This window comes from Pelmatolapia mariae, linkage group LG17 (assembly GCF_036321145.2).
Source record: "Pelmatolapia mariae isolate MD_Pm_ZW linkage group LG17, Pm_UMD_F_2, whole genome shotgun sequence".
In the NCBI taxonomy this organism is placed as follows: domain Eukaryota; kingdom Metazoa; phylum Chordata; class Actinopteri; order Cichliformes; family Cichlidae; genus Pelmatolapia; species Pelmatolapia mariae.
In genome coordinates, this window is record NC_086242.1 from 3,565,720 (window position 1) to 3,852,439 (window position 286,720).

General features: G+C 40.7%; 11 protein-coding genes and 3 pseudogenes across 17 annotated transcripts; 8 read left to right on the forward strand and 6 right to left on the reverse strand.

Annotated features, from left to right (window-relative positions):
* The first annotated feature begins 11,689 nt into the window (after positions 1 to 11,689).
* lrig3 (leucine-rich repeats and immunoglobulin-like domains 3) lies at positions 11,690 to 34,211 on the forward strand. Of its 2 annotated transcripts, none has more exons than XM_063500981.1 (19): positions 11,690 to 12,133; positions 16,403 to 16,474; positions 16,584 to 16,658; positions 24,294 to 24,428; positions 24,814 to 24,957; positions 25,659 to 25,802; positions 25,897 to 26,040; positions 26,945 to 27,088; positions 29,296 to 29,376; positions 29,486 to 29,557; positions 30,062 to 30,133; positions 30,729 to 30,892; positions 31,412 to 31,747; positions 31,835 to 32,116; positions 32,206 to 32,682; positions 32,780 to 32,938; positions 33,031 to 33,171; positions 33,296 to 33,550; positions 33,640 to 34,211. In XM_063500981.1, the coding sequence occupies exons 1-19, from the start codon at positions 11,934 to 11,936 to the stop codon at positions 33,873 to 33,875; spliced, it is 3,333 nt and encodes a 1,110-aa protein (XP_063357051.1). In that variant the 5' UTR covers positions 11,690 to 11,933; the 3' UTR covers positions 33,876 to 34,211. The 2 variants fall into 2 exon arrangements, with proteins under 2 accessions (XP_063357051.1, XP_063357052.1); XM_063500982.1 differs by having other exon boundaries at positions 33,052 to 33,171.
* Positions 34,212 to 70,287: 36,076 nt separating this feature from the next.
* Positions 70,288 to 74,086, reverse strand: atp23 (ATP23 metallopeptidase and ATP synthase assembly factor homolog). The gene is made up of 6 exons (XM_063460187.1): positions 73,848 to 74,086; positions 73,607 to 73,652; positions 72,095 to 72,176; positions 71,870 to 72,007; positions 71,486 to 71,569; positions 70,288 to 71,401 (listed from the first exon to the last, which is right to left on the reverse strand). Exons 1-6 carry the CDS (start codon positions 73,993 to 73,995, stop codon positions 71,198 to 71,200), a joined length of 702 nt encoding a protein of 233 aa, XP_063316257.1. The 5' UTR covers positions 73,996 to 74,086; the 3' UTR covers positions 70,288 to 71,197.
* rpap3 (RNA polymerase II associated protein 3) lies at positions 73,664 to 80,189 on the forward strand. Of its 2 annotated transcripts, none has more exons than XM_063460185.1 (17): positions 73,664 to 73,783; positions 75,103 to 75,263; positions 75,350 to 75,511; positions 75,611 to 75,724; positions 76,469 to 76,596; positions 76,697 to 76,818; positions 76,893 to 76,963; positions 77,049 to 77,183; positions 77,285 to 77,412; positions 77,495 to 77,616; positions 77,723 to 77,793; positions 77,955 to 78,047; positions 78,385 to 78,584; positions 78,689 to 78,860; positions 79,295 to 79,392; positions 79,563 to 79,663; positions 79,778 to 80,189. In XM_063460185.1, the coding sequence occupies exons 1-17, from the start codon at positions 73,762 to 73,764 to the stop codon at positions 79,861 to 79,863; spliced, it is 1,986 nt and encodes a 661-aa protein (XP_063316255.1). In that variant the 5' UTR covers positions 73,664 to 73,761; the 3' UTR covers positions 79,864 to 80,189. The 2 variants fall into 2 exon arrangements, with proteins under 2 accessions (XP_063316255.1, XP_063316256.1); XM_063460186.1 differs by lacking the exon at positions 73,664 to 73,783 and adding an exon at positions 74,767 to 74,903.
* A 34,152-nt stretch (positions 80,190 to 114,341) lies between these two features.
* Positions 114,342 to 121,691, reverse strand: mapk12b (mitogen-activated protein kinase 12b). Of its 2 annotated transcripts, XM_063500737.1 has the most exons (12): positions 121,392 to 121,691; positions 119,348 to 119,477; positions 119,149 to 119,207; positions 118,956 to 119,067; positions 118,836 to 118,865; positions 117,743 to 117,790; positions 117,537 to 117,651; positions 117,364 to 117,435; positions 117,029 to 117,108; positions 115,721 to 115,799; positions 115,472 to 115,645; positions 114,342 to 114,477 (listed from the first exon to the last, which is right to left on the reverse strand). In XM_063500737.1, exons 1-12 carry the CDS (start codon positions 121,508 to 121,510, stop codon positions 114,413 to 114,415), a joined length of 1,083 nt encoding a protein of 360 aa, XP_063356807.1. In that variant the 5' UTR covers positions 121,511 to 121,691; the 3' UTR covers positions 114,342 to 114,412. The 2 variants fall into 2 exon arrangements, with proteins under 2 accessions (XP_063356807.1, XP_063356808.1); XM_063500738.1 differs by lacking the exon at positions 119,348 to 119,477 and having other exon boundaries at positions 121,392 to 121,469.
* Positions 121,692 to 122,946: 1,255 nt separating this feature from the next.
* mapk11 (mitogen-activated protein kinase 11) lies at positions 122,947 to 138,801 on the reverse strand. Its single transcript, XM_063500713.1, has 12 exons — positions 138,591 to 138,801; positions 131,405 to 131,534; positions 131,243 to 131,301; positions 130,904 to 131,015; positions 129,077 to 129,106; positions 128,699 to 128,746; positions 128,492 to 128,606; positions 128,307 to 128,378; positions 127,822 to 127,901; positions 127,531 to 127,609; positions 127,168 to 127,341; positions 122,947 to 125,852 (listed from the first exon to the last, which is right to left on the reverse strand). Exons 1-12 carry the CDS (start codon positions 138,701 to 138,703, stop codon positions 125,779 to 125,781), a joined length of 1,086 nt encoding a protein of 361 aa, XP_063356783.1. The 5' UTR covers positions 138,704 to 138,801; the 3' UTR covers positions 122,947 to 125,778.
* A 6,532-nt stretch (positions 138,802 to 145,333) lies between these two features.
* Positions 145,334 to 155,221, forward strand: LOC134646982 (FYVE, RhoGEF and PH domain-containing protein 4-like). Of its 2 annotated transcripts, none has more exons than XM_063501061.1 (16): positions 145,334 to 145,529; positions 148,158 to 148,295; positions 148,423 to 148,987; positions 149,082 to 149,577; positions 149,778 to 149,923; positions 150,180 to 150,336; positions 150,417 to 150,555; positions 150,742 to 150,800; positions 150,899 to 151,042; positions 152,152 to 152,324; positions 152,452 to 152,482; positions 152,594 to 152,677; positions 152,820 to 152,945; positions 153,038 to 153,181; positions 153,286 to 153,426; positions 154,902 to 155,221. In XM_063501061.1, exons 1-16 carry the CDS (start codon positions 145,409 to 145,411, stop codon positions 155,199 to 155,201), a joined length of 2,964 nt encoding a protein of 987 aa, XP_063357131.1. In that variant the 5' UTR covers positions 145,334 to 145,408; the 3' UTR covers positions 155,202 to 155,221. The 2 variants fall into 2 exon arrangements, with proteins under 2 accessions (XP_063357131.1, XP_063357132.1); XM_063501062.1 differs by having other exon boundaries at positions 149,100 to 149,577.
* Positions 155,222 to 155,300: 79 nt separating this feature from the next.
* LOC134646983 (DENN domain-containing protein 11-like) lies at positions 155,301 to 170,725 on the reverse strand. Its single transcript, XM_063501063.1, has 9 exons — positions 169,834 to 170,725; positions 165,803 to 165,902; positions 165,429 to 165,587; positions 159,890 to 160,046; positions 159,660 to 159,798; positions 159,214 to 159,345; positions 158,923 to 159,073; positions 158,222 to 158,290; positions 155,301 to 157,943 (listed from the first exon to the last, which is right to left on the reverse strand). Exons 1-9 carry the CDS (start codon positions 170,219 to 170,221, stop codon positions 157,748 to 157,750), a joined length of 1,491 nt encoding a protein of 496 aa, XP_063357133.1. The 5' UTR covers positions 170,222 to 170,725; the 3' UTR covers positions 155,301 to 157,747.
* Positions 170,726 to 170,825: 100 nt separating this feature from the next.
* On the forward strand, positions 170,826 to 177,759 carry arl1 (ADP-ribosylation factor-like 1). Its single transcript, XM_063501064.1, has 6 exons — positions 170,826 to 170,945; positions 172,562 to 172,699; positions 175,709 to 175,790; positions 176,185 to 176,296; positions 176,470 to 176,648; positions 176,741 to 177,759. The coding sequence occupies exons 1-6, from the start codon at positions 170,942 to 170,944 to the stop codon at positions 176,769 to 176,771; spliced, it is 546 nt and encodes a 181-aa protein (XP_063357134.1). The 5' UTR covers positions 170,826 to 170,941; the 3' UTR covers positions 176,772 to 177,759.
* A 73-nt stretch (positions 177,760 to 177,832) lies between these two features.
* utp20 (UTP20 small subunit processome component) lies at positions 177,833 to 201,471 on the reverse strand. 3 transcript variants are annotated; one of them, XM_063501060.1, is made up of 61 exons: positions 201,279 to 201,471; positions 201,034 to 201,114; positions 200,872 to 200,938; positions 200,636 to 200,768; positions 200,359 to 200,547; positions 200,014 to 200,095; positions 199,465 to 199,602; positions 199,208 to 199,363; positions 198,969 to 199,121; positions 198,724 to 198,858; positions 198,514 to 198,591; positions 198,258 to 198,436; positions 198,012 to 198,176; positions 197,103 to 197,191; positions 196,593 to 196,698; positions 196,310 to 196,460; positions 196,091 to 196,153; positions 195,844 to 196,011; positions 194,983 to 195,059; positions 194,653 to 194,732; positions 194,280 to 194,532; positions 194,008 to 194,190; positions 192,950 to 193,040; positions 192,717 to 192,802; positions 192,048 to 192,173; positions 191,308 to 191,474; positions 190,613 to 190,821; positions 190,353 to 190,496; positions 190,179 to 190,258; positions 189,841 to 190,076; positions 189,167 to 189,311; positions 188,942 to 189,029; positions 188,636 to 188,779; positions 187,317 to 187,370; positions 186,995 to 187,147; positions 186,734 to 186,889; positions 186,479 to 186,619; positions 186,260 to 186,397; positions 186,020 to 186,159; positions 185,850 to 185,932; positions 185,468 to 185,760; positions 185,236 to 185,375; positions 184,974 to 185,130; positions 184,515 to 184,613; positions 184,232 to 184,399; positions 182,934 to 183,100; positions 182,661 to 182,808; positions 182,437 to 182,553; positions 182,176 to 182,346; positions 181,967 to 182,098; positions 181,762 to 181,872; positions 181,525 to 181,674; positions 181,196 to 181,378; positions 179,953 to 180,084; positions 179,734 to 179,866; positions 179,466 to 179,647; positions 179,285 to 179,356; positions 178,892 to 179,176; positions 178,663 to 178,789; positions 178,411 to 178,556; positions 177,833 to 178,321 (listed from the first exon to the last, which is right to left on the reverse strand). In XM_063501060.1, the coding sequence occupies exons 1-61, from the start codon at positions 201,327 to 201,329 to the stop codon at positions 178,166 to 178,168; spliced, it is 8,427 nt and encodes a 2,808-aa protein (XP_063357130.1). In that variant the 5' UTR covers positions 201,330 to 201,471; the 3' UTR covers positions 177,833 to 178,165. The 3 variants fall into 3 exon arrangements, 2 of the variants coding, with proteins under 2 accessions (XP_063357130.1, XP_063357129.1); XM_063501059.1 differs by having other exon boundaries at positions 198,012 to 198,179; XR_010096798.1 differs by lacking the exons at positions 177,833 to 178,321; positions 178,411 to 178,556; positions 178,663 to 178,789; ... (3 more) ...; positions 179,734 to 179,866; positions 179,953 to 180,084 and having other exon boundaries at positions 181,271 to 181,378; positions 181,978 to 182,098; positions 198,012 to 198,179.
* A 2,297-nt stretch (positions 201,472 to 203,768) lies between these two features.
* slc5a8 (solute carrier family 5 member 8) lies at positions 203,769 to 210,823 on the forward strand. Its single transcript, XM_063460565.1, has 17 exons — positions 203,769 to 203,987; positions 204,106 to 204,225; positions 204,829 to 204,894; positions 204,993 to 205,044; positions 205,158 to 205,225; positions 205,643 to 205,681; positions 205,976 to 206,091; positions 206,486 to 206,626; positions 207,434 to 207,563; positions 208,792 to 208,880; positions 209,059 to 209,168; positions 209,276 to 209,343; positions 209,477 to 209,563; positions 209,954 to 210,168; positions 210,339 to 210,442; positions 210,535 to 210,623; positions 210,704 to 210,823. The coding sequence occupies exons 1-17, from the start codon at positions 203,769 to 203,771 to the stop codon at positions 210,821 to 210,823; spliced, it is 1,833 nt and encodes a 610-aa protein (XP_063316635.1).
* Positions 210,824 to 213,225: 2,402 nt separating this feature from the next.
* Positions 213,226 to 219,356, forward strand: LOC134615878 (sodium-coupled monocarboxylate transporter 1-like). Its single transcript, XM_063460566.1, has 18 exons — positions 213,226 to 213,459; positions 214,015 to 214,134; positions 214,392 to 214,457; positions 214,546 to 214,597; positions 214,701 to 214,768; positions 214,879 to 214,917; positions 215,097 to 215,209; positions 216,313 to 216,453; positions 216,796 to 216,925; positions 217,023 to 217,111; positions 217,282 to 217,391; positions 217,524 to 217,591; positions 217,717 to 217,803; positions 218,177 to 218,388; positions 218,487 to 218,590; positions 218,675 to 218,763; positions 219,150 to 219,191; positions 219,285 to 219,356. Exons 1-18 carry the CDS (start codon positions 213,226 to 213,228, stop codon positions 219,354 to 219,356), a joined length of 1,836 nt encoding a protein of 611 aa, XP_063316636.1.
* A 5,433-nt stretch (positions 219,357 to 224,789) lies between these two features.
* LOC134615879 (sodium-coupled monocarboxylate transporter 1-like) lies at positions 224,790 to 239,008 on the forward strand (annotated as a pseudogene).
* An 18,922-nt stretch (positions 239,009 to 257,930) lies between these two features.
* LOC134615880 (sodium-coupled monocarboxylate transporter 1-like) lies at positions 257,931 to 274,068 on the forward strand (annotated as a pseudogene).
* A 6,885-nt stretch (positions 274,069 to 280,953) lies between these two features.
* Positions 280,954 to 281,191, reverse strand: LOC134646991 (LYR motif-containing protein 5A-like; annotated as a pseudogene).
* Between the last annotated feature and the right edge of the window lie 5,529 nt (positions 281,192 to 286,720).

The window sequence follows — 286,720 nt, forward strand, 5'->3', positions numbered from 1 at the left end:
CGTTCATGGAAAGTTCTGGGTCTTCATTGCCTGGTAAATTTACAGTTAATATTACCCACCCATCAAATGGAAGAGATTCCCCATTAACTGCATAAATCTTTGGCACTTTCCCATAGTCAGTTAACTCTATGAGCTTTGCTATCGGACGAACATTGACATCTGGAATGTATTTATTTTTCCAAGCTCGGTCTATCAAGCTAACCTGAGCCCCTGTATCTACAAGAGCGGTCACAGTTAACCCATTAAGAAGGCATTTTGTTGTTGCTTTTTTTCCTATTAGTCTTACTATTGGCTCTCTGTTGCTTACAGCGGTTTTTAGTGGCTCATTTTTGCTCTTCTTGGATTTCTGTCTCTTGAGTTTAGCTTGGTGCACTTTTGTGTTGTCACATGATTCAGTCTCTGTGTCAAGGTGGGACTCGGTCACAGGTGGTCCCTCCGCAGCAACCGGCCCTCGTTTCCCGGCTGCTTTGGACGTTTGAGGCAGCCAATTGCTCTATGGCCTTCTTCGCCACATGAGAAGCAGTGGTTACAGTTTTTAGAGCCCACCTGTGAACATGTAGAACATGCATAAAGTCTCTCAGTCTTTGTTGCAGCTGGTCTAGCTGTACTGCTAGAAGACTCTTTCTTCATTTTTTCTGCGAGTGAATCTACTACTCTAGTGAGTGCATCAATCTTCTCCTCCAGTTGCTTTACTGTGTCGGCTGTTGACTTTTGGTCTGCAACCTCTCTCTTTGTTAGTTTGGCTTTCCCTTCATCCACATGGGCAACATGAGCACTGAACTGTTTTGCTCGGGGTGTGGAACCTAATCTCCGGTGACGCTCAGATTCTTCACTGGTCACTTTCATTGCATGCTTCAGAATCATCTCATCTGTCACTGACTGATTCGCCAGCAAGGGCTTCAGCTCTCTTCTAATATCATTGTCCTTATTCCCGATCCCCTGATAAACTGTGTGCAAGAAGACACCTTGAACTGTTTCTGGGGTATATTTAATCTCAGAATCAGTCTTTTTGGACTCAAAAAGAACTCTTTGTTTTAGGCCAATTATGCGGTAGAGAAATTGTTGTGTTGTTTCATTTTCTCTCTGTTTGGCACAAATCAGCTCCTGGAACAGCTCTGTACTACTCCTTTCTCCAAGATGGGACTGCAGGAATCCTTTTAACCCGGGAACTGTCATGTCATTTTTATTAACTAACATGTCCTTGAAACTGCCTGGTTTAATTATTTTAACACCCCTCTAACAATCTCAGATTCTGTAAAATTCTCTTTTAGACCCTCCTCTATCTCCCTACACACACTGTTGTAGCTGATGTCTGACATGTGATCTCCTACTTGGCCTCCCTGAACCTTAAACTCATGTCTCGGACGATAAGGTATGTCTTTGAGGGAAACTACAGGGCTGGGGGGAGGTCTAACATTACTTTGTGAGGTGAGTTGTTCTTGGGCTTGTTGTAGTGCAGGAGTTTTTACTAAACCTTGCAATGTCCTACCAACCTTCTCATAGTCCGAAATCATTTTAAGGAGTTCTTCTTGAGGGATGTTAAGGCTAGAGTTAGACTGATCCATGTTTACTTGAGCTGCATTGAACTGGCTGGGCTCTGAGGTAGGGTGGGGTGCACGGTCTGGCGTCTGTGTTTCCACATCTGTCTCCACGGCACTGGTCTGGTTGTCGGTAGGATTCAGAAGTTCACCTGCCATGTCCTTTAACGCCAACAATTCCCCCATCCCACTGTCCTCAGCTTCTAACATTGCCTTGCTGTAGATGAAGGAGTTGATGTACTCGAAGCTTCCTTCGGCGTCATCACTTGACAGTTCTGACAGATCCTTGCCTGGTACTGGATCTGCAGCAATCTCAAAAAGTTGATCCGGCATCAGCGCGAAAAGGCCCTTCCTGATGTCCCACACCAGGCTCTTCCTTACGCCGTCAGCCATGATGTCCTCCTCGTTGCTCTGCAATGGGTAATTCTAAGCTGGATCTTCCCTCTGTAGTGGACAGCAGCTCCTCCGCTTTATGGTAATTGTCATGTTGTGCAGAAGGTTTGAAGTTAGCAGAATAACTGAGATTATTCAATTTGATCTTGTTCTCTGCACTTTCAACAAGAAACTTAGAAGACAAAAACACGAGAAGCTGACCAGTCACTGGTCCATAGTACTTGCAGTAATAACTTAGATTAGCTCACCAGCTGCTTTGTTATGTACCTGTTCAGCTGGTTGTTAAAGTAAATATCCATGCAACCAATCACATGGCAGCAACTTAGGCATGTAGACATGGTCAAGAAGAACGGTGATGTTAGTGAATTTGAATATGGTTTGGTTGTTGGTGCCAGATAGGATGGTGAGTTTTTCAGAAACAGCTGATCTAGTGTGATTTTCTAATTCAAACATCTCTGGGGCAGGCTTTTAATAGTTTTGCAATTTTCATTAGTTTTTATTTTGCAATTTTCATTAGTTTTTATTTTTATTTAGTTTTGACTTCAGATTTTCAATTTTATATCAGTTTTAATTAGTTTTTACCATTTGTTTGCTAGTTTAGTTTTAATTTTTTTGAAAATCCTTAGTTTCAGTTTAGTTTTGATTAGTTTCAGTTATAGTTTTAGTCGTGTTTGCAATAATTAAGTGTAACAAAATCCCAGTTTCATCATATCAGTCATACTCTTCTGCTTATCCTTGGGTATGTTGCTATTCCAGCTACCATACCCTGCACTCTGGACAGGTCGCCAGTCTGTCGCAGGGCTAACACGCAGAGACAGACAACTCACATTCCCACCTATGGGGAACCAATGGGTTCTTTAAAAAAAATAAATAAATAAAAAATTAGGGCAGATGAACAACCATTGATACCAGGCAACTATAAAAAGATATAAAGTTTTGTGAACACTCATTACAGTTTTAGTTAGTTTTTCTTTTTTTGCAAAGTCTTGTTTTTATTTTTATTTCCGTTAACGAAAATGTTTTTTCACTTCTAGTTTTCGTTATTTCGTTAGTTTTCGTTAACGATAATAACCTTGCTCTGGGGTTACAGAGAATGGTGTGGAAAAGAGTAAAGATCCAGTGAGCAGCAGTTCTTTGGGCAAAAATGTTGATGTCTTCGATGTCTACCATAGACTGTATATAAAAGATGGAGGCACAGCAGCACTAACCCATTTTTGAACATTTTGAAGCCTCAGTGTTGTTACTACCCATTATATTGTTCTTGGAAGCCAGATGTTACTATATTTAGACAATAGTATTGATGCAATGCAAAGACACAGCTAATTATGCTTTATATTATGTGTTAAATATCCTGTTATTTTTTTCTAATATTGTAGCGTTCTCTTGCTTTGTATTATATGGCAAACACAGTTACAGCTAGACTGAAAGCTTGTGTGGACTTGCTTGCATCTTACTTTTTAAAATAATGGCGCACACATACTCATTAGAGTGAGCCGTCTCGAGGCGCTCACTGTTCACATCTCCAAAGATGCAATATTATATTGCTTATTGTTGATATATCTTTTGCAAGGAAATATTTTTATAACTACTCTTTTTTTGACAAATGCCCATTCACTGCTCCTTCTTCGATATGTTTATCCATGTGAATTAACATTTTAGAAATGCATACTCACTCATTAAACGGAGAACCAGAGTATGATGTGAAGTAAATGTCAGTGAAGGAAAGTGCAAAAGGTTGATTGGGAAGTTAAATTGGATATTGAGCTGACTGAGCTGTGTGCATCTCGGTCAGTGTGTCAGGATTATTGGATGATAGGCGTGCCTGTCTAATAAGAGCTAGCAAATACAGGACAATTGGGTTACAAATGAGCAACAATTCTACCTCAGGGTGAAAGATAATTACAATCAATACTAACCTTACGCTAAAGTCCTGTATCGTCTGACCTTGAGCCTGACGTATATGCTATAGGGGGGTTTTCACAGTTGAATTAATGGTATTGATGTAGTTAATTATTTCCATATTAAAAGTGAAATTTCCCTTCACACTGGTGTCAAGGGCAAGATAGTGAAAATAGGTACGATTTGTATGATAAGAAAGCTGCTCAAAGGCGAAACTGTTGCTTGGTTTTCAGGCAGTGTTTGTATGTGTGTGTTTTTGCCGGGGGTTGGGGTGGAATTATGAGGTGAAAGGACACATGTTGACAAATCATATGGCCATCAGTCTGGGCCGGCATACTCCATGCCAAAGTCAATCGTCCCATTAATTATAAGAGGCAGGCATCCTGACCGAGTGCCGCACACTGCCTCGTTTATTCCTGCTGACCTGTTCGCACAGCAGACATTTTGTTTCGGGCTCGGAGATTTGTAATTGGCGGAGGCCACACAGCGCAGACCTTAACACGGGCCACTTTGGAGCCTCTCAGCCACCCGTCAACATCAACCTCACACAGGCTCGGCCCTGACAACACACGCACTGTTTTAATGCTTGAAAGATCCTGTGTTAGGTACAGAGAACACAAATATGGCTTGACACCTGGAATGAGACTTGATGCAGCACGATCCACGGAACATCTCCTGCACCAGTGTAGCATTAAAAATACACAAATCATCGCCATGGAGGAGCATTGATACCCTCATCATCACCCCACCACCAAAAAAAAAGGTCTCGATTGTCCAAAAGAGGGTTTCTTCTGCATTAACAGTCAGACCACCACATGATTAAACCTGCAGAACTTCAGGTTCATTAAAAAAAAAGACAGACTTTTGTAATATTAATAAAAATCACGCAATAACGCAACAGAAAGTTTACAACCGAGCAACAAATCAAACCAGATTTCTGACTTGCCGACAAAGAAATGAGCACATGAGAATTCCCAAAAGTCTTATTAACCAAATTCCTTGACACAAATTTCTTTGGGCTTCATTTGTGAAAGTGATGTGGTAGCAGATGATGCTGGTTGGATTAAACCAAAACAAGTCTTAACATAATACTGACGTTGTCTTCAATAAATGATGATGATGAAAAGTTAGTTACACATTTGGCAGAGACAAAGAAACATTATCAGTCATGTAGTTATGTGTTTCTTGTAATTTCAGTCCAGTTAGTCCCCTTTTAGCTTCTGTTTGGGTGAAAACGTTCTTTTTAGCCTTTAAATCCCACCCCACTAGCTGTTAATTTTGCATGTTTGCCATTTAATTTTGTTTGAACTTTACATAGCTGTAAATGTCAATGAGAGCTGTGACTCTCAGCAAAATCAGTAAAGGTTCTGTCCCATTCTTTGTACTAAAACGGCCCAGGTGAGTATTCCTGAAATGACATAAAAGGGATCCCACTTTACATGAGCAAACTGTTTCATTTCAGGAAATGTCAAGTAGCATGAGGCATAAACCCACCATACATTGTGAGGCAGTACAATGTATTGCTTTAGAAATTTGATGCTCCCTATTAATCATCCCCCAAATTATCTATTCAGTCATTTTTTAGCCAGAAATGAAGAAGATTCAACTTCAAGGTAAATTCAGTGAATGCTCACGTCAGGCTGTCAGTTCAGTCAGACGCTGCTTGTACTAAGTGGTCTTTGGCATTTGTGCCTTGACTCAAAGGCCACATCAATTGTTATCAGCTGTTATTGTTATAATATTGTTGACCGAGAGCAAACAGTCCTTTAGTAAAGAGCAAATAACCTCTGCAGTGTAAGAGGGCCAAACGGTGGAGGCGTCTTGTTTGGGAGGCACTGTGTTGAAGACTTTTTTACCCAGTTTTCAGACTGGTTTTGTGTTTTACTTTAGCAATACACTATACCGCATATAACCTAAACTATAGTTTGGGTTCAAGTGCACCTTTTCACACCTTTAACCCTGTGAATGAAAAATGACTCTAACCAGGATGTTTAAACAACATGCCAAGGACTACTTTACAAGAGCCATATGTTATGTTAGTGATAGACCCGTTTTACGTTGTCTAAACCCTACCTCAAAACAGAAACCTCCATTAAAGCTTCATAATATTATATTTAGTATTTTACAGCATTTAGTGGTAAATGCATGTGCAAGTACATCACATTGGCCAAAATTTCAACCTTCAGACTGCATTAAATATTTGGCTTATTACAATATTCGGCTAAATGATGTCATAGAGAAGACATGTTCTTAACCCATTTAATCCCACCATTTTAACCCCCTATTACATGAACCAAATGAAACATATTGTGTGTAGGGGAAGTCTAAGGGGTAAAATGCATGCACTTATTTTGCAGGGAAAAATTGGGGATTAAATGGGTTAATAAAGCAGTCCCACTCCACACCATGAAAACCTTCTGTTTGTAAAGGACAAATAGTCAGAAATTCTTAAAAGCATTATAACATGTCTGCGTTCCTCAGTCTTGGCTCCTCTACCAGGAAACACTGTGAGAGACTGTGGTCCATACTGACATGCTTTATTGGATGGAGATCTTCTGACTGTGGTAAATGGTAAAAGGGTGATTGGACTTCCATAGCCCTTTTTCTCTCTAACTGAGCACTCATTTTTACTATAAACTTAATTCACCTGGTCACACACAATTTTACACAAGCACCTTGTCTAACATTGCAGACACACTCACAGGCCATTGGATGCATCAGGGAAACTTATTCTGTAGTATCTTGCCCAAGGATACTTCCACATGCAGCCCGGACTAGCTGGGTGTCGAACCTCCTCTACCTCCAGAGCCGGAGGAACCCAGAGTCATTTGAGTACAGTGAGCTCATTGTCATGTTCCAGAAGCCGGTTTGAGATTATTTGAGCTTTGCGACATGGTGCGTTATCCTGCTGAAAGCAGTCGTCAGTACATGGGTACACTGTGGTCATAAAGGAATGGACATGGTCAAAAACAGCACTCAGGTCGGCTGTGGGATTTAAATATTTTTCACTTTGTACTAAGAGGGCCAAAGTGTGCCAAGAAAACATCCCACACATCATTACACCACAGACAGGATGGTGTTGTTTACGCCAAATTCTGACCCTATCATCTGAATGTCACAACAGGAATCAGACTCATCAGACCAGGGGACGCTTTTTTTCCAATCTTCTAACAGGAGTGCGGTCTTCTGCTGCTGTAGCCCATCTGCTTCAAGGTTAAACATGCATGTGTTATATATTCAGTGATGCTGTTCTGTAACAAGTGGTCTGGCCATTCTCTTCTGACTTTAACAAACCATTTTTGCCCGGAAAACTGACGTTCATTTCTTTTTGGACCATTTTCTGTAAACCCTAGAGATGATTGTGTGGGAAACTCCCAACAGATTAGCAGTTTCTGAAATACTTTATCACTTAACTCACCTTTCTTCGCCATTCTGATGCTCATTTTGAACTTCAGCAGGGCGTCTATACCATGTCTGCATGACTGAAAGCAGTGAGTTACTGGCATATGATTGGCTGATTAGATATTTGTGTTAACAAGCAGGTGAAGAGGTGTACCTAATGAAATGACTGGTTAGTGTATTACGTAATAAAGATGCCACAGTTTACCCAAAATATTCCCAGATGATTTTCTTCTTCTTCTTTTGGGAAAAAAGAAAAAGAAAAAAAACTGATGAGTTCACAATGTGCATCTGCAGAATTCTACTCATTTATTTAGGAAATAATCTTAAAGTTTGGCTGCGTGTTCAGCCAAACCTTTCCTAGTGCTCCACTGCTCTGCTGTATATTGTTCCTGGCAGAGAGTGATACCTGGAGCTGAGCATGCTGGGAAAGCATTTTTCAGTGCCATTGCTATTCTGAGTATAATGTCTGGCGGCCAGCCACGCACAGCATTAGCAGCTCCACGAGCTCGCTGCCAACATCTGTAGGTGCTTCACACAGACTCTGCAGAGACTGTCAAACTGTTTTTTTCTTTTCAGGTCCACATACCTCCAAACTTTCTGGGGCCGGGGGTTGGGTGGAGGAGGGGATGCAGAGAGGGGTACAGGAGGTGTTTCACAGCCAGAAAAACATCTATCATGCAGGCGCCGCTGTGACCAAACAAATCAGCGGCGGCTAGAAAATATGATTTCACCAGGGGAGGAATGCAGGAGCTGAGACGCTTCAAGGCTGGCGCACACTGTATGGCTGTGTGAGAACGACGGCAGGATGGGATGAGTAGGTAGGTTCTGCGGGCCTGCAGCTGGTGAGGGCTCACGTTAAAGGACCTCTAAGTGCTCAGGGGGTCTGGGCTGAACATTTGCAGTTGTGCTTTTTGATTTTAGGCTGTTCAAAACTTTCAAGAAAAGAAAAAAAAGTGGGAGAAATTACCCCAAGTTACTGTTACATACTCAGCGAAGATTTTCTCCTGAGGTTGGAGATTAAGCGAGTTGTTAAGCTTGGAGGGAGGTGCTGCTGTTGTTGTTGCTGTCCGGTGTTGGTTTCCTGCTTGAGACCTCAAGCAGATGAAGCCATGAGGAAGCAATCAGCCCATCGATGAGTGGGCCTGTTGGGATGTCTGAACCCCTCCTCCGCTCTCCAAAATCCTCCAGGAGTCTGCTGAAATCCAATCAATCACTACAAGCAGGATAAATACCCAGACATGCCATTCCTGCCCTGCATTCCTGCTAAGTTTGCAGTTGTTTTCCCCCGAATGGCAAATCAGTATACTGAGCTAGTGAAGAACAGCATGTTCCCTGAAAAAAAAGTGAGTTATTATTTGTAGTTTTGATCTGTTGAGTCTATTGGCACATTTATCGTTATTCAGCTCCAGTAAAGATTCAATTTTATTACGTTTCTGCCAGTTAGTCACGCCACATGGCTTTTACATCAAATTTGACATCAAACAGAAAAACTTTTCATCTATTCAAACGAAAAACAAACTTATCTTTACACAAATAGTTTAGATTGATGCCGCCGCAAACAACAACTGCAGAAATTTAGTTTTCATTATTTTAACCACCAGAGAGAGATTTTATTTGTGTATTTCCTAAGAAGTTGTGCCATCCACTGGGAATTGGTTGCCTTTTAATTGGTTTCTGCTAATGTTAGGAGATGTTTTTTTGTTTTAATTTAAAAAAAAAACGAACACGGATTTGGGTTCATTCGATTAATGTCTTTGCGTTCTCTCCAGCTATAACCATTTAGTATTGATAATCCATCCTGCTTCATAGGAGTGGAATCGATACACTGCTCAACAACCTTGTTTTCAGGGTTTTTTGGCACAATCCAATTTATTGAAAATTTGTAATTAAAAATGACTGAAGTTGGCAGCAAATGGAGCAACAGGAAGCAGCTGACAGGCATTGAAAGAGGCATAAACACATTAAACAACGGAGTTAAACATCTGATTAAACTGTGATATTAAATTAATTAAATTTATTAAATGTGGGGATATTTATTAACATTTATCTGGTACAAATGTACTTGTACAATGTTGTCTATTTTAATAAATGATCCTCACAGTTCTTAGCAGTGTGCAGGGATGTTTCTCCGTTAGCTGTTGCTCTCGCTTTGCTTTTTCGTTAACATAAATGAGTTGCTGCTTGATTAGAGGATGACTCTCGCACCAATAGGTAGCTGTTACTGAGACAATAAAACCCACTCAGAACGCAACAAACAAAACAAAGCAAAAACAATGGAGCTGCTTACCATCAGTTGCCTGCATTGTAAAATCACAACAGCCATCACACGAGAACCTCTGAATTTACTGAAGCGTTTTAGCTCAGAGTAATGTTAGGTACTGACGGGCGGGTATTCTATAAACGGGATGTTTATTGGTGAGGCACAGACACTGGTGCGTATTGGCATATTGCAGAAAGGTGTTTTAGCTGAGCTGACCACAGAGATGGAACTAACACTTCATTTAAAAAGCACTTTAGAAGTTAAAAGATCAAATGAAATATAAGCTATAAATATAGCACAGTTACATAGTCTGCAATTTTGCAGAGGCTATATGGTGGGTGAGCAAGTTGAAAATCCTACAGTGCCCTAATCTGACTCTTAATATGAGCATAGTTATAGTTGTTAGATGTAACAACCTAAAATTTATACTACTAACTAGCTTAGCTAGATAAGTCTTCAGAAATAGTCGGCTTTAAAGGTTCACACTATTTGATAGGACCAATAGAAAAGCTTCAAATATTAGAAGCTTGATTGCAGCAAGGAAAGTTTAAGTTTTTGAACGGTGTGGTTTAAACAAATAGCATCAGCTTGTCTGAAAACAAACAGCAGTCTGCAGTATCTTTTAGACCCATCCATCCAGCCCAGTCTCCTCCCTATGACAATTTTGTGATCCTATTCTAACATCATCATGCAATTCTGACTTCCTTTTTGATTTTCATAAAAATGACCTGTCAATAAATGTTTGGAGATTACATCGTGTTAAGCAGTAAAACCTTTATTTTTTGGTTTTAGCACACAAACTGCAAAAGGGGCTCCATTAAAACACAGTCTAATATTAATATTAATCATACCTCGAGTGGGCACTTTTAAAAAATATATAAACACATGATCTTTGTCTGAAGCATATTATGCCTCTTTGAGCCACAGATAGCATACAGAGTGACTCGATGGCATTTACCTTTTATTCAACATCAAGATAAGTAATAATGAGTCTGTGTCCTCACTGAGAAGTTGAAAGGTCAGTCAGCAGAGAAAGCATGCCTTTGGTCACACAGGAAACTGCTCCACACTTTGCCTAAGGTGAAACTAACACATCTGCCTGGGCATGAATTTCCTATGAGGGGTCTTTTCATGTGGAAATTTAAAAAAGAACTCACACCTTTTAAATTGCAAATTAGAAAATATCAATGGGCTTTCAAGTGTTGAATGCCAATTAATTCCTCAGTTAATAACTCTATCTTTAAGATGAAGGACACTGTTGTCCTACAACAAGGAGAAATATTGCCTTCTGTGTAATTAGCACTGCTCATGAATTAAGCCCTGCACTATTACACAGTTAAATGTAAACAAAACATCAATTCCAGCCACCGTCTAAATGACAAAGCATTTCTCGTAGTTTTGTCTGTTTTCAACAGTTTTGCAGGTTTATTATTGTCCATAACCCAAATGTTACTGATAGGTTACAGGTGGGTGTCATTAACCATTGCACCAGGCAGTGGCTTCTGTTGTCTGCGACAACGACCAGCACAAACAAGACCTGCAAAGGAAGATTTCAGAGCCTCCCTTAATTAAAAGTAATGAGGCCACGATGGAAAATACCCAATTGCAAGTAGAGCTGAAACGATTAGTCACTTAATCAAGTCAGGCAACAGAAAATTAATCTCTTTGTTGCTTTCCTTTAAGCATAAACGCTTAATGTGCACCGGTTCCAGCTCCTAAATGTGAATATTACAGGTTCTCTCTTGCCCGTCTTTGAATAAAGTGAATTTCATTTGGACTTGTCACAGTTACCAAATTATCCTATTTGACAGCTGGGATTTTTCCGCAATTATCAGGCGTTTGATAAACTAAAAACATAATCAATTAAGCAAGACCGCAATCCAGTATGATTATGAGCCCTAAATACAAGTTCCAGGAGGATTACCAACAGTATGTGCAAAGTGTGTGTAATTAAAAATGATGAAACTCTACATTTTACAAATATTTAATTACTGATACATAAAATATAAGCAGAATTCTATTATTCCTGCACTAAAGGACACAGTACACAGCACTTTACGCCCGCAGCAGTCCGATGGACTACATTTCCCGTGCACCCCTGTCGTCCCGCCCACATACCTCTGGCGTGCGCTCACGCTGCGCTGTGGGGATCCTGCTCAGCGCGAGTTGCCCCAACAGAAGCAGCGAGGCTCACGGTACAAAAGTTCCTCCATAGGAATGGGCAAGTTTGAGAAGAACGCTTTTCTTTTACACCTCACCCCCGCGATCCCCACAACAACAACGGATTGGATATAAGGATCGACTGCGCCCCGACAGACAGCTCCAGATCTGGACTTTATTTCGTCTTCTTTTTTCTTTTTCTGGGGGTGATAACTTGGATAACTTGGATTCATCTGAAGATAAAAGCAAAACAAGTTGGGAGGTGTTCACTTGGGGGGAAAATGCGTTCCTCTACGCTGCCTCGCACTTTTGCAAAGTTCGCTGTGATTTTCCTGCTGTTGTTGAGAGTGGAGAGCGGATCTGGTACTAACGCCAGGACGTGTCCGTCTCCCTGCGCTTGTCTCAGGGAGCTCGTGGACTGCGGTCGGCTGAAAAGGGGACAAACACTACCAGCCGTGATCCCGGAGTGGACAGTTGAACTGTGAGTCTACTGGATCAGCTTTTGATTTGAATCGCTGTGAATAAGGGTTTAAAGCTCTGCGCACCTCTTGGGGAACAAGTTTAGTTTTCTTGAGATGAGATGGGGTGATCCGCATTCCTGTCGCACTGAAAAGGGAACGGGTTGTAAAGCAGAAAAAGTAGAAGAAGACTGACTTAATTTGCTTTGATTTTGTTGTTATTTGCTATAGATCCAGTCAGGAGTCCAGAAAAAGTTGCGCGTAATGGTGACCTTAGTCATGAATCCGCTTGTGTGCGTTATATTCACTGATCCTTTTTAGCAACGTGCCATTTATGTGAGGGAAGCGTTAAACACATCATACATACACCAAACCCCCCTTTCTACATAACCTGCAGTTAATTGTGAACAAATCCACCGAGCGACTGCAGGTACTGGGCGTTCAGTCAGGCTCTCCCATGGGCGATCGCATCATAGAAGCAGCTGCAGAAGCTGCCAGTAAGCAGTTATTAATGAGCATAAGTGCTGTTAATAAAGAAGAATATTGCGTTTCGATTTGAAAGCATCTACATGTTTATCCGCACTGTTTGGGTGTTTCGGTGTTTTCCCTGTCCAGATTTTTAGTGTCACAAACTCCCGCGGGCCTCCCCACAGCCATAAAAGCGTAAACCAGATGCAGTCTGGTTGCAGCACTGAAGTCTTTCCTCGAGTCAGACCTCCATTACTCTTTCCACAGGCTGCTTTTGGTTGAGCTTGGCCTGCGGCCTTTTTTTGAAGCTGGGACACCATACCCAGCTGTAACAGCGTGATCCTAGATGTGTTCTACTTAGATAATTATTCTTAGTGACTTATTTTTTTGCATCCTGGCTTTAAGGTGGAGTGCTTGGTTTTTATTGCCCCGTGTTACAGCAGTTGATTTCGGTGCTTGGTTGTAGTTCTTGCCCTGCTGCTGCTGCTGAGTGAGTTTTCTCTCTCCCTAAAATGTGCTGCTCTGGAAACTTGAAGTTGCCAGAGAAAACAGACCCAGCCTGAGCCTCGTAACCGAGGCCCAGTCTTCCCAAAAAAAACAAAAAAGTTCCATATGGGGGGAAAAATTCTTTTCACTCTGGCTTGCTAATTTACGAGTGGCTCTCCAGCACATTTTAAACCCCTTAGACCGCCCGACCCTTTGTTTTCCAGCACCCCATTATTTCTGCTGAATTAGCAACACAAGAGCCAGCGATGGTACTGATTAAGGAGGAGCGTGTAGGATTAGTCTCAGAAAGAGGAGGGGGGCATGGAGAAAGTATGGAGAAGTAGGATTAAGCCGCACATATATGAGGGGTCGTTGAGGGAAAAGGCAAAAGATTAGTCCAATTTTTAAACTGAGAACATATTTATTAAATGGAAAGTGCACCATTTGATTTTTAGTTCCTCAGTTGCATAATGTTAAACATATGTAGTCAAGTCAAAGTAAACTTTATTGTACGTTGACAAATACATGATTTTGGGGGCCAATATTCTTATTTTTTTAGGGAGACCCAATATCACAGATGGATAAATATACTGATAGTGACAGGGTTTCTAAATTAAAACGTCTACTTTGCATTTTATGTTTTAAAAATAGTTTTTATGTGAGTGAATCTCAGACACCACATTTAAGATATAGATATATCTGTCATGTGGCAGTATCAGTCGACTGGTACTGGTCTCTGAAGTGTTGTAATGACTTGATAGTATGTCATAAATGTGAATTTTCTAGCACATTAGCCAAATTTTAAAATTAGCCTAATTTTAACTAGATACTTGTTTAGTACTTGAATAAAGTATTGAAGTACTAAACAATGCAATGTTGTGGTAACTTACTTTTAGTATAAGAGTCATAATGAATCAAGTGCATTTTAGGGGCAACCACTATTGACATTCGACATCAGCCAGGCTTTGCTTATTTTAACACAAGGACAGATAACACTAACAATTACTTTGGGCTGCTTCCTTATACACAAACTTTGTTAGAACATGCAAGACTGAAAAAGAGGTGAAAAACAAAAAAAAATACTAGTACAGTACCTGATGTCTCTGAGTTTAACTAGCTAGAACTAGTGAACCCCAGCTGCTAGCCAGTTAAACTATTAGTTTTTCTATGACATTTGAAATATGACAAATAGTGTATATTTGATTAAACATTTATTGGATAACTTTACTGAGACATTCATTTGACCAGGTAAAAACCATAAGAACATTTTCTTAAAAGTCACGTGCCATTATAGCTGATGCTAATTATGTTTGCTACTTAGCTAACTCCTTAGTGTGGTGTCTAAAATCTGAAAGCTAGTAATTGCTACATGCCTTCCAAAATCCTATTTTTTGTGGTTGTTATTTTTTTATAAGCTGAGAATAATTTAAGTTTAACTGTAGTTTGTGATGTGACGGTCAGATTTCAGAATCAGAAACTTGTGGCTAACTTGTGGTGTTTATGCATCGTTATTTTCTAATGCAGAGAAACAGTTGTCATATTTAATTTGAAATCTTCCCCGTTTATTGTAAAATGTTAATGACAGCTCTTGTAGTGTGTAGAGTAGCTCATTCATTTTCTTTTAGTGAGTGATAAGTACATTTTCACCAGCCATGCAGATATAGTTCTGCAGCCTGTACGCAGCACTGCCTGTTATCTTGCTCCTCTCAGAGCCTGCTTTGTGAGGGATATGAAAGTGTCATGGCTACTCACTGTTTATCTCAGGAGTATGATAGGGCACCTTTCCCTTATGGCCCCCAGCGCTGGAGCTGTAACAACAACAACAACAACACACAGCTGCATGCTTGGAGGAAAAAAATGGGGGGAAGGGGTGAAGGAGGTTAGTTAGAGTAAAACTGTAGTTGAGTGGCTTGAGAAACTTTCCACCAAAGAACAAAAACAGGCCCCAGAAAATTCAACAGGGGTGTTTCAGGCGTATGAAAGGCGTCCCTCTCACTTTTCCCGGCATTGAGAATACATTAGCAGTTGTTAGGTTCTCCCCCTCCTTCCAGAGCTGCTTGATGGATTCCAGATGAGGGAGGTAAGGGGGGCGAAGAGGAGGAGGGGAGGTGTAAAAAAAAAAGAAAAGAAAAGAAAAAAGTGTCTGGCACCACAGCGTCGATCGTGCGCAGCAGCATCAATAACTCCAGTGCTTTATGGCGCACGAGGCTCTGCTTGCCAGATTTCTTGAGCTGGTTTTCAGGCTCCTTTTCAAAAAAACAGGCAGCAAAAACAAGAGTCTCACCCCGAGTGAGCTGCAGCCAAAGCTGCTTCAGACGAGTCCAAGACCAGGCTCAGTTTGAGCCAGGCCTCCATCCAAATGGGGCTCAGACAAAACCAAGACATAGACCAGATCAAATTGAGCAATATTCAAGACTAAAACAAACAACGTGCAGACTATGTACTCATACTTCTAAATAGAGTATTATATTCAGGAGTTTCCAAAATTGTCAAAACTTTAGAGGAGTTGTGATTGCTAGGGGTTTTTGAGGTCAACTACACAACTAAATAACACTGAAAGTACATGTTTAATACATGTTAGATTTGATTTTCAGGATTTGTAAATATCGAAGTCAGAAAAAAAGGATTTACGAGTCCAGACACCAACAAAGACGTCTGGACAGAGATTCAGTCACTAACAAACCTCTGCCGACTCCACTCGTCCTTTTTACTCGTCCTCGTCCCCCCCCCCCACACACACAATAAGTTATCAGGTTGTAGGTTTTGGCTTTCTCTGCTGACGTCTGGTTTTGAAGGAAGCTGTTTTGGCATCAGCTTTTTCTGCTGTGTTTCAAAGGAGAGACCAAATGTCAGAAGCAGCCTTTTAACTTGTGAAGCATTCAGAGGGGAAAAAATTGTATTGGAACTTTTTTTCTCTTGCTTTGAGATGTTGTCCAATATTGGGCACTTCTCTAAAACACCTTAAACAATCTTAATGTTGCTGCTATTTGACTGTATTTCAAAGGGATATACCTGTGGTTTGAAACCAAAGTCACGCCCACCCTTAAAAACAGCTGGAACTAAAATTCAAACCAGTCGAGGGACTTTGTTTAAAATTTGCGACTTTATGCGACTCTAAGCATTCTGTTACGTCTTGGAGCTTTAACCTCGTAGTTACATTACAGTGAGTTTTTCTTTGATCCGCTTTCACTGTTCACAGTTTTAAGGCACAATAACACACCAAATTTGTATGTAATTATGTTTGCTGCGCAGACCCAAATGTAAGACTGTAGCAGCTGAAAACTACAGTGCGTGGGGTATACTTTTCCCTTAATTTTTCCTTCTTTTTTTTTTCGCAGGGACCTGAGCCACAACAAATTGCAGGTGCTCGACAGCACTTTGTTTTCCAAACTACAACATTTAAAAGAAATGTGAGTATGCCTCGTGTTTCGCAGCACATTTCAGAGTAAACTCGGGCTTTCCCAAAACAGTCTGTGACTAACTCTTCTTTCACCGTGTCTTTTTTGATGATATATGCAGAAAGCTGAACCACAATGGACTGGAGGAGATACCAGAGCTGGGCCCTTACGCCTCAAACATCACAGTTCTCATTCTGTAAGTAAACCTTTCCTTTAAATTCGAAAGCTTCTCTGGATTCTCACCTCAGCGTGGTGTGGAGGGTAATTCTCCGCCGGGGCTGTCATTGCTGGTTAAACTAGCGAGCGGGGAAGTGGTTCCTCCCCCTCCTCCTCTCTAGAGAGCAACCCATTTGACTGAGCTGGTTCCCAGACGGGGCAGTCAGAGAGATGGCAGTCAGCCCCAGACGGGTCACGTGTTTCGAGACAAATGCCATCAACAGAAATGGAAATTTTTTTTTTTTTTTTGGTGGCTTTCGCTGCTTGTTGGTGTATTTTTAAACTGGAGGCAGTGACGTGAGACTGGGAAGAAAGAAAATCTGTCATGTGAAAATTTTTTTTTTTTTGGTGTGATCCCAAGTGGATGGGTCACGTCCACTCCTTTAAAGAGAGTTGGAAGAAAATGCTTCAAGTTTTAATATTGCCTTGTTGTATCAGTTTTTCTAACTTTTGTTGAGAACGATCACTTCGTGTGCTTCAGTGATGCTGACTATGCAGAAGGCGATTTGACTTGTCGTAGTCGGTCCCTGTCAGACTTTAACTAGAAGAGTATTGTTGTGCAATACGTGCTCTCGGGGCAACGCCAGATATTAGTGTGTGAAACCGCAACAATTTTATTTGCTTTCTGTGGCACGTCTCTCAAAACCAGCCAAAGTGAAGTTACTGTGGAGGAATGTGCCTCCACTCTGAGCTAGATGAGGCCTTTTCCTCATCAAGCCCCAACACGAAACCCCGCGGTCGCCACAGGGCGTGCAGTCTTCAGTCAGTCAATTGACAATTTGTTTACAGATTTCACTCAGGAGCGTCACCTCCAGCTATAAGTTTCTTAGCACAGAAACATGAGTAGGGTAGACTTTTTTTTAAAATCCAAAAAAACCTTCATACTTTAGAGCAGGGATGTCAAACTCATTTTACATTTTGGGCACTTACAGCCCAGTTTGAGCCTTAGTGGTCCGGATCACTGAAACTCTGTTTTCTGTCAGTGTAAAGAAGTTTAACTACACATGTAATCGCTAACATATTTTAGATAAACAAGTGCGATTGCAACAGTACATCTTAGTTTTTATTTATGATTTAAAAATGCTGCTATGGTAAATGAAAAAGTTCTGTAACCTACTGCAGAGACTGTCCTGTAACTATAAAACAGAAAGTTTTTGTTCATTCAGAGAAAATGTCTGATATATTTATTTATACTGTGAATCCATTGTTTGTTTGTTTGTTTGTTTTTAAAAAAAAAGCCCTTTCTAAGCACTTAGTGAATGTGAATTGTTTGTCTATTACGTAATTACTTTGGTCTAGTATGAATGGCCAAGGGGGAGGTGTTTATCAGTAGGAAACTGATGTTAAATCTTGTTAACATAAGTTAAAATTCATTCCCTCCTTCGTATTGTTCAAAGCCACACAGTGGGCCAGATTGGAGCCTCTGCTGGGATGATTCTGCAAATGGTTCTGCAAATGTTCGATCCATTTTTGAAATAAAACATACCATTTAATGCTGACAATTAGTGAAAAACAGGATGTACGAGAAGCTGTAGCTAATATTAGCTAATACACATTTCTGCTAGTCTTAACCATGGACTGTATAACAGATGCAACTAGCTTCCAGGTTTGAGAGGTGGAGCCAGTGTTTAAGTACCTTTAAACCGTATTCTATTTAATTTCCACTAGGGGGCGACTTCTGGGGTTACAAAAGGACATAAGGTTTAAAGGAAAACAGCTCTTGTTTTCCTTCCTGCAAACATTCTCCTGATGAGTTTATGGGTTCAGTCACTAGTTTTAGGCCATGCTAAATAAAAATTTAAGTTTATTTTTGTACATTTTGGTAATTCTAAGAGTCAGAAAGGAGAAATATCAAGGTTATGCTCATTGGCTAACAACTTATCAATCACAACACGTTAGCAAGTAAATGTGAGGTGAGCTCTCATTTGTCTCGGTCGTATTCAACTCAATGAGATGGCAACGCCCACGCAGGGCTATGTCCATCTTTGAGCAGTCTTTCATTTTAACAAACTATTCTAGTTAATAGCTACAGTTTGTCATGCTAATTTTCTGGCAGCGGATAGTGCCGTGGAGCTTCATGAATCCTATTTTGCTGACATACAAATTCTTTTTAACCAAAAAGCTCACAATATGCAGTTCAAGGTCTGTTTTAATTTGAGAAACATAAAAGAATGTTCTGTGAAACATTGCCTGTGCTATATAATTAAGTAAATACTGGCTATTTTGCCTTAAAAAAGATCACATTGCAAAACTGTGGTTATCAGCGGGTTTGCCAGCATTCAGAAACTCCCGTATTTGTGAAACCCAAAACACACCGCATTGTAACTCTGTTATTGTTGTCAAGCACAATTCATCTGAAATATGCAAAAACCAGAGTGAAGAAAACGAGCTCACGCAGAAGAAAAAGAAGTGAAATTTCACACTTGCTCTCTCACACTAGCCATCCTCCTCCTTCAGATGAAATGGCACAGTGTGATTTTTTTCCTCCAGTGAAATATTTTTCCAGAATTTCTCTCCCTCCTTTAGTTTCTCCAAGCTGGGAGGGTTGTAAAGAGGGGGGGGGAAAAGACCTCGGGGTATCGAATACCACTTATTCAAACAGCCAGTCAGACATAGCGGCAGCTCTCGTCGACTTCTTTGACCCCGTTGCTCTGAGTAAAAACAAACGGCAATAATCCTGCAGCTGGTAGTAATTGAGTCGTGATCAGTTTAATTAATTGAACAATTTCCCAGGAATTTATGGAGGGGGTAAACCCCACCACCACTAAATCCCTTTGCTTGTGTTCAAGGAGGGTTCAACAAATGACCATAGAGATTCCAGGTTGGATTAGGTGTATAAGGAGGTGAACCTCTATGTTCCTCAGGAAATGGGAACCTTGTTGAAATTAAGAGATCCAAAGCAAAATTGGCACAGATAAAGTAATTGTTTGTTGAATTTTTCATGTGATAGAGATTCAACTGCTAATGAAAATGTTTGTTGGTTTGCTTTTGATAAATCAGGGTTGTGTTGAATCTGTTCTTTAAAAATCCCGGCGGTATTCCTTTACAAGATGTTTAGTTGTTTTTTCCTGGGTATGGGTTAAGCTAAACATGATTTGATGCTAATTGAGTTGTTGGTTATACTCCAGATAAAAGACTATGGCAGCTTTGTTATGTGAGGAAGATGGCTGTGAGGTTAGTGTGAGTTGTGTTAGCTGGTCAGATATGTTTAGATTTAGAAAAGTGTGTCACCGTAGCATTTCTTTAAACTCAAAGTTAAAAATGTCTGCCTCAGTGCTTCAACCAGATGGTTTGATGGACAGTTAAACTTGAGAAACTGCAATTAAAGGAGGGATTAAAAGTTTGTGTGTTTCTTGTTGTCGTTGTCTTTTTCGCTCTTACCTGTGCTCACTTCCAGCTCCATACTTTGGTTGTTGGGGTCTGCTTAAGTAGAATTGTATGATTAATAGTTCAGAGGAATCCGTATACCAGCCCTTGTTCGTCTTTCTGATACAAGCAGTTTTTGCTCCTCTACCCTAGGCCCTGTCCATGCATACTCGGGCATTTTATTAAATGTTACTTTTTCTGTGTTTTGGCCTTTCAGCCACATGTAAAAATTGAAAATTGAGCTCCTTCTAGGGTTAAGATGTTCACAACTCTGTTTCTACGTTTGTATGTAGACAAAGAAATCAGAGTTTCTCTTAAATGAGTGTGCCTGTATCTCTTTTACTAATGTAATACTGTGTGGCGTGTTAGTCTTTGTAAGCTTTTAATTGGCAAACATGTGTATATGTTTAAGGATATATGGCGACCAGTTGCTTTGGCATGTTCTTGATAGTCTCATCTTTTTCGTGTGGACAAAGATGTTTTTCAAAATGAGCTTGTTTGAAGCAAATACCTGTGAATGTGTAGCCGGAGAAAGGCCACTCTGTTTTTTAAGCCAACTTTCTTCTGATTGGCTGCCCCTCATCACCAGAATATATATATTTACAGATTGTGGGCAGAACTTCTGTGTGTAAGTCAGAGGTTGACCATGTTAGGGTTATACACTCTTACTGATGTCACACAGAGCCAAGAGCAGAAAAAAGTGTCAGAAACAGAGTTCTTAGAGCATTCTGAAACCTGAGGTTTTAGCTCAAATTGTTACTATTTGACTATGTTCACTATTGGTATTCAGCATTCTAACATTATGTATTTGATAGAATTTAAGAAATACAACAATGTGTTTTAGTACTTTGTGCAGTGCAGAAACGTACAGTCTTAAAGACATCCTTGCTCTACACAAGCGTCCTTCAGTTCACGTTAACACAGTGTGTTCTTCTCACTAACTGACGTGTTAAGATGATCTGCCATTTGAGTGAGATATGCAGATATGTGCAGAGTTTAATATGGCGTCTCAACAGTGAAGCACAGCGCTGGTTTTCATTACAGGCGCCACTGCAGAGAGGGAGAGAGTCATCAGATGGCTTCTGCAAACTCTGTTCTTTTTCCAATAGGAAATACCACACACAGGCACACACACACACACACACACACACACACACCACAGGCAAGATACATTTAGAAAAAAAAGCGACTTTCCATTTAAAGAACTTCCCCCTCCAAAAGTATTATTTGCCAGTCACTGTAGCGAGCTTTGCTGAACACGGGGCAGCAACAATAAAAAGCCTCGACGAGGATCTCATGTTTTTGCAGTGAGTAAATGTGGTCAGCTCGATGGTGGCTGAGGCCAGAAATACTATCGAGCTATGCAACAAGTGCTGACAGGTATAAGCTTGTGTGAAACCTTTGTCTTATTGGTGTAATAGGCCTGTGAGTATAGACAGGCTTCAACTGATTATATTGCACATTGTAAGCATTTGAGAAGGTTTGAAAAAAAGACCATTACATGCGATTAAATCGTTTTCTAGCCACGAAAGCTGCACAACAAAAACGTTACAATAGTTTAATAATTAGTGCAGATTTCATCAGTATTCAGCATCCATTGGGCTGTTATTGACACATGCTTGGCCTTCCACGGACTTCCAGAAGCTGCAGCAAAGCCCTGCAATCACACTAGTAATGACTCCATAATCACATTAGATTGAATGAACAAGTTTGGAGTGAGTGGATTTAAAGTGTACAGAGCTCTGTTTGTTTGTGTGTGGCAAGGACTCTTTGAGTGGCAGTGCAGATGTTGAGACTGAAAGCAGGGTCTCGACGTACAGTCCCGCAATTGTCTGGGCATGCAGTCGCACAGAGAGTCACACAGAGAGTTCACGGTTGGGTTAATGTTTAAAGATGAACAGCGGAAGATATTTTCTACTGCGAAATAATGGATAGGATTGTGCAATAATTACATGGGAGACAGCGATGATACCATCTAGCAGTCAAATCGAAGGCTGAGCTCTTCCCCGGGAGCGAGGAGCAGGCACCGAGCCCCTCCACCTGTCCCCTGTTTGAGCTCTCTCTCTGAGCAAAACTGGAAAGACTGGTTCTGTCTCACCAGGCGGCCCTCCTTCTCTCAGCGACCAGTCAGGGGAACATGAAAACTGAGATACAGGTGGTGTGCGGCACTTTTGTTTGGGACCCGAGGGCTGTGATGCACGGAAGGCTCGCTGCAAATCTCCAAACAAAAGTTGCTGACAGTGAGCCAATGTGTTTTACTTCAGTAATGATGTAGTTCGTGCACACTGCAACATATGTTTAGGTTTGACAATTCAGTTCAATTGAATTTTAATTATATAGCACCAAGTCATGACAACAGTCACATCTATGCACTTTATTTTGTAAGGTAAAGACCCCACAATAATACAGAGGAAACCCTAACAATCAGACAACTGCTTTTGAGAAAGCACTTGGCGACAGTGGGAAGGGAAAACCCCCTTTTAACAGGAAGAAACCTTCAGCAAACCCAGGCTCAGGGAGGGGCGGCCATCTGCCATGACCGGTTTAGGATGAGAGAAAGAAGACCGGGCAAATTAGAAACGTGGAACAAGAAAAGAAAGTGAAGGCCAGATTCTGTGTGACAGTTTAATGGAGCAATGTTTTCATGTGTTTCATGAACATATGAGTCTCCGGCTACGTCTACACTAATCCGGATAAATTTGAAAATGGTGTTTTCATTTAAAAACGCTCCGCATCCACACTATCGTTTTCAATCGTTTCCGAACAGTTCTTCATCCACACTGAAACGACCGGAAATGCTTACGTTCCTGTACGTTCCTTCACTGTACTCGAACTGCATCATTTCCGTCTGCTGCTTATTTACTTTCCGGCTCTTTGAAACGTCGCGGTAAAATGTTGAGGAAAAGAACCGAGTTTTTTAAATGGACTAACAATAAGGTGGCGTTGTTGCTACGAGTAACACAAAAGTGCAAAGTTGCAAAAGCGTGTGAGAATTAAAGAATTTGAAGAAAAGCTATCTGGAGCAGGTACAAACTGATATTAATCGTTTTTATGGCTGTCAAAATTGAGAGCAAACAAAACAACTGCTCTACCATGCCGTCTGCCATCTTGGTTGAATTGGTCACATGACTGCATCACATGACTAAAATGTGTCAAGGTTTTCGAAAAGCCTCCATTTATGCAGTCTACACTGTATCCACTTTGGAGTGGATACATTTGAAAGTGGATACATTTCAAAAAGCTCAGTTTTCCTTGGCCAAAAATGCCATCTCAGTGTGGACGGAAGGCCAAAGCGGAGAGAAAAAGATGCGTTTTCAAACGAAAATGTATTAGTGTGGACGTAGCCTCCATGCCCGCCAAACTCCTCCATCTCTCCCAACTCTTTGCTTCCCATCATATCACCCCGTGAATGAGAAGTTTACAAAAAGGTGTTGCAGTTCCCACCCAGTTCTATGAATCTGCAGCACACGACAGTTTCATAGCAGCGTGGTGCAGGTTCAGCTCGTTTGCATTGGTTAAACATTAATGGCACCGCATCTCATATTAAACCTAAATTATAAAACTGTCCTTGCTTCTTTTCTCTTTTTTTGGCTGCTGGAAAGAAGCTTCAGGAAAACCTCTCTCCTGGTCAGCAAGGTGTAGCTGGAGGAGGACTGTAAGTAATGAAAACTAGGCCTGTAGTCTGCTGCTTTGGAGGGAAACCCCCCCTCCACTCCACTTGCTCTCTCCCTCTCTGGTGCCGAGTCTCATGCACAAAGAGGGCACTGTAGAGGCTCTGTTTATAACTAAGCAGTCCCTGCACTGCAATTTAGGAGGCGTGCAGCTCAGGAAATTGCTGGCCTCTGCTGAGGCATGCTTTCACTGAGGGAATGGTATTCATCAGCCAAGTAATTGGCAGGTTACTTTTTTAAATACCTTGTTGGTAATTACCTTATAAACAAAATAACACATCAGTAAAGTGAAAGCTTGTTTGGTGTGAAGAGCAGCAACATTAATCATATTGAATAATTTGTTGGCTTTTTTTATGAAATGCACGTGCAACCTCAGCAGAAAAAAAAGATGACATAGCTTCATGTTGGGTGGTAAGTTTAAGCTTTAAGAGCGCGAGAATTTGTCATTTTTTAATTCCGCAGCCTAATTTTGGGAAAGTGAGTGCTTGTGCATCTGGAAATGTGAAACCGATGCGCACCGCTAGCCAAATACATGATGTTTTTGTCATTTATTGGAGCAATGGTGTCTGTATTTTCAGAGCAAACAACAAGATCACTGCGATCTCCGAGGCTCAGCTCCGGCCCTTTCTTGCCCTGGAAACCCTCGACCTCAGTAACAACAATGTTGTGGAAATAAAGTCCGGCTCCTTCCCTGCGCTGCCTCTCAAGAACTTGTGAGTGTTTTGATTTTCTTTATCTTAAGAAAAACATTCAGATCAGAGCACAAGCATGGCGCTGTCATGAAACTCGTTCATTCAGAGCCAAAGAAAGGTGGTATTTCCAGCTGTAGTCATTTATATTTGGCAGCATATTTCTGTTCTGGGACCCCACAGCAGTCAGTCGGCACATAACACAATACATTTGATCACAACAGAGATGACAGTTATTAGTCAGAGATGGCATGAAAATGGGCGGAGGTGGATTGCAAAGCAGCTTGCAGATGCACACTAAATTTAGGCAGGTTTAATCACTCCATCTAGTTCAACAGCAGATATTGCAGTTTTTCTGCAGTACATTTGTATTTAAAGCAGATTTTACAAGCATATCTTTCTTTTTCAGGTTCCTCAACAACAATCGGTTATCCTCTCTGGAGCCTGGCTGCTTTACCAATCTGTCCAGCACGCTGCAGGTTCTCCGGCTCAACCGCAACCGCCTCTCCAACATAGGACCCAAGATCTTCACGCTGCCTCACCTACAGCATCTGTAAGCAAAAAAATTACAAAGGCTTGCTAGACAGTTTGACCATCCATCCATGTCTAGGACTTACGGCTCTGCGTCATCGGGGTAATAGTCTAAACAGAAAAGCCCAGATGTCCCCCATCCCAGCCACCATCGAGGTGTTCCCAAATTTTTTTGCCCCATAATTCCACATTTTCCTCTGGCTTCTAAGGGCTGTTTATCCATCTAGATTATTTTGGTATTGGTTTCCCAATTTTGGACATCGCCTGTCACTTGCCACGTTGGGCTCATGTGGAAAATCCACAGGCAGTCTCGTGTAGGAACTGTGTCCTTTATACTAAAATCCACCTGAAGGAAGCTCACACACTCTTTTGCCATATTTCACGACCTGACTTGTTGCACAGGTTGCTATCGTGGTACCACGTTGGAATTCACTGAGCTCCTGGGAGCGACCCATTCTTTCACAAATGTTTGTAGAAGCAGTCTGCATGCCTGAGAGCTTGATTTCATCCACCTGTGGCCATGGACGTGATTACTTTTAGCAGTATAGTGTATCCACCTGTGATGAGAGATGCATGCTGGTGACACCTCGACAATAGAGCTGTCCTCCTCGACTGAGTTGTAGTGTGAGCGCGGGGCATGCTTGTACTGCTTTTCACTGTGAAAATAGTTTGAGTCCGTGTAAATGACCTGTTTCCACTTTAAACTTTCTGCGTGCGTTTCAGAGAGCTGAGCAGAAACCGGGTTCGCAGGGTGGATGGGCTGACGTTCCAACACCTCCCAAGTCTTCGCTCCTTGAAGATGCAGAGAAACAGCCTCAACCGCCTGATGGACGGATGTTTCTGGGGTCTCAGTAATATGGAAGTCCTGTAAGCATTTTTTGTGATATGTTTTATTCCCGGAATCTAATGTTGTTTGCAGAATAAAGACTCACTGTGTGTGTGCACGTGTGTGTGTGTGCAGGCAGCTGGACTACAACAACCTGACAGAGGTGAGCAAAGGCTGGCTGTACGGCCTGCTGTCTCTGCAGCAGCTCCACCTCAGCCACAACACCATTAGCAAGATCAAATCTGACGCCTGGGAGCCCTGCCCGAAACTCAGTGAGCTGTGAGTCCACCTTTTTTTTTTCTCTTTCCCTGCTGTCCCTCTGGATATTTCCCCCCACTTTCTATTCACACTCTGAACTCCCAACACTTCTCCGTGTTGCCCTCTCCTCCTCTCTGGCACTCCCGCCTGCCCTTCCTCACACTCCAGTTCCTCCTGTCGCCAATACACCCCAAACCCGTCACACACACACACACACACGTAGACAAAGCAGCGCCTCTTGTGCTCTGCCAGTCAGTGCCAACATTAAAGCACTGCCAAAATATTACACACCCCTTTGCCTCCTTTCTGCTCTGCTGTCACTTGAGCCAAAACATTGGCCTCTGGAAGTCCCGTTAGTTTTTTGGTTTTTTTGGTTTTTTTTGGAAATTCCATTATTAGTTGCTTTTTCTTTTCTTTGAAATACCCACAAAATTGATTTCTCAAGTCATCAACGCACGTTCCTGCGAGTAGATTGAATTTCCTTTGTTGTGGTTGTTGTTTACAGCGGTGGCCGGTTTTAGTGTTCGCCATGTCTGGAGCATTTTTCACGGATAGGTTGCTTTTTCTTTTCTTCCTTCTTTCCCCGCTTTTTTTCGCTCTTATCACACAAGCCTGAGAGTAAACAAGTCGCCTGTGGGTTGTGAACGTGTTCAGCTATCTTGATTTGTTCTCATCAGAGTTTACTTTGAGAAAAAAAAAAGTCTGTTCGGAGTGATTCACAAATTCTTTTTTGATGCAAAATTTGATCTCTGCAGACTGATTGGAGATAAGGTTTGTCTGGAAATATAAAGAGTAAAAAAAAATGGCAGTTCTGTTTTGTTTGTTTTTTAAACATGAAAACATGAAGCATCACAACAGCCGAGCCAGTTTGTAAGCAGCGCTTTGCAGAAATGTATTTATTATTACCTTCTTTTTTTTCCCATAGCAACCTGTCATCCAATCACCTGTCCAGGCTGGACGAATCGGGATTCGCAAATCTCGGCGTGCTTGACAGGCTTGACGTTGGAAACAACCGCGTGAGCTTTATCGCTGATGGAGCTTTCCGTGGTCTCTCCAACCTGCAGATGCTGTAAGTTGTATTCACTGTTGAGTAAGTAGTGCCTGACTCTCTTAAGAAGAGTAATTTCTTACACAACTTGTTGAGTTATATTTTGCTTTTACACCATGGTGATAGCCGGGGTTACAATAAGACTGTCAGTCTTCTGATTTGACCTTTGTAAAATCTTTCCTGATGAGCTAGTATTAAGTCATTTCGGGCCATACTGAATAAACAACTAGGTCTTTTTGGTTTTGGAAGCCAAGGTGCAGATGGTAAAAACGCTAATCTGGATGCTTTAAAACAGGACTGCACGAACCAATGGATGGCATCTACGTCCATCTCTTATACTGTCTATGCCTGAGATGAATTGTTACATGTTTGCAAGTTAAAATTATAAACCTGGGGCTCCATGCCCACACATAAATCCTTATAAAATAAGAACATGCACATGATCTTTTATTTAAGTTTAAAAGACATAAAAAAAGACATTAAAAAAATCAAGCTTTGGCTGGGATCAGCACTCAGCTTTAACTTTGTTCTCACTCCAAAGATCTCCAGCTTTGTGTTACCATATTATGCATTTTATGCAAGCCAGCAAAGCGTCAGTGTTGTGTTAGCAGCAGTGGATAGTCTATCGTGGCCTAATCACGGTTTGCACTTTATTGTCTCGCCCTCTTACACTACAAACAAAAATTAATGTAATGTAAGTAAATGTAATGTGATTACTGCTTTACATCAAGCACTGATTACTGTAAGTAGTTTCTAGATCATCGTGTAGAACGTTATTCACTCTGTTGTTCTGAGTGTTTCATTTTTCTACCTTTCTAAAAACAGCAGTACCACTAATCATGTTTCATTTAAATTGCTAGAACACTTAGAAAATCCTTACCTACCCCAGTCTTAACGCAAAGTTCATTGGCAAACATATCGAGGCAAAATAGATTTCAAACTTTTCTTTTCAGGTTCTCCATGCTAGGGAAAAAGAACACAGCTTGTATAAAAGAAAGGGAAAAAAAAAACCCTTCAGAGAGCCACAAACCCAACCTCAACACCCCCCCCCCCCCCCCCTCCTCCCCACACACATACACACCATACACCCATCGTCCCCTGTTCCCACAGAGAGGCTCCCTAACATTTTTCCCAGTTAGGTCTTTTTAACTAGAACCAAATGTCTTCCTTAGGTCATCGTAGGGCAGGTGTGCACCTAGTTAGACGTAGATTGCTTCAGGCCTTCAAACCAAATGCCCCCTACACATACACACACACACACAGACGCACACATAAATACTTCCTCAGTTTGTATCAGCCATAGCAGGCGTGTCGAGGAGAAAACGAACTGTTTGAAAGCAGGAAAGCCGCTCGGGGATCAAAGCAGGCAATTTCTCAGGGAAATGCTTGGCTTTTACTGATGTTCATACCCTAAAACTGTGTATTTAGTTGTTTTGCGTGTATTTTTCTTTCTGTGGATAGCAGGATAAATGTAACCATATTTTTTCCAGGTTTTTTTAGTTTTGGTAGCAGAAAATGTTTCAGCGAACATCAACAGTTGGTTACAGTCTCTCGATTTCAAAGAGACATTTTTTTTCTGTGTAATGTTTCTTTTTTTCAACCTCGTGTTTTATTTCTATTCCCACGGGGGTAATTCTGAAGTTCAAAGTTATCCTAACTCAAATGTTCAGTGGAAACTAGACGTGCTAGCTAGTTGAGTCGTTTCCACAAAGCCAACGTAATATAACGCTGAAAATGGCTGAAATATGTAAACTCACAAGGACATAGCAAAATGGGCAATTAATGTCAGGCGAGCTTAACCAATAAATATAGAAGGATATGTTGGTTTTGGTCCATTTTAGAATAAACAAAGTGTCTTTGTTTATGTTAAGATTTTGGTAAACTTTGGGGATGATCACATACAGATTTAAATTGCACGTGGAATATATCATCCCCTCGAATGCAGCACAGCTTATATTGCCAAACTTCCTTGTAAAACTTTTTTCCACTATACAACACAGAAATGCCAAAGCAGACTTTTAAAAAGTGCCACAACGGCCAAGACGCGACTTCCTGTTTGGGCACGGGGCCACTTTGTAATTTTAACATCTCGAGCATTTTCCCTCCATCACGCGAAATGTAAAGCCGCATAAAGTTTTATTAACATCACAAGCGCAGTTGTTTTCTGGGTGTGGGGTTTTTTTTCTTCCTTTTTTTAAAGTGCTTTTTATGTTTGCTTCTCCTGAAAGGGATCTCCAAAATAATGAAATCTCCTGGACTATTGAAGACATGAATGGACCTTTCTCTGCTTTGGACAAGCTGAAAAAACTGTGAGTGTGGGATCATTTTGCCATAATCCTAGTGGAACACACAAACAATGTAAGGTCACCGAGTCAAAAGTGAGGTTGGAAATTGATAAGACTTTTGTTGTTTTCCCAGATTTCTGCAGAGGAACCAGATCCGCTCGGTGACCAAGAAGTCTTTCTCAGGCCTGGATGCGCTGCAGCACCTGTGAGTCGGCCTCGTGTTTCACTGATTGTTTCCAAAAGTCCGAGCTGTAAACTAACCAGGGTGAATCACACTAAGACAGAGAGGCTGTTTGTTTCTTCTCCCATTCCTCCGCTTTGATGTGGAATCAAGAAGAAAACTCTGCCATTAGTATCTTTACATGTGTGCCAGACTATATCGATCACCGAGGCAAGTGGAGAGAAGTCTGTGTGTGTAAATGTGTGTGTGTGTGTTGGGGATGGTGGTGCAACAGCTGCATTTGATTCTAATTAGAGTTTTTTCCCAGCCGTTGCCAAAGCTCAAAAGCAGCCCAGCGTTGGGCCTCTCTTGATTAACGCAGCAAACTGCTGCACAGAGTTTTATTGTTCTGGAGCCCAGACCTTTTTCTTCACTCGATTGAAGTTTTTGTAGCCTTCGCTCCACACGGCTGATGTCGGCAGAAAAAGCTGCCATCTTTGTGTGGGGATCTTAGCGGCCCTAATTTTCTTCTCTCTTTCCGCTCCGCAGAGATTTGAGTAATAACGCCATCATGTCCATCCAAGCGAACGCCTTCTCCCAGATGAAGAACCTGCAGGAGCTGTAAGTGTCTAAGGGCAGCTTCAGTTAGTGTTTCCAATGTTGATGTGGGACAGAACACCAGGTGAAACTCATTATGGTCTGCTGGGAAAAGTCTGCAGCAAACAGTGCTTACTCCAGTGTTAATAACGGGTTCACGGTTTTCTTTGTGTCCTTCATTATAGGATAGCTTTCGCTGAAAAACCCAAGCAAAGCAACCTTTACATTTATTCAAATTCAGTGCAAGTCTTGACAAATTACATACACAGTACAGCGAAATATTTCCTAAAGAAAACAGGTGCATTGTAGTTGGATTTTAGGGGATATTTTAGTATGTCTGTGCGTCTATATCTACATTAAATATCCAGTATAAATACCAAACAATATATGAATCTAAACGTAACTTCTCCTAAGACAAACACTTCACATTTACCTGATTCATATACACAAACCGATGGTCTTGTACTGATAAAAATCTCCCTCTGTAGATTCCACTGTGGTCTTTATTTGACACGCGGCTTTACCTTCATCGGCTGTGTGAGGAAACGCAGACTACCAGCCATTCTAAATATTACTGCAAAGTGAATTAAACGCTTCTGGTATCTTCTCCCCCTGGCAGGCGTCTAAACACCTCCAGCCTCCTGTGCGACTGCCAGCTGAAGTGGCTACCCATCTGGGTGGCAGAACAAACCTTCCTGTACTGCGTCAATGCCAGCTGCGCCCACCCGCAAATGCTGCAGGGCAGGAGCGTGTTCGCCGTCCGCCAGGAGGAGTTTGTGTGTGGTGAGTGATGCATCCACTTGGTGCGAGACCTTGACACAAATGTCCCATAATGTCTGAGAAACAGCCATTTATCCACGACAGGTTTTCCATTCACAGACTGGCCCAGATTGTTGGGTATTTTCCTCCTTGACTTCTGGGTTTCGAGAAGGAATATGATAGAAGTTTACTACATTTTTCCCCCAGGGCCCCATCTGCACTTAGTTACAGATAAAATCCTAAGATTTACACTCGTGTCTTGGCTCTTTAAAAAATGATAAGGACTAACAAAACATAACATCATATCAGAGCTGATCTGCAAGGCGTCGTTTAACCTGACAATTAAAAAGTTATCTGAAAGACTTTTCTTGATTAAGAGATATAGGAGGTCCTCAAACCTTGTGCAACTGAGGATATAATGCCAGTTATTAAAATCCAAAATCTTAAAAAATGGGAAATTGGAATGAGCTAAGAAAATGTAAACATGTTATATATTTATATATGTACATGCAGCTCAAAAGTTCCTTTTTCTTATTCACACAGAGGATTTTCCAAAGCCTCAGATCACTGTGCAGCCGGAAACCCAATCGGCCCTCAAAGGCGCCAATGTGACGTTTGTGTGCTCTGCGGCCAGCTCAAGCGACTCGCCGATGACCTTCGCCTGGAAAAAAGACAATGAGGTCCTTAATGATGCGGAGATCCACAACCAGGCCCACCTACGGGTGCAAGGGGGAGCAGGAGGTGAGACGGAGGTGACGGAGTATACGACCACATTGCAGCTCCGAAACGTCGAGTTCTCCAGCGAGGGGAGGTATCAGTGTGTGATCTCCAACCATTTTGGATCTTCGTATTCTACCAAGGCCAGACTCACCGTCCACAGTGAGTTTGGAGTGGGATGCATTTATGGGCACGCACCTTTAAAGATCCTAAACAGTCTAATCAGAATGTATTTTGGTCTTTTTCCAGTGCTCCCTTCCTTCACGAAGACCCCTATGGACTTGAGTATCCGCGCCGGGGCAACGGCTAGGCTGGAGTGTGCTGCTGTTGGCCACCCTTCCCCCCAGATCGCCTGGCAGAAAGATGGAGGCACCGACTTTCCTGCCGCCCGTGAACGCCGGATGCATGTCATGCCTGAGGATGATGTCTTTTTCATAGTGGATGTCAAGACTGAAGACATTGGCGTTTATAGCTGCACAGCTCAAAACACAGCTGGAGCCATTTCTGCAAATGCTACACTCACAGTTCTAGGTGAGAGAAAGGCACCAATTTCAGGTCCAAAGTCTTATATGTAGAAGTTATTGGCCCATTTAAACTCCATTCTTCTGCTTGTCTTACAGAAACACCGTCATTTCTCCGTCCACTCATGGATCGCACCGTAGCTAAAGGTGAGACCGCCGTCCTTCAGTGCATTGCTGGCGGTAGTCCTCCCCCAAAGCTGAACTGGACCAAAGATGACAGTCCATTAGTGGTTACAGAGCGCCACTTCTTCGCAGCTGCCAACCAACTCCTTATCATTGTTGACGCCGCAGAGGCAGATGCAGGAAAGTATACTTGTGAGATGTCCAACACTCTGGGCACAGAGAGGGGCAACGTTCGACTGACGGTTGTGCCGAATCCCAACTGCGACTCTGGAGCACAGGGCGTCGTTGGGGTGGGTATTGGAACTGGGGCAGGATCTGACGATGATGGGTGGACCACAGTAGGCATCGTCATCATAGCGGTGGTGTGTTGTGTGGTTGGTACTTCCCTGGTTTGGGTAGTCATCATCTACCACACCCGTCGAAGGAACGAAGACTGTAGTGTCACCAACACAGGTCAGTTCATGGGCCTTATTTAATTATCATTCAGTACCTGATTTCTTTTTCCTTGCACATTTAATATATAATAATGAAAGCAAAACTTATGCTTTAGATGAGACCAACCTGCCTGCCGACATCCCCAGCTACCTGTCCTCTCAGGGCACATTAGCAGACCGACAGGATGGTTATATACCGTCTGAGAGCGGTAGCAGCCATCAGTACATGACGTCTTCTATTAGTGGTTTCTATCTGCAGCCTAAAGAAATGATCGGTAAAAAGCTGCCTTTTCTTCTTTGTTTCCAAAGTGAAAGCTGTAGAAACAGTAGTTTTTTTTTACTCGAGCCCATTCATTTGTCCTGACAGGTCTTTGTCATTTGGATACAGGAAGTGAAGTGGATATGGAAGTGGCCATTGATCCTCTGCTTTGCCATTACCAAGGTCCAATTGGCTCACTGCTTCAGAGAGATAACATGTACTTGACTGACCCAACTGAAGTCTTCACAGGTCTGCAAAATAGTCTGGCAGCATCACTGTTGTTCAGCTATAAAAATCTATTCAAGTGTATGTGACGTACTTTAAAAATCTCAGACTCTTTATAAAGATTCTGACTGTTTTTCAAACCCTTCAGGTTGTTCCACTGACCAAAGGCCAGCTTGTATGGACTCCTACAACGGCAGCCTGACAAACTCTAAAAGGAGGGACTACTTCCTGACCGAGCATTTTGACCTCTGCTCGTCCACTGTCCTGACCCAGCTTCCCAATGCTAGTTTGCATCATGCTTCCTCCTACCATCAGAGCGACCATCGTTCATCAGTGGAGGAGGGGGATACGGTTGATTATGGGAGACCTAATGAATGTCTCTCCCCCTGCAACACCTTCATGGGTAGGTCTTAAATTCATGCTTCCCAAACCGTTCTTACTTCAGAATTTCCTGTGCTCCGGCCTGACTTCTTGTTGCACGTTTTCACTCAGGAACATTTGGGAAAGCTCCCAATTGGAGGCCTCAGGACCTTCATCCAGGATTCACCCCACTGTCAGTAACACAGAATGGCATAACTCTGCACGAGAATCCTTATACTGCTCCGGATGCAGAGTCAGACCACAAGGAGTTCAACGACTCTTCATCAGAGCAGAGCAACAGTGTGTATGAACAGCCATTTGACAACACTCGGACTGATTCCACCTCACAGTGTCTATCAAGCACTTAGCTGAGTGACTGAGCTCCAGTGAGCTAGTGTTTTTCATGAAGAGAACAACCCAAAAAAAGAACATTTCTACCTCACTGAATGTACACTTTTGCAATAAAAGGACTCCTCATGTGGACAACGAGTGAATGTAAAGGACAATTTAATGTTCCTGCAGAAAGAAAAAGGAACATATTACCAGCTGTTGTTGAGGATACAGATTCTGTTAAATATTAAAGATCAATATATACTTTTTTTTTTTATCAAAGTTTATTATATTTTGTAAATTGTATATAAAAAAAGATTTCATTATTTTTGCTTACATTTTGAGTACTTTGCAGCCCTGCCTATTCACTTATTCCAGCTTTGAATGAAGCATTGTTTTGCACATACATTATGTAAACAATAAAAACACCTAAATGTGTGCTGCTAAATTCATTGAAGTAAGGCTTCACGATGTTACTCGCTTCATCTTGCAAGAGATGGAGGTGTGGCCATGTGGCATATGTCGGGGGGTGGGAGGTTAATGCTGGCCTTTTATACCCAGTCATTTTTTTTTTTTTTTTTTAGAACCACAAACCACCAAGGACGGTCTAGGTCTGTCATCAGTGAGCCCCCCCACACAGAGAGGATATTTAACTGTTAAGTATCACGGTCTGACTCCAGAAACAGCTTGGGAATAACTGGGTATTACTGTTTATTGACTTTCATAGTAATCATACAAATTCATGTTTCAGTGCCATATTGGGATAATCACCAGCCACTTTATTAGGTACACCTGTTCAGCTGCTCATTAATACAAATATCTGGTCAAAAAATCACACAGCAGCAACTCAATCCATTAAGGCATGTAGTCAAGATGGCCTGCTGAAGCTTAATTTGAGCATCAGAATGGGGAGCAAAGGTGATTGAAATGCAACTCAAAATCACTTGAGTATTTCAGAAAATGCTGGCCCGCAGGGGATTTTCCCCACACGTCTCTTGGGTTTACAGAGAATGGTCAGAAAAGGAGAAAACATCCTGTAAGCAATGTTTATCCGGAAGAAAATACCTTTTTGATGTAAGAGGAGAATGGCCAGGCTGCTTCGAGTTGGGAAGAAGGCAACAGTACCTCAAATAACCTCGTTACGACCAAGATATGCAGAGAATTATCTCTGAATGTACAATAGCTCAGATTTGAAATAGATGGACTACAGCAACAGAAGACCACAACGCCAGTCCTGTCAGCTCAGAACAGGGAACAGGTTACAGTTCACACGGGCTCACAAAGATGAAGAGAAGAATGGAAAAATTCTTGATATCTGCTGCCACATTCAGATGGTAGGGTCAGAATTTGTTGTAAACAACATGAAAGCATGAATCCATCCTGCCTCATATCAGCGGTTCAGGCTGGTGGTGATGTAATAGTGAGGGGGATATTTTCTTGGCACGCTTTGAGCCCCTTTGTACCAACTCAGCACCATTTAACCCTTTAAATCAGAGGTGGGTAACTCTAGGCCTCAAGGGCTGGTGTCCTGCAGGTTTTAGATCTATGATTGATCCAACACAGCTGATTTAAATGGCTAAATTACCTCCTCAACATGTCTTGAAACTCTCCAGAGGCCTGGAGAACTAATCATTTGATTCAGGTGTGTTGACCCAGGGTGAGATCTAAAACCTGCAGGACACCAGCCCTTGAGGCCTGGAGTTGCCACTCCTGCTTCAAACCCTAACCCATCGCTAACGACGGGTTGGGGTTTGAAGAGTTAAACCCATTTAGACACAAAAGCCTGAGTATTGCTGACCATGTCTATCCCTTTATGACCACAGTGCATCCATCTTCTGATGGTGCTTCCAGCAAGATGCACAAAGCTCAAACTGGCCTCTTGAAAAAAATAAGCTCACTGTTAATAAAATGGTTTCCATGGTTACCAGATCTCAATCCAAAAGAGAAACTTCGGGATATGATGCAACAGGAGATTTGCATTATCAAATCTGCATTAACTGTATGATGCTGTCATGTCAATATGAACCAGATTCTCAGAGGAATGTTTTCAGCATAGTTGAACCCATCGTGATTGTAAGCTGGTAATCTACAGATGCTAACAAAGCTTTGCAGACCAGTATCTATGTGTTGTAGCTGTGTATCAAAGTGAGCCATGAACCCACGAGGTGGGCTGCTCTTCGGTTGTCGCTGATACTTTGGATTTGTGGCATACCACAGAAAGGGCAGAAGTCATATTTTGCCAAAAAACCCTTCTTTGTGTCAGAGTGAAACTGAGTGTTAGAAACAACAACCAAAACTGTCGACAGCAGCCATTCTCCATGCTTCTCGTGTGTGCCTGTTTGATCTTTGATGGCGTTTTGTTTTGTTTTTTTAATCCTTCTTTGTAGTCAACTCCACTGTGGTTTGCTTTCATGTTCAAGCCAACTTTTAAACCAATCGCCATTCAATTTACTCACAGTGTCATCACCATGGGGCTACATGCTGTTGGTTTTTTGGAGGACTGCTCAAAAAACCCGAAATGTATGAGAATTCTCAAAATCCCTCTGTTGCTCTACGTAGCCAAAAAACTGCAAACAAAGAAGATCAATGCGGGGCCATAAATCCTGCATGAGCGGACTGTTTTAGAGTCAGAGCTAATAAATATTGAAACGAGAAGACGGCATGTGTCACTGGCAGAATACTGGCCTTTTGGTAACTTTTTATTGGCTTATACGTTTTCATGTCTGAATACTGAAGAGACCCATCCTGCACCACACGAATAAATCTTGTAAGTCCGAAATGTTGTTAATACCCCTCCACCCTCAGCTTAGCAGGCAAAGTATCAAGGAAAACAAAGTGTTAATGTCATACAAAAAGATAAACCAGCAAAAACTATGACAGGGGCCAGTAGCCTATCATTAATAATAGCTCTTTAAATAATGGTGCTTATAACTAAGTAACAACATGTAATTTGCATTAAACCCACAAACTGCCGTTAGAACAGTATGGCACAATATACCTTACTCCATACTAGACTCTCTGTTTGCTGGATGACTCATCCCCCTCCCCTAATCCCCCCAGCCCTTCTTGCCTGGCGGTTTGTTGTTTCAGGCCTCTCCTCTTCAACATGAGGAAAAAAGGTGTGCTTGTGCGCCGGGCTAGCTGTTGAAACTTGCACTTGGAACTTGTCTTGCGGCTCCCTGGCTGCCACAGTGGAGCTGTGTGTTTATGAAATGGCAGATTCACGATGGTGGTGCCGGCAGTTTGGAAGAGGATTTAATCAGATCCCCTATTCAGGAGCAGTAACTTTAGTCTTGCACTCAGTCTACTGTGTGAAAAGCATTGTAGAGGAAAGCAGTGAAACTGACTGCTTTTCTTGTAGTCATGTTCACCGTAAAGTTCTTTGGATTCATGCACTCAGTTTGTGTATGGAAACACTGATGTAGACTCTTGCTTTCATAGGATGTGTTATTTCTCTCTCATCCTTCTGGTTGACTAATGTTTAAGTACACCTGGCTGTTGGCTACGCTGGTCTGGTTTGTATGCTTTTACCCCAGTCTAAAGGAATGAGGGGGTTTGTTGGAAGTCTTGCCAGTTCTTCGAGGAGGCTGCGATTAAGACAAGATGGTGGAGCCACACACATCCAAACACCTGGGAAGCAGCTGGCGTGCTTTTGCTGCTGAAGCAACATTCAAGGACTGGTCCACTTTTGTCTAATAATCTAAAGTCAGCGCAGAGTCGAGCTAGTTCACATCACAAAAGGACTTCTCACAAACACGGCCCTGAAGCATGGATAAAATGGGGCTGGGGAGTGATAAATGATAAACTCAGTGGATTCTGATTACACTTCTTGTTCGACAAAATGTGGTGATATTTATAGGAGTGTCACATTGTATTGTTTTGCAAGTAAATAGTCAAACCTTTGCATGAGCTCGATGATATATGGTGATCTGGTGCTGTATGTAAGGCATTCATAAACAGATGTTGGAACACAGGAGAAAATGTACTTTCAGGAGATGTAGTGGTGAAGAAAAAGGAGAAGAAGTAGAAAGGGGAAAAAAGTCTAGTTTGAATGGTAGATTTATGACTATGAATGTGCATGAGATACCCAAACACTGCACAATACTTAGAAGTACTTTAGAAGAGAAGTTTGGAAATCTGGAGAGTTATCTTGGCAACTTTTGCTTTGTCTTTTGTTGCAAAATCTGTGCATAAACAGTAGAAATCTTTTGCATTGCAAAGTAACATATTTCAGTTAGTAGCTTCCACGCTGGCCCTGGTACACCCATGTTGACCGTGGTACACAACGGGCTTTGTGTTTTGCAGAACATTACAGATATTCCTGTCTAGAGATCTTTTAGATCTCTGTAGAAAATGAAAACACAAATAATGACTGATACAGTATACAGTCATCATCCATCTATTTGTTGTCTTCCAGTTACCGAAAGTCAGGTCACGGGGGAGGTGCACGAGCCAAGGTATTGCAGAAGTCCCTCTCCCCCTCTCAGCAATACTTTCCAGTTGATCCTGGGGTATCCCAAAGCATTCCCAAGCCATGCATGACAGACATATAAAACCTTTCCAGCAGATTCAGAGTTTACCATGCTGGCTTTAAAAGTGTGCCCATCTGTTGACTCCATGTTAAATCACAGAGCAGAAATAAAAATATAGAAAATGAATAAAGTTAGACTTAGCTACTGTGACATCACCTTTAGTTTTTGGACTTCACGTTTCAACTGGGAAATTAGCCTCTTGCCAGTCTTTTTTTTTTTTGAGGGTGTAGCACTAAGTAATCAGTTAATTGAAACAAGCTCGGTTAACAAAGTGCAATAAAGTGTACACATCCAAAGCACAGGCACTTATTACTGCTAATTGTTGCTATGAAATAGATACATATAATCAAATTTCACTTATCAAAAATGGAACACAGACCGGAGAGGTCTGTTAGTACAATTAACCACATAGCAAGCCATACTGATTCAGGTAACAGTTGAGTGCTGGCAGCTGCTAGGTTTCCATTAGACACTGCCTTGATTAACCAAATCATATTTGTGGTGTTGGTAGTATTTTTAATGTTATTATTCAGCAAATTGCAACTTTCTGTGTAGTCAATAGAGTACAAAGAGAAAATCTTCTCAGTATTTTATGAATAGGAAATTGGCTGGTATGTTTGAAACGCACCCATAAAGTCTATGCGCTCACATTCCAAAACCAAGCTAACGGACGTTACCCGATAGCCTACTACTTGACCTTTTCCTAATTTCTGGGCCCTAAACACCAAAATGTTCATATCCAAAATGCTTGGGGCAATTTTGTGGTCCACAAGCCAGTGGGTTCTATCGCTGTGGCTTCATCCATCTTTGATAAATAGTTTTTGATTATTATTAAAAGCCACCGTTTTCTACCTGCTAAATACAGCTGATGGAATATCCGCATCTATCTCACTGGAGTTTTCAGTATATATCTTTGGCTGGTGAAGAGATAGGCCAGCTAGGCTGATGGAAAACAACCTTTTTCACATCCTATAAAATGACTGCAAGAATTATGTTAAAAAGCTCAGATTAAAGTCTGCTGACAGCAAGAAATTCTCAAGGTTTTTTTTCACCCCAACTGCTGTGCTCGAGGTCCTTTCCTGTAACAGAGGGAATAACTTTAACTCCACTTTAGTATTTTACAGCTGGTCTGGTGGATTCAAGTCTTCTTATCAACAATATGTGATCTGCCTCTTGAAAGCAAGGTTTTACACTATGCATGTTACAATTAAGTGGGTGGATGTAATTCCCCTCAGAATGGTTTATTTACTCCTAAAGTCTCTGAAATTGCTGCAACCAAAAAACAATTTGTGGCCTAACAAGCGACTGAGGCATGGAAGGTTCCCACTCTAACAAAAAAAACAAAAAACAAAACAAGACTGTGTATCCAGAAGTCTCCAGCAGTCAGTGACAACCTTCCCATTTCCAGCCAGGGGAAACACCCGCCAGATTGCAGAATAATTTCCCCTCTTTGATTCTGTGTCCAGAGAAACGAGACAGGAAGCTGACTGTTCCTCCAGACCACCAATGACTGGCAGACAAACATTGGAGCCCACTAATCCTGGTCTCAGATCAGACTCTGATCTCCATTTTCAGACTCTACTGTATACACAATAGCAGTCGCACGCCGATCTATGTTCAGCTCCTTAGGTCATCGTTGCTCTCGACCCCCCAGGGTCTGAGCCAAGAAAATGAATTTAGCATGCCATGTTCTTATCAAACTGCCAGACACCCTGAATTTTGTAGCTAATTTGCTTTCATTATTACCAGATGTGGTGACATGCAGACAGATGTTTATTATATTAAATAGCTACGGGCGGCTCATAGAAATGATTATTCCTCTGTTATGAAGCTCGGGAAAGCTGCTCAGGGATTGGTGTCTGAAATTTACGACTGCTGAGCTGTTTTTCCAAGATTATATATGCTTTGTCGATACTAGAATACAGATTTTAAAAATGAGGTGACCCTGGATTGTTGGTACGTAAGGTCACACTCACTCTGACTTCTCAGCTGCTGACAGATAAATCCAGAGAGATTTGTGTAGTGCTGTTTTCTTGGAAGGTTTTCACCTTTCCTGGCTGTCCATTTGGGTTATCCTTTTATGTAGCAAAACATTTCAATCATTGCAGATTATCTTCAAGCCTGCAGAGAATCTACTGACCATATCAGACAAGAGAAACAGCACTTGCTTGGCAAAAACACACCAGTGCCAAATTCAGCCTGGAAACACTGAGCTGGAGAAATCCCCTGGCCGTGTGAGACGTTCACACGAGTTGCCATCAGTGTGAATCCCAGCATGGACTCCATAAACCTCCATCAGCCCATCTCTTTTCAATCTCTAGCTCTTTGTATGATTAAAAGCATATACAAGAGCTTTGCATCTTGCAGATGTTACTATAAATCACCAGTTGGCCCTGCCTCTGCAACTGGCTGCCTGACAAATGCTCCACAATAACTACAGCCCCCACCCCACCCTTCCAGTAAAAGACAGAGAAAAAAAGAAAAGGGGGTAAAAAAAAGAAAGAAGTCTGGAATTTCTACCCGGCTGCTTGTAACTCTTTCAGGACTATTGTAAAACCTCAGCCATGTCAGCACAGGTGGAAACCTGAGGGGTCGTAAAACTAGAAAGAAAAGAAGCCCGCCCACTCCAGGCTTTCTCTTTCCCCCACAATGTCTTAAACTCCCCACTGGCCTGGCTAGCCCTCCACTGTGACTAATTCCACACAAATCTAAAGAGCTAAATCAGTCAGTCTGCCTGTGTGTCTGTAACCGACACCCCCATGCCCGTAAAAAAGACGTGACCATAATGGCTGAGATGGAGACCAGGCTGTGAATCACAGTCTCTGGGGCTTTGGAGCAAAATGCTGTCTGTAGGCATCTTTCAAAGCTTAAATCCTCACCACCATCCGTGCAACTTCTAAAAGTTTTACACTGATATTGACAAGGAGGGGAAGCCAATTAAGGGCCGCTGGAATTGGACAGCTGAAGTCCAATTTTTCCTGTTCTGCAGGTTATTTTACGCTGTAAATTGATTTGAGGAGTGGCTGACAAAGTTGGATGGAAAGTTTGAAATCATGGGATTCAAAAGTTACAGAAAAGTGTCTGGCAGTTTGGATCAGTCATCATACTATACATTAAAAAATATCCAAATTTTCACAAAGCTTAAGTGCTGAGTGATTATCTTATCATATAGAGTGGGAGCAGAGTTAGTGCACAGATTTAACAAGAGAGATAGTGGCGGGCTCCAGGGATGGAAGTATTTTGGTTCAGAGTTAAGTGTCTCAAAAACTGTGGGATGACTTGCCATGAAATTTCTGTACAGATATCCAAGGTACCCAGAGGATGAATCCTAATTACTTTGGTGATCCCCTGACTTTTCCTCTAAAACCCCTAAGACATAAAGGATTTCAAAAGAAATGTCTCAACATTTTTTATGCATGTATTGCCATGAAATAGAGGACAAAAATCCCTGTTCAACGTTGACTAATTTGTAGTAACTTTAGTGATGCCTTAATGCTTCATCTAGAGTCATCTGCTTCAATATAACTTTAGTTCATAAACAAATATTTACCAACTTTGCACTCCTATTAGCTTTACCTTTTGGAAGCGATCAAATATTAGCATGCTAAAAGCGTTTGGCACCACCTATAGCAAAACTTAAAAAATGAAATAAAAAACTGGACAACTGTACTCACTGACAACTGCTATATTTATATATTATAAGTAGGGATGGGTACCGGTGTCGGTTCTGACATAAACGGTAGTAACCAGACCGAAAAGCAGCGCACATTTCGGTGCTTTATTTCGGTGCTTTTTTTTCCTGAGCCAATTCTAGCCAATCATTTTACGTTTCCGAGGATAGTAGGCGGGTCCAGGTACGTACGTTCTTTTAGAGCAGAGCTACAGATTAAAAATGCCCAAGGCGAAGCGGTCAAAAGTCTGGCTGTACTTCACAGCAAAAGATGCAAACTCAGCAGCCTGCAACAAGTACTTTAAGCTGATACTGTGATACTGTCAAAGGAGGTAACTCCTCGAATCCGATGAAACACCTGGCGACGCATAGCATTTTTTTTAAAGCCGAGAAATGCGCCGTGTTTGATAGCTTGCTGCGAGACCTCACACCATGCACATCTACTGCGGGTGTGGTGCCTGTTATCGGACCCGGAGTTAGCACCATCCCCCAAGAACCCGAAGAGTAGAGTCCTGGCCCCTAGCCCTGCCAGCGTAGCAGAAATGATGACGGATGATGATGGCAGCAGCAGCCGTTCTTCTCTGCGTGAGTAGCTTAATGTTGTTCGTGTGTAATTTACGTTGAGTAGGCTAACCACGTTATTACATTAATGCATGTAAGGTGAACTAGCAAACACCGTCGTAGTTACATGCGGCTGTCTTCTTGTTTGATGGCAGATACTCCCTTCACCCTGGCCAAAAAGGCTAAAATGACCAAAGAAAAAGTGGAAAACAGCTAAACATGAGAGGTTTTTGGACAAAGTTTGTGTTTTTTCCATTGTTTAAACACTGCTTCCAGCCAAGAGTGATACCAAATATGCCCTATAGCTTCAGAAAAGGCTAACATTGTTATCTTTTTACAAAAGAAACAGCTGAACATGAGAGGTTTTTGGACAAAGTTTGTGTTTTTTCCATTGTTTAAGCACTGCTTCCAGCCAAGAGTGATACCATATATGCCCTATAGCTTCAGAAAAGGCTAACATTGTTATCTTTTTACAAAAGAAACAGCTGAACATGAGAGGTTTTTGGACCAATTTTGTGTTCTCCATTCTTTGAGCACCGTTTAAGCACCGGCACCGTTTCAAAAGTACCGGTTTGGCACCGGTATCGGATAAAACCTAAACGATACCCATCCCTAATTATAAGTTATAAAGTTACATAATTATCTAAAGGTGCACTGAAGGTGGTAAACATTGTACCTGATTAATTAGCGCATTAGGTTAAATCTTGTTTATTTTTTCTTTTATTTATCTACTAAACTTTCTATAATTGGCATCTTAATTTTATGGCATCTTAAGGGCAAAGGTTCTGCCTGGAGAACTCTATGATGAGGATGCTAGTTAGCTTAGCATAAATCATTTCAGTTATGCTATTAGATTACCTTTAGCTCTCTAACAAAGTTCAACTGTACTCTTCCAGCCTTGTTTTAGATACTGTTTTTTATAGTAAGGTTTTGGTGGGTGGGAGTGAGGTGTGAGGTCTGGTAGTGATGAGAGTGGAGGTTTATAAGCAAGACACTGACAACAAACTGCCCGAGGGTTAGCTATTTCCCTGCACCTGGGATATAGTTGCTTTGTTTGTTTTGTTTCTTAACAGCTCTTACTTATTATCTCTCAAATACCTACACATTGCAAATGCCAAACTAACAAATTGTATGTTGCGTATTTTGATACCATATAATTAAGTCTCTATTAAATCTGAAATTATCTTTAAAGTGAAAGGAACATTACTGAGAACAACTGATATTGTTTCCATTGTTCCACACCCAGAAACTCTCAAACACTTTACCAATTAGGAAGTAATTGCTGTTGATGTTTAGCTTAGGCTAACCATTCGGTCTGGATAAATCAGGTCTGGAGAAGTACTAACCCACATTTTTTTCTTTTTTACAGGCCACAGTAGGAAATGAAAGAAAGGTGACCTTGTGGGTTAAGTTTAAGATCCAGGTGGTTTCCGCTTATCCTGTCATTGCCCATCTGATGCTTCAGACAGGCTGCATTCCTTCATTGTATGTAAAGAAAGCTGTGCTATGGTGGCTAGTAGTTGTTGCAAACGGTCTGCAATTATCTTTTCAGTTTGTCTGATCCCCTTGACAGAGTATATGGAGAGCCATTTCAAAGCAGATGATGAAAAACACCCACAGATACAGTATAGAAGGTGAATTATGGATAGCCACATACTATATATTTCAGACAGACAGAAATGCAGATTGCAGTAATACCTTTAAGAGGCAGAAATAAAGATCCACACAACAGCAAACTAATCAGTTTGGCATGTTGTGTTGCAACACGCCCAACGCTGACTCAATTCTAAATCTTACTAAATCTTTACATGTGGGCTCTTGCTTCAGTTGCACATCTACCCATATTTTTTTCAGTGCAAAGTGCTTACTGTGCCGTTACTGTCTTATTTCCTACTGAATACTTAAGTAATCTCTCAGAGAGCCTTTTGTGATATAGTATCGTTTCAGTATTACACTGCACACACAGCTGGTAGAAGAGGGATTTAAACAATTATACAACAATGTATTGATCCTCTCGGGGTAATGCACAGCAGCAAGCAGTGACTTTAAATAAAGCGAATAATAAATATCAGTGGAAAAAATGCTAAAATTTGTCAAATAAAAACTAAGACAAATGGATTTATGTAGACGCTCCCTGCTTTTAGACTGTTTTTAAAGGGGCCTTTGGTAGAATAGCTCAGTCGTCACTCTTCGCCTGACTTTTGACCTTATAGAGCATCAACACTTCAGACACTCCTGGGTCAAACACACTGACACTGAGTGTGTGCTTGACCCCAGATTATGTGCTAAAAATCTCACACCTACAAACTGATGCAAACGTGCCACAGAAACTATGCTAAAACTGATTTTTTTTTTGTTAGTTAGCAAATGCTGTGTTCCTGTTGCATTCCTTTTTTAAAAATGACCAATTCATGCATTCTTTCATATTTGGACGCTCCTTGCCTTTTTGGATGCTATCCCCTCCACCAAGCTGTTCTCAAAAGACGTGAGTGATGCTGTCTCTGGGAAATGATGGGAAAAGCCTAGCGCTGACAACGAGCAAACAAACACTAAAGGTTCTTAATTTCAGGCCAAGCCTGCTGTCAACAGCTCAAACAAATGAAAGCAAAGGAAGGAATGGGGATTGGTTGGGGGGGGGGGGCAGCAAAGACCAACAGGACACAGTGTTCATCGAGCCTCTTTCTTTGAAAAAAATCTCTCCCTTTTGTTGATGCTGAGAGCTCTTTGTAGAGTCCTAATCTGATAACAGGGTGTGAGTGTTTTCATAAGTTAACCTCTTTACTATTTACTGAGACCCAGGGACGCCAAATGGTGCATGTGAAACCTGCTGTGCTATACTGGGGAGCGACACTTCCAAACAAAGGTTTAATGATGTTCTGATGGTTGGCCTACAACTCACTTGGATTTTCAGCGGCTTCTTTGGGAAGGAATGTTTAGACCGCTGAGTTTATACGTTAGCTGAAATGTCACAGCAATTCTTTGATACTTTCTTCATGTGTGCCAGTCATTAATGAGTACAATGTGGCCAGTCTGTCCGCTGGATTCCATCTTGGCTGGGTAGAAAGTGAATCCAGATCCAAAGAAGTTAAACTCGAGTAGAGTGTAAGGACAGAAATCACAAGTTGCTGTACAGAAGAAACGCAGCTTTGCATTTCTAACCTGGTCTCTGACAATACCATCATACCCAGTGAGCTTTGTGAGCATGTTCTGGCAGGCACTGTTGTGCAAACAGCTCAGGCTTTTTAAAGCAACTGAGCTGTCAAATATTTATTGTTTGGTTAAGGGTTCAGAGAGAAATTATGACATCAGTTACAGGAGCAACAGCTAGGAGCTGAGGAGATGGGAGAGAAAGGGGGGATTTCCCACTTTTTCCTCAGACAAACCCTGTCTGAGTCAAAATCCACAGATCTGTCCAGAAGGACTGCACTGAGGCCTGATGGGTCTGTCTTTGACTAATTCTCTTTTAACCTAAAACAGGCTTTTCAAAGCGACCTTGTGCTAATATTCTGGGTTTGAAACTAGCAGTTTAATGACCAGGGTGATAAAGCATCATTCTCTCCTGAAACCTGACTGATTAAAAAGCAGTTCTCACCTTAGAGGTCAGATAAATTCAGTACACTGTCTTAATAGTTTGTAAACCAACAGCAGGAGAGTTCAAAAGAAAAGTTGGATACAGAGAGAAAAAAAGAGCCTTTGATGGAGTTAATTGGCCATACTTTTTCACTGCACTCAACAAATTGGTTTTTGGAGACTCATTCATATTCTCGAAACTCCCAAACAGTCGCACTAGTGCAACCGTTAACTGAATCAACCTTTCCAAAGTGGATAAAAGTACCAGATTTTGCAGTGTTTGGCCCTCTGGAGCCATTCATTTCAAAAATATCATTAGCCTTTTGAAGTTTTAAAATTTCAAAATGTTCCTATTTGGCCATAATTTCCATTTTAGGAAGCAACATTTCAACCACTAGATACATTTCAGAGGTTTTACTCTAGAATTGTCATTTTTACTGCAAGTCAAATTTATAACTTTGCCAGAGAGTCTTTAAAATCATTGCAGTGGTGCATATGCTGCATGTTGCTCCAATGGTCCGATGACAGGTCAGTATGAGAGTATTGCCCTTTGTAGCGGTAGACATTACTACAGCAGTCTTGCGTGTAAACCTTCTCCAAAGTGGCTAGCTTGCACTCTTTAGTGGCTTAATATTCACGGAGAGAAAATAACGATAGCCATCTTCCTTTTTGGCCTGGGAACCACACTGGCCGTTTTATTGCGCATGCTCACAAGAGAAAACAATAACAATCTCGTGCACGCAGGCACGCACCTCTCTGACGTCATCTCGTCACTTGGACATGACTTTGCTTATAGTGAAATACTTAACACTCCCACTCAAAGACATGTTCGTTGTTCTCTGTAATAGAAAATAGAACAAACAAAAAAAATATACAGATATATTTTTCAATACTGGCCATACCAAAAAAAAACTTTTGCATCGCTCCTTTGTTCATTTTTTAGGATTCTCTGTGCTGATCCATTTTATTTTCCAAATAGATACTCCTTGAAACTCTCGAACTTGACCTTTGTCACTGACTTAGTAAGAACATCAGCTATCATATTTTCAGTAGGGCAGTACTCAATAGATATCTTTCCCTCAGTGTGCGCAGATCGAACAAAGTGAAACTTTATATCTATGTGTTTGCTCCTCTGTGTGCATACCGGGTTCTTTGATAAAGCTATCGCCCCCTGGTTGTCTTCATATATCTTAACAGGTACATGCTCTCTACTATCTACTCCTCTAAGTAGTTGTACAAGATACATACTTTCTTGAGTAGCAGCAGCCAGCGCCATATACTCTGCCTCACACGTAGATAGAGCTACTGTTGACTGTTTTCTGCTTTTCCAGGATATAACTGGACCATTTTCAGTTAGACTAAAACAGTATCCAGTTGTGCTCCTCCTGTCATCTTTATCTGACGCCCAGTCAGCATCACTGTACCCTTCAAGCTTTAGACCTTTCTCACTTTTGTGATAGTGAAGCTCTTGGTCTCTAGTACCCTTCAAATATCTCAATAGATGTTTTGCTACAGACCAGTGCTGTTGTTTTGGTTCCGCAAGATGTTGTGATAATTTACTAACGATCCAGCTTAGATCGGGTCTGGTGCATGTCATAATGTAAATCAAGCTTCCCACCATCTCTCTGTACCCTGTAGGATCAATGATCTCTCCTTCACTGTCAAAACTTAACTTTTGCTCGCCTGGCGTGAATCTCGGTTTACAATCGGACATCCCCAATTTTGTCAGCACCTTTTCAATATGTCTTTTTTGAGTCATTTTAATCTCTCCCTCATCCTGTGAAAAATCGATGCCTAGAAAATGTTTAAGTGGACCCATGTCTTTCATCTTGAACCTTTTCTTTAACATCTCTTTCACATCCCTGAGTAAGGTGTTGTCACTTGCTGCTATGATCAAGTCATCTACCCACACTAATAGAATGACCTTCCCACTCTCAGAACCTCTGTTGTAGACACAATGATCAGCATCATTTTGGACAAAACCATTCTCTTCAAGGTAATCGTGCAGTAACAAGTTCCAGTTACGTCCCGACTGTTTTAAACCATACAGTGACTTGTTCAGTTTACACACTAAGTGTTCTCCTGTCTTGGATTTTACCTCAAAACCTTCTGGTTGCTCCACATAAACTTCACAGTCCATCGGAGCGTGGAGATAAGCAGTCTTTACGTCCATTTGGTGCAGTGTGAGGTCTTCCTGCACCGCCACCTGCATCAAAGCTCGAACAGACGTCATACTCGCTGTTGGTGAAAAAGTCTCTTTATAGTCAATCCCTTCTTTTTGTCCATATCCTTTTGCAACATACCTTGCTTTGTAAGTCTCAGATCCATCTGGGCTTTCCTTTACTGCATACACCCAACGGCCTCCCACTGCTTGTTTACCTTCTGGCAGTGGCATCAAAATAAAAGTCTCATTTTCCTTTAAAGAGTTCATTTCCTCTCTCATGGCATTTTTCCACATTTTTGATTTTTTAGAGTCCATGGCTTCTTTGAATGTTATTGGCACCCCATAAGCCACTTTATAGAAATAGTCTACACCTTCATCATCATCATTGTCACACTCAGTTTTGCATTGATAATCCTTTAAATACTCTGGAGCTTTTCTCTGTCTTGTAGGATACCTCACTTCTTCTCCTTCCTGAGTACTTTCTGTTGAATCTGTCCCTGTAAACTCATCTAGGTTTGGTTCTACACTCGCCTTTGGTTCTACGTCATTTTGGTCAACCATGTTTGGTGGTGTATTTTTGTGGATCTCAAAAACATTTCTGACGTCAAAATCTGTTTGTGTCTGACTGTCTGCACTACTTTTAGTAAGACATTTTATCAGCCTGTGTTTTTGGATCTTTCCTACTTCAGGATAGTAGACATTGTAGGCTGGGCTATATTTGTCATAGCCTAGGAAAATTCCCTTTTCACATCTAGAGTCCAGTTTCTTTTTATCCTGTTTGTACACGTAGCACTCAGAACCGAATACCTTCATGTTTGATAGGTCAGGTGTTTTTCCAGTGAATACACAGTAAGGAGTCTGTTCCAGTCGCCTACTGTAACATCTGTTGCGGATTTGGGCAGCTGTTTGCACAGCATACGTCCATAAATGCTTTGGGAGTTTGCTCTCCAACAGCATGCATCGTGACATCTCAAATAAGGTTCTCCAACCTCTTTCTGCAGTTCCGTTCTGGTGTGGTGAGTAGGGTGCACTAGTCTCGTGCCTTATCCCATTACTCCTGAGTAAAGTTTGGAACGGTTGCCCGGTAAACTCTGTACCATTGTCGGATCTTATACATTTTATCTTTCCATATGGAGCTACATCTGCAATGAACTTTTCTGTAGCTTTTGTTGTGCCACTCTTTGCTTTTATAAAGTACGGAAAAATCATTCCACTGTAATCATCAGTAAATGTTATCGCATACTTGTACCCATCTTTGCCTACTGGCTCTATAGGGCCACATAAATCTGTGTGTACTAGCTCCAGTATAGTTTTAGCTTTAGCATCTGCCTGTCTGTTTCTGTTTTGTGTGAATTTTCCCTGTATGCAAACTTCACAGTTTTGGTTGGACCCTTCCTGTTTTCCTTTTATGGTCATGCCTTTAACCACCTTTTCAAGTTTTGCAACATCATCTAGGTTACAATGACCAAGTATTCTGTGCCAGGTCTGAATATCATGACAACCATATATCTCATCAACATTTTCATTTTCTACAGTGTTCAGGTAATACAGCCTACCGTACACCTTCACCTCAAATTTGGTTCCATTTTTGTGGAATAACCAGTTATCCCCATTCTTGAAATGGAGTTCGGCTCCGTTGGCTGTTGCTGCTTTAACTGAGAAAATGTTCTGAGGAAACGATGGGACGAAGAGTGCTTGCTTCAGCCTTGTTTTCACCTGCCGTCCCTCGCTGTCCAGGATGTAGATCTCTGCGTCGCCCCTCATCTTCGCCATTCCTTTCACCTTGGTTCCATCTGCAAGTTCGATCACGTGGTTCTCTGGTTTGAAGTTCTTGTCCACTGTCTTGAACTTTGTGGCGTCGTTAATCATGTGTGTGGTGGCACCGCAGTCTACTAAAAGACTTTTCTTTTCTTGTTGCATAGGACAGTCACTCATTTTAAAGAAACAAAAGGATGTAGCCTCTCTGTCTTCCCCGCGACCTTGTCCCGCCGATGGTCTTCATCACGTTGTCCTCCTCTACACTCACGTCACTCCTCCCGTATCTTTCGGTACTCTCGTAACTCCGCAGTTTTGTTTTAAACTCGCTGAACGTTACCGTGTCATTTGTCTGAGTGATGTGCACGACAAAGGGTTTATATGAATCAGGTAGCCCTTTTACTACCATGGCTATCTGGAGTCCATCACTTATATTTTCATCAGCTCTTCTTAATGACGTGAATATAGTCTCTGCTCTGATAATATAGTCAGTTACTGTTTCTTTACTAGTCATCTGGAGGGAGGACAGTTCACAGTATAAACTTACGACACGTGGTTTGTCTTTTCCTGCATAGTGCTCGCGGAGAATCTCCAGCGCTTTTCTTCCGTTATTTCTTGCATCTCTCATGACCAGTGACAGACTCTTGTCATCCAAGCACTGTACCAGCTCTGCGTATGCTTCCCCGTTCTTCGCTTCGTCTTCGGCGCGGGCATCCTCGTCGTCCTCTGCTTCCTGCTGCAGGACAGCACCGAGGCCGCGCAACTCCATGTGCGCGAGGAACCGCGTTTCCCAGAGCTCATAGTTTTTCTCATCGCCGTCGAATAAAAGCTTAAACCACCTTTGGCTGGTATGACTGGGCCCATAACCTGTAGCGGTAGACATTACTACAGCAGTCTTGCGTGTAAACCTTCTCCAAAGTGGCTAGCTTGCACTCTTTAGTGGCTTAATATTCACGGAGAGAAAATAACGATAGCCATCTTCCTTTTTGGCCTGGGAACCACACTGGCCGTTTTATTGCGCATGCTCACAAGAGAAAACAATAACAATCTCGTGCACGCAGGCACGCACCTCTCTGACGTCATCTCGTCACTTGGACATGACTTTGCTTATAGTGAAATACTTAACACCCTTTAAGCTTTCTGATAGCACCATGACGTTCAGACATTTAACATTCATCTAGTGCTAATTTATTCCCGAATGTCATGTATTTGATGCATGAAGGCTTTCCTTTACCCTTGGCTCAGCTCTCATTGCTGGCACAATGCTTATTTATGTAACAGGCTAACACAGAGAGACAGATAACCATTTAGTGTCACAACAGCAGCTACTTTAACATCACCAATTAACATGACAAGCAGGTCTGTGGATGGGTTCACTCCAAGAAACTTCCTATCTCAAAGCAACCAGTGCACAAGTTATTTGTTATATCGGCTGCATCACATAACTAATCTAATCACGTCTTTGTCCTCTGCAACTTTTACTCTTCTTTTTTACTCTCTCTTAGCACACAAAGCTGCATCCACAGACCCATATTTAATGCTCATCATACACTGTGCACACCCACATGGTATTTGCCTAAAACACCTCCTTTTGCAGGAGCTGGGAATCAAGCCACTAACCTTGTGAATGGTAGGTAATCTGCTCACCATAAACAATAAAAGATTTGGAGGCCAGACTTGATGTCCACCCAGGGGATGTGACTGAAATATGTAGTATCTGTGCAAAATATTTAAGAAGAAATCAACTCTGGAGTGATTTCAAACTTCTAAAGTTGACTTTTGTGTGGCAGAATGTGAATGTTTTGATACTGTGATCTTTCAAGAAGACACGTGTAGTAGCATTTGGGTAGCGGCACTATACTCACCAGGCTTTCAAACATCAGTGTTGCATAAGAGAAGGATGCACACTCTCCAAGCTAGGCATAGAGATTGTGGAAAGTGGATGTGGTAGTGAGTTGCTGTATGTTCTGCTTGTGCTAACAATGATGTATTTTGAGTATAGCACCAGTTGTTCATTACAATTAGTATAACAATATAGCGTACCATTAACTATCACCAAAAATATCTGCCTATGCAGATGATATCATTGTATATCTCACAATCCCAAAAGACTAAAAGACCCAAAAGATCTCTTAGGACTACTCAATAAATCAATGTAAATCCACAATTTTCCTCTTTGTGCTGACAGCTGATGTGTATAAAAATTCAACATTCGCAGGGACAAAAGGCAACATCCGATGCCTCTGTGTTAATATTTCCACTTATTTCTAACATCTTTAGGATTGCCAAGAAGTCATAAAGTACAATAAAGCTTAAAACTAATATGCACATACCACTTTTCCTTTCTTGAAAATCTGGGATTCATTTGCCATGTTTAGAGACATATGAATGAAAACTGTTTAAATAACTGCTAAAAAACAATCTAACAAAGAACGACCTCATATTGAAGCAGAACATCCATGATTGATATTTAATGGCCCATACATCAGTCCAAATGTATTAAAAAACTGCTGAGAAATACAAAAATAATCCCTCACAGGCTTAATATGTCATGCGCTTGTGGGCCCACCCAGAAGAGTGACTTGCAGCCATTTGTATTTTTTTCATAAACTATTTTATCATCCACTGTGTTGTACAGAAAGCATACACACATCCTCCCACGCTGACTAAGCGAACTCCAGATGGAAAATGGAGCCATCTTTCCCCCAGCATGCAGGACAGGCATCTCTGCACTCTTTTCATAACAAAGATTTTTAAATGTTTTCCAGACTGGATGGCAGCAGCCTCTGTGTGGCGACTCCATCAGCGTCTTGGATGATGTCTTGGCACTCTCGGATAGATTTCTGAAACATAAATACAAGTACTGGCTGCCTGCTGGAAAGGGGCTCCAACAAGCCTCCTACTTAGTTGTTCAGTGCCCCCTCCCTTTGGGGGAAGGGGCGTTCACATGCCCTTGTTTGCTGAAAATAGGTAGATGTTCTTATGTTTTAAGTAGCGTAACTTTTTAAGGCATACAGCAATCTATTATTTCTGTCCAAACTCAGAGTGAATTTTTACAATATATGTGGATTTATGGTGCTATTAAGTAAAATAACAGCAATGAAAGCAATGAATGAAAAAGTACCATTTGACGTGCTATGATTGCAGAGTAAAGCAGAGTAACTTAAAATGAAATTAATAATGGTTTCAAACAAGGTAAAGGGCACATCTCATATAAGGAAAAAGATTGAAAGTCAAGGTAAAGGTGGGGAAGGGTTGGAGTGAAAGAAAAGGGAGGAAAGAAGGCCCTGCACAGGCTAACATGTCTTCTGGCCTGAATTACTATCATTATTGTAATGACTCTGTAATGTTTTCTTTCCTGAACCAGTAATTGTTACCAAGCCCACTGTTCAGAAGTGCAGGTGGACAAATTGCTGCCAAGCATTACTTTCCATGATAGCGGGGGAACATAATCATTTCCATCTCAGCTTCAAACAGGACAGTGCCCTTCCTCAACCAAACTGGTGGCATTTGTGATAGTTAGTATACATGCTTGAACAGTATAAAGCAAAAGAAATAAATAACTTTTGTTTATGGGATATCAACCACTCAACCACACTTGCTTTACATATTCTGTGTATGTTAACAGCCTTGTGCACTCCTTTTAGACTAAAGAATTATAACATTACTTTACTATTAGCTGACAATAATGAGTGCAAGAGAATTGTTTTAGAACAGTTCCTTTATTAAGTGTAGCACACCACATTATTAAAATATCTCACAGCACATAAAACTGTATTTACAAATTTAACTAAAAGGATCAAATGATAAAAGTCATATTATTTATGCTGCAGAAAAATGTTCCTACTAGTGTTACGTAGATCAGTATTACCACTGCAGAAACTTCAGGTTAAGTTAAAAGTTCAAAGACTTTATATCTCCACTAACACATGTTATTCAAAGAGAAATCATAAGATTGAAAAGTGGCTAGGATGTGAGAATGCATCTTTAAAAATAGCAAAACAGCTCAAATTGTACCTCATCTCAGAACAGTGAGAGCAGAGCCAGAAGCAGCTTGTCTAGCACACCAGAGACCACAGGGCAAGCACTGCCTGTCTTGCTTGCCCTGACAGAAAGCTGCTGCCTCAGTGTATAATCATGTCTTCCTCTGGGTTTTTGTCTGAGCCTTTACTGTGTAACCTGTTTCCTCTATGTAAATTTTTGTGCCTTCATGTTTTATAGTTTGGACCTTTTGCTGTTTCTGGATTTTGGTTGTTATATTTTGAAGTTTGCATTTTCTGTTGCTGCACGGTTTTTGTCTGCAATTGCTGTTGAATGAAACCTTAACAAAAGGAACTACAAAACAGATGATTGATGAAAGCAAGTTAGTAAAGTTTAATATTTCTTGTTTGATTGATTTTAAAAATTACTCCAGTTTCTGTTGTTTAGGAAGCAAAATGCATTTTTTTTTTACCTATTTGCAATGCAGTGCATTAGCCTCTAACAACCAGGGCACAGATGGCTGAACAATATTCAATTAGGGCTGAAACAATAACAGATTTCTTTAGCTGTCTATGTCATGTCTTATGGATTGTTTTTGTACTTTTGACTGTTATAAAACTAATGTTAGGTGTGTATATATATATATATGGTATAATATTTGTTTTGTTTAATTTGTTCCATTTCCAGTTAAATATATGTTTGAAATGTCTTGCAAATAATTGCGTTCTGTTTTACTTTGGGTCCCAACATTTCAGGAAACAGTGTTATACCTCTAGTTACTGTTGTAATGACTGACTAAAATATATTACTTTATCTTTAAAGGTCATTTCATGAAAACAAATGGGAAAGAATGCACATTTTTCCTGCTGTTTTCTTATTTCCCCCTTTTTCCAGTTAACATGAGCATAAGCTATGTTGTACTTGCAGGTATTGACCCTTTTAAACTTCCACGGTCCATATAACCCACATGAACCTCCACCCACCACCACCACCACCTGCGGCAAACTGTCCATGACTCTTAAAACCAGCCAGATGTTGCCTTAAGTCGAGGATTTCTGTGCAGTTTCATGATGAGGATTGATGCTAATTGCTTTGGTGAGGTGGGAGATTTTTATTGTCGTGTAAGATGTAGAATTGCATGTCTTTATTTAAACTATGAGGAAAGGATATCTCATTAAAGTAATCTAATTACTGAAATCATTTATTGTTCTCAACATACTTTCCTACATTTCCCAGAATTGCCTCCAACTACCCCAAAGGGAACATGACTGGACTTGTTGCTCTCAGCAGTTTTAAAAGTAAAAGGAGGGTTGAAGGAAAAGAAGAGCAACATTTTTGTTTTAAACAAAGGAAATTCTGGCTTGTTTTCCGCTACTACTAAATGTATTTCAGGAAGTGAGTTGCTGAACATCAGTGCAGGTTTGTGAGTTAAGAATTTAATACGAGATCTTTACCCAGAACATTAAATAGAATATTTTAGATTTGCAGGAGATGTATTAGTATTTGCTTTGTCTTCCTGGCCAATCTTCAAAGAAGAGATTGAAACATGTTGCTGCAACAGACTGCTCTTAGGTTTCTTTCGTACTCTTTGCTTTCTCTCCAAAAGGATTCGTCTTTTATTTTATGAGAACATTTGTTAGAAGTTACGCTAAACCTTAGTTTTCCCAGTGTTGACCATTTCAGTTACAGGAGGAAAGGCACCAACTCTTACTTGGCTTTGTGATTATTTTATAGCAATTTAACTGAACAATCAACATTTAACATCTAATTAATAATAAATTGGTGAGCAAAAAGGCTATAACCTTACATTAAGATGACCTTTAGTTATATAGAAGTTGTGTTTAAGAACATCATACAAATTGCTTGCATATATATTAAAAAAAAAACCTAACAAGGTCTGTATTTTCTGCTTTTTCACTACATCCAACAGGCACATAATGCAGCCTTGGATGCTACATTCCCTTTGCAAGACATTAATGTGACAGAAGCACTTATTCCTTCTCTCTCCCCCCACTTTCTTTTCAGTCCCAGATGTAGGCGACATCAAAAGCAAAATCTACATCTTTTGAAAGTGTTGTAATTGCCAACATGAATGCAGCGCACATGTGACACACACTGCATCAATCACACGGCAACACCTGACTTTAATCACCTCCCCATGGCCGCAGTAATCGTTTTGACACCCACAAAATAGCTGAGAGCTAAATGCTTGAAAGAGGAAAAGTAGGATATTAAAAACTATAATTTTTAGAGCGGGGAATGAAGAAAAAAAACACATGACAGCCACCAGCTCATTTTATTCTTTTTTTATAGAATGCACAGCAGTCTTAAATGACTGTGTTGTTTAGTTCTCTTCCCTGCAGTAAATTTGAAAAGAATGAACGCAGGCAAATAAAAAACAAAACATTAATTCAGCTCCACAATCCACAAATAATAACACAAAAATGCAAGTTTTTTTCCATTTTGATGACACGGGGAGGGGGGATCTTTCAGGAAGAAGTTGTGTAATCTTAGACTTGACCACAATGACATGAGTTTCAACCACGGGGAATTTGTAAAATGTGTTGCTTATGTACTTGACCTCCCAGAAATCATTAGATAGTTAAACAGAAGAGGGCAGCACCATGACATCTGTTAATGAGGTTCTGCATGTTCTGCTAACAACTACTGATGTATTCTACTATGGCATTTGAAAATTCCTCACTGACTGCATAAGGTTTATGTGCTAGTCCTACAAAGTCAACTCAACATATTCTGCTGTTTGTTTCTAACATAAAAGCCCGACATTAGACCTCATAGTGATACATTCAAACATCAGCGGTTATTCAGTCTTTTCAGAAGTAATTCACTTTACTGACTGAATAGGTGTTCTCGAAGATGAATAAGCCTACCAGTGTAAATGATCCGTATTCTTGTAGCTGCAATTCCAGAGAGAATTCCAAGAGAGACGTGGCAGCAGATGATGACCAAACATAAAAAGCTGTATACATGCAAATTCCAGTGATAATGTGATGTTTACAGTTTGTGCTCCTGTAACTTTACAGCTGGGGTTCTTCCAGTGCGTTCAACACACTGCATATACAAAAGGTATTCCTTCAGCACAGATCTATAATGCATTTGTGGGGTTTCCAAACGATTGTAAACTGAAACTGATAAACTGAATTGCAGTAAATTAATAATAATAATAATAATTATATATATATATATATGTATATATATATGAGGCGCACCGGATTACAAGGTGGATTAAGCGAAAGAAAACAGTCAGATAAGTCAAACTTTACTCAGCTCATTCTTCTTGCTTCCTCCACTTCCATAGCATTGATTCATTAATGCTGAATTCTCTGGCAGCTGCTCTATTCCCATGTTGTTGCAGTATATTAATGACTAACCTCGTATTGTGGATGGATTATCTCAGTTGTTCTCCTGACTGAAGTTTGGTCCGTTTACAGCATCCTGCCATGTGATTGCATTTGTCCCTAACCATCGGCAACCCTCACGTTAACGTTTATCGAGTGGAAAAAAGTTAGCGTTCATCCTCCAGCTTCACTGTGTTTATGTTATGCTAACACAGCTGTGTCGCTAGCGATCACGTAGCACATCATTATATACCAGCTAGCCCAACTTCAGTAACCCTACAAACGTCACTGCTGGTTAGTTTTCCATCTTCATTTATGTTGGAAGTGATAGCAGAGCTGTACGTTTGAATTTTTCAGAAATCTCTCAGTCAGAACATGCTATATCATGTTTAGGTGGAAGCTAGCGAGCTAACTTCCTGCTAACTTCTAACTCCGTTAAATTTAATAAATTTTGTTTTCATGGATGCCTGGATGTTAAACTTAATTGTTACACCTGGTAAAGCAGCAACGCTGATCATTTTATTAAAGATGAAAGAATTTAGACAGTTTTTAACTCTCAGTGATGCCGCAGTGTTCGTTTGTTTTTCGGACCTGAAGCGGACAGAGTTTTGGACCCCGATTAGTCCGTAAGGCTCCTGACTATGGCAGCCGTAGTGCTCCGACAATCCATCAAGCGGTGAGACTTCGTAGCTGACACGTCATACATTTTTTGACAGATTTTTGAGCACCATGTACCACATGAAATCGGTTCGAGGTCAGTAAACACAACCAGAATTCATACATAAGGCGTACTGTCTATTTTTGAGAAAATTAAAGAATTTTAAGTGTGCCTTATAGTGTGGAAAATACTGTACCCCAAACATGCTCTATGAAAAATATCTGAACCTTTTTGATTTTATTTATAGCCTATAGCACATTGAGACAACAGAAGTTGAGAAGTTGAGAGAAGTGCTCTATGAGACAGGCACATTTACATTGCAGGTCTTCAAAAAACCCAGTTTCAAAATACATGAAAAGCTTAAACTTAAGTTTTGTTGTGTTGTGTTAATTAATTATTGTGGAAAGGAAAACTTGCATTGATTTAGTGGTCATTAAAGTGTGTTCAGCATTTGGAAATTGATGATGACTCATGTAATAAGTCATGACACACTGTTCTCCCCTATATAAGCTGCCTTAGTATCGGTATTGATATCAGCAATATTGGCCCTGTATTTAATTGGTATCAGATCCATAACAAAATGTGCAGTATTGCACAGCACTATATACTATATACTTTCTGAATTAATTGTATCTACTGTTTCCTTAGCAGCTTGAAAGAGTTAGTAAACATGCCTACTGTCACAGTAGTCATAATTCAGCTACGTGTTCTGACACCTAAACTTTGTCCTTGGAATAGCCGGAACAGCCGTGACTTTTAGCATTAACCTAGCTGAGAATGTAGATTCATACTGGGCTCTACAATTAGAGGGTTTTAGAGCCTTGTCAGTGAAAACAGCTGTGTGTAAAAATGATTCTGAGACTAGGGAGTGTGAAACGGTAAAATTGCGGGCTATAAAACCAAAACAACTAAGAAACATGAAAACTCTCTAAAGAGCTGAAGGGAAGTGCATTTGTGTGTTTGCTGCTACAAGTCACTCATTTTAGTCATTGTTAGAAGAAGAATATTGACAACAGAAGCTTTGTTTCTTGATTTTTTTAAAGGTTTAACAGTCTGACCTAATTGACTACAAATGTTTAAACACCTAATGGAAAATAAAATTTATTGTGCTGTCAGGTCAACTCCCACTGTGTGGCTTGTCATGCTTTGCGGTGTTTTTAAAGGTCACCTCTCGGCATTAGCAAGCATTTGACATGTATTTTTCGTTGTGTATGTATGTGTCGTTCACACATGTTATTATTCAACCCCTGGATTATTGTCTGAGTTAGCGAGCCTCACCGTGTTGGGGGGGCATGTTTCTGGTCTGTGACTCATGCAGCATGTTGAACCATGTGAAACCACAGCTCTGTGCCCTTGTGTTAGTTTGCCAGGAGGCCTGCAGGACTGTTGGAGCGTGCCTTGCAAGCCGTTTCCATGCTCTGTCAGCGAGCAAACTTGCAAACAGCTGCGTTTTCCATCAGAAGTGGTTTCAGGAGATGGATTTCTTTCCTGTCTTCCTCGGGAAGGGGAGGAAGGAGAGGGGGGTTGGGAGGTAAGAACTGCAGATAAAAGTGAGACGTGCCTCGTACACGCTGGTACAACAAAGTCTTGAATTTGCGCAGACCAAAATTTACTGATGGGAACGGGCAACTTAAAGAAGGTCAACCTGGCCTGTGGGGGAAAACCAATCAAGAGTGTTTTCCTAACTAATGAACTGTGAGATGAGTCACTTCAAGTTACATTAAAGGAGGGGCTTTTTAGCAAGAAGTCTGGTGTCTTGTCCTGACTTCAGGTTCAGTCTTGTGTGCAGTTTTATAACTTAATGCAGGGATTTAAAATGCAAACAAATCATTCAGGAGGCCTGGTTGATGCTCAGGTCCTCCTCTGTACTCCTACACCTCCTCACATGCTGGGCGTATAGACACTGTATGCAAATACAGGATTTGGTGTGCACTGTGTGACTGTTCCTCATGTTAATGCAAGGGTTAATAAGGTGGATTAAGGCAAAACAGAGAACTATATGATACAGAAAGCAGCGTCAGAGCGACCTCTAGTGGATCCAAGTGTAATTTTAGTAGGTAATCAGAGAAAAGAGGAAGAAAAATTAGGGGGAGTTTTTTGTACAGATTCTGCAAACGATGTCATTCTCCTGAGAAATGTGACAACATATTTTAATTTGATGATGTTTTCAAATGGAATACAGAAAGGCATGTACAGATGTTATTAATGAAAGTGTGGAAGGTTAAGAAGCAGGCTCGAGTGTCTCCAGGGAAATCAAAATATTCTTCCTTTCCTCATCAGCTTTAGCAGAGCTGCCCTCAAGCAAGGCTCTTAATCAATGTCTGTATTCAACCACAAGGATAGCCAGTGGCAAAATGACCAAAGATTAGCCTTCTAATATAATCATTTATAGAAAGAGAATCAGTTTTAACCACATTTCCTTTTGGTATTGTTGCAGTCAAGGCAGCCTTTGTACGTGCGCTGCCTTTGTCACTTCACTTTGAGCCTTTATCCGAGCCACCCAAGTTCACTCCAAGATCGATGTGTTTCTCTCACTCCAGCACGTGTGATAAGTAGAGCGTTTTAAGGTCATATTCTATGTGTGTTTTCTTTTTGTTTACTCTGTAATTGCCTGGCGACTGAGAGAGACAGAAAAGTGCCCGAGCCAGTGGCTGATCAATAGCGGTGGGTGCAGCGTTAAAAGCGGCGTAGCGGGCCGATCCTGCCTCATCCGTCGCTGACTAATGAGTGTGATGTGTGGTGAAGATACAGGGTCAGAGTCATCCTCACCCTCCTGAGTAATGAACCCCATGCTGAGTTAGAGTGCATGTTAACTCTGGGAAATGATAATGAGACAGAATGCTGCAGGAGTTCGAGATGTGCTCTCATTTAAAGTCGTGTTTTGATGATAAATGGCAACATCGTAACCTTGGTTTGTTGTGATGCTGTTCCCCTGGTCAGGACTCCAGTGATTTGTCCTGAGAATCAAAAACAGTACAAGTGCCTCTGAGGTGTGTGACCTTTATAAGCCCAGGTAACTGGGCAGTTTGGACCGAAAAGCCATGAAAAGACACAAACTACCAGTAAATACCAACAAAGAAAAGCAAAAGTGTATTTGTTGCCAAGTCTTTGCATGTATGAAGCTCAAGAACACAGTGTAGCAGTTAAAGTGATCAAAAATTTGACCTTTCAGTTATCGAATAGTAGGCCTATGTCTTGCCAAACGCTCAGTCTGTTGTCCCAATTCCTATCTACGATGTCAGAGACAGGAAAATGTCAGCAAAAAAGAAAGAAAAGAAAAAAGGAATTAATCCCTCCCTCGCACGGGCCCTCGGAGAAGACACGGTAATCCCTCCAGTTGTGGATGTTCAGGTTCAGCTGTTCCGCCCGCTGCCAGAGCTCAGTCACACAACTGTGACAAAGCCTTCAGATTGGAGGACACTTATCTGGACTTGGGACGCAAGAGACAAGAGGTCAGACTAAATTGGCTCACCAGAGAGTGGAGTCCACCCTTCAGGCAATCTCCTACTCCTCCCTTCAATGAATTGGAAGTCCCACCGGTGGCCCGCTTTGGCTCCGAGAAGGCCGGCCACGTTTCACAAATGGGGCGAGGAGGAGAATGAGGTGATCCTCCGACGTCCTTGGAGTTTCGCATGACAAAGTATCGAAAGGCAGGAGAGCTTTCAGTCTTAGCTGTCTTCACAAGGCTGCCAGTCTCCAGACCGCTGATCTGGTCCCTTGGACAACAAAGAAAAAAGACAAAAGATGTCAGAGTTTGATAACAAAATCAATAATTCTTCCTGAAGAAACGGAGTTGAACATATTAGTTATTCAGTCAAATTTTTATGTATATAGAGGAGTACAGCGTTGCACAGAAAGGGCTCTTAACATCTCCACTGATCCTCAAGAGTCTTTCATCTTGAATGCTACCTAATTAAGTTCTCACTCCACAGCTTCCTCTCAGCATGATGCCAAGCTGATTGGTACAACAAAGGCTGTGACTTTAGAGCTGATATGTGTTCTTTTAAAGCTGCACTAATTGATATTTTTGTACCAGCAGTGGAGAAATTGCCTGCGTTTATATTATATTTGTCACTTTTGGTGACAAACCCACAGAGAATAATCTGCAAAATTCTCTGTGCAATTTTAACACTACTCTCCAGAGAGATTTAAGTACCTTTGTTTAAGTTTGACAGCCCACAACTTCACAGTTTGAGTTCGATCTCACCTTTCAAATCAACCTAGTATGTAGCAGGTGAAATGAGAGTTGAGGCTCAGGTGTGAAATGTATGGTTTTCAGGGTTTTATTGTTGTTTTTTTTATCGTTTTTATCGTTAACTCGGTTTCCCTGGGTCTTTCCCGTGTGTTATGAATAAATCTTCTCTTTTTTTTGGTACCACTACTGGTTTTATTTTGTTCTATTTATCCGCAACACCTTAAAGACCGGTCCGTGAAAATATTGTCGGATGTAAACCAGTCCGTGGCTCAAAAAAGGTTGGGGACCGCTGTTCTGGTTAAGCAAGTCCTAAATGTAAATAGTGCTGTCCAAAAGTTGAGCCACCCCTCATTTCTTTAGGTTTCAGGAAATGGATTCATGTATTTATTGAAACAAGTGGAAAGGGGAAAAAAAGTTTCAAGCTTGTACAATAGCTTGAAAATCAGTATTTGGTATGACCACCTTTATTCTTCAACATGGCTTGAACTCTCATAGGCAAGCTTTCTTTAAGTGGTCTTCAGGAATAGTTCTTTTAAGAAGAGGTTGGCTTCAAAGCTCTTCTTGCTGAATACCTTTTGTTCTGTTGTCTGTAAAGATGAGCCCGCACCGCTTCAATAACGTTGAGGTTCGAACTCTGGGAAGACTAATCCATGACTATTGGAGGTCCATCTAGGTATGCTTTTGCTGCATTTGCAGTGTGTTTGGGATCATTGTCATGCTGAAAAATGAAGCCACTGGCAATCACATGTTTTCTAGATGGTGCTGCATAGTTAGTCAAAGTCTAACAGCACTTTTGTGTGTTCATAATGCCATCAGTTTTGACAAAATCCTTAACAGCACTGGCTGAAATCGAGCCCCAAACCATGACAGAGCCACCACTGTGTTTTACAGATAGTTGTAGACACTCACTGCAGATGTCGGCAAAAGCACAATTTTATTTTAACTGTCTTATGATTGACATTTTTCATAGATTCAATTAAAGACGTGAGAACAAAATCTGCATTTTTGCAACAGAAGATACAATTTAAAGTTGGTTTGTTGCTAAGTTGTCTGTAGTTTATCCCTTGTATTCATTATGCTTAAATGAGTCATAGGTCAGTGTTTTGTGGCTTAAAAAACCAAAAATATTCTTCTTATAATGGTCAGAAGACCAGGTCATGGTCTTCCTTGGAAGAAAAATATAAAGAAATGACTTTTGGACATCAGTTAGCTACTTAGAAAAGCTAGTGTTCGTTTTTGTGTGAGATTGGCATGCAGCCCAAATATCATCATTGTGTACAACATTTAATTTTCTGTCCCTAAAACCCAACGTCAAGCCAGCTTAATTTTTCTAATATTTCGATTTTTCTTCTTGTTAAATTTTCTTAGGATACCAGGAAGGGAATGCTAACGTTTCATATCTCTGATTTACAGTCTCCTTGAATGAGCGAAGCCAAAGTGTGGCGAGGTTCAAGTCACAAATTTACCTTCTAAATGTGGAGCTAGCGCTAATTTAATAACACAAAATTTTGCTTTTCTCTCCTCAGCTTTTCAGTTCAACCTTATCTTCTTTTGTATTCAAGATTTTTTCCTCCAGTTCCTTCTTTTCTATTTTGTTATCTCGCCTTACTTTATTAATTTATCTGTTTATCTGGTTTAATCGTGCATCTGCTTCCTTTCTTTTGTTGGTTATAATTCTCTTAGCTTTTGGGGGTTTTGTCCTTCTTCAACGACTTCAACTGCATCTTCCTGGGCTTTTAGTTCAGCCTGCAGAGTTTATCAAATTACTTTCAAACAAATACATGACTCACTTGTCAAGGTTAGCAGAGGTGGCTGCTAGGATTTATTAATGAGCCTGTGGCTTTAGGGAGAGTTAATAAAAAGAAAAAACAGCCTTGCTCTTACCCTGGGACATTGTCCAGCGGTTGTTATGTTAATCACTTAGGCCTAATTAATACCATGCATATTATTAGCAAAATGAACATTCAAATGCCAGCATGCGTTAATTACTGCTGCAGAAGTCCTCTAGCCTACATTTCTCCTGTGAATTTTTGACAGTCTGCCAGTGCTAATTTACCTGAAGCCCTCTCATCAGCACCAGAAATTATTGTATAAGTTTACAGAGTCAACAGAGAGAGGGAGGATAAAATGTGCATTTAAAAAACCCACAAAAAACAGCAACTTTGAGGTGTTACTGAACTGCATCTCTTTAATACAGAATTCATATTACCTGTGTGCTTTTCAGTGTCTCTACTGTTTGACTGTCCATCCTAAAACGGTGCCTAACTCGTACACAGGATGTTTAATGGTTGTTTGAGATGATCCACGATCTGGTGGGCATATCTGTGTGCGTTTTAGAGGGATTTCCTGATCTAAGCTCCAGTCCTTTCATTCTAAACAAACACCATTCAATGAGCCACAAATCCCTTGACTTATTGTTATTATTGAGGCAACGTGGGAAAAGGAAAAGGGCACTTACCTGGCTCACCTCCTCCTACTTTGACTTCAAACGACTATACGTGATAAGTCTGCATGCAGATATTTTCAACTTATTCACGTTTTTAACTCTTGCATCCAAATGAGCAGTAAAGACTTACTCAGTAGGAATATATAGTTGTAGTATGGAAGGAAAATACAGCTTGGTGGTTTTTAGGTTGTGCCTACAGGTCAGCACAGTTCAAGATAAAGACGTTTGTCTTCAGTCCAAGTCAGTCAGTGTCCCTGTTACACAAAACAACTAACAGAACAAGCTCATAGCAATTTATGTCAGCACCATTTCTGTGGTAAAAGAATGAAAACAGTGAGGGAGGGGGGGCATTGTAATTTGGGTCAGCCAGTGTTGTTATATTTAAATTATGCGTGCCCCGACAGTAATGGAGTCAAGCCAAAGAGGGCTGTGTTAAAATTCTATAAACCTATAGTAATATGAAGATGATCTCAGCCAACTTTAAACAGCTCCTTAATTAATCCTCCTCTTGCACACATAATTAATTGATTTACATGCTCACCTCCCCACAGCAGTCTCAAACAGTGCTTTCCTGCTGGGGAAGTTAATTGTCAGGTTAGACAGTCCCCCCTACCCCCTGAGAATTTGCAGTCTGAATTATAATGATTTCAACTTTTTTTCCAGCATTTTGGCAGTCAACAGCCTAATGAATTATCCTGTGACACTTACATAAAGAAGTTTATGAAGCACAACAAATGCTATTTGTTGGCTGTACTGGGTACAGTACAACAAGAAATGTTTCTGCTTTTATTGCTAAGGGGGAGGCTGTTTTATGTTTTAAGAAGATCTGGTACTTGTCATTGTCTTCAGCGTCTTCAGTTGCATCCACACTGGAAGGAATCTGTAGTGTTGTGGCAACCACACACCACAGAAAGTCAATGACATTCCGTGAGTTCAAGCGACTACATCCGAAAGAAATGCTAGCAGTGCTAAGGAGACAGGTCTGGAGATAAACAGGTCTTGAGCCGATAGTTAAACCTAGACAATCACAACCTGGAACATCCACAAGCGATTAGCTGTCAGCTTGACGTGACAAGCAAATCGCTTCAAGTATGTATACAGTTTTAGCTGTTCCTGGTATTGCCTCTGATGTTATGTCAGTCTTCCGGCTTGGGAGTTAGCGCTCCTAACCCTCCTGTTACTAATGGGACTACTTTGCACTTCCACTTCTGCTGTCCTGGTGTTCCGTCAGGCCCTGGTGCTTCCCAGTTCTCTCATGTTCCTTCCCGATGTTGCTGTCCACTGGGAGCAGCTGCTTATCGGTCTGGAGCTTGAAGTCCCACAGGATCTTAGCCATGTTGTTCTCAACCACCTTCGGCAGTGTCGCTCATTGGGGACAAATCCATATGTGGCACCAATGGGGTGGCTGTGGCTCTCCCGATGCTTTCATCGGCGTGTGAATTTGTGTGTACATGTTAGACAGAAAGCACTTAGATGTAGGAAAAAAGTGCTTGTATGTATGTGTGTGGGTGAGTGAATGATATCTGCTGTATAACATGGTTTGAGTGCTCAAGTAGAGTTAAAAAAATGCTATTTAAGAACCAGTCCATTTACAATATTCCTTTACACCATCCTAGCCACCTGGGTGTTCCTTTCTGTGTTCAGGCTCTGACACTCATTAATTCTTAAATCTAAATGAAACAATTCTGCATACCTACGGAGCAATTTTGTAGCTGTGAAGCCGACACAGCCTGTTAGCTTAGTTTGCGCAAAGATAGAAACACAGTATGCTATTTTTGCTTTCTGCATTTTGTTGATATTAAACTAATGAGTTACTTAGAATTGTCACTTAGTAACACTTGTAATTTAGTAGCTCTGTCGTTGATAGTAGGAGGTTTAAATTAATTGTTTCCAGTTTTTGTGGTGAACAACTTTAGCTAGCTTTAGCCTTTCATTTAGCTCTTGTTAAGGAAGCAACTTGCCTTTTTTGCCTCCACATATCTCTAAATTACTTTTAGTATTGCAACTACAATTATAGCTGTCACAGTGTAATTGTGTAATAATTACAGTGGTAATACTCTTACATTGTATTGTTTTTACAAGGTTAAACTTTGCAAGTCATATTGTACTGCCCCATTATATAGCTGTCTGTTTTGTAGCTTGTTCTTTTCATGTCACATTTGTGCTTTACACCATAGCATCAGCAGATAAAACACGGTGGCCATCTTTAGATATGCACTCTTGTCCTCAATCATCTGACTGTGATTGTTCTCCTCAGGCTAAAGGACAGGAGACTGGGCTCAATGTATTTGCTATTGTTCACGGGTTTTCCCCAGAGTACTGGAGTCAGGACAGAAAAATGACCATCTTGGCCACAGCCTGCCAAGTCAACCAGTCTTTTCCCTAGGTCTCTCCTGTGTTGCTTTCTTTCATTCACAGTCATTTCAAAGTCACCCGAGACCTTGAAAGGGAAAAAATATTTCTTTCTGAAATGTTTTAGAAATGACATGTTTTTTTCTGAAAAAAGAACAAGGGAAAAAAGAGTTGTGCAAACAGTCTCAGAGTACTTTCAAGGCTAAATAATTCAACGGTTTCTCATTATCAGCTCCACTCCCGTGAAGAGCAGACACCTTAAAACTTCACAAAGGCAAGTGGGCGTCCTCGCTTTTCATTGTCTCTCTATGCTACAACTAAATCTGACATTATTCTAATTAATGAGATGAGTTCATTACTGCTCTTGGGGTTAATGTGTTGTCCTCCACAGATTAGTGAAGGGATTTCACTTTTGCTGGAGTACCTAATTAGATCACAGTGGGTGCTGCCTGCTTAAATAGATGGAATAATGAAAGTCGTCACTCTTCTCAGCAGCAACTTGATTACTGCGCCCTATCTCTGCTCATAAAAGGCTCACATTCACCTGGAACAGGACTCAGTGAATGGAATTCAATTATATGTATCAATAAAACAGCAACAGCACTTTCTTTTTAAGTTTGAGTTGGACTGACTTGGCTGTGATGATCAGAATTCTTGGGCCAAAACTGCCATCTAAAGGACTGAGACAGTACTGCAGTCATACATTGTTACGCATCGAGGTTAAGGTATTACTGTTTCTGGACACAAAATTAACAAACCATATTTGAGAGATTAGTAATTAGCATGCGGCAGAGGAATACACAAATGCTGCATCTAAAGTTACAGAGATCATGATCATCTCTTTCGTACAGTCTGTTTTATTCTTGAACAACCGTAATACATTAGTGTTAAGAATAATTTGTTTCTATAGAAAAAACATGATAATGTGATTTTCCAAATGAACGTTCCTTTAATTTGTAAGAAAATTGTAACGTACGTGTATTGACATCAGTATCATGTCCTGTATGATCCTGTTATTATAAATAAAAATCATTTCTGATATAATAAAAATGGAAACACTTTATCACAAAGGTTTTAAGCTCTTATTCAAAGTGTTTGTGTGTTCTCCTTCCATTTTTGCTTAAAAATACTCACTGGCAACTTATTATCACTACTTACACCTTGGTAGTACCATGTTGTCTATGGCAAATTCTGATCATACCATGTGAACGTGGCAACAGAGATCATCAGAGCAGGCAATGATTTTACAATGTGTAGCTGAGTTTTGATGAGTGTGTAGTATGTTTTCTGTCTTTATCTTACAGAAGTGCCACCTGGTGAATTACGGTTGGCTTACTATCAGCTTGAAGCAATCCGACAATTCTCCTCTGACATGTGACAAGGCATTTTCACCCAGCAAACTGCTGCTCACTGAATAATTTTTTCTGTCTCTCTTTTTTTTTTTTGGACCATTCTCTAGAAACTCTAGAGATGACTGTGTGGGAAAATCCCAGTGAGATCAGCAGTTTCTGAAATACTCTGACCAGCCTGTCTGATACCAAGAACCATGCTAAGTCACTTCGAGCGCCTTCCTTCTACATCCTGATGCTCAGTTTGAACTTCAGGAGGCCATCGTGACCATGTCTGCATGCCTAAATGCATCAAGTTGCTGCCATGTGATTGGCTGATTATATATATGCGTTAATGAGCTGTTGAACAAGTGTACCTACAAAAAATCTTTAACCTCAATGATATTCAATACCTTTATGTTCTTTTATAGCTACACTATTTAAGATATTAGTATTAAGAGAATAAACAGAAAAACTGAAAGCTATTTGTAGTGTAAAATAAGTAATTGCAACACACAAAATGTCCTCCAACAATAAAGATCACTGCAGGTCCTAAAATGCTCCACAAAGTGTTTTAGTGTCGTTTAGCTCATTGGTTTGATGTTACAGTCTGCATTAACTGATCTCTCTCTCTCTCTTTAGTATTTACTCTCACTGTTCTTGTTGCTTCCACTTGCCACTTCCTTCCAGCTGAAAATATAATTTAGCGCATTTTCTGTTCTCCTAAGCACCATCACACAAGTTAGCAGTTAGCCTCTAGACAAAACATGCCTTTTAGCATATACAATTTCCCTCGGGAGATGTTGGAGACCAAAGCAAGGTTAAAATCACACTTATTATTTGGTTTACAGTCATTAAATGGCCTGAAACAAAACTCCAAATTAATGTTAATCATGTTAAGCAGTAACTGCTAGCTTAAAATGCTCAACTTTAAACCTTGATTCTTTGCACGTAATCCTAAATGTCTCCCTTATATGCATCTTTATACTGTTAAGAATACAACGGCAGGGCTGTTGTATCACTGAGGTCACATCCTCTGCAGTTTTTAAATCTTGCCACTTTAGAAACCTGAGTAAAATTCAGCATTCTTTAATTAAAATGCTAATATGGTGATTTTTTTTTTATCAGCCAATTTCTGTAATTTATAAATGAACGTATTCCTAAGAGACTTAAATGTGTGAGAGAGTTTGAATGACCTTAAATCCTGACTACATTACGGAAAACTAAAATAAGTCATCTTAATAATTAAAAGTCGTTTTGCATTGCTAATTGTATCAAATGTATTTGGCAGCTAGCATTTGATATGTACACAATTCCACTAGTAATTCTATTGTTTTGTACTTATTTATTACTTGTGTGTATGACATTGCACAAATCCAAATATCATTTTTGTCCTTTGTTTTCTTGTTTTTGTTTTTCACATTAATCCCACTGCCTTGAAGCTTCATTTTCTCTGTTGGGCTTCTTAAAATTCACCTAATCTCTATTGCCCGTCCCACCCACTTATCGTGTGGTTTTGTAGTATCTTCTAAGAGGAGAATATTGAGTAGCATACTGCGCTCAGACACTAGTCATTAGGCACAGGAACTGTTGTCTTTGAGATAGGCTGAAGTGGTGGAGGAGAAACAGGAGGAGGGATTATGAGACTAATTCCCTCATAACTTTTTCCCCTCATTAATCTTTTTGGAGGGCATGAGATTCTTTAAATGCTAATGTCCAATAAAGATGTCAGCAATGACATTTTACAGTGACTGCACAGATGTGAACAAGGTTGACTGTGTTGTTGTGGAAGAACTTTTCCGACTCGCCTCATCTTACTTGTCTCACATGTTAATTTGAAGGATCCTTTATTGGGATTAAACATAACATGTTCTGACACGTACACTTACTTATCCTTCTTATATTCAAACAAGGTCAGATGCAACGGGTATGTCCTGTCCTCAAAATAACTTTGTGGTACTGCTTGAGTCTAGCAAGAAAAAAATATTGGCAACCACCAGCGGTACCCCTCAGCCTTCTAGTAGACACACAAAATCCTACGTCACCTCATTGTCAAGTTATTGCACTCACAAGATTTTTAGAAAACTTAACTCTGAGCTTGAGGTCGAGGTCATTGAGATTCAAACTCGTCCGAGATTTTTAGTAGACACACCTATGACATCAATATGAAGCTCCTACATGGCCTCTTTCTCGAGTTATCTCATTCACAAAGTTAAGTGTCCCAACCACGATGACAATACCCCCATGAGCTTCTTACGGCTGAGGGGTAACAATCTAGACACAAAAACCCAAAATCAAACATTTCCAGAGGAAATAAACTTTAATTCACATACAATTTGATTCTATTTAATATACATACAATCAAGTATATTTAGAGGAAATTGATCGAGGTCAACGTGGCAACAAGTTGATGAGCCACCAAGAGAAATACATCCTTATTTGTCATCATAGCACACGCACCGATGTACAAAAAGGCAATCTTGTATTTCCTTAACAGCACCCATTGATCACCTAAAAACAAAGGACCAAAATCACTAACACTTCCAGAGTAAAATCAGTCCTTACAATCCCACTACACTGAATTAGTGTCCAAAAGGTAGCAGGTGAAATGTATCTGTACGCAGCTCCTTCCTTTGTTTTCTCCTCCAAGGACAAATCATCGTCCAAAAATCCCTTTTGAAGGGATACGATTGTTTCAACACAGTCATTCTGCTGAGGCTGACCACATTGCCAAGCTCCAGTCGGCCCTGCGCAGCACCCTTTGGGAGTTTCATGAAAATGCGGCGACACTAAAGGTTTGCATAATATCGGTCCCTGTTCATGTAATCTCTGTACGCAAACTTGGCGTCTCTCTTGCTGTGCGGGATCCGTCCGAACGGCGCATGGTCGTTGAAACACGAGTCAAAGACCTCGTCGACTATTTTCTCCGCCTCGGCTCGGCTAATTTTCCTCACGGCCAGGATGGAGCGAAGGGCGCGGCCTCGGACGCACTCCTGTCCAAGGAAAGCACACGAGTTTAGTTTGAAATGGAAGCTGCGAGCTAAAATCTGCAAATAATTTTTGACCGGTGAAAGTACCTGATGATGCTGCTTTAAGCCGAAGTTGAATCTAGCAACTTCGTTGGTGAAGGAGCAGTCTCCGCTCAGGTTAGCTGCCCGGATCTGAAACAGAGGCACCAAAAACTAGAATCTTTGAGGACAGCAGAACACTGACACTTCACTCTGTGAGGCTTAACCAAATCCTCCCAGAATCCAGTCTCACTACTCATCAGTAAGCTTCACGATGCTTCCAGACACTTTGTCAGGGGGGAGCAACATTAGGGAATCTAAACAGCTGATGCCTCCCTACTGTTGGAAATTCCAGGTCATTCTCAGTGGAGCTTTTGGACAGTAGTAGCATTATGGAACCACTCTTGTTATTCGGTCCCAGTTTTCTTGTGAAAAGAAGACTTCACCACTCACCTCTGAACAGGCCAGATGTCTGAAGTTATTGAACCAGTCCACATGGGCCCGGCAGTGGTCAAAGGCATGTATGAGCTCATGCGTGACTACTCGGTTCATGTGGGACTGCTGGTGAATGTTGTTCTGACACAAAACAATCTGGGAAAAAAAAAAAACCCAACACAAATACGGTCAGTTCTCATAGGCCTGCACGTTCTGCAACACCTCTGTTCTTGTGTTTCCTACCTGAGACGAGGCCGCGTCAAATCCGCCGCTGACAGTCCCGTCACAGTCCTCACAGGAAAAGTGCCGATCTTTAAACACTTTACTGCATCCAGAGAGGAAAAGTGAAAACACTGTGACGCTCTTTATTTTGTAATACTGTGCTTTGGCATATTTGTCACACTAACATGTTTCAGATCAAACAAATTGTATTATTAGACAAAGATAACACGAGTTAATACAAAGTGCAGCTTTTAAAAGATTATTTCATTTATTAAGGGAAAAAAACTGTCCAAACCTACCTCACCCTGTGTGAAAAAGTAACTGCAATAACAAGAACTGCAATCAAGCGTTTTAAACAAACTGGTAATGAGTCTTTCACATCACTGGGGAAGAATTTTGTCCCACTCTTCTTTACAGCATTGTAATTTATTTTGGGGGGTTTTAGCCATTCAGAGGTGGACTTGCTGGATCCTGCTGCAGAACTCAAGTGTGCTTGAGGTTCAGAGCATGAAATGATGACCGAGCTTACAAGCCGTCCAGACCATCACACCACCATGTTTGATTGTTGGTATGATATTCTCCTTAGTTTAATACCAAATGTAACAGGACACAAAACCTTTCAGAAAGTTCAACTTTTGTCTCATCAGTCCAGAAAATATTTTCCCAAAAGTTTTGGGAATCATCAAGATTTTTTTTTTTTGGCAAATGTGAGACGAGCCTTTATGTTCTCTTTGGCCAGCAGTGGTTTTCTCCTTGGGACTCTCCCATGGATGCCCAGTCTCTTTCCTATTGTTGAATCATGAACTCTGACCTTAGATGAGACAAGTGAGGCCCGCAGTTCTTTAGATGTTGTTCTGAGTTCTTTTGTGACCTCCTGGGTGAGACGTCAGTGCACTCTTAGAGGCACTCCTGGGAAAGTTCACCACATCACTTTTTAAGAGCTTTTAGTCTACTTCACTTTGTTGGACAGGTTCAATTTAAGATATTTCTTAAAGGTCTGGTGGTAAACAGGCCTGGATGTGGTTAAAGAAATTGAACTCTAAACAAAAAAACGTAGAAATATTAACGACAGTTAATTCATGTAGCGTGGGCGATTACTTTTTCACACAGGGCCAAGAAGGTTTGGATAGCTTTTTCCCTTAACAAAGTAAGGACTTAAAAACTAAATTTTCCTTGCATAATTTAGCCAATTTTAAAATTTGATTATCTGAAACATGTGGCAAAAATGTATTTATGTTTTGGGGAAGTGAAAATGTCAGTGAATTTGTTACTCTGGAAAAATTTAAAATGGCTTTTTGAGCATTTGTACTTAAGATTTTTATATGTATATAGCAGCTATAAAACGAATAATCTGCAGCAAAGTTAAACTTGTAAAACTGTTCATTTCGACTGTTTGTTAATAACAAAAGCAACAGCAAGAGTATCCCCCCTTTCCCATTTGTTGGGACTGCTCTGTATATAGGTATCACTACAGTAATATGAGACTAACAGTGGGAGGACAAGCGTGGTACTTTATTTTGAAATGGCACGTACCATCCTGAACTCTTCATGGCACTGAGGAGGAGTTTGGCGTAAGGACCTGAGAGAGAAGCACACAAGCTAGTTAGCATTATCATTCACTGCTAACTGAATCAGCTAACGCTAAAAGTGCTGCCAATATAGACTGTGACTTTGTACACTGCAAAGGCATGCAATCCCCCGAACCGGCAGGTATTTGCTTCTTACTGCTGAGGTGACGTTCTCTTTTAAAAAAGTAGCTAACACTGATACTCACTGCTTTCCACTGCGAACTGTAACATGACCTGACACTTGTGGTTGAAAGTGAACAGGCTCTCTGCGATTGAGGTCTTTTTGTGCTCTCCCGGTTTTCTCTCCGGGAATAAGTCATATCCATATTCCTCCTCTTGTTTAGTCTGGTCCATTGTGCGAAATGCCCAGAATATGAAAATGTCAGCATGAAGGTCCTCCTGGTTAGCTGCAGACAGCTAGCAGGAGGGGTCGTCACTGTTTTGTAGGTCACGTGGGACATTTAGGTCAAAGGTAATGAATATGGAAATTGAGTTTGTTATCGCTGACGTCACTCTTATGAAAAATAAAAATAAAATATAGAAATATAATTCAAAGAAATGCGGAGAGCAATAAAATATTTGCCTTTTATATAGTTAATTGACAAGACTACAGTGAAGATCGTCTATTCGGAATGGGCAGAAAAGTCATTAACTCGAAGTGGGTCTGAGGACCAAAAATAAAACCAGTGTATCAAACGTTTTCATTTATAAGCTGAGTATATTTTGTGTTTCGTAGTTAATGTACTGTCAGTGTACAGGCGTGTCAGCTTATAACAAATTATATGGAGTGACATTTGTGCCTTTATTATCCAGTCAATAGATTTGCAATCCAAAATATAGATTTGGAGGCAGAGTCCGTGCAGGTTTGGAGATGTGAGTTCAAAATGCATATCTAAAAGTTTTCGATTTTATCTTTTGATGCTAGCCATCCACTGGCGAGTCTTCACTGGAGTGACAGCTTGAAATCATCCACAGTCAGGGAACTTAGATATTTTTTACTTGCAATAAAAATACACTGCCTTTAATTTTAAACTTCTCATGTTTGGGCGCACATTAAAGTCACCAAAGTGACCCCACACGAACATAGACGATCTCTGGGTACGTGCAGCGCGGCTCACGCAGAGCAAAGGCTGCTGGGACTTTGCTGTCATGGCTGCGAACGTAAACAGAAAGCTGTGAATAAACGGCACTTTTTTCTTGTAGTTTTTAGCCAAACTAACGGAAGCTAAACTCTAACTGTGAAGCGGGAAAAGAAGTAACAGGTATTTCACACGTTATGAGCAGCAGCAGTCCTTTTTCTTTATTTTATTTAAGTAAAGCGATGTTTTTGCTAGCCAGCTAGCTTCTAGCCAAAGAAGCGTGACGGCGTGATTCTCGTGTTTTCCTCCCGACTGCCGCACGAACCCAAAGGCGACAAGTTCCGCTAAGAGTTTGTCCCCCAAACAAATGTGTGTTTCACAGGGAGGGACATGTCCGTGGGAAACAAAGCCGCCGAGTTACAGCTTCAGATGCGGCAAAATGTGGAGGAGCTGCACAGCTTCGTGAGGGAGCTGGAGAACTGGGAGGCGGACATCAAGAGGAAGGATGAGGAGCTGAGGACAGGGGTGGTTCAGGAGGTTCAGGTATGCCCCCCGCTGCAGACAGCTCGCGAGGTTCTTGGTGAACTGAAGTCCGTCCAGGTGTCAGCAGCTTCTTGTCTCTGTTGTAGAAAAAACTCCCTCCAGTGAGGAACAGGGACTACAGAGCCAAGAAAAGGGAGAAAAAGAAGAAGGAGGAGGATACTGGAGATGATGACACAAAAACAGAGGAGGCCAAACAGGCTTCGAGAATAAAATCATACGACTATCAATCCTGGGACAAGTTTGATGTGGTATTTTTAAAAGCCTATAAAACACACTTGGCTTTAGAAGTAAAACTTTTTTGCAATCTGCTACAACTTTTATTTAATTTGTTTGATTTGTTGTGGCAGGAAAAGGTTCTGGAAGAAATGGATAAGGAGGAAGATTGTCCTGCAGAGTCCAACGAGTCAGACTCGGAGGAAGCTGCAGTCGATCCAGAGAAAGCGCTGGCCGAGAAGGAAAAGGTGGATATTATATGTGAGGCATTAAAAAAAGGAAAAATAGATGTAGTACTGTACAGGCCAATCACAATCAACCCAATGTGTTGTTACAGGTGCGCATCTGGTTACACTGTAGAGTACGACATAGGGTTTTACAGGGGCTTGCAGTCACAATGTAGCTATGGTGTAGATGTCCTGCTGAAGGATAAATCTCCAATCAGGTGATCATGCAGGGTACATCAAAAGAAGTTATATAATCTGAAAGGGTCTGATACTCCTTCAAGGCCAATATAATTTTTTTTAATACAGTCATATTATAACCAAAAACTGCCTTTTTAAAGTGTTTTCCAGGTAAAAACACATCAAACATGCAGAACTATTTGATTACTCTATGTCACAGACATTTGATTATTGCAGTTTTTACCTGAAACAATGATTTTATCCCATTATATTCCAAGTTTCTTATAGAGTGTGCACATGTATCCATTTATGAGTCCTTACTAACAACATTTTTTATTGTCACATGTCATTGATTATTCGTTTGTGGCGTTCCATATCCAATGTTCCCCTCATAACATGGATGAGCAGTGATTCTCTCGTCTCATCTTTACTTTTTAAAATTTCATGTATTGGCCTTTATAAGTCTAGATACCGATATATCTGCAGATGGTTAATGGGCACTTACGTATGTTATGTCGTAGGATTTACAAAGATCAGAAGTGCCCCCCCCCACCCACTTTAAAGCTATAGTTTCTGTTTGATTTTCAGGGTAACACATTTTTTAAAGATGGGAAGTACGATGACGCGATTGAATGTTACACGAGAGGAATGGCTGCCGATCCTTACAACCCCGTGCTTCCCACAAACAGAGCTACATCATTCTTCAGGCTCAAAAAGTGAGTCAGAGCACCAAGAATGAAATCACACAATTAGGATGTTTGTGTAGTTTTTTTAATTTCATTTTTTTCATTATTTTTTCATTTTGTGTTTGTGCAGGTACGCTGTGGCTGAGTCCGACTGCAACCTGGCAATTGCTCTTGACAGCAAGTACTTCAAAGCATACGCGCGGAGAGGAGCAGCTCGGTTTGCGCTGAAGAAGTATGAACCTGCATTAGAAGGTAACAAGCGTACCAACAAGACAGTATATTTTAATTTGAGCGCCCTTAGATGACACTAAAAATATCCTCTGTAGACTACGAGATGGTTCTCAAGCTCGAGCCTGACAACATGGAAGCACAGAATGAAATAAAGAAAATCAGAGAGGTGGGTTAGTGCACAATGTGTGTTTGTGTGCACAAAGTCAACTTGGCGGTTCATTCTCTTTGATCTTCTCCTGTGTCTGCTTCAGGCCCTTGGACATCAGGCGGCTGCCGTCTCAAGCAAAGCTGCAGAGCCCCTGGAGGCTCCTGCAGTCGATCCTGATCAACAGAGACGGATAGAGGAGCAGCAGAGGAGACAGGAAGCGGTTTTCCAGAAGGACAGAGTAGGATTTTTGATGATGATTCATGAAGGTTTTCATGATTTTAGCAGTGTTTCTGCTTTCTTCCAAAAGATCTTAAGTGATGAGGGTTATTGTGTCTTTAGGGGAATGCCTACTTCAAAGAAGGGAAATATGAAGCAGCTGTAGAGTGCTACACCCGAGGCATGGAGGCAGACCACATGAACGTGCTGCTGCCCGCCAACAGAGCCATGGCTTATCTCAAGCTGGAGAAGTAAGGACACTTTTTCTTGACACACATTAAAAAGGCCTTCTTGTTTCTGACTGGCTTTGTTTTTCCTTTTCTTGTGCTGCAGGTTTAAGGAGGCGGAGGAGGACTGCACTAAAGCCATTTTCCTGGACAGTACTTACTCCAAGGCTTTCGCCCGGAGAGGCACAGCCAGAGTGGCACTAGGAAAGCTGGAAGAGGCCAGACAAGGTGCAGTGTGTTTGTGTTTTTATGAGCCCAAAAAACGACATTGTGTCTTCTGTCTGTTTGCTGTTGGGTTGGTTTTAATCTTCACCTCTGTTTGTGTGTGTCACAGATTTTCAGCAGCTGTTGAAACTGGAACCTGGAAACAAGCAAGCCCTTAACGAACTCCAGAAACTGCAGATGGTATGTGTCAAAATCCAGTCATTACCCCAACTAAGAAGTAGTCATAGAAGAAGGAAAAACAATTAAATAATGAGTCAAAAGCATTAGCTCCATTAGCTTCTGATGTCTTTATTGGGCTTGAGATTTTTCTCCTCTCACTTTAGTCTTTCTCCTGGTGTTAGGACACAGGCTCCAGTGGCCGTCTGCAGACAGTGAACGGCTCACAGATGAGAACAGTCCAACCAATAGACAAACCAGCACACCTTCGCTCAACCGTGAGTAACAAATGTCTGTTTAAGAAGCATTTCCTGGATTGCAAGCATCACTCTTGGCACCCCTTAGACTAGTGTATTTGTATTCTAATATGAACTATGTGAAAGTGGATTTGTGATCCAGCAGAGCTCTGTTTGTTCACGCTGCTGAGAGAAGACAAACACTTATTTTCCCATTGCTTGCATGCTATTGTTTTGTTTTGTTTTGCAGGCCCATAAAAATCTTCAGTGCACATGTGACTTTTATTATGTTAATTTTAATCTTTCCTGGAATGACCAGAATCAGCAGTGGGGTCCTTTTAATTTTATAAAGCTTGACAAATTTTTTTTTCCTCTGCAGAAACCTCTGAGGAGGATAGACATCGAGGAAATCAGCGGAAAGGTTGTGGTGCCTGAGGGGGAATCAGGTGCATACAAGCCCTTGGTGCAGGAAGTGGTGAAGGAAGTAGAGGAGGGGTCGTCTCCCCTGTCTACATCCCCCAGCGCCAAGATGATCAAAATCGAGGAGCTGTCAGAGGTCCCCTCACAGGCATCAGAAAAGTAGGTGTCAGCATTTTTGAGTATTGCTCTTAACTTTTCTGCACTAGATGTTATTTTATTGTATCAGTTTTTGTCCTATTAAAAGTTATTCTTCATTTCACCAGACAGCCCAAACAACCAGAGCAGGCAGAAACCGTTCATCCTCCTCCTGAACCATCAAGCGAACCTTCCTCAACAGGAACAGACCTGCTTCCTCCACCAACAAACAGCTTCCAACTGGAGGCGGACCTCCGCAGGATTGGAAACCAGCCCGAAACTGTTTACAGATATCTGAAGGTGAGCCTCCATGCGCTTTTCTTTGTCCCGTCTTCCTCCCCTCACCCCACCCAGTCGCAGCAGATGAGCCTGGTTCTGCTGGAGGTTTCTTCCTGTTAAAAGGAAGTTCTTCCTTCCCACTGTTGCCAAAGCGCTTGCTCATAGTGTCATATGATTGTGGGGGCTTTCTCTGTTTTCATTATATTTTTGTAGAGTGTTTACCTTACAATAGAAAAGCGCCTTGAGGCAACTGTTATTGTGATTGGGCGAGTATAAATAAAATAAAATTAACTTGATAGAAATTCAATTGATCAAAGATTTTTGGCTAACAGGAAATAGCTGTTCTGAACCAAATGTTTAAAAAAATGAAAATAGGCTGTTGGAGTTTGTTTTAGCTGAAAGTGTCGTCTTTATTCTTGCTTTTATTTTTGTTTGTCTTGTGTTTTTATGTACAGCAAATAAAATCTGAGGCTTACGCCAAGATTTTCCACAACTCCCTCGAACCTGATATCCTCAATCTTATCCTGAAGACTCTACGTGACTTCTACATCAAGTAAGTTTTTTTTTTAAAAATGGTGTTTACATCAAAGTTATGGCATATTATTATGCATTAAGCATCCTGCTATTTTCAGTCATACTCAGACAAATAGGTGAAGCCAAACTCTTTAAAGTAGTGAACACATGTAGCTCTATGGTGGATTTAAAAAACAGCTGTGTTTGCAGGAATGAAGAGCCGGCCGTCATACTGGAGACTCTCAGGAGTCTTGCAAGCGTGAGGCGCTTCGATATGGCTGTTATGTTCATGTCATCACCAGAGAAGAAAGGTGGAGTTTTTACATGATGTGCCGCTGCAAACGGCTCATAGTTTCACTTTGTCTTTTTCATCCACATTTTTCCAGCATATTGATCATTTCTGGGGGGTTTTCTTTTCCTCACAGTGCTCAAAGAACTGTTTGACTTTCTTCACCAAGCCGACCTGGACAGATCGTCTATCACGGCTTTGCAGAAGAAGTATGGCGTGTAATTGCATTTAATGGAAATTTGGCGCCTCAACAGACTTTGGATTTCAGAGAAAACCAAAAAATTTAGCTGTTGTTTGTTTGCTGAATAAACCTTTGTTTAATAAGACTGCAGAGCTGTGAATCTTTCCTCTGGAAAGGCGCTGTCGTTTTCTGTCACAACTGAGTTTATTTAAAGTTGGAGGCTGGAAATTCACAGTTTCAGCTGCATTTTAATAAAAAATAAAGAAAAACTTTTCACAGAAGTTCACTTGACTGTTGATTAAGATACACACTGCAACTTGGAAATGCAATGAAAGCAGATGTTTACCTTCAATAACAAGAAATTGATCAGAAATGTAAATGGCACCAAGTTATTAATCACAGATCATTTATGGGTCTGTTTGAGGTAAGCCAAGAAAACTAAATACGAAATTGAAAACACAAAATAAAGAATCATTTTTTTAATGTGTTTGGACTTAGATAATTTGATGAGTCTCCCCACGTGTGAGAAATGTTAGAAAATGAGTTTTAGTAAATACCCAAGCTGTTGAGTCTTAATAAACGTCAGGTAAATGTGGAACCGAAAGGTTGATTCTGTTGATTCTCCCACTGAAAACATAGTGTTTCCTCTCCCACTGAAAACATAGTGTTTTCAGTGGATTGAAAACGTTTTGTCCAATCCAAGTGACGTCTTCAGTCTCAGCTGACTGCAGGTTTCCCCAATCTTGTAAACCGTACATTTGCACAATGACTGAAACCAGCCCACTGAAGGAACAATGGGCTGTGATCATTAATATGCAAATTGTCATGACCATTGATCAACAACCACTGATCAAAGAACACTGATCAATGGCCGTGAGTACCATTCACAGAGAGTTGGGGAATGGCTGCAATCACAGCATTGTAAGATGGTGACAGATGGACCCTTAGACCCCCTCTCCAGTTCAGAGATGCTCTTTCCCTTTTCACGTAAATGACCTCTTCGCTTGTCGATCAAACCAGCGTTCCTCCCTGTCCAGGATGTGTACATCCCCATCATTGAAAGAGTGTCCACTGACGAGGTAGCTCTTCTGTGTTGTGCCATCCGCTTAGCCAGATGTTTGGGTTCCTCAATGTATAAATCATGGCAATCCTCCTGGCACAGCGTACACTATATTACTTTGTTTGTGTTGGAGGACCGATTCCTTGGGGTGGACCAATTTTAGGCGCAGCGTGTTTTGGGCTTTAAGCACCACAGAGACGCAGTGTTTAGAAAAAATGTGTCTCAACTGTTCTGATACTCCTGACACATAAGGGATCACTAAGGGTTTTAGCTTAGGGAGCAGTTGTTCTTCTCTCCTGGATCGGCTGGAGCTTTCTTTTGGCGCCTTCCCAGCTCTGACAAATTTCCACCTGGGATAACCACGTTTACTCAGGGCCTTCTTGATGTGATGTTCTTCTGCTTCCCTGGCCGCTGTGTCTGTGGGGATGGTGTTGGCTCTATGTTATAGTGTCCAGATGACACCCAGTCTGTGCTCCAGTGGGTGATGAGAGTATGTGGTAGTTGTAAATAGTAAATGTAGTTGCGCAGCTACAGAATGGGTAAACATAGCGTTGCACATACAGTATATATGTTACTGATGCTTGTGCAGAGTGGACCAGTGGGTGCAGTTCTTCTAGCGTCTCCATGTCAGTGAGGCTCTGCAGTGAAAAGCACATAAATCAATGCAGATGAACAACAGCTACAAAGGCCGAGCCATTTTCTGATGGGCACAGAAGAGATGCCAGTCTAAATTTTGTTGTACTTGTATAACGACAACAAAGATGATCCTATCCTGTTATTGTAATTGCAATAAATGGAGTTATTTCGGTTGCAGGCTGTAACACAAAGTAGCATCTTGATGAATCTAACTCACCCAACCACCTTCAGTGTGAATGCCTACCAAACTGTTGCATATGTCTGCATATTTTTAAATGCAGATGTTAGCTTTGTACAGCAGGTGGAGCCAAAGCTAAAACAAGACTAGCTAAATGAGAAACGGGGCATGCTTTACAGTTCCAGAGCAGTTTTAAGACTATACACGCACTCTTCCAGGTGATTTCACTGCATGGTCAGATTTTATTTGTTCAGATTTTCAGGATACAGAAGAAAATATCTTGCCACGTGTAAGTCGTTCTTGTTCACATGCTGAAGAATGTCACAAATATCTTAATAGCTACGCCTCGTATGCGCCCTCCCTTCTGTACACTCTGATATGAAAGTCCTTTCAGCTTCACTGATTAGAAAGTACAAATAGAGACCGGCCCATTGTCAACAAGTGAGACAAGGATAAAGTGCTGCATTGTCAGGTTGCAGGTGAGTCATTCACTCTCAAAGCCGTTTTATCTTGAGCTGATTCACCAAGGCCGGAAAATCTAAAAGAGAAAAACACACATATATATATAAAAAAGAAACATTTAACAGTGAGATAAAAACTCCACATTTTTATTGTACTTAACACTATAGTAGCAAATAATAATAATTTAAAAAAATGCTTAGGAAATTAAAAACAGATTGTCACGGTGCTGGGTATTTTGACAAAGCTTATTTATTTATTTATTTATTTTCTGAAAAGTTGCAGTGAAGTTGCAGTGTGTTTGACACCTCTGGGCCACTGTACTTTTGGGATTTTCAAGGTTGTTTTATTTACGTCCATTCTCTCATAGTTTCTTAGTGTTTGGCTTCAGTCTGCTTTTAGTTAGTGCCTTCCATTTTGTTAAGGCTCCACCACCAAGGTAGATGTTCCCACTTTTAGTTACTTCCTGTTTTAATATGGTACCTATTTGTTTTCAGCATTTTGTATTTAGTTTTACTTCCCCATGCCTCTGAGTGTTTGTACCTGTGTGCTGTTCCCCAGCTGTGAGCTCTTGATTAGCTTGTGTGTATAAGCAGCTTTAGTTTTCCCTCATTCTTTGTCTGTGTGTTTGTTTGTTTAGTTTTTTGTCTATTTTCTTGCTCTCATGTTTTCCCTGGATTTTGTTACTTTTTTGACTTTGTTTTAATTTGGACTGTTGCTTCATATATTCGTTAAATATACATTGTAAGTTTTCATTTCAAGATCCACTAACAAGACAGATAATTGCAAAAATAACAACAATACAACAGCTGATTACATCATATCTCAGGCAAAATCTAAAGCTTCACCTGTCGCTACTCGATCACAGTGTGAAGGAAGCAGGAATGATGAAGGCCAGAAGCAGCAGCAGCACAGCTGAAGATTCTTCAGGACGAGTGGCCAGGCTGTGGTTTGCCGCTGAACACAAGGAAAAAGCAAAAATATGTGTCAAGTCAACACAAGCTTGAACCACACGACTGGAATAACTGTGGAAAAAAATGACTTCCTGCAGCCTCTGCTGGACTCTACACACAGTGCTGTCTTGACGCATGCTCAATCATCCAGGTAAGGAAATCCCAAAAAGTTGATTCTGTTCATCTGGACTCAGCGTTTTCAGTGGGAGTTTTGTCACTTGGATGAGGAAAATGTAACATCCAGATGAACACAATCAACTTTCTGGGATTCACTGTGATCACATGATTCAAAGTCTCACAGCAAACAGATGAACAAATGACAAAAGACCCCACAAGATCAGATGATATTTGGTTTTAACTTAACTTTACTTTAGCAAGTAGCAACACAAATGATGCACTGCCTAATAAGAAGTTCTCAGTGTCTTTATTGTTAACTCATAGACTTAAAAACCTTTACGTACATGCCACCTGCAGAGGCAGAGTCGTGGAGATGTAAAGATGTGAGAGGGAGTTCTGAGCTTTGCAGGTCAGAGACCCAGAGAGAGTACTGGGAGGTGGAACGATGTAAACCGGGTTTTCTTCTACAGTACTGAATGTCATGCCATCGAAGTCAACTCTCCATATATAGTTGCAGGAGGGGTAGCACTCAGCCGAGCAGGTGAAGTTGGACGCAACTCCTGTAGTGAGAAATCCTGGGCCACGTATCTGTATGTTTGAAGGTCCGGCTGAAAAGTTTGAAAATAAAAAACATTTGCTTGAAGTTATTGCTGCTAAGACAACTTATGAGATCAAATTGAATCTTGCTGTCACTACCTGCTGCTTGCAGCATCTTTTGGGCAGTGGCTGCTGTTTTGGTAACAGGATTGACAGCTGTGCACGTCAGGTTTTGGGCTGCCTGTAGTTCTGTAAGCTGCAGGCTCAGCTCTGGGCCCTGGGAAGTCACATTCCCCCAGGTCCAGGTGAACTGACATGCAGGGTAACAACTGGCCGAGCACTGAAAACTATACAGTATGCCCAGAGTCACTACATCAACCCCACTGAGCACCACTGAGGATGGTCCATCTGTTGAGAATGGTTGAACAGATAAAGCTGTTGCATTTAAGTAAGTTATTGGATTCTAATTTTTGACAAAAGTTGGAGATAAAACATAATTTTTAAAAGATTTTAGAAACATAGTGATCAAAGAATCTTACATGTAGAGTCTGCTGTGGTTCTCAGTAGCTCAGTTGTGTTGCCATAAAATCCTTTATCATGAAAAATGTACAAATTGCACGTCAAATTAACACCATATATTCCATATGTTCCATGTCACACTACAATAAATAAATTCAAAATTCAACTTTCAATTCAATAAGTCCATAAAAAAGTTTCACCATACCATTTTCATAAAAATCTGATAACCTGCGCTTATATAATTCCAGCTCATGCAAGCGGAGGTGTGTGTGTGTGTGTGTGTGTGTGTGTGTGTGTGTGTACTTGTTTTCGTGACATCTGAGGACAATTTTATGATAACACACTCACAAAATGAGGACGCTCGGAAAAATGAGGACATTTTTGAGGTCCTCATTTTTCCGAGCCTTCTAAAGTGTTCTAGAGGCCCCCAACATGCTCCCAAACCAAAAATCTCGAATGTCCTGAATTATCACAATTTTATGAAAAAGTGTGTTTAAGTGTGTTTAGCGTTTTTGCTCACTTTCAGTTTCGCCGCCTACTGGCCAGTTTTGGAACAAAACACTTTAAACACACTTTCAGTGACGTCACTCTGCGAGTCCTCATTTTGTAGGTGTGTCAGACACAATAACACATTTGACCCAGGTTATAGTGACGTCACTCTGCGAGTCCTCATTTTGTAGGTGTGTCAGACACAATAACACATTTGACCCAGGTTATAGTGACGTCACTCTGCGAGTCCTCATTTTGTAGGTGTGTCAGACACAATAACACATTTGACCCAGGTTATACCCTTCTTGGGGCTTAAGCAAGGGTAACAACAGTTAAATCAGGCAAATCTTGACAAAAATGAAGGTCTTTAGATTCAGTTATCAGTGCCTGCACATCTTGGGGTTTTTTGTTGTTGACAAAATGTCTCAAAATATAAATTTTCAACATTTGTGTAATTATATTACTATTATTTAATCTTACTTCTCAAGATCAATGCACAAATTGTCTGACCTTCACTAAGCAGAATGATGTGTGTGCAGATTTTGACCCTTGAAGAGTTTATATTAATCTGCATTAATATAATTGCATCTGCAATCTGCAGTTGAACTTAGAGATTCCTGCCGCTGTCATGCGATTCAGTATGATCATCAGGCTCAGTCTTGACTCTGTGAATTCCAAGATGGCAGCAGCATGTCTCCTTGTTGAATGTCTGCTTTGAATTTTAGGTTGTTGTTTTTTTTTCTTCTACTATCTTAAATAGATTTTAGTTTTTTCTAACAAGCTTTTTAAGAGTATTTTAAACTATTCTGTAAATTCTTGGAAAATGTTTTTTTGGGGACCTCTGCTGCTACCAGAAGTTGTCTGCACCACACCAGGGCCTGTGCTGCTAGCATAAACCAACTGAGCCTCAACCAGGGCCTGTGCTGTTTTCTGAGGCCATCTCACTGCACCGGGGCCTGTTCTGCTGGCTGGGGCCACCTGCACCACACCAGGGCCTTTACTGCTGTGTAATCAATTACTGTAAATGTACATGTTATCAGGAAATGATCAGACAGCAGAGATCAATTATTAAGTCATGTACTAACAGAGACTTGGAAGAGAGCGACCTAATATTTAATAATCCACAATGTTTTACTATTTGGTTCAGATGTGGATACTGTATTGTTCTTTCTTTTTGATTTTTTTATGTTTAAATTGTTTTTTGCTGGTTTTTAGTTTGTTTTTTGTCTGTTTGGGAGCTGACACGGTCTCAATGGAGATGGGTTTTTGGGGGGGTAGCAGGAGGAGAGAAGCTGCAGAGAGGCATGTAAGACTGCAACTCTGCTTCCTGGTCCCAACTCTGGATAGTCATATTTTGGGGGGTTTAATAAATTTGTATATATATTTCTAGAAATGAGAGCTGCTCCATCCAAAGTGGGATGGATGCCGTCTCTCCTAACAAGACCAGCTTTCCTCCAGAAGCTTTGCCAATTATCTATGAAGCCCACATCATTTCTGGGACAACACTTAGACAGCAATTTAAGGAGAAATGCAGCTAAACAGGTCACTCCTGGTCTGATTGGAGAGGGAACCAGAGAAAACTACAGAGTCAACATTGTTTTGGCAAAGTTACAGTGATTCGATATTGATTTCAGTGACCTCCGATTGGCGTAACCGGGTGTCATTACTGCCGATGTGAATTATGATTTTACTGAATTTACTTTTACCCTTATGTGGTGGCGCGAATGAGGAATAACCGGGGACGGTAACTAAGATGTTGACAACGCCACCTGGGGGAGGGAGTTACACCCCAGGAAAGATATCTCTAGCCAATGTAAGTGTTACACTGGCAACCAAAGCCCACAGACTCGTTATTAACGGCAAAGGTGAGGCAGGTGAATTTTACAAATCAAGGTTTATTAAGAACTACTAAAAACATAGAATTATAAAATCAAAAAGGCACCTAAGGTAGCAGGGTTGAGACGGCAAAATAGTTAATTAAAACGACCAGACTCCCTACCATGATGCTACCCTAAAAACAATCACAACATGATAAAAGAGCAACTAAACAAAATGGTGGAGACCGGCCACTTGAGGAGGCAACCTACAGGGAGGAGTGCCCAAGGGTGCCACCAATTACTCACCCATGTGATTTCACTGCAGACCTCACTCACACTAAACGGTGCAATCTACCTATGCCCGGTGTGTACACTTGCATGCATCGGGGAGGGGATTCCACCTCATGTGCCTAGCCCCTCAACAAGCGGCCACACCTCCACTAAAGCAATAAAAGAAAGCATAAAACGTTAAACAGATTAGTAAAAGATCTACATAAAACAAATACACCCCAAATTACTGTTTTTTATAAAAGCATTGCGTAACAAACAGAACAGCATATGACAAGACAGCAGTAGTATAGTGCAAGCCTGCAACAAAAGAGGGAAACAGTTGTCAAAGTCCACCCTACTATGCCACGTTATGATGAACACAAGAGTCCCACTTACCACTCTCTAAAGGGCAATACTAAACTGAGTAACTTTCCTGTAGAGAGCTGCAGCGCTTAACTGCCTAATGCCACCTTGGATGGACAAGACTGCCAAATGACTCCTTCTGGTAGTGAAGCGCAGCTGTTTCTTATAAGCCTGCTAATTGTCAACTGGGAAGGTGTGGATGTTAGTGGTGCGTTTGTGGACATCATGTAAAATCCTACCCCAGAATCTACTTCACTACACTTAGCCAGCAGTTTTAAATTTCCTTCAATGTCGCCTGCTCTGGCCCCTGGAAGACAATTGACTATGGTTGCCGGTGTCTCTAGCTTCACATGTCTGAGAACAGAATCACCAATTACCAGAGTTTGACCCCCGACGGGTTTGTCGCCGAGTGGGGAAAAACGGTTAGACACATGTATGAATATGAGGAATGGACCCAAAATGCAGACACAAAGGAACGTGAAAGAAAATTTTAATATTAACAGAAAGCAAGCTGTTTATTAAGGCTGGTAAAATAGGCAAAACCAGCTTCCAGTTTGGATTCGGGAGACAGACACCATCTCTACTTTTAAGATTAGGCTTCAAACTTTCCTTTTTGCTAAAGCATATAGTTAGGGCAGGATCAGGTGACCCTGAATCCTCCCTTAGTTGTGCTGCAGTGGACGTAGGCTGCCGGGGGATTCCCATGATGCACTGAGTTTTTTCCTTTCCAGTCACCTTAATCACTCACTATGTGTTAATAGACCTCTCTGCACTGAATCATACTTGTTATTAATCTCTGTCTCTCTTACACAGCATGTCTTTATCCTGTCTTCCTTCTTTCACCCCAACCAATCAAAGCAGATGGCCCCGCCCCTCCCTGAGCCTGGTTCTGCTGGAGGTTTCTTCCTGTTAAAAGGGAGTTTTTCCTTCCCACTGTCGCCAAAGTGCTTGCTCATAGGGGGTCATATGATTGTTGGGTTTTTCCTCTGTATCTATTATTGTGCGATCTACTGTACAATATAAAGCGCCTTGAGGCGATTGTTGTTGTGATTTGGTGCTATATAAATAAAATTGAATTTAATTGAATTAAAAGATTACAAAACAAAAGGCAGAAGTGAAGCTAAACAATAACCTAACCTGGGGACAAACCATGAAACCTGACATGGATACAAACATACCTGGAACATGGAAACGTGGCACCAAAGACAACAGATGACCTGACACTGAACAAATGAGGACAGGACTTACAGTGGCTTGTAAAAGTATTCGGCCCCCTTGAACTTTTCAACATTTTGTCACATTACTGCCACAAACATGAATCAATTTTATTGGAATTACACGTGAAAGACCAATACAAAGTGGTGTACACGTGAGAAGTGGAACGAAAATCATACATGATTCCAAACATTTTTTACAAATAAATAACTGAAAAGGGGGGTGTGCCTAATTATTCAGCCCCCTGAGTCAATACTTTGTAGAACCACCTTTTGCTGAAATTGGATTCCATTAAAATTGATTCATGTTTGTGGCAGTAATGTGACAAAATGTGGAAAAGGGAGACGAATACTTTTGCAACCCATTGTAAGTACACAGAGAGACAATGAGGGGATGAGGAACAGCTGGGACAAATCAGACCTAACAAGACAAGGGGAAACAAAACTAGACTCACTGCATATAGGACAAAGACTTTCACAATAAAACAGACATCACAAGGGTAATCTAATAAACAAATGAACTTAGCTAACCTAAAGAACTTATAAATAAACATCGTCATCCAAACAAACTAAAACTTAAAATGCTGGGTCAACAGACCCAGGAAAGTGACAGTAAAATCATTTATTATACACATTATACTTATTTTCTTAAATTGATTATCTATTATCTGTATTTTCACCTGAGGGTCTAAGGGTGCTGCTCTTCTTTTCATGACAAATTAGGACATGTTTATGATAACACACTGACAATATCAGGCCAATTTTGGCATTACTCCATCAGTGAACAGCATGCCCATGCTAACTTAAACTAGACCAGCAAGCTAACCACATGTGTATTAAGTGTTACTTAAGAATAGGAACCAAACAAATTAACGGAACGAAATTAACTGTAACAGCAGATTGCAAAACACTGTGACACTTCTCAAGTGTTCCTACCTCAAATACAGCGAGTGTTGCTGTGTTTTTGTTGTTAAATGGACGAGGAGAGCCCGTGGCTGGTGAGAGGATGCGGCATTTCGTCAGTGGAGCATAGAACGATGTCTGTGATTGGTCAACACGTGAGTAACGCTGCATCTGATTGTTCGAAAGCCTCAACCAAAGATCTGCTGGTCACGGCAAGATACAAACTCGCCGGAGCTCCGAGTGAACGGCACATCCGGGACCTTCAGCACTCAGCAGAGATTTGTCTTGACGTATGTATTTACCTTTGATATCCATGACTCGACGCACATTTAGCAAGGTAAAGTTGTATGTTTAACAAGCTAATTAACACTAGTTAAACGGAATTAAAACAATACACAATCGATTTGAACAAACTGTGTGATGAATGATGATAAATGCTAAAAAAATTACTTAAGATTTATCTTCAACAATAGATATTAGAAGTTAAATTTAACTGTTTTTAAATTACCACCGGAGTTAAAGGGACCTGCGACCTTGCACGTGCTCTGCATCTAAAACTGCACAGACAGTCAGTCTAAGCTCTTTTTAAGTGTAGCTAACTGCAACACACACATTTTTTTTTCAACACAAGATATGTTTGGGGGGATTTAAATGTTAATAATAATGTTTTCGTATTTAGCACAAACCAATTGGTCTGGGTCTCTGTCCCAGCGTTTCTGACGTTATTCTAAGGTTTTTGAGTTTCTTATGTTTAGTGGCGGGTTAGTTGAGTTTGGCTTAACGTTATTAACATTGTTTTAAGGAGTCAACGGAGTTTGCAAAGAAAAGCGTCTGGACTTCTTTAAGTTGCTTGAAGACGTTTCACCTCTCATCCGAGAAGCTTCTTCAGTTCTAGGGTCAAATGGCCGAGAGTCCCAGATTTAAACCAAGTGGGAGTATCCCTCCAAAGAGGGACAAAGGACCCCCTGGTGATCCTCTAATCACATGAGCCAAGGTGTGAAAGCGGGTGTGGGACCTAATCAGCCAGGGTTTCGGGTGTGCTCATTGTGAAACCTGGCCCCACCTTGTCATGTGAATTCCTGAGGTCAGATGGGCCAGGATGTGAGTGGGCATTAAGGCGTCTGGGGAGGGAACTCAAAACTGGATTATAGATGGCAGACAGTTGGTGTCGTAAACCACCGCCTCTGTTCAAAGATGGTCGCTCACAGTGGACATAGATGGCCTCTTTCACTCCTCTTTCAAACCATCTGTCCTCTCTGTCCAAAATGTGAACATTGGCATCCTCGAAAGAGTGACCTTTATCCTTAAGATGCAGATGGACTGCTGAGTCTTGTCCTGTGGAGGTGGCTCTTCTATGTTGTGCCATGCGCTTGTGAAGTGGCTGTTTGGTCTCTCCAATGTAGAGGTCCCTCTTTGGAGGGATACTCCCACTTGGTTTAAATCTGGGACTCTCGGCCATTTGACCCTAGAACTGAAGAAGCTTCTCGGATGAGAGGTGAAACGTCTTCAAGCAACTTAAAGAAGTCCAGACGCTTTTCTTTGCAAACTCCGTTGACTACGATGACCTGGATGACTGAGAACCTTCACAGACATTGTTTTAAGGAGTTTATGTTAGGGTTGTATATTACAACGTTTGTATTTTCATGCCATTTTTCCTGTTTTATTTTGAAAGAGTCTGCTGTGTTCAGTTCATTAATCTCACTACCCTGTTGTGTCAATAGAATCATTTGTGCCAGCTACTTCCCTGCTCTCCTTCCATCCTGTCTCAACCTCCAACAGGAAAGTAGAAGTCCTCATGTGGTAGGACCAGTGATTGTAGTGTGTGTGTTACAATGTCCTCATATTGTTTTAAGCTGTGAAGGACATGAGTGTGTTTCAGTTGCCTTCCTCATGTGGTTGGACCAACAACTCTAGTGTGTGTTACACTGTCCTTATATTGTTGGTAGCAGAACTGTACAGTGTTAAGTTTTTTTAGAATCTGGTATAAGGAAGTCAGATCCTTCTGTAATAATGTTCACCGATACAAATATGATCTATAGTTGATCATCTAGTCGGGATTTATACTAGAGAATGTTTCTGACGTTATATTGTTGTCTTTTGTTGCAGACACCAAGTGCTGAGGTCCTGTCTCAGCCTCATACATACCAATTGGTGAGTGACATACCCACTTCATTATGTCTGTGAAGGTTCTCAGTCATCCAGGTCATCGTAGTCAAAGGAGTTTGCAAAGAAAAGCGTCTGGACTTCTTTAAGTTGCTTGAAGACGTTTCACCTCTCATCCGAGAAGCTTCTTCAGTTCTAAGGTCAAATGGCCGAGAGTCCCAGATTTAAACCAAGTGGGAGTTTCCCCCCAAAGAGGGACAAAGGACCCCCTGGTGATCCTCTAATCACATGAGCCAAGGTGTGAAAGCGGGTGTGGGACCTAATCAGCCAGGGTTTCGGGTGTGCTCATTGTGAAACCTGGCCCCACCTTGTCATGTGAATTCCTGAGGTCAGATGGCCCAGGATGTGAGTGGGCATTAAGGCGTCTGGGGAGGGAACTCAAAACTGGATTACAGATGGCAGACAGTTGGTGTCGTAAAGTTGGTGTCGCTTCTCGGATGAGAGGTGAAACGTCTTCAAGCAACTTAAAGAAGTCCAGACGCTTTTCTTTGCAAACTCCTTTGACTACCCACTTCATTCTTCCAACAGGTTACACATCATATTTTTGTATTTGGTATCAAGTATATGTGCCAGTTGGGCCTAGTGCATGAATGAATTGCACTTCAATTGTATTAAAACAATCAGTTTGAGTGAAAGTTAACCAAAATCAACATTAGCATTAGGAGAAAGTAATTGTCTGTAACATTTGTTAGTCCAAACTTTCCCTTAAAGCATCAGCTTGATCTTTATTCTGACTACATTTGATATTTTTGTCCTTTTACACATGTTTTTGTCCATTTAACCTCCTGCTGATCAGTTTACATGATTTAATTTCTGGGGAAATAGATGGCTTTACATCAGTGTTGGGTTTAGAGCTTTTATTGACAACAGCAGGAGAAGTTAGAAGTCAGGAACATGAACTCTACATGTGTTCAGTCGTCATGTCCTCATATTGTTTTAAGCTGTGAAGGACATGAGTGTGTTTAAGAAGAAGTCCTCATATGGTAGGACCAGTGATTGTAGTGTGTGTGTTACACTGTCCTCATATTGTTTTAAGCTGTGAAGGACATGAGTGTGTTTCAGTTGCCTTCCTCATGTGGTTGGACCAACAACTCTAGTGTGTGTTACACTGTCCTCATATTGTTGGTAGCAGAACTGTACAGTGTTAAGTTTTTTTAGAATCTGGTATAAGGAAGTCAGATCCTTCTGTAATAATGTTCACTGATACAAATATGATCTCTAGTTAATCATCTAGTCGGGATTTATACTAGAGAATGTTTCTGACGTTATATTGTTGTCTTTTGTTGCAGACACCAAGTGCTGAGGTCCTGTGTCAGCCTCATACAGACCAATTGTTGAGTGACATACCCACTTCATTCTTCCAACAGGTTACACATCATATTTTTGTGTTTGGTATCAAGTATATGTGTCAGATGGGCCTAGTGCATGAATGAATTGCACTTTAATTGTATTAAAACAATCAGTTTGAGTCAAAGTTAACCAAAATCAACATTAGCATTAGGAGAAAGTAATTGTCTGTAACATTTGTTAGTCCAAACTTTCCCATAAAGCATCAGCTTGATCTTTATTCTGACTACATTTGATATTTTTGTCCTTTTACACATGTTTTTGTCCATTTAACCTCCCGCTGATCAGTTTACATGATTTAATTTCTGGGGAAATAGATGGCTTTACATCAGTGTTGGGTTTAGAGCTTTTATTGACAACAGCAGGAGAAGTTAGAAGTCAGGAACATGAACTCTACATGTGTTCAGTCGTCATGTCCTCATATTGTTTTAAGCTGTGAAGGACATGAGTGTGTTTAAGTAGAAGTCCTCATATGGTAGGACCAGTGATTGTAGTGTGTGTGTTACACTGTCCTCATATTGTTGGTAGCAGAACTGTACAGTGTTAAGTTTCTATAGAATCTGGTATAAGGAAGTCAGATCCTTCTGTAATAATGTTCACTGATACAAATATGATCTGTAGTTGATCATCTAGTCGGGATTTATACTAGAGAATGTTTCTGACGTTATATTGTTGTCTTTTGTTGCAGACACCAAGTGCTGAGGTCCTGTCTCAGCCTCATACAGACCAATTGGTGAGTGACATACCCACTTCATTCTTCCAACAGGTTACACATCATGTTTTTGTATTTGGTATCAAGTATATGTGCCAGTTGGGCCTAGTGCATAAATGAAATGCACTTTGATTGTATTAAAACAATCAGTTTGAGGAAAGGTTTCCCAACATCAACATTAGCATTAGGAGAAAGTAATTGTCTGTAACATTTGTTAGTCCAAACTTTCCCTTAAAGCATCAGCTTGATATTTATTCTGACTACATTTGATATTTTTGTCCTTTTACACATGTTTTTGTCCATTTAACCTCCTGCTGATCAGTTTACATGATTTAATTTCTGGCGAAATAGATGGCTTTACGTCAGTGTTGGGTTTAGAGCTTTTATTGACAACAGCAGGAGAAGTTAGAAGTCAGGAACATGAACTCTACATGTGTTCAGTCGTCATGTCCTCATATTGTTTTAAGCTGTGAAGGACATGAGTGTGTTTAAGTAGAAGTCCTCATATGGTAGGACCAGTGATTGTAGTGTGTGTTACACTGTCCTCATATTGTTTTAAGCTGTGAAGGACATGAGTGTGTTTAAGAGGAAGTCCTCATATGGTAGGACCAGTGATTGTAGTGTGTGTTACACTGTCTTCATATTGTTTTAAGCTGTGAAGGACATGAGTGTGTTTAAGAAGAAGTCCTCATATGGTAGGACCAGTGATTGTAGTGTGTGTGTTACACTGTCCTCATATTGTTTTAAGCTGTGAAGGACATGAGTGTGTTTCAGTTGCCTTCCTCATGTGGTTGGACCAACAACTCTAGTGTGTGTTACACTGTCCTCATATTGTTGGTAGCAGAACTGTACAGTGTTAAGTTTTTTTAGAATCTGGTATAAGGAAGTCAGATCCTTCTGTAATAATGTTCACTGATACAAATATGATCTCTAGTTAATCATCTAGTCGGGATTTATACTAGAGAATGTTTCTGACGTTATATTGTTGTCTTTTGTTGCAGACACCAAGTGCTGAGGTCCTGTGTCAGCCTCATACAGACCAATTGGTGAGTGACATACCCACTTCATTCTTCCAACAGGTTACACATCATATTTTTGTGTTTGGTATCAAGTATATGTGTCAGATGGGCCTAGTGCATGAATGAATTGCACTTTAATTGTATTAAAACAATCAGTTTGAGTCAAAGTTAACCAAAATCAACATTAGCATTAGGAGAAAGTAATTGTCTGTAACATTTGTTAGTCCAAACTTTCCCATAAAGCATCAGCTTGATCTTTATTCTGACTACATTTGATATTTTTGTCCTTTTACACTTGTTTTTGTCCATTTAACCTCCCGCTGATCAGTTTACATGATTTAATTTCTGGGGAAATAGATGGCTTTACATCAGTGTTGGGTTTAGAGCTTTTATTGACAACAGCAGGAGAAGTTAGAAGTCAGGAACATGAACTCTACATGTGTTCAGTCGTCATGTCCTCATATTGTTTTAAGCTGTGAAGGACATGAGTGTGTTTAAGTAGAAGTCCTCATATGGTAGGACCAGTGATTGTAGTGTGTGTGTTACACTGTCCTCATATTGTTGGTAGCAGAACTGTACAGTGTTAAGTTTCTATAGAATCTGGTATAAGGAAGTCAGATCCTTCTGTAATAATGTTCACTGATACAAATATGATCTGTAGTTGATCATCTAGTCGGGATTTATACTAGAGAATGTTTCTGACGTTATATTGTTGTCTTTTGTTGCAGACACCAAGTGCTGAGGTCCTGTCTCAGCCTCATACAGACCAATTGGTGAGTGACATACCCACTTCATTCTTCCAACAGGTTACACATCATGTTTTTGTATTTGGTATCAAGTATATGTGCCAGTTGGGCCTAGTGCATAAATGAAATGCACTTTGATTGTATTAAAACAATCAGTTTGAGGAAAGGTTTCCCAACATCAACATTAGCATTAGGAGAAAGTAATTGTCTGTAACATTTGTTAGTCCAAACTTTCCCTTAAAGCATCAGCTTGATATTTATTCTGACTACATTTGATATTTTTGTCCTTTTACACATGTTTTTGTCCATTTAACCTCCTGCTGATCAGTTTACATGATTTAATTTCTGGCGAAATAGATGGCTTTACGTCAGTGTTGGGTTTAGAGCTTTTATTGACAACAGCAGGAGAAGTTAGAAGTCAGGAACATGAACTCTACATGTGTTCAGTCGTCATGTCCTCATATTGTTTTAAGCTGTGAAGGACATGAGTGTGTTTAAGTAGAAGTCCTCATATGGTAGGACCAGTGATTGTAGTGTATGTTACACTGTCCTCATATTGTTTTAAGCTGTGAAGGACATGAGTGTGTTTAAGAGGAAGTCCTCATATGGTAGGACCAGTGATTGTAGTGTGTGTTACACTGTCTTCATATTGTTTTAAGCTGTGAAGGACATGAGTGTGTTTAAGAGGAAGTCCTCATATGGTAGGACCAGTGATTGTAGTGTGTGTTACACTGTCCTCATATCGTTTTAAGCTGTGAAGGACATGAGTGTGTTTAAGTAGAAGTCCTCATATGGTAGGACCAGTGATTGTAGTGTGTGTGTTACACTGTCCTCATATTGTTTTAAGCTGTGAAGGACATGAGTGTGTTTCAGTTGCCTTTCTCATGTGGTTGGACCAACAACTCTAGTGTGTGTTACACTGTCCTCATATTGTTGGTAGCAGAACTGTACAGTGTTAAGTTTCTATAGAATCTGGTATAAGGAAGTCAGATCCTTCTGTAATAATGTTCACTGATACAAATATGATTTGTAGTTGATCATCTAGTCGGGATTTATACTAGAGAATGTTTCTGACGTTATATTGTTGTCTTTTGTTGCAGACACCAAGTGCTGAGGTCCTGTCACAGCCTCATACAGACCAATTGTTGAGTGACATACCCACTTCATTCTTCCAACAGGTTACACATCATGTTTTTGTATTTGGTAACAAGTATATGTGTCAGTTGGGCCTAGTGCATAAATGAAATGCACTTTGATTATACTAAAACAATCAGTTTGAGTGAAAGTTTCCCAAAAACAACATTAGCATTAGGAGAAAGTAATTGTCTGTAACATTTGTTAGTCCAAACTTTCCCATAAAGCATCAGCTTGATCTTTATTCTGACTACATTTGATATTTTTGTCCTTTTACACATGTTTTTGTCCATTTAACCTCCCGCTGATCAGTTTACATGATTTAATTTCTGGGGAAATAGATGGCTTTACATCAGTGTTGGGTTTAGAGCTTTTATTGACAACAGCAGGAGAAGTTAGAAGTCAGGAACATGAACTCTACATGTGTTCAGTCGTCATGTCCTCATATTGTTTTAAGCTGTGAAGGACATGAGTGTGTTTAAGAAGAAGTCCTCATATGGTAGGACCAGTGATTGTAGTGTGTGTTACACTGTCCTCATATTGTTTTAAGCTGTGAAGGACATGAGTGTGTTTCAGTTGCCTTCCTCATGTGGTTGGACCAACAACTCTAGTGTGTGTTACACTGTCCTCATATTGTTGGTAGCAGAACTGTACAGTGTTAAGTTTTTTTAGAATCTGGTATAAGGAAGTCAGATCCTTCTGTAATAATGTTCACTGATACAAATATGATCTGTAGTTAATCATCTAGTCGGGATTTATACTAGAGAATGTTTCTGACGTTATATTGTTGTCCTTTGTTGCAGACACCAAGTGCTGAGGTCCTGTCTCAGCCTCATACAGACCAATTGGTGAGTGACATACCCACTTCATTCTTCCAACAGGTTACACATCATGTTTTTGTATTTGGTATCAAGTATATGTGCCAGTTGGGCCTAGTGCATAAATGAAATGCACTTTGATTGTATTAAAACAATCAGTTTGAGGAAAGGTTTCCCAACATCAACATTAGCATTAGGAGAAAGTAATTGTCTGTAACATTTGTTAGTCCAAACTTTCCCATAAAGCATCAGCTTGATCTTTATTCTGACTACATTTGATATTTTTGTCCTTTTACACTTGTTTTTGTCCATTTAACCTCCCGCTGATCAGTTTACATGATTTAATTTCTGGGGAAATAGATGGCTTTACATCAGTGTTGGGTTTAGAGCTTTTATTGACAACAGCAGGAGAAGTTAGAAGTCAGGAACATGAACTCTACATGTGTTCAGTCGTCATGTCCTCATATTGTTTTAAGCTGTGAAGGACATGAGTGTGTTTAAGTAGAAGTCCTCATATGGTAGGACCAGTGATTGTAGTGTGTGTTACACTGTCCTCATATTGTTGGTAGCAGAACTGTACAGTGTTAAGTTTCTATAGAATCTGGTATAAGGAAGTCAGATCCTTCTGTAATAATGTTCACTGATACAAATATGATCTGTAGTTGATCATCTAGTCGGGATTTATACTAGAGAATGTTTCTGACGTTATATTGTTGTCTTTTGTTGCAGACACCAAGTGCTGAGGTCCTGTCTCAGCCTCATACAGACCAATTGGTGAGTGACATACCCACTTCATTCTTCCAACAGGTTACACATCATATTTTTGTGTTTGGGATCAAGTATATGTGTCAGATGGGCCTAGTGCATGAATGAATTGCACTTTAATTGTATTAAAACAATCAGTTTGAGTCAAAGTTAACCAAAATCAACATTAGCATTAGGAGAAAGTAATTGTCTGTAACATTTGTTAGTCCAAACTTTCCCATAAAGCATCAGCTTGATCTTTATTCTGACTACATTTGATATTTTTGTCCTTTTACACTTGTTTTTGTCCATTTAACCTCCCGCTGATCAGTTTACATGATTTAATTTCTGGGGAAATAGATGGCTTTACATCAGTGTTGGGTTTAGAGCTTTTATTGACAACAGCAGGAGAAGTTAGAAGTCAGGAACATGAACTCTACATGTGTTCAGTCGTCATGTCCTCATATTGTTTTAAGCTGTGAAGGACATGAGTGTGTTTAAGTAGAAGTCCTCATATGGTAGGACCAGTGATTGTAGTGTGTGTGTTACACTGTCCTCATATTGTTGGTAGCAGAACTGTACAGTGTTAAGTTTCTATAGAATCTGGTATAAGGAAGTCAGATCCTTCTGTAATAATGTTCACTGATACAAATATGATCTGTAGTTGATCATCTAGTCGGGATTTATACTAGAGAATGTTTCTGACGTTATATTGTTGTCTTTTGTTGCAAACACCAAGTGCTGAGGTCCTGTCTCAGCCTCATACAGACCAATTGGTGAGTGACATACCCACTTCATTCTTCCAACAGGTTACACATCATGTTTTTGTATTTAGTAATCAAGTTTATGTGTCAGTTGGGCCTAGTGCATAAATTAAATGCACTTTGATTTTATTAAAACAATCAGTTTGAGTCAAAGTTTCCCAAATTCAACATTAGCTTTACTTCTTTGTGAAGATCTTAGGAGAAAGAAATTGGCGTACCATTTGTTAGTCCTAACTTTCCCTTTAAAGCATCAGCTTGATCTTTATTCTTACTAAATTTGATATTTTTGTATTTTTGTGTTACATTGTCCTCACATTGTTTTAAGCTGTGAAGGACATGAATGTGTTTTTGTAGCCTTTCTCAATTGGTAGAACCAACAACTCTAGTTTGTGTTACATTGCTCCTTTAAAGTGCTGCAGTAGAAAGCAAGGTTTAAGAACATTTTGTATTCACATTATAAACTATAAACTAGAATATTTTCTATCTTTTCTTGCATTCACATTAAGATATTTTCTTTTGTTTCCATTTATGACAGCTGGGAAGGTGAGAAGCAAGTGGACAAATGATGAAGTAAAGGTTGCTGCAAAGTACCAGGTAAAAAGGAATGTGACTGCTGCTTCCAAGCAGAGCCGGCAGCTCGTAAAGGCAGAGACTGGGTTGCCATAAAGTACTACATCCACAACAGGATCATAGCATTAAAAGAAAGATGCAAGGAAAAAAACAAACAACCAAGAGAGATACTTTGTTGCTTCCACAGTTATGTCAGTATTGTAGTTTTCTGTATTGCATTGTTCTTAGTCATAAATCTGTGGTTTATGTTGGGTGCTTTTTGCAATTAAATGATAAGAAAGGCAGATAATGTTCCACGTTTTTATTCACATGAACATTCACTACAAAATGAATTAATGCATTACAATATTAAGACTTAAAAAGTAGACTGACCACATTTGACCTATGTCTTTTTTTAAGTCTCTACACAGCTCATATTTACTGTTTTATTAACACATAAATGTCTGATATTTCTGTCAGAAGTTACCCGACTGGTGAGCATTACTATTGTGCATCCATGCCTATTATATTGTAATCTCAAAAGGAGCCAAGCTAAAAATACAGAACCTACCCTTACCTGGTCCTTATAAGTCATGTATACTTGAAAATTATGTGTTTCCATGGGCTTCACAATTCACCTAAACATGAAATATCAGTGTGTGACCTTATGGTACTCATAAGTCACATAAACCTGACAGTGTCCTCACAAGTAGCATTAAATTCAGGTTTGACCAAAATTTCACCCTAGCCAAAATCTCAACAGATGGGCGTGTTCCTGGAAGCATGGGTCAAACTTTGTGTGATTCCCATGCCTCTAGGACCTTCAGAAAGGCACGTTCCCATTTGTCACATTTTTGTCATAGGTCCTGATATTTCACGAAAACACGTGTGTGTGTGTGTGTGTGTGTGTGTGTGTGTGTGTGTGTGTGTGTGTGTGTGTGTGTGTGTGTGTGTGTGTTTGTTTTCCTACCAGGCAGACACATGAGCAGCAGCAGACAGGCTGACTGATGAACCATGGTGTCCACAGATGCTGCAGTATCCGCTCTCTTATGATCATACAGACTGTACAGTCCTTATAATACATGGGAGAAATGGTATGCCCACTGTTATCAACCACTCAACACAAAAAGCAAACAACCTCGAGGGGTTAAAGAAGTACATGTTGGTTATCAGCTGGTTCTTTTGTCTGGGTTTCTTTTTTTCTCTGAACAGTGCTGCAAAAAAAAAAAAAAAAAATCCTGTGCTTACAGATCTATCTTTTGATTGCTGTTTATAACATCCAAATTCTTATTTTTATAATTTGAAATACGATTGGAATTATTGGCAATATGATGAGGACATTAACACTATAAAACAGAAAACGTTGAGAAAACTCAAAATACCAAAGCAGCATTTAATACTCTTGACTTTACAAGAGTTTTTGGCAACTTTCACTTTATTCCTCACATAATTAATTAATCATTATTTGAGGTTAACCCTATAATGCCCTTTGTATCATATTTGACACATGAGTTTCTGAGACTATCTTATCAACATGATCAATACTTGCCATAATTTCAAAATGTTATGGACAAAATTTTTTTTTGTCTAAAATTAACATTGTTGTTAACAAAAAGTTGCCAAAAACACCCAATGTATCAAATGCGATACAAAAAATATATAATAAATATATAATAAAACTTAGTGCTGTCGGCGTTAATCTCGTTAACGCATTAACGGTGCTAACGTATTAATTAGCTAACCGCGCTAACGCGTTGACGCCTTGTAGTCCCATGCACGGGGCGATCCGCGGTAACTCGCTAATGGAGATTTGCTGCATTAATGCGGTTATGGCGTTAACTCATTTTAACGAGATTAACACTGACAGCACAAATAAAAATATATCATACACAACATGATAAAGCAAAAAAAAAAATGTGGATTTTGTTATAAGGGTTAATAAACATCTCAGTTCCAAAAAAATCTGAATTTTCTCGCTATTTTTTGATGGGTTGGGTCTTACAGGGTTAAAATATTGGTCTGTATACCAAACACCCTTCCTGAGACAATCCTCATATTTGTCCATTCTTGGAACTGACAGTGAATCCCCTGCATGAGGTTGGAGTTGTGTTTCCTCCCAGCAAACTGGGACCTTTTATGTGTTAGACAAACATGCTAACCCTAACACTATCAAAATTCATTAAAGCATTAATTGTGTTGCTACAATTCGGGAATGCTGCATTCATAATAGACAGTCAAAGGCCAATGGTAGTTTTAGTTATGGCCACTAGCCGCTGCGCTGTCTTCGGACAGCTGGTTTCCGAACTGTATTACATCATGACTACTGCTAAGGTGCTGCTCTTCCAGGCTCTTCTCGCTGGGTTTGTTCTGCAGTCCATACTCCAGCCCATCTCCTGCACTCTGAGGTACTCGGCATCAGAGCTACTCTATCTGCGCTTCCAGCACCTCTCAACCCTTCCGCCGGCTTTACTGCTGCACCCGAACATTGCCTGGCGCCCGCGTCGAAAGTCTGTCCACCGCGGATCCGGACAGAATTACAGGATCGACAGCAGGGATCCGATCCCTGTGGTCATCTCACCGCCGCTCCGCTAGGAAGCCTGGTGGACGGACTGCTGACCGTAGTGTGCTTGCTAACCTTGCCCGGTCGGCTTGCAAAGCTAGCAGCGACTATCCTGTCTCCGTCGGATTGCTTAAAGTCCGATCCCTCTCCAGCAAGGGACCTCTTGTCTATGATCTTCTTATTGATCATAAACTGGACTTTCTATGTCTGACGGAGACCTGGCAGCGTCCAAATGATTTCGCCGATCTCAATCTGACCACTCCGCCTGGATTTGTTTATACCTTTTAACTGATTTTTCTAACTTTCTCGCTGAAATCCTACTCTTACCTCCTAACATGCTACTGCTGGGCGATTTTAACATCCACATGGACAACACATCAAATTCAACCACAAGAGATTTTATATCCTGTCTGGAGAATTTTGGCTTGCACCAATACGTGGACGTTCCCACACACTCCAAAGGACACATTTTGGATTTGTTTGCCGTACTGGTGACACCCCAAAGAACTGTGCTGTATTGGACATGCCTTTTTCAGACCATAAATTAATTTTATTCAGCGTTAGTCTCCCACTAAACAAAAATAAACAAAAACGCTCAATTACTTTTAGAAATATTAGGGGCATTGATCTATCAGCTCTTTCCCATGACATTAATAATTTACCTACCATTGATGCCTCAGCTTCCATAGACGACCTGGTATCTCACTATAACAACGGACTTATCAACCTCTTAGATACCTTGGCTCCCCAAAAAACTCGAACTGTTTCTTTCTCTCGCTCTGCGCCATGGTATTTATCTGAACTTTGCCAACTTAAAGCTACTGGACGGCGCCTGGAACGTCTCTCCAGGAAAACAGGACTTACGATTCATAAGGCTATTCATCATGCTAAATCTACCTACTACACCTCTGTTATTGAATCCGCTGAAGGAAACACTCGCACTTTACATTACATAATATTGTTAAACCCCCAGGTACCTTTGCCATACATACACACTCTGCTGCAGTTTGCAACAAATTTATGGACTTTTTTATACCAAGATTGAGAATCTTTATCAACAATTGCCCTCGTCCTGTGGTATGGTCAATTGTTCTATCTGCATTTTTTGTCCTTCTCAACTGTCGTCCTCTCTATCCAATTTTGAACTTCCTACAATAATTCAGCTATCTTCCATAATTACTAAGTTAAAGTCATCATTGTGGAAACTCGATCCACTGCCGACTAATCTTGTTAAACTCTCATTCCTGTCTCTTGCCCCACTGATTGCTAATATCGTACACTCCTCTTTTATATCTGGTTCTGTTCATTCTTCTCTTAACCTCCTAAGACCCGAACTCTTCCACGACATGCATTTTTAATTTCTCTTTGATACTTGGGCATATTGGGGCCCGATGAATGTAAAAACAAAGAATTTCCAGATTTTTTTTTTTTTTAACCTTATTTTTGTTTTTAAGAAAAATGAGAGCCACAAATGAGGATATTCATTTAAAATTTTGATAGAACAGTAGCAGTATAATGTCCTCGTAAGTGGATATCAGGCCCTTGTAGAGCAAAATTGAGTAGTTTGGTCAAAATAACCAAAAATGTGATGTCCACATATGTGGACGGCAGGTCCTAGGAGGTTAAAACTGCAATAATAACCCCAATACTGAAAAAGAATGGGGGCTGTTGTAAAGGCTCACCTTTCAGCACATTCACTTCACCAGATGCACCTTGTTTCTTTTCCTCACCTTTGATTGGGTGTGGTGCTTGGCCTTAATTGCACTCACCTGTCACTTGTTATAAAAGGACTGCACTCACCTACCCCTCACTCTTTCTTCACTCCCACATGGGGCGGCAGCTGAGGTGAGTTTGTGTTTGAGTCTCCTGAGTTCATGTATTATTTTGAGTTACTTAAATCATACTTTATGTCCTTTTTAGAGATAGCAGTCCATGTGTGTCTTTCCTTTACCCATTATTCAATAAAACGACAAAACCTGCAAATGATTGATGACTGCTTATTCTCATTCTAATCGGATGAGCCCATGATGATGACTACTTAAACCCTGAGCCTTCCTTCCTCCAAAACAGTCATCTTACTGGAAATAACTTGTACGAACAGTTTCAGTGCAGCTTCCATTCATGTCACAGTACAGAAACAGCTCTAGTAAAAATCACTAATTTTAATATAAAATGAGTAACAGTAGGTGGACATTAGGTAAGGCTGCACTTTTTGCAGTCATCTTGTATAGAAAACTATTCCGCGCGTATATAAAACAGGTCCGCGGCTCCGAACTGTAGTAAAGGGACGTCTGGCTAATACGTCGGGTTCGTGTCGGGCTCGTAGCTGAAAACTAGCTTTACTTTGTTTTCTGTGTCAACTTTGCTAGCGAGAGACAGAGAGAGGCGTTGAAAGGCTGCTCCAACGGAGCTTATTGTTTCGGAGGAAAACGCGAACACAGCGTACAGTCAAGTCTTAATAGCTTACTTACAACTGGGCTCGTCAGGCACTCTTCTTGGCTGCAGTGGTTATTATTATATTTACATGCTTCCAGCTCCCGTTTCTGCTCGGTGACAACTCGTACTTTTCCTTTTTCTCCCTCCCTCGCTCACAGACATATCACGGCTATGGCAGGTTTGGCAGTCCATTCTCCCTGCAGCACGGACTACACTGCCCATGAGGCTATATCCTTTAGGGCTATGCCTGTAACACTCTGCCTATTGCCTTCATATTAAATCATTTAAAAAAAATATTTCTTCAAGTCTTTATGAGACGCGAGATTGAGACACAGGCATTAGAGCCTCTTAATGCGTGTTTTGTTTGGGTTTCCACCGGCGTGGAATTACCAAAAATAGAGAGGGGACAGCCTAACATATGAAACAGGAAAAGACCGCTGTGTAATCCCTTTATTTTAGCAAAGTAACTGTATTCTGAATACCACCTTTATAAACGGTAATACAGTTACTCATATTTTGTATTTTAAATACGTAACGGCGGTACATGTATTCCTTTACTCCCCAACACTGTTTATTGCTGCTATTGTTTTTGTGTTATTGTAAGATGACCTTGAGGGTCTTAAAGGTGCCTATAAATAAATGTATTATGTGGCCAAGGTAGAAACACTTGCCATTGAAGCTAAAATTTTATAGTTAACCTAGTTAATCACAGATATGTTGTAATTCAAGTTGCCAGGATTTTTATAAACTTCAAAATTATTATCCCAAACACACAATGGTTAGTCCAGCTTTCTTTCCTAAGATTGTTTATTTATTTTTCTGTATTTCACACTTTATTTTAGATTTTCCTTTTTGTTTCTTTGCGGCCCTAGTTCCTCTTGAAAATGATCTTCAATTAGATTCAAATGAGACAGCACACTTACAGTATCCGTTTGTCTCATAGTCACATTTTTTTTTCCATCCGTCCATTCTCTTCCACATATTATTTTCAGGGTTGCTGGGGGCGCTGGAGCCTATCCCAGCTGTGTTAGGGCGAGAGGCAGGGTACACCCTAGACAGGTCACCAGTCTGTCACCAGGCAAACACATAGAGACAGACAACTATTCTCACTCATATTCACATTTATGAGCAAATTAGAGTTACCAATTAACCTATCCCCAGTAACTGCACGTCTTTGGACTGTGGGAGGAAGCCAGAGTACCCGGAGAGAAACCACTCAAACACAGGGAGAACATGCAAACTCTACACAGAAAGACCCCGGCCTGATGGTAGAATTGAACTCAGGACCTTCTTGCTGTGAGGCAACACTGCTAACCACCGGCACGGTGGCATTTCCGACACTCTTGGATGCCTATACCCACAGGCCATACATCTGAAACAGAAAGTTCTGTTTGTATAACCATGTATATATAGTTGGGCTACAGTTTTAATGTTTGTTTCAAATTTAAGTCAGATTTGGTGTTTCTGTTTTTATCTAGTTCTTTTTTTTTACTGCTGATGAGGAAATTGCTGCACATCTTAAAAGTAATGAGACCTAATACAGAGCTGAATCATTTGAAGTTTATATTACACTTTTTTATAATGTGTATTAGGATACTTAAAATTCATCACATCTTCAGCAAAATAATTCAGAACAGTTTTACTGAGAAGAGGTTTGACTTTATGCAGGAAAAAGAAATAGAATTAATAAATACTTAATCTGCTCATTATTGCAGTTAGAGCAAATTCGTGCAGGTCATCATCCTGCGATGATTTACAGTGTCAGTGTGAAGGTGTCCTTTGGTGTTTTCAAAATTTCTTTTTATAAAACCAAAATGAAAAGTTTGTTGCGCCTTTAGCAGCTCAGTGTTAACTGCCAGTGCTCTTTGTGACATGAGATTACAGCCTTTAAATGCACAAGTGTGGGAAACATTTAACAGATTAGTCCATAAGTAACCGCAAATAAAGTTCTAAATGTGATAAGATTTATGAAACATATGACATTTTCCCTGAGACTGCAAACATTGTGAAATTAATTAACATTAAGTTAATTCTCATTAAGTGCAGATTCTTATCAACAGGAAACTGTGGCTGTGCTGGTTACTCATTCTTTCTTCTGATAAAGCAGGGGCGTGAAAGTCATTTCAGTTCACGGGTCACAAACAGCCTCATTTAATCTCAATTGTGACAAACCAGTAAACACGCTGCATAATATTAAAAATAAATAATAGAAATTTGAACTTTTTCACATTTTCTCCTGGCTTTAAATGTTGCTAAGGCCAAGTGAAACACACCTGCCACCCATCGCCTTTAAAAATATAACACTAAAAAAAGGATTTTTCTCATTAAATTAACTTTTCTTATTTACTGATTTAGTAGGAAACTGAGATGACTGAAGTACGTGTGACTTCTCCAGCTTTTTTTCTTTTGTTGATGGTTTGATTGGGTGACAAAGCAAAAATTTCCCAGGTACAACTTTTGTAACTGAACAATATTCAATTTTTCAATTCAATTCAATTTTATTTATATAGCACCAAATCACAACAAGAGTCACCTCAAGGCGCTTTATATAAATATATTTTACATCTTTATGATTTAAACAGCTTGTCCAGATCCAGAAATACTTCTACCTTTTCAGAAGCTTCAGCTCCTGTAGTAAAGCTGATAACACCACACATGGATTAATAGTGATTATTAATGATTTATTTTAGCACTGATTTTCCATTTATAAAGATATAAGTGTTTGCCTCTAGGTTGACCCAAACCATTAAAAAAAGACTAGTAAAGCCGGCATTAGGATATTTGTCATGGAGTTCCAGAGTAGATCCATTTTTATTAATAGAGATGATAATTTTGTACATGTCAGAAGAAGAATGTGTTCTTTGTACATATTTAAATTGTATCAGTGCAGAAGAATGTCAGCTTTGTCCGCACACTCCCTTCGCATACGTTGATATTGACAACCTTTCAAGTTCATTTGTCAAGTACAAACAGGGATCCGCCTATTATCAACATGTGAGGCAAATGCATAAAATTAATGTGCACTAGACTACAGGTGAGTCAGCAATTCAGCGCCATTTCTTCGCAAAACTGATCCTCAGCGCCTGAAAAAGATCTGACAGAAAAAAACACGGAGACAAGAAGATAAATTATTTATCTGATGAAAATTTAAAAAAAAAATTATTGACACTAAACTGATGCTACCAAATAATAAATGCTATATAATAATAATACTCAAACATAATAATACACATGCTACTACTACTACAGTCAAAAACTATATATTTAATAATGATAATAAACTGATCGTCTCCCATGCAACATGAAGAGCCTCACCTGTTCTGTACTCAATCACAGTGTGAAGGCAGCAGAAATGCCGAAGGCCAGGAGCAGCAGGGCTGAAGTTTCTTCAGGGTGAGTGGACAGACTGCGGTCTATCACTGAACACAAGCAGAAAGCAAAGATCTGAGTCAAGTATCAGTAAAAACAGTTAATATCCTGTAAGCTTTACATCAAACCATGGTTTTCAGCCTGTCTACCTTTCATCTGTACAGTTTTTAGGGCTGTAACTGTCTTCCTTGAGGCAGTATTTTGCGCTTCACACTTGAGAGTCACCGATTTAAGCGGATGATCCACTGTCATCTCGATCACATTGCCCCTCACGGTCTGACTGTCCACAGACGACAGGAAGCGACAAGAAGGGTGACATTCGGCAGTACACACGTATTTATACGTTTCCGCAATTTCTACAACGTCTGGGCCTTCAATCTGAACCTTTGATGGTCCAACTGAAAGAAAGATAGTGAGGATAAATCACTACTAGGAAAAAGATTGTGAACTGCACAAAATGCAAAGGTAATATTTTTTTGTCCCTAAGTGCAAATAAAGTAAATGCCAAGACTACCCAAGAGGTATATTGAAATCAGCAGCTGGTGGATGACAATAATCTGTATTTTGTGTGTTGGTGTTCATTTGCTAACGCCCTTTGTTAGTCATCGAGTTTGTTCATTAGTGTTTTGTTGAGAAGTACATCATAAAGACGGAGACTACTTGTGACACCAGAACACACTCTGACTTCATTATCTACACTGTTTACGCCACATGTACCAGAGTAAAGATGATAGCAGACAAATGATGGTGCTGAGTCTAGTTGTTACTTCATGGTTTGTGAAACACATTGTCGTACAAAGTTAATATACAATTACCTCGTCAATATCTCTTTTAAACACACTACCAACAACCCTTTGTAGTGACAGCTAACATTCACTTATCACTTCTGTTTCTTAGGTTAGGAAAGTAGCTAGTGTTGAGATTTGAATATATAATCTTAAATGCTTATATGCTGATTATATTGTTTTACATATAAGAGAGGCCCAACTCTTAGTACAGTCTGTGCCGAAAGGACTGACAGGAAATTACATGCTTTTGCAGGCAGAAAGTGAAACTAAGCAGAGTGTTTGATTGAAACTTAAAGTGTGTGTGACGTCTATATATATACCAGACGTCTAAATAACCAGGCTTCCTGTTTCTGCTTGAGATCTTGGCTGGCGTGTCTGTGGGTGCTTGCTCGATCTCCATATTCCGGGATATGTAAAATTAAAGATCATTTTTTGAGTAAAAGACCACTTTGAGCCTTGAGTCTTTCTTGGCCGTAAAGAATACAAAAGAACTGAATTTAATACTAGTAGCTAGCACTAAGCTATACTGTAGCTGTGTCCCAAAACGAAGGCCGCATCCTTCGGAGGACCCGGCCTTCGCGGTCTACGTGGGCTGGGTCCTTCAAAGACCGACAAGGCCGCTGTGAAATGGGACGGTGTAGCCTTCAGATTTGCGTCACCGCCGTCTCAGTGGAGTTAAATAAACTCAGCCGTCTGCTCCTTGCTATCTAAATATAACCGGACACTGGCGTAAATTCTCGACCATCTCAAACTTCTGTTTAATCAGTATTCTGTTTGACGTTTATTCAGCTGTGTGAAAATCCCAGAGGAACCCACCCGAGGGATTAATAAAGTTTTATTCAATCTAATCTAATGTAATAACTTTGATCTCAGCCAAACCAATTTACTCCGGAACAAATAAAACACCGAAAAAAGCCAAACAATTACATTTTTAAGTTATCCGAGTGACTTATATATCATGTTTAACCTGAGTAGCGAAAGACCGCGGGGGTCTGAAAACGATGAAGCCGGGAGTCCACTGTTCTCGCCGGCTCGAGTGACCATTGAACCCCCCAGCTAGCTATCGAGCGGGTGGGTAACAGATGTCTCCGAAAACGTCGGCGCACTTTTGCAAATATGCAATGTCTTGATAAACTGAGCAGATATTTGAAGTTTACACAGCTACATTCTCGCCTGAAAATATGTTAAAAGTTTATTTTGTGACCCAGAAAGATTAATAAGAGTAATATTAAAACTTAGTAGTTGCCACTATTGTTAGAAACTGGAATTGGCTGGGTCACGCTATGAATTCTGGGATATGGTGGGCCACGAAGGACACACCCTACCCATCCTTCAAATTCGGGGAAATGAAGGACGCATTTGTCGGGCGCATTTGAAGGAGTCGACATGCCCCAAAATGTATTTTGTAACATATTCTGTTACGTTACTCAATGAGAGTAACGTATTCTGAATACTTTGGATTACTTAATATATTATCATGCTTTTTTACAACTACATGAATGTACTATTGCTGTTTGATTTATTACTGAAGGTTACTCGCCGTACCAATACCAACTAGATTTTTAAATCGTAATATAAAATGAGTAACAGTAGGTGGACATTAGGTAAGGCTGCACTTTTTGCAGCGATCTCGTATAGAAAACTATTCCGCGCGTATATAAAACAGGTCCGCGGCTCCGAACCGTAGTAAAGGGACCTCTGGCTAATACGTCGGTTTCCGTGTCGGACTGGTACAGTGTACAGTCGAGTCTTAATAGCTTACTTACAACTGGGCTCGTCAGGCACTCTTCTTGGCTGCAGTGGTTATTATTATATTTACATGCTTCCAGCTCCCGTTTTTGCTCGGTGGCAACTCGTACTTTTCAACTCTCCTTTTTCTCCCTCCCTCGCTCACAGACACATAACGGGTACGGCAGTCCATTCTCTGCAGCACGGACTACACTGCCCATGAGGCTACATTCTTTAGGGCGATGCCTGTAACACTCTGCCTATTGTCTTCATATTAAAAAATATTTCTTCACGTCATTATGAGACGCGAGATTGAGACACACGCATTAGAGCCTCTTAATGCGTGTTTAGTTTGGGTTTCCACCGGCGTGGAATTACCAAAAACAGAGAGGGGACAGCCTAACATATGAAACAGGAAAAGACCGCTGTGTAATCCCTTTATTTTAGCAAAGTAACTGTATTCTGAATACCACCTTTTTAAACGGTAACTGTAACGGAATACAGTTACTCATATTTTGTATTTTAAATACGTAACGGCGGTACAGGTATTCCGTTACTCCCCAACACTGACTATAGATAGAATAAAGATAGAAAAATGTTTTCTTTTACTTCTCTACATCAAGCTTTACCCTTTTAAGCTGTTATGTGTTTAAAAAAAGTTACATTAAGGTTAACTCAAGGTGCATCTCATGCTAGCTAATAAGCTAACCATCTAGCGCTACAGCCATACTAACAATTAAATTATATCTCTGTAGAAGATTTGACCCCAAACTGGTCAGCTTCACATATGACCAATTACAAAGCAGTCCGCAACTCAGCAACGCACTACATTAGCATGAAAGAGAGTGAAAACGCAAAGTTCACTAAAGTAAACTGTGGAGGAAACAAACCTGATAACTCACTTAAACAATTTAAAGATGCTAACAAAGGAAAAGTGGCTAAAATTAAAGCTACCCATGGGTCAGAGCCAGCCAGCAGGGTTGGTAAAAGAAAAGGATTCAGTTGTGAGATGAATGAAGAGGATCAGTGCAACTTTTGGTACACAAATCTCTTGCTTTTGTTAGGTATGGTTGAATATGTAAGGTAAAATGGGATGTACAACAACTATTTTAATATCTGAAAAACATTTTTTCATCATTTGTAGCTCTTTCCAGTAGTAAGTGATTTTGTTTGAAGTTGTTTAAGTGTGCTAACATATTAGAACTTACTGCAGTTTGGGGTAAATCTTTATTATGAACCTAAAAGTTTTGCATTGAAGAAAAAATAAATTTTGTCTATACTGGCAGTTATGGTTCTTAGAAAAAAAATGAATTGGTGCATCACTATATAAAAAAGTCCCTTTGACACTTCTGTTTTTGTAGAAGATTAAATGTGATACAAAACACCTAAACCTATGAACTTTAGAGTTAGCGAATGAAAGGCTTGCAGTTCTGCTTGGCCAGGCTAACCGTCTGTAACAATCTTCTTTAAATATTCAACTTCCAGATTTCTTCTATTTAAAAAAATTTCTGGAACTTAAGAAGTAGCTATGACCATATCACTCTTTTATTAGTAAAATAATCTTTGTGTAAAGGTATTTTCTCCCAGTTTTGCATCTTTGTCTCCAAATCTTGACTTACATGTCACAGCTATGTTTTGAGTAGCAGTGGCAAACAGCCCAGACACGCTATTGGTGGCTTTGCAGGTGACAGTTTTGGAGGTGTCCATCTCCCGAGGAGTGATAGAAACAACATTTCCTTGACTACGGATCCATGGGCCTTTATCTGTCCTCCAGCTGTAGTAGCAGGATGGCTGACAGTACGCGTAGCAATTATAGGTATGGCTCACTGTGGGATTCATCAAACTGGGGCCTGAAATGGAAACATTGGTAGGTCCAGCTATGATAGAAAAAAAAAAATTGTCATTAGTGGAACCAGTATGGGCTAGTGTACGTAATTTTTCACATGACAATAACTCAGTGAACTGCTCCTAGTTTTGTAAAAGATCTAACAAGCTCATACCTAAAACCTGGATGTTCTTTGTTGCCGTAGCACTCAGCCCGTTGTCGCCTGAGACTGTACATGTCACTGTTAAAGAAGGTACCCAACTATTAATAGTAAAGGCTAGCATGTTGCTTTGACCCACGGCGCTCTGTCCATCCAGAGACATGGAGTAGGTACATGTCCCACAACTGGAACCACACTCAATGCTGCTTGGCACACCCACCGTCACATAGTTTGGGCCAATAATGACTGGTTCCAAGCCTTCAGAAAATGTCACAAAAATTTGTACTTTATTGCACATAATGTTCAAATTTCTTTACAGTTACAGTTCATTTATTATATATTGTTTATGATGATACCTAGAACAGCATTAGCATAAGACTTGTATTGAATTAAATGTAAAATCACTTACCACTCTCAGCCAGTTCAGAGGGCTTTCCATCTGAAGACAGTACTGGGTGAACGCCTAACAACCAGTAAAGCATACTACATAAAACGTGTAAGCTTTTAAGTTTACAAGAAAATGTAGGCCTAAACAAAGGTTCAGCTATTTTTTTGGAGTTTTCGGTCATACAAGGTCTGTAAGGAACAGATTGTTAGCAAGTTTTTTATTTGGGATTGTTTTTATTAATCATCTCTACTTGCTGCTTATTTTAAGCTAACAGGTATGTAAAGAATCATCTAACGTTAGCAAAGTGTAGCATTACTGCAGACTCTGTGCTGACTTTACACTTCTTTTGTACTTGTGTTTATAATGACACCATGTTAGTATTATCTTGTTAATCATGGCCATAGACCTATGCATATATCTGTGTAGGTTCTCAGTCATCCAGGTCATGCTAATCTGAGGAGCTTGGAAATAAAAACAACTGGACTTCATTTCACCTCACCTCACCATAAAGAAGTCCAGCCGCTTTTCTTGCCAAGCTCCTTGGATTACTGATGCATATGCTTACACAGGCTGATAACTAGATATTAGCAGTAACTATTTTACTTGGGAGGCTCACATAAATTGCATAGCCTTCAAATTGTTTTTATAAATAATCTTCACATGGATCCATAAGTTACCCACTACTAACTTGGCTGCTGTTGAGCTTAAAGTTATACAAAAAAATATAAGATAGCAAAATATATTTTAAGAATCAAAAATAATAGTGCTCATAATGTCTAACTTGATTCAATTTACTTTTTTATCTATCATGCTTTTGTAGATAAATGTAGAATGTTAAAATTTAAGAATTTGGAAAAACAGCAACAAAACTGAAAAAGCGAAAAAAGGTTAACTGTCAATAGAAACGCGTTAGCCCTATGTAAAGTGTGCCACTTTTCTATCACAGCTACATTTGAGTTCACTGAAAGATTGTGTTACCTGCCAGAAACAGAAACACCGAAATTCTGATGACATTTGTGTTTTCTCCTTTTGGTTTGGATGTGTAGGTATTATCCATTTTACTGTATGAAGCCGAAGTGTATCTCCGGGAAACAGTCCACTGACACGGAGCAGTCAGGCAGCCAGTCAACATGACTAAGCACACAGCTCATATCAGTAAGAGCTGAAAAGAAATCACCCTTCTTCGTCACCGAGCAATCCATTGCTTTTGTTTCGTAGCACAGTGCGACCCATAGTGGTTACACAAAGGTTTCAGAATTTCATCAGCTATGTATAACCGATTTAGATGGATGAGTTTGTGCACCTTGGGTCAGTTTTCCAGAAGCTGAGTTTAAAGAGTGAAGAATTACACTGCAGCAGTACTCCCATCTTTGGGCTACAGGCTCAGAGCCAGATAAAAGGAGTGCTTTGAATCTAGGGTGGTGATAGTTGTAGAGAGTAGCCCAAAAAGGAAATGTCACAGGTCTGACCACTCGAACAGCAAACATTTAAATAGAAAGGCATTTATATAGCAGTTTTCTAGTCTTATTGACAATTCAAAGCACTTTATATGTCTCAAACTAATCAAACACATGCATATAACAAACTACAACACAACTTAACACAACTTAAAACAACTGAATAGACCACATTTATTGAAAGCAAACATTTTGACAAACTAATAACATTCAGTATTTCTACACAAATACTACATGTCAAAGGAAAAGAATATTTCTGGGCGTAGGTGCAAGTAGGTGCAATTTTATTTGTAAGAGTGTGTGTGTGTGTGTGTGTGTGTGTGTGTGTGTGTGTGTGTGTGTGTGTGTGTGTGTGTGTGTGTGTGCTCTTAAAGTGACGTCTCCTTCGAGTCCTTGGGTGGCCTGAAGGTCAGTATCTCTGTGAAAGTGTGACCTGCACAACACAAAAGAGGAAACTGTTATTAACAGCAATGCTAAACTCAAGTTCAACGACTAAAACACTGCCCCTCTTGCTGATTATGTTACGAATCAAGGCAGCTTCTGTGTATTATTAGATTTGAAATCTGCATCAAGTAAGATTAGCGTACATTGACCTCTTTTGGCCTAGGGAAGGTACTGCAACTTTATGGAACAAGTTCATTTTCTAGTCTGTTTTTATTTATGTGTGTGTGTGTGTGTGTGTATATATGTGTGTGTGTGTGTGTGTGTGTGTGTGTGTATAATTTATTTATTTTTAATTTTACTGTCATTCACATTGTCAATTTTTACCTATTATCTATACATCTTTACTGTATGTTTGGGGTTATCTAAAGGAAAAATCTGGTGCTTCAGCAGTTAAATGCCCCACTTTGTTTGGTTGTTTGGTGTTAACCAGGAAGCAAAAAACAACTGCTGGCTGCAGATTAGAACAAAAAAGGAGAATTGGGGGAAAAGGACCGAAACAGTAAAGGTCTGTGCCAAAACATTAACAGCTGAGTAATAGGTTTTTTGCAACTCGATTAATTTCAATTGAATTTTATTTTATATAATGTAAAATCACAACAACAGTCATCTCAAGGCGCTTTATGTTGTAAAGACCCTACAAATATACAGAGAAAACCCCAACAATCAGATGAGCCCTGTGAGCAGGCACTTGGTGACAGTGGGAAAGAAAAACTCCCTTTTAACAGGAAGAAACCTCTGGCAGAACCAGTCTCAGGGAGGGGCGGGGCCATCTGTCGTGACAGCTCTACCTCCCATTCTACTTTTAAATACCCTCGGAACCACAAGTAAGCCAGCAATCTGATAGTGTGATGTAGAGGAGATACGGTTTTATGAGGTCTTTTAAGCTAAGATAACATGATTTTACATTCGATTCTGGATTCAACAGACTTCTTTCATATTTCTTTCAGAATATTTGTGAACAACTTCAGTATTTCTTTTATTACGTTTCCACAGGTCCAGCGGCAGATCTGTGTTGTCTAGGGTCTGATCGTATGGCAGCGCCTCGGTCTCCTCCTCCGTATCTCTGAACTCACTGAAGAAAGGGAGGTCGAGCGCCTCAGAGGCGCTCAGCCTCTGGTCAGGGTCCAGAAGCAGCATCTTTTCCAAGACGCATACAGCTGTAATACAGAGACATGTCATATTCTGGATGATAGTAGCTTAGTGTAATTTATGGATGGTGTATAATCACGTACCATTTGAGCTAGCTTTGGAGAAAATTGAGTGCAAATCCTTTTTTGGCGCTTTTGGTAAGCTTCTGATGTAGTTTCTGGCCTGTTCGCAGAGGGAGAGGAAGAAGGTTGATACTTTGAAATATTAAATCAGTGACAGCACATATGTCTACTATTGTCATTTCAACAAGCCCCACCCAAAATTCCGCCCGCTTCAGGTCCCAAAGTCAAACGAACACTGCAGTATCACTGAGAGTTAAAAACTGTCTAAATTCTTTCATCTTTAATAAAATGATCAGCGTGGCTGCTTTACCAGGTGTAACAATTAAGTTTAACATCCAGGCATCCATGAAAACAGAATTTATTAAATTTAGCGGCGTTAGAAGTTAGCAGGAAATTAGCTCGCTAGCCTCCACCTAAACATGATATAGCATGTTCTGACTGAGACATTTCTGAAAAAATTAAAACATACAGCTCTGCTATCACTTCCAACATGAATGAAGACAAATCTAAACAGCAGTGACGTTTGTAGGGTTACTGAAGTTGGGCTAGCTGGTATATAATGATGTGCTACGTGATCACTAGTGACACAGCTATGTTAGCATAACATAAACACAGTCAAACTGGAGGATGAACGCTAACTTTTTTCCACTCAATAAGTTTATGCGAGGGTTCCTGATGGTTAGGGACAAATGCAATCGCATGGCAGGATGCTGTAAACGGACCAAACTTCAGTCAGGAGAACAACTGAGATAATCCATCCACAATACCAGGTTAGTCATTAATGTACTGCAACAACATGGGAATAGAGCAGCTGTGAGAGAATTCAACATTAATGAATCAATGGTACAGAATTGGAGGGAGCAAGAAGAATGAGCTGAGTAAAGTTTGACTTATCTGACTGTTTTGTTTCACTTAATGCACCTTATAATCCGGTGCGCCTTATGGTACGAAAAATACAGCAGTAACGAAACTAAGAAAATAGGTAAGGAAGATGCACTGCACTCGACTCCCAGTGCTGAGAAAGTCCAAAACACAGCTACTCCTGTGCTTTTAATCTGAAAAATATGTGTTTCAAACATACTGTGAGGAAAAAAGGAATGGTTTTGATAAACTTCTGTGGATCTTTTTGTGATGAGAACTGTGAAAACGCTGTGACCAACTTTGTATTGGAATGCATTATAGCAACTATGAAACCAGACTGACCACAGCTGCTTTTCCCTTTGAGGTCTGAGAGAGCAAATTGCATATCCTTTACAGCCCTCCCCTTTTTCAACTTTACAGCCAGTGTTTCATACTCAAAGGGAACTGTAACCCCGGGTTATTACTTACATCTTGACTTTGTAGTTTCACAATAAAGTCAGGAGATGGGGTTCCTGTAATCTTCATGATTTCCCTCAGCTGGTCCAAGTCTGACAGTGAAATATGGTTAAGAAGGGTGTGTTCAACTTTTTTTGATATTGAATCATTTTTGATATTCAATTGTGAGCTTTCTTTTCAGCTTGCAAGTACAATGGGATCAACATGAAGAGACAGTAAAAATAGGAAAATGGGGAATAAGTCTTAATTTTGCTGTGAAGTGAAGGATTCAGGTGGTTAGTCTTAAACATAGACTGCATATAAAAGATGGCAAGGGTTACACGCTAGACTAACACGGTGAAGGATACGGTCGTTGCCTTTGAACAGCGGCTTTCCCAGCAGCATCTCCGCCATTATGCAACCTGCCGACCAGATATCCACTGCAACCCAAAGCAAAGCATCTTTATCTGCAATTTTGGATTAAGAAAGAAATATATCCCCCTGATTTTTACCCCAAACCCTATAAGAAAGATAGCTGTACCAGTTTGCGTATAGTGCATCCAGTTGAGGATAACCTCTGGTGCTCTGTACCACCGTGTCACCACATAGCCGGTCATTTCAGAATCAGCCTGCCTCGCCAGGCCAAAATCCAGAATCTGAAGTGGAGGAAATAATTGAACTTTAACACAGAACGTGACTACGTCTAGAGACTTCACATCAATACATCTTCATGTTATTCGGCATTACCTTTAACTCACAGTCTGGGTTAATGGCTAAATTTCCAGGTTTAAGATCCTGTGGTAAAAAGGAAATGTTAAGACCAATGAGACCAAGAGATACAAACGGTATCTGATTCAGTTTAAACATTTGTCGTTAAAAGTAGGAATTTAACTCACTTTTATTTACATTCCACAAACGTATAATGCAACAACCCTTATTATTGTGATACAGCACCGCTAGGGGGTGTTGTCCTGCTATTGTAGTAGTTGGGGAGACTCCTAGTGTGTGTGTGTGTGTGTGAGTGCAGCGGCAGCCATCACAGCCGAGCAGGCTGTTCAGAGAGAGACCTCATCATTGTAATGCGATGGCACCGGCGACTACCCATCCCCGCACATGTATGTATGGACAGAGGAGAGCCGTGGAGACCTGGCATGTATGGTCTTATGTTGCTAACATCAAATAAGGTCTGTTGTTCGATTTAACTGACTGACCTCGAGTTATCCAGCTAACCTCCACACCACATGCCCGCTGGACCCACTAGCCGCTCTTTCTTCGCCAGACTGCCGTTACAATAACAGACATTGCCTCAAAGTGCTTTATATTGTATGCATAAATACCCTAAAATTTATTAGATTAAATTACATAATCCCTTGTGAGAAAACACTTGGTGACAGTAGGAAGAAAAAACTCCCTTTTAACAGGATGAAACATCTGGCAGAGCCAGGGTCGGGGAGGGGCGGCCATCTGCCGTGAGCGGTTGGTGGTGAGGGGAGAAGGAGAGAACGGAGGGAGGTAGGACAAAGGATTTGGAATTGGAAGGCTTGTTTCTTTAGCAGGGCTAGCAAGGGTGAAAAAAAGACACATTTTTTTAGCAGTAATTGATACGTTTTCTGCTCTAATAAGCAGTTCTCTGAGAGGCAGGAAAAATCAAGGAAAGGCTTTTGAAAATGGACATTTCAATAACACGATCTAACAGTCAGCGTATCAGACACAAACGCACACACTCACATAACAAAGCTCCCTGTGTGGGAATCGAGATGAATGGGACCGAGTATAAAAAAAGAGAAAATAGCCCTGCTACCCCCAAAGCTCACAGTCTAAAAGGTCAAAGGTCACCTACCCTGTGAATGATCCCTGCTGAGTGGATATACTGTGGAGAAAGCAGAGAGAGGGGGCGTCAGATCAGCTCACTGAAACACTTTCCTGTTGTTTCAAGAACTTTCATGAAGGTTTCATTCACCTTGAGTCCTTTCAGCATCTGATAGACGAGGAACTGCACTCTGTCCTCCGATAACCTCTCCAGCTTCATCAGCTTGCCGAGGTCGGTGCCCATGAACGGCATCACCAGATAACTGCGGAGAGGCATGGGATCAATTCAAATGAGCTCTGTCTGATTCTTTAAGAGTGGTTAAGGAGCGCAGAGAGAAACTTACAAGTCACGAAACCGGTCGAGTGAGATTTCAGGAGTGAAAACATCCAACAGCCCAATGACCTGATAAGAGCCAGCCAGGAGAAAAAAAACGCTCAATTAAAATCCGACTGGAATGATATTTAATCACATCTCTTCTCCTTCAAGCATGAACTTCAACATCTGCTATAATGTGAGTCCTATTTGCTGTTCCCCCGTCTTACATTTTCGTGCTTCATGTGTTTGAGAAGTCGCAGCTCTCTGTAGGCCCTTTTGGCAAAAAGTTTGGTCTGGAAAGGCCGGTGGAGTTTCTTGATGGCCACCTGTGTCCCTATCCGGCGGTCCCATGCTGAACTGATGAGCATAAAAGTTTTACGCAAGAACAGGTTTTATTGTCAGACTGGAATTTAAACTGGAATTACAAACCCCGATTGCACAATGAAATGTTTTTTTAATGATCTGAATTAAAACCAGAAACAACTGCATCTTTCCATGTTTTTTTTCCCATAGAAATGTGTTTCTTTTGTTGTGTTCTTAGTTTCAGTCAGGCACCTGCCCCGTTTTTAGTGTGTGTGGATGTATTTCCCAGTTAAGCAAACCTGTGCTTTTCCTAGCAGGACAAGGCACCATGTCTGCAGTGGGAAAAAATGTAGACTGCAATGTGACTGGAGACAAAGTGCATTCTGAGGAATTAACTCAGGGTCTTTAGCTTGACCCTAACAATAAGAGTTGGGGGTGGGTTTTCTTTGTTGACCCTCAGTCACAGTACACAATGCAAAGAGGGGCCCTAGACAGCCATCTGTGGAGAGACCACTGACCAAAAGAGCACATACAACCAGGACCTGATGCTTAGATAGGCTTTTATTGCAACATAAGATGCAGTACTGTGCAGAAATCTTGAGTCACTTTTCATTTATTTACAATTTCCTAGAAAAATGGGAAATGGAAACAGAGATTTATTAAGACAAGTGTTAAAAAATACGTGGAAATAAAGCATATAAGCCAAAAACAGAATTTATAATTCTAATAAGCTTGAAAGTGGATAATTGGTAGGTCCAACATCATTCTTTAACACAGCCTGATCTCTCTTTGGCAAGTTTCCTTGTAGTTTCTTTAAGAAGTCTTCAGGACGGACATTCAAAGCTCTTCTTTGGATGTTGACTGACTGATACTACACTGCTTTGACAGTGCTGAGGTCCGGACTCTTGGGGAGGCCAATGCAAACACATACAATTGGCAATGTGTTTGTGATCAATATCCATTTTGACGAGATCTCCAACACCGCTGGCTAAAATGGAGCCTCAAACCATGACAGAACCTCCAACATGTTCTATGGATGGCTGTAGACACTTGCTGTTGTACCTCTGTGCTGTCCTCTGAATCAAATTTTTTTAATTTGTATTCATCAGCCCACAACACCCGTTTCCACTGATTTTCAGTCCAGTTCTGGTGTAATTTCTCTTTGTCCTCCTTCCTTGACAGCCGCCCTCAATAAACAGTAAATGGATCAACTGAAGAGTCAGGTGCATCTCTCAGGTCCTGTGTCAGCTTGTTTTTTTGTTTTTTTTCCAGTTTCTTAAGGACAGGACTCTTTTTTTTAACAACACACTGCACACGCTGCTAAGACATGCCAAGTTTTTGGCTAATAGCACTTTGGGAATTACTTTGTTGGTGCAAGGCAACATTTCATGCCTGTCCAACTGTGTTACTTTGGTATTTCTCATAGATTCAACTGAAGAAACAGGAACAAATGTTGTGTTTTTGCAACAAGCTGCTAGGAACAAAGTGCAAAGCTGATTATTTGCTAAGCTGACTGTTATCTATAGGCAACACTTGAGTTAGGTGTCTTCTTCATGATTTGCTGACCAATCAGCGAACAAGTAAGCAAGGAAAATAATCCCTCTGAAAATGGTCAGGTACAAGGACTGGACTGAAAATGGGTCAAAAAGGAGCCAAAGAAAAACTTTGAAAGATTTTGAGAAATCCCAGGGAAACAATTTAAAAATTACAAGCAAGTCTGGCTCCCTGGAAGCAAAATATAAAGAAATGAAAGGAGGCTCAAGACTTTTCAGACCGTACTGTACTTTATAGTTATTTTAGCCTTTCACAGTATGTACACAGACGTTGCTTAAAGTCTAACAGACTTGTCCAACGACATAACACGCACAGGATAGGTTGAGTTTGTTGACAATCAGTCCAACACAACAGATTTTTTTCTTTTTTAATCAAATTCTGTCAAAACTTTCAACTACAACTTGCATAACTCACCACACAGTCCCATATGCTCCCGTTCCGACCTGCTTCAAGTCTCGATACCGCTCCGGTACCTCCCACACGGTTCTGTTGATCTCCTGCCTGTAGAACCCCGTCCTGGAGCGCACAGCCATACCCTACCTACCGACGAACAAGGCTGCGGCTCCGCTCCAAACTCTCATGTGAAGAAATAAAAGTTCCACAGTAAAGAGCAGCTGTAGAAACTGCTGGGGCGCAAAATTCCTCCAGATGCGATCTCTTGTGCGCTTTGGAGGGTCGATACTCACGGCCCCCTAGGACGCACACGCAGACTCACGCGCATTGAATTGTTAGTGGTTGCTTCTGGTCGCCCATGGCACTCCGTGGGTGTGTCTACAATGTGGGGGAAAGACTGCAAAACATCTGTCCACCCTATAAGGTTAGGTTCCCCCTGCTATGCATCCCTTCAGAGCTAACCTTGGCTTCTAATATAAAGTCAGTAAGCTTTCTTTTTATTTGTTTTGGGAATTTTTTAGGATCTTGATATTATTTTGAGTTATGAGTTATATTTTCTTTTACACCTGGTTGTGTGCACCTCATGTCAGTGCCTTTAGCAGGGGCATGTCCAGAGTGGGCGCATGGGGTGCCCTGACCCCAAATCCAAAATATAGGATGTCTGAGCAAAATCCATGTTCATCCATGTTAATTAATTATTTGCTACACAATTTATTTATTTTTTATTTTTTTGAATTCCTTCTACAGTGGCTCTGAGAGTTCAAATGCACTGCAACTTTAGAAAACTTCTGGAAAGCACAAAAAACACAGTGGATGTTGAATAAATACAACAAAAGCAGAAAAAGTGAAACAATGGAAGTAGAACAAAATGCTAGTGTTTTGGGGGAAGATAAAGATGTGACGGAACAGCTGCAGACGCGACAGAAATCCAAATATGCGATGGATTTTACTGAAACATGCTTAAAAGAAGGGGAGGATTCACTGGTGATGAAGGGGGGGGGGGGGGGGGGGAGATGCTAGGTAATGTGTCTTTTAATCACATTATTCATAAAATACTGTTTATGTTTGCTATTTGCTGTTTAGCCTGTCATCTCTGAATTACTGGCCCCCAATAACAAATTCTGCGTTTTGTGAGGGTTTTTTGTTTGTGGGCTCTTGCTGTTTTTTTTCCCTCTTTTATTCAACTTTGATTGTCTTTGTGTATTTTTCCAGCATTTTTCTATTTGCTGGTGTTTTCTTACATTGCAGTGCATTTGACCTCACAGGGCCACTGTATATTTTTGAAATACAAAATATACTGCAAATTCCCTGTGAGAAAATCCATTCAGTCAGTTGGAACACCCCATTAAAAAGCAAACATACAAAAATGGAAAAACCTGTTTTCTTCAGAGCAAAACAAATACTAAATGATGAGGTTTGTAGTGTCTGAGTTTTACATGTAAAACAACCATCATCATCATCTAGATTGCTTTATGTCTTTACAGTATATATTTATGTCAACAATGTATTTTATTCACAATGAATGGTTCTAGTCCAAACTATAAAAATCACACGTTTAATGATATGAAGTGTGCAAGAATGATGTGTACTCTATGTGAGACATTTTGGCAAACAGAGATGATCGAGTTTATTCTGTTGAAGCCAAAGCTTAAAAGTCATGGTACTGTCTGATGACGAGGAAATCCTTTGAATCATTTGGAAACTAAGAGCTGACATTCATTTTAGCGATTTGAAACTCAGGACTACAGTTGACTCACATGCCACCATGTATTCAAAAGTCACCTATAACTTGTAACATACATACATACGTACATATACATTCAGTTTGCAGTTGCTAATTAAATCCACCACATATACAACATAAGCACATAACACTGTAACATTCAGAGCTCACACCTTGACTGAGACACAGTTTTGATTAATTTAGACTTCAAATTCAACATTTTTCATCCAGTATTAGTGGACAACTTGCACAAAAGGCTACATGTAGCACTCCAGTGTGAACCAATCTGGGGGGGGGGAAGGAAAAATATAAGAATAAACTTTCTTTCTTGTGTCCTTAAAGAATTATTCTTCACGCAGAAGTAATCTTGCTGGTTGAGTTTAACGTGAACAGATTGAATCAAGAAATTCAGAAGACTTTGCATTACTGCGATGGAGCACATATGGATATGTCCACGGGTACATGGTTATTTTTAAAAACAGCGATTTTCTGCTTTTGTTGTTAAAAAAAAAATGTATTCAGATGAAAATAAAATCACAGTGTCACACTCATTTACCTTAATTATGAGTGGACAAAAGGCCAAATGCAGAGAAAGAAGTTATGTTTACCAAAATGCCCGCATACATGTGAGCAAGCCCGGGATACAATTCACTTCATGTAGCTAGGAGTGGTTTATCTGTCAAGACACATGCTAAAATTCAATTCATATGCTGTAGCATTAAACCTTAAATAAGTGCCAATGATGTGTATAGACCATTCTTTACTGACAGAACTGTACCAGTACATTTATTCTAGCTAGTTTAAAAAAGCTAACTAGGCTACAATAACAGCTACAGTATCACCTTAGCTAGTCTTGTGAATGCCTGAGCTACTACCTGACATTTGAACATCGGAAGGCAAACCAATTCACTTATTTGTTTTATACCTGACATTCTAGCCAAAATTTGTCAACATAGTTTACATATTGAATTAAACATCAGCAGCAGTCAGATATAAATGTGAATAGAGTGTTTAACTGGCTTACTTTGCTTCTTATCCTGTTGTTCAACATGGACAATTAAAATGATTCAATTACAATTTAAACCTATTATTTAGTTTGTTGCATTCAACTTCAAATACCTTTCACTTGATATTTTCACTGACCTTCAGGGCAAAATCTGTGGTTTGTTGGCTGTGCTTACAGTGGTTTAATACCATACTATTATTCCAACAGCAGCAAAAAAAAAAAAAAGTTACTAGAACTGAAACTCCAGTTTGTGGCAAGATGAGTGACACATCAGTGGGGAAGTCAGCCATTTGTTAGAAAAATGCATATATGCGTTCAGTTTGTGTGCTTACGCAAATATTTCCAGTCAGAGTTGCTAAGCATGAATATTTATGTTATAATGTTGCACCAAGCTTTTAACTGCAGCAAACTAAAATACATGCAATGGAGGTTAAAAAAAAGATGATCTAAGAATTATGGAAAGAAGAGAAAAAGATGCTTAGGTAACATGAAAGATGACTAATGAGCTCCCTGGTTACCACAAGCAGCCAAATATGGCTGCTTTCTGTGAATCATCAGTCTGTGGTGTTTGACCAGTCAATGCTTGGATGAAGCTACAAGTTGCATAACAGATTATTATCCAGCATTGTTAGACACCTTCTGGGAACTGATTCTGACAGTTTGCACAATGTCTGTAATGTTAACAGTTGTAAACACAAATGGGGATCTGTATAAGACAGCAGAGCAGTAGAGAGACCTTACGGAGCAGGGCCAAAGCCAACAGGTGATCGGTTGACAGCGGAAACTGTATATGAGGAAAGAGACTCACCTTGTAAACACAGATCTGCAGGGCAGTCACTCTGTTTCAGCTTTGGCATATATTAATTATCTTGCTAATTAATAGCACAATTGGTGTTTACTATTCTGTAAGGATGGGATGACTTTTCATCCATGGAAGAACATTTTCAGATTTTTTTTCTACATGAATTATAAAGACAGAAGAGGTGAAACACTGGTTACATTTCCTGGTAATGCCTCTTTCTCAACCCCAAACTGGTTTAATAGCAGTGTGGCAGACACAGTAAGCAGTGGTTATAATACACCACCAGTAATATGCTTTAACAATAAAATGCACAGAAATCATGCATCAGTAGTATGCAGGCTAAATGCTAAGCTGTTCTGTGATGTGAAATGGTATCACTGCAAGCCTTTAAGCATGATTTTTATATATGAAAGCTTTAACTGTTCATGGCATTCGTCTTGATGATGACACAGCATTCCTGTTGTTGCTTTGGAAATCCTAGTGTGCATTTTTTTTCCTCCTCCCACACCTTCTGTTGGTCTTTAAACAAAGTTCAGTTGCTTAAAGTTGCTTCCTCACATGAATCCTCACATGAATCCTCACGTCCTCCGTGGCCCCTGATATTGAGCAGTTCCTTATTTTACCCTCAGTGAGCGGAACCATAACAGGAAGCAACTTTCTGCACTGGTGAAATCCTTTTTTTAAACTCGAAAATGTTCCCTGTAATAGTAATGTGCACATGTGATCCCATGGAGACCATCCTGCCCTGCTGCTCAGACAAACTCATGACAGGAAATCAAACACAGTCATTTCCTTTGCTTGTTTTTCCAGCCCTCCTTGCATTTATTGACTACATGGTCCTTCTTCAAGCAGAGGAGGAGGCAGAGCAGTAAAAGTCTCACTGCTCCACCTGAAGGCTGTCAGTCTTGCTGCCAGATGCTTTGAAGCTGTTCACCTCTTCAAATACCAACTCTGTGGACATAAATGAAGAAGAAGGGAGAAGAAACACTGTCAGGAGTGCTGCTCAATATTCGGAATGTAACAATAGAAACAATAGAAATTTTGACATTGCAAAAGCACCTTCTTGATGTTTCATGGCAACAACACAGGACAATATAATGTGCATACTTTAAGGTTTCTTCAGGTTGCTATATTGGTCCAATATAGCAACATATTACAGTCAATAAAACCCAAACATAAAGCATAAACTAAAGCTGGCTGCCCCTCCCTGGTTCTGCTGGAAGTTTCTTCCTGTTAAAAGGATGTTTTTCCTTTCCACTTTTGCGAAGTGCTTGCCCTGAGGTCCTTGGAGGGTCATCTCTGTGTTCAATATAAATTGCCTTTAGCAACTATTGTGACTGAATTGAATAGAATTTTGTAAAGTGAGTAATTTTTAAGGAAAAGGATGTCTTGGAACCTGCATTCAGCTGGATGTTACCACCCACCTAAGGTGCTTGGAAAGAAAAGTGTCTAAACTTCTTTAGTTTTCAACAAACTTAAAGAAGTCCAGATGCTTTTCCTTTCCTAGCTCCTTAGACTACGATGGCCTGGATGACTGAGAACCTTCACAGACATACCACCCACCATAACATTGGTACAGATGGTGTTTTAAGATCAAGACCATGTGGGGCTATAGGCATGACAGTGCTGCCCCCCTGCAGAATAATCCATCTCATTACACCCCCTAAAACTGCTAGAGAATGATTTGGCAATGATGAAAAAAGAGCCCAAGGCACAGACCCAGGCTCAAAACTCTCCAAACTGCCTCTATTGGTTTTGCCAAAACAAACTCCATCCACAGAGGCCCCGTCCTGCAACCCACAGGACCCTATGAATTAGCTGCCAGTGTGCTCTTGCCAGACACCACGAGGTTTTCCCAGATGTCACGTGTCTATGCCCTGGCTGGTCAGAGTTGTTTTGGCAGCACAGTATTAGGCAGGTGGTGTTGTGGTGAATCCTAGTCTCCAATATTACACCATATTGCTTAGATGGTGCATTTCTGCAACACCCATGCTATATGAAATGTGAAAATCAGTGCAGCTTGAATATATTGTCTTCTTGTTCCAGCAGACTTTTATTTCAAATGGTACTTTTTTATTTGCAGAAGAGGAAGTTGCTACTGGCACCACAAATCTAAAACCTTGACAAATGTCTTTCATAGTCATATTTTCTTGTTTGACAGCAGGGACTACAGCAGAATTCTGTGTTTCAGGTAAGACGTGAGTATGGTATCTTCTGTCAGGTGTTTTAAATCATAAAATCATCAAATTTTAAAAGGAGGCTTTACCTTTCCATTCTTCTAAAGTTCGGTCTTTGCTCTCCAGTGTTTGGTCATAGGGCTGGGCCTCTGGCTCGTCATCTGGATCATGGTACTGGGAGAAGTAGGGGTGGGAAAGAGCTTCGCTAGCTGAGATCCTCCCGTCACAGTCCAGAACCAGCATGCGCTTCAGCAGATCAACAGCTAAAAGAGAGACAAAAAACTAGACACATGAAAGAAGGAAATAGCAGGAGGTCCAAAAATGAATTTAAGCCTATATGGTTAAAATGCATTTCAAATTTGCAGTCTGGAGAGAGTTACTTTTAGCAGAGTCTTAATGGCTTTCAATTGAATTTGAGAAGCTGATAATCCAATCTGCAGTCCATCACCCACCCAGTGGATTTGCCCCTCTGAAGATCTTTTCCAAGTCCTGTTGGGGCATGAAGGGCAGAGATTGGATGTACTTCTGTGCCTGCAAATACACACCAATGTTACACTCATGGCAAGTCACAATTTGGATAACATGTCAAACCACTGGTGATCAATCATGTCCAACACTCAGACATACTGACAGCCAGGTCAATGGAGTGACTAATCAATCAGAGCAGTTTGCTTTTGTCAGTAGAAACAGCTTTTGCGGAAAGCATTATTTTGACATTCCCAATCCCTTTGTAGAGTCCTCACATGTTCAGAGCAGATCTTCTTTAACAGCTCTGGTGTCGGAGTTCCCACCACCTCCATGATTCTCTTCAGCTGGTCGATATCTTAGCACAGGAGGAGTTAAGGGCCATCGAGATTTGCCGGAAGTCATCAACTCGCAAGATTTGGCTCATTAGGATATCTTTTCACATACCGAGGCAGATCGCTGCTTAAAAGACATCTCGAAGTCTGACAGCACAGAAAGATCAGTAAATCAAATTTGTTTTAGAGCCCCTCTGAGACACTGAATACAACAGCCTAGACAATTCAGTCTTTTGTGTTTGCTCCTATTCATTCCCCAGCTTCTCTCTGTTGAAGCAGCTCCCCCCATAGAAAGGCCTATGATTGTAATGCAAATCCACAAGAGGTCCGCATCCATGGGGCGGTTTAAAGAGGCAATGGAAGGTTCCCGCTAAGAGAGAAGAAAAGCTGCAAATTGCGGTGGACTCACGCCACGATGATAAGGATACAGTCAGTGCCAGGAAAAAGGACTTTTCCCTTCAGTAGCTCTCCCATAATGCATCCCACTGACCAGATATCAACTGAAACAGAAACACTACAGGTTCAGCCATTCAGCATTTGACCATTTTATTGCTGCCAAATGTGAAATACCTTGAAAACGTCATTCAGTGTCTTTCATTCGATGGCACCTTACCATTCTGATTGTAGTGCATCCAGTTGAGCATGATCTCTGGTGCTCGATACCAGCGAGTCGCCACATAACCTGTCATCTCATCATCTGTCTGCCTGGCTAAGCCAAAGTCAAGGATCTGTAGGACAGGTGAACATGTAATTTCCAGATTGATGGATTTCATTGGGTGTAATGTAGCATTTGTAGGGTTAAACTAAAGACCAGTCTTACCCTAAGCTCACAGTCCTCATTCACTGCCACATTGCTTGGCTTGAGGTCCTGAGGACGTTGGTTAAATGGATAGAGTAACATCACAAGAATTACAACATATCTGAAACTCAGCAGCATGAGTAAAATAACCATTATCCCATTTTCTGATCGACTTTTCTTTTCAAAATGTGAAATGTACTCTCAGAATTTCACCCAGTGAAACATGCTGATATGTTTATGTTATAATGCTGGACAGTCTGGAGGTGATTTTATCACCTTAAAACATTTTAAGAAACAAAATAGGAAAATGCTTAAGATGTTGTCGTTTCAACCACCAAAGTGCAGTAGTGGTCTCTTGATGGCTAAAAAAGACAAGAAAGGCAAGAAGAAGGAACTCACTCTGTGGATCAATCCAGCTGAATGGATGTACTGTTCAACAGGTGGTGTGGCAGGGGTACAGGGGGAGGAGAGAGAGAGAAGATGGGGGTCAACAGTGCAGCTCAGAATGTTACTTTCTGCCTCGTGGGAGAGTGCTTTTGTCTATCCGAGAGCGAAGAGCCAGCCTCTACAGGCAGCTGGACTGACTCAGTGTCAGATGGCAAATCTTGGAATCGTGGATTTCAAAGTCTGTGTGCACTTCAGTGTAGTGATTTCAATGTTACATTGTATATAAATTATCAAAAGTTATCGATTTGATTTTCACAGAACTGTTTTGAAGCCTCGCCATCCAGCGTCTTTTGTTTTTTTAAGTCACGTGGCAGTGGTACGCTATGGTAGCAGTGTGTCAATCACCCTAAAGCATATTGAACTTTTTTTAAAAACAAAAAACAAAACCAAACATAATGGGATGTATAAAATGAATGTCATGTATATAAAGTCACCAGAAAAATGTCAGAAATGATGTGAGAAGTTGGGTTTTTTTCAGCCAGTCTTCAGCACGTTTTAGGCATAAACAGTATAAAAGATGGACCTAGTGTTTGCCCCCTTCCTGATTTCCTAGTGTGTTGCGTATTTGTCACACTTGAATGTTTCAGATTGTCAAGCAAATTTTAATATTAGACAAAGATAACCCGAGTATATAGAAAATGCACTTATTAAATAATGATTTCATTGATAAAGTGAAAAAAGTTACCCAAACCTACCTGGTCATGTGTGAAAAAGTAATTTCCCCTCTTGTTAAATCATTGATTAACTGTAATTAACCGCCATGTTTTGAAAATTTGAGTTCAGTTTGGCTAAACACACTCAGGCCTGATTACTGGCAGGCCTGTTGAATCAAGAAATCACTTAAATAGAAGCTGTCTGACGTAAAGTAGGTAAAAAGAGCTCAAAAAGCAACACATCATGCCACAATCTAAAGGAACTACTGATACACAAAGTTACTGACATCTATCAGTCTGGAAAGGGTTAAAAAGCCATTTCTAAGGCTTTAGGACTCCATTGTACCACAGTTTGAGCCATTATCCACAAATCGAGAAAACTTGGAACAGTGGTGAAGCTTCCCAGGAGTGACCAACCAACCAAATTTACTCCAAAAGCATATCAACAACTCATCCAGGAGGTCACAAAAGAGCCCAGAACAACATTAAGGAACTACGGGCTTCACATTTCTCAGCTAAGGTCAGAGTTCATGGTTCAACAATAATAAAGAGACTGGGCAAAAATGCCATCCATGGGAGAGTTCAAGGAGAAAACCACTGCTGAGCAAAAAGAACAGAAAGACTCGTCTCACATTTGACAAAAAGACTTTTTTGAACTGACAAGACAAAAGCTGAACTTTCTGAAATGTTTTAGTCCCGGTGGTAGTGTGATGGTCTAGGGCTTTCTGTCAAAACATCCTGAAGGAGAATGTCCGGCCATCTGTTTGTGACCTAGATACGGCAATTTGTGCTTACTTGTGTTACCTTTCTCTAAATACTTAAATTTGTTTGATGATCTGAAGCATTTAAGTGTGACAAACATGCAAAAAAGTGGTGTGAAAACACTTTTTCACACCACTATCTCCAGTTAAAAAAACAAACAAGAAAAAAAGAAGGAAAAAAGAAAAAAACAAGATGGCGATGACCAAAATTCCAGACTTGTGTCTTCAAATCAGAGTCTGTCTGTCTTTTGTATACAGTCTATGAGTCGCTGCTGTTACATGTGTCTGCTGGCATTAAACAGACACAGCTGATTATTCATGTTGCAGTGTGGCATGCAGAAGATACTCGTGATGCAGTAAATTACCTTGAGGCCACGGAGGAGCTGGTAAATTAAGAACTGCACATGCTCATCTGACAACCTCTGAAATTTGACTATATTATTGAGGTCTGCGCCCATCAGGTTAGTCACCAGGTAGCTGGAAAAGAGGAGACAGTCTGCATAAGTGAATGGGGGAGGGCGTTTCAGTTCAGAGGAGAACATGGAGGTGCTGCTATAGCAACCATCTGACATCTCTACAAGCCTATAATCCCCCTAGGATTGCCTGTATATATACATCAGTATGCCCTCTAATAAGAGAAATATCTAAAAAGGTGGACAGCTGTACAGCTTGTAGAAAACACCGAGGGAAAAACAAAGATTTACAGCTCATTGAAGTCTTCTAATGTGGCAGCAGGTGTGAAGACGTCGAGCAGCCCTATTACCTGCAGAGACAGAAACAGAAGCAGAGCTGATCAATAACGGAGCGAAAAACATGCAGAGAGCCACATCTGTCTGTCTCTGGGTATTTTTATAAGGAGCACTAACATTCTCGTGTTTCATGTGCTTGAGAAGCCTGAGTTCCCGGTACGAGCGGCGACTGTGTATGAGAGACTGGAAAGGCCTGGATAGCTTCTTCACCGCAACCTTTTGCCTTAAGACCACATCGTACGCCGAACTGCAAAGAGCAAACAGATAAAGCATTTAACATGTGTGCGGATATACTTAAATGCAGTACCATTAACACACCGAGCTAGGCTAAGCTACTACTTCAAGCTGTGATGAATGCCTGAAAGTTGAAAATAAAGAGAGAGACGGGCTGGAAGAGTTTGAAACACAAGCAGACGGGAGAAGTGAGTGAAAGAGGATGTGGTGGAACAAGGGAAGCGAGGATGTCAGATATTGTAAAAGTGCTGCTGGGGGTTTTTTCATCTGCCTCTTTTGAAATGTAGATGTCACTCCACATATTGAACACTGAGCCCTGCTGCGGCTCATGCTGAATGCCTTTGTGGTGCCAGTGTCTTTTCAGGCCTGCCAGCTTTGCAACCGCTCTTAGAAAGAATAATAATACAGCCATCAGAGGGTGGAACAGACCAACAGGAAGAGCGGGTGGGAATTGAGTAACAATGCATAACATTGCAAAAATAGACCAAGAAGTAAGAAAAGGAACTATGACCTGAAAATTTATCTGATGAACAACACTTTACAGAATTCTTTTATCATTTATCCTGCAAAGTAGTCTGTTTCCTATAAGGATGGACACATTTTAGGGGTTCTCACTGTATTTTTACTGAAAGGCTAAACTTGAAAGCCATATCCACGTACTCATAACAGAATTTGTCTTGCTGCATGGGATCTGGTCTGTTTTATTCTTTTACTGTGGGACCTTTAGGGTCCAATAAATGAATCTTAACAATGGATGCTCTGTGTGCAACCTTCATTTGCTATAAAGTTCTAGAAAGACAAAACAACTGATGCAATAAAATGACTGTGAACATTTGACATTTTAAAGCAAATATCGTTTACATCTGGCAGTATGGATGAAATGTTTTACTCCGGTTTATGATAACATACTGTATATAAAGGATGGACAAAGCTTCCTGTTCTGATAAGTAAAGCCAGAGCTAAGTGCTTTAAAACCTGCATTATGTCTACTAGCCAGCGGGGGTGGGGTGGGGGTGGGGCCATTACTCCTTTGGGCGTAGTGCCGCATTCCAGATTAAGTCTGAATTTCTTTATCTGGAACGTCCTTTCAAGTCGGATTTCATACTTAGAAAGTAAGAGCAGCCCCGCCAACCCCAAGCTAACAATCCAAAGTTGCATAAGTGAGCATAAATAGCAGTAAAACTTTAAAATCTGTGCTGCCACTATTGTCAATTTATGAATTGCTAAATAAAACATATGCCTAGCACTGACTCGACTCTATCCACGAATGTGCTCCAGTAGTGGTTTTAAGCTAAAAGCAAAAAAGCAGTATGTTACTATTACTCATGATACCTGAATAACTCTACCTTGCTAAGAACTAAGCAAGTTTTTTCTCGCTTTTCTAGCTTTACTACTGGAATTCACTAACTTCAGAGAGATTTCACTCCCAAGTTTCGACATCTGACTTCTGAGGTAACCGGAAAGTGACATAAAAGGAGGTTAGATTGCACAGACGTCATTGGGAAAATTACCCTAAAGCTCAGTTGATTCATGGCCTCAGTTATCATTTTCCTGATGAGCTTACGGTCTCAATTGCTATTCTCAAGTCTTATTTTATTTAGTATATTATTATTACATTATTATAGTACATTTATTCAGTATTGTTCATTTTGTAATTGGGAAGTTGCTACCATATGACCGTGTGGTGTCCTTGATTTCAAGAAACACAACAAGATCAAGTCAAAAATGCATAAATCAAGGCTTCAGAGTGGGACTGTGTAAAGTGATTGGTGACATGATGGTGCCTACATGTTAAGCTTTAGAAATCCTGAGTATGTTAGTGATTAGTATATAGACATGAGTGGCCTCATCTTCTCACCTAAGATGCCAAGGGAGTGAAAACGCTTTTAACCAGAAAGCATCAAATTATTCTTCTAATTCATAACATCTGTGTTTTATTAAGTATCCTCCTGTGCAGGTAAAAAGTATTATTCCCAACAGAGATTGTGGATGATGTTCTTAGGCCATTTAGCAGCTTAATACATTTTTTCTTTTACCCTTAAGACCTGCAAAGATTCAGCTAACAGCAGGTATAACGTCTGTTTACTTTCAGACAGTTACAGTAGAGGTGCCCATGAAATGATGCATGTGTCCTGTTTTTTTTCCTATACATACTATAAATATTGCTGTATCATTTCCTGCTGCTATATAATGTTACGTGCTTGAGTTTGCTGCACTTTTGCACACTTCAGTGCATCCATGCGGCTCTCCGTCTCCAAATCACCTGCTGACAGCCCGGATGTCCCAGCTGGGCTACGTCCAGGTCAGCAGCCAGCCTCCTCCGTCTGACATAAAGCAGGCCTCACCGCCTTGAGCATATCTTCCCCCCTGCCATCTTCCATACATGGGTATGATGCACCATTCTCAACACAAACAAGCTAGCAAAGGCATCGATTTCTCCACTGTCCTTTTGTCTCAGTATGCCTTTAATATCCCAGCTCTTAATGCACATCGGGTTTCTCAGATGGAGACGGTGGAAGTAAAATGTTTTTGCAATGAGGAGAAATGTTTCATATAGATAAGATAGCTAGCGGTCTAAACAGTGATATATTCAGAATAAATTTAAGAGAAAGCCAAAAATGATTTGAGGGAGGCTGCTGCATGGTGCTAAATCAAGTTGTCTGCATCAAGAGAATTTTATGTTATTTACATTTATTTTATAGGAATTATGCAAAGCTACGCAAACAGCTGCTACATTTAAATTTGTCTTCCAGTAAGCTGATTTCACAGCTTTTACCCTGCGATCATTCACATGCTATTTATTCATGCAAGATCCACAACAACTCAGAATCCCAGTGTGCTTTTTCCTCCCTAATTTATCAAATTTCCAATCAACAATCTGACAAGCAGAGACATAACAATCTCGACAGGAGAAAATGAAGCAGTCATGTTTTATTCATAGTAATCCAAATGAAAGGCTTCATGCCCAAAGTCTAGTGAACAGATGTTACATATGCTCACATGAGATGAAAGCAGCCTTGATCAGCTCAACATATATTCTGTCTTGATGTTCAATCTCGAGCAAACGGTCCAAAATTGTCCCTTTTTTTTGGTTACGAGAAACTGAAGCAGAAAAGGAATATTAATTGGGATTATGGCTCAAGGCAGGAAGCTGAGAAGACAGTGAGGCTATATTAGACATAGAGTATGACAGCAAAATTCAAGAAGCAGTGAATGGTAAATTATTAAAACAGCTTTGTATTCTTGGTGCTACTTGCTCTAGTGTCTGCACTCCAAAGTTATTCCTTATGTATTTCCATGCAACTATTCAATTTTTCTCTCTAAATTCTGCCTTTTGATTCCCTCTACTCCCAGTAGGGATGGGGGATAGATGTTCTTCAGCTCCAGCTATAATAGATTATATGAGCTTGTCGGGTCCTTGACCTAAGGCCTATTTTCTCGAGAGATTGCACTGAGAACATGGATCATTTGTGCACATTTCAAGACGTGGACTGCTTGAGTATCGACCCCCCCCCCCCTCTCCATCACGACACAACAGATATAGATGCCATACCCTTAACCCCCATCCCCCTACTGTTTGCTAATCAAGTCTTACCACGAGAAAGTCAGTGACAATAGCTAAAGATCAACATTAACAATGCAGGGAAGCACTCGGTGTCAGCATGTGTGTGGAGGAGTGCCCTTTGTGTATTTGTATAATTGTATAATAATCTAAAGCTCAACCATTCGCACTTGGCCTGTCTAGAAATTATGCTTTGAGAAGCAGGTGAGTAAGATAAAAGGATTAAGAGACCTGCTATGGAAGAAAGATTTGCTAGCTAAAAACAGTGGATAAATGGTTAAATTAATTAGCTAAAACAACTAGAACAAAGCTGATTAACCCTTTAAAACCTGAACCATGAAATAACTGCCAGAAATCTTTAATTTTTTTATAATGAAGTTTTTGTTGAACCTTTAGACAAAATATATATAAAAATATATCAAATGTTAATCTGCATATGAGTTTTAATTTGTATCACATTTGCTACATTAGCCATATTTTTGCAATTTAGTCATTAAAAATGTATCATGCAATTTATATCATTTTTGGGGGGTAAAAAAAATCACGCTGATGATGCAGAAGTCTCAAAAACTCCCCAAAACACGTGTATCAAATACGATATGCTTGACTTTAAAGGGTTAAAACAGTTGGCTGATAAGTATTGGAAGCATTTAGCTTTAAAAAAAAATGGATCGTTGGATAATGGATAAGTAATTAATAAGTGGTTATTACTTAAACAGTTGAAAGTAATGAATGTTTGAAAAATTTTGCTTCAAATGACCACAACGGTATTCCAAAAGTTTAGAAAAAAAAGAATGTAAGTAAGCTAAATAATGGATGAACTGAGCTAACTTAAAATAGGTGTTAAATTGATTAAATAGTTAGCTAAAATTATAAATAAATAAATATTTTTAAATGACATACTAAGGAGGAGTAATGCTATATAAAGGATGAATTAAGCACTTGCTAATACCTTAATAATGCTTAGTAATGTGACATTATTCTAAAGTGCTACCACTAAACCTCAGATAAACTGATTCATTTGGCTATAAACTGTTACATGCTAACTCTAAGAGGGCGTCATTGTCCACTTTTATATATAAACAAGGGGAAAAATTCATTTAAATCAATATAGTTTGATGATCCAGAGTAATATGAGTGAACAGGTTCTGTGAGTTCACCAGTCAGGGCTGTGGTGATGTGTGTTAGCCTGGAAGGGTTTGAATAGCTCATATCTGTAGCCTACTGGCAACAGTTATGTATCATTTTATGCATTAATCTGTCCTCAAAGGGGGGATTATGAGAGTCACTCACAATGCTAATGTTTACTTCAGTAATTAAGACTCAAGAAAACAGTCCATAAAATCATAATCATCCTTTTATGTAACCAGAGAAGAAGTCTAGAAAGTGCGTCTTGTAGCAGTAGATAGCTATAAATAATAACTCTACTTCTGGCATTGACTTTTCTGTCTTTACACAAGCTCACTGTACTTTTAGAGAATATGAGTTACAACCGTGAATGCCACATTGCTTAGGGCAACTTTTTTTTTTCTCTCAAGAAGGACAAGATAAGTGTTGAATGGACTTTTTTTCATAATGCGTCCTTTGTACCATGAGTATCCAAAATGGGAATCAGACCTTAAACTTACTTTAAAAAATGCCCATGTGAGTATTACCTCGAGGCTGAAAGGCAAAGTCATGATCCACCCCTGTGCATTTTTAGTCTGCTGCTATTCTGAGCAGAACTCTAAAGCTGCAAATAGGCAAAATGCTAATGCTCAGTACTCCTGTGAAAGCTTCTATCACGACGTGGGGTAAGTGAGTGAGACGCACATCCCATCATCCCATGCCAGTTCAAATGTTGCCTTAATTAAAATCTGACAGGAGAGGATGTTAGCCATCAAGACATAAACTGCTTTTGTGATGACACAGGCAGTGACATCTTGGGTGTGGTTTAACAGGCTAATATATGAGCTCTGTATATGTGTGTGACTGGACACAAGCTCCCACTACTACTGTGTAAGAAGGAGATAATAAAGTGAGACTAAGATGCAGGAAATTCACCCTGGTTTTGGTATTGGTTATTGGCACATTTTTTTGCCTGTGCAGAGAAACCTCAAACAGAAAATGACACATCAAAACTGGCTGCACAGAGTGAGTGCTCCATCTGTAGAAACTTGGACTCCCTGCTATTAGATCCTCTGCCTCTTTTATTTCCTTGCTACAAAGCATCACAGGATTTGGTTTTAGACTTACAGGATTTGGGAACTTAGCAACGCTGACCTAAAATTTTAGAGTTTCTCATTTTAGCCTGAAAAGGCTGAGTGGGCATATGCTTGTGTCATGTGACGTCGTCACTTGGTGTCTACCCGGTTTACTGTGGAGGTGATGGTATAGCTTTTAACTACCTCTCATAAAGCTTTTAGAGTCATTAGAGGAAGGTCCGTTATATTATGTCTGGTCTGTAAACTTCTCTACAGTGTTTGGGCGTTTCGGCTCATAGATAAGTGTTTTGCTCAGCTGACAGGATCAATCAGTTTGTAGTGGAAGGTTTTTCAGACTACTCGCAGCTTTAATAGTCACTTCTCACTGACACCACCGAAGCTGGCAACATGCAAATCCGCTTAAATATGTGGCACAATGTGATTATTCCTCTGGGATCTGTCACACAAACACAATAACAATTTTGTCTGGGTTTTCTTAGCCTCCTGGTAACAGCTTAATTAATATTAACTGTCAGAGGAGGTTATGCCATGACATATCGCCATGGCAACGACATCCCACCGGCTGAGGCAGATTTAACCAAATCTAAGGCAGTTACATTTTGCAAAATTGATAGTGCGCACAGGGCGTGGGGGTTATAAACAAAGGAGAGTGAGTGTGCAGGTGCAAGGAATACAGCATCAAACTTGCAGCTGTGTTCCCATTCCAGATGTGCTATACACACATACACACACACACACACACACACACACACACACACATATATATATGAATATCTGCTGAGGTGCTACTCAAATTCAATCTTAAGATTCAAGACTTTTTACCAAGCCTATTCCTGTGTGTGTAGAAGCTGGGTGGGGGTGAGGAGAGGGTTATTGGGGAAATTCCTGTACTGTCTCATTCTGTCTTTCCCTCCCACACACAGGCTATAAGACCCACAGCGGTGGGACAAAAACAAGCCCTGCAGACCTGCCTGTCTTTCTATAAGGCTGACATCAGTGCACGCAGTGAAATCTTATTCATGCACACAAAAACAGGGGCGGAAAATGAATTTGAAGGTGTTTTGCTGAATATTGGGAGCATGATAATTAAAAAAAACGCCAGTAATAACAGCAGTGAAGACAATAAAACCTCCCAAACAATCAGTTAACAAAGCAGCTCGGTCCTGAGAGACACACACACATAAAGCGCTGTAGTCTACTGATGCATCATGAACAGAAATACCGTAAATGTTGTGACTGTTCAGCCTCGCCCCTCCACTCTCACCGCACACACACACATACATACACACACGCACACACTCACCACACCGAGCCGTAAGCTCCGGAGCCCACCGGCGTCAGGTTCTGATAGCGCTCCGGAACCTCCCACACAGTCTTGTTCAGCTCCTGCCGGTAAAATCCCGGTCTGGCGGACATTTCTGCGAGCCTGCTACAGAAAATAAAAGGTGTGCAATAAAGGGGAAGAGGGGGAGAATAGAAACGAGAGGAGGAAATCGGTAGATTGGCCGCCGTCTGCTGACTGAGCCGAGCTACTGCTGCAAGCACTGCACCGGCCAGTGACAGGCTCTCTCTCTCTCTCTCTCTCTCTCTCTCTCTCTCGCTCTCTCTCTGTCTCTCTCCCACTTCTACACACCCAATAATTTGTAACACAAGATAATAGACCATAATTAACAAAAATAAAGATTTATATTATATTATATTATATTATATTATATTATATTATATTATATTATATTATATTATAGCTGAGTGTGCAGTTTAAATTTTTTATTTCATCGTCTCAAGGCTTTTTATATTGCAAAATAAAGAGTTTCCAGTTCCAGATCAGATGATCTCCTGTGACCAACCTGACCCTGGCAAAGGTAGGGAGGAAGAACTCTCATTTTACAGCCTGTGGTAGCACCATGCTCAGGGATGGGCAGCTATCAATCTTAACTGGTTTGATGATGACAGAAAAGAGTGTGGAAAGCAACAAACAGGACAAAACATAGACTATGGGAGAGAGAAGACCAAAGTTAAATGCATGGGGTCTAAAAACACAGGGGTGAGGGAGACGTGATCAGTCATTGTAGGAGCGGGGTGGTAGCTGCAGACTCTGCCTCCCTTTCTACTTTTAGACACTCTATGAAGCACAAGCTAGCCTGCAGTCTGTGAGAAATGTGTTCGGCTGGGTGGTTTTGATGATATGATGTGTTTGAAATGTCTGGGCCTGGTTATTCTGGGCTTTGTGTATGAAAAAACTGGGATTTAAATCTCAATTCTGGATGTAGCAGGGAGTAAACAAAGAGAGGATGATCTGTGAGGGATATGTTTGTAGCATTTTAGATCAAATGAAGGCTTTTCGCTAAGGAATAACAATAATCTGACTTGCAAGTAATAAATGCATTAACTAGTTTTTCATCATCACTCTTACACAGTCTCTTATACACTCTTCTACAGTATGTTCACAATTTTGACAATATTGCTCAAATGAAAGAAGGCAGGCCCACACGTAGCTGTAGATTAACAGATTAATTTATGTTGTCTGGCTTCATCTCCATAGCAGTGTAAATGTTTGATGTGTTTCTAAAAAGACTGCTTAAGTAATGCTGCTCTGTGAAACCTCAGCTGATATCTCTCTGATATTATGCTCACTTCTCTGTGTGTTGCTTCTATGTGTTATGCTCACTTCTCAAAGCTGCTAAAACCAGCTTCTCAAATGGCACCAAAGGAGAACTAGCTCTTTATGAGCCAGTTATTTTTGGTCATAACAACCTTGTAAATGATCATTGAGGAAACCTACTTAATGGTGCATTCACCACAAAAATCAGTGACAAACCTATTTTGCATATCACTGTTTTTACAGAACAGGTTGCTGAATGTAACACCATGAATTATCTGCTTTTGTCTAGCATATATCAGCCTATAGGCCTTCAAGGTTTATTGGGAAACACTTAAAAAGCAATGGCTTTGCTTCTTACTTCTTAAATCTTGTGTGGCCAATTATGTACGTGGTTACGCAAGTCCAGCAGCTTCCCTTCCACTGAAAATAATACCAGGGCCTTATGAGTTACACTGAGTCAGTTTAGAGCGACTGGAACGTGTTCCACCTTTACAAAGAAGACCAAACCTGAGTGGGCCATTAGTGGTGTAATGAGTAGCTCCCTGCACTCTGAATCCAATGATCTGAGTTCAAATTTCAGTGGAACCTCATAATAAGAAAAGAAACACAGGCTGTTTAGAAGCTGGAGTGTTTCTTGTGTAAGTAGATATTTAGAGTCTGTGCTGATTATAAAATGCTGTTGCTTAGAACTTTTGATTTCAACGCCTGTAACCCCATATCAAGCAGCTTGACATCTGTGCACTTGGTCTAAGACATACTAAAAAAGACTCTCAGCAAGGGACAAGAGCTTTGTGTTAAAAGTTCAATCACCAGCTCGCTACATGTAATTTCCACCTTTTCCATCACAAGTTTAGATGCATTTTTTGTCTGAATATTTTATAGTCTTATTAGCAACCTCTGACAAGAAGTATATTTTAAGGAGAAGAAGCATGTTTTGTCTAACGTGTGGATGCCTAGTCAGTTAGCTGATGATGCAGCTTCTTTTTTTAGGTACAGCAGTCGAATCTCTGATGACATCAGCCTGAAGAAAAGCTTTAAAAAGGGACATGTGAGATATGAATGTGATACTAGTGAATTTGACTGGATAAACTTTATTAGAACCAAGGCAAAATTATACAAGCTTGAACTGATGGTATTGCCATAAAATTCCTGAGCAGTTTCAAAGGTGTGCACGCTATAATCTCATGATATAATGTAATATAACTTCCTGTTTCCTCAACCTTTAACCAATAAATCCACTAGAGGGCAGGGAAAACCAGAGTGAAAGACCCTATTCACTGGCAGTTAAATTATCTTGGTTACATTCATTTGATTAACACTTGTTTTTGTTTGTTTCTTCATCTGGCAGTACAGTACAAATACAATCCTTATCAGAAGGATAACTTCGTAAGATTTATTAATAACAAATGAAAATAATGAATCATCACTGATTATTGTTGTTTACTGGGTATAACTGAAGAAGAACATTTACCCAAAGGGGGTTAAACAAGGCTTTGAGTATTACAGTATTTCCTGTGCTGCAGTTTAGTAGACACATGTGATGAATGTAGCTTTAAGACTCCTGATGATCTTCATCATCAGCTGTCTGTGATGATGATGCTGCAGCAAATGAGGAGGACATGGAAGACCACTCGTGAACAAAGAATGATAGTGACAACCCCGGGACAGATGAATGATAATAATAATAATAATAATAATAATAATAATAATAATAATAATAATAATAACAGAAAAACAGTGGAAAACAGTAACAGCACTAAAGAAAAACAAAAAATAGCAATATGCATGTATTAAGCATCTGTTGGTATTTACTGTTAAAGTAAGTTAATTATGTGTTTTGATCCTTGACACTGACTGTATATAAAAGATGGACCTGAATCCTGTGGCTGGATTTTTTTTAAAAACTGGACATGACAAGCGAGTGTTGGATCTGATCCTGACCTACTGAAGTCTCATATGGTAGTGATGTGTTAATCACGACGTTACTTTGAAGTTTGCCCTCCGTTTTATATCCAGAGGTGACCATCAATTACAAAGTAATCATCATGCTGTATACCAAACAATACAATACAACTTATCCACAAAGTGCTTGTTCTAGATCACAGATCTAGGCAGTAGAGGCCTGAATGCCATGTACTTCTTTACAATGAGATTTAATTAATCCTAATCCGTTAGGAGCTGCGCCCTGCTGGCTTTTGGAAAGAATTCAGGTTTATTGCACTGTAATGGCAGCGCTTTTCAGATCTAGAAACTAGAGTGTGTCTTTTATATATGCTCTATGTTCTTTAACAGCCATGTCTTCCACTCTGTCTACTGTTTACGCATGTTATTACCAGGCACAGAAATCTCAGCCCTCTTTCTGGGTGCTTGTTTCATTTCCTGCTGCTTCTGTCAAACTTCTGTTCTTTGTTGTCATTTCTGGATTAGTACTAGCTCTTGACGCTTCAGCTGTTGTGATCAAAAAGGCAAATTTATTTTCAATCCTAAAAGCTCTCTCAGGAGATCCGTAACTTTGTCATCATATCAGAGATAAAAAGCACTGAGAAATCAAGCGAGGTCCAAGATGGAGACAACACTGGCCTGTGTCCTATACTTGTGACCAAACTTGCTCTGGCCCCACTAAGTTAAAGTGTTTTATACTGGCATCTACTGAAAAGCATCAGCTTTCCTGACCTACAATGTCATGGGTCAAACGCGCAACTGGCAAAAAGTGTCACCCTCAGGAACGCCTCCATCGTCATTGCTGTCTCTCATACTGTTTACAGCACGTTTGGTGCTAAAGCACATCAGAGGTAAAACCAGATCATCAGGGCACAACATAAAAATTTTAAATAATGTAATTATCTTGATAACTGTGAAAGTTTAAATAAGTGTCCAAATCTATGACACTAGCACTATAATTACAGTGTAGCTGCAATATGTTAAAATGCATTAGAAAAGTGGGGGGGCGCAAGGTGGGCCCTATATGAATAAAAAAAAAAAGAATGGTTGGGCACTGCTAGCATAATGGACTGGTTTTTAACGGGGCTCCTACAAACACAAAGCAGAAGATGAAGCATCACCACATATGCTTCCAAACCAACTTCCTTCCAAACCAAAGACTAGAAAATATGATGAAGCATAACTTGCCTTTGGCTGCACAACGGTGGTGCCAAGGTAGGTATCCCGAATAGAACTGGGCTGTCCAAATTTATGTTTTTAAACCCATTTTTTGAAAAATGCAATGTTGAATATTCTTACACAGTAAAAAACAAACAAACAAAACAACTACACGTAAAATAATTACACCATAAAGATGGTTTGTTTTTCTGTAATTTAAAAGAGGTAGTACTTTTTTTTGTTGTTGCTACCTGTAATTTATTACAGTTTACTTTTATGTGTTTCATTGTTTACAAAAGGTTCGAGGTGTGATGAGATGGATTATTCTGCAGGGGGGCAGCACTGTCATGCCTATAGCCCCACATGGTCTTGATCTTAAAACACCATCTGTACCAATGTTATGGTGGGTGGTATGTCTGTGAAGGTTCTCAGTCATCCAGGCCATCGCAGTCTAAGGAGCCTGGAAAGAAAAGCATCTGGACTTCTTTAAGTTGCTTGAAGACGTCTCACCTCTCATCCGAGAAGCTTCTTCAGTTCGAGGGTCAAATGGTGGAGAGTCCCAGATTTAAGCCCTATTGGAGTGTCCCCGCAAAAGGGACATGGACTCCCTATTGATCCTCTACCTAATCACACGAGTCAAGGTGTGAAAACGGGTGTAGGTCACAATCAGCCAATGTTTCAGGTGAACCCACTGTGAAACCTAGCCCCACCTTATCATGTGATTTCCTGAGGTCAGATGGCCCAGGATGTAAGCGGGCGTTAAGACGTCTGGGAAGTATCTCAAAACTGGATTATAGATGGCAGACAGTTGGTGTAGTAAACCACCGCCTCTGTTCAAAGATGGTCGTTCACAGTGGACAAGCACAACATCCCAGTGCACTTCAGACCCAGCCACACACTCAGACAAAAACTGGTTCATCCCAAAGACTCCTAAACACAAAATTAACAGCGTTGTGTATGCTGTACAGCACAGCGAGGAATGCTCAGACCTTTACATTGGAGAAACCAAACAGCCACTTCATAAATGCTTGGCACAACATAGAAGAGCCACCTCGATGGGACAAGACTCAGCAGTCCATCTGCATCTAAAGGACAAAGGACACTAAAGGACACTCTTTCGAGGACGCCAATGTTCACATTTTGGACAGAGAAAACAGATGGTTTGAAAGAGGAGTGAAAGAAGCATCTATGTCTTCAAGCAACTTAAAGAAGTCGAGACACTTTTCTTTCCAAGCTCCTTAGACGACATTTAGTAGCCATTTTCTGTTAGCATTCTTTTGACATTATTAAACACAAAAATTACAGATACCATGTATGCCACTCTAATGCTCTCGTGGGTGTATTGGTAATACTTACAAACAAATATGTTGTAATCAATAAGCACTGTCATCGTGGTATCTTAAAATGCTGTTTCATCAGTCTTAAACGCACTGGCTTCCTCAAAATGCCTCGCCCATCTCACGGTCTCACTGGTCCAACATGCAGTAAAGCTGAAGGCGGCTTGATGTTAGTGCACTTTCATTTGAAACTGCTATCGCTACAAATGACTGCTTAAAATAACTTTGCCACTCTATGAGCTCATCTTGTGTTACATCATTTGGAGAGGGGCTTACTGCCACTTTATCCCCCCAGACTTCGCCTCAGTACTCATTGTAAAAAACATTTTTTGTGTGTGTTTAAGGCAGCGTGTCAGTAAACAGCTTCAAATGCAATCCAAGTTCTGGCTTATGACTATTTCCAGGCTCTGGGGAGGCCAGTCCATGACTGATAGTGTTCAATTGTGTGTTTTTCTATCCAGGTTTTTATTTTACTACATTGGCAGTGTGTTTGGGATCATTGTCATGTTGAAAAATGAAGCTGCTGTCAATCAGATGCTTTGTAGTATGGTATTGCATGGTCGATTAAAACCTGATGGTACATTTTTTTTGCATTTTTGCATTCATTTTCAATTCCATAAATTTTAACAAGACCCCCAATAGCACTGGGTGAAATGCAGCCCTCATCTATCTATCTATCTATCTATCTATCTATCTATCTATCTATCTATCTATCTATCTATAGATGACCAACCATATATATAGATGGCCAATGACCAAAGCAATATATGTATATAGCTTTGGTCATTGGCTGCTTGCTCAGTCATTTCCATTCAGTTCCGCGGTTCCATCCACAGTGGTGAAAGTGACTGCGCTCTCTGATTGGTCTGCGTCCTCCTCCAGTGGACTGGTTGTATGTCGCGTGCCGACTTCAATTAGAGGCGGGGCTTTATCAGCAGCTGGACGTGACGTTAGTGACGCTGATTAAACAGGTGAAGCAGAATCTTGTATTCGCTGGTATTTCGCGTTTGCTCTCCGATTAAGAGCTCGTAGACTTTTAAAGAGACAGTTGGCAGAATTTGAAAGCAGGGCTGCTCTGTCACCATGTTTGACCTGAAGAAGAGGAATAGTTTGACTCTGAGGGACAGCCGTGGGACGGAGGAGTTCAGACGAGTGGCGGTCAGACGGAAAGTCCAAGGTCCTGTGGGTGACTGTCAAACCTCAGGTAAAATACTTTCCACTTTGGAAGATGATTATTTTTCTCCTCAAGCGTTAATGTCGATTTTCTTTAATAAACACGTTGGTCTTATTTATGATGTTATTGGCTTCTAGGCTGCATCAAGTTTGGGTGTTAATTAAAAATAAATAAACAGATGAGAGTTTAGCTTTTGTGTTGATGCTAATAGTTTATCCTTTCAAGAGGCTGTAGCAACTGCAGTGAAAGCTGGTAGATATAAGGTAATATTCCCAATAAAATCATTCTGTATTATCCCGTTTCTATGTATAATTGCCAGTTTCACAGGTTCATAAGCTAATACTAGTGAACTCTAAATCATCAGTCCTGCAATAGAGACTGCATGCTATAAAGTTTGTAATGTTTAGCCTCCAGAGGCCATTGTTTGTGGTGCTGTAATTGTGCATATAATATTTATACTTTAAAGGGCTTTCTAATATTTTGTCTGCAAGTCGAAACGCTTAAGAGCAAAGAAAACGCATTAAAAATCAAAAGGCACAGCTAACACTGGCAGTTTGGGCTCTGTATGAGGGTGACCAGGGCAGCAGGGTAAGGGAATTGACCCTCCTTGTTATGCACGGATTACATCAGTTAATACTATTTTGGTTGCTTTGTAAATCCAGTCCCTTTGGCTTGCTCTCCGTGTGTGTATTTGAATTTTTTTTAGCCACATTTGGCACCTTAGCTTGTTGGATTACTGATGTGAAATCTCTTCCCCCTGATTCAGCCTGGACTTTGGCAGTTTGTGCTTTGAGACCACCATTTGTCAGTTCCACTCAAAAGCATCCACACAAAGTCTTACTGTTCCCTCACTGAGGCAGAATTATGTGCTTAGAAGTATGTTGGTGTCAATGGTACTGTCGCATGCAAGAGCAGCATCCATATTCTGAATGCAAATTATTCTTTAGGTTCTTATTTTAGAGTTGTAAAACTTTAGGAAGGCATTTTAATGATTTGGATACATAAAGGAAAGCTTTAGTCGGTTTCAAAGGAAATGCCCTCAATCTGCCAGCCCTTTAATAAGAACACAGCTTTTTGCATAGAGTAGTTTTTATTGCATGTTCAGAAATGGGAAGAAATGCAAAGATTTCCTTAAGATAACTTAAAACATTGCCTTTACTGTATGATGCAATTATGCTCGGCGCCATGCCCTATGCACGGCAGAATAACCCACTCTGGCTCTGTCTAAAGGTAAGAAAACCTAACAGTAGCTTCCAGCTGGTAGAGAAAGAAAATAACAAATTTCCCAAATTAGTTGCTGATTGTTATTAAGAATCGTATTGTTAAATGATCTACCTATATGCCCTTTAAAAACCTTACAGACACAGTTTGACTTTATGATAGTTTATTTAAAAAATAAAAAAAAAAGTCAGTGTGTTTCTTTGCAGTTCCTCTCAAGAGATGCATGTTGTCTTGTAGACGCTGATGTAACTAATAAAACTGTCAAAGGTTAGACTCTGTGATGAAATACCCAGAAGTAAGGAGAGGAAGTATTACATAGAGAATGTCGGCTTTAGCCCCTCCACATGACCATTCAATCCACCAAGGCGTGAGCTGGAAAGCTTTACACTCTCTAATAAGTAACTAATATTACTGCGTAGGTTTGGCTATAATGTGCAGGTAGGGAAACGATAAGTTACACAATTACAAGTAGTTGTTGTTGGGTAAGGATGTCAGTCAATACAGTTAGAGGTCAATGAAGCCATAAATACTGTTTTGTTTTTTGTTTGTTTGTTTTTTTAATGGGACTTTTGTGGCTTTTTTTGGGCGAGGATTCTTATTAGATCAAATATTACGACCAGTTTAACAATGAAAAATGCCTGTGGAGCATTTGGAAAGTAAAAGAATACTCCTTACTGTGTGTGCATGCATGAAAAGGGAGCTTTATTCAGTCACTGCAGAGAATTCAGAATTCAGGTACTTGAGTTTTTAATATTAACAAGATTGTTAATAACAATATCATTGTGGGAAAATCACCACCTGATTGAAAGCATGAAATGGACTAGCACACTTTTTTTTTTTTTTTTTTTTTTTTTTTTTTTACTAAAACCTTTAAGTACGTTAGTTAAGAATTGGAGGGGGCACCTAACATTTTCAGAAAATGAAAAAAAATATTTTTACTTAGAAATAAAAACAACTTTTCTTGATTTATAAAACTTTTAAAAAAAAGCTAAGAATATATGAATGACACTTGCACTCTTCTTCATAAATCAATGTTGTAAAAATAAAATTTTTAGCAGCTGAAGAAGAAATGCTTTAAAATCACCAGGAAAAATACATTTCCAGTGAACACATACATAAAAACATTTAACGAGATTAAAAAACAAAATCAGAGCTTTTAATAATGCAACCATAGTGGAAATTTTGGTAAAGGAAAATGACCTTGAATCATCCTTTTCATTTTAGAGATGTCTTATGTTGTTCCCCGAAAGCAAAAAGGAGGATCTGTGAGGCAGTCCTTCCTGGTCGTTGGCTGTAGCTGATACTAGGGAAAAGTTTAAATTGTGGCTCAGTGATTTTACAATGTTTAGTTTGTTTCCTGATTGTGTAACCAAATGACTACAATAACTACAACATACAGAAAGCATGTGTGGGTGTAGTAACAGTGTTTGTTTTCAGATGTGAGCAGTGGTGTGAGTGGTTCATACAACGGTGGCCATGCTCATGACAGAGTTTCTGGACCAGAACTGATCTCAATTGGTACAGAAAAAGATGATGAGAAAAGCCCAACGAAGAGATCACCTTTTAAACCCCAAGGTAAGTTTAAAATCCTGCAACCTGCATACACAACTTGCAATGTTGTTGCCTCACATGGCAAATTTGTTACTGTAGCTGTTCATTGTTCTGCAAAGATGCTCAGCAACCACAATGTCTGTCTTTGCAGTGCCTCCTAAACCAGATCACCTCCAGAGCCCTCCGAGGGTAGGACAAGATCAAGCCTACAGTCTCACTCCAGGAAAAGTGCCACCCCAGCAAAATAATGGAACAGAAGAGAACCAGAATAGATGCAATGGGGTTTCTATTTCCTGTGTAAGCCCACAGAATTGTTTAGACTCTCCAAGTAAAGAAGGGGGAAGTTATTTTCTGAATGGGGTTTTGGATCCACATATCAACCCTGCCAGACATGCTCAGGGGATTCCGAATCTTACAAGCAGGCCACTATCAGGATCTCCAAGCCCAGGCAAAAGAGGCATTCAGAGCTGTAGCCCTCTGAGAGAAGAAGGCCATAGCCCCGGTAAGCTGTCCCCAAGAAACTATAGACCTCTCACGGGAAAACTGCGTGCTTCGAGCCCTGTTCAAGGGAAGATGGGCAGCTACAGCCCTGCCAAGAGTTCTAAATCCTTGCTAGGACTGCACAGAATCTCAAGCGAGAAAATGGAAAGGCGGGAGAAGAGAGCAGGAAAGTCTCTGAGTGTGCCTGACCTGATTGTGTATTTGGATGAGAGCAGGTAGCTGTTCAGTTTGTGATATGTTCTTGTAGTGCGTGTTGCATAGCATGTGTAAAAGTCTTTTTTTTTTTTTTTTCTTTTTAATTGATTACAGAGTTTTTTTCCCCTCTAGGATTCCCTCAGATAAAGCTGAGCGCTCTCCACTCAAACTGCTGCACTCACCCAATTTTAATATACCTGCCATCACTGTCAAAACATCAGCTAAGCATAGACGCAGTCTTACCACAAATGAAGAGCATCTGTTAAACAGCGGCATAGAACATTTCCCAGGACAAATGAATGGCATTGTGCAGGAGAACAAACAGCCAGCAGCAAATGGGATGAGGCAAAATGACAAAATGGAAGAAGGCAAGATACCTACAGGGTATGGCTCCAAGTTTTGCTGCCAGTGGACAGTGGCAACCACAGAAGATGAGAAGATTCACAATGAGAGAGCTGAACAAAATGAGGAGGAGAAGCAGAAGCAAGAAGAGAGGGAAGGAGATGAGCCGAACAATAAAGAGAGCACAGAGCAGAAGTTGTTTAACATCGCTACTGAACTGCTGCAAACAGAGAAGGCCTATGTGACCCGCCTCCACCTGCTAGACCAGGTGAGTGTTTATGCTGTTGGCACTTCTAAAAGACAAATATGTGCACAATGCTTAAAAAGAGATTATTGAAATGAAACTGTTTAATCCTGTAGAATAATCATGTTATCACTGTTGTTCATAAGTGATGTTTACTTGCCGTGTAGAAGATTAATATCTATGAAACTAAATGTGATGTTGCATTTCTCTGCCTCCCACCTCAGGTTTTCTGTTCACGCCTAACAGAAGAAGCAGGTCGAGGCTCATTTCCTCCCGAGGTGATAAGAAATATCTTTGCGAACATTTCCTCAATCTACTCTTTCCACAGCCAGTTTCTGCTGCCTGACCTGGAGAACTGCATCAGACACTGGTGGGTCTTTCAGAGAGTTGGTACACTTCATAAACTTGCAACCCAAATACAAACCGCCTTATTGTTATTATTGCTATTTATACAGTTAACCTCGGAAGTTATAAAAGGATCGTATTTTCTAAAGCTGATAACCTTCATATTATCATAAAGCTAAATGCTTTTGCACTCTTGTCCAAATTATTGTTTCATTTTAAAGCCAATGTGAACCAACATAAAATAGCTCCCTACATTTGCCCTCTCATCTGCTTAAATGCAGGTGTGAGAGCCCAGGCCTGGGTAAGGTTCTTCTACAGCACGCACCCTTCCTGAGGATGTATGCTGACTATGTCAGAAACTTCGACCATGCAATGGAGCTGGTGAGGACCTGGACCGAACGCTCCTCTGCTTTCAGAAACATCATCCAGGACATACAGGTAAGAAATATTCTGCACGGTATACATCATCACAAATTCATATTCCTCTCTCATCACAAGGTTTTGTATGTCTGTTTTAGAGTCAGGGGATCTGTGGCAAACTCACCCTGCAGCACCACATGTTGGAGCCAATCCAGAGGGTTCCACGTTATGAGATGCTGCTGAAGGATTATCTGAAGAAACTGCCTGAAGATGACCCAGATTATGAGCTTACACAGAGCAAGTTATCTGTGTATTTATACCATTGACCTGTTCATTTTGTTATTGATGGTCTTGTCACACCATTAGTAATGGGTGTTTATGTCGAATTTTTGTGTTGCCTTCTTAATTACTATACATTCATCATCACTGCCCCCCCATTTTCCTGCCTACTGTGTGTAATGCCTCCTCCGTCTCCTCCAACAGAGTCCTTGCAGACCATTTCCATGGCAGCCACACACTCAAACAGTGCCATCCAAAAAGCCGTATGTAACATTACTGATACTGTTTAGCAATGTTGTAAGGTTTTCTGATGTTGTCTTGAACTGTTCCAGTATTTTATCTGTGTACGTTTCCTTAACAGGAGGGTCTGAAGCGACTCCTGGAGATCTACGAGATGGTTGGAGAGGAGGAAGTCGTGAATCCAACCAACGAGTTTCTCAGGGAAGGTCGTCTGCTCAAGCTTGCTGCCAGGAACACATCAGCCATGGAGAGACACCTGTTCCTGGTTGGTGTATATAGAAACACATGCACACTCTATCTGTGACTGATTTTTCTCTTACCTCTGTCGTAAAGTTAGTAATATAACTAGCTTAATCCCAAAAAGTTGATTCTGTTCATCTGGACGTTTTCAGTGGGAGAAACGTTTCGTCACTCATCCAAGTGACTTCTTCAGTCTCAGCTGACTGCAGGTTTCCCCAATCTTATAAACAGTACATTTGCATAATGACTGAAACCAGCCCACTGAAGGAACAATGAGCTGGGAGGTCAGTTCCTTCATCATGATTAGGAAAATTCTCATGGCCATGAGTATCATTCACAGAGAGTTGGGGAATGGCTGCAATCACAGCATTGTAAGATGGTGACAGATGTACCCTTAGACCCCTCTCCAGTTCAGAGATGGTCTTTCCATTTTCACTTGAATGGCCTTCTTGACTCCCGCTTAAACCAGCGTTCCTCCCTGTCCAGGATGTGTCCATCCTCATCATTGAAAAGTGTCCACTGGCCTGTAGCTGTGAATAGTCTGAAGAGTCCTGGCCTGATGAGGCCCTGAGTAAATGTGGTTATCCCAGTTGGACATTTGTCAAAGCTGAGAGGGCACCTAAAGAAAGCTCCAGCCGATCGAGGAGAAAAGGACAACTGCTCCCTAAGCTAAAACCCTTAGTGATCCCTCCACCCCAAGGAATCGGTCCTCCAACACAAACAGAGTAACATAGTGTACGCTGTTAAGTACCAGGAGGATTGCCAGGATTTATACATCGGGGAAACCAAACAACCTCTGGCGAAGCAGATGGCACAACACAGAAGAGCTACCTCATCAGGCCAGGACTCTGCAGTCTATTTACACCTACAGGCCAGTGGACACTCTTTCAATGATGAGGATGTACACATCCTGGACACTCATCACTTGGATGAGTGCCGAAACGTTTCTCCCATTGAAAATGCTACATCCAGATGAACAGAATGAACTTTTTGGGATTTCCTTACCTGGATGATTGAGCATGCATGAAGACATAACTTGCTTAAATTGATATCTTTATTTCACTCCAGCTGTCATCAGTCTAACACTAGTTCATTGCATAAACTGATTGATTGCTTGGTAACTTTTATCTACAGTTTAACAACTTCCTGCTGTGCTGCTCTCCAAAGTTCAGCCTAGTCGGGCAGCGTTTCACTGTGCGCTGCAGGATCGGGATGGATGGGATGCAGGTGCAGCAAACCACCAACGAGGATCATCCATACACCTTCCAAATATCTGGAAGGGAAAGGATCCTTGAGCTGCAGGCCAGGTGGATGTCATGATTGAAGCACATCAGTTCTTCTTTTTGTTTTTTGTTTTTTTTAAACTATTTACACAGATTATCTTGAACAGTTACACTTACTAATTGTAAATGCATTCAATTTTGTTTTTCCAAGCTCCAAACAAGATCGAGATGAATGGATAAAGGTATAATCAGATTTTATTTTTTAAATTGTCTTCTATTTTCTAGACATTAAATGATACATTGATTAGGGAAAAATGAGTTTTCTCATCTTCTAAAGCAAATTTTGTCTCCAGGTGATTCGTGAAGCCATTGATGTGTTTCAGAAGAAAAATGATACCTTCAGACTGGCTTCTAGGGAGCTTACTGTAGCAGAACCAGTAAGTTGTATCAATTCTAGGAATATGGAGTAAAGGAGGATTTTATTTTATTTTTTCCTCACTGTTTATTCATCCATTCTCCTCAGCTTATTTAATTCAAGGTTGCAGAGACTGTTGTTTTAAAAGAAAATGTGTTCCACAGACAGAGGAGCTTGGCAAACGAGCCCCTCGCTGGATTAGAGACAATGAGGTGACCCTGTGTATGTCCTGCATGGAGCCTTTTAACGCCCTTACCAGAAGAAGACATCACTGCCGTGCCTGTGGTTTTGTGGGTGACATGATAAACTGCAGCTTTGTATCGCACAGAACTGAACTTTATCTGAGAACAGCTCAGGCATGATGGTTTCTCTGTTTCTACAGGTGGTGTGTTGGAAGTGTTCAGACTACAAAGTGGCTTTAGAGTATGACGGGTACAAGTTGAACAAAGTGTGTAAACCTTGTTACGCCATCCTGACTGGCCCGAGAGGGGAGGGCTTGGATGGAAAAAAGAGAAGAATGCTGGAGGTGAGCCTTGTGTCGTTTGCAGTCGTTTCAACTATTTAAACTTTATGGGTTGTTTTAGATCAAAAAGGCCACCTAACAAATTTTGATCATTGTTTTCTCCACAGTCCAAAGCATCTCCAGGGCCTACTGACAGTGTAATGAGTGGTTTCCTGCAGTATGGGGACAACCCCCAGACCTGGCAGCGAGTGTGGTCCGTGCTCACCAGGGCTGAGCCTCCGGTTCTTTACCTGTACTCCGTTCCACAGGTAAAGTGCTCTGTGAAAAAGTCAGGAATAATAATGTTGAAGGGATTTTGCTTTTAAGTATAAGGGTAAAACTGTGTTTCTTTGGGACACTGGGATGTTATGTTGCAACACAGCAAATATGTCATACAGTCAAATGAAGACAAATACTTGAAATGCAGCTGGGACTGTAAAGATGGTATGGTACAAGCAGTGTTTGCCCCTCAGCTGTAATAGATTGATGGGGTGTTGCGGTCACCCTGCTGGGCAGGTGGGCAACACGGACACAAAGTTTGTGAATGCGATAACTGGAGAATGAAGTAATGTAGGACAAATTCATACCATAGGTGCATCTACTTGGGCAGGGGTGAGGATCTCCAGGCCTTCAGGGCCAGTGTTCTGCAGGTTTTAGATTTTACCCTGGGTCAACACACCTGAATCAAATGATTAGTTCATCACCAGGCCTCTGGAGAACCTCAAGACATGTTGAGGAAGTAATTTAGCCATTTAAATCAGCTGTGTTGGATCAAGGACACATCTAAAACCTGCAGGACACCGGCCCTTGAGGCCTGGAGTTCCACCACCCCTGCACTTGGGGGTTGAGGGGTATGACTGGCCACCACCAGTAGTTTTCTAAAAATATTTTGTGATGGGTAAAGGAAGAAAGGCAAACATGTAAAGTCTAAATAAAAATCTTTTTACAGACCTGTTTAGACAGTTGGAATATGTAAGTTCAAGTTTAAAAAGACTTGCACACCTGACCTGTTCCACAAGAGTTTATGTTCAGCCGTCATCTCACTAATTGTTTTTTTTCCTACCAAAGTATTAGGAGTGAAGCAAAGGGGAAAATGTTTTGTAAAATCTTTGTGCCGTGAATTTGTAACATAACCAAACACAGCGAGGCAGTGAAGCTACAGCAGCGCACGTTGAATTCATCCACATTTAGTACGTAACACAACTGAATGTTTGGATTTGCTGCCACATTCATCGAAGATTGAGACTGTGAAATGTACTGATTTATTTGGAGTTCCTCACAGTTGAACCTTTCAGAGATCTTATGTGCAGCTCTCGTGGGCACTGATTGTTGGATTCTTGTAGTTTTTTAGCAGCACTACAAGTGTGCAGAGGAGTAGTTGGATAATTGGTCAAACACTCCTTACTGTACAACAGAACAGACAAACATCCTTCGTGTCTGACTGGAGTGTTCTATTATTATTAAATCAGTGAAGGCAAAGAGAGCCTACCTATGCCAAACATGTTTTTGAATACATCCCTCCACAAGTCATTTGGTCTCCTGGTGCACGTGGTTTTCTTTCTCTTCTTACTGAATGTACTGCTGGTTGGTGTGCTGCCCCTCCCACAGGTGAAGGATGGTGTCATGTTATAAAAGGGTTCAGCCTCCAGTCTTTTATTGCAGCCCTGCTATGGGACTTGTCAATAAAAACAAAAAAAACAAACCCTTTTTGAATAATTGTTTGTTTTTGTCCCTACAATTCCAGGATTTAAAGCCCCTGTTCACTATACCTCTACTGGGCTGCAGCGTAGAGGCTTTCCCCCAGGCGTTTCAGGGTCAGTCCTGCTTCTGTCTGACCCAGTCCAAAACCAGCCACACTTTCACCTGCGATTCTCTGGACATCAAACGCAGCTGGCTGAGTGCTCTGAAAGTTGCTATGACAGGATGGCGTACAGCATGCTCACTGGCTGTTTGTGACAACAGCAGAGGAATCAGGTCTGGCATTAATGGGAGGCTCAGTGGTGAGAACTTTGTAGTCAGTGGCAACAAGGAACATCGCTCTTGAATGTTTGTAGTGTGTCACGTATGCAACAGCAGAACAAATGTCCATTGTTGTAAAATGAAAGTTCAGAATTATAAAGGTTCCAGTACTCTGAAAACTGTGTCTTTAAAAGTGTTGTGCACTTTATTTCAGAAATGGTTTACAGTAAAATAAATAAAGTGAAGGTGTTTTAACGTGAGTCAGACTATCCCTTCAACTACAAATGCATTTGCTTTAACTCTGTACAAGTGCTAAGGTGCCAAGTGAAGAGAAAATGTGCTCAAGGTTATTTTCTTACAGCAGACAGTAAACACACGATTGCAAAGAGTTCCAGTGACACACGGAGGCTCTGCGGGATCACGATCGCCTTATAAAACACATTCAGCTGATCCCATTTCTTCACATATTATTACAGTAAGTGGATATTTACACTCAACAGTTTACAGCTAAGCAACAAAAACACGAAAAGAACTGGAAAAGGAATGTTTACATCCTGTCATGTCTGCAGCACATAGAAACCAAAAGCACCAGGTTCATTTACTGTACAGTGTGTTTTAGCCACTGAGATGATGAATACAAATGTTCCTGTCTGACTGCATGTCCATGAAGCGGTCATGTGATGATGACAATAAAGAATCTTCCTCACACATTGGCTGTAGTGTTTGATGGCAGTTCTACCTGACTTGTGGAAACGTGCAGGCTAAACCTGAAAACATCCCACAAGAAGGAAAACAGATTTAAAGCTCCATTAGGATAGTTTTTCACTTTTATATGAACAATTGTGACAGGAAAAGTTTTTCTTTTGATAAAATTGCCACCAGAGCTCTGATGTCCTTTATACATGTTGGTTGTGCAGTAGAACCTCACATTTAAGCCAGCTGTTATCAACGATCAACAGTTGTTTTAACCAAAAACCGATAAATCCAGTGTGCAGCTTACAAAACAGCTCTACAAACTTTCTTGCTATCTGGTGTCGTGGTCATATCTGCTAAAAGAGCTAACTCGTGCTATTTTAGCAGTGAGCTTTTGAAGATGAAGGAGCTCTTAAAAAAACCCCAAAAAACCCTGAACAAACAAATGTATAATTATAAAAAATGCATTAGTGTTTTAAATAAAGTGAACCTATATTCTCATTTCCAGCTAAATGGTTCGGTTCTAGGACTAGGATGTACTTGAAGAAGGATCCTTGCTCAACTTATAAGGGGCCTTGGTGTAGCCCTTGAGTTCATCCTGTGTCTGAAGTTTTAGCTCACTTTCACCTTCTCTTCTGATTGGCTGCCCCTCCGGACAGCAAGTGGGTGGGGCATCTGCTACCATATTAGGAATATCCTCTCTTACTGACATCATACAGAGCCAGGATCAGTCTAAGACCTGAGCTTTTGTTTAAAGAGATTTTTTTTTTTTTTGCACGTACAGTGACCTCAGTATTTCACAGTATCATCTTCTTTCGGCTGCTCTCTTTAGGAGTCGCCACAGCGAATCGTCTGCCTCCATCTCACCCTATCTCTAGCATCCTCTTGTCACAACAACCCTCTGCATCAATCTTGTCTGTGGTCTTCTTCTTTTCCTCCTGCCTGCAAGCTCCATACTCAGCATCCAGAAAAGGAGGCAATAAAAAGCTAAAGCACTCGTCCCTGACTTGCTGGAGGTGAAAATATATAGTGAGTTCATTCTCTTCCTTACTTTTTCTTGACACTGGAGATGGTAAATTAAAATGAAAAATGAAAGAGACTTTAGGTGCAAACAAGCCATTTCAACACTCCTCTGTGTGCATGGAGACAAATGATCTGTAGTCTTAGCTTTGCCTGGGAGATGTCAATGGAATTACTCAGCAACATCTTCCATTAGCTGCTTTAAATGCCACTTAAACACTGATGCTTACAGACTTAAGAGGAAGGCAGTTTGACCTGTTAGTGAGGATACAAAAAAGGAGGCCCTGATATCGACAAAGAGGCTTCTTAATTGGATGTTTAAATCCAGCACTTGATACAAGGAGAGTAACAGTGGCCTGAAATTTAGCCCTCCAGTCACACATGGACACACGACACATAAAGGAAAAATCGATATTTTATACAACAACCCTAACTCTTTTACTTAGATACATTAATTTTCAGTTTGAACAAGTTTGAACAAAAGTTTCCATCTCTCTGTCTTCATCTTCCACTAGATGCCCCAGTTCTGTTTGTTCCAGTTTAGCATCAGTTATATCATCGATCCTGGGTTCGGAGAGGCTTCCTACGGTGTTCAAACGACGCATTTCTTTCCTCAGCCGAGTTTGAGAAATTCAAACAGTGACTTTATCTCCTCTGTGAAGCTGCGCTGAGTAAAACTAACTACGTTACTTTCGTTTGTACCACAGCAGCTGACTTATTGTTGATCCTGCCAACAGGTTATGTAGGAGCACAACTACAGCAAACAAAAGAAGCAGGTGGAGATAGAAAACAAAACGAAACAAATGCTCCAGAGACGTTTCTGGACACTCAAACTGTCCTGAAAACTCCATGAAGTGCAGCACTCTCAGTTGGCTCGAGGCAAGTCAGCCCACCTTCTAAAACCAGCAGCGGCGACTCTCAGCTGCAGCAGAGCTGCTCTGACACCAGCAGGGTGTCGTAGCCGTAGATCTCCAGAAGGTGGAGCAGGAAGAGCCTGTCTCCGTGCGGATCCAGGCCCATGGCCCTCACGCTCTCCTGGGTTACGGTGGGGTCGGGGCTTCCTGCCACCTCGCTCAGTGTCTGGAAAATCCTGTTGTTCTGTTCCAGGAAAAACCTCGGGTAGACCAGGCAGACAAGGCAGACGAGTCAGTCACTGAAATCTGTTCAATCTGTTCTTTTTTTCCCCACTATTCATATCAGTAACTGTGGAGAAATCACAAAATCAGCACAAAACGACCCTCTGTGACACGTAATAGCTACCATGAGGATAATAAAGCAGGCTCACTGCCTGTTCACTGTTCTTTCTCCACAGTCTTCATAAGATAGAGCCGTGTCTGCTCCGAGTACTGTAGTTAGTCACTAGACCGATTAAATAAACTTCTCTGTACTCACAGAATAAAGAGATCCTCTTCACTGGACACACAGTCTCCATTCTCCTCCTGGGAGTACAGCAGCATCTGTCTGCAAACACACACAATTTCCAGAGGTTCTCATAAGACAAAGTCATCCCAGCGTGCACACATGCAGGTGCTAGCAGTAAAACGAAAGCCAGGCTAGCAGCCCTGTGAGGCTGTATGTAGGCTTAACATGCTAACCCCACCAGCCAGCAGGTCTGAACCACCAACATTAGCACGACTAAATGTATAGAGTTAAATCATAACGCTACAGCTGCAAACTGTTTCTCCTGGGTTATCATGTTAACTTTTGCTACATGTAAGTACAGTAGGGGCAGCAGTGGGTCAGTTCTGTGAGGAAAAATGCCGTATGGAGGTCAGAGGTCAGAGGAGAATGTCCAGACTGCTCTGAGCTTACTTAAATACCTGCTGGTCACAACCAAAGTATGCAGAAGAGCATCTCTGTGCACACAATTCATTGAACCTTGAAGCAGATTGGCTCCAGCAGCAGAAGACCGCACCGATAGTCACTCCTGTCAGCTTAATGAAGGTATGCCATGAAAAACTAAGGCAGTTCTGAAGCTAAAAGCGTACTAGCAAGATTTACCAAGTGAAGAAGAATATTTGTAAAAAAAAAACCCAAAACAAAACTCAAACTTTTGAGCCTGTTAATGTTTTAAAAAGCAGACTTTAGCCTACCTCTGCTCGGTGAGCTTACGATACTTTTCCCTGTCGGCTGTGCTGAGGCGGAGCAGCGGCTTCAGGCCGTCTCTGTAGGTCTTTACATTCTGGTTATCTACGTACACGTCGTACAGATCCTTCTTCTCCTCAAAGATCTTCTCAGTGGTGCCTAAACATACAAACATGCAGAATCCCTCAAATTTAAGAACATGCTCAGCTCTCCTGGTTACACATCACCCCGACGAGTCTGTTTTTTAGTGAGGCTTTTTGTTTTTAACAAACGTCAACTTATTTTGAGCATCTACTTACACGCGACATAGGAAAGCTCGTTCTCCAGGGCGCTGATATCAGCCACATTAACGTAGAAGAAGGGCCGGAACTCGGGCACGGCCACGCCCACCCCGGGGATAGAGATGTTTGCCAGGCAACAGCAGCAGTACACTGACGGGGTGGAGGGAGAAATTAGAGAAATGACGCACGAGTGTGGGGGAGACCGAGAGGAGCAGAGCAGGTAATGTGCGCATGATGTGTGGGCTATCAAACGCTGCTACAGCCGGAAAGGAACTGTTTGTACTGTGACGTGAAATCCCCACACCGTGACAGCTTAGTAAACAACAAAGATTTAATTGGCTGATTCTTTTTTTTTTTTAAGGACTTGATTAATATTTCCGGAAAGAGACATTTTTCACTACCTTGCTGAGGACCAGATGACAAGCAAAAACAGGGAAGTCAACCTTCATCCAGATGTTTCTCACCTCTGTAGCAGACCACACCCACGGGTGGAGGAGAGAAGATGAGGATGCGTCGGCGGAGGAGAGCCAGTTTCCACAGTACCATGATCTGCTCCCCGAAGAAGCGGATGAAGTGGGACATGCAGCCGGCCGGGTGGGTGATCTGCTCCAAATGTATCCAAGTGAAGAGATATGCATTACTGAAGAACAAATAATCATTTAAACTGTTTTAGGAATAAAATAGTCCATCCCACCTTCATCTCGGGATGCATGCTGTGGTTGATTGCTGCACTCCAAGCATTGGCTGGTAACGCAGTGACAACAGCGTCTCCACTAGGGGGCAGAAGTGCTCTCTTGTCCTCATAGAAGGCCTCAAGGTGAGAGTAGTTGCCCGGGGACTGAAGCTGTAGCCTAGAGAAAGGTAACAATGGCATCCCCCCAAAAAGGAGGTAAAAAACAAACAAAAACAGCAGGTTATTAAAAAGAAATGCAGATACCATATGATCAGTTTAACAGACACTGTCTCAAATCAGTTCACTACTCTGTGTCTGCACAGATGGTGCTGCTCAGGCCATCAGCTAATTAAGTTAAAGGGCAAACACTGCGTATGCACGCGCACCTTCACTTTGCTCATACATAAACACAACAGTGCGAGCGCTTGTTCATCAGAGCGAGCCGTGATTTCAAAATAAAATGTGGAACACATAACTCTCGCTCATTAGTGCAGCGGTGTTGTTAAACAAATGATCATCTGCAGGGTTTTGTTATACAAATGAATTTCTGTATGGCCCTTAAATCACGCTTTAATGTGGCTCAAATTCCCATCAATATGCAGTGGACTGGACGTCAGTCTGAGGAAAAGAAAATGCTACCAAAAAGTCTCACTAACTAACTTAAAGCTGCCAAATGAAAGCTATTCACATTTTTTTCAGGACTTACTTTCCAGGTAGTATCAACATTAGTCTAGTACATCAGTATAAATAGAGCCCAACCGGATTTTTGGAAGCCTGATACTGATACCGATATTTGGTGATTTAAAAGTCTGATATCTTGATATTTCAGACAATATCTTTTTCTTTCACACATGAAAGAAATAAAAGATTTCTAAAACACTTGTTATGTTCAGTGATTTATTAACTTGTTTACCCTACTCTGCTCAGATCAGCTGATTATTTAATTTGTAGTGTTGTTGGTGGCAGGAACCTCTGTAAAATGAAGTCACTGCAGAAGTGCTCAAATCTGTAGTCCCTCAACTGGTAACTTTATCATGCACTCATCTGGTCTACATCAGCTAGCTGGTGTTATCTGATAACTTAGCACCTGCCTCAGCTGCAGCAGCCAAAATGATAATGCTGACGTTTACCAGGGGTAGTGGGTGAAGTTAGGGCAACTGCATCCATCTTTTATATACAGTCTATGAATTTCATTGAGTTTTCACTGATAAACTAGATTGGAACAGCAATGTAATATATTCAGTTTTAACATTAATAAACTGCATTAAACTCTTACTCTGTGCTACCAAAGCTAGCATTCTGTCAAAAAAAAGGGGAAAGTCCCGCTAGCTCATTTCTTTTTTTCCCAATATGCAGCTTACTCCTCATGGATTTGAGTTAAACTTTAAGTTTAGCATGTTTCTTAACTCCTGAACCTCAGAAATGATTTAATAATCTCTCTTTTTTTTCAAATTTTATTTCTTCCAAATTAGAACCTAAAATTATCAAATGCTCCTTTTTGGCCTGATAAATCTTTTTTGTTATTGTTGTTGTAAACCTACTGTGGATTCATTTTCTGTGACTCAACTAGTCAAACAGTAGTTTCAACAATGAATCTTATTATAGGCCTCAAAGGTTAACTTCATCACGCAGGGTAAGTACTTATCAAGTAGCTGTGTGTGCTTAAACTCAAATCAAGGTAGAATTCTAGTCGCTCTGGCTCCACTGTCGGGTTTTACTACAAGACAAAGGGTCACATTTATCACCTGTAAATGTTTTTAATGTGTTTTGTGTTGCACTGGGAGTTGCTTAGAGTTTTCAGGCTGCAGTTACTCTATGCCAAGACACAATTAATTTCATTCATCGCACCTTTCTTTTTTTAGCTTTGCCCTGCAAAACTAATGAGTTCCACAAGCTGCGAATGCAAAGAGAAAACAAATAACAGAACATGTTTAAAAAAGCAGTGAGATCGAGCGAGCGAGGGGGAAAAACGGGATAAACTCTTCGCAAATTGCTAAATATCTTAATTGCCTTGTGACCAGCAAGAGAGGCCATTATGTAAGAAACAGACGACTACAATGGCAGTCAGCAGATGGGGAATGTGGCGTGAGCTATGGGGGAATTGGTGAGTAAAGAGCATGACCGCTGCATGACTGGAGGCCAGGAGAGGCCAGGGTATGGGAACTGTGGAAAGAGGAAGAGAGGACTGTCAGGGAAAGCAGGGAGAAAGAGAGTCTGAGAACAGAGGGAGACGTGTTCGAGGAGCTGCTGAGGAGGAAGTGTGGCACGGAGTGGGATGAGGCACTGGAGTAAAAGGGCCTGTGCACACCACTAGTAATAATAAAGGGAAGTAAAGTGTTGTCTGGAGGAATGTGCTGCTTTAAAGAGAAAACAGGAAGCATGGAAAGTGCGAGCTGAAGCCGGTGTCTTCTGTTGCATGTAGAGCTCTCACTTATTTGTACAGAAGAGATCGAGCGATTCTGAGCGGTGGAAGTAAAACGGCACCGCCTGCTCCTCCACGTTGTCCTTAACCCCAAGCTGCTCCCTGTGCAGCTGCTCGACAGCAAACAGACCAGTCAGCACCAGGTGTGTCTGTGTGCTAAGGGTGTTCCCACTAGCCAAGTTTGCACACCCACATCAGGCAGAAATTTCTTAAGATTACATCTTTTCAGCCTTTTTTCAGCACAGAAAGGAAACATGGACACTGAATGCTCACTGTTAAGCTTTTTTTTTGGTGACTAATGAAATAATGATATACGCAGATGATCTTTTAGCCTTTAGTCTCAGTGTCACTGGTCTCCTGCAGCTCCTTACCATCTGTCCTGATTGACATTAAATATTAAATCTAGTAGGTCTGATGTCTAAAAAGTCTCAAAACTGAACTGTGTGATAACAATGAGAGGTGAACTATAGGTGATAAGACTGTACGGCAGGGGTGGGCAACTCCAGGCCCCGAGGGCCGGTGTCCCTGCAGGTTTTAGATGTGTCCTTGAACCAACACAGCTGATTTAAATGGCTAAATTAGCTCCTCAACATGTGTTGAAGTTCTCCAGAGGCCTGGTAATGAACTAATCATGTGATTCAGGTGTGTTGACCCAAGGTGAGATTTAAAACCTGCAGGAACACCGGCCCTCGGGGCCTGGAATTGCCCACCCCTGCTGTACGGGATACACTGGTACAGATCACATGGCAGAGGATCAACAAGGAAGCCTGGTTCTGTGCCAATATAGTCTTTGTGCACGTGGACTGAGGGTATCTCTGTTCAGAGCATGTTGCACGGCACTCTACTCTGCACAACTGCACAGATTAACAGTGAAGAGAGGTGAAAATGAGCGCTTTATTGTTGCCAAGCACAAGATTCAATTACATACCAAAAATAGCTGTAGAGACACTGACGTTGTCTCTACTAGAATAACCTTTTGTTATTCTAGTGAGCAAAAATATTCAACTCAGAATTGGCCAAAATCTGCCATTTTCTTAATGCTACATTTGGCTGTAAATAATCATACTGACCCAGGGTGAGTCTAATCTCTAATAAAGACACAATATAACAATAAACATTTATCGAGCAATGAATAACTCATTGCAGTTTTTTTCAAAATTGAAGATTTGCTGAATTTATGACTTCTCGCTATCTTATCGATTGATCTCAGCACTGAGAGAAACACTGACTTTGAAACATGGAACCTGGACATTTAAACATTTGATCGGAGATCAGGACATACTTGTTCTCTGGGAGAAGACATGTGGTCTGATCAAAACCTTCTTCTGATATATTTATCCTTTCATTTATCTGGATTATTAACAAGCGACCAAAAAGAACCTACAGTACTGCGTACTCATTTCTTTATAGTTTTTTTTTAAATAGAAAAACTGGTAATAGGTGCAGGAATTTATTATAACATCCAATCATAAAAGGAAATACTTTATATAATACAAATTCTTGATTTAAAGTTAATATTTGGTATGCCCACCTTTATTCTTTAGCCTGAACTCTCTAAGGTAAGCTTTCTTATCATTTGTTTAATTAGTCATCTGGAATTTGAAAATGTTGACACTGACCTTGAGTCCAGTTCTTGTTTAATCTCTGCCTGAGACAGAGATTCCTGACAGCCACCCTTCCACTGAGGCCATTTCTAATGAGGCTTCAGTGAATTTTTGCCTATTTCTTGAGGACATGACTTTCAGATTCTGTTTGTCTGCTGCATTTAGTTTTTAGCCCTGTCACTTCTTCTCCTATCCTTCACTTATCCAGTTACCTCAGATTTTTTTTAAGGACCCACTGCACACAATGCCATGATATGCCAAATTTTCAGCTAATGACCCTTTGTGATTGACTTTGTTTGCAAACTTATTTCAAGCTTATTTTTGGCATTTTTGTAGATTCAACAAAAAAATGGGAACAAAATGGTAAATGGCCTGCATTTGTATAGCGCTTTACTCAGTCCCTAAGGACCCCAATGCGCTTTACACTACATTCAGTCATTCACCCATTCACACACACATTCACACACTGGCAATGGCAAGCTACATTGTAGCCACAGCTGCCCTGGGGCGCACTGACAATGTGTTATGTGACCTGCTGCTAATAACAAAAGTATCTGAAGATGTGTGTTATGTGTAGACAAAACTCTGGTTAATCTGTTTAGATAGTTGAGTAATTAAAAGTGTCAAGTGGCTTAAAAACATTCCCCTGAAATGGTCGGGTACAAGGACTAAAAATGAGTTAAAAAGCAGTCAAACTCCAAAGGAAATGTGTTGAAAGACCTTCAGAAACCCTGCAGAACTATTGTTTAAGCGGACATTAAAAAATTACAAGTCTGGCTATTAGGAAGCAAAAAAAAAAAAAAAAAAAGAGGGGGTGGCTTAAGACTTTTAATCAACACTGCATTCAGTCACTACAGGTAATTACATGTTGTGTACAAGTAACATTATTTGTGGTGTCCCACAGGGTTCCATTTTAGGTCCTTTTAAATTTTCAAACCAGTTCTCACAGAGTTCAACTTGAACAGTCGACTAAAATGAAAGTCAGCTCTTTTCATCATAAACAAAAAGTCACTCACTCACTGGCCTTAAACCAGTTCAAAATAGGCATCATATAACTCCAATTTCCACTGTCTTTTAAAAAGTTTCCTTTGCATTTTGTGTCCGTTTGGTAGCGGTTTTAAATTTCTCTCAACTGTAGCTTGATGTTTATCTTATTTTGTTGGCATTACTGTTTTTGAAGTATTCTGTATTCAAAATATTATGAAAGCTAGAAAAATACATGCACACCCCTACCAAAGAAAGGGGATAGGTGCTGGGCCAAAAACAGATAGGAAAACAACCCCCCCCCCCCCTGCTTGCACACTGCAGGGATAATTACATTGTTAATTCATGTGCACTTTGGGTAAACTTCTGTTGCTATTAAACATGCAATATAAATAAAAGTGACCCACAATTCCCACAAATATGCTATTTTCTATTTTTTTACTAAACAACTAAAAAGTACGCTCAGTTGGTTGGTCTAAATATTTTGTTGATAGAAAGTCATAGATCTTGATGAGCAGAGTTCTTCGTTGTACAAGCTCAGTGCTCTTACCTGACCTGGTGCTCCAGGAAGCTCATGTAGCGGTAGAGCAGGGTGTAGGAGGGAGACAGGATCCCAACCGACTTCATCCTCGCCCCCCTCTCCACCGTGCTCTCCACTGCCATGTTGGCAAAGCAGGCGAGGCCAAAGTAGCAGCCCTTACGGAAGTAGCTGTGGAAAGAGGGGAGAGGGACACAGATGAGGCCGTGAGTCATGAAAAAGCAAAGATGCTGCCAGATGGCTGTTCCTTTTTTTTTTTTTTTTTGCCAGGCAACACTTTCCTCGGCTCTATCCTGCCAGGATGAGGACATGGGGGTGCATCCTAATACTTAAAATTAGCGACTCGGCTGTGTAAGAGTGTAAGAGACACAGATACTAATCCTTACATGAAGTCTGTGCTGACTCGGTGGGAGCCGCTGGCAATGGCTTTGAACTCCACTCCCTCCAGGTCCATGTCTTTGGGCAGACACCACTCCAGCATGTTTCCTATCACACCCAAACAGCACAGAGACAATAATAATGATAAAACTTGAATAAATAGATATAGGCTGATACAGGAACAGACAGTGTGTTTTCAGGAGTCCAACTATATTCCCTGGAATTCATTACTTGTTGGTTGACGCAGCTGAGCAAATATGAGCTGACCGGAACTGAGAAACCGAAGGTGACTCAGCCAGTGTGCCTTTCAATCTCATCATGAGATCTCTGCGTAAGAGTTTCTGCTGAAATATGAGCTGATCAGTGCTTAAAATGAAGCTGCAGGTGTCTGTCATCCATGAAGAAAAGATGCTTTACCGGCACTTTGACAGATGGTAGTGACTTCAAGTGTTTAACTTTGACTCTCATGCAGTGCTAGGTGTATGGACCAGATGTTACTGAAGGGTCTTGCTAAGAATGGAAAGTCAAAGTAAATTTACAAACATCTGGTTTTGCTTTGATCTATGATCTATGGCTGCTGATGCACAACTAACATCCGGGAGGAATTATCCTAAAATCCAAATTTTGTCTAAACATTCTCACAGCATCCTACAGCATTAATATAGGTGGAATAATAAAATCCCTGTACACTGAGCCTGGGTGTGCCTGAGGTTTGTTCCTGTTAAAAGGGAGTTTTTCCTTCCCACTGTTGCCAAGTGCTTGCTCATAGGGGGTCGTCTGATTGTTGGGGTCTCTGCTATAAAGCAGCTTGATGCACCTGTTGCAGTAATTTGATGCTATATGACTAAAATTGAATTATATTGAATTCTGTCTAGGACCCGGTGCACCTTAGGACACTGACACTTTCCAGGAACACATTTGCCCAAATAACACATCCACATACCAGATACAAATACGAGAGAAGTTACTCAGCAATGAAAACCACGAACACTTGCCCACAACGACAACACAGCGATTCTGTGATACTCAATATATTGCATGATAATTTAAATCAAAATTCATAAGCATATTTGCGATAAACTGCTTTATTTACTAACATGAGCACATATGAGCTCAGGGAGCGAACCTTCAAGTACAAACTAATGATGATTTTTTTTTCATGCGTCCATCTGCTTCTGTGTTATTATGTTTCATTTCGATGTAAGGAATGAGTCATAAAACGGTGCTTCATCTCGTATCTGACATCAAATGCTGCGTATCAGAAAACAACCTTGATGAAGAACTCGTGTTATATAACTTCAGTTCAGTGCCTTCTCCAAAAAAAACACACACATATATTTCTATAACTTAAGGAGGAGAAATATATGTATTTATTCACCATGTTGTTTGTCTGTATACGTGTTATTATTTTCCAATTATAACGGTATATCAGTTCAATTAATTAGCTCTACTTTGCTGTTCCTCACTGTCTGCCATTTTTCCATTATTAACCTTTTTATCCAGTACAAATTTTTTCACTTCAGTTCCCTTCGCTCTCATTCATCTGATAGGTGCCGCCAATGGGAGTGACGCTGAAGTGAGTCTGCCCACATAGCAAGCAGGTCTGGCCCAGATCTGGTATCAAGCCGGCACTGCTGGCTGACTTCTGGCATGATAAGATGTATGTCATCCAGATATGGGCCAGGTCTGGCAATGATGCCACTGTTTATGCGATGGCATGCCATATCTGGCCCGATTGTGGTTTGGTGTATGTGGCCCAGGCTCATAGAAAACAGGTCTTCCCTGGATCCGGCATCAAGCTGGCACTTCTGACTGACCGGTGTCATGGCAGAGTGTATGTCAACCAGATGTGGGCCAGGTCTGGTAATGATGGCACTATTTATGTTCCTGTTTTCCTATTTTAGTTAGAAGATCCAAATGTCATGTTGCAATACTATACTCCTATGGTAGCCAACATTTCAAATGCAGGTTTGACAAGTTTGTGAGTGTACACCTTATCCAAAACCTAGTGACGGTTTACTCGTCTTTGCCAGTGGGTGGCTGTGGCTCAGGAGGTAGAGCAGGTCACCTACTGATCAGAAGGTTAGTGGTTTGATCCCTGGCTCCTCCAGTCTGCATGTCAAGAGCGTGAATGTAGTCAGGAAGGACTCAGTTTAGAGAAAGTGTGGGTGAATGTGGCATGTTGTATAGAGCACTTTGAGTAATCAGGGAGACTAGATGCACTATATAAGAATCAGTCCATTCACTGTGACCGGAGTTTTGTCATGTTACTTTTGCACTGTTTTGCATGTTCTGGCACATGTTGTTTTTACATGGCTTGATTAACGTACACATTAGGCTGACATCTGGGGCCAGAGCTGAAACTATTCTGGGCCAGCACAGGGCCAGCAGTGTGTCTACAACTGGCCCGTGGCTGCACACAACTTAGACATGGCCCACATACTGCAAAGAATGATGGCCCTTTGGTGGCCCAGATCAGGTTTGCCAGAGTAGTCCACACATGGGCCAGCACAGGACCACCAGTGTGTCTGCAACTGGCCTTGTGCTGGCCCATGTGTGGGCCACATCTGTCAAACCAGATCTGGGCCACCAAAGGGCCATCATTCTTTGCAGTATGAGGGCCATGTGTAAGCACACTGTGTGGGGCCAGATCCGGGCCATAACAATTTTGCATTGTGGGTGGTAGGTCAAACTGGCACAGGGAATCCTTTAGTTTCACTGGTGTAGTGTATAGATAGCTGTGTCACAAGAAAATATATATACACATCGATATTTTAACAATGTTACTGTAATGTGCATAGAAACTTTAATAAAGAAATCATGGTAAATAATCATAATAACTCCCCCAGTAACTTTGCTTTGTTTGATATGTGATGAATAATGAATAACACTCAAAATATGAGCAATGACAAAAATAAATATATTCACTGTAAGTAACTGTATATGTATGTGTAAATAATTTCATCTTACAAATAATGATTTTGATTATTTCAAATAAAAATATTTGCCATTATATTATGTTGTGACAACTCTACCCCACCATTATAAGACACTATACTTCTATATTGATGCATCCTTCCTTTATAAACATATCTGGGTGGCGTTCGACTTAGAAGTGGTGGTTAAAGAAGAATTTGTCCAATGTGCTCCTGCTCGTTTGATCTCGGTTTTCTTTTGAAATCCTACAAATGAACATCTTTTGTGTCATCCTGTGTTTATCATACCACAGACTAGACTCCTTAACAGAATGATGTAACTGGAAATTATATTGTGGAGATGAAAATGTATTATCACGTGGTTCCAGCAATAAGTAAAATGTGGGATCGGGTCATGAGTAGCCTGGAAGTCCACAGTAACATTGATGAGTGGGAACTGGGAACTGATTCAGCTTCAGTTTATCTGGTAGCTTGCTGGTTTCTAATTGAGGTCTTTCAGTGAAGCCCCTGTGACACAGGTACTTATGATTCTCTTTGTCAAATCTAGAAAGTAAAACTGCTCATCACACCATGCTCCTGGTCTTCACTCAACCAGACACTGCAAAATCATAAAGTGGCCAGCTCCACCCTGTAGGGAATATCCTGCACTGCATGCCTCCAAAGCATCATCATGAAGCCTTAAATCCAGTGAATCTTAACCTGATCTCCCCCCTCCTAAGTAACTGTTTCATAGTGGGTTCGCCCCTGTCTTTAACATATCTGTCATTACAAATGTATGGCTCTACTGTGCATAAAGCACCAGCTGATTGATTTTCTACCACAGCACTCTTCCTGACATTTTGTCATGGCTTATTCTGCCACTAGGCTTGCAGAAGATGTCGTGCCTTTAGATAATGTCTCCAAACTACTGTTGCAGGTCAGAAAAAGCCACACCTGTGGTGGTCTGCAGACTTGGTCATTCTGAGCGTCAGACTCAACACTTAAAGCTGCATCTGTTTATTCTGACCTGTCTATAAGCTGATCATTGCCCTTCTTTTAAAGCCTGCCTGTATTTGTTTTTATAAGGTTAAATAGATTCCATATAAGTACATTTGATGTCCCACCTGATCTGGTATTGAATGTAACCACAAACACCGACACTATCTGGTCCTTTTCCTCCCATTTCACCATCCTGTCTTCTAGCGACACCTCCCTCGGTCCTGTATCCGAGAGATGCTCCTCCTTGTCGGGTGGCAGCGCTTCGTCTGTACCCGCCAGATCGCTGGAGGTCGCGGGCGGGGCGCTGCAGCCGTCTGCGTTGGAGACAGACCTGCTGGCAATGGGACCCCCCGGTCCGCTGCTCCACCCAAACCCGGGCGCGGAACATCCTAAGGCACGGCTGTTGGAAGGGCTCGACAGTCGTTCCTTCGTCGGAGAAGTACCTCCAGGCTTCTCCGCGGACGGAACCTCTTCCCAGTCTAGCAAAGGGGCTCGGTCCGACCGCTCCACCATCCTGGCGGTCCCGCCTCAGTCTCAGCGCGGATTTGTAAATGATGTCTCAGCCGACAGTGACCAGGTCCATTCGTGGATAATTAGAACTCAGAGCAATTTCTTCACAGCGAAGTTACTCCTAATTCATAACGGCTATTCATAACGGCTGCATCTCGCTTTAAATAAACATTACGCATTAGCAGCTTGAAAGCCTAGCTTTAAAATCTTTCCAGTATCTGGTGATCATAAATTTGATGCTGTTCAGAAAGGGCAACTCCTTCGTCTAATGCGAGTTGCGTTCAAAACTCTTCGCAATTTTATTTGTCACATTCCCTTGGCTGAGACTGGCTTCAAAACAGTTAGGAACGCGACTGCTTTTTGTCTTCTTGAATGTAGCCTGCGCTTTTAACGTTTTCTTTTCGCGTGCCGCACTTTCGATCACTACGATTATATTTTTATAAAGCAGCGCAGCCAATACGACACATTTTATAGTAATATTTTTTTTTATAAACGGTCAAATTATTAATTCATTAGCCATAGTTATTGAAGTTTGCTCCATTTGTCGCGATTTCTTTGTTTTATATTTTATTAGCGCTTTTGTGTGTGACGAATGTTGCTAAGCAAACTCCAAGCGACAAGTTGATGACGTCGTTCAGCGACACGTCAACCAGACGGAAGAAGATCCGCATCCAGTGAAATCTGGCACTTTAGCGTGGAAATAAGGACCCTGGCTTTATCAAAATGGGTGAGTATTTTCACAATTGCTCAGCAAAACGTGATTTTGTGTAGTTACATGTAATCTCCGCGTGTATTAATGATTATATCCCGGTATATCCCTGTTTCCGTTGGGTTTGTTTAATTTAATGTGCGAGTGTAGCCAGTTAGCTTGCCTGCCAACATTAGCAACTTACAGTGAATATGTTTTGCTCTTTATTAACGGCATGTTGTTGTTAATATTCTCCGACCAAGCAGCTCTGTTGTAATTAAAACATGAACATACTGGCATTGACCATGAATGATGACATGCATTTCATTTTCTGCTAATACCAATACTCCATAACACTGTGTGTAGCTAAGCTAACTGCAGTTTGCCTGGTTGACAGTGACAGTAAATCGGTTAGTAGCTTCCATGGAAATCAGGAAGAGAGTAAAGAACTACAAGCCTAAATGTATTCGGCATATTCGCCTTTTTGGTCACTTCTGCTTGTCAAATCAAATCAATTTTATATTTATAACACCGAATCACAACAACAGTTGTCTCAAGGCGCTTACGATAAATTAAAACCACTAGAAATTGCTTTTATTTTATAATTTACACAGCTTTTTCACTTTGGTGGGAAAAATCATAAATTATATACATTTTCATAAAGATTTTAAGAACTGAAGCAGTGAAATCTCTCGCACAGGGCATCATACATTTTCACCTACTTAAAAGTGAAAAGCAAAGACTTGCGTCCATTGTCGGGGCTTGTATAGTATTTGGTATTCTGTACCTGTTTGGTCATTTATGGTTGTGATAAAAAGGCATGATTTTATCTGTCCAATTATGTCTTTGCGTTAAAGCATCTGCAGCTAAGCTCCCACATGTTCAGTATACCTACAGTATGTAGTATGTATGTGTATTATCATTAATACACTCTGCAATTAATCTCGGGCTTTGCTAACTACTAGCTTGGTCTCTGTCGATGAAGATTTTTATTTTGGCCGGTGTTGTGCCAAAAAGTGATCGTCTGTCAAAAAATGATTAAATAACATTACAATTAGATAAATAACTATGTTAAACATATGTCAAATTTATCCATAGCCATGAATGAAGTTAAGTTATCTTGAGATACAAACAATATTCCTGTCATGAGGGAGAAGCTGCAATCACTTTATGCCAAAGTGACTTTTATATATCCTTTATTTACCCAGTTAAAAACTATCATTGACACTGAAATTTTCTCCTTTAAGAAGGATCTGGCTAAAGGGGGTAGGAGAAATTGTAACAAATATAACATAATATTTGTATAAAGATATTTGAAGTGGCTAAAAAGGTCTGGATCGGTTATAATGTGGGTACAAGTCATAAAGATACTTTCAAGTTAATTTCTTTGTTTTTCATAAAACCCCATATAAATCCTGTTGACTACAATCTTTTAACCAATGCAAGCAGAGACATTACACATTTAAAAAAAAAAAAAAACCTCATAAACATCGGAAATGACTTTTTGGCGCAACACCAGCACTCTGTCAATGTTTAAAAAGAAAAAGCAATACTACCCCTAAAAATCCAAGTGAACTAGGCGTTTGATGAAAAGTAAATGTTTCTGCACATTCATCCTTTTTTCTCACTACTCCTTTCTTTTTCTTCTTCTTCAGGTGGTTTCTTCTCTAGTCTCTTCTCTGGCCTGTTTGGCACCAGAGAGATGAGGATTTTGATCCTGGGTTTGGACGGTGCCGGGAAAACCACCATTCTGTACAGACTGCAGGTTGGAGAGGTGGTGACCACAATTCCCAGTACGTATTTGTTTTGTCTGTATCTGGATTGCACATTTAGTGGCTCCATAGTGTAGTGGTTAACCTATTCGCCTTAGAGATTCTAGACTGAGATCAAGAGGGGACTCAAACCCAGCTTCAAGGGAGTCACAAGCTAGTGTTCTCCTGTGGTATTCCCAAGCCTGGGAAGCATCCATCATTAAATCTGCCATATACAATGTGGGTCTCCATGTATAGATTTGCTATAGTTACGCCTTTGAAAAAAGGGAGCAGCTGAATGTCTTTATGCCTTCATTTTCCTGCTGTGTCAAGTTCAACTTTACATTTTCATACTCGTGTGCCTGACGTTCAGGAGCTCCAAACTCCTGCTGCTTTTCTGCTTCGAGAAATATTTGTATAAGTGAAACCACACCCCCTCCCCTCCTCCCACATTCCAGTAATTCAAAGTGAAAAAAAGCTACCGATCTTGTTACTGTGAAGAAAAATGCTGCAGTGCCTGTTCCACCTGTACCCGTATGAGACATGCTCCACCAGCGTGGTGCTGATGCAGAGCCTGTTCTGCCTTGGTGTCTTTTGAAAGCCAGCCAATATTTTGACAGGTTTGCGAATGATTTGTACATGGCATCACTTGCACAAGTAGCTTTTATATTCATGTGAGATAAATCATGCAGCAAAGAACTGTGCCACTGACTTTGGGCCCAGCAATTATGCGGTGCGCCGTGCTGGTGGAAATACATAAACCGTTTTATGATTGGTCACCTCTACTGTGATTTTGGAAAAGTGGTGAGATATTATAGGTGGATTTAACTGTTACATGAAGTGCCTCCCTGTTAAGATAACCCAGCATCTCCAGCACAGATGACCTGATCCACAGCCAGATAAAATTAGTGCATTTGGCAAAGAATGGTCTGACTGATTTCCATGGCTCAGGTTTTATGTTGGCGAATGATAAGAAAATGTAATGTGGTTCAGTGAGAGAAAAAGAGAGAACCAGTGTAATTCGTGTATTATGCCTTTAATCAACTGCCAGACAGTGGGAGTTATCAGAGTTTGACACATCAAAGGCCAGCAAGCCGAGCAAACTCACAAAGCACTCTGAACCCAAACATCCCTTCTGTGAGAAACCTGTTTTATGCAATCACAGCAGATTTGACTTGTCAGCATGTCAGATGACATGGAAGCTACTGTAAGTAGATATGAATACAGGTTTGGGGGTTTTTTGTTGCAATTTTTGCACATTGCACTTTATGTATTCCTGTGTTGATTGTCTGTTATATGTCATATGTAGCACCATGGTCTTGTCTTGGAGGAATGTTGTCTCGTTTCACTGTGTACTGTACCACTGCACGTGGTTGGAATGACAATAAAGCCACTTGACTTGACTTGACTTGAGGCTAGGACAGAAAAGATTTAAATGTATTGCTATTAGGGCTGCCACGATTAGTCGACTAGTCACGATTACGTCGACTATCAAAATCGTCGACGACTGATTTAATAGTCGACGCGTCGTTTGAAGCTTTGTAAGATCCCAAAAGACGCAGGAATAAGTAGCAGGATTTAAGAGTGTAATAACGGACTGAAACAGAAGATGGCAGCACTGCATGTACAAGGATGCCAGCTGCCGTTAAACCCCGAAGAAGAAGTAGCTCTGTCCCAGAATTCATAGCGCAGCCCAGCTCAGTTTCCAACAATGGCGGCAGCTAGTTAGTTTTAATATTACTCTTATTATTCTTTCTGGGTTACAAAATAAACGTTTAACATATTTTCAGGCGAGAATGTAGCTGTGTAAACCTCAAATATCTGCTCAGTTTATCAAGACACCACATATTTTCAAAAGCGCTCCGACGTTTTCGGAGACGTCCGTTAACCACTAGCTCGATAGCTAGCCGGGGGAAAGGCTCACTAGAGCCCGTGAGAACACCGGACTCCCGGCAAATGGTTTTCAAACCCACCGCCGTCTTTCGCTACTCAGGTTAAACATACATAAGTCACTTAGATAACTTAAAAATGTTATTGTTTGGCTTTTTTTTTTAGTATTTTATTTGTTCCTGAGTAAATCGGTTTGCCTGAGATTAAAGTTATAGTTTTTACACAGCTGAATAAATGTCAAGCAGACAACTGGTTATCAGAAGTGTGAGATGCTCGAGAATATACTCCGGTGTCCCGTTATATTTTAGATAGCAAGGAGCTTATTAAACTGCACCGAAACAATCTGCAGATTTCATTAAAATTTAATAAACTATCATCTTGTCTTTATTTTTAGTTAGCACATACTTTAAACACTTAAAGCTGTAAGCTAATGATAGTTATATAAGAGCAGATGCATGCTGGTGCAATAAGCTGTACGCTTTACGTCCAATGGATGCATGATCTGATTAGTCGACTAATCGCAAAAATAATCGGTGACTAGTCGACTATCAAAATAATCGTTTGTGGCAGCCCTAATTGCTATGGAGACAGAGGTGTCTGTATAAATCAATCGAGATCAACACCAAAAATATCCAAAAATGTTCAGCTGACCTCGAGACTGGTTTTAATCAGATTTTGGTTAATTTAGTTTTAAGAACTCAAACTATCTTATGTGTGTGAAGTTTACCTCACGGGGTGTTTACATTTTTAGTTGTTCTTAATCACAGTTCCACCCAAATGTCCCTCAAAGCCATGTTGTGTCAGTGAGTGAGAATCTTTTTATTTCTTTTTTTTTTGTAAGATACCTGACTTATTAATTACATTCAGGGATGCCTGTTATTTAAAGATAAGGGTATTTTGTTGTTTCCCATAACAAACAGGAAACCGCTGGATAAAACATTACAATAAAAACTCTTAAATACACCTGAAGTGATTGGAGCCACTCAGCTGCTTTCACATATTTTTTTCCCTAAATAAAGTGTTTTAATATTGAGCCTTATTTGTCTTTCTATGTCATCTTTAAACTGCACCACAAATATCTTTCCAGTATGCATTTTCTCCTTGTCTCGTTATTATAGTGCATAACTTGATTATATGAATAATATTTTCTTTTGTCGACAGCAATTGGTTTCAACGTTGAGACGGTCACATACAAGAACCTGAAGTTCCAGGTGTGGGATCTGGGAGGACAGACGAGTATCAGGTAGGTGGTGCTGTGACAATGCAAGTGGAACAAGAACACAGCCTCCTGTGGATTTGTTAAGAGTAGAGAATTGAGGCCTGCGTGTGTTTCTAACTGGAGATTTACATTTTTCTTTTCATTTGAATAAGCAAAACAATTTCATCTTTGGTTGAGACCATACACAGATTACTGCTGTAAGAAGCTGGTGTGTTCTTAGCTCACCATCATTCATTTTCATTATTTTCTCAGTGTTTTCACCTTCCAAGTGTTTGAGATCTTTGCCTTCATCTTTATTTTTGGATGGTTGCACTCAGTCTTCACCTCTCACTCGCTCTTTGATGGAGCTCCTTCCTCTCGTCCTACCTGTCTCAGTCTCCAGTTTATCAGCATTTCTATTTAATTTTCTGCTTCACAGGCCCTACTGGCGCTGTTATTACTCAAACACAGACGCAGTCATCTACGTCGTCGACAGCAGTGACCGAGACAGGATGGGCATCTCAAAGTCTGAACTGGTTGCTATGTTGGAGGTAAGTGTGCTAACTGTCAGCTAGCAGGTGATAATGAACCCAGCAGCTGGAGCTGTAAACGGCTGCCGTCATTTGTTTCCGTTTGTCTGATAATGTGGAGCAGCTGCTTATTGAAAGTTGGAACAAAAAGGTCCGCTTTTCATGCTGGAGTTTTGTGACCATGTCTTGTTCAGGAAGAGGAGCTGAAGAAGGCGATCCTTGTGGTGTTTGCGAACAAACAGGACATGGATCAGGCCATGACACCGACCGAGGTGGCCAACGCCCTGGGCCTGCCTGCCCTTAAAGACAGAAAATGGCAGATCTTTAAGACTTCAGCCACCAAAGGCACAGGGCTGGACGAGGCTATGGAGTGGTAGGCTGCTAATCACATAGAGAAATGAGACTAATGGAAGGATATCATGTACGTGTTCTCCTCTGAACTCTATTTGCTCTCGCTGCTTGCAGGTTGGTGGATTCCCTGAAGAGTCGGCAGTAAAAGGCTGGCACCTGTTCTGTTTATGCCCCATTCTGTAAGAAGTCTTGTAATGGACTGCTCCCCATTTCCCTTTTTACATTGGACAGGTGATTGCACTCCTACCCTTCCCCATCACCTTCCCTACATTACACCCATCTGAAGCCTTTGGCCGAGTCCTCCCCATGCCAAACGCCTCTGAAACCTGGGACCGAGCAGCAGAGGCTGCAGTAACATGTGGACTGGACACAGACAAATGAAGGTTTGGGTGAACTGTAAGACTGCAGCGATGGATGAGCAACAGTTTAAATGTGGTGTCAACATTTTCCTATATCTTGGCAACACAAAGTGACAGCTGATAACTGTGACATATATAAATAAATGTTGCTAATTTTATTAATACATATACAATAGTTTTGAAGTTATCATGGATTAAAAATATTCAGTCAGCTTGTTTTAAATCCTCTTGAAGGATGCTTTGCAGCCAGACAGCATTTACCATGTGACGAGCACTACAGTCACTGAAAAGATCCAGCAAATATCCACCAGGAGGCAGCGTTTGACCATAAAAGGCACAAACATTACAAGACCCGATAGTCCTGCTCCTGAGAGGGTGAACGTCCACCTCAGTGCAGAATATTTATAATACACTGGACTGACTCACAACATTGATTTTCACTAAATCGCAAAAAAATAATTTTGACTCAGAATGTGGAAGAACACGTTTCTTTGTATCAGCCGTCGTCTAGCCAAGTGTTACTGCAGCCTGACCATTTTTTGTACTATATAGCAGGCAGATGGTTTGTCACCAGTTTCTATTTTTCCTTCTGTTGATTTGTTTTAAATAATTTAGGAGTTAAGTTTTTGTTTTCATTTAAATTTTTTGGGTGCAGCTTTGGCATATTAGTCTTTCAGCTACTGAACACTAACTGTATGCTCAAAGTTTTATGGCTGCATATTTGTATCTGCTTGTACAGTGAAACTTATTCTCAGTAAAGTTTGCTTTCAGTGATTGTATCAGCGCTGAGACTTTTTTTTTTTTTGCTTTTCATAGAGTGACATTAGACATGACAATAAACAGATGGATCTTTTTTAATTACAAATACATGTACATTTAACTGCACGGGATAGAAATTGAAGCAAAACTGTAGCCTGTTCACAGCAAGAAGATATAAAATAGATTCCAGCTTTGCAATTCATATGAATGAGTGATGCGCCGTGACGTGTAACAGACGTTAATTCTAGGTTTTTCCACAGCGTCCTTGCTCTGTACACACAGTCAAGCTTCTGTTTGGTCTTTCGTGTTAAGCTGAATCGGAAGCCCACAGGATTCTGGGTATACTCTTGTCCATGCTTCCTTTTGAGTCTCTGTTCTGCATCAGCTGGCCTAGCTTTCATCCCCTTCTAGCGTCCTCGGCTCACTGCACCATGGCCAGGTCTTTGAGCGCGTGGCTTCGCTGCTTCTTGGCTTTATATCCAGGCCGGAGGAATTCGATCTTCCTCTTTTTGGCTTCGATTTTGTTCTTGTGCTTCTTCAGCTTCTTCTTTGCAGCGATGTCTGGGTTTGCGACCGCCTGCAGAGACCGGAGAAGAAATTGTGAGGACGATCGATGGCAAATTAAAGTTGTTTCTCGTGTGTGTCTCATTGCTATGTCCATCATACCTGCATGGCTCTGTGTTGTTTGCGTGCCGCTCGTCTCTGTGAGAATTCCTTCTGGACGGCAGAGAAGGCCAGGGAGAATCTCTCCAGGCCCACCTGTTTCTTCATCAGCTCGATGAGCTCCTGAGCAAGGTTCTTCAGTGTGGGATCTGGATCAGAGATCAGGAGACAACAGGGGTCACTCAGAGAATCTAACACTTTTTGTCAGGATGTTTTTTTTTTTAAATCTTGGCAACACTGGTTCAGAGCAGTTACCCTGGTCTGCGTATGTGCTGTCCAGCTCTCTGTACAGTGGTGTGATTATCGTGGTCAAATACGGGGCGAGCCGTTCTTTCCCCAAGTCCATGGCCATTGCTCCCAGGAATTTAAACACGCACGTTCTCTGAGAGAAATCACAGTGAAGGACAAACAGTGTCACATTATGGGCACTTCAAATCATCACTGGGTTTAAAAAACCAAAACAAAAAAGTGTTTCTAAGTTTACCTTGAGGGGAACTTTGGGAGCATATGCAGCTTCTCTCTTTGCCATCAGAGACAGTTTCTTCATCAGCCACAGCAGGGAAGGAGGCCTGTCTTCTTTGTCATCTTCTTCTTCCTCCTCCTCTTCTTTTCCCTCTTCCTCTCTCTCCTCCTCCTCTTCTTCATCTCCCTCATCACCATTCTCCATTTGCTCGTCCTCTCCCTCTTTCTCTTCTTCCTGAGTTATGATTTGGGACTCGGGGGAAATGAGGTAGATCACCTTGCCGACGAACAGCAAGTTCTTGATCACCTGTGGGTGAAGCAGAAGGGCCTCTGTTAGCCAAACACCTGTATGAGCTGATCTTTAAATGTCTGAGGTGCAGGAAGGCAGGTGTGTGGCTCAGTGGGGTTTGCGCACCTGCTCTCCTGACGCTGTGTCCAGGTACTTGGACTGCAGCTGATAGCAAAAAGACAGCGCCAACTCTCTCATCTAGATTTCAGAAAGCAAAGGGAAAGAAGAAGATTTCATTTAAAATATAAGATGCAGAAATGAAGTCTGCTGCAAGAGAAAAAAACAAAAACAAGCATCTTGGCTCTACCTTCTTATCCAGGTTGCAGGTGATAAAGTCGGTGGCTGCCAACTCTGATGAAGCATCTCCCTCGCCTCTCCAAACGGCAACCAGCTGCTCTGCCCGGTGAGCTGCAAACAGCTGGCCGAAAAGCTGTGAGGCCGTTAGCCACACCCAGCAGTGAGGGTACCGCAGGTGGGCTTCGATGTGACCTAAAATAAGGCAGGGACATGTTTTAATGAGCATGTGAAGAATGCATTTGTCAGTAACGGCGAGGTAACGCGTGTGCGCTCTTTACCCCAGATGTTCTGGAGTGTGTCACTAGGCTTGCTGAGCTCCAGGAATCCACAGTGTTTGCTCAGTTTAGTGAGGAGAGTCAGATAACTGAAGAGCAGCCTGTCAGCTCCTTTCTCCTCCTGCTCCTCTTCGATCTGAAAGAGAAGGTTACAAATTGATCGTTTATTCTGAATTTACTGCCTTCAATCGCACTTCTGCTCCTCCCTGTGTGATGACTCACATCTTCATAGTTGTCGGGGTTGATCTCCTTCTCCAGCAGCGGCAGCAGGTCCTCCAGTCGACGGGCAAATTTCTCCTCCTCCACCTCCACGAACAGGCCGCATATCTGCGCCCCGAGACGCCGCAGGCTGACCTGGGAAGGAGAACATTTCTGAATTTATACAAGGACAGATTTTGTAATAAGACCTTTAATATATGGAGGACCAAAACTGCCAAATGTTGAATAAATAAATAATTGACACAAGACATAAGTGCATCAAGTTTGCTTTTCTGTTAAATAAATTAAATCTTTTATTTAATTTCACTATTTCCAAATGTAGCCACCACATGCACAATTAAACAAATTACATCAACCAGTCAGTTATGTAATCATCTCCTAACTGCTTATAGTAAATAAATGTTTGAGTGGATTTGAAATGTGACCAATGATTGATTTATTGTGGATTTTGGCCCTTCATAGATTTTGACTAGTGCTAACGCAGCAAATCCCCGTTGGCGAGTTAACACGGATCGCCCCAAGCAAGGGCTGCACGGCGTCAACGCGTTAGCTCGTTAAGGCGTTAAGCGCGGTGCAGCCCTCGCACGGGGCAATCTGCGTTAATTCGCCAACGGGGATTTACCGCGTTAATGCGGTTATGGCGCTAACGTCGTATTAACAGGATTAACGCTGACTGGACTAATTTTGACATTACCACACTATAAAATATAAACAAAACAAAATCTTTAAAATTATCTATAACGGTTCACTTTAACTTAAAAAAAACTGTAAAACTGTTCCCCTGGAAGAATATATACAATCACGGGCCACTTTAGGTACACCTGCTGAACTTCTCATTAATTCAAATATCTAATCAGCCAATCACATGGCAGCAACTCCACACATTTGGGGATGTAGTCATGGTCAAGACAACCCGCTGAAATTCAAACTGAGCATAAGAATGGGGAGGAAAGATGATTTAAGTAATGTGGCGTGGTTATTGGTGCGAGATGGGAAGGTTTGAGTATTTCAGAAGCTGCTGGTCACACAACCACCAACAGGGTTTACAGAGAATGGTCCGATAAACATAAAACATCCTGTTTTAGAAGAATGGCCAGAGTGCAATGAAGCAGATCGGTTACAGCAACAGAAGACCACAGCGAGGGCCACTCCTCTCAGCTAAGAACTGGAAACTATTCCACCAAGAACTGAAGCACGTATGAAGAGTACATGAGGTCCAAACCAGTAAAGCGGTTTTTGTATGTACCTTTTCTGCATTTAGCCAAGTGCTGACAATGGAGAACAGGGTGTTCTGGTTGTTCGAGTCCAACTGTGTGAGCAGAGTCTTGATGGCCATAGCTGCCATCTTCTTGCACCGCGCCGAGTCATCGTTGACCACAACAAGAGCAAGCGGGGCAAAGAACAGAGCGCTGTGGCCCAAGAGAATTTTCTGAATGGGAGGGGAAGAAAAGAAGAAGCAATGTTTGACAACAGGATCGATGTTGTGAATGTTTGAGGAATTAATCGTACAGTGTGGCCGGATTTCATTATCCTGCCGAGTATGCCGTTTCTATTATTTTGTATATTTTTACACACCTGAGGGAAAGTCTGGAAGATGTATGCCAGCATCTCCAGCACTGACTCCCTGCCCGTGTCTTGCTCATAGCGCAGCTGCGCCACCACAAACTCCAGGTGTAGTTTCAGCTTCTTCCCCAGCGGGTAGTCCAGCAGGTACTTCAGATAGATCTGCACCACATAAAAACATGTTCATTTAGAAGCTGGACCCGAGATTCTGCAAATGAGTCGGTGTGAAAGCAGAAAAGGAGTTTGTACCTGTCGACAGTGGATTCTGATCATAGCGTTGCTGCCAGTAACCGACAACTTGGCCACTTTTTTCATCACCTCCTCCATCTCGGGAACAACAAGCTTCCTGGACAGAATTGCCTGGAGTGTACACACACACACACACACACACACACACGTAAGCACACCGCACATTACATTAGAAAAGTTTCTGACTACAGCTCCACTGGTTTACCTTGAGCATACCGAAGGCAGTAGCCTGGCGAGACTGGTCGTAGATGTCCTCCTCGGCGTATCCCAAAAGCACCTGCAGCTGCGTCTCAGAGATGCTGTTGGTTTTGACATTCTTCACCAGAACAGTCATGGCCTAGGAAAAAGAAAACATGTTACCTCATCCTCGATCATCTTTAAACCTCACTTTAAAGAGTACGATGCATTTTATACCTTGAAGCAGTTCTGGACCAGGTGGTAGTTCTCCCCACGGGCGGCTCCAGCCTTGGAGTAATCCTTCAGCAGGACAAAGAGCTGCTTGGTCAGCTGCCCAGCGTTCTGCTCCACTGCTGGCAGAGGGAACTTTAACAGCCAAGTGAACGCTATCAGAGCCTCTGTGATCACCTGAGAGGGACAGAAGCAGAGGTTGATGGAGGTTTATTTAAGCAATCCATGATAAACAAAATAAAAAGATGCCCAGGTAAGTGTTGGTACCTTGACATGCATGGAGTCGAGGCAGGTGAGCAACAAGTGCACAAAAGGATCCAGCATTTCCAGGGCTGAGGGATCGGATGATGTCACTTTGGATTTCTTCAAACTCAGGTGGAGCAGCTGAGCATTAGACACATACACACATTAACACACATTTATTCCTTCTTGAGATAAAAGTACAGGGTGCCATGTTACAGAGATTATTCGTATTGTTGGAGAAAGCGCACCTTGAGGCCGGCGTCCACCAGGATGTGCATGTTGGTGCGGCTGCTGACAGGAGCTTTCTGACCTCCTCTCTTTGGAGTGGGAGGCAGGAGCAGACAGCTGGGAGGGGGCAGTCTGGGATCTGGGGGAGGCTTAGCTGATGCTTTGTCCCTACAAGCAAACATGACATAGGCAGAAAATTGGAAAAAATATTAGAAATAATTTATTGCACTCTGATATTAGACTGTGTGTGTGTGCGTGTGTGTGTGTGTGCGTGTGTGTGTGTGTGCGCGTACCGGTCTCTTTTTGTGAGAAGTGGCAGGCTCTGGCTGACAAGGCCATGGCTCAGCAGAAGGATGTCTTGCGAAGTCATGCCGCTGTTGACAAGCAGACCTGAGACCAGTCGCCGCAGTACTGCAGCCACCCGGTTACACACCTTCAAACTCGATGTAGCCTCCAAGATCTGGTTTGACAAAAATAAACGTTAGAATAAAAGTTAGAAGAAGAGTTTATATTACATTCACTATTTTAAAAAAAAACTCTGGTGACATGTATGTCGCCCGTGCGTAATATACCTGTCACCAAAATTTGTATCAACAACGGCATTTTGTTCGACATATGAATTTTGTTGTTAATAATTAACAATTTAGTTAAAAATGTTGTTGCTAACGAAAGGAAACATGGACTTAAAAATTAAGAAGAAATACTATTAAGTAGTGTTAAAGACGCTAGCTAGCTAAAACAGCTAACAAAATTTATTTATGTACAAGAGTTATATAAAACGGATGTGTATTAAATATATGGTTATATTTAATTCAATCCAGCAGCTAGTTAGCTTTAGCTAGGTAGCTAACTAGCTGACAATTCAAGTATGTTAGAAGGCATTTTTAATGAAGCTAAACTAGCCACACAGTAGGGCTGTTACTCCACTGACGTTAAGAAATGCTTTGCAATTTTTTGTAAACTCCATTTAAGTACTAGCTATGATTATTGTTTATATGTTTTCGTGTTTAAAGTTGTTACTTTGTGTTGATAATAATAGATTTTAGAGATTTTAAAAGCTATAAGTTAAAAAGAAGAAAAAGAGCTCAGGTGATTTCATCCCGAAGAAATTACTGGAATGAAGATAAGTTATAACAGAAAACTCATTGTAAAAAAAAGTCATTATTAGAGGCCTTCACAAAGGCTATTTAGCTAGGTAGGTAACCATGTGTTTGTACATTAATCAAAGTCTTAGTAAAGGCAAGAAACATGATTTATGTGATCAGTAGCGCCTGTTTGCCAAATATTTCATGTCAATAAGTCTGCTGGAAAAAAGTTTTTAAAAAATGTAACCGAATGTAACCATCTTTATTTTTTACTTTTTTATAATTATTGATTTTTAAAATTTTTTTTTAATTTTATATTTGATAACCTGACAATCAGTCAATAATTCATTATTTGGCACATTTAGATGCATCTTCATCCTGTCAAAGGTAATCTTAAAACTGACAAAAAACAAACAAAAAAATCTCGTTGGCCTCTTGGAAATATTATCCACCACTGTGACTGATTACCAATTATCTTCTGTTTCTAAGTTCAAATCCCTCCTTACCTCCTTCAGGGGCAGTATGAGCTTGGTGATGCTCTCCTTGCTGCAGAATTGTGCCAGTAGCTCGTACGAGTCCATGCTCTTACTGTGGCGGGCCTCCATCAGCTTGGAAACGATACCCTTCACTTCCTTCTCCTCGGCGACCGTCCCAAACAGCTCGTTATTGAAGATCTGGTCAGTGGAGCAACAATAACAGAGAGGAGGAGAGTGTAAAAGGGGGACAGAGATTAATATAAACACAAAAAAGTTAAAAGAAAAAAATTTTCCTGAAAGACGTCAAGCTTACATCAATGAGCATGTTCATGCAGGAGTCCAGGTCTCCACTCTTTAGGGTTGGAGTGAGAGCTGAGAGCAGCTGGTACACTGTGAATGTTAACACGTGGAGCTGGATGGAGGGGGGACAAAAACAGACAAATAATAGGCTGATCAGGTTTGCCTCATGTCAACAAAGGTTTCTACTGTTATGACACATTTTTATGACATCAAATGTAACATTAGATTATATTTCCTGTCTAGGGTTAGCTGAATTACATGTACTCATACAAGTCTGAGCATGCACATAAAAACATAACTGTCACGGTCTTTTATCACGTTTTACTTACTTGTACTTATATTTGCATACTTCTACTTGTGGTACTCTTTTAAGCACATACTGCTGCATGATGCATGCGCTATATTAAAGCTAAGGTGACCTGAAGCATTTATTGGTGTTTGCAGGACTGCACTGTTGCATGTGTGTTCCTACTTGGTATCCCTTGACCAGAACACCTTGCATCTCTTTGAGCAGGTACTGCAGGTATCTGCAGCCTAAAGTCTCGATTATCTTCACCAGAGTTCCTCTCGCCACGTCACGGATCTCCTGGAAACGGTTCCTCAGCAGAACACAAATCTTGATCAGAATCCTGTAAAAGAAGCAGAAATAATCAATCAGATGTCATATTACTGTCTAAGGTTTGAAATACACAACAGATGATCTTTTTTGTGCTTATGGACACACGGCTGCGTACCCAGGGAGGTTGGCCTCCATGATGTGCGGAGGCAGCGTCTGCATTAGTTTGACCATGGCGAAGGCGATTGGTATCCGCACCACCTCCTCGTCCTTCACATCCTTTGACTTCACTGCCTTGTGCTCCTCGTCACGCTTCACCTGGAGGAAACCCACACATTATCACTATCACTCTGCTCCTGAAGGTTTTTAGAAAAACTACCAACACATCCAAACGATCGTGTGAATCGTACCTTTGCATTGAGACACTTGTGGAGACGGGGCAGGACGCTCTCATTAACAGTCTGATGAATCAAACCGATCAGAGACTCCAGCTCCTCCGCGCTCTGCGGCAGTCCACTCACTGCCGTGGATAATTTAGGAGCTGCCTGCGCCTTGACTTTAGTGGCAGGAGCTCCCTCCATTTCCATGGGGACATCAGTGGAAGCATTACCGTCGACTTCCATCTCTTCCTCATCGTCGCTCGCGTCAGATTCGTCATCCGCAGCTACGTTTTCGTCGTCTGCGTTGATTTCCACACTCCCAGCTTCCCAAAGACACACATTTATATTTCTTTACTTCATTTATTCGTGTAGTTAGTCAACAAAATTCACGTCACCCCCCCGAGTCGCTCACCCTCTCTGGCTTTGGCGGCTTCCATTTCTCTGCTGAGGGTCTGGTGGTCAAAATGGAAAGCCTCCAAGACGGTGACCAGCAAACTGGAGCAAGTAAAGCAGAACAACAGGTAGTGTAAAAAGAAGAGACAAAAAAAGATATGGTCAGATTACAAATATGTGCAACCTTACCTGACAGCCAGTTTCTGTTCAGCCTGCGCTGTCTGCAGGATGTGGATGAACTGCTTGAGGTAGTAGAGGTATTTGGACCAGGTGAGCCTGCGACACACCGCGCCCACCACCTCCACCGATGCTGATATCATGTTCTCATGCTGCAGTATGGAAGGAGGAGAAGGAGGAAAGATTTTAGACACAAAGAAAAAGGAAAAAAATACATCCTTAACTTTTAAAATGAAACCACAATCAAGTAACCTTCAGCATCTTTTCGTCCAGCAGGGCCGTCATGGCGTACGGCATGATGTAGTTCTGGAGGGAACGGGGCGTCAACACCACCGTACCCTCGGTCAGCTGTTTGGCGAGCTTCCTCAGGGCACGACCCCGACGGTGGATCTGAACAGAGAGAAAAGGTGATCAGTCGGATAAAGGAGGAGGAGAAGGCAGAAGTGTGAGCTTTTGTGTTCCCTCTTTTACCTGGATGTGCTTCATGTGCTCAAAGAAGTCAGACTCGGGGTCGCTGTAGTTGGCGAGCTGCACCAGGTCTCTAAACTCTTTCTTGGAAGGAAAGGTCTTCACCAGGCAGGCCAGTATGGTTGTATACTCATGCTGCACACTCTTGAAAGATAAAGAAGCACAACAGCGTGAGCAAGTGAGTTTAGTGGCTTCACAGCAAGCATCTGTGTCATTTGACAGAAACAAGAAAGCGGTAACCATAGTTACAGCTGTTACCTCCGTTTTGCTGCGGAGGCCCTTGTGCACAGCGTCCAGGATGATGTGTTGCACTACATCCCTGTAGATCTGCTCTCCGGGCCCCACGGCTGCCAGCTGGGTGATCACTGCAGACAGACACAAGGTGGCGTTGTCTCCCAGTGACATGTCCCCGATCTGCATTATAGGAGCGAGATGAGAATAAAAGCAAAACATCAGCCAATGAAATGTTTATCCTGAAGGTAAACAATTAATAAAGTGTAACAGTGAATATTTATTTACCTCATAGGTGTGGAAACAATTGTGCATGACGGTGCTGATGTAGTCCAGGTCCAGAGTCTGCATGCCTTTGACTCGTCTGGTGGCGTCTTGGAACGCCGTCAGACGCACGTCAAAATGGATCTCGTCCAAGTGTCGACTGTCAAACGCGTTCAGCTGCAAAGGTGAGCACAGGAAAAGCCCGTTAGTTGCTGCTCTTTGGATCGAGACCCAGACTGAACATGACGGCAGAGGTTACAGTTCAGACCTGTAGAAAAGTTGGATATTATTTCCTCTCTAATGTTCCTCATCACTGTCTAAATAATAATATCGTAAGTCATCTCACCTTTGTTGCCAAGTCAGTGATGTATGTGAGTGAAGGGTCCAGATCCGACAGAGTCTGAGAACAGAGCAGCGCACACGAGGAGTCAATTAAAAGGGCTACAAAAACTAATAATAACAACTTTCTTTTAACTGTTATTTATAAGAACATTAATTATTTCCTATTATGGTTATTTGTACCAATTTTTCTTCATTTACACCAGGCATCGCAGGCCACATACAGCCCACCAGACTGGTCAAACTCCACTTTCTGTCAGTGTACAAAAGCTTAACTACACATTCGATCCCTGAGATATTTTATTATTAGAAAAAGAAGTGCAGTTTCAAAAGTACTTTCTACACGATGAAGGAATACCGGCTTAAACTGTAAGCAGTAAACATTTAAAATTACAGAAATCTATTACTGAATTACATCGGTGTAGTATGAATGGTTATGGGAAAGGTCTGTATCAGTAGAAAAATCTGTAAAACTTATGAAAATACGATTCAAAGTTCAAAATTGATTTCCCCCTTCACATTTTCCAGTGCCGGGCCAATTCTGGCCCCCAGGCCTTATGTTTCACACCATTGTTTTATACTATTTTTGGACACCCAGTGTAACGACAAACAATAATTCCAACAGCTAATGTTGTACAGGAGTAAACACATCTCTCTTTTTATTTTATGTGGCTTGATGCACTATCACAGAACAGTTTAGCTAGCATAAAGGATATTCAGTGCGGTGTAGCTAAGTGAAAACAAGAAGAAATTTAAAGACCTGCAGTTCCTTGAATGACCACTTGAGGCCGACTCTAAAAAACCAGTCAATCCCCATAGACTCTCATGATAAATTCACCCACTCACATGTCTGGTACAAAATTCTCAGTTCATAACAGTCGAACAGGTGTTGAATTTTTACATAACGCACCTCTTTCAACTAAGGCTTAAAATGAGGCCTAAGTAGGGGCGTGGCTGCTTTGAATGACAGAACGACAGGCGGGAGCCAACACATGGCCGCTATAGCAGCTAGCTAGCTTGTGTGCGGTGAACTGGAAAAGTAGTCGATTTTTTATTTTGTTTTTGCTGAGCATCATTTACTCTTAGCTGGTAACTTCAAATACAGTCATCCACCTCCCCCCAAAATGAATAAAAATAAATAAATAAAAATAACCCAAAGCCAAACACATTTCAACACAGTGGCTAACAGCAGGACTGTGGTAGAGAAACTGGTGAGATTAAGTGCTCTGGCCTGCTTTGTGTCTGTCCACACGCTGATGGTTCATCTCACCATGCCTATATTATAAGTTGCAGACAGCGTAACGCTGCATTAGTTCTCTGCTGTACCTGGAAGACGTTGGTGAGGGCCTGCCTTGGCAGCTTGTTGTGAATGATGGAGAAGAGTTTGCTGAGCGGCCGGAGGAAGACGGAGGGCTTGTCACACTGTCTCAGCAGGTTCTGTATGGTGGCCAGGAGGTCGATTTCTGTCTCCTGAAACAAAGTTTATCTTGAGCGGAACCTCTCGAGCACACACCCTAACACTGCAAAACTCTGCCTTTTATGTAAAAGTTTTTATAAATTAATTAATTCATTACTACAGATTGTTAAATGACTGTAATTTCAAGGTTCAAACAACTCAGTTGTAAGTCTTACTTGTGATTTGTTGCCTTTCTGGAGGTAAGGAAGCAGCAGGCTGATAAGCATCGAGCTCTGCTCCTTGTTGCTCACAAATCGGCTGACCCTGGCAGCGAGAGAGTGACACATCCTACTGTTAGCTGGGGAAGAGTCAACCGCGTGTATAACGATAACCACAACCACAATCATAATCATAACCTTTATCTCAACCCAAAATGAATCACTTGGACACATTCAACTCACTTGGACAGGATGTTGAGCTCTTTGGCCACCTGTGCCCTGAACTTCTTCTTCTTGAGTCTGTCTGTGTTGCGTACAATTCCGCTGAAGTAGCGCAGCAGCGTGGGAATGTGAGGCAGCAGCAATCTGGGGCCTTGAGCAAGTGAATCTGGAGGATACAACATGTGCACGTTTAACAGTGATCAGCAGCAGAGGGAAATGAATCCTATTCTACATCCTAGAATGTAGCTAAGTCCAGTGGAGTGGTTTGGTTTAAACTAGATTAAAACTAATAATCCTCTTAAAAAAAATTTGAATACTTTAAAATAAAATAATTAAACATATTAACCGAAAAATGGACTTAGCTACATTTTGGACCGTCTGCAGTAGCTAGCGAGCTGATCGGAGAGTGTAACAGCCAATCAGAATTGTTGCATCCCAGTCTGTGACTGGTTGGTTTTGTGGCAACAACTGAACGAGAGGGGCTGTTATTGTGTGTGTATATGGATAATAGCAAACACTGAAATACATTTCTTGCACGCAGAAATGAATTTTGTTTGCTCAAATTAAACTTTTCTTCACACATAATAATTTTCTCCCCAAAATGCAACATTTGTGCTTGCAAACTTTTTTTTTACACGCGCTCAGAATAGAGGCACAAAAATAACGCCATCAAATTCCTGTCATGATCTGCTAACCTGCTGCAATGAGAGCTCCCTCTGCAGGCTGTGGAAACACACAGCCGTTGACGCTGAGCTCCGTCTCAGTTTCTGAGGCAACAAAGTCTGCAGCTGTTGCCAAATACTCGGCTATGTCCATTACTACTGCGATGGTTGCTGGAGATACTTTCTTAGCTGAGAGGAGGGCGAAGACGTTTAGAAGGATGTCGCACTCTGGGTGGTCCGGCTTCTGCTTGGCAAGGAGGGGGAAGTACCTGAGACGGTAAAAAAAAAAAAAAAAAATCTTTGAGCACGCTTTACTAAGCCTGGATGAAGCTGCCAGCCGACACTGAGAAACATTTGTGAAGGATGCTAACCTGGCATCTTTGGACCACACATGGATAAGTTTCAGCAGAGGGGTGGGGGAGTAGGTGCTCTCTGTTGGGAGACGGCGCACCTGCATATAAAAAACAAATTTAAACTCATCAGAAAGCCGGGACAAAGTAAAGAAATACTCAGTAAGAATACAAAAATCTTTCTCCAACGTGTACCTGAGGCCAGACCGCTGCCTCAAACACAGCATCAATCTCATCTGGCCTGAAGCTGTAGGTGTCGAAGCAATCGAAGAAGTCCAGGATCCTCAGGATCCCGAGTCTCCTCAGGTTCTTCAGAGGATTAATGCAGCCTGCTCGCAGCTGAGAAAGCAGATACGAATTTCTTTATATTTATGTTTTACAGAAAGTAATAAGGACTGTTAAAAAGTGTTAGGACTATTAAACAACTTCTACCCTGAAAGAATAGTTCTGATTACCTGTTCTCTCTGGTCCAAAATGGTGGACACGGACGCTGTGACACACACTAGGATCTGCAGCACTTTGGGCAGGTAGACGTGGATGAGGTGGCCCAGTTTCTGGATCACCACATTTATAGTGTTCAGCAGGCTGTGAAGACGGCCCAGCGGCAGGACAGCACCCAGGTCGGTCTCTGCTACCGCCCTCTGAACTGCAGCCAGACAGGAACCTGAGGACACAGGAGGAGGAAACGATGAATGAAATATTGGTTTGTTTTTGTTGTTGTTGGTTTTTTTTATAAACATTTGCATTAGATAGCAGCTATCTGTGAGTGCTTGTTGTACCCAAATAGTCTGTGGAAGCACTCTGCTAGATGATCTCTCTTGGATTATGTGATAACGTGCAACAATGTTGTCCAATATTACTTCGGGCTCTCAACAAAACTACATGGCATCTGTTTCTAATAAAGCCTTAAAAGTCGAGCATCTGTTGCCGTTCTACACACATAGAAAATGTATATATAACTGTCAAAAGATGCAGGCACTCTGCAACCTTCCTTTTATGTAGGAATGCACCAGTTGAATCAAGTCCCTCACTACAAAGCGATGCGTTGCAGACAAGATGCACATTTTACCACAAACTGACTCAGATTAATTGCTACCTGTTGACACTCTGTCTGTTTTTATAAATTACTTGTGACGTTTTCGTATCCGACCTTGGCAGTGATGGCTGACTGGCTCAAAAAGCAGGTCAATGAACATCCCCAGCTCCTCAGCCTGACATCCTGCCAGGAAGCGTAGAATGATGGAGGACCGGTAGGTAGCGCTCGCCTTCCCCTGAAACTTGCTGCCTGCTTTGGAGCGCAGACGACCAAACAGGATCCTGTGTCGTACACAACACAACACTGAGCTGTACAAACTTACAATAAAATACGGGATTAACTGAAAGAAATTTTCCCCTTAAAGCCAAAATAAATTTAGAAATGAAAGTTAAAGGTAGTAAAAATGTTTTACTACTTCTCCACAAATCCACAGCATGAAGCTGTGATCATACTGATTTATGTAAAACACTGGATGGATGTAATGCAGAACAAGAAGCTTTTTCCCTGTAATTGTAATCAGACACACTATTAAAAAAAATCTTTCTAAGCAAAACACAGAAGAAATGTTCAGCAACTGGAGGGTATCAGACTAACAGCCAGAGTGTGAACAAAAGCAACATCCTCTTTTTCTCGAGGACACCAGAGTTCATCTGTGAACTAAGAAGGCAATATGTAACCCAAATGGAGCTATTTAACAACCAAGTAAAAATACTGTGCAAGAGTCAGAAGTTTTGGGCAAAACACCTTCTCTTTGTTGTTGTTGTGTGGTAAATTAAAAAATTGATATTACTCATGCATGCTTATGCTGCCTTTACCTTTACAGTGGAAACTTTATAGTGGAAATTGTACAGTACCTCATGAGCAGTGGTATAAGTTTGCCTCTGTGGGAAGCATCAACCACTCCAGTCTCCTCAGAGATGTTGAAATGGACGATTTCCTCTTTGAAGTGTTTGTCATCCAGTAGCCTCTCAAGATTCTCCCTGAAAAAAAAATGCAAACACACACACACACACACACAGGTCTAATCACTCTGTAAAGGTGTTGCAGAACCTTTGCTAAAATATCTTCTCCATATTGTAATAAGTTTCATAAGCACAAACAATACATGTGTCGTATGAGAGAATAAGAATTCCATCTACAAAAAAATGTAATTAAAACTCTGAAAGCGGCTCAGTGTGTCAGGCTGATCCTGAACAAAGCACCACACACACACACACACACACGCGCGGGCGCGTCTGTAATGCTAACGGCCCCTGGATCAGACCGTCTGTCTGTGGCTTGGCTGAATGTGTGGTAAATGGATATCTTGATAACAGACAGCAGAGAACATAATGTTAGACAGAAACAGCACGGAGGTGGAACTCAGCATTCCTAGATCTGTAACCACAGAGGGCTGATGATAAGAGCCTTAACAATAAAACCACTGAAGAAGAGACAGAGAGAGAGAGAGCTGCTGCCAAAGAGAAACTGCAGTGTAATCACTTCCTCTCCATCTCCTAAGGTGATTAAGGTAGTTTCCTTACTTGTACGGAACTATGTTGGGGTCCTTGTATGTGATGACACACTCCAGGGCCACTTGCTGAATCTGCTGATCCTGATGGGTGAGCAGCTGAACAACAGACAGATAAGAAAAAGAAATCTATGATACAACTGCAAAAAAAATAGCAACTGCTTCAAAATGACTCAAGTAAGGGAACAACTCATATGTTTTAAGGACAGGGTGTGTGACGCTGCATGCTACAGACTTGGGCACTACCTGATTATAGAGCTCACGGAGGCTGCTTTCCAGATAGAGAGCCCGAGGGTTGGTGAACTTGGAAAATACTTTCAGATGAGCGATGAGCTGTCTGAGAAACAAAAGACAAATTCAGTTCATTATGTTCTTCTACTTACTGTACAATACACTAGAATTATATTGTAGTTATATCAAAGTTTTATTTAAAAATGAAAGTTTTCTGGTATATATAAGTTGATGAAGTTTTGCACACTGGGTAAAAACTACCCCCACGGCAGATGGCCACCCTTCCCTGAGTCTGCTGGAGGCTTTTTCCTGTTAAAAGGGAGTTTTTCCTCCCCACTGTCGCCTAGTGCTTGTTCATAGGGGGGTAGACTGATTGCTGGGTTTTTCTCTCTATTATTGTAGAGTCTTTATCATGTGGCGCTTTTTAAATATAAAGCTCCAGATGGCAACTGTTTTTGTGATTTGCCATTATAAAAATAAAGCTGGATTGAATTGGTAACCCCTAGGGCTAAAAAAAAATTATAATAAAATACAATTGTGTCAAAAGCTGCAGTTCCCTGATTGGCCACTTGAGGCTAAATCCAAAAGAGACTCGATCCACATAGACTTCCATGGTAAAATGCCAAACGTCAGAGCAGAAATAAAGTCTGCTAAAGGTTTGGTGCGAACACATTTTTGGTCTCTTGGTCACTTTTAACCCCGTAAAACCTGGAGAGAAATGTATTTTTATAACTTGCTCTTTTAAACCACATCAAGGTGAAATTTAGGAGAGTGGTCTCTAAGTAACAAGAAACTTAGGTGGCTTTTTGGGAGATATTTTAAGACAATTATCCAACAAATAAATTGAATGCTGTGCAGCTAAATACCTTAAACACACTTTACATGAAGTCTAAAGTGAAAATGGAAACCAGACATGGCACTACTAACTACGAATAATAAAGCAGCTATCACTTTGACATCAGAGCAATAATGTGGGTTAAGAAATTATGGTAAAATCAAAAACAGCTTGCAAATAATAACCCTGAAAACAACTTCATCTCTTTGAGGACAGCAGTATTACAAATATTTCTTACTTGGCCGTTGCTCTTCTTGGAAGTGACTTCCTCTGCTGTTTGCTTCCTTCCTCTGCCTCCTCCTCCTCTTCCCCTTCTTCCATGTGCTCAGTCATCCCTGATTTATCCTCCAGGGCAGCATCGCTTCTCTTTCTCAGGTCCTGAGTGGGCGCCACCAGCAGGTCTGTGAGATAAAACTCATTCCTGCCAACAAGCGCAGAGTTTAAGATCAGATAACAGAACATATTCTTTTGATAGAATTTAAGGAAAATGGTCAATCAGCTGACACTGACCTGATAAACCTGAGCAGCAGCGGGGTCAGTTCCCGGCTGCGTGGCTCCACTCTGTCGGTAAACTGGGCCATAGCGCGCCACAGTAAACTGCGGAAGTTAGTGAAGTCTGTCCTTTCACTGGGGTCGGAGGCCAATTTCAGCTGCTCTAGGAAAAGAGTCCCCACATCCCCGCTTTCAATGACATCACAGCCTGGCTCGCTCTGAACACTGGGCTTTTCTTCATCATCATCTTCTTCTTCTTCCAATTCCTTCTCTGTTACATGCAGAAAGCAGAATTCCCTTTTAACGTGTTTTTGGCAGTTCAAGGCATTCATAGGTAAATAAATATGCCATTATAATTACATGCTGTGACACAAGTACCAAACAGCCTTACCTGCCAGCCCGGCCACCATCTCCAGATGTTCATGGTACACCATCCAGAAGTCCTTGTTGTCCATGCCTCTGGCATGGCTCCTGCAACGAGGAAAGACAGAAACCCATTTACGCCAAATGTTTTCCATGGATACCTCAAAGTGTCAATGTAGTTTTAAAGGAAATGCAGACAAATGTCTGTAATTTGACAGAAAGGCCAGCTTAGAGCAAATCCCCAGCATTCTATAGGAGCATACTCATTTAGAAAGGCCCATGTAACAAGACTGGAGCATAGATGATGGAACGTACATGGTTCTTGAAGTATAAACAAGCGTGATTATTTTACACTCACACAATAAGTTCAATGACTGGGTCCCACAGTGGCCTGAAGTTCACAAACAGCATTGCAATGAGGTACCGCAGAGGAACCTGAAGTAAAATAAGAGGAAGGTTATCCACCCAAGCATCTAAAAATAAAAAAGTTCCCTTCATGTACGGGAACCGTATAACTTCTCTGTAACTACATTATACGGTGGCTCTGAGAGGCCAAACAGACTGCAACTTAAGAAAACACCAACAATAAGATAAACACTGCAAAAGCACACAAAGACAACGGAAACAGGAAAAAAGAAAACAGAAATAGAAAAAACAGATTTCCAAAAGCACAAGGGAAGTGTTTCTGGGGAGACAATAACCTGACGGACCAGTTGCAGGAACCAAAACATGCTTGGTAAGTATGTTTTAATCTCATGATTCATATAATACTGATGACGGATTTTTAGGCTAATAGTTAGGCTAACACACTTACCTCTCATCTTTTCTTTCCTCATAAAACCAATAGATCCTCCACTTCTTTTAAGTGTCTCCCAGTGCAATTCTTAGCATATTTTGGTTCCTGCAACTGGTCCGTCGGGTTATTGTCTCCCCAGAAACACTTCCCTTGTGCTTTTGGAAATCTGTTTTTTCCTATTTCCATTTTTGTTTTTCCTATTTCCGTTGTGTTTTGTGTGCTTTTGCAGCGTTTGTCTTATTGCTGGTGTTTTCTTAAGTTGCAGTCCGTTTGGCCTCTCAGGGCCACCGTAACATTATTATATATGCTAACATACTGTATTTATACTCTCTGCAACAATAAAAAAAACCAAACTTATCACATGATAAAGAACACGCATCATTATTCATCCTGTCATGCTTTCATCACTGCTCTTCTCCACACCTGCTGGACGGTGCCAGGAGGCCCGCGGGGCAGGCTGCGCGGCACCAGGTCGTGTCTCAGCTTCCGGAGGTGAAGCAGCTTCTCTCTGTAGTCGTGCACTGAAGCCGGCACCAACTCCGCCTGCAGGCACACTGCGAACACCGACTGCACCTCCACGTTATCCTCACCCTGGAAGAAGACAGTCGAACAACATTTCCAATAACTCCAAACTTTAAATGTGTTTAATGAGAATCTGCGGGTGTTGTACCTCAGCCTGTGGAGGGAGCTCTGCATCGAACTGAGAGAAGAGCCTCAGAGTCAGCAGACGAATCTGAATTTTAAAAAAAGAACAAAACTGTGTTTAAATATGTCTGTTTTCACCAACACCCAAACAGTCAGCGCCTTCAGGTTGTGAGATATCTCAACTTTAAGGGGGAAAAATTTGTTCTTTAAACTATTCCGAAATGTTCTGTGATCTGGCACAAACCTTAGAAATGTTGGACGAGAGGTTGCAGTACAGCATCTGGTAGAGTTCAAGCAAGGCATTGTGGGATAGGTGCTCTGAAACCCCACTGAGTGTCAGACGGGTGTAGTACAAGTCTGCTAGCAGCAGAGCTGACAGGTCTGTGGGAAATTTCCTGTGACAATCACGACACCAGCGGTTACAGGTTGTTGAAAGGTGTTTAGAATCTGATGCAATAGATGGAAACTCATTCAGCAACAGAGAAAGGGTGCTAAATGTGTTTTTAGGTCGCACACGCAGAGCTTACCGTAGGATCGAGTTGACTTTTTCCACCGTGACCAGTGAGAGAAGCTGGGCAGAGCTGTCCAGAGACAGGAGGCAGCTCAGGGCTTGTCTGGCTACGAACAGAGCAGCTGGAGAGAGGACAGGAAAGAAAGGAGTCACTCAATTTGCAATTTTAAAAAATCATTGTTTACTTTTTCACCCCTCACCGGTTTTGGGGAGAACCTCATTAAATTTTGGGGGATTAAATATATAAAGTATTTTAATTTTCCTCTTCATTTAATCTGTTTTGTTTTGGTGCCCAAATTTTGGGTTGTAGAAATCCCTGACATGAAGTTTAAGGTTAACTCAGACTTTTAAAAAAAACCCTAAAATCACAACCAGTCATTCTAACTTGTTGGTAAATGATTCATTCCAGTCCTTATTTTATTTGCTTTGGATGTACTTGTTAATTACCCCACTGAGCCGCATGAAACTGCAACCAAATGAAAACATTTGTGTTAATAAAAAACCAAACGAACAAATAATCACAAACCTTTCCCTAGTTTCTCTGCCTCGATCTCACACAGGAGGCGGTTTAGGAAAGCTGTCACATCAGGTACGACAGCGGCTGGAGCCAGAGGCCTGAAGCAAAAGAGTGTAAATATTAACATTTAACATGTTTCTCTCTTTTTTTGCCTGTGTATGAATACACTGTAAGGTGACAAAGAAAAAAACAAAATTCTCCCCAACTCTCTGGGTCAGGGGCCCCCAACGCTGACTAAATCTTCTTTTTTTGGTACTGGTTTTATTTTGTTGTATTTATCTGCGACACCTTAAAGGCCGGTCTGTGAAAATACTGACGAACATAAACCGGTCCGTGGCGCAAAAAAGGTTGGGGACCGCTGCTCTGGGTTGCCTCTGAGCTGTGGTCGGGTTTTTATTTTAAGCACTCGGGTCGAGTTTGCCATGAAAATCCAGAGGAAGTGATGGATCCCTGGCTCCAAATGCCTCACTTCTGCTCCCTGGTAGCAGCAAGTTTGAGCCACAACTAGTAAAGTTAGCTCACAGCAACCTTTGTCCAAACTACAGGCTCCCAGCACAGAAGCCAGACAAAAGCCAGTTTTACGCATTGAACAGACAGGGGGAATCAGGCATCTTCTCTGGATGTTGGCTGCCTTTTGTTTTGTTCTCGGTTAAGATGACTTAAACAACGTTGAGCTTCGAGCTCCAGGGGAGGCCAAACCATGACTGATAGTGCTTCTGTGTTCATATTTCCATCAATTTTGACAAGATCCCCAACAGCATTGGCTGATAAAAGCCCCAAACCATGACAGAGGCTCTAAGATGCTTTACAAATGCCTGTAGACACTCACTGTTGTACCTCTTTCCTGACCACCTCCTCATTTTGACCAATGCTGTTGCACACGTGACCAAAAGGAGTCTGACTGCAGGGAGGAGTTACCTGAGATGAGGCAGCAGTACAAGTGCAGCCCATGGCAGCGAGAGGTTACTGACGGGTTGGTCCGGCTCATCGGGAATTTTGATCATTGACAGCACCAGCTCAGGCACGGCTAGTTGCTTTGACTCAGCATGGCTCCGCTGAATTTCCTCCTTCCTGCTAAACACTCTGCTGGAGGAGAAAACAGATTTACCTCGTGGAAAATGACACGATAACAGTAGAAAATAACATTTCACCGTAGAATCTCACCCTGTTGTCTGACCGGTGAAAAGCAGTGGGTAGGTTTCAAAGGCCATGGAGCCATCTGTGGGGGGCGGAGCTTTAGCGAGGATCAGACTGACCAGCACATCCAGGCTGCTGTGGCGAGAGAGGGCATCACCCTGGTTGAACAGCCCTGTGGTGAAGCGCAGCAGGGTGGGGAGGAAGAGCTGGAGGACAGCAGAGGAGGAAGCCAGTTAGTCCGCAAGATTTAAAAGAAACAGAGGAAAATAAAAAGTGAACTCACCTGCTCAAACTGTTTCATGGTGAACATCTCTTTGGTGAACTCCAGAATCAGATCGTGCCCCACAGTGCTCCGAAATATCTGATAAAGAAGATTTCCAGAGAGTCTGCATGTAAGCAACGGGCAACTTTCTCTTTCTGGTCGTGTTTATAATGCAGTCCTTACGCACACTGTGACACCAGATGCAAAAAAGCCATCTTTACATGCACAAACCTTTTGCACAGTCTCTTGGATGAGTGAGTTTGGCAGGCTGACGTTCTCCCCGAGGAGCAGAGAGGAGGTGATCTGGAGAAGAAGACGGGAGCAGGAAGCTGACAGAGACGAGCTCTGAATCAGCCTCAACACCGTCTGTGAGGACGAGATCGTACGATGAGACGCCACCATTATATGCCCGCACATAATCCACGCAATTTCTTGCATTTCAATATATAATTAAATCTCTTAGATTCTCCTCTCACCTGGCAGACAGACTCCGGTTTGGTAATCTTGGCTCCACCCTTGTGGGATGCCAGGGTGTGCAGAATGAACAGAAGGCTCTCCAGCTGCTCTGTCGCCAGGTCTGCGTCTTTCCCCTTTGCCTCCATAATATCCAGCACCTCCAACATGCTGGCCTTAAGAAGAGGACACGCCACCATCAAAACACGTGGCAAGGAGTGAAAAAGGTGCAGAAAAGACACAAAATAGAGTCCAGCCTTACCTGGAGGGACTCCCACAAAACCAGCATGTGTTCTCTGTCCACGTGATCGGCTGCTGCCTGGGCCATGTGATCCAGAGCGTCCCTAACAGAGGTCCACGGGAGAGAGACCCCACGGCTCATTGCTGGGCCAAGCTTACGCAATGCCACAGAGAAAGACTGGGAAGATAAAAAGGTTGCTTAGCACATCAAGTTATATAAACAACACCTAAAAGTGCTTAATTCAAACTAAGCGACGTGCAGTCACTCTGTTAACTCACATTAGCAGCACAGGAGTGGAACATGTTTCGCACTCCTTTGCACATCTCAAACAGCAGCTGGCCCGTTCCCTCCACCTTCTCAGGGTGCTCCTCTAGGTCGGAGAACACGTGGGTGAGCAGAGCATCGAGATCTGGAACCTGCAGGACAAAGTGATACACCAGTTCATCGGGGAAAACGACGACAAATAAAGAAATACAGTAGAAGGAAAGAAATTGCTACAAGCTCAGGAGTTAGCGCAGGTCATCGGTAATCAGAAGTTTGGCAGCTCGATCCCTGGCTGCTCCAGTCTGCATGACAATGCATGCCAACCTATCCTTGGGAAAGATGCTAACCCAAGTTCCTCCCAACAAGTACATCGGCGCGTGAATGTGTATGAGTGTTAGATAAAAGTGCACTTAGAAGTAGAAATAAGTGCTGAGTGGAGAGTAGAAAAGAGCTATACAAGAACCGTCTATAATAATAGAAGATGTTTGATGGAAATGTACCGCAGCAGATGACAAGTAAATCAAAAGTAACAAGAAATGGAGACATGAACCCAAATCACCAACCTTTCGCATCAAAAAGGAGAAGCTTTCTGCTGCAAACATGCGGATGTGCTCCTTCTTGTGTGCCAGCAGGCTGCTATACAAACTGTGGGGTGGAAAGAGGTTTCACATTTAACCATCATATGTGCATCTGATCTCTAGTAACACAAGTAACCTGCGAAGGATGCAGAAGGAAAACCAGAGCACTTCTAAGGTCAAATTACAAAGCATACACCCATTTTCACCCACTTTGCTTCCCAAAACTAGCTCCTTAGGTCGTTTTAAGTCTTAAAAATAGATTCCTGATAATCTCAAATTTCATTAAAAAATAAAAAGTACTCGCCCCTCTGACTTTATGTTATGCCTCACCTGTACATATTGGTCATGTCCTTCACCATAAGCCTCCACAGGTACTTGTAGAGGTAGGAGAGGCAGGTGAAACTCCACTCCAGGAGCTCTGTGTCCTTTGTGTCCAGCAGTGAGGTGATCAGAAGGAAGAAATCTGGGAAGTGGGGGTAAAAGTCGGTCTGCAGGTCTCTGGCCAGCTGCACCACGAGGCTGGAGGAAGAAATTGGGCGCTTAGATTGCAGCCTGATGATTCTATGCAAGCCTACAGCTACAAAAAATAACATAAAATACTTCTTACTCTAGCAGGGGTTGGTAGGCCAGACTGTTCTGGACGGCCAGGTGGGTTTTCAGAGATTCCACGATGGACTTCTGATGGAAAACCAGCATGTTGAATGACTGGCTCTTGTTGGAAACCTCTTTCAGAAACGTGGCTGTGAAGGAAAAGAATTAGATTCGTGTGCAAATCTCTTCAACAAAATACTAACACACAAGCTCCCCCTGGGTATGGGATATTTCATGTTTCTTTATACATACTGAAATGTTCTGTCAAGTTGAGGTCCCTCCATTTTGTCAGTCCTTCAGAGAAGTATGTTTCTACTTCCTGCAAAGAGAGCAAAACAGTCCTCACCAGTAAGACACAGATGAATGAATGAGAGTGGTGTTCGTAATAAGAAGCGGACAATTTTGACTCCAAACCTCAGCGTAAGATCCAGTTCTGTCAATGCGATGGATCACGTTGATGTTGACGTTGGCGAGTCTTTCAGCAAATGTGAGAAACTTAAAAAAGACCAAAAAACAACCCCAGATCACATGACTTTAAACGTGCTGCAGATGGTACACAAATTATTCTAAATGTGACAGAGTCATACCAAACTAGCTTTTCCCTAGCTCTGTCTTTGCTGCTGTACTATTAACACGCCGCAGTGTTTGTGGGCTCTTACCCTGAAGGTGTTCTCAGATTTGTGATACGAAGACTTGGATTTGATCTTCATCTTGGCCTCGTCGCTTGATAAGAAAAGAGCGGATTTCCAGAGATCTGTGTGCGATTTAAAAGACTCATGAAAACTGCACTTTGTTTTTCTTTCTTTCTTTTAGCTAATGTTACAACTGTTTACACACACGCCGACAACAGGAGGCAGCCATGCTGAGCAAAGAATTATGGGAAGTTTTCCTCTCTCCGCGTGCTTAGACCGAAGACAAGCGAAAAGGCGAGAGAAGTAACCCCTAGTTACTTCCGGTTTCGTTTGTGATCTCTCTCCTCTCTGCTTCTCAAGTTATTTAGGTTCTAAATGCACAAAAAAAGAATAAATAAGAATTTTTTTAGACTTTGTTAGAAATGCCAGAATAGACTTCAACACAAAGAAAACAATAGTAAAGCAGTATTTATTTAACCCTGCTGAAATCGTTCTACGGAGCGCCACTGGGTCCAAATCATATGATCGCATCCCGATTACCTACATTTAACAAGGACAGAGTTTGGTGTCCACTAAACTTTTACATTATTGTAAGCGTTATGGGTTATGTTTCATTTAAAAGTTTAATTGACTGGAGAAAAAATATTTATGGTGGATGCAGACATTGTTATTTCCTAAAAGGACATCATCATATCTGCCCATCCATCCAAATAAGACGTGACCAGGCAACTATTCACACTGTGAGAAGGATCATAATAACATCTGAGTCTTTACCAAAAGTGAGAGGCTTTCTGTAAACAGAAAAAAACATACTTTATGGTTTATTTTTAATGTATAAATTGTTAGAATTATATTATTTTTTCATGGTAGTGGCACGTTTTTTGGAAAGAGTTTAGTTTCTTAAAGATTTGAAGATGACTTTAAAAGTTAGTCAGTCCCCAATTTTAAAATGTTCATCTTCAGTCATAAATTAACTTATTTACAGCCTCATACAAAAACACATATTTTCCCCTTTGTGAGGACTACGTTGGGAGTGAATTTATATAAAGTATAATATGTATATAATTATATATACTCCCCAGAGATCATTGCATACCTGATGTAGTTCATTGGTTTTATCATACTTGAGTTACTATGTGGAGATTTGGGTTACCATTTACAAAAGTACACCATGTCATACAAAATAGAAATAAGGGTGGTTAAGTATAGTTAACACGGTTTGTAGCACAAATACTCATTATTTTTAAGGTCACACGTGGTAAAATAAAAAAAAAAAAAGTAAATTTATTTATGGATAATGTCTATGTATATATTAGACTGTATAATCAAAACAGATATATACAATCAGCTAAATAAGGGTTGGACTTAATAAGCATGTGCTACCTCCTACTGAGTTTCAAACAGGGAATGATCAATATTTCTCATCATTTGAATATAATGTCTTTCTTTTTTATTTCATATTCATTTATTTATCTTTATTAACATTTCTTACATATAGGTTTGAAATAAAGACTTAATTCTGATTCTCCAGGTGTTTATAGTCTGTGCGTGTGCAGACATTTCATTACTATAGCATAAGATATTATTTTCATTTATATCATAGTCTACTCTAGAAAAATGAATATTGCTATATACCTATTTTTGAAATGATTAATGAATCCCACACAAGGTTTGATAAAGATAAAGTCTGATAAACTGTAGCCCAGCTGACTCTGGTGCTGCAGCAACAACAAGGATTCAAATCCAGAAAAATCCAGTCCCACAGCTTTCAAAATCTACTCCACATTCTCAAAACTGCCAGTAAAATCATACTTTACACAACTTCTCAAGTCCCTTCCCTCTTTTTATCTGCTTTGCTGAATTCTGAGCCGTGTATCCCTTATCAAAACTACCACACACTCTTCAGACACGCTCAAAAAGATACGCTCTGCTAGCTCCAGTTATTGTTACATTGGTGGACAGTAGTGTTTTTAGTATGATTTGAAGAGGGGCTTTTTTCTTATACTGAAACAGCAACAATGAGGAGCAAGATAAAAATAATAAATGATTGTCTCTATGACACACTGCAATAGATTTTTAATTAAAAAATCATTTTCTTGTGTTAGTGGCATGATCATTTTTTTAAGTGTGTATTTCTGCAAATGGAAGTATAAAAAGGCAAAAACAGTGTCAAAAACACACAGTTTTCTCCAAAAAACCTCTTGAAACACAAGCATGGGGTTGATAAAAAACACTTACTTACTGCGGTCACGAAGACTTGATATCACAAATATTTGCTGGCCTGTGGATTTTTCATATATTGCACCTACTGCACTTCCCTGGAACTAACTCTCTCTCTATATCCACCTGTCTCTCTCCCTCCCTGCCTCCCTCACACACACCCACAGGGTAGTGGTGTGATTTTGCTCTCAGCTCAGTGTTGAGTGAGAAGGTGATGTGCCAGGACTTCTACACATGGGCGAGGTTTGAATAACTTTCTGAATAAATCTCAAAGCTTTGTTTCCAACTTTGACTAAAATGGCAGTTACCTCCTTCGCATTGGCGGACTATGTGGTGTTCGCTCTCATGCTGGTGGTGTCTGCTGCTGTGGGGATCTACTACGCCTGGGTGGACAGGAGCCGGAGAAACCCCGGGAACTTTTTAACTGGGGGCCGCAAGCTGACAGCTCTGCCCGTCTCCCTGTCCTTGACCGCCAGCTTCATGTCAGCCATCACAGTGCTGTCCTTTCCAGCTGAGGTAAGGTAAAACGCAGATTCACAAGGGACAAATCCAAAATGTGACAGTTATTGAATGGAAGCAAGGCTGGACTTTCTTTTTTTTAATAGCTACAATAATTCATACAATCCCTCTGTAGGTTTACCAATACGGAGCCAATATCGGATTTTACGGTCTCTCCTATTTAATGGCGATGCTGATCACATCTGAGGTCTTCCTCCCCATCTTCTACAAGCTGGAAATCACCAGCACTTTTGAGGTAATAGTACTTTTTCTTCCCCTTTTTTCAGTGCTGTGCTGTGTGGATCGTCTGATTTCTGTTTTGCAATTCCACCAGACTCTGTTTATACAGGAATGAAATGTCTACATGTGAAAGATAATTTTGAACAGTTATCGAGAAAGGGACACAGACATTTGATCACCGTTGCACTACTGTGCAAATAAAAGGCCTGTGTTAGGCTTGGTAAAAAACAAAACAAGAATGACACTGAAATAATAAAGAGCACGTCGTTTTTGTGGACTGAGATAGATAAAATACAATATGGCCAAGTAACTTGGTAAAAGTCAAAGAAAGTCTAAAGTGGTTTGTAAAGAGCGCCCCGGCTACTAAACATTATGGTGTGTGGTTTTCAAGTTTCCAATGTTGCTTTTGTCTCACTTTATGTCATGAACTATGGTGCATGGAGATGAAAAACAGATTATCGATAGATTCAAACCAAAGAGGAGTAAAGGGAGTGATTGGGTTCAACTTTAAGGCGCTGATTAATTTGTGAACATGAGACGAAAATCTTTTATGATTTGATAGAAATGCATCACCTTACTCATACTTTTATCTTGTCTCTCTACTTCTGTCACTATGAAGTATCTGGAGCTGCGTTTTAACAGAGCAACCCGTCTGCTGGGCACACTGCTGTTCATTGTCCAAACAGTGAGTAAGAGGCCTGTCTACACATAATTACAGGGTTTTGACCTGTGTAGGTAAAACCACATATCAGTCACTCGGGGAACTTTTTTCTTCTGTGACAGATCCTCTACAGTGGAATTGTCATTTATGTTCCAGCTCTTGCTTTAAACCAAGGTATGTTTGCTTGCGGTCCAACACAGTGGTCACATTCATAAAACATTCCTGCACGAGGGCACTTACGGGTACTCGGTTTTATCCAGTTGACTGACCAGTGGTTCATTCCTCAGTGACCGGGATGAATCTGTGGGGTGCGGTCATTTCCACGGGAGTGGTCTGTACATTTTACTGCACACTGGTATGTAACACAATTTGCTTGAATGAATTCTGCGATCCCCAATTTTTTAAATGCATTTTGACAAGAATGATTAAATAATGACAAAATGGGTTCATTCAGGCAGGCCACAAAGTCAAGCTCAGCCCTGATCACCATTGATCAGAGGATCTCAGTGTCATCATGATGATACACTTCTACACACCTAGGAAACCTCAGAAAGTGTGCACTACTTAAGCTTCCCTAGACTCATGCACATGTGGAAGTTTTTCAACCTTCTACCTTTTAATGCAATGTCTGACTCAATAATTGTAATCAGTATCATATCTGCAGTTATTGGTGCCTATTTGGTTCTTGAAGGTCCAAGAAAAGAGTCATACCACCAAATAAAAATATACAGCGGCCCTTTGTGAAATCTGACTTTGGTCTGCATTGTTACAGGGTGGTCTAAAGGCAGTGGTGTGGACAGACGTGTTTCAGGTAGGCTCCTCGGGGGAAATAATAACACACCAGGTGGTTGGTGTGGTACTGACTAAATCAGAGCTCACCCGTTATGCCTCATGCTGCTTGTGGTTGGAGAGACAATAATGTACACTGGTGTTTCATAAATAGTAACTGCACACCACATCAGCAAGATATGAATCCTTGTTTAGCCACACTTCATTCAAAACACCAGCATTTTCTGCTCTTGTTTACAAGTCAAACACTAGTTTTTATCACCATTTCCATCAACATTCAATAAGCAAACTAAAAGTGGTATTTTTTTTCCTCCAGCTTGGTGTAATGATCGCAGGTTTCCTGTCTGTCATCATCGCATCTGTGATCCTACAAGGTGGAGTCATCAACATCTTTTCAGATTCACAACACGGAGGGAGAATCAACTTCTGGGAGTGAGTATTCACCAAAACATTAAAACGAACGTTCAATTTAGCAGCAGGAAAAGAGTCGACTGTCGGCAGAAGAGGAACAGTAACAATAATTTACAGTGACAGTTCTCATGCTATGGGTTGACTCAGTATATTATCACTAAATCAACAACAATTTACATACACAGCAATAAGAACAATTCTTTCCACAAATGCGGCTAAGCACTGTAGCAGTTGTGTGGAAATATAATGTCTCATACTGTGGAGCATTCCTAGTGTTCTGCTTGTGATTTCACGTGTTGTAAACTCCTTTAAAGCACATTTTTGTGAATGGTGCACATTGGAGATTAGCTAACCAGCCTCTTGAATTCAGAAACAATCAATAAACTCAAGTTTCTCCCTTTTTATGTCTCATCAGCTTTGATACAAACCCTCTGAGAAGACACACTTTTTGGACTGTTGCCATTGGAGGGACATTTCTGTGGACCAGTATATATGGGACCAACCAGTCGCAGGTTCAGAGATACATCTCCTGCAAGAGCATCGCTCACGCTAGACTGTGAGTCTTGTTTTACTGTACGATGTATGTATGGTGGTGGTGGTGGTGGGGGCTTCTCAACAAAAAGCTTGCCTTTAAAAATGCCAGTTAGTGGTCAGTCATACTTAGAATGTTACACTGCAGAGACTAATATAGAAATTCATCCATATTTAAAAGAAAGGAAGGCAGAGCTTTCAGCTTTCAGGCTCCTCTTCTGTGCACCCAGCTTCCAGTGTGGATTCAGGAGACAGGCATCCTCTGTACTTTTAAGATTAGGCTTAAAGCTTTCCTTCTTCATAAAGCACATAGTCAGGGCTGAATCAGGTTGCCCCGAATCCTTCCTATGCTGCAGTAGGTCTAGTGTTTCTTCTTCAGTTACCTTTTGTAGTCACATTATGTTCATATACCTGTCTGCCTTTAATTATTAGTTATTATTAATCTGGCTCTCCTCCACAGCATGTCTTTATCCTGTCTTCCTCCCCTCACCCAAACCGGTCGCAGCAGATGGCCCCGCCCCTCCCTGAGCCTGGTTCTGCTGGAGGTTTCTTCCTGTTAAAAGGGAGTTTTTCCTTCCCACTGTTGCCAAAGCGCTTGCTCATAAGGGGTCATATGATTGTTGGGTTTTTCTCTGTATGTATTATTGTATATTGTATTTACAGTATAAAGTGTTTTGAGGCAACTGTTGTTGTAATTTGGCGCTATATTAAAAAAAAAAAAAAAAAAAAAAAAAAAATATATATATATATATATATATATATATATATATATATATATATTTTATATAAATAAATGAATGTAAGTACATTTATTTTCCGTTTTCTTCTTCAGTTCTTTGTTCATCAACCTGTTAGGTCTGTGGTTGATACTGTTGTGTGCAGTGTTTGCGGGAATGTGTCTTTACTCAATCTATAAAAGCTGCGACCCCTGGACATCTGGACTGCTTTCTGCACTTGATCAGGTATGACATAGCTGAGAGTTACACTGTAACAAATTACATACACACACTCACGCATGATAGAAAGTTTACCTCATATTTCTTCTTATAGTTCTTATATAACTGCCCCAACAAGCATCAAGGCACCTAATTTGAGAAATAAACCAGTAAGAACCCATTTTAAACGATATCTTTAGGCACTCTATTACCAGAAATTTGTGCCAAAAACACATCATTTTCCTAGTTTCTTTAGCTTAATCCCAAAACTAACACAGTTTGTCAGGCATAAAATAGTATTTTTCAACAAACAAGGTGATTTCCAAAGAGCTACTAGTCAGAAACTTCATCTCAGCATGGTGTGCAGTGTGCTCTTTTGGGTGGAAACTGGGAAACTGGACAAATAGATGACAAAAAAGTGGTAGGCCTAATAAACTATAAAAAACTACAGTCATGGTTTATGGCTGCGGTTTAGCCAGTAGTGCAAAATTTAGAATGGATTAGAAATAGCTTCATTTTTCAGCATGACAATTTAATAAAAGCATACCTGAATAGAAAAGCCACAATGGAACACTGTTAGTCATGGATGTCATGGATTGACCTCAGCATTATTGAAGCAGTGTGGGATCAGCAAAAGGCAGCACGCATCCACAGAAGTGCTTTGAATGTTTCTCAAGAAGCCAGGAGAAGTACTCCTGAAGACTACTTAAAAAAAAACAAGCAAGAGGGAGAGTTCAGGCAGTTGAAGAATAAATTTGGTCATATTAAATATTGACTTTTATTCATTAGAATTTGCACCCATTTCCCATTTTTCCCAGCAGCATATAAAGAAACAAGGAGTGTCTCAAGACTGAGAATTCACTTCATTAAACTGTAATATGAAAATGTCCTAACCAAGGCCCTTATATCAACATTTGATAGTTAGACTCACTATTGTTATGAAAAATGTGTAATGGCACCAGTGCCATAGTACACCCTGTGTTAATCTTTGAGACACTCTCATCTTTGAATAAACAGTACTTGAAATCATGAGTGTGTGTCTTATCAGTGATAAAACCTTACAAAAGTAACAAAAGTTACAAAGTAACAAAAATTTGAATATTACTAATCAATAGTAAATAGTAGCTACTTAATTACTTAACTGTGTGAATACTATTGAACTGACAGTTTAATATCATTATTATCAGTAGTTTGTATAAAGTATTACTCTCTGGCCCTCTTGATCCATTAACCCAGTCTCACTGTTCCTCTGTAGTTGATGCCTTATTTGGTGATGGACGTCTTGGGAGACTATCCTGGCCTTCCTGGTCTGTTTGTGGCAGCGGCATTTAGTGGATCTTTAAGGTTATTGAATATTTAAGATAATACTTTCAACAGATTAAGTACACAATGAGAATTTAGTGTGTTTACTGTAGCAGCTTGCAGTATAACGCTGTGATTGCTATCTAAAAGGCAGGTTAGTTGTATCATGCCTCGTTTTTGACTCGACTGTTCTCGGGTTTCCTACTATTTCAACCCATAGCACAGTCTCTTCTAGCATCAATGCACTGGCTGCAGTGACAGTGGAAGACCTAATCAAACCATATGCCAGCATGTCAGAGAGACAACTGGCCTGGATCTCAAAAGGAACGAGTAAGTAGATAATCATTGTGTTCAGTTTAAGACTGCCATTGCTAAAAAGCAATTATGAAAAATTATTAACAAATGAACGCCCAATATTTTACCATTATTGTTTGCAGGCCTCCTGTATGGAGTTTTATGCATTGGGATGGCTGGGTTGGCCTCACTTCTAGGACCGATCTTCCAGGTACAAATCTGTCAGTGTGTAAACTCCATGGTTTAGTTAATCAAAAAAGGAAAACTATTACAGGATCTATGCATTTGTTAATGATAGAATATGCCGTCTGCAGCTTAGCTGGTATGTGCTTTCCTCTAAACAGGCAGTCATCAGTATATTCGGGGTCATTGGAGGTCCTTTACTTGGACTGTTCACTTTGGGGATTCTCTGTCCATTTGCCACGTCAAAAGTAAGTATATCCCTGTTACACCTAATTCGAAAAAAGGCTGTCAATAAACATTCAGATAAAAAAAATGATTCAGGAAAAAATGATTTGCAAAGCTCCTTAGTCAATATTTTAGTCACATTAGACCACAGAGACCCAGAAAATGTGCCATTTCTTAAAAAATAACAGCTCATTTTGAATTTGGCAGCAGCAACACGTCTCAAAAAAGTTGAATTGAGAGCAACAGAGGCTAAAAAAACCACGGTACTTTATCTACCTTCATACTACGTATATCCCTGTTATTTAATAAGGCTTCATCTTTAATCGTCCCTTTAAAACTTTTGCATATCCTTTGTATCTTTTTCTATGGAACTGTACACTTTTTCATGTTGCACTCATTAAAATGTTTTTCAGGGAGCTTTGTCAGGTGTTGTGTTGGGGCTGGCTGTGTCTCTCTGGGTGGCCATCGGAGCTCAGATATACCCTCCTCCCCCTGAAATGAGTCGGCCTCTGTCACTGACCACTGAAGGCTGTAACTTTACAATGACGGACAGCTTCAGCTGGACCTCCACTCATGTCCCAACATTGCAGAACTCCACAACAACAGCCCCAGTACCTATCAACAGCAAGTAAGTGTAGCTAATAGAAAAGATCCATAAAGTAACTTTTTTTTAATGCCCTGGATGAACATTTATAATTTTATTAGCACACTGATGAGTAGACATTAGAAATCTTGATGACAATTGTTCTTTTGATGGTATGAGCAAGATTTCACTTCTGGTTTCACGACTCCCATCAGCAGGCCTGCGCTGGCAGACTGGTACTCAGTCTCCTACCTTTACTTCAGTCCAATTGGAACTATAATAACTATAAGTGTGGGTCTGATAGTCAGCGTGTTGACAGGTAAATAACATTTTCATTCAGGTCACTATGGTTAACGCTGTCCTCTAAGGAGGTTATTGATGCTTTTTGTGTGTTGTTATTGAACATTTCAGGAGGTCGGGAGCTGAATGTAGAATCCAGGCTCAGGCTGACGAAAGAAGACACAAGTCTTTACTACTTGTTTAAATTTATCAAAGACAGAGTAAGTACTGTTTCAGTAAGCGAATGTCATATATGACAGGTTAACTTACTGAGTTTCTGCCTTGTTTTTCCATTTTTTAGGCCATGAGACGAAAAAGAAAGCTTGATCTGAAAAAGGACAGGAAGAAGACATTTGGCAATCCTAATCCTGCTTTCTGTGATGTTGAGCTGGATTTGCCACAAAGCAGTGTTTCCACCTAAGAATGTAGCTGCTTTTTTAAAGTATAAGCTTCTTTGTTTCTCTATGATCTTATACAGGAAATACAATGTGGAAGAGGAATTATGGTGGGACTTTCTGCAAATGCACAATAGCACTTGTTTGAATTTAAATTGTGCCATAGTTATTATGTACTGATCAATCAGCAATAAATATGAAGCAATAATTTTAAATAATGCCACAGAAATATATAAAAATCAAAGGTTTATTTATTCAAGTAATTAAGTTTTTAAATCATTTTTTCATGTAATCAGATTCCATTAAAGTTAACATATTGTTATGTAATAAAATTACATGTAATTAAATTGATTAGAGTCTGTATTTTTGAATTGCTCCTGAGGCATGAAAAGACAGCTAGGTTCTCAGCCTGGTTCTCTCCAGTGTGATCCCTTGTGTGTCATCGGAGCAAAATAACTATCTTCATAGTCTTGGTGGAAAATGTTACTATTGTGCCAATATGCCATGCTGATTACGAGACTGATGGGCGCTGATATGTTTCGAGCTCTGTCTTCCTGGGCTACAGCAGAGCCCAGTGAAAATTCATCAAATTAACTGCAAAATGCCATATTCCAACCTGATGAAAGCTGATGGGTTTGACAAAGACCCTGCAAATCTTTTCTAGAGATGCACCGTGCCACGTGGCCCATAAGGCAGAGCCCCATGTCCAATGTGCATGCAGTTCTGCAGAGGCTACCCTGCTTACTTCTTCCCTTCTTCTGAATGGACGTGGCATTTAGGTCTTAAAAGTGAATTAAATGTGTGTAGGTGCATTAAACCTGCATTTTTTGTGGTGGCCAGTAGTGCGACTGCTTATAAAACATTATTAAATTCCCACTTCTATTGTAATCTTATTAAAAATATTTTTAAAGTGGTTGTAGCCTCAGTTGCTAGATTAAGTTCTGCTTAATATATATGTAAATATGGTAACATATTTGTCCCAAGATAAGTGTCCCAAGTGCCTTTGACTGAGTGTTGTTAGACCAGGAGATCCCAGAGGTGTCCTTATGTGAAAAATGCAACTGGCTATATAATTTTGGTCCAAATGGGAGTCACCAAGATGAGGCTCACATCTTACACCTGTAGGAGCAAGTGCAGGAAGATGAAGTAAAAAACCAAAGCAGTTAATTTATGGTCTTCCCAAAGCAGATGTTGTTTGAATGCAGCCTTACTTTGTACACGCATTTCCTCAGTGACCTGAATCACAAATCCGCCCACTTCCACAGGACAGGACACATTCAATCATCATCACATTCTAGGTCACCCCAGGTAGTTTCAACGAGTCCAGTTTACCTCAGTGTGCATTAGGAAGCTTGGGGCCTCAGAAACCTTCACCTTACACGACCAGTAGATAGTTGTTTTGTTTTTTTTGTTTGTTTTGTCAGGCATTTACACTGAATGTCTTGCTGTGTTTATTGGAGTTTATAAGTGTTAATTATTATCCTAAAATATAGGAGATAAATGTTTGTTCGGAAGATCAAGAACTTGTAAATGTTTGCCAAAAAATTACTGCAAAACTTGCTGTGTTCAGTTTGAGACACTAACCTGCAGAAATAGCTTACTGTTCAATTCAATTCAGTTCAATTTTCTTTAAACAAAAATAAAGGTGACAAATCACAACAGTCACCTCCAGGCGCTTTATATTTTAAGGTAGACCCTACAATAATACATACAGAGAAAAACCCAACAATCATATGACCCCCTATGAGCAAGCACTTTGGTGACAGTGGGAAGGAAAAACTGCCCTTTAACAGGAAGAAACCTCCGGCAGGCTCAGGGAGGGACGGCCATCTGCTGTGACTGCGTGAAAGTATTTGGAAAAATTGGATTATTTATTTAATAGTTGAACACTTTATTAAACCAGCCAATCACACCCTTTGAAAGAATGTAACAGGGCCTAGGCCCTGATATAAAAATTTTAGTCACATTCTTGTGATTGGGAAGGGGTCAGGGTACGCCCTGGACAGGTCGTCTCATATCATATGACATTTGAGATTATATCATGGTTACATTTGCCGAAAGCCATATTAGCCATGTTCGCAACCTGTCTGGGAAAAAAAAATGGGAGCGAAAAAAAGAAAAAGAACAAGTGGCTATGTTTGGCACTGAGGGCTCTCCATATGCCCTGAAATGTTAGCGGGCACCCGCCTGTTTCCAATCAGTGCACGGCCCCCAGGTGAGGAGTCTTAATCAGCGTCACCTGTGGAGGTTGTGGCTAACAACGAACATAACTATAGGTGTTTAGGAGTATATAAGCTGAAGAGCTTGGACACATAGCGAGTTTGTGCGTCATGGAGAGCAGGGTTCGCAGTGATTTGTAAAGGCCTATCTGCCGTTATAGTTTTAGTAAATTAGCGTTATTGTTAGTTTTGCTCTGACTTGTAACAAAATGTGTGAGGACTTGATTAGAGCTGAGTCGTTGCACATAGCAGACTATGCAGTTTTTGTGTTGATGCTGCTGGTGTCCGCATCCATCGGCTTATACTACGCTAGGATCGGAAGAAGGCAGCCAAATACCCAGGAATTCTTAACCGGAAATCGAGAACTCACCGCTTTGCCCGTCTCCCTGTCACTGACCGCCAGCGTCCTGTCGTCCATCATGCTGATATCCGTTCCAGTGGAGGTAATGTGGCGGGATTGGCCTCAGATTCAAATTCTCTCATTGCACTTTCATTTTTTTCCTGAGATTAACTTTCCCCCCGAATATTTATGACTTTAAACTGTACTTTCATAAGTATAAGAACCTTCCTCGTGGCAATTAATACAAAATTTAAGTAACAGAAAAACTAATTACAAAAAGCTCTTTTCTTAATTAATGTTCTATAGAAATTTGACTTTGAGTTTACAGTAAAAACATTCTGTTAGCTAATAAAATATTCCAAGCTGTATTATTGGAAGTATGCTTTTTATATTTCAGATGAAATGTGCATTAAATGTCTTCACACTGACAGTAGTTCTACTGGTCCAGTCCATTTGGCCCACGATGAAAAATGAGTTTGACATCCATGCAGTAGTAAAAACATTTATTCAGGGTTGGACTCCTGTTAGTATTTCAAGTCTACTGCACCAACTCCATTAGCCCGACTGTGTGAATTGTTAAAACTTTATAAACCTGCATGTGTGTCATGGTCTTGCTCCTTTTCCTGTTTGTTGAATTGGAAACGCTGCTTGTCTGTAGGTGTACCGCTATGGAGCCATCATAGGGTATACTTGCTTCGGGCATTTTCTGGCCCAGGTGTTCACATCTGAGATCTTTCTCCCAGTCTTCTACAGGCTGCCCATTACCAGCACTTTTCAGGTAAGTGTAGTAGCTTTTTGCAGATTGTGTACAATAAACAGAAGCGCGTCCATAATTTAAAGGGAAGATATCAGCTTATTTGGCTTCTGGTTAAACCAGTTATGATCTATTGTGTAATATTAAAATGTTTTTGTTTTGTTTTTTTTGTTTGTTTGACTGTTCTATGGTACAATAAATGCACCACTACTGCTATTGTTTAAAAAAAAAAAAAAAAAAAAAGTCCGGATGCTTTACGAGTAACTGTCTTCTCTACCAAGTATCTGGAGCTGCGTTATAACAAAGTAACCCGTCTGCTGGTAACATTCCTCGCTATTATTCAAACAGTGAGTATGGCAGTAAGCAAGTTTAAGACTTGTTAGGCTAGGGCCACATATCTGTAACCAGATGGCAATTTGTCCTTTTTTACCACAGCTCCTCTTGTCTGGACTTGTGATTTATGCTCCAGCCCTCGCATTAAATCAAGGTATGTTCAGTCCAAAGCTGACAGATTCAGGAAACATTACTGCACAAGTAAACTTGTGGGTACTTGAGTGACCAGTATCTTAAATCTTCCCACTTCTCTGCAGTGACTGGCTGGAATCTGTGGGTGGTAATCGTGGTAACAGGAATGGTCTGTACCGCATACTGCACATTGGTATGGAACAACAAAAGCTGCAAAAGTCATCTCTCTCTGCTATAAATTTCCCTTAAACTGAACAGTTTCTTGCTTTGGCTGTCTGGATTTAAATGGGCTCATTATTGCAGGGTGGAATGAAGGCAGTGGTTTGGACAGATGTTTTCCAGGTAGGCTTCAGCACACAAAATTACTGTTAATGCTACATAGCCTACATGGAAGAATATCAAATGAGTACATTTCGAGTGCCAGGACATTTGGCTTTAATTCTAAATCACAATTAAACTTGAATTCTAGTTGTAGCAGTGGGGTAAATGGCTTGATGTAATGATCCGATTTTATCTTCTAGGTTGGAATAATGTTAGCAGGCCTTCTGTGTGTCATATTCAAGTGTCTCTTCTTAGAAGGAGGAGTCTCTATTCTGTCCAATTCACAACAAGGAGGAAGACTGAACTTTCTGGAGTGAGTATAAGGGAAGAAAGTAAAGTAACTTTAAGAGCCTGCATATTCAAACCCTTGCATCTCAATACTGAGGAATTGTTTTAGCAAATTGATGAGTACAATTTTGCAACATCTTAACTCAAATGATAGAAATGTACAGTAAATTAAAGTATATTTCAAATTTTAACTTAAGTGTACTTGTGTATTTGAGCCCCACTGTTGGAACTGAGTGCAACAAAAGACACTGCTTTCTTTACTTGGATTTAAATCATAGTACTTGAACTAGGCACGTTGATAGACTGAACTTCTGGAAACGAATTGCTTCTGTACTATTGTCTGAAAATAAGCCAAAGAACTCTGGTTGAAGCCCAATAGAGGGACTGATTGTCCAGGTAAAGGCAGACTTTTTATTCTTTTTTTTTTTTTAAACAGTTCTAAAAATTGAATAAGTCAAAACGAGTCAATAGCCCAGGGGTGTCAAACATAAGGCCAAGGGGCCATAACTGGTCTACCAGAGACTCTGACCAAAGTAGATAAGAACAAAGTGGGTCAATTTCTTACATTTTAAGATGGTCCATTGATGGACTTGCAGATGTATTTAAACGTATAATTAAACTGTACACTAACAGACAGGAAGTTTGACTGGTTTGGCCCATGTCTCCTGCAGTGTTAAGGCTTTGACATCCCTGCAGCAACTTCTGACATGTTTGACCATATTAGCGTACTCTAATCTACTCTTACTCGGGCTTATTTGGATAGATGGTAAATATGCTGAATATTATGTTACAATGCTGGGGTTTAAAAATCACATTAACTTTATTTTCTGAGCAAATATTATTCTGCCTTTTCACTACAGTGTTGTCTTGTGACAACCACCAGGCCAGCTTTTCCTGGAAACCTCCATTGATATATCTGTGTAGGCTCTTAGTCATCCATCATCACGGTCATTTAAGGAGGTTTCTATGGGCTGTTATTCATAACCTGTAGTCTAGTAGTTACGGGTCATTGATGCATTTGCGTGAAATCATTAGGGGCTGTAGTTACTTTTTGGTTTTTAAATATGAATAAAGTTGCACAATTTTCACTTCACTTTAGATGATTCATAGGGCATACTGTTTTCCCAGTTTTGACTTGAACCCTCTGAGGCGACACACTTTTTGGACCATAGCCATCGGTGGGACACTTGGCTGGATCATGGCCAGTGGAACTAGCCAGACTCAGGTTCAGAGATACAACTCCTGCAAGAGCATCACTCATGCCAGAATGTGAGTCATAATTTGATGGGAGGATTTTGTAACTGAAACAATACTACTTTAGATTCACACATTTTAAGTGATAGACTCAAATGTGATTTCCAGGCTTGCATATAGAAGTATAAAAATGTGCTAGTCAATTTTCTGCTTATCTAGTCTATTAAGTGCAGTGTACTTGCAATCAGGACCCTAGAATACTCAAAGTCTAGACTTGGTATGATTTAAGGACCCTCAGTCTTGTGACTAAGGGGACCAGGATATAGTGCATCCATAAACAAGTGTAGATTTTTCTTAATGCCAGCCTGGCCAGAATGGAAATTTATCCTTTCAACTGTTTCACCTGGTCTCTTTCAGAGCTGTGTTCATCAGCGTGGTAAGTTATTCTTTGTTCCTGGGATCTGCAGTGTTTTCAGGATTGTGCCTCTACTCTTTCTATAAGGACTGTGATCCATGGACAGCTGGAAAAGTTTCTTTTTCTGATCAGGTATTGAGGTCCTGTGTCATAACTTAATACCCCTTAAAGTACTAGTGGATCTGCCTGTGGTTTTACAAGCACTAAGTTGATCTTTGTTTCTTCATAGCTGCTGCCATATTTGGTCATGGATATCCTGAAAGGCTACCCTGGCCTCCCAGGACTATTTCTTGCAGCAGTATACAGTGGCACTTTAAGGTTTTATACTCCTTTATTTGCTAATAAAGTGTTTCAGTTCCCAGCATCAAAAGCTGGGCCTCATCCTGTACTTAATGCATCTTGTTTCCTAGCTGGTTCAATCAGTTAAATGATTGTCAAATGTTAAGTGCATGACTGCAGACATTTTAATAACTTTTTATTAAACTCAGCACAGTCTCTTCAATCATCAACACACTGGCTGCAGTGACTCTAGAGGACCTGATCAAGCCAAATGTCACACTGACTGACAGACAATTGCTTCACATCTCCAGAGCACTGAGTACGTCCCTGATCTATTCACAGTACATGGTTAACTCTGTCCATTGAGCACTAGTATGTGACTGAGGCTAAAGCTGAATTGGTTAATAAATCTTCATGATTAAAATGTCAGTGGTACACGATGTTGTTGCAGGTTGTGGTATCGGAGTGTTGTGTGTTTCTATGGCTGGCTTGGCATCACTTATGGGACTACTTGCTCAGGTAGTGAGAATCTGATACAAGTTACAACATGAAAATGCATAAATCTTAAATGTGGCCTACCAAACACTTGAACATCTTTAACGTTTGTGTGGCATTTAAGGTTTCAATTCAGATGTCTCTCACAGGCAAGAATCATCATCGGTGGGGTCAGTGGAAGTCCTATATTTGGTCTGTTTGTGTTGGGTATCCTGTGTCCATTTGCCAACTCCACGGTACATCTTTGACTTTTTACTCTTGCTTTGATTTCATTATATTGCCTTAACATGAGAAATGAATCTGGATTACAAATAGGCTAAATGGTATCCCCATGAACTGCAGACAACAAATCACATTGATGATTTGTCTATTAAAAATTCAGGGCATGGTGTATGTATCTTTTAAACAACAGGGCACTCTATTTACAAGTGACACATGAATTAAAGAAGAAATTAAGTAACTTTCACAGCAAAAATCCACAAAATAAAGTGTATTTAGGCTCGAGATGGACAGTCCCGTTAAGTCACAGGAAGACAATATTTGAATTCAGTTCTACCCTGATGTGAACCACATGGAAGCTTCACTGTGTAGCTACTGGTCTGTCTGCAGGGAGGTTTGTTTGGTCTTGCATTTGGGTTTGCTGCTTCCCTGTTTGTAAGCCTCGGATCCATGCTGTCTTACGCTGACCCTGAGATGACCCGACCTCTGTCACTAAGCACCGAGGGTTGTAACTTCACCATTCCTGGCAGTCTCAACTGGACCACTGCTCTTCCAACACAGATGAATTCATTTACCATGGCTCAAGTGCAAGATGGTGCCACGTAAGTGTGGCGGTATATATCGTGTGATCAGAAACTTTGTAGTTCATTATTGTGTGGTTGTGCTGACAAAAGCTTAAGTGCCATTTTTCTCTCACCAGACATCTGCTGACACATAACTGGCACTCTCCTTCTTACCTCTACTTCTCTGTCATTGGATTCATCACAACTGTGATTGTGGGAGTGATAGTCAGTCTGTACACTGGTAAAAACCTCACAACTGATTACAAACATTAGACGGGGAAACCGAACCTTGTATCACTGCTGCATATGGCCCCTTTGTCTTCAGGTGGACTGAAACAGAAAGTGGCACCAAGTCTTATGCTGATGAAAGAGGACACGCTGTCCTATCATCTGTTCAAGCTCATCAAATATAAGGTAAGTGCTGTAGTGTGAAACAAAGGTGTGTGTTGTTTTTGTTTGCCTGTCCCGTTTGGATCTTTAGCCATCAGAATTGTCTGAAGGCCAAGAAAAATGCCACGCAGATTTACTTTACCAATTGGATCATCATGGCCTTGCCATATTGGTTCATTTGACCTTTGTTATAATTATGTATTTATTTTATTTGATTTTCAGTTGTTACAGACATGACTGGGGGATAGGCCAGGGAAAAAGAATGAGAGAAGGAGAGGAGATGGTGAAGGGGCGGGGGACAAACAAAACACATTGATCACCTGTATGGAGAGAAGAACAACAAAAAACAAAGGTTTAACAGGCGAGCTCACAGTTGCTAATTTTTTATTTATTTTTTCTCTCCCCTTTAGGTCACAAAAAGACCAAGGGGGGCCGAACAGGGTGGGACCGAGGTAGGAACACAAATCCAGAGTTCTACATTTACTACACTTCTTATTACAGTAGTTCAAAAATTATTCTTGGCCTAATGAGATTCTCCCCTATAGGAGATGAATGAAGGCCATTTGAGGATGACTATGCTTAAGAGAAGAGGTGCAGCAGCTGAAGCAGAAGATTAGATGGGGGTCTAACAAATAGAATACTCAAAGGATTGCTTTTATGTTGTAACATTGTAATTTTTAAGCAAACCTTCAGTCACCATTTTATTCTAATGTGCCTCATGCTTACTGACCCTACGAGAACAAGCCTGCTAGATGAACACTGGCAAACCATAGATCTGATTGCAGACTCTATGGTTTGCTGAAAGTCATTTCCAAAGTTTACCTGAGATTTAGTAGACAAACTTCAACATGAGCAACAAAGCATTGCTCTAATCCAGGTAGCTGCAGGAGTTGGAAAAAAAATTGACAACTGTTTTAGTGATTGTGGTGATTTGTAGTCTTTTAGGTGTAGTTCTTGGGATATATAATCTTTTAATTGTGTTTTTGTTTTCTTGGAGGGGTGTGGGTGTTTTTAATATACTTGTATACTCATTTTAAATGTTAATCAACAAATTGGACATGCATATTCAAATATATACTGATTTGCAACAAACTTCAGCTGTGGTGTCTGTCTTGCTTGAGTAGTCTACACAATGGCAGTTTGGTACCAATGATTCCCTGACCAGGAAAATGATGCATTAACATTTTACATACACATGGATTCAAGGTAGTTTAAACTTCCGCTTAACCCTAGAACATTTTATTTCTTCCCTTCTACACCCAAGCAAATACATTTACATGATTTCTCTCTCCTGCAGCCGTTGGCATGTCGAGGAGACTGTGCCTTAACCAGGGAAGTCTCAAATGTCCCAGGAATGGGTGGATCAAAGACCAGCTTTCCAGTGTCAATAAGAATATTCTTGAATTCCTGCTTTTCTGTAACGTTGACCTTCTTTTTTTTTTTTTTTTTTTTTTTTTTCTTTTTGTTTTTTCCCCTCCTCCCCATTATGATAGACATGGCACAGTTGAAAGTAAAAGCGGACCACTCTGATTTGTCATATTTTGATGACAAGTACTTTTTGTTGGTCATATTTTATATCTGGTAAAAATCACCCGGCATTAGTGATTGTGTTACTGTTTACAGTGATAGTGTTCTAGGGTTAAATATCACCCTAGAACCTATTGATCTGCTTGAAAATTGCAAGAATGTAGGCATTAAACCCAGAGATGGTAATCTAGGGTTTTGTTTTTGATTTACCCCCTTCTGGAGTTCAGACATTTAAGTTCAACTCGGTCAGTAACAGGAAAACTTTGTGCAGATAGTTGGGGTGCACGTAGTGTTTAATTAGCTTTTATGAGCAAACATAATGACCCCTTTCTCCTCCCATCCTATGAGGAATATGGTCAACACTGATATGTTCATACCTCAGTTTACTGGATTTAAATTTAAACTCTTTACACTGCCATGGTGAATCACGTTAGCTTTCTTCTACAGATGTATGCAATTAGAGTGAAGTTAATCAGAGTTGAATGAACAGCAGCTAACTGTATTTTCTCTTTAGCCCCTGAAGAGATCGAGGGCTGAGCAGGGTGGGACAGAGTTAAAAACACATCCAGAATTCTACATCAAATGACATTTACTACACTTCCTGTTTCAGTAGCCTAAAAATCATTCTTGGCCTAATGAAATTCTGCTTTAGTAGACAAACAACATTTGAGGATGAAGATGCTGTTCTGGAGTGGGGAAACTCCCATCAATTAACTTTTTTTTTTTTTTTTTTTTTTTTCTTCCCCCTCTTTTTTTTTGGTCCAACAGTACTGACTTAGTCAATAAATGAACGAAATGGAAAAATGCACAATTATTTCATTTAAAAACAAATAATGCGCATTGTCTTGTCTTATGGAGCTCTAAACAGTAGGTTCTACTGTACCTACTAACATTTTTGTTGGCAATACTCATAGCTTTTTGACTTTCTTTTCAGACAAGCTATCTTCTAACAGCAAGTTTGAGTGAGCTCAGACCAACGAGGAACAGTTTACAGACATGCTACACAAAAATACTTGCAATGGAGACTACGATACCCAAGTATACACTAACTGTAACCATAACTGAATTAGAACTTGATGTCCAATTCAGTGGGAACTTTTGCTAAAGGACAATAGCGTCCACCATTGCTCAGGCAGGTTGTATACATATTCAGTGTGGCAGAGCAGAATACATTGCACATGGTAAACAGTCTAAAATTATGGAAGCTTAAACTTAACATTGTTCAGCTGTGTATTTCTATACATCTGGGCACATTACTGACCTGTAAAACTGGAGAGATCATCAGCAGAGGAAACAGTGCCGTCAGTCTTGCCAGAATGACAAGCTTACAGCAGCTATGCGCAAAACTCAATCCCAAGGGACTCTACTGTTTTATCACTTGAAAGGTGTGAATCTAGACTCAAATGTGGAAAATTTCCAGGCTTGCATATGGAAGTGTAAAAATGTGCTAGTCAATTTTCTGCTTATCTAATCTATTAAGTGCAGTGTACTTGCAAGCAGGACCATAGAATAGTTAGTCTGGTCTTGGTGGAACCTGAGTCTTGTAACTAGGGAACTTGGATACAGTGCATCCATAAACAAGTGTAGATTCTTCTTAAACTAGAGGGGAGTTGATCTGTAAAATTGATCTTTTCGAAGATGAATGCCAGCCTGGGCACAACAGAAATTTATCCTTTCAACTGTTTCACCTGGTCTCTTTCAGAGCTGTGTTCATCAGCGTGGTAAGTTATTCCTTGTTCCTGGGATCTGCAGTGTTTTCAGGATTGTGCCTCTTTCTATAAGCACTGATCCATTGACAGCTGGAAAAGTTTCTTCTCTTGATCAGGCATTTGGGGTTCTGTGTCATAACCCAATACCACTTAAAGTACTAGTGGATCTGCCTGCGGTTTTATAAGCACTAAGTTGATCCTTACGTTTCTTTGGTCATTGATATCTTAAAAGGCTACCCTGGGCTCCCAGGACTATTTCTTCCAGCAGTATACAGTGGCACTTTAAGGTTTTATGCTCCCTTATTTGCTAATAAAGTGTTGCAGTTCCAGCATCAAAAGCTGGGCCTCATAAGAGTTGGCAGAAGTACAGACAGTCTATACTTAAGTAGAAGTAGAAACACTACTGTTAAAAAAAGTATTCCAGTAGAAGTTGAAGTACTGATTCAACTTCTTTACTCAAGTAAAAGTAAAAATGTACAAGTTCTGAAATGTACTTAAAGAAAGCAAAAAGTAGCTTCTTGGAGGATGTTTCTATTTCTGTGCAAAGCTAATTGAACCTTGCGCTATATTAACATGATGATAAAATAATATCAGTAGATATGGATGCAAACCAAAAATTCTAATTATACCCAGCTAGAATCTGAAGAAAATTACATATCTATTGTCTCTTCCCTAGATTGCAGAGAAGTGTTTCCCAACTTTCTGGAGCCTTGGCACATATTTCACATTAGAAAAATCACACAACGTGCCAGCAAAAAAAAAAAAAGTCACAAAAAGCATATTGATAATTTTTCCCTGTGCACCCCACATATCAGAACTGGTTGGTCAGCTGACCTCCTGCTCTTTGTGGATGTGTGGATTCACAACTGAATTCGAGCAGATGTTTCATGAGTTTTCCTGGCTGATTTCCATCCTTTACACTGACAGTACACTCTTTATGCTGTCTTTTTTTTCTAGATGCTATAAAGTTGGCATGAAGGTGGAATCTCAGCATCATCTGCTAAAAATTCTTATGAATCTGCTATACTTAATGTTACCTAACTCTGACCATGAAACCACAGCCACTGCACCACTCACACACTGTTCTTTACTTTAATTCCATCACAGTACAGCAAACTAACCTATTTATGCTGCACTAAGCTACAGAGGATTTTCTTGCAACCTTTAAATAAGTCTCTGTTTGCAGCAGGTTTCACAATATTAGAAAAACGGAATGGTACATGTACAGAGCCAATATCTGATTTAAAAACATGAGGATTTACGTATAATCCTTCAATTTGCAGTTTGTCAAATCCCACTGAGCAATCCTTACCTTTAAATTTGGCCTCTGTCCTGTCTTTCTTATCTTTCTCCATCTCTGAGTTAAGTCAAGTCAGCTGAACTTTTATCTAGCAACACACTGTGCCAAAGACTGCACACAAACAGTTTGTGTGTTTGTTGAACTGATAGAAATTGTCTGACAATTTATAAAAAAAAAAAAAAAAAAAAGTCACTCCCTTTATGCTCGCTCCTCTTCATTATAGCCAGATAGATGTCGAAGTACTGCAACTGCAACTTACAGACACCTGCAGTCTTCTGATGTTGTGGCAAAAACCAAACCAAAACAACGACATACTCTGGAGATTAATACACAAACAGGACTGCCATTCATGTTTTACTGTTTAGGCTGAAATCTCTTTGATGTTCAGAGGTTCACAGTGAGGAAACAATATCTCGACCCAAATGTGTTAAAGCAAAAGTAACTGTGTTGAAAATGTAAAGAGCAGAAAGTACAGATATTTATTTAAAAATGTAGGGAGTAAGTGCAGTCTCATTAATCATCAACACATTGGCTGCAGTGACTCTAGAGGACCTGATCAAGCCAAATGTCACACTGACTGACATCTCCAGAGCACTGAGTACGTCCCTGATCTGTTCACAGTACATGGTGTACATGGTTAACTCTGTCCATTGAGCACTGGTATGTGCCTGAGGCCAAAGCTGAATTAGTTAATAAATCTTCATGATTAAAATGTCAGTGGTACACGATGTTGTTGCAGGTTGCGGTATCGGAGTGTTGTGTGTTTCTATGGCTGGCTTGTCATCACTTATGGGACTACTTGCTCAGGTAGTGAGAATCTGTTGATACAAGTCACAACATGAAAATGCACGAATCTTAAATGTGGCCTACCAGACACTTGAACTTTTTAAACATGTGCATGTGTATATAAAGCAGCTAAGGATTTACTTTGGATGTTTCGATGAAGAATCATCATCGGTGAGGTCAGTGGAAGTCCTGTTTGGTCTGTTTGTGTTTTACTTTTACTGGAGAAGCACAATGTTTAAACAAGTGTAATAAAGGCGCTTAGGACGCTATAACAGTGTGTCTTAAATGCAATAACTGATTATCAAACCTTTAACACGATATCACAGAGAGCCAAGAACAAATACACATGGTGTTCCAAATGCAAACACAGCGTAATCTGCAGAAGCGACCTAAATCCCAGGAATAAGAGCACGTCCCTGTCTGACATCCACCAGCCACAGCACAAGAAAGAGCTCCGTTAAACATGCATCCAGTTTTCTGGTGGTGGCACAAAGCACTATTGTTACCCAAGTTTTATGTGTTTGGGTTCAAACTCTAACTTCTAAACTTTATTCATTAACTTTGAGTGTGATCTTAACCTGAAAGGACGCGTGCGCGCACCGCCTGGAGTAATTTATCTTACAGTTCAATAGAGTACCTGGAGGTGATGACACCGCCTTTCCAGTGATCTACAGAGCACTGCCTGATAAACGCTTTAGCTTTATTTCAGTTTTGCTCCGACTGATAAAATGTCCGGGGATGCTCACTTGCTCGTGGCAGCAGACTATGTGGTGTTTGCTGTCGTTCTGCTCCTGTCTGCTGCCGTTGGTTTTTATTACGCCTGGAGAAGCAGGAAACAAGGAACCTCCAGGGACTTTTTAACTGGGGGCCGAAAACTCAATGCCCTGGCTGTCTCCATGTCCCTCACTGCCAGCTACATGTCATCCGTCACTGTGCTCTCCAACCCAGCCGAGGTAACGTGTGGGGACTGTCCTGGATCTGCACTCAGCTTCCTCAGCGCACAAACATTTATTCAGAGCTTAAATTAAAATTTTACAAAATGCGTAAAACTGTCATTTCTGTGCATTAGAAGATGGCTGGAGTCAGCTAACCGAGCATTACTTTGAAATTGAAAGTGGTGCACTCAAAGAAATCAAATAACAAATTTAAAGTTTTCGTGTTACTCACCAGAGTTCAGCACTGTTCATATTTTGCTCCAAAGCTCGTTCAGTATCAGCAGCACCCGGTGAAGAAACACCGTCACCTATGTTAAGTGTCGTTGTTCTTTATTTGATACTGTTTTGCTATTTTGTTTTTCCATAAATCGTTTTCAACCTGTCCGTAGGTGTATCGCTACGGAGCCATATTTGGCTATTTAAGTATTTCCTATGTAATAGCAGTGGTGTACACATCCGAGGTCTTTCTCCCAGTTTTCTACAGACTGGCCATCAACAGCACATATGAGGTAACTGTGGTTTTGTTTTCAACATTATTACTAGCTTTGCCTCTGATTTGGAAGGAGTGAGGGGAACTAGAAGTTTGATGTATCAGTATCAATATGCGTCTTTTCTCTGTCTGGTCTCTGCCAAGTATCTGGAGCTGCGTTTCAGCAAAGCCACCCGTCTCCTGGGAATGGTGATCTTCTTTTTTAACGCAGTAAGAAGCCAGTGGTTCAATCTTGTAGTGCTTTGACTTCTGCACATAAAACTACGTTGGTATCAGCAGAGACATGTTGTTGTGACTTTCTAACTCTTTGCCACAGTTGCTCTACACTGGACTTGTAATTTATGCTCCAGCTCTGGCTTTGAACCAAGGTATGTCAGCTCCAGTTTCCAGCAGTCAAGTTCGTGAAGGGATCTTGTACGAGAGTGTTTTCCTGTTAATGAATTTCCCTTCTTTTTGCAGTGACTGGTATGAACCTGTGGGGTGGGATTATTTCGACAGCCACTGTTTGTACTTTGTATTGTGCACTGGTTAGTAAAACATACACACAACACACAACACTGCAGTGCATCACATTGTCAATCTGACCTCACCGAGCATCACTAAGCGGGGAACCTTAAGAGACCCCCACTTTCACATTCAGCAGAGATTAAATTAGAATTTTTACATTTTCCTAAAATTCACGAGGTCCCCTTCCCATTTACCCTTTAAAACAAAATATCTCTCAGTTAAAATCACCTCTGATTTCTGGACGTTTTCATTTCAACAACGTAATTCAAATCACTTGTTTAGTTTTATGAAAAATGTGCCTGTTTTTTAAATTTGATGTTTTCACATGCAATCATTAAGGGTCAAAAGTTGGAACCATCATATCATAATGTGTTGCGTCACCTGTTGTTTTTCTAAAAGTCTGCAAACATTTGAAAGCTTAGAAATCATTGGCTGTAGTTTACAGAGCATGATGTTTTCTCATTCATGTCTGAGCTAGGACTTCAGCTTTTCAACAGTTAGCAGGCTCCACAAAAAATGCAACTCTTCAGATCACGGGACAAATTTTCACTTTGGTGCACTGGAGCTTAAACAGGCGTATACAGTTATTTGTCAATGCCCAACTGGTCATGGCAGATGGCTGTTGAGCCCGGTTGTGCTGGAGGTTTCTTCCTGTTAAAACGGAGTTTTTCCTTCCCACTGTCACCAAGGGCTTGCTCATACTGATTTGCAGAACTGATTGTTGGAGTTTTGTCTTTATCAATAATATAAAGTGCCTTGAAGTGACTGTTGTTATTTGGCCCCATATAGATGAAACTGAATTGATTTGAATGCAGTAATAAACTGTATTCATTGACAGTGCTTTCTGAAAATGTTCTACTACAGAATACGAACACATATTTCCAAATTATGCATTATGTTCATACATATGGCTTCCTAACCTTTTTGACAGAGATTTGTCTTATTTTGTTGCATTTGTTACAGGGTGGCCTTGAAGCTGTCGTGTGGACAGATGCTGTCCAGGTAGGGTTATGGAGAAAAAAAAATACACAACACAACACAACATACCCTCCAAACAGTTGTGGTAGATGGCTGCCCCTCCCTGAGCCTGGTTCTACTGGAGGTTTCTTCCTGTTGAAAGAGTTTTTTCTTCACCCTGTCATTTGATTTCTGGTGTTTTCTGTGTATTATTGTAGGGTCTTTACCTTACAATATAATGTGCCTTCAAGCAACTTTTGTTTTGATTTGGAACTATATAAATATATTCCATATTCTATATAAGTAAACCTGAATTAAAATGCATTCAGGTTTCAGTCTAATTTTATTGACACCACAACCATATTTGACTCATGTCTTGATCCTTTGCAGTATTCATGTAAATTAGCAAGACTTTGGTAACTAGATCCAAAATCTGTCAACATAGTTACAGAATACAGATCTGCCAACCAAACAAATCTCTGATTTTTCTTCCAGATCGGAATAATGTTTGCAGGCTACATGTCTGTTATAATCAAATGTGTGATCTTAAAAGGAGGAATCTCCACTATCTTGTCAGATGCCGAAGAAGGAGGAAGAATTAACTTTGTGGAGTGAGTATATGTATATCCCCTGTGTTGTCCTGGGGTAATTTTTTACCCCAAAATTAATCTTTTGCCATCAAATCTGTTTTTTATTCATCAAATGGTCTGAAAATAACAGTTGTTCAGTACTGTGCTATGCATGATTGGAATAAGTTTTAAGTAATTTGATATATTTATGGGTTTTTATATTGGATTTAATAACACCTGTTGTCTGTGGTCAAAAACGACCCCAAAGTACAAAGTATTGCAAAGGTCCATATTGTCACACCATACTGCTTTCAAACAACATTTGGTCTTGGATCATTCATGTGTGGGGTCAAACAACAGCAACAGCAACAACAGGCAGGCATTCTACATTGAATTCAATTTTATTTATATAGCGCCAAATCACAAGAACAGTCACCTCAAGGTGCTTTGTATTGTAGGGTAGACCCTACAGTAATACATACAGAGAAAGTATGCTCACAAGCCTCCATTGCACTGGAGGCTTGTGAGCATTTTTTTTTATACCATTTTGTGGAACGGAATCACCAGTAGAACAATGTATATATTGTCCTCTAATAATAATGAGGAGGAAGAATCAATGTTCAGGAAGATCCAGGGTTAGAAGATAAAGAAAATATAGCCAATATTTAGACCACATGCTACCCTTTCTCTGTAGAAGCCCCCACATCACCCACCCGCAGAAGTGGAAGAAGGATATAAAGTGAAGGAAAGTGATGAAGATGATGATGAGGAAGAATCTGTAATATGTTCAAGTAGGTTCTCAGGCATCCAGGACATGGTAGTCTAAGGAGCTTGGAAAGAAAGTGACTGGGCTTCTTGAAGTTTCCTGAATTTTCAAAATGTGAAACTTAAATAGAAGATGTGTCAGAGGACTACACATCTTCCATTTCAATTATGATGAAGATCAAGCAAGAAAGATGAGTCAGCTGAGACATAGGAATATTTGCAGTAATGTGAGGAAACATTGATCTGGTCTTCTATCCTTCCCAGTGACAGACGATGCATGACTCTCTCATGCGTCCCAGAGAAAATCTACCATGGTCCAAGCACATGTGCCAGGTCCCATACTGATGAGATAAATACTTAGATTGCTTTTCTACTCAAGCACTGAAAGCATTATACACCATGTATTATGCTTGTACAGTGGTCCCTCACTATAATGCGGTTCACCTTTTGCAGCCTCGCTGTTTCACAGATTTTTTTTTTTTTTTTTAGTGCAATTTTGCATGTTTTTTTTTTCTGTTTTTTCTTTTTACAGTACATTGTGTTCTTCATCCTGATTGGCTGTAGACCATTGTCAATCAGTCTCGTGCTGTGTCCCCTGTACAGTACAGAATGCATTCAGCTTGTCAAATTTACATAAATCTTCGATCACTAACAGTGTGACTCTGAAGTGCTGTACTGTGTGTTTGTAAGTTTCCTCCCCAACAAACACCTGCGGGTGCCTTTGGTTTCATTCTATAATACTGGACTTATTTTGTTATTTTTCTTATTTTTAGAACATAACTCCCGAACCACTGTATTATGCTTTTAAACTTTCACATGCCAATGGATGCATCAGAGACCAAGTTGGGGTTCAGTAACTTGCCCAAGGACACCTTAGTAAGAACTCCAGACAGAGATTGAACAAACAATCATCCAATTAGTAGATGACCTGCTCTACAGCCAACTCAATGACAAACAAGGAGGGACAACGAGAGAGGAAGAAAAATGGATTGAATGCAGCTGTAGGCATATGTGGGTGTGTTGATTCTTACTGCCGTGCATCTATCCAGTAAAGTCGCTAAGGCCAGTTTATGACATCCTGAGTCTGGTAGGGAAGTCTTCACGCTACCGTGACTGACACAAGATTAATCATAGAATCTCAAAAGTGATATCATTTCATGATACAGACACAATAGAAGATTGTCATTCATGACACAAACATGCTCCCATATGGAACAAGTGGGTTTTTCTCCTGCTGTTGATGTGTGATCCAAGTATTGATGTGACTGTGTATGAGTGTCTAGTCCCCTTCAGAGGACTCTGTCCATTCCAACAGAACATCTCAAGTAACCCGGAGAACTATGAGATTAAAAACATGGCAGTATGTGATGTCAGGTCGAGCTGTACAAGGAACATGCTAGTGTACGATGGCAAGCCCTCTGTCCTGCAGTCAGGGCACGCGAGTTGTCCCTAACATTACAGAAGGTTTCAAAAAGAAAATGATCACCTGTAACAACTTGTTTACTTCATATGCCCTTAGCCTGCAACTGCAAAAAAAGAAAGCTGTCCATGGTGCGACCAATACAGAGGGATGCATTTGTGTCAAATATGGACATGCCTTTGTTCTCATGAAAGTTTGCCTTCACTAAGACCCATGCCCTGGTGTCCTATTATTTAAGTATAAATCAAACCAGATGGGATCATTTTAATGTGTTTGCCATAAGTAAAACTAAGGTGTAACAATGAATTGATTAACAATTTATTCTATGTACTTTAAAAACACTCAAATGAATTGGGGTCATTTTTGACCCCTGAGGACAACAGGTGCATGGGAATTGGGAGGACATTACAAGGTGTGTGTGTGTGTGTGTGTGTGTGTGTGTGTGTGTGTGTGTGTGTGTGTGTGTGTGTGTGTGTGTGTGTGTGTGTGTGTGTGAGTGAGTGAGTGAGTTTTATTCTAAAATCATCCTTTTGTTGTGTAATCCCAGCTTTGACATAAACCCTCTGAGAAGACACACTTTTTGGACACTAGTCATCGGAGGGACATTTGGTTGGAGCGCAATTTATGGGACCTACCAACCTCAAGTTCAGAGATACAACTCCTGTAAGAGCATTAAACATGGCAGATTGTGAGTGATTCAAATGAATTTATTCATTCCTTTCTGTTTAGTTTGCAAAACTAATAATTAAAATAATAATAATTTAAAAAAAAGAAAAAGAAAAACAATGACATTGGTGGTGTTTGCTGGCAAATGACATGTTCTTATCATAAACTCTTAAAAGATAGCTATGATAAGTGATGACATCAACAGCATACAGTGATAGGAAATATAATCTCGTTTGCTATGCTGCACTGATTTTTGTATCTATATTTCACTTTTTCATGTTGTGTTTTTTTTTCAGAGCTCTGTTCATCAACGTGTTAGGCCTAGCTTGCACCCTGACATCGTCAGTGATTTCAGGGCTGTGTCTTTATTCGTTCTATAAGAACTGTGACCCATGGAAAGCTGGACACGTTTCTTCACCTGATCAGGTACATACACATAAACAAAGAAAACACAGGCTGTACCAACAGTGCCACTGTTTTTATTCAACTTATCAGTAGCAGTTTTTGATAGGGGTGACACGGGCGGTTGCCCGGGGCAGCATCGTGGTGGGGGCGGCATCACGGGCATCTCCAAAAAAAGGTTGCTCGTACTCATGCTGTCCCAACATCAGCCAGCGCATTTTGGAGATGGCAAAGGCACCGGTCGGTTTTCTGCCGCCCATTTGCTGGGAGTAAGAGCGCCCTCTGTTTGCGAGGTGCGCCTGCTGCTTGCGGCACAGGGAGGAGAGGGCGGGGCGGCGGGGAATTCTCTGGCTGGCTGGAGCAGCATCTAATAACCAACTTGCAAAATAAAAACAAACCAACAAACATGAAAAAAACAGACATTATGATACAGACTTATAATTTGTACCGATGTTTTTTTTTTCAAAATTCTATAAAGTGAGCATGAGAGCCCTCGGTGCGCCTGCTTGCTGCTGTGCTGAAGTCAAAGTAAACTTTATTGTCATCTCCGCTATATACAGTACAGTATATAGAGAGACGAGATGACGAGGCACCAGTTAGAGCAGTGCAAGTAAACAAACAATAAATATAAGAAGAGTAAGAAAATAAATATACACTTTAGGACTATAGGGTAAAGGGATCAAAAACAATTTAAAATGTATAATCTACAGTTTGATGATTTAATGTCTCACACACAACCCGTCACAACCTGGCGCCAGAGGGGGTGTTCGCCCAGGGCACCAAACAGGCTAGGACCGCCACTGCAAGTTATTTTATGATCTTAAATTAAAAATCTTTTTTTTCTCCCTTTACAGCTGTTGCCTTATTTGGTGATGGATATCTTGGCAGATCACCAAGGCCTTCCAGGACTATTTTTTGCTGCAGTATATAGTGCCTCTCTGAGGTTCATGCAACATAATTTGTTATATTTTTATTCATGTTGCATGTAACATTTAAAGCTGTGCCACATTTAAAGTGTCAGTTATGTCCATTAGTCCAAAGTAACCATGGTTCATTTCTTCATGTCCAGCACAGTTTCTACTTCAATCAACGCAATGGCTGCAGTGACCATGGAGGACCTGATCAAACCACGCATTAAACTATCTGAGAAAAAGCTTCTCTTAATCTCCAAAGGGCTGAGTAAATAACGAGTTTCCTGTTGTTTGTTTATGATATAAACTGCATGTTATGTTAGATTAAACTGAGCACTGCTACGTGGATGCGGCTGATAGTCGATAAAAATGCCATTTTGTGATGTCATGTTTTTGCAGGTGTGTTTTTTGGAATTGTATGTGTTGCCATGGCTGGACTGGCATCACTCATGGGACATATGATGCAGGTAGAGGGACCTGTTAATGCAGAGCTGTCAATGTTTTCAGGCAAACACATCCAGGAACGTTGTTGTTGTTTATTAGAAAGCATGTTAGTTACATAAATAAGTACATTTTTCACCTCAGTAAATACGACCATTTTTAAAGTGTTTTTTGAGCTGCAGGTCTCTTCAAACAGGCAGTGTCCATCATTTGGGGGGTCACTGGAGGTCCTTTACTCGGTCTGTTCAGTTTGGGTGTCCTCTGTCCATTTGTTAACTCCAAAGTAAGTCCATTCTCATTTTGGTATTTTCCTAAATCAACCTAACATCAATTTATCATCGTATAACATAGTACGGGAGCATTTTTCTTATTAACAGTATTAAAAATTTATTAAAGTAAAAACACTTTAATAAATGCTTAATGTTTAAAAAAAATGTTAACATCAGGACAAAAATAATAATTACCAAAAAACTTTAAACACCAAATAAAATTGTTCTGGTTTTGTTTATTTGTTTTTACTGCATAGCTGTAAAACACCATCAAAGCTTTCTCAATCAATTGTTGAGAAAGTTTATTGTTAGGATTGGATCAGGTGCGAGCCGTCTCTTGGTTGCACTGGGCTGCTGGGGGCTTGCTTGTTGAGCATTTCTTCTTCACTCAGCTTTTTCCACTCTCTTTGTTTACTCACCACTTTATATTAAATGATTAGTTATGATTCATCTCCGACTCTCTTCCACAGTGTATCTTTAGTCCTGTCTCCCTCCCCTCACCCCAGCCATGGCAGATGGCTGCGCCTCCCTGAGCCTGGTTCTGCTGGAGGTTTCTTCCTGTTGAAAGGGAGTTTTTCCTTCACACTGCCATTTGATTGTATTATTGTACAGGGGCGGATCTAGAAGGGTGGCATGGGGTGGCAAGTGCCACCCTAAAATGATCCCTTGCCACCCCAAGTGCCACCCCAGTTTTGCATGTGAAAGTGGTGTTTATTAAAATAAGATAGCATTAACAGTTTGAGCGTAGTTACAGTCAACAGTGAATATAAATGCTAAAACTGAATATATTGGATAGTGTTCCCCCCCTGCACCATTAACAAATGGTTCAGCCCATAGCAGGACCGGCTTTTTTCTTGTTTTCAGTAGCAAGCGATGCTTATGATTGTGCCAGAGCACATTTTGAACAACACCACTGAGATTTCGGATTTTACACAGGTGGTTGGATGTTACACTCTGGAAACGGAAGGAAGGTGAGTGTTATTAACCCTCTGTGGTCCACACCTCCAAATCACATGACTGATGTAAGCTGACATAGCAACAAGCTGCAGCCACGCTGAGTCTCTATTTCAGCCCACATTGAAAGTTCGGACTTCAAAGTTTTTAAATTTTAATTACAAGCCAGTAAATCCACAGTTATGATAATATATATAAGCCACGCTTTTTTCTAAATACTGTCGTCACGTTTTTGTGTGTGTGTGTGTTTTAAGCGTTTTCTAAGGACAGCGCGAAAACAGTAAAGAAAGGGGGGAAAAAAAACACCTCTTTCCTACCGGTGGAAAAATGTACCACGTCGACCAATTAAAAAAAAAAAAGTCAACGTGTGGGATTTGGTTGTTTAGGAAGAGGGAAAAGTTTTGGGAGTGACGGTAACGGCAGCGAGACAGAGCGAGCGAGTGAGAGAGAGAGAGAGAGTTTTTAGATGTGGGAGATTTGTGACGTTTAGTGTGGAGTGTATACTTAGTGTATTGTGTTGTCTTGTGTAGTTGTTCTGTTGTGTAGTCGTTTTGTTTTGTGTGTCAGTGAGGGCACTAATGAATGTCACAAAGGCACATTTGTAAACACTGTCACTAAGTAGAAAACCAGCGGAGTGATACACCTCCTGTTGTCAGGCCTGCAGGTTTATCCCTGTGCTGCTCTCCTCTGTCTTTTGGTGGACAAACTTTTTTTTTTTTTTTACTGGCACACATCATTTGTGGGGCATTTTATTGCGAAACCTGATTGTTCTCTCATTTTAGTTTTAGTAATATTTTTAAATGGTTGTTGAAAATGGAAAAAAAAACGGCAGGTGTATTGGCTGCATTTTTAAATAAATAGTTGTATATGTTTACAAAATGTACAATTTATATTTGCATTTCAAGTTATAAAAATTTACTCAACATGTCTGTGTTTTTTTTTTTTTTTACAGTAAAAAATACTACTAGGATTTTAAGTTCTTTGTGTGATTTCAGATCAGTAATAGTAATAGTAGTACTAATGCAGTATGTCAGTGAAAAAAACAACTAAATTCAGTTGAGATGAAAAGAATGATACCAAACAAGGCAAGGGGAAAAAACTAAAATGAAACAATTTGAAGGTGAAATACAAACGTAAACTCAAAAGGAGTCAAAAATGGCCGGTTGTATTTCAGACCTCAGAGGGTTAATCCAACAAATCATGAAAAATTAGGTTTAAATTTTTGTTCATGACCGTGCAGATTTCTGACAATTTGTGTAATTTAAGCATGTAACAATGTGATTGTTTTCTAACATAAAACAGTGTGAAACTTAAGTTAGACTTGTGTTTGTAAATGAACCACCCCATGTTGTGTAGCTTTCTGGATTTTATATCTATTGGGCTACATATTTATTTATTATACAGGCTATACAGTACATAACATCAAAACTCACGTTTTATGTAACTAAAGTGTGTAATTATGTGGGCTACAGACAATAATTAAGTTATAGACTATATTTATATGAGAAACGTGTATACTTACTGCATTTGAATCATTTTAACCATATGTAACCACCTGCATATGTGTTTGGGGGGGAAAAAAGGCTTTGATTTTGCCACCCCATTTGATTTCTATGCCACCCTAAGAAAATTTCTCTAGATCCGCCCCTGTTATTGTAGGGTCTTTACCTTACAATATAATGTGCCTCCAACCAAGTTTTGTTGTGATTTGGAACTGCATAAATAAACCTTATCTGCTACTGCAGATAAGGAGGTGGTCCGCTTGCCTCCACCCCAGAGAGAAGGATTACATCTCCTGGGTCCGGGTACGGTTTGCCCCTCTGGGGGCAGGGGTACATGGACCTGGGATATAGAGTATGTTTGGGGAGTGTGAATGTGTGTACAGTGTCTATTTGTGTCTGTCTCCACATTGGGTGAGTGCCGAGTATTTGTTTGTGCATATGGGGGTGGGAATGCACGTTTGTGTCTGCGTGCGCCTCTTCGTCTGTGTCTATATGTCAGCTTGAGTCTTAGACTCCACCTCTCTGGGAACATCTCAGGCTCTCCGAGGTATGGAGGCCTATCTCCCCTCATCACACTCCCTGCTGGTGGCTGATGCCCTCAGACGTTGGTGGTTCTTGGTGTCTGGGCGCTCATGTATGTACCGACTCACTCCTGGCGGCCGATTGGTGGGGCCTGGCGCCTGTGGCCCGGCTGGGCCCCTTCAGGGGGGTGGGGTGCCCTCAGGCCTCTGGGCCTGAGGCTCGGCCCTCTTTGGCACAGCTGGCTGCCGGCAGAGCCCGCGGGCACGTCACTGCAACCCCCTCTGGCCTCTGCTCCGTGGCTGCTGGGTGACCTCTCGTTTGGGGCTCTCCTCAGCTCTTCCCAGGAGGGTGGCACGGTTGCCCCCTGATGGTCCTCTTTGGGTCCTCGTATTCTGGGGCCTCTGGATGCCTGGATCTCCTCCATACCTGCTTCATGCCCTGGGGGACGGGGCTATGGCTCCCCACATTCCCTAGCAGATTGTTACATGGAGAAACCTTTTGAATACAAGCGTGCTGATGCACACAGGTGTACACACGGGTGTTCAGACACAAACTACACCTTTCTTAGCTGCTACCTCAAAGCACATTGTGCACTGTCGATCTTGCGTGCTGCACAATAACATTTAATATTTAGTATCTATTGTTATCTAGCTTATTGTGATGGTGTTGCATTTATTATGTTGCTCTTTTTGTTTGTTTTCCCTTCTGTTTTTTCTTATCTCCATACAAGTGATCAAGGTATTTTTTTCTTCTTCCCCCCTTTCTCACCATCTCTTCTCCTCTCTATTTTTCTTTCTCTCCCTCTCTTTCTTTCATTCTTTCTCCCTGTCCTATCCCCCACTCATGTCTGTCCCGTCTGTAACAACTGAAAATCAAATAAAATAAATACATAATTATAATAAAGGTCAATCAAATGGACCAATATGGCAAAGCCATGATGATCCAATTGGTAAAGTAAATCCACTTGGCATCTTTCTTGGCCTTCAGACAACAATTCTGATGGCTAAAGATCCAAACGGGACAGGCAAAAATAAATAAATAAACAAACAAATAAATAAATAAATGAATAAACTCAGAAATCATCCTTTTTCTCTTACACAGTTCTGCTGTCAAACTGAAAATTATATTGAAAGATGAGTCTGAGCGTGGAGTGACACTCGACTCTGACAGGTCCCACTGATTTGACAAACATTTTTGATTGTTAGTCTATATAATATATTTCATGAAGCTCCTTATATTTGTCCACAGGGAGGTCTATGCGGCCTCGTGACAGGATTGGCTGCAGCTGTCTCTGTGAGCATTATAGAAATGATATCCCCTTCTCCTCCTGAGATGACCCGACCTCTCTCGCTGAGCACTGAGGGTTGTAACGTTACTACTGGTGGCAGTCTCAACTGGACTACCCCACTGCCAACAGAACCAAGTCTTTTTACCACAATCCCAGGACAGAATACTGATGACATGTAAGTGTGGTTGGGTCTGTCTTGAATGAATGAATAAAATATTGCCTGGTGAGATGGGATGACCGAGCTTTCCTATAATAAATGAAAGTATAGTAAAGTAAAAAAAAAGGCCATATGATTTAAAAAAAAAAGTGATATCTTAAAAGGCAGTGTTGTGAGGTCATTAATAATAATAATAATAATAATAAACCTGATGGAAAGCATAAATGTGCCAAGTGTCCTACTGCTGGTTTTTAGCCAAGCTCGCAGTGGCACTGTAGTCTCGTTGAATATATTTTTCATATGCAAACTGTCTTCACAAATTCCTTTGTAGCCTTCAGAATACTTTCATAATATGGTGTAATTACATTAACAAGACATTTGTTAACAAGATATCTACTAATCTCTCTCACCACCAGACATGCAGTTCAGTGGAAATCTCCATCCTACCTTTATTTCTGTGTCATTGGAGGTTTAACATCTGTTATTGTTGGAATAATCATCAGTCTCTTGACAGGTAAAAAAAAAAAATGAAATAAAATTAATAAAGATTTTGCCATGAATTACCTGTACTTGGGAATGGAACTGTGATCTCATTTTCTTATTGTTTCATAAGGACTTTTTGTTTTTGTTCTTTCACTCATCATTTCAGGGGGAATGAGGGAGACGGTGGACCCGAGGCTTATGCTAATGAAAGAAGACACTCTTTCTTATCACCTGTTCAAACGTGTCAAAGACGGGGTACGTGCTGAAGAGCAAAGGTATCAAAAGCAACAGACTGATGATGGGTGCTCAATTCTGCCTTGTACTTTTCCTTCCTTAGGTCATGGGAGGAACAGACAATGTTGGTCAGCCAAACAAGGAGGATGGAATCAATAAACCTGCAGTAGGGAAATTTGACAACAATACCCGTGTCTCATCTTTTTAACGACCGATACAGCTGAAGAATTTCATGACAGAGCTGCTGCAAAGCTCAAATCCAGGATTGTACTTTTCCAGTGATTCAGTAAAAAGTAGAAAGCACTTCTTTCAAATATCTACTTGTGTACATGATGATTGCATGTTTCTATTGTTTAGATTAACACATTATTAATAAAAAGCCACATGATAAACATTTCAATTCAAATTTATTGTACAGCGCCAAATCACAACAACAGCTAACAGCTTCAAGGCGCTTTATATTGCAAGGTAAACCCTACAATATGACCCCCATATTACCAAGCACTTTGTTGACATTTGGGTTTCCTTCCCACTGTCACCAAACTCTGAAAGCTACACTGCTAGTGAAAAGAAATTGCACCCTCTTTAAATGCCAAGGTTTTAGATATTAGAGAATAAAAAATTATCTACTGCTTAGGGGATCTTAAAATTAATAAAATGCAACATCAGATAAACGACATCTGACGCACATACTGCATCATTTTATATCTGACAAAAACTAATCCACAATGCAGAGGCAATGTGCGAAAAATGAAATACACCCATACTAAATCCGTAGGAATTAGCAGGGTGTGTAGCAACTGTGTGCTTATAATTAAAAGCATTTGATTAACTGATTATCAGCAAGTGATTTTCACCTGATTATCACCTTTGATTGGGTGTGGTGCTTGCCTTTAATTGCACTCACCTGTCAGCCGTTATATAAGGACTGCGCTCAGCTACAGCTGACTGTTTTTTCACCCCCACATGGGGCGGCAGCTGAGGTGAGTTTTTGTTTGGGTCTTCTGAGTTCACGTATTATTTTAAGCTGATGAGTGACTTAAATCACACTTTGTTTCCTTTCAAAGTCAGCAGTCCATGTGTGTCCTTTAATACTGATTATTCAAATAAAACGAGAAACCTGCAAGTGATTGATGACTGTTCATTCTCATTCTGACCGGATGAGCTCATGAGGGTAACAAGCTCCAACTTCCTCTGAACCTCCTCCCTCTCCTCCTTAACAGCATATGGTTACAGGTAGTGATGGGACGTTCTGTATCGAGGCTTCGAAGCGTGTGTCGAGTAATGGAGGGGGCGTTTCCGCGAAGCGCGTATCGAGGCTTGCTTCATTTATGGGAGGAGCTGAAAATGATGACGTCCGAAGCCTCGCTGCCCGGCTGTACCACGTGACTGGTTCACGAAGCGGTTCGAACTTTGCCGCGAGCTATGACAGCGATATAAACCCCTCAGACTTCATTCAAAATGTGGGTGTTTGATGGAGAGTTGCGGTTAGTGAGAGTTTGGAGACAGTTTGGAGAGAGTTTGGAGGTTTATGAGAGTGAGGAGAGAAATTCAGGAGAGAATGGAGCCAGCTAAGAAGAGGAGGATGTCCTCCACTGTGTGGGAATATTTTGATTTTATTCCTCCCAACAAGGTATGTAGATTTCTACAGAAGATGTATTTTCATAATACGGATGGTGCAATACAATTTATGTTAAGCTGTCTTTACTTTTCTACAAGGTGAAGTGTTTGCTATGTGCCAGGGAGCTGGGATATAACAACAACACCTCATCCATGCTCAGGCACTACAGAGCTTTGCATGAGAATAAGGGGAACACCCATTGTGGAGCAAGATCAGGTGAGCCATCAAATGCCATGATAATATAGCATGCCGTAATGTTACTAAATGATATAACAATATTATACAACTGTAATAAATTACATGTGTGATATTTATATTTGTGCTTTGTTTTTATAGTCTTTCCTCAGGAGAACAATCTCAAATAGATGAAGACCTGGTTAGCATGGTGATTGAGGACTCCCAGCCATTTAGCATTGTGGAGGACAAAGGATTTAAAAGATCAGTTAAATCATTAAATCCTAGCTATGTTCTCCCCACTAAAAAGGTCATAAAAGCAGTGAAAATGTAGTTTCTACAGAATAAAATGTGAACAGGCAGGACTGTCCATACCTCAGCGTTACAAAAGCACAACCACTGTCCACACCCCAACCACACCTCACCTCACAGTAAATGATCATTTCCATTTTAAGCATTTCCAAATAATCATTTTCCATACTGCCAGTATAAATATACACAGTATACTGCCATAACTACAATATAGATGTTTTACACACTCCTTTTATTGCTGACATTTACAGGCTGTGTGCAAAATGCCACACTCTTCAAATTCATGCCAACTAATATTTTTACGTCCACTAGATGTCCTACTAGAGCAAATGAAGCTTCACGAAGCTTTGCGCTGGGGTGAACCAATTGGATGAAAAGCTTCAGTGCTTCATGAAGCTTCATCTGCCCATCACTAGTTACAGGTCTGGAGCAGTGAGTATGTGTTAACACAATGCTAAGGAGGAAGAACACCAGCAATGACCTTAAAGAAGAAAAGAAATCCAAGAGCGAGTCCTCCAGCTCTATCCGGTCCTTAAGTGATGACGTGATGAATCCTGCTTCCGCGTCCAAAGTAGTCTGCATTTAATAAGGCTGTTGTGTTTTTAATATGTTTTAATGCTTTGTATCATGTTCTGTTTAATCTAAACAAACCCCTAAAAACAGTCACTGTCAGCTTCTCTCGGATTTTATTACCGCTAATCATTTTAAAGCTCAGTTTTTAAACCCTTACGATGTAACTACAGCAAAGCCCATGCAGCAGTATATTAATGACTAACCTCGTATTGTGGATGGATTATCTCAGTGGTTCTCCTGACTGACGTTTGGTCCGTTTACAGCATCCTGCCATGCGATTGCATTTGTCGCTAACCATTGGGAACCCTCACATTAACTTTTATCGAGTGGAAAAAAGTCCTCCGTCCAGTAGCCTTCGTCCTCCGGCTTCACTGTTTATATTATACCAACATAGCTGTGTCGCTAGCGATCGTGCAACACACCATTATATACCAGCTAGCCCAACTTCAGTAACCCTACAAACGTCGCTGCTGTTTACTTTCTTGTCTTCATTTATGTTGGAAGTGATAGCAGAGCAGTACGCTTTTAATTTGTTTCATAAATCCCTCAGTCAGAATATGGTACATTATATTTAGAAGGAAGCTAGTGCTAACTCCCTGCTAACTGCCACACTGATCATTTTATTACAGATGAAAGAATTTAGACAGTTTTTCAACTCTCAGTAATGCTGCAGTGATCATTTAACTTAGGGACCTGCAGCAGAGTTTGGGCCCAGACATGGCTAATGACGTCAGACTTAAAGACCGGAGAGGCGTCAATTAGCATGTTAAATCTAAGCCTCTTCTTCCTAAAAAACAAACAAAAAAAACCCATGGCAGCATGGTTTAGGGTTGCAAAGTTGAATCTGAACAAACCACAAGACAACCTGAAATAACACCAGCTAATCTATAACAGAATGGCCGAAAAAGAAGAGTCGGGTGTTGCAATGGTCCAGTCGAAGTCCAGACATCAGCTCAATTAAAACACTGCAGCAGGATCTTAGCAGAGCTCTGCATGAACAAGTAACTGCAAACCTCAATGAACTGAAGCAATACTGAAAAGAGAAGGAGCCAAAATTCCTCCACAGGAATGTGAGAGATTATTTCAAGTTATTGCTGCTACGGGTGGGTCTACAACCTACTGAACGATGCAGTGTGAGATTTCATAGCCCTATGAGAACTTTTCCAGAATACAACTGTATCTTTTAAATGGCTATGAGACTGACACCAGTTCTGCAGGCTTGATGTCGATTGTGTGATGTTATTGATGTTGATAAATAACACTAAGCTTGGATTATATGATTTATTATGACATGGGACATCACTCTAAGAAATCTGTACATTTATATAGCATTTATGTTTGCCCTTTGTCTAACAACTTTTGTCTTCCTGCGCACATTAATTTCAGAAACACAAGCATGTATTTAGAAATATACACACTAAAACACATTTAAAAACTCACATATTACATTAAAGAAGCTTCAGTCAGTTGACAGAAAGACAGTTGCTTTAAAAAAAAAAGTTACAATTTGGACACCTCGGTGTAAACACTGGGGTAACTCATCTGGTGAAATATTTGTTTGAAATGCACTAAAAATGTTACAGTGGGACAAAGCAGGCTTAAAACATATTCTGGGCTTACAAACAGTATATGAAATTGAAACAGTGGCGTTAAGTACAAAATATTAATGACAATGATGATCGCTTTGTAACACCCAGAGATGAGGTTTTTATTTCCCTTTCACAGGCAACCTTAGTTGAGTTTGACAAAGGAGCTGTTGGGAATTCTGTTCTTTGTTTTGGACTCGGTAGGTGTAAAAAGGTGCATTTGTGAACCCGAAAGGCTGATAAATTATCACCACATGTCCACTGCTTGCACTGTAATCCAGTAAAACCACTTGTGTGCCATTATTTTGTTTCAGGTTTTTTTGGAGGGGTGGTGGGGCGGTATACTCTGGTCAAAAGAATCCACGCTTCGTACTAATGTCCACAATTATTTTTTTTTTCCTCTCACAAGAGCACCGTAAAAACTAGAAACAAGTAAAATAATATCAGTAGTACATATGATATCCATCTCAGACACTTATTTATTTTCACAAAGTGCACAAGTGCTTAACAAATTAACCAGCATGATGTTGTGGTTTTTTTTTTTTTTTTTTTTTTTTTGTTTGTTTTTTACCTTGTACGAGTTGTAAAACCAGCAGTAGAAAAGTTGTAGATCCCGAAAAGTCCGCTGTGTCGTGTGTCTCCCGCTCACAACTTCCGGTTCTCGCGACTCACGGAGGAAGTGACTACTTCACAATCATTTTAACAGAAACATTCTTTGTAAGAAAAATGTATCACTGGACTCCTAGATTATCTCTTTCCACTGTAAGTGTACACAAACATCAGTACTAAATAAAGGAAAACAAATAGAAAACAATATAACAATTTCAGACGCGCTTCTGGCGTTGTCGTGGCAACCCAAACAAACATTCCAGCGTCAGCTACCGGGGGGTCATCTTTTTTTCATGGCCCGATATTTTCGAAGGAAATGCAGAGCTTCTAGCTCCTTAATGACATGATTCCCCCTGGGCCACCAGCTGTTTGATCTTCTCCAGGTCGGTCACGCCTTTGTCTGGGTCTTCATGAAGAATAGACTGTTAATTCATTTGAAAGCCTGATGCTTAGCCTTGTCCATCAGCTGTAAAACTCAAAAACCAGTCTTACTTGTTACCATCTATCGTCCACCTGGGCCTTACACAGAGTTTCTGTCTGATTTCTCAGACTTTTTATCTGGTTCAGTGCTCAGCACAGATAAAATAATTGTAGGAGCCATATGAGTTGCTCTTTTTCTTTGTTGATTAAGTGGGTTGGGTTAAATGGACTCACTGTATTGGTGCACGGGTGTGGGGCGTGTCTCATGGGTGTGGTAGAGGATAAATGTGGTTGCACTCACCTGTTCACAGCACCTGCTGTTGATGAGCAGAAAGGTAGGGTGAGCATGGGGCAAAACTTTCTGTTGACCGCAGCTTGAGCGCAGCTTGAATGATTTTGAAATAGTTTGACTGTTACTTGATGATTTTGTGTATATTCATGAACTAATTGATGCCATAGAAAGTTGTAGTTAGGCATAGTAGTTAGTGCAGTCATTGTGAGTTTCAGTCATTTGTTTGTGCAGCCTGTGCATTTGTGTAATTGGTTGAAGTTAATCCCATGTGTTGATTTGTATATTGGACGGTGCATGTGGAATAAAGGAGCAAATGTACAGAAGTGTATTTTATGCGTTTATTGTTGCGCGTCATCTGTGTCCTCATGTTTAGCCTGCCGCGGCCATAGGTTGGAGGAGCCGCAGTAATTTGTCAACAGAAAAATTGTAGGTTTTATTGGATTATTTATATATAGATGAGTTTTATTGATGAGAGTTTTTGTAGTTTGCTGTTGCCTTTGTTCACGCAGCTTTTAGATGAAGCCTTTGGCGACACAAAACAGATATCTTTCAGGAGTCTTATTCCCCTGTTAGGTTTCAGCAGTACAGCTGCATTAGGCATTGTACTGATTTGCTTTCTAGTTATTGTGCATCAGGCGGCTGAAGCCATTGGCTTGGGAGTACCGCCGCAGTTTGTGTTTAAGACAGTTTGTCTTCCTCACAGCTGACGGTATGGAGGTACATAAATACCCACCGCTAGTATGTACGGAAGACTAGGGTGAGTTAGTTAGGTTTAATAGGCAGATAGTGGGGGATATTGCTCCTGTTAATTGTGTGTGTCCAAGGTTTTATGAAGTGAATGTCATTAAGTTTGTGTTGGAATGAAGCTGTGTGGCATAGGTGCATTTCAGGGTTTGATTTTTGAAATGCTTTGATGAAAAATGGAGACACACCACTTAATACAATGTGTTGATGAGGATAGAAAGAAAAGACAGCCGAAACCGACTGCTAAGGCTTTGGAGAATCAGATTGAAAGGCTTCAAACAGAACGTCACACTAAGGTTAATAAAATTAAAAAGGTCATAAAGGTGATTAAAGAATTAAAGCAATCTGAAGATAATGTTTCCACTGTTCAGGCTCAGAGAATTTGTCTGTGTTGCTTAGTGAGGCAACTCGTCTGCATGAAACCTTGCTTCCTTTGCTTCCTCAGGAAGAGCAAGAAAAACAAACTGCTTGGTTTACAAGTGTGCGAGCACATAATACTGAGTTTATGGAAGAGATAAAGAAATGGCTTCATGATGCAAAGGGAAACTCTCAGAGTAAAAATCAGTCTGAGCTTGATTTGCCACAGTTAAATCCACCTGGTGTTGAGTCTTCTGATGTATTACCTGCTGGAAATGGTGCTGGTGCTTCTAGGGACGCCGGGAATGTTGGTAAAGGTGCTGCAATAGATGATGTTAATCCAAGTGATAGCATCTCTAATGTTGGAAACAAAAGTAGTAGGAAAAGCAAATCATCACTCAGTGGCTCAATGGTTTCATCTGCCTTGTCAGCACGCATAACGGCAGAGGCTGACATGGCTGCCCTTCTTGTTCGACAGAGGTTGTTGAAAGAAAAGCATGCTTTGGAGGAACAAGAAATACAGCTTAAGAAAAGAAAGGAGCTGCTTGACTTAGAAACTGAAATAGCAGCCTCAGCAGCAAAGGTGAACGTTTTGAAAGCTTCTGAAATGTCCCGAGTCTCAAGTGCTGTTAATGGTAAATCTGATGGAATGAATTCGTACTTAGAACGAGAACAGGGGCGTTTAGGTGTTTTAAATCCTAATGCTCCGACATTCAAACCTGTGTTACCAGAGCAACCCTATCAGGGTGTTGACGCAAGTGATCATCAAGCGCAGGTATTGGATGTAAGGCCTAAGGTTAAAAATATTTCTCAGTCCAAGGTCGTTTCATTGGAACAGTCCGAGACGAAGCCACAAGTATTTCCAGGTGTAGTGTCGACTACTCGGGTGATGTCGCAGTCTCACGCACAATCAAAACATTTTACATATACAGAGCAAGGTAGTGAGGGTCATGATCATCTAGTCACCGTTTTGCAGAAACAAAATGAAATTACAACTGTATTGGCTGAGCAGCAGTCTGTTTTTGCTACCAAGGCGTGACATTCAGTTCTTTGATGGTGATCCTTTGCAATATCAAACATTTATGAGAGCTTTTGAGCACATGGTGGAGAGTCAAGCTCACAGTGCTAAGGATTGTTTATATTTTCTTGAACAATACACTAGAGGCCATCCAAGAGAAATGGTCAGAAGCTGTCAGTATATGCCTGTTGAGTATGGATATGCTAAAGCTAAATCTTTGCTCCAGGAGAACTTTGGCAATTCGTTGAAAATTGCTGCTGCCTACATTGAAAGGGTCAATAAATGGCCACTTATAAAATCTGATGATGTGAAGGCTTTGCAGGAATATGGGTTCTTATTAAGGCAATGTTGCAATGCAATGGGAGACGTTGAGTCCTTGCATGAGTTGGATGTCTCTGCTAACATGCAAGCAGTTATAAAAAAGTTGCCTTATAAGCTCAGGGATAAATGGAGGAATGTTGCCTGCGATCTGCAGGAGAGGTTTCAACGTAAAGTGGTTTTTAGCGACGTTGTTGAGTTTGTTGAAAAGCAAGTGAAGATCGCAAGTGACCCATTGTTTGGAGATATACAGGATCCTCCAACAGCCATCAGAAAAGAAGCAAGGAATGTTAAGTCTCAGTTTTACCCTAAGGCTAAGAAGAGTAGTTTTGCTACTACAGTGGCCAAGGTGGAAGGGAAGATTGCGCCAGCGTTGAGGCGAGAGAGTGGCTCAGTTGTGACCAAGGTTTGCTTGTTTTGTGGAGCTGGGCATATGTTGGATTTTTGTCCTTCATTTGAAAGAAAGTTGCACTGTGAAAGATTATCTTTTTTGAAAGAGAATGGTGTGTGTTTTGGTTGTCTGCGCATTGGGCACAGAAGCAAGGACTGCAGGAAACGTCTCTTGTGTAAAGTCTGTAATCAGAAACACCCCACACTCTTACATATCCACTCAAAGCAGAGGGAAAGTGTTTCAGTGCAAACTATAGGAGGGGGAGAACCACCAGATGAAGGTCCTTCATGTGCTGTGCAAAGCAGTGGTGTTACTGGGGCCGGTGAGCAAAATAGTGCTCTATCCATAATACCAGTTAGAGTGAAGTCCAAGAAAGGTAATCAGTCACTGATAACCTACGCTTTCCTAGATCCTGGGAGCTCAGCTTCATTTTGTACTGAAGGGCTCATGAATAGGCTGAATCTTTCAGGAAGGAAAACTGGCATCCTGTTGCGGACAATGGGTCAGGAGAAAATGGTCAGTAGCTATGTTGTTTCAGATTTGGAAGTAGCTGGTTTGGATTTAGATCACTACTGTGACCTGCCTGACTTATTTACTCAGAAAAGCATGCCTGTTCAACAATGCAATATTCCCCGACAGGAAGATCTGGATAGATGGCCACATTTGCGCCATATTAACATACTGGAGATAAATTCCGGGGTAGACCTGTTGATCGGGACAAATGTGCCCAAGGCTTTAGAGCCATGGGAGGTTGTTAGAAGTCAGGATGGAGGTCCCTATGCAGTAAAAACCATGCTGGGTTGGACGGTGAATGGTCCTCTCAGAGGGGATCGTAAGACTGACATTTTTGATGTGAGTGTCAATAGGATTTCCGTGGCAAGATTGGATGAGCTGTGGGAACGTCAAATAAAGGCTGATTTTCCAGAATGTGTTCAGGATGAGCAGTTTGCTTTGTCTAGAGAAAATCAGCAGCTTATGAAGTCAGTGATGGACTCGGTTAAGTTGGTTGATGGTCATTATACCATTGGTTTACCTTTTAGGTGCAATCAGGTAAAAATGCCAAACAATAAGAAGGTCGTAGAACAGCGAACTATGAGCCTTAAACACATGTTTATCAAGGATGATTCCTGGTTGACAGGGCCAAGGTTTCTTGTTGAACCAGAAATTAAGTGGCCAGTGAACCTTGATTTTAAAAAGAGCTCTTTAAATTATCCAGTGATTAAAATGGCCATCTTAGTTAATGCTGTTGCTGCTAATGAACTCAAGAGTGCATCAATCAGGGACGTCAAGAAGGCCTATAGAAAGCTGGCTTTGCAGTTACACCCTGACAGAAACCAAAACGACCTGCAAGCCCAGGACAAGTTCACAGACTTGGGGGCAGCCTATGAGGTCCTCTCAGATAAAGAGAAAAGGAAACAGGTCTGACATGTATGGAGAGTACGGGCTCAAAGAGGGTCACCACAGCTCTCACAGAGATATCTTCTCCAGCTTCTTTGGTGACTTTGGGTTCATGTTTGGTGGCAACCGACAGCAACAGGACAGGAATATTCCCAGAGGAAATGACATAATACTGGACCTGGAGGTTACACTGGAAGAAGTGTGCTCTGGGAACTTTGTGGGTGGTGAACGTGAGTTGAAGGACGCAGTGGAAGGATGGAATCAGGTACAGATTCATGAGATGCTGCTGCAAAAGTGGATTTTTAATCCTCCTGCTGGTTCCCATCATGGCGGTGTTTGGGAACGTCTCATAAGGTCTGTCAGGAAGGTGTTAAATTCTGTTTTGAAAATGCAGAACTTGGATGATGAAGGCCTTTTTACAGTTCTTTGTGAGGCAGAAGCTATTGTGAACAGTAGGCCAATAACCAAAGCTTCTACTGATCCTAATGATTTGGAGGCCTTAACTCCTAATCATCTATTGCTGCTTAAGACCAAGCCATTGATGCCACCAGGAGTGTTCCAGAAGGGGGACGTGTATGGGCGACGTCGATGGAGGCAAATACAGTACATGTCTGACCTGTTCTGGAAGCGCTGGGTTAAGGAGTACCTGCCCCAGCTTCAAGAGCGTCAGAAGTGGCAGAGAATCGGACGGAACTTCATTCCTGGGGATGTGGTTATCGTTGTCGATGATTCTGCGCCTCGTAACTCTTGGGTGACTGGTAGGGTTGTGGAAGCAATTTCTGATGGTAAAGGACTTGTGCGTCGGATTCGTGTTAAAACAAAGACTGGTTGTTTGGACAGGCCGATCACTAAAGTGTGTCTTCTACAGGAAGCAGAAGACTCATAAAGTGACTTTTTCAAATGTCTATTTGTATTAATGTGTATTTCATTATGTTTGAATTGAAATTGTATTTTGAACATTTGATAAAAGGATTGATCATGTTTATTAATATGTCTCCTACATAAGTAAGTATGATGTAATTATTGCTCTAAAATAATTAGGGGCCGGTATGTAGGAGCCATATGAGTTGCTCTTTTTCTTTGTTGATTAAGTGGGTTGGGTTAAATGGACTCACTGTATTGGTGCACGGGTGTGGGGCGTGTCTCATGGGTGTGGTAGAGGATAAATGTGGTTGCACTCACCTGTTCACAGCACCTGCTGTTGATGAGCAGAAAGGTAGGGTGAGCATGGGGCAAAACTTTCTGTTGACCGCAGCTTGAGCGCAGCTTGAATGATTTTGAAATAGTTTGACTGTTACTTGATGATTTTGTGTATATTCATGAACTAATTGATGCCATAGAAAGTTGTAGTTAGGCATAGTAGTTAGTGCAGTCATTGTGAGTTTCAGTCATTTGTTTGTGCAGCCTGTGCATTTGTGTAATTGGTTGAAGTTAATCCCATGTGTTGATTTGTATATTGGACGGTGCATGTGGAATAAAGGAGCAAATGTACAGAAGTGTATTTTATGCGTTTATTGTTGCGCGTCATCTGTGTCCTCATGTTTAGCCTGCCGCGGCCATAGGTTGGAGGAGCCGCAATAATAATTATTGTGGGGGATTTTAACATCCATGTAGATGCTAAAAATGACAGCCTCAACACAGCATTTAATCTGTTATTAGACTCAATTGGCTTCTCTCAAAATGTAAATAAACCCACCCACCACTTTAATCACACTCTAGATCTTGTTTTAACATATGGCATTGAAACTGAACATTTAGCAGTGTTTCCTGAAAACCCTCTCTTCTCTGATCATTTCCTAATAACATTTACAATAATTGATTACACAACAGTGGGGAGTAGATTTCTTCACAGTAGATGTCTTTCTGAAAGTGCTGTAACTAAGTTTAAGAATATAAACCACTCACTGTTATCATCTTCAATGCCCTGTACCAACACAGAGCAGGGCAGCTACCTGAACACTACACCAACAGAGGTCGATTATCTTGCTAATAATTTTGCCTCCTCACTAGGGATGGGTATCCTTTAGGTTTTATCCGATACCGGTGCCAAACCGGTACTATTGAAACGGTGCCGGTGCTTAAACGGTGCTCGAACCGGTGCTTAAAGAATGGAGAACACAAACTTTGTCCAAAAACGTCTCATGTTTAGCTGTTTTTTTTTTTTTTTTTTTGTAAAAAGATAACAATGGTAGCCTTTTCTGCAGCTATAGGGCATATATGGTATCACTCCTGGCTGGAAGCAGTGCTTAAACAATGGAAAAAACACAAACTTTGTCCAAAAACCTCTCATGTTTAGCTGTTTTCCACTTTTTCTTTGGTCATTTTAGCCTTTTTGGCCAGGGTGAAGGGAGTATCTGCCATCAAACAAGAAGACAGCCACATGTAACTACGATGGTGTTTGCTAGTTCACCTTGCATGCATTAATTTAATAACATGGTGTTGCTTGGTTATGGCGTCCACCTGAACGGCAGCAAGACTTCGAGCTCCGACCTTAACATCCTTTAAGTACGCCTAAACAGCCTAAACAGCGGTTAAAAGTCAACCTTTCAGTGGCTTCCTCTCCGACCTAAGCTTCTGTCCCGATCTAAACAGCTAGGATGCCGACTAAACATAGGTTTAAACCTAAAACAGCCGGAAAAGATGGATCAGACGACGATGCTAGCAACGAACTTGAAACCGAGAAGATGGAAGGAGCTAATGCTAGCGCCCAACAGACTGAGACGAGTGTTTTGGCCGCAATTCAGTCGCTGAAAACACACTTCACTGCTCAACTGCAAGAAGTTATAACATCAAACCAAGAAATAAAAGACGCAATTGGAGTGTTTTCAGAGAGGCTTACCTCAGCAGAAACTCGCATTAGTAAAGTTGAAGACGACGTCTCTTCCCTTACAAGTAAAGAGGCTTCCCTTCATAAGAAACTTCAGGAACTCCTGCTAAAAGTGGACGACCTCGAAAACAGAAGCCGGAGATCCAATCTGAGACTCGTCGGATTACCCGAAAACACTGAACAAGGGGAAATTACAACATTTTTGCAAACCTGGCTGCTTGACGTTTTGGGAGGGGACGTGTTCCCATCCCCACCCATCATCGAGCGAGCACATAGGCTACAAGGCCGAAATATCCCAAATGGCCCACCCCGTGTGATCATCATGAAGTTCTTGAATTATCAAGACAAGATGAGGGTGATGAGAGCAGCACGTCTGAAGGGAAAAATTACGTACAACGGACATCAGGTGATGTTTTTCCCTGACCTGTCGACGGAGGTCCAGAAACAGCGGAAACAATACAACCAGGTAAAACAGCAACTCCGTGAACTGCACATAAACTTCGGATTGATTTTTCCAGCAAAAATGAGGATTTTCCACCACGGCAACAGGCTCTTCTTCCACACGCCAGCGGAGGTGGAAGATTTCATACGAAAACTCCGGCAACAAAACGAGGGATAAATTCACGTCCACCCCGAAACACTACCACATCTAAAATGTGTGATTCTGATGAACAATTTCAGCTCGGACTTACAGTGGCTGTTGGTGTACAGGTATGATATAGATGGCCTTAGATATGTTATGTTTGAATTTTTTTTTTTTCTTTCTTCATTTATATACATTACGTGGCCACTTCTTCAGTTAACATGGTCGGATCTAAGTTTGAAGCTTCGAATCAATAAGAGGACGCTTTTTCAGCTCCTTTTCATGGATCTGATACATAACCAAGCTGTAGTGACTTTGGGGGGGAAAGTTTTGAGATCTACACTGATGGGAGGTCTCTGGGTTGTTTTTTCTTTTGTTTATAAGAGTTTTTTTTCAAAGTGCAGTGCTCTTGAAATAATAATTTGTGAATTCCGACAGGGGAGACGAGATGTAGTTAGGTTCAGGTTACTAAGGGCACAAACTGTATGAGTAGTTATTCAAATATTGAACTAATTTCCTGGAATGTAAGAGGCCTTAGGAAATGTATTAAACTGAAAAGAGTAATGGATAGAATTAAACAATATCACCCAAAGATAGTCTTTATTCAAGAAACACACTTACTTGCGTGTGAAATTGCCCGGATAAGGAGGAGATGGCCAGGTCAGGTTTTCTCTAGCCACTTCTGAACACATGCTAGAGGAGTGGCAACACTCATTCATAAATCATTGCCCATGTGTATTAAAAAAACCCATCTTGGATCCTGCAGGGAGATTCATCATCCTACAATGCTCCGTGCTGAACCAAGACTTAATTTTAGTTAATTTATATGGCCCTAATATTGACGACTCCAGCTTTTATAACAATCTATTCTTCTCTATTGCAGCCCTGCACGGTGAGATAATTATTGGGGGGGACTTTAATTGTACCCTAGAGCCTAAGCTTGATAGATCATCAGGTTTAGACTCTTCCCATCCAAAATCTAGACAAGTTATACAGCACTTTATGTCTGAATTAAACCTTAAAGATATATGGAGATTAGAAAATCCAACAGGGAGAGAATACTCCTGTCACTCAGCCAGTCATAATAGCCGCAGTCGCATAGATTATTTTCTTATTTCAAACCCTCTTGTCCCCAGAATTAACAGCTGTTCATATAAAAGCGTGCTTATATCTGACCACTCATTAACTATGCTTAACTTTTCAGTTACAACAGCTCTTAGACGTAATCCTATTTGGCGTTTAAAACCACACTGGGTGCATAATCAAAAATTCTTGGAATATGTAGGCAAAAATATTGATGACTATTTTTACTTTAATAAATCCGAAACTACAGCAACAGTTTGATGGGAAGCCTTTAAGGTTTTTATACGTGGTCAGATGATAAGTTACACCAAAAACAAATCAAATAAAAACTACACTGAGATGTTGGACCTCGAAGGTCAAATAAAAGAAGTGGAACTTGAGTTAAACCTAAATGACTCTAAAGAAAAACAACAAAAACTTTTAAGACTAAGAGCAAAATATGATAAATTAACTACTGATAAAGCTGCAGCAGGACTATTTAGACTGAGACAGACCTACTATGATCAGGGGGAGAAGGCAGGAAAACTTTTGGCATGGCGCATAAAAACGCTATTGAATGAACAAACAATAAATGAAATTAGAACTGCAGATGAAAACACCACAGATCCTCACAGAATAAATGAACTCTTTGAACTCTACTACTCACAACTATATACGTCAACAGGAGATGCGACCCAAGAGTCACTAGACTCCTTTGACTCAATAAGCTTCCCTTCACTCTCTGAAGAAGCTCGATGTGAATTAGACTCTCAGTTATCTATGAGTGAACTGTCGATTGCAATTGATAAATTAAAAACGGGAAAAACTCCCGGTCCAGATGGAATCCCATTAGACCTTTTCAAAATATTTAAAGACAAATTAGTACGCCCTCTGTACAACATGCTAGTGGAAAGTTATGATTTAAAAGAGCTTCCCCCCTCCTTACGTAATGCACTTATAACGGTATTCCCTAAGCCTGGGAATACCGTACACAAAATGCCTACAAAATGTGAATCTTATAGACCAATTTCATTAATAAACTCTGATGCCAAAATAATCAGTAAAGTACTGGCAAATAGACTTGAACGGTACCTTCATCTCCTCGCTGATACTGACCAGAATGGTTTTGTAAAAGGCTGGCAAGCGCAGCATGGTATTCGCAGAGTACTGAATATATTTTACTTAAATTCAGAACATCCAGACATGGCTCTGCTTTCCTTGGATGCAGAAAAAGCTTTTGATAGGGTCGAACATAACTATCTCTATAAGGTACTGTCTCAGTTTGGCTTTGGCAGTTACTTCATGACCTGGGTCAAAATATTATATAATAAACCTATAGCCTCAGTTAGAACTAACAACATCATATCTAGACCATTCTATCTAGGTAGAGGTACACGCCAAGGCTGTCCACTTTCGCCTCTTCTCTTCGTCCTAGCAATTGAACCATTGGCTATTGCGATAAGAAGCAACCAAAATATCTCTGGCATCAGAACAAATAATATTGAGTCCAAAATTGGATTATTCGCGGACGACATTATCTTAATGCTGTCCAAATTAAAGAGCTCAATTCTCCAGCTACTTAAAACAATTAGCTCCTTTGGCAACATCTCCGGTTATAAAATTAATGAATCCAAGTCGGCCATCCTCTTCTTTAAACATTCTGAAAGAATTAAACCACCTATTCAAACAATGTTTCAAGTTGCCAGAGACAGTCTTACCTATCTAGGTATAAAAATCACTCCAAAAATCAATGATTTGGTACATGCAAATTATTCTCCAACAGTCAACTCTGTTGTTGACTTAATCAATAGATGGTCTATGCTGCCAATCTCTCTGATTGGACGCGTAAATATTCTCAAGATGAACGTTCTCCCAAAATTTCTATATCTCTTCCAAGTCATTCCTCTCAGCCCTCCAGATGACTTCTTTACAAAGACAAAAACAATATTCATTAAATTCATCTGGAATAATAGATGAGCCAGACTGCGCCTTTCGCTACTATATCTCCCGTATGACAGGGGAGGTTTGTGTGTTCCAAACCTCAAATGGTACTACTGGGCTGCCCAGCTTTCTGCGGCCTCATGCTGGTTTTCAATGACAACCTTACCTTGGGTAAATTTAGAAAGGACAAGCACTACCTCCTTACCGCTCAGCACTTACCTGTACTCCGCAAAGTATAAAGATCTGATGAAAGATACATCGAACCTCTTTGTTAAAAATACCATCCGTGTCTGGTTCGATGCACTTAAGTTTAAAAATGAAACACCAGCACTATCCCAATTCTCACCTATCTGGGGCAATAGGGCCTTTAAACCCGGTTGGAAAGATTTGGGTTTTAAAATGTGGGCCGCCAGAGGTCTGTGCAAAGTTGCAGACCTATTTGACAAGGACACCCTATTGTGTTTTAATGGCTTGACACAGAAATTTGGCATTCCAACCAAACATTTCTTCAAATCAGAAGCTTCATTTCAAAAACTCAAAAATCCCTAAGACTGCCCACTTTAAACTCATTAGAGGACATAACAATAAATCATCAACTGAAGAAGGGTTTAATATCCCGTTTTTACAGCAACCTCAGAGATGGCTCTCAAACATCCTCAGAAAAAGACTCGCATGGTGTCAAGACTTAATGTGTAGAATAACTACAGAGGAATGGCAAAAAGCCTGCTTGAAAGCCCAAACACAATCTATAAACACCCAATTTAAACTAATTCAGTATAAATGGCTGAGAACATATATCACCCCAACATTATTAAACAAATTTGACCCCAAAACTCCGGACACATGTGTTAAATGTGGGGAAAAAGGCACACTCATGCATTGTCTGTGGGAATGCTCAGAAATCCAAAAGTTTTGGAAAGAAGTTTTAGATGTAATTGCGCATATTACAAGTGTCAAGCTGAAACTATGTCCTAAACTATGTATCCTAGGGATTTTCCCCGCTGAAATCCAGCTGAGCAAAGCTCATCAAAAAACCACAATCTTCTGCCTGTTACAGGCAAAATATAGCATAGCCAAATCACGGAGATCCATTAGTAGACCACACTTGAGAACTTGGTTGTTGACACTGTCAAAATCCCTTGCTTTGGAGAAACTTACGTCTATGATTAAGGGTAAACATGCTTCCTTTAAAAAAATGTGGGGAAATTTTTTATCATTTTTGGAATGTGAGGAGACGATCGATACTGAACAGATATGACTATATCTATTTAATCTGTATGGGAGACGTAGTGTTGTAACTGTCGAAGAGAACCTGGGGGGGCCTGCGAGTGTTGGACTGTTCAATGGAAGGACAGGAGATGAGATGTGAAATTAAATGGACTAGAACTGAAGAGGACAGTTTATCACTGCAACCGTTAGGCCTCTCTAACTAACTTGATACCCTTGGACTAAAACTTTAGCCCGAAGCCCTGGAATAACGCACTTAAACCTATTGTCTCACTGTGTTATACCTGGTTTTTTTTGGAGCACTGCCTGGTCTCCTTGTTTTGTTTGTTGTTGTTGTGTGTTTTTTTTGTTTTTGTTTGTTTGTTTTTTTTTGGGGGGGGGGGGGGGGGGTTGTTTGGCTGTTTTATTTATTTATATATATATATATATATATATATATATATATATATATATATATATATATATATATATATATATATATATATATATATATATATATATATATATATATATATATATATATATATATATATATATATATATATATATATATATATTTTTTTTTTTTTTTTCCTGCAATAATATCTGAATGATCTACATGGGAGAGTATGTATAACTATATCTGTGTTTTCCCAACACTGTTCATGCACGAAGTGCATACATTATTATAATATACTCAATTTTCTTTTATTAATTTCCTCCTCTACTTTATTTGAACTTTCTCCATTCCTGTTGGTTAAAATGTTGTTGGGAAAAGCAATAAATAAATCTTTGAAAAAAAAAATAACATGGTTAGCCTACTCAACGTAAATTACACATGAACAACATTAAGCTACTTGCCCAGAGAATTACGGCTGCTGCTGCCATCATCATCCGTCATCATTTCTGCTACAGTGGCAGGGCTAGGGGGCAGGACTCTCCTCTTCGGGTTCTTGGGGGATGTTGCTAACTCCGGGTCCGATAACAGGCACCACACCCGCAGTAGGTGTGCTCGGTGTGAGGTCTTGCAGCAAACTATCAAATACGGTGCATTTCTCGGCTTTTAAAAAAACGCTATGCATCACCAGGTGTTTCATCAGATTCGAGGTGTTACCTCCTTTGCACAGTATCACCTTAAAGCACTTGTTGCAGGCTGCTGAGTTTGCATCTTTTGCTGTGAAGTACAGCCAGACTTTGACCGCTTCGCCTTGGGCATTTTTAGAGCCCACCTACTATCGTCGGAAACGTAAAATGATTGGCTAGAATCTAAAGTGTATTACATCTCAGGAAAAAAAAGCACCGAAATAAAGCACCGAAATGTGCGCTGCTTTTCAGTCTGGTTACTACCATTTATGTCAGAACCGGTGCTATCATGGCACTGGATACCGGTACCCATCCCTAGTGTTGATACAAGTCACAACATGAAAATGCATGAATCTTAAATGTGGCCTACCAAACACTTGAACTTTTTAAACCTGTGCATGTGTATATAAAGCATTTAAGGTTTCACTTTGTATGTCTCGATGAAGAACCATCATTGGTGGGGTCAGTGGAAGTTTGGTCTGTTTGTGTTGGGTATCCTGTATCCATTTGACAACTCCACAATACGTCTGTGACCTTTTCCTCTTCCTTTGATTTCATTACATATATATGATCAGATAATCATGACAGGACAGCTGCACACAGATTGAGGCTGCATTCAAAAACATTGAGCCAACTTAAATGTTGAGTCATTTGGGAAACATCTCCCTAAGTTTACAAGTGACTTGCTCATTTAAAATGAATTTGACTCATAGTCATCCATACCTTTACTTCCACATATACATTCTGGCTCACTGTTGGGCTGGAGCCCATTCCCGCTGTCATAGGATCACTGTAAAAATAAAAAGTGACTAAATGACTCTCAGCACCTGCTGGGGTTATTAAACCCTAAACAACCAGAACAAAGATGGGAAGGGAAAGGTGGGACTCATAAAAACCATCAAATGAAATGTTAGAGTGAACTTTATAGTTATTAGTACAAGCATCCAGCATTATACACTGCACCATGAGAAACTAAAACAATCGCTTCACATGTGCAAAGGTACGACACGAGGGAGTCGACTAATCACTAAACAGAAGAGGTAGTTTATGAAACTCTTATCAGCCACTTACAATTTATTGTTATTACTGTGGACTCATTATAAAATTAAAAAACAAACAAACAAAAAATACAAATGAAAAATTTCCATTGAGAATGAGAAACAAACAAAAAGAGAAAGGTTTCTGTCATTTAATTGTTTATCCCTTACTTTGGTGTACAATATGAATGGTCATGGTGAACATCTTTATCAGGAAAAACTGTGAAACATGAAAATACATCCAAAAGTCCAAAGTTTATGCTCCTGACTTTTCCTAAAGATATCCAGTGGGGCAGAGTCTTTTGGCCCACGGGCCCTATGTTTGGCACCTTTAGTCTATAGGATTACTTTGACTGGAGAAGCACAATGTAATAAAGGCGCTTAGGAGGCCATAACAGTGTGTCTTAAATGCAATAACTGATTATTAAGGGAGCCAAGAACAAATACACATGGTGTTCCAAATGCAAACACAGTGTAATCTGCAGAAGCGACCCGAATCCCAGAAATAAGAGCATGTCCCTGTCTGACATCCACCAGTCACAGCACAAGAAAGAGCTCCGTTAAACACGCATCCAGTTTTCTGATAGTTTTCTGGTGGGGGCGACACAAAGCACTATTATTACCCAAGTTTTATGTGTTTGGGTTCAAACTCTAACTTCTAAACTTTATTCATTAACTTTGAGTGTGAGCTTAACCTGAAAGGACGCGTGCGCGCACCGCCTGGAGTAATTTATCTTACAGTTCAATAGAGTACCTGGAGGTGATGACACCGCCTTTCCAGTGATCTACAGAGCACTGCCTGATAAACGCTTTAGCTTTATTTCAGTTTTGCTCCGACTGATAAAATGTCCGGGGATGCTCACTTGCTCGTGGCAGCAGACTATGTGGTGTTTGCTGTCGTTCTGCTCCTGTCTGCTGCCGTTGGTTTTTATTACGCCTGGAGAAGCAGGAAACAAGGAACCTCCAGGGACTTTTTAACTGGGGGCCGAAAACTCAATGCCCTGGCTGTCTCCATGTCCCTCACTGCCAGCTACATGTCATCCGTCACTGTGCTCTCCAATCCACCCGAGGTAACGTGTGGGGACTGTCCTGGATCTGCACTCAGCTTCCTCAGCGCACAAACATTTATTCAGAGCTTAAATTAAAATTTTACAAAATGCGTAAAACTGTGATTTCTGTGCATTAGAAGACGGCTGGAGTCAGCTAACCGAGCATTACTTTGAGTACACCACTTTCAATTTCAAACAAATCAAATAACGAATTTAAAGTTTTCGTGTTACTCACCAGAGTTCAGCACTGTTTATATTTTGCTCCAAAGCTCGTTCAGTATCAGCAGCACCCGGTGAAGAAACACCGTCGCCTATGTTAAACGTCGTTGTTCTTTATTTGATACTGTTTTGCTATTTTGTTTTTCCATAAATCTTTTCCAACCTGTCCGTAGGTGTATCGCTATGGAGCCATATTTGGCTATTTAAGTATTTCCTATGTAATAGCAGTGGTGTACACATCCGAGGTCTTTCTCCCAGTTTTCTACAGACTGGCCATCAACAGCACATATGAGGTAACTGTGGTTTTGTTTTCAACATTATTTTAGCTATATTTTAAACTGTTGACTGGGCTACACCTGTCAGTAAGTGTACAAAGTACTAGCTTTGAATTGGATGGAGTGAGGGGAACTAGAAGTAAGATGCCGCCGCCATTGCGTGCAATGGGTCGGCAGCCTTAACATGAAATTTCCCCTTGTGGGACTAATAAAGGTATCTTATAAAGGTATCTTATGTATCAGTATCAGTGTGCGTCTTTTCTCTGTCTGGTCTCTGCCAAGTATCTGGAGCTGCGTTTCAGCAAAGCCACCCGTCTCCTGGGAATGGTGATCTTCTTTTTTAACGCAGTAAGAAGCCAGTGGTTCAATCTTGTAGTGCTTTGACTTCTGCACATAAAACTACGTTGGTATCAGCAGAGACATGTTGTTGTGACTTTCTAACTCTTTGCCACAGTTGCTCTACACTGGACTTGTAATTTATGCTCCAGCTCTGGCTTTGAACCAAGGTATGTCAGCTCCAGTTTCCAGCAGTCAAGTTCGTGACGGGATCTTATACGAGAGTGTTTTCCCTGTTAATGAATTTCCCTTCTTTTTGCAGTGACTGGTATGAACCTGTGGGGTGGGATTATTTCGACAGCCACTGTTTGTACTTTGTATTGTGCACTGGTTAGTAAAACATTAGTAAAACTTACACACAACACACACACTACAGTGCATCACATTGTCAATCTGACCCGAGCATCACTAAGCGGGGAACCTTAAGAGACCCCCACTTTCACATTCAGCAGAGATTAAATTAGAATTTTTACATTTTCCTAAAATTCACAAGGTCCCCTTCCCATTTACCCTTTAAAACAAAATATCTCTCAGTTAAAAATCACCTCTGATTTTTTTAAATTTGATGTTTTCACATGCGATCATTAAGGGTCAAAAGTTGGAACCGTCATTGCATAATGTGTTGCATCACCTGTTGTTTTTCTAAAAGTCTGCAAATATTTGAAAGCTTAGAAACAATTGGCTGTAGTTTACAGAGCACACAATCCCCTGACCCAACTGGTCATGGCAGATGGCCCCGCCCCTCCCTGCTGGAGGTTTCTTCCTGTTAAAAGGGAGTTTTTCCTCTCCACTGTCACCAAAGTGCTTGCTCATACTGATTTGCAGAACTGATTGTTGGAGTTTTGTCTTTATCATTGTAGTGTCTTTAACCTTACAATATAAAGTGCCTTGAAGTGACTGTTGTTATTTGGCCCCATATAGATGAAACTGAATTGATTTGAATGCACTAATAATCTGTATTCATTGACAGTGCTTTCCAGTGTTGGGCAAGTTACCTTAAGAAAGTAATTAATTATAGTTACTAGTTACTTCTTCAAAGAAGTAACTGAGTTAGTAACTGAGTTACGAGATGCTAAAAGTAATTAATTACTTGAAAAGTATCTATTGCGTTCCTTAAAAAAAATGTTTAACCATGGGGTCCAGGGTATAATTGGCCATTGTAACCACTTTTGATTTTACCTCGACATTTCACCTTTAAAAACTATTTACTTTGCATTATTTGGTATCATTCTTTTCAGCACAACCTCACGTGTCTGAATTTACAGTTATGTTTTCATTTTGACATACTGTATTAACTCAATTGATCTAAAATCAGACAAAAAACATAGAATCCGAGTAGGAAAAGTTACTTAAAACTTTTTACTGTAACAACCACAAACATGTTTAATGAATCATATTTCATAACTTTAAATGCAAATATTAATTGTCAATTTTAAAATACTATGCACAAGATTTGCAAACAATAAAGTTATTTGTAGCCATTTACCTTTTACCCCTTTTTTAAATAACCGTTTCAAGCTATTTACATAACAATCAGATGTTCTGCGTTCAGTAAGATGCCACACAAATTATTTGTGCCACTCCAAATATTTCTGTCCACTATAAAGGAGAACATCACAGCCTGATACCTGCAGGTCTGACAGCAGCAGGTGTATCACTCCTGTTCTCTACCTGGAGACAGCAGTCAGCTCATTGTTCTGACACACAACACAAAACTATCCACAACAACACTACACACTAACTACACAAGACAACACATTAACTACACACTCCAAACACGCTATACGTCACAAATCTCTCACATCTCAAAACTCGCTCTCTCTCTCTTTCTGCTGTCTCTCTCTCTCTCTCTCTCTCTCTCTCTCTCTCTCTCTCTCTCTCTCTCTCTCTCTCTCTCTCTCTCTCTCTCTCTCTCTCTCTCTCTCTCAGTCACTCCTAAACCTTTCCCCTCTTCCAAATGTCATGTTGCCATATCATTTTTGATTGGTCGACATGGTACATTTTTCCACCAACACGAAAGGGCAGGGGTTTTTTTTGTTTGGGGAGGGGGGGGGGGGGGTTGTCGTCATAAGCAGAGAGTGCTTGCTAGCGCTGTCCTTAGACAGTAAACGTGACGAAACTATTGAGGAAAAAACACCATGTATATATTGTGTTGTGGAAGATTTCCATTTAAATAAAGCCTGCAGACGAGCGGTGAGCGGTAGCTAACATTGCCGGAGGTTTCTTCCTGTTAAAAGGGAGTTTTTCCTTCCCACTGTCGCCAAAGTGCTTGCTCATAGGGGGTCATATGATTGTTGGGTTTTTCTCTGTATTTATTATTGTGCGATCTATTGTACAATATAAAGCGCCTTGAGGCGACATTTGTTGTGATTTGGCGCTATATAAATAAAATTGAATTGAATTGAATTGAACATTCTTTATTCAAAGTACACAAAGAACAGACAACCAAGCTTGGTGGAGCCCACATGACAGACGGTCAGCAGAGTCTCTCTGAGCCTAACATGGCTCTCAGTTAAATACCTTCTCCAGGAACAAAAGGCAGTACACAGCTGTTTCACAACTTAAGGTTCACACTCCCTTGCTACCTCCCAGAGTCCTCAAAGAGACAAAAGACTTTTCCTGTGGCATTGTCTACTTCCTTACTAGACCCCCACCATTTGTCTTACAGTATTGGTGTGAAACATGTTTAAATCCAGTGGCACCAAGGCATTATACAATAAAATAATGTGATTAATACATAAGTAAAAGAAATTCCTATACAATCGTTTATCATGACTCTGGTTTTACGTGGCCCATCAACACAATTTATAAATTGGTATATGTCACCTTGTTGCTTTGTCTTTAAGTGGTCATGTGATTGGCTTACCACGACTACTTTATTCTTCCTCAGTCAAACAGCAGCACTCATGCGATTGTTTTGCCCCCTAGCTCCAGGTGTTGTGCCAAATTACAGCTACTTCCGTGCAACTGATATAAGATGCGGTAAGCTGAAGACAGCTTCAACCGTCTGTTTGTTGAAAAATAGTAACGCGACCGCACCGCATTTTCCTGTTAGTAATGGTAACGGCGTTGTAACGATAGAAATAGTAATCAGTTAGATTACTTGTTACTGAAAAAAGTAACGTTGTTAGTGACGCCATTACTTGTAACGCCTTTATTCCCATTACTGGTGCTTTCTGAAAATGTTCTACCACAGAATACGTTCACATATTTCCAAATTATGGATTCTGTTCATGCATACAGCTTCCTAACCTTTTTGACAGAGATTTTTCTTGTTTTGTGGCATTTGTTACAGGGTGGCCTGAAAGCTGTGGTGTGGACAGATGTTGTTCAGGTAGGGTTCTGGATAAAATAAAATGAAAAAAATACACAACACAACATGCCCCCCAAATAGTTGTGGTAGATGGCTGCCCCTCCCTGATGTTGACGTTTCTTCCTGTTAAAAGGGAGTTTTTTTGTTCACACTGCCATTTGATTGCTGGCGTTTTCTCTGGATTGTAGGGTCTTTATCTTACAGTATAATGCGCTTTTGTTATGATTTGGAACTATATAAATATATTCCATATGCTATATAAGTAAAACTGAATTAAATTGCAATCAGGTTTCAGTCTAATTTTATCGACACCACAACCACGTTTGAGTCATGTCTTGATTCATTGCAGTATTCATGTAAATTAGCAAGAATTTGATAACTGGGACCAAAATCTGTCAACATAGTTACAGAATACAGATCTGCCAACCAAACAAATCTCTGATTTGTCTTCTAGATCGGAATAATGTTTGCAGGCTACATGTCTGTTATAATCAAATGTGTGATCTTAAAAGGAGGAATCTCCACTATCTTGTCAGATGCCCAAGAAGGAGGAAGAATTAACTTTGTGGAGTGAGTATATATGTGTGTGTGTGTGTGTGTGTGTGTGTGTGTGTGTGTGTGTGTGTGTGTGTGTGTGTTATACTAAAATCATGCTTCTATTGTGTAATCCCAGCTTTGACATGAACCCTCTGAGAAGACACACTTTTTGGACACTAGTCATCGGAGGGGCATTTGCTTGGAGCTCAATTTATGGGACCTACCAACCTCAAGTTCAGAGATACAACTCCTGCAAGAGCATTAAACATGCCAGATTGTGAGTGATTCGAAGGAATGTATTGATTCCTTCCTGTTTAGCTTGAAAAACTAATAATTAAAATATTAATAATTAAAAAAACAACGATATATGACACGTCTATTTCCACATCTATGTAAATTCTGATTCAGCCAAAACAACATTGGCGGTGTTTGCTGGCAAATGACATGTTCTTATCATAAACTTGGAAAAGATAGTTATGATAAATGATGACATCATCAGCATACAGTGATAGGAAATATAATCTCGTTTGCTATGCTACACTGATTTTTGTATCTATATTTCACTTTTTCATGTTGTGCTTTTCAGAGCTCTGTTCATCAACGTGTTAGGCCTAGCTTGCACCCTGACATCGTCAGTGATTTCAGGACTGTGTCTTTATTCGTTCTATAAGAACTGTGACCCATGGAAAGCTGGACAGGTTTCTTCACCTGATCAGGTACATACACTTAAAAGAAACCACAGGATGTACCAACAGTGCCGCTGTTTTTATTCAAGTTGTTTTGTGATCTTTCAATAAAAATCTTTTTTATTCTTTACAGCTGTTGCCTTATTTGGTGATGGATATCTTGGCAGATCACCAAGGGCTTCCAGGACTATTTTTTGCTGCAGTATATAGTGCCTCTCTGAGGTTCATACAACATAATTTGTTATATTTTTATTCATCTGGTCCCACTGATGCATGTAACATTTAAAGCTGTGCCACATTTAAAGTGTCAGTTATGTCCATTAGTCTTTATTTCTTCATCTCCAGCACAGTTTCTACTTCAATCAACGCAATGGCTGCAGTGACCATGGAGGACCTGATCAAACCACGCATTAAACTATCTGAGAAAAAGCTTCTCTTAATCTCCAAAGGGCTGAGTAAATAACGAGTTTCCTGTTGTTTGTTTATGATATAAACTGCACTCAAAAAAATGAAATTGGGTGGTTGTTACATGTACAAGATTCAAACTTGTAATTTGAACTAAATAATTTCATGTTTCTATGTTGAACATAATTAAATCATGTAGCACCTGCATGAAATTCAGCAACTTAATTTGCTCTTGTTGAAATGACATGATACAATCTAGTAAGAGTGGTTCGTTGCCAGGACTCATGACATTCACAAGATCACATTAGATGTCAAACTGCAGGAAAATTGTTGGAGTTTTAAGAGGCTGACAACTACACCCACACCACATGTATGCTGTCGCTATTTATTGTGGTTTGACCTGTTAAGGACAAAAGCGTACAGAAATTTCTGCATCAAGCATTGTAATCATAGCTTTCCTAGTTTTGGTAAGCCTGGATTGATAGCTTGGTTGGTTTGATGGTAAGTGCTGCTGCCTCACAGCAAGAAGGGCCTGGGTTCAAATCCACAATCTGGCTGGTTCGCAGTGTGCAATTAGAGTTGGGTCAATTGGTGATTCTAAATTATCCACGAATGTAAGTGCAAATGGTTGTTTGTCACTATGAAATCACCAACCCCCATTGCTTAATGTAACTCTGTATACATTAAGCAAGACTAGCAGTAATTGCCTTGATTAACAAAGTAGTTGTTCAAACAACAAGATTTAATTGTGTTTTCCAAAAGTTTTTAACCTGTGTAGAATGAATTAAAACACATTTCACTCTATATACTTAAATAAATCACTTGAAACCAATGTGAGTATACTATGTTGATCCAACGTAATCGGATTACATTAAACCACCAAATGCCAAATGTGTTGGTTTGACATGATCGAAAATGGTTTATTGTACTTGGTTGAATTGTGTGCAAATTGGGTGCCATGATTAGATTGTGTTCATCCAACAACAGATTTTTTTGAGTGTACGTGGATGCGGCTGATACTCGATAAAAATGTCATTTTGTGATGTGATGTTTTTGCAGGTGTGTTTTTTGGAATTGCATGCGTTGTCATGGCTGGACTGGCATCACTCATGGGACATATGATGCAGGTAGAGGGATCTGTTAATGCAGAGCTGTCAATGTTTTCAGGCAAACACATCCAGGAACGTTGTTGTTGTTTATTAGAAAGCATGTTAGTTATGTAAATAAGTACATTTTTCACCTCAGTAAATACGACCATTTTCAAAGTGTTTTTTGAGCTGCAGGTCTCTTCAAACAGGCAGTGTCCATCATTTGGGGGGTCACTGGAGGTCCTTTACTCGGTCTGTTCAGTTTGGGTGTCCTCTGTCCATTTGTTAACTCCAAAGTAAGTCCATTCTCATTTTGGTATTTTCCTAAATCAACCTAACATCAATTTATCATCGTATAACATACACTGAAAAAAATAATCAGTGGGATAAACATAAAAAAAAATATTGTAATCGGTTGCACGAAATTAAGTTATGTTTGGTTAGTTAGTCAGTTAGTCAGTCAGTTAGTCAGTTTTATTTGTCAATTTCTTCAAATGTACTTGCCATACAAAGGAATTGAAATTACGTTTCACACTGTCCCATGCGTAGACATTGACAACAATAAAGTGCAGATGCACAACAAAAACAGTCCAGTCTGTCTTCCTATACTTCTGCCAATCTGGTGGTTCTGCTGGCTGGGAGCCAGGAGGGAAGAGAGTTCAGCAGTCTCACAGCCTGGTGGATGAAGCTGTTGGTGAGCCTGGTTGTGCGGGAGCGGAGACTTCTGTATCTCTTTCCAGAGGGCAGGAGGCTGAACAGACAGTGCACGGGGTGGGTTGCATCGTTGACAATTGTGATGGCTTTGCGGGTGAGGCGAGTGGTGTAGATGTCTTGCAGGGAGGGGCGTGGTACACCAACTATCCTCTCAGCTGTTCTCACAATGTGTTGTAGAGCTTTCCTGTTATAGTCAGTGCAGCTACCGCCCCACACAGTGATGCAGCTGGAAAGGATGCTTTCAATGGTTCCTCTGTAGAATGTGGTCAGGATGGGTGGTGGAGCACTTGCCCGCTTGAGTTTGCGCAGGAAGTAGAGGCGCTGTTGTGCTTTCTTGGCCAGTGATGCTGTGTTGGTGGTCCAGGAGAGGTCCTCACTGATGTGCACCCCCAGGAACTTGGTGCTGCTCACCCTCTCCACCGCAGCGCCGTCGATGGTCAATGGGGGGTGACAGGTGTGGCCTCTCTGGAAGTTGACAATAACCTCCTTGGTCTTACTAACATTTAGCAGGAGGTTGTTGTCTCTGCACCACGTGGTCAGGAGCTCAACCTCTTTCCTGTAGTGGGTCTCATCGCCCTTGGTGATGAGCCCCACCAGCGTTGTGTCGTCCGCAAACTAAGGTTAACCTTAGTTTTTTATGTTATACCTGCACACATTTTTCTGGTAACATGAACATGACTTTTTTATGTTGTTGTTATGTTTTTCATTCCGGTCAAATATTTAAAGAAACCACTTGTTTATCAGACATGAACTTTTTGTGTTAATTGTATTGGACTACTATGTGTTATATTGACAAGATTATTTTATGGTAAGCTTATTTTATTTTATAACAAATTTCTAATATATAATATATAATCTAATATATAATTGAGTGTTCTATAAATAAAACTAAATTAAGGCTGATCTTACTGTATGTACTGTACACTTTCTCTTCAATCAAAGAAATAAGCAAAACATTTTTGAACAATGACCTGTATTTTTGAAAATACTACACAGTTGTAACAATGGACTTTCAATTCAGGCTTCCAAAATATACATGAGTCATATTTGTACAATGCATCTCTTGAAAAACATTCCACAACATTCCTCAAAGTTATCTGCTGTAACCTGAATTCAACATTGTGGGGCCTTATGACATCACGCTTATGCAAAAAATAGTTTTTTAAATGTAAGAGCCATAAGGTAATATGGCAACAGGGGTGTAATTATTAAAATGACACAAAGAAGAGACTTAAAATAACATTATAACCCACAGGCACAAAACCAAGAGACCTAAACTGATTAGTATTGGCTTGCTTCTATCACTAAACATCACAATCACTAATACTAGACCATGCAATCTGTTTGTAGTGGTGCACCTTGGGAAAAAAATTGCAAACTGGTGAAATTGGTGCAAGGCACCATTTCCATTGAGAAAAATGGACATTCAAAGTTTGAATTTTTTTTTCAAAAGAGCCATGGCTTGAAAAGTGAACACTGAACACTGCAGTAATAAAGGCCCCAAGTTGAAAAGTGCCAGAAAAATAAGTTTCACTATGTACTGCAACTTTACCAGTGCTGGCTTAAAAGAAAGGATGGTACATATTCGAAGAGGTAAACATGTTGTTCCCACATCATAACTGGAAAACTGTTCAATCGTACAGTCTGGTCCTGAAAACCTGGGCCTTCTTTGAAAGGCTGTTCCTTTTGAGCTCCATAACCAGTTTCTATAATACCTCGAAGGTATACTTTTCCAGTGGGTAGGTGAGGTTCAAAGTGTACATTAGTCCAAACAGCATTGCAGCTGCTAGGGTATAGTTATCCAAATCCTGCCAGACTCTCTGGCCTTCAAGGACTATCCCGATGTCCTCAGGGCTGCCATTGGCATCTCTTGACTTTATGATGTAAATTCCCATGGTTGTTTCCTTATTAGATCGTTGGATAATGGCTTCATCTGTGGCCTAGAAAATGCAGAATTCCAAAATTTAATTAAACAGAACACTGGTCAAAGAACATTATACCAAATCTTATTTTAATCTGTGTCACTATTCCAAAAAATGTTAACATTAACACATTAGGTGAACAAAAATGGATTCATTACAGCATGTGATTTGAGTCCTCAGAATGCTTAAAAAGGTAATGCATTTCTGAAGTGAAATCTCCATGCAAAGAAGCAGAATACTGTCAGAGCATAGAGAGGTGTTCAACTATGAACTCCACACATAGTTCTAATGCAGGTAAAAGAAAAAACAAAACAAAAACGCACCCATGGTAAATTGTGAAAATCCCAGGTGATTTTCAACATACTCCTGGCATAGAGTGACAAGCAGCATTTTGTTAAAATTATTATTTTCCCTAAAGTGTATACACAAATTTTTTTTTTCTTACCTGGGCCGTGGGCTCCAGAATGTTCTGAAGTCTTCTTCCTATTTGTCCTCCTCGCCTTTTGAAGACCTTTATTAGTTTGTCAGATAGCACATCTATCTGCGAGAGTAATCTGGACTGCAGTGGCATGGTGGTAATGCGCTTAAACTCTGCATTTATCTAAAAAGAGAAGTTGTCACATAAAAATGCTGTCAAAATCTCAGATCTCACAAGGTTACATCCACACAAAGTTGTTATTTTTGTCATATTACTATTTATTAACTATGGGTCCCATGTTGCTGAGCAGTTCCATAGTTGCCCTTACTTCCATACCACCCAAAGCCTGTTTGCAACCACAGCAGTTGCCTCCTTCTGGCCATTTTGCAGTTCTGCCAAATGACCCAGAAACTACATCTATTATTGTCATATACACATCAAGGTCTTTCATTAATACTTAGTTAAATTAGTTAATTTGACCTTTCCAGAAAATTTACCTTACAGAATGTGAGATAACATATGCAAATCTTCACTAGTAAATAAAATAATGTTATTAAAACCTTAACTGTAACACCTCTACGTAACAGCGCTAGAGAATTGTTCTGAAGCAACACCAATCTGCCCTTCAGCAGGGATAAGCATCATATATCGATACAGAAAAAATAAATTTAACATATTTATATTGTCTTTTTTTTTTTATCTCTTCAAGCCCTCCTCTCAGTCTCTCTATAAATCAGTTAAAATAATTTGTTGGGTTTTTGTGTGTCTTTAACATGTTATCAGTACATTACATTCACTGCCCCAGAACATGAAATAAAGCCCCACGTCATGCACTTCCTCTCCTAATGAGTACTGCATAGGTGTCATGCCCTAAATAAACCGACTTTAGTGAAGACCCCCCCCCCGAACACACACACACACACACACACACACACACACACACACACACACACACACACACACACACACACAGAGCCCACCCCATGGCAAACTAGCTTGTTTAACTGTTTAACTAAAACATTTTAGGTACAACCAGTTAACTAAATGGACACACACTGAAAAAAAGCTAATGCACATAATATTGTCCCGCAGCTTAAGCTAGCATTATCGTTAGTTAACTTAAGGAATGACTTGTTTTTTCCATTATGTTGCTCAACGGCAATTCATGAGAAAAACTTCCCCATCTAATGGATGTTCTCTTCGTTTCCTCTCAAACATGTAGTTTTCAGTTTACCTCGACAAAGTAAAGCTCAGCACCAAACGTAAATGAAGCGAAGACAAAAAATGGCGGACCGCCACAGTCAATTTTCCCTCGCAGAACACACCCTGGGGGGTGGAGTTTCAACAGAAAACATAACTATTTTCTGTTATTTTGATATGACTGGTTTTAAAAGACTGAACATCCTTCTAAAACAAGTGAAAGGCGTGAGACTTAATTATGTTTAGACCAAAAATATAAATGATTCATGTTGGATATATTTACTGTATTTTTACTAATTTAACAACCTCATCATTGCATTAGCTTTATGCTATAGCATTACGCTTACATTAGCTTGAAGCTCAAGGTCGTCATTTTATTTAATTTCTTTTTCTGGGCTTACAAACAGGACACACAACATTTAGATAACCGTTACACTGAATCTTGGGTCTGTGTTGAGTCTTCCAGCTGCTGACTACAAAAGCTAGATTGACCTTTCAGCATGTTTATAGCGGCTGTGGCTATGTGCTGGTAATGTTACCATGTGCAGGGCTCGCAAAATAGCTAGCCCGATGTCCCGGGGCTAGCGATTTTTCCAGTTGGGCTACCAAAATCTATCTTAGCCCTGCCCGTCGGGCTATCATAGGAAGGAAAAATATATGTCAATGCTTTGGCATTCTTTCGAAAATGTAGCTGAGTAATTATGTCATTGGCATCGATGAGCCACTGTCAATATGTGACATATTGAAATCGAGTTTGAATTTGCGCTTGTTTTTTGCTTTCACTTTCACTTTGCAATCACGTGAACGGTGTGTAGAGAGCGGCAGCACTGATTGGTGAGTGATGATTAATTGCGCACCAATTCCTCTGAGATTGTCTTATCACTCATTAGCTTACTATTCAAACGTGACATGTGAAATCTCCCACAGCAAGCTTAAACATGTGAGAGGTTGATTGCGCAGAGAATTGTTGTTCGTTATGTAAGTACGTGTGTAAAAGCAGATGGATTTACGCTGGTATTTTAGTTCTGCAGAGCCAAATAAGAGAAGTCAGGATGAAGAAGGGGCAGCCGAAGAAAAGCCTACCACAAAACGGAAAAGTTATGACAAATTAGACTATGGGGCAAAAAGAAAGCGCAGCTTTTTTGGTTTCATGGACAAAAGAATTTCTGTGGCTGGAATATGTCGAGCTAAATAACATGATGTTCTGCCAGGTGTGTTGTGAGTTTCATTAGATTTCTGAGTCGACAAGCGCCTTTGTTACTGGGACCAGTAATTTTAAGAAAGACCCCATTAGAACCCATGAGAAATGCAAGAAATGCATTATTGCTCAGTCTGCAGTATCTTTCCCAGAACAAACACCAATTGCAAAAAACATACTAAAAATAAACAAAGCACAACAAGAAGTCCTGAAAAATCTGTTTAGAACAGCGTACTATGTTGCAAAGAGTGAACTACCACTGGCAAAATTTAGCAGTCTTTGCAAACTTCAAAAAGCAAATGGCCTAGATTTTGGTTCCACTTGCCTCTGACCCGTGACTTCAGTGACTGATTCATGTTCAACACAGTTCTTGCAAGTTCATAGAAATTTCTGTTCAATTAGAACCAAGTATTTGAGTTGATGATTGTAATTTTTATACAGTTGTTGTGACTTGTATTTTAACAATTTTTTGATTAATTTTTGTTTCCGTTACAATATTATACTTTAATGTATAATATTGTAAAGGAAACAAAACGGGAAACAAAACATAAAAAATTGCTCTCTCTTTTATTCGGGCTACTTAAATTTATTTTCGGCTACCAAAAACTGAAGAGTGTCGGCCTGAAGGGCTACCAGAGATTTTGAAATTTTGCGAGCCTTGATGTGTGCGCAGTCACATTAGCAGCAGACATGTTTCAACAAGCTAGTCATATCCCGGCCCTACATTAGCTTGTTTAATGGTTAAGACACTGCAGGTACCACCACTTACTACAGACACCGATGCAAGTTTGTAATAGTCTGTTAATTTAGACTGAAAGAATATACAAACAATATTAACTCACATTATATATGTTAATTACTAATTTGCTTATCGCATAATTTCGGTTACCATTAGCTAACTGGAGCCTAACATTGGCCTTTCATGGTTTTCGATAAACAGCCCACATACCTGTAAAATAACAACACCCCAGTAAAAGTCCACATATATAAAGGGTCTACACTCTTTCTCACTGGTGTGTTAGCTTTAAAATCTTATTTACCTTCAAGTGTAAAACTCCAGATGGTAGTAGATTTTCCAAAGCGAGAGACAAAAATGGCGGACAGTGCAGCCGATTTTTCCTTTCCAGGGGGCGGAGCTTGAGGATAAAACACGACTAACTTGTTTCTTTTCAACATGATTTGTTCTAAAAGAATGAATATTCTTAAAGAATATGTGAAAATTAAAAGACAAAAATATGTTTAGATGTGAAATTTAAATTAGTCATGCTGGATATATGAAGTAATTCTATGCAAATTCAACAACCACCCTATTGCATTTTTTTCAGTGTAGTATGGGGAGCATTTTTCTTATTAACAGTATTAACAGTATTAAAAAACACTTTATTAAATGCTTAATGTTTAAAAAAAATGTTAACAGCAGGATAAAAATAATAATGACCAGACTCAGGGGTGTGTGCTGAGTCCCCTGCTGTACGCTCTATACACTCACGACTGCACCCCCCACCCACCCATCCAACATTCGTATGCTGTTAATATTAATTTTAACAAGTTTGCTGATGACACAACTGTGAAAAATATGTCATCAAGGTGCAGCTGAAACAATCTGGTCGTCAATACCAAAAAAACCAAAGAAATAGTAGTTGACTTCAGAAGGAACAAATCTGACCCCCAGCCCATACACATTAATGGGGACTGTTTGGAGAGGGTCTCTGACTCCTGGGCCTGCACCTGGGTGGTGACCTATCCTGGAAAACAAACACCACAGCTATGATCAAGAAGGCACAGCAGCGACTCCACTTCCTGAGTGTCCTGAAGAACAACGTGTTAGCCAAGGAGCTGCTAGTGTCCTTCTACAGGTGCTCCATTGAAAGTGTGGTTTGCCAGCAGTACTACTTAGGAGTAAGCATCACTCCAGAGGGTCATCAACACAGCACAGAGGATCATTGGCTGTGATCAAGAGCTGTACTCTTCTCTCCCTGGAGGAGGTGTACAGGTCCTGCTGCCACAGGAAAGCCTGCAGCATCCAGAAGGACACATCCCACCCCGCACATCACCTGTTCCAGCTGTTACCCTCAGGAAGGCGGTACTGGACAATTAAGGCCAAAACAAACAGACAGAAACAGCACATATGCCAGGGCTGTTGCATTTATAAATACACTTGGGGGATAAGTCACTGCAAAAACACAGTCTTCAACTGTGCAATATTTTTTTTCTTTTTAACTGTGTAATATTCTTGTTCGTCTTTTAATTGTGCAATATTTCAAAGGAACTGTGCAATATTCTGAGGACTGAAGCAGTGTGCAGCCACCGTATACTCACTTGTTTATTCTTGTATACAGACTTGTACATACTATATTTATTTATTTTATTTTATTTTTTCTTTGTTTAAAATTTATTGTACATATATACTTCTTTCTCTTAAAAGTGCCCTCTTCCACTTGTACTGAATGGGTTTACATACAGTTTTCGTTGTTCAAAAGCACAATGGCAATAAAGATTCCGATTCTGATATTTGTCCACAGGGAGGTCTATGCGGCCTCGTGACAGGATTGGCTGCAGCTGTCTCTGTGAGCATTATAGAAATGATATCCCCTTCTCCTCCTGAGATGACCCGACCTCTCTCGCTGAGCACTGAGGGTTGTAACTTTACTACTGGTGGCAGTCTCAACTGGACTACCCCACTGCCAACAGAACCAAGTCTTTTTACCACAATCCCAGGACAGAATACTGATGACATGTAAGTGTGGTTGGGTCTGTCTTGAATGAATGAATGAAATATTGCCTGGTGAGATGGGATGACCGAGCTTTCCTATAATAAACGAAAGTATAGTAAAGTAAAAAAAGGCCATATGATTTTAAAAAAGTAATATCTTAAAAGGCAGTGTTGTGAGGCCATTAATAATAATAATGATAATAATAAACCTGATGGAAAGCATAAATGTGCCAAGTGTCCTACTGCTGGTTTTTAGCGAAGCTCGCAGTGGCACTGTAATCTTGTTGAATATATTTTCCATATGCAAACTGTCTTCACAAATTCCTTTGTAGCCTTCAGAATACTTTCATAATATGGTGTAATTACATTAACAAGACATTTGTTAACAAGATATCTACTAATCTCTCTCACCACCAGACATGCAGTTCAGTGGAAATCTCCATCCTACCTTTATTTCTGTGTCATTGGAGGTTTAACATCTGTTATTGTTGGAATAATCATCAGTCTCTTGACAGGTAAAAAAAAAGAAAAGATTTTGCCATGAATTACCTGTACTTGGGAATGGAACTGTGATCTCATTTTCTTATTGTTTCATAACAACATTTTGTTTTTGTTCTTTCACTCATCATTTCAGGGGGAATGAGGGAGACGGTGGACCCGAGGCTTATGCTAATGAAAGAAGACACTCTTTCTTATCACCTGTTCAAACGTGTCAAAGACGGGGTACGTGCTGAAGAGCAAAGGTATCAAAAGCAACAGACTGATGATGGGTGCTCAATTCTGCCTTGTACTTTTCCTTCCTTAGGTCATGGGAGGAACAGACAATGTTGGTCAGCCAAACAAGGAGGATGGAATCAATAATCCTGCTGAAGGGAAATTTGACAACAATATCCGTGTCTCCTCTTTTTAACAACTGATACAGCTGAAGAATTTCATGACAGAGCTGCTGCAATGCTCAAATCCAGGTATTCATAAGAAATGAGACCAAAGAACTGAGTTGTCAGCGAGACAATAATGTTTTTATTTTCCCAGTGATTCAGTAAAAAGTAGAAAGCACTTCTTTCAAATATCTACTTGTGTACAATGATGATTGCATGTGTCCATTGTTTAGATTAACACATTATTAATAAAAAGCCACATGATAAACATTTCAATTCAATTCAGTTTTATTTATACAGCGCGAAATCACAACAACAGCTTCAAGGCGCTTTATATTGTAAGGTAGACCCTACAATAATACATAAAGAGAAAAAAAACAACAATCATATGACCCCCTATGAGCAAGCACTTTGGTGACAGTGGGAAGGAAAAACTCCCTTTTAACAGGAAGAAACCTCCGACAGAACCAGGCTCAGGGAGGGGCGGGGCCATCTGCTGCGACCGGTTGGTGTGAGAGAAGGAAGACAGGATAAAAGACATGCTGTGGAAGGAATAGTCGGAATAGTTCAAACACAAGTGTTCCTCTCTTTCTGGAATGTTTGAATTTCTCTGACCAGGAGGACAACGCAGACTTTGCTCACTTCATGTACCAGACACAGATGCTGAAACGTCCACAGGACACAATCCACACAAACAGTTTAGGCAATGAACACATGATGATGCTATTTATTACTGAGTCATAAAGCTTTTTTAGCTTTGGTTTATTGACCCAAATGTCAATAAACTCTGAAAGCTACAGTCATGGTGAAAATAAATTACACCCTCTTTAATGGTAAGGTTTTACATATTAGAGCAGAAAAAAATAATCTAGTGCTTAATATATCTTAAAATTAATAAAATGCAACATCAGATGAACGACATCTGACGCACATACTGCTTCATTTTATATTTGACAAAAACTAATCCACAATGCAGAGGCAATGTGCGAAAAATGAAATACACCCATACTAAATCCATAGGAATTAGCAGGGTGTGTAGCAACTGTGTGCTCATAATTAAAAGCATTTGATTAACTGATTATCAGCAAGTGTGACCACCTCTATAAAAGCAGAAGCTTACAGGTCTGGAGCAGTGAGATATGTGCTTTACACAATGCTAAGGAGGAAGAACATCAGCAATGACCTTAAAGAAGAAAAGAAATCCAAGAGCTACTCCTCAGGCTCTCTTTTTCCTAAAAAAAGAACATGGCAGCATGGTTCAGGGTCACAAAGTTGAATCTGAACAAACCACAAGACGACCTGACCGTTGTCCTTCAGAAAGACAACAGCGCCACATTTTGCAAAAGTTAAACATAGCACTTCAACACAACCACCTCATGACAATTGTCAAGCCCAGTGGTGGAGAGGTTACAATTTGGGCTCGTTTTCCAGCTGCAGTCAGAGTCACAATGAACTCCTCTGTATTCCAAAGTATTCAAGAATAAGATATGAAGCCATCTTTCTGGCCAACAGTTAAAGCTTGGACCAAATTGTTTCATGAAATAACACCAGCTAATCTATAACAGAATGGCCGAAAAAGAAGAGACAGGTGTTGCAGTGGTCCAAAGTCCAGACATCAGCTCAATTAAAACACTGCAGCAGGATCTTAGCAGAGCTCTGCATGAACAAATAACTGCAAACCTCAATGAACTGAAGCAATGCTGAAAAGAGAAGGAGCCAAAATTGCTCCACAGGAATGTGAGAGATTCAAAAAGTTCACAGGAAAACATTATTTTGAGTTATTGCTGCTAAAGGTGGGTCTACAACCTACTGAAAGATGCAGTATAAGATTTCATAGCCCTATGAGAACCTCCCTTTTCAGAATCCAACTGTATCTTTTAAATGTCTGTGAGACTGACACCAGTTCTGCAGGTTTGATGTTGATTGTATAGCAGGAATAAATAACACTAAGCTGTGTTTATATGATTTATTATGACACGAGACATCACTCTAAGAAATCTGTACATTTACGTTTGCCTTTTGTCTAACAGCACATTAATTTCTATTTCTCAAGAAACGTAAGCACGTACCCACAAATATATACACTGAAATACATATTAATACCCCTCGTCTGGGGCTCTCCTCAGCTCGTCCCAGGAGGGTGGAACGGATGCCCCTCCGGTGGTCCTCCTTGGGCTCTCACACTCTGGGGCCTCTGGATGTCTGGGGGCCTGGATCTCCTCCATGCCGTGGGGGACGGGGCTATGGCTCCCCACACCCTCTAACAGATCATTACATGGAGAAACCTTTTGAATACAAGCGCCCTGATCCACACAGGTGTTCACTGTTCACAGACACAAACGACATCTTTCTTGGCTGCCACCTCAAAGCACATTGTGCGCTGTCGGTCCTGGGTGCTGCACAACAACATTCAATATTTAGTATTTACACTTGCTAGATTAATGTGATGGCGCTGTGTTTATTATTTTGCTCTCTTGTTTCTGTCAACAGGTGATCCGGGAGATTTTTTTCTTTTTTTAAGCGCCCTTTCTCACTGTCCCTGTTCCCCTCTGTTTTTCCTTCATCTTTCTTTCTCCTTTTCCTATCCCTCAGCCAAGTTTGTCCCATCTGTAACAACTTAAAATAAAATAAATAATAACAACAACAACAACAACAAAGGTCGATCAAGTGGACCAATACAGCAAGACCGTGATGATCCACTTGGTAAAGTAAATCCGTTGGGTATCTTTGTTGGCCTTTAGACATCAATTCTGACGGCTAAAGAACAAAAACGGGACAGGCCAAAAAAAACAAAACAAAACAAAAAAATACATTTTAAAACTCACATATTACATTAAAGAAGCTTCAGTCAGTTGGCAGAAAAAAAAAAAAAAAAAAAAGAGTCCCGTCTGCTTATACGAATTATGAATTCGTATGGACAGGATGAGGACGAGCAGGCCGGACAGGACAGGGTGAGGCAGGACCAGATGGCGCCGAGACCTCTGGTGCAGATGAAGCGGAACCAGCCCGTGCTGAGGCCTCAGGCAGAGACGAAGCAGGACCAGATGGCAACATGGCAACCGCAGGCGACGGAATTGGTGGTGGCACTGCAGGCGACGGCGCGGGAGCCGCAGAAGGCTGGACAGGCCCCTCGGACCCCCAGCTGAGGCAGGAGACAACTGAAGCGGCTCCCCGGACCCTCCAGCGGGAACAGACGGCTGAGTAAATGACTGAGGAGGTAACTGAGCAGGTGGAAAAGTCTTTTAAATCCAGAGAGCATGAAACAATTGGCTCCGAAATTAGCGCAGTCTGGGATTGAGATTCCACAGAACTCGTCACACCGCTCTCGTGACTCACCACTGCGAATTGCTCTGTAATCCCGGAAAAGGGCTGAGGAGAGGAGTGGCGGTGGCGAGGGCAATGTTTTCCTTCTCGAAGAGGGAAATGGAGACCTCCTCCTCATCCTCCGACCACATTGCCGCCAGGAAAAAAGCAGGCGAACAGACAGGCGAACGAGGTGCTGGCTGGCGTGGGGTGGGAGACGAAAACCGTGGCAGCGGGGCAGAAACTCTGTCCTGCTGTTGTGACCGCTGCTGAAGCTGCTTTACGGCGAGGTCAGACCGCTGCTGCGTTGGCGTGGTGAGAGAGAGGGAAGCTCACGTGCCCTGACCTGCCCACTCCACGCAGCTATGGTGCTGCCCAGATTGGTGTCCGAAGCAAACTGCTGAAGCCGGGGGCTGGTTTTCACCATTGCTTCCACTGTGCTCAGTCCCACAGACATAGCCCGTAGGTTGTCGGACTGGGATATGCGGTCCAGCAATTTAACCAGCCTTTCCATCTCAGCATCTAACTCCGAAGTGAAAAGGTCTGTGGGGTCCATGTTCTGGTCGCGATCTTCTGCCATGTGAAGGCTGTGTGCAGGCAGGAGTGGTGATATGGAGGACCCAAAGTGCAGACACTCGGAGCCAAAATGTGAACTCAAAACAGCTTTAATGCTGAACTCAAAAAGGTAACAAAAATGAGAATCCAAAATAGACTTATGCAGACAAGATAGAACACACAGCAAGATGAGGGTAGATCGCAACACTGACACAGGGAAACACAAGGCTTAAATACACAGAAGGAGCAATCAGGGAATGGGTAACAGGAGGGAAACACAGCTGAGGCAAATCAGGCCTAACGAAATAGGGGAAGCAAAACCAGATACATTAACACAGTGGTTCCCAAACTTTTTTTGCTGGGGCCCCCTTTGTTTTACAAGAAAAATGTTTGCCCCCCCCCTCTTTCTTGCGCGTGCATGCACACGCACAAACACATCCTCCAACCACACACACCCATGTTTTGCTCCATTGCGGTTTATTTCACACCTCAAACATTTAGTAAACAATTAAGCAAATACAAGTAATCTGCAATAAATTACAGGTAGTAATAAAATACACTACTAACTCTTTTACCCTACGTGCACACCTACACGGGTATTTTTGAAAACGCAGCTGTTTCGTCCACACGTAAACGGCGTTTCGAATCACCGAAAACTGCGATTTTTTAAAACTCCTTTTTTGCGTTTATGTGTGGACGAGGAATACAGAGTTTGTCACCCAACGTCAAAGGTATGTGCCTTTTATCACCTCACGCCAGAGACAAAATACTGTTACTGTTAATCTGACTATCTTTAGTTTTTACACGCTTACATATGCACACGCAGTTACTGTCCCTCCATTTAGAAAGGCAGAGGCGTCACGGTGTGATTATTTTACGTGTAGTTGTTTTTTTCCTGTGTAATAATATTCAACATTGCTATCAATACATTTTTCAAAAAATGCCTCTCTGTGCAAAATGGGTTCAAAAACATAAACAGCTGTGGGATACTGTTTGTCCGTGATTTGGAGAGCCCAGACACAGGGAAAACCAATTCTGCAGGAGAGACCTACCTTTGCACTTGTGCAGGTGAAACCAAAGGGAAGATATGCTTCACCATATTTTCTAGTCTTTGGCTTAGAACGAAGTTGGTTTGGAAACATATTCAGCGATGCTTCATCTCCTGCTTTGCGTTTGTGTGGGCACCCCGTGCTAGCAGTGTCCAAGCCTTGTTTTTTTTTTCCCCGCTTTTCAAACTGCGCCCCCCCTGCAATGGCTCTGCGCCCCCCCCCTAGGGGGCGGGCCCCACACTTTGGGAAGGTCTGTATTAACATAAGACATGGACCTTCAAAGTAAAACAGGAAACATAACACAGAGACGCAGACTTGACACAGGGATACAGCAACTATGGAACAGAACAGAAACCAGAAGGCACAACTCTGACAAAGAAACCAAAAGACTAGAAATGATAAATAAAGGCAAAAATCAAAGTACAATAATAATGAAAACTGTCTGTGAAGGTTCTCAGTCATCCAGGTCATCGTAGTCTAAGGAGCTTGGAAAGAAAAGCGTCTGGACTTCTTTAAGTTGCTTGAAGACGTTTCACCTCTCATCCGAGAAGCTTCTTCAGTTCTAAGGTCAAATGGCCGAGAGTCCCAGATTTAAACCCAGTGGGAGTATCCCCCCAAAGAGGGACAAAGGACCCCCTGGTGATCCTCTAATCACATGAGCCAAGGTGTGAAAGCGGGTGTGGGACCTAATCAGCCAGGGTTTTGGGTGTGCCCATTGTGGGCATTAAGGCGTCTGGGACGCCCAGACGCCTTAATGCCCACTCACATCCTGGGCCATCTGACCTCAGGAATTCACATGCGTCCCAGACGCCTTAATGCCCACTCACATCCTGGGCCATCTGACCTCAGGAATTCACATGCGTCCCAGACGCCTTAATGCCCACTCACATCCTGGGCCATCTGACCTCAGGAATTCACATGCGTCCCAGACGCCTTAATGCCCACTCACATCCTGGGCCATCTGACCTCAGGAATTCACATGACAATGTGGGGCCAGGTTTCACAATGGGCACACCCGAAACCCTGGCTGATTAGGTCCCACACCCGCCTTCACACCTTGGCTCATGTGATTAGAGGATCACCAGGGGGTCCTTTGTCCCTCTTTGGGGGGATACTCCCACTGGGTTTAAATCTGGGACTCTCGGCCATTTGACCTTAGAACTGAAGAAGCTTCTCGGATGAGAGGTGAAACGTCTTCAAGCAACTTAAAGAAGTCCAGACGCTTTTCTTTCCAAGCTCCTTAGAATAATGAAAAATCTAAACTCTGGGTCAACGACCCAGGCACCCCAACATTTAGACACTTTTCTCAGACAGGAATGAACATTTTCACACTTTTCTCTCTTGTTTAAACACTCTCAAAGTTCAAACCTTCGTAGAAAAAGTCCCGTATTATGGGATTAAACCAAAGGCGCCCGCAGCTGCCTTTGACGGTGCAAAACGTTTCGTCGACATTGTTGTGTTTGTTGGGGAGAAAACTTACAAACATACAGTACAACACTTCAGAGTCACACTGCTAGCGATCAAAGATTTATGTAAATTTGACAAGCTCAATGCATTCTGTACTGTCAAGGAGACACGGCACGGAGGAGACTGATTGACAATGGTCTACAGCCAATCAGAACGCAGAACACAATACGCTGTTTTAAAAAAAAAAGGCATGCAAAAGGTGAACCGCGTTATAGGGACAATAAAAATGTGACAGTGGGGCAAAGCATGCTTAAAACATATTCTGGGCTTACAAACAATATATGAAATTGAAACAGTGGCCTTAGGTACAAAATATCAATGACAGTGATGATCGCTTTGCAACACCCAGAGATAAGGTTTTCATTTCCCTTTCAGAGGCAACCTTAGTTTAGTTTAATAAAGGAAATCCTGTTCTTTGTTTTGGACTCGGTAGGTGTTAAAAGGTGTTTGTGAATCCGAAAGGCTGATAAATCACCGATTACCACATGTCCACTGCTTGCACTGTAATCCAGGAAAACCACTTGGAGCTATCAGTGTGTGTCATTATTTTTTGGATTCATAATATCTCTTTTTCATGGCCCGATATTTTCGGAGGAAATACAGAGCTTCTAGCTCCTTAATGAGGGTATTCACGGCCGAGATACAGGAGCTTGTTTGGAGATCAGAGACACACTTTTAAAGCTCTGCAGCATTGCACACCACCCAGTCCTGTCTGTTTTAACACCAGCTTACTTACATTTCTGTACAGCCTGATAACTTCAGTTTTGAAAGGGTTGGCCATGGCCTTTCACACTTTTGAAAGGAGAAGAGGAGAAAAGGAAGGCCAGGAGAGAGAGCACACAGAAACCATTACATAACATTAAGTTTAGCTTAGTAGAAAGTAAAATTAAAAAGTAGTCAGAAAAAAAAAACACTTAAGTAAACTACAGATACCTGAAAGTTGTACTTAAGTACAGTAACAAAGTATTTGTACTTTGTTACTTAACACCTCTGGGCCACATAGGAAACAAGGTGTGTTAAGTAAACTAACTGTTTCCATCACTTAAATGATAATTGTCAAATGTTAAGAACATGATTTGCAGACATTTTTATAACTTTTACTAAACTCAGCGCAGTCTCATTAATCATCAACACACTGGCTGCAGTGACTCTAGAGGACCTGATCAAGCCAAATGTCACACTGACTGACAGACAATTGCTTCACATCTCCAGAGTGCTGATTATGTACCTGATCTGTTTGCAGTACATGGTGTACACTATTAACTCTGTCCACTGAGCACTGGTATGTGCCTGAGGCTAAAGCTGAATTAGTTAATAAATCTTCATGATTAAAATGTCAGTTGTTACACGATGTGCTTGCAGGTTGCGGTATCGGAGTGTTGTGTGTTTCTATGGCTGGCCTGGCATCACTTATGGGACTACTTGTTCAGGTAGTGAGAATCTGTTGATACAAGTCACAACATGAAAATGCATAAATCTTTAATGTGACCTACCAAACACTTGAACTTTATAAACATGTGCATGTGTATATAAAGCATTTAAGGTTTCACTTTGGATGTCTCTCACAGGCAAGAGCCATCATCGGTGGGGTCAGTGGAAGTCATAGGACTGTTTGGTCTGTTTGTGTTGGTATCTTGTGTCCATTTGCCAACTCCACAATACGTCTGCGACTTTTTCATCCTGCTTTGATTTCATTACATATGAATGATCAGAAAATGTGTCTGCAGCAGTCCTATCACGGTCAAGGCCACATTCTAGAACATTGAGCCAATTTAAATGTTGAGTCATTTGGGAAACATCTCCCTAAGTTAACAAGTGACTTGCTCATTTAAAATGAATTTGACTGATAGTCATCCATACCTTTACTTCCACATATACATTCCGGGTCACGGTTGGGCTGCCCATTCCAGCTGTCATAGGATCAACGTAAAAATAAAAAGTGACTAAATGATTCAGTTTATGGGGATAGGTTAATTGGTTAATCCAAATTGCCCATAGGTGTGAATGCGGGAGTGAATGTGAGTGCGAATGGTTGTCTGTCCCTGTGTGTTAGCCCTGCGATGACAGACTGGTGACCTGTCCAGGGTGTACCCCGCTTCTCGCCCTATGACAGCTGGGATAGGCTGAAGCGCCCCCCGCGACCCTGAAAAGGATAAGCGGAAGCGAATGGATGGATGGATGGACTAAATGATTCTGCACCTGCTTGTTAGGATGCCTGGGTCGTTGACCCAGGATTTTGAGTTTATTATATTATTTATCATTTCTAGTCTTTGGTTTCTTTGTTAGTGTTCTGTCTTATTGTTTATGTCTCTGTGTAATCCTTAGTTGCTGTCTCCCCTGTCTGCTATTTCCCCGTGTCCAGTCAGTGTCTGTGTCTGCCCTGGTCCCACGTCTCTGTTCCCTCTGTAGTGCTTGCCTGTGAGTCTGTGGCTGTATCCCAATTCAGGGTCTGCAGCCTTAAAGTACGCAGCCTTAACGGTCCTCAAGGGCCGCCTACTCAAAGACCGCTGAGGCCGGAAGTGCGGGGCTTGTGAAATGGGACGGTCTAGCCTCCGTCGCGCTGCCCAGGTTGCCTAGCAACCATGATACCAGCCGCTGGAAACGTTTCATACAGCTTTGTTTGACAGAAATGAAGGAGAACATATTTTGTTCATTTGTTTCTACATGAGCTTTGTGTGATTTGATAAGTATCTGAGGCTGAGACCACAGGACTGTAAAACATGATTGTTGGGCTTCATTTCTGTACTGAACAGTCATTTTAAGATTAGCTAGTAAATAACAATTAGCTAATGTTGTTTATGAGACTAAAGTCATCTCACTTTGGTAATGTAAATATAATATGGCCAATATTATAGTTATTGTCAGATTATTATGATATATATATATATATATATATATGTATATATATATATGTATATATATATATATACACACACACACACACACACACACACACACACACACACACATACATATATTACAGGAAATATTACAGCAGTGAGCCTGAACTCTGTGTCAAAGATTCAAGTTGCAGTTATTTATATTTCCTATCACCTTAAATCTTCACTCAAAGTATCTTTGACAGTGTATATATAGATGTATTATATATAAGAGACAAATATTGTTCTTTTAATATGTTGGCATTACTAAATTTGGCTCAATCCTTACATATATGTGGAAAAAGCAAATGTACAAGCTGTGATAACTGTTTCTGATAGAATGAAGAGTAGACTGATATATTAAATATTCCTTTATTAGGTGAGAAAATCAGACCATGTCATAACTGCTTTAAGTCACACAGAATAGACATCAGAGCCTTAAACAGGCTGACTTCTGCTAAATGGGTCAAACTGGGCAGAAAGTATACAAACACATAACATCCTTATAGAATATGATGTAACACTATAGACAGTGTTGGGGAGTAACGGAATACATGTACCGCCGTTACGTATTTAAAATACAAAATATGAGTAACAGTATTCCGTTACAGTTACCGTTTAAAAAGGTGGTATTCAGAATACAGTTACTTGTTGAAATAAATGGATTACACGGCGGTACTTTCCTGTTTCATGTTGTGGCGGGTCAGGACTGTTTGGGTTTGTTTGACAGCTATGTTCTGTTGTTCCAGGTGGCAGCGTTACGGTTGCCATGGTTACAGGGTTACGCTCTCTCTCTGTGTGTTTCCTGGGTGAGAGAGCGCCTTTTTGTTGTTGTTGTTGTTGTGCTAAGCTAATAGGCAGAATGCTACAGCTATAGCTCTAAAGAATGTAGCATCATGGGCAGTGTAGTCCGTGCTGCAGGGAGAATGGACTGCCATACTCGTTATGTGTCTGTGAGAGCGAGGAGGGAGAAAAAGGAGAGTGGAAAAGTACGAGTTGCCACCGAGCAAAAACGGGAGCTGGAAGCATGTAAATATAATAATAACCACTGCAGCCGAAAAGAGTGCCTGAGGAGCCCAGTTGTAAGTAAGCTATTAAGACTCGACTGTACGCTGTGTTTGTGTTTTCCTCCGAAACAATAAGTTCCATTGCAGCAGCCTTTCAACGCCTCTCTTTGTCTCTGGCAAGCAAAGTTGACCCAGACAACAAAGTAAAGCTATTTATCGGCTACGAGCCCGACACGGAACCCGCCGTATTAGCCAGAGGTCCCTTTACTACGGTTCGGAGCCGCGGACCTTCAGTAACAGTAATAAATCACAGCAATAGTACATTCACGTAGTTGTAAACAGCATGATAATATATTAAGTAATCCAAAGTATTCAGAATACGTTACTCTCATTGAGTAACGTAACGGAATACGTTACAGAATACATTTTGGGGCATGTATTCTGTAATCTGTAATGGAATACATTTTAAAAGTAACCTTCCCAACACTGACTATAGATCAACTTACCTCAGAATATATAAAGCATATAAACAATTACAGCAATATGGTGCAACAAACGCAGCAGTACTACTAATCCAAAATACTCAAAGCTTCATAGAACTGAAACAAACATTTATTTTTAGCTCCATTCTGCTGCTGATACATACTTTAGGTTTCTGAACATTAAACTTGTTGCTGCCTTTCATAGTGTGTAACTTGAAGGCCCTGAGTACTTTCTCCCACACTGAAAACACTGGAATGATAATATTATTTGAAAATTACCTAATAAGACTGATTCAGGACAGACAGTTAGTTATAACTTTCCTAGCGGTCCTTCACAAACAGGGAACAGTCTGTCTATTCTCTCCATCTGTCAGCTGCTGCTGGCTCTTCCTCCTCCTCTTCCTCACACACTGCTGAGTTTGTCCTGGTGGATCATCAGGGGTGCAAAGCCTCACAGATGATGTGCAGCAGTGGGTCCCTCAGTCTGTCCTCACTCTGGACACTTGCAGTTGTCACACATGGAAATCAAATGTGTGATAAGCTGCAGGATTCAAACACAAGTGTAACTTATAAATACATGTTCATACATTTATTCCACAATCAGAGAGAAAGATAAAGAGAGAGAGTGCAGGACAGACAGACAGGTGACAGTCTCAGGTGTACACACTGCTACAAAACAGCACAAGAGAAGGAGGATTTAGTGTTTGTGTTATTACGAGTGCTAAACAAGAAGAGTTCCCAGATGGTACAGTGGACACATGTGTGACTCCCGTGATTAAAGCATCTTTCTTTCAGCTTAACGAGTGAACCGTCAGCTCGTTCAAACACACGTTAAAGTCCGTTTGGCTCGACACCACCGAACAGAGGCAGCAATATAACATAGCTAACATTAACAGTGCAGTGAATCCTGCTTGTGCCGTGATATTCAGGACTGCAAACCGAGCAGCATCACTGACTTTCAGCTTGTTGTGTTTGCGGATATATGACTGACTTTAATTATCCATAAAATCATCACATTCTCTGTAAGGTTAAGGTCGACTATTGAACGGCGTATATTTGAAAGTAAACGCTGAAAGTACAAATATCACTAATGTCACATAACTTTGCCGACATGTGGCCAGTAATGTTTTAATGTTCTTCGTTATTAAACATTTGCACATAAATAAGTTACATAATATTCAGTACTTACTTTTAAAAGTTTACTCTTCGGCCGCTAGTCTTCCACGGTTTTTTCTCGGCAAAATTATCCACACCCACCGCCGCGCTATGCATTCTGGGATATGTTGGGCCACGAAGTCTACACCGCCACAGCCTTAAAATTCAGGGAAATGAAGGACGCATTTGAGGGCCGCATTTCGAGCTGCCTTCGAATTGGGACAGCCTTCGTCGCGTCGCTGTGACGTAATCGGCCTTAAAATGCGGCCTTTAAGGCTGCAGACCCTGAATTGGGATACAGCCTGTGTCTGTAAGTTCAGTCTGTGTTATGTTTCCTGTTTTACTTTGAAAGTCCGTGTCTCATGTAAATGCGTCTGGTTGTGCTTCCTTTGTTTCATTAGGCCTGATTTGCCCCAGCTGTGTTTCCCTCCTGTTGCCCATTCCCATTATTGCTCCCTCTATGTATTTAAGCCCTGTGTTTCAGTTTGTCTGCGTCGCAATCTACCCTTATTTTGCTGTGTGTTCTGTCAGTCTTCCTGTGTAAGTTTATTTTGATATATCCAGTTATGTTACATTTGAGTTTAGCATTAAAGCTGTTTTGAGTTCAAGTTTTGCCTCCGAGTGTCTGCACCTTGGGTCCTTTTCCTGCCTGCACACAGCCGTTCCATAACAGAAGATCGCGACCAGACATAGACCCAGCAGCACTCAACCCACCAGAAGAACTGCGTCAGGACATTATTTACTCTGTGGAGAAACTCCTACATTTCTGGCTGGAACATGAGGGGAG

What these genes read in the sequence shown, in the direction of transcription:
- lrig3 (XM_063500981.1), top strand. Translation starts at nt 11,934, where the DNA reads ATGCGTTCCTCTACGCTGCCTCGCACTTTTGCAAAGTTCGCTGTGATT. An exon ending in AACATCACAGTTCTCATTCT is followed by an intron (nt 16,659 to 24,293) that starts GTAAGTAAACCT and finishes CTGTATTTTCAG; the next exon opens with AGCAAACAACAAGATCACTG. An exon ending in TTGGACAAGCTGAAAAAACT is followed by an intron (nt 29,377 to 29,485) that starts GTGAGTGTGGGA and finishes TTGTTTTCCCAG; the next exon opens with ATTTCTGCAGAGGAACCAGA.
- rpap3 (XM_063460185.1), top strand. Translation starts at nt 73,762, where the DNA reads ATGCAATCCCCCGAACCGGCAG. An exon ending in GGGTGGTTCAGGAGGTTCAG is followed by an intron (nt 75,264 to 75,349) that starts GTATGCCCCCCG and finishes TCTCTGTTGTAG; the next exon opens with AAAAAACTCCCTCCAGTGAG. An exon ending in GCTTATCTCAAGCTGGAGAA is followed by an intron (nt 77,413 to 77,494) that starts GTAAGGACACTT and finishes CTTGTGCTGCAG; the next exon opens with GTTTAAGGAGGCGGAGGAGG.
- atp23 (XM_063460187.1), bottom strand. Translation starts at nt 73,995, where the DNA reads ATGGACCAGACTAAACAAGAGGAGGAATATGGATATGACTTATTCCCG. An exon ending in ACAGTTCGCAGTGGAAAGCA is followed by an intron (nt 73,653 to 73,847) that starts GTGAGTATCAGT and finishes CTTCTCTCTCAG; the next exon opens with GTCCTTACGCCAAACTCCTC. An exon ending in GCCATGAAGAGTTCAGGATG is followed by an intron (nt 72,177 to 73,606) that starts GTACGTGCCATT and finishes CTCTGGATGCAG; the next exon opens with TAAAGTGTTTAAAGATCGGC.
- mapk12b (XM_063500737.1), bottom strand. Translation starts at nt 121,510, where the DNA reads ATGGCTGTGCGCTCCAGGACGGGGTTCTACAGGCAGGAGATCAACAGA. An exon ending in AGATGCTGAAAGGACTCAAG is followed by an intron (nt 118,866 to 118,955) that starts GTGAATGAAACC and finishes CTTTCTCCACAG; the next exon opens with TATATCCACTCAGCAGGGAT. An exon ending in CTCCAAAGCTAGCTCAAATG is followed by an intron (nt 115,646 to 115,720) that starts GTACGTGATTAT and finishes TCTGTATTACAG; the next exon opens with CTGTATGCGTCTTGGAAAAG.
- mapk11 (XM_063500713.1), bottom strand. Translation starts at nt 138,703, where the DNA reads ATGTCCGCCAGACCGGGATTTTACCGGCAGGAGCTGAACAAGACTGTG. An exon ending in CAGCTGGATTGATCCACAGA is followed by an intron (nt 128,747 to 129,076) that starts GTGAGTTCCTTC and finishes CAACGTCCTCAG; the next exon opens with GACCTCAAGCCAAGCAATGT. An exon ending in CAGAGGGGCAAATCCACTGG is followed by an intron (nt 127,342 to 127,530) that starts GTGGGTGATGGA and finishes TCTCTCTTTTAG; the next exon opens with CTGTTGATCTGCTGAAGCGC.
- LOC134646982 (XM_063501061.1), top strand. Translation starts at nt 145,409, where the DNA reads ATGTTTGACCTGAAGAAGAGGAATAGTTTGACTCTGAGGGACAGCCGT. An exon ending in ATCGAGATGAATGGATAAAG is followed by an intron (nt 152,483 to 152,593) that starts GTATAATCAGAT and finishes TTTTGTCTCCAG; the next exon opens with GTGATTCGTGAAGCCATTGA. An exon ending in ACTGCCGTGCCTGTGGTTTT is followed by an intron (nt 152,946 to 153,037) that starts GTGGGTGACATG and finishes CTGTTTCTACAG; the next exon opens with GTGGTGTGTTGGAAGTGTTC.
- LOC134646983 (XM_063501063.1), bottom strand. Translation starts at nt 170,221, where the DNA reads ATGGTGGAGCGGTCGGACCGAGCCCCTTTGCTAGACTGGGAAGAGGTT. An exon ending in TACATTCAATACCAGATCAG is followed by an intron (nt 165,903 to 169,833) that starts GTGGGACATCAA and finishes TGGGTGTGATAG; the next exon opens with GAAACATGCTGGAGTGGTGT. An exon ending in GGGTGTGGTCTGCTACAGAG is followed by an intron (nt 159,346 to 159,659) that starts GTGAGAAACATC and finishes CCACCCCGTCAG; the next exon opens with TGTACTGCTGCTGTTGCCTG.
- arl1 (XM_063501064.1), top strand. An exon ending in GGTGGTGACCACAATTCCCA is followed by an intron (nt 172,700 to 175,708) that starts GTACGTATTTGT and finishes TTTTGTCGACAG; the next exon opens with CAATTGGTTTCAACGTTGAG. An exon ending in CTGGACGAGGCTATGGAGTG is followed by an intron (nt 176,649 to 176,740) that starts GTAGGCTGCTAA and finishes CGCTGCTTGCAG; the next exon opens with GTTGGTGGATTCCCTGAAGA.
- utp20 (XM_063501059.1), bottom strand. Translation starts at nt 201,329, where the DNA reads ATGAAGATCAAATCCAAGTCTTCGTATCACAAATCTGAGAACACCTTC. An exon ending in CCAAGAAGAGCAACGGCCAA is followed by an intron (nt 193,041 to 194,007) that starts GTAAGAAATATT and finishes TTTGTTTCTCAG; the next exon opens with ACAGCTCATCGCTCATCTGA. An exon ending in TCATACTGCCCCTGAAGGAG is followed by an intron (nt 183,101 to 184,231) that starts GTAAGGAGGGAT and finishes TTGTCAAACCAG; the next exon opens with ATCTTGGAGGCTACATCGAG.
- slc5a8 (XM_063460565.1), top strand. Translation starts at nt 203,769, where the DNA reads ATGGCAGTTACCTCCTTCGCATTGGCGGACTATGTGGTGTTCGCTCTC. An exon ending in AAATCACCAGCACTTTTGAG is followed by an intron (nt 204,226 to 204,828) that starts GTAATAGTACTT and finishes GTCACTATGAAG; the next exon opens with TATCTGGAGCTGCGTTTTAA. An exon ending in AGCTCTTGCTTTAAACCAAG is followed by an intron (nt 205,045 to 205,157) that starts GTATGTTTGCTT and finishes TTCATTCCTCAG; the next exon opens with TGACCGGGATGAATCTGTGG.
- LOC134615878 (XM_063460566.1), top strand. Translation starts at nt 213,226, where the DNA reads ATGTGTGAGGACTTGATTAGAGCTGAGTCGTTGCACATAGCAGACTAT. An exon ending in GTACCGCATACTGCACATTG is followed by an intron (nt 214,769 to 214,878) that starts GTATGGAACAAC and finishes TCATTATTGCAG; the next exon opens with GGTGGAATGAAGGCAGTGGT. An exon ending in AAGTTTCTTTTTCTGATCAG is followed by an intron (nt 216,926 to 217,022) that starts GTATTGAGGTCC and finishes GTTTCTTCATAG; the next exon opens with CTGCTGCCATATTTGGTCAT.